Genomic DNA, 202,075 nt, shown 5'->3' on the forward strand with positions numbered 1-202,075 from the left:
TTGTGCCAGCCAAGGCACTAACAAGCTTCAACGGGCCTTTATTTGCGAAGTGGAAACCTCCTCCCCAAGCTGCTGCTGCTGCACCCTGGGTAGCTCTCTCCCGGCCGCTCAGCTCCTCTTCCTGTTCCCTGGCCTTTCAGGCTCCCGACAGCCGGGGCTCCCAAGGCTAATAATTACAAGCAACATCTAAACACCACGTTCCCGCCTCGCTTAAGAAACCCTCCCAATTAAAATGAACATTATTGTTCTCACCACAGGAACAAATACGAAAGAAGACGCTATACTGTTGGCAGAACTATTACACTGAAAACGGCGTCGATACTACATAACGTAGCCTCTAGTCCAGACAGGTGGCCGTCTGGGTCTGACAGACCGTCTCTCAAGCCCCGGTTCCAGTGCGATGTCTTGTGTTGGTGCTACGGTGAAGTCATCCAATGCAGACTGGGTGTTGGCATCATCTCCTCATAGGCAGGTGCAAGATAAGAAGCATTCCATACCCACCCATCCGAAAGTCGATAGGTCCCTTCTTCTCTATGATTTTAAGAGGAGCTGTGAATTTATGGTCCCCTTTGCGTAAAATTCCAGGTTTTCGTATTCTAACGAAGGAACCACTCAAACTTTGGTTCCTTAGCACCCCGCCGCTTATCTGTGAAAGCCTTAGACTTTGCTTGGTTCTGTTCAACTGTTTTTCCCACAGCATCCTCATTTGGGGCACCAGGTCATGCATTTAACAATCCAGCAATGTTCAGTTTAGTATTCATCTGTTTCCCATGCAGTAACTCTGCGGGTGATCTTTGTGTTGTGGCATGTCGTGGAGCCCAGTATGCTTGCAAGAAATCAGTAGTGAAGGGTATCCACAATCGCCCTTCCAGTTTAGCCGTTTGCAAACTCTCTTTCAAACTTCTGTTAAATCATTCGATTTCCCCATTGGCTTGAGGGTAATATAGGGATGACCTTCTGTGTAAAATGTTCCTCTGTGCTAGAAAAGTTTCAAACTCCAGGGAAGTAAATTGTCTACCATTATCTGAAACCAGTTCTTTGGGGTTACCTTCCCTGTTAAAAACTGAAGAGAGGAACTTAATTACTGTAGCAGAAGAGATTTGTGATGTAAACGCTACCTAAGGCCATTTACTGAAATAGTCTATTAAAGTGATGGCATAACGGCAGTCAATTGGAGCAGTATCAAAGGGTTCTACAATGTCAATCGCCACTTTTTCCCATGCAGATTCAAGAAGAGAAACGGGCTGTAATGGAGGGGTACATGTCACTGCTGTCTTATCATGCATTTGGCAAGTGACACAGGATTTTATGAGTGCTTCAGTTTGAGAGTCCATCCCTGGCCACCAATACAGATCCCGTGTCGTCGTTTGGTTCGGACAATTCCTTGATGAGAATCATGTGCCAGGTGTATGAGTTTTGACTGTAATTCTTCTGGCACAAGGAGCCGGTGTGTACCTTGTAGCACACAGCCATCAAACAAAGAAAGTTCATCCTGAACTCTAAAATAAGGCAGCAAAACTGGGTCAAGGTTTTTAGGGTGACTGGGCCATCTCTTTGTCAGAAATTCCCGTAGTTTTTATTGAATTGGACACGCTGAACAAGCAGCTTGAAATTGTTCTCTTGTAACTGCAGTGAGAGTGCTTGTAATGAGCACAACCACTACATCCTCATCCTCCAGTGGACCATCTGGTGAAAGCAAAGGCAGGCGAGAAAGTTTCCAGGTTTATATTCCAGTTCATAATTGAAAGAGAGTAGTCTTGCAGACCATCGAGCAGTACAGTATCCTGCTCTTCCCAGGCCTTTCGTGGTGAGCAATGTCGTCAAAGGGCTGTGGTCTGTGAGCAACTTGAACGTGCGGCCCCACAGGTAAGTTCTCCATTTTTCAGTAGCCCAGACACAAGCAAGTGCTTCTGTTTCGACTGTAGAATATTTTCTCTCAGCATTACTTAGTGTCCTTGAAGCAAATGCAACAGTCCTCTCTGTGTTGTCCTCATGCAGTTGTGTGAGAACAGCCCCAAGTCCATAATCAGAAGCATCAGTAGTTACAATTGTGGGCAATGCAGGACTGAATAGTGCAAGTACTGGACTATGTACAATCAAGTCTTTCACCGTTTCGAAACTAGCTTGTGCATCTGTTGTCCACACTAAGGTTGAACTTCTCCATAGTAATTCCCGTAACGGTTCAATCACAGAAGCATAATTGGGAATGAATTTTGCATACCAGGAGGTAAGACCCAAGAAGGTACGTAAGGTTTGCAAATCTGTTGGAGGAGGAGCATTTGAAATTGCCAGGATATGATCTGGATCAGGTTTTAGTACAGCCTGTGAAATTGTATGCCCCAGAAAGGAGAGTTCAGTTTGTCTAAATTTGCATTTGGACCTATTAAGCTGGAGGCCTGCTGTGCTGATGCAGTTTAGTACAGACTGCAGGTTATTGTCATGCTCTTCAGACATATTTCCAAACACGATAATATCATCCAGATAGCACTGAACTCCATGTTGATTCTTCAGAATCAATGACATCATTTTTTGGAAGGCACTTGGGGCAGATGCGAGACCGTATGGAACACGTTTAAAACGAAATAGTCCCTCGTGTGTAATAAATGCAACGTAAATAAATGCAACGTAACCTGGTGGTATGCGCTCTGCAAATCAAGAATAGAAAACATCTTTGCTCCGTGGAGTTCTGCAAATACTTCTTCTATGTGAGGAAGAGGATGGCAGTAAATCACAATAGTTTGATTTGGTTCCCTTAAGTCCACACAAAGGTGAATGCCTCCACCCTTCTTCTGCGTCACTACAATAGGTGAAACCCAATCCGAGGAGTCGATCTCTTCAATAATGTCCTTTTAAACAAGTTTTCTAAATTCCTCTGAAACAGCTTCCCTGACTGAAAATGGTAAGTGCCGTAACTTCTGTCCTACAGGCATCATGTTATTCCGCATTTTAACTTTATACAGAAACCCATAAGCACAGCCAAGTTTCTCCTCAACCTGGTGTTGGGTCCCAGCTGAAACTGTTGTGTGTACCGCAAGAGTGCTTTGCTGAGGAAGATCAATTCATCCATTAACTATCCTGAGATTTAAAGCAGCCAATAAATCTCTGTCAAGGATAGGAGTGCCTTTGTGGACAATGTAGAACTCTGCAGTTACACAGCAATCACCAAAAGTAACTATTACTGGCAGGTTTCAGAGTAGCAGCTGTGTTAGTCTGTATCCGCAAAAAGAAAAGGAGTACTTGCGGCACCTTAGAGACTAAGACATTTATCTGAGCATAAGCTTTTGTGGGCTACAGCTCACTTCATCAGATGCATTCAGTGGAAAATACAGTGGGGAGATTTATATACACAGAGAACATGAAACAATGGGTGTTATCATACACACTGTAAGGAGAGTGATCAGGTAAGGTGAGCTATTACCAGCAGGAGAGAAAAAAAACCTTTTGTAGTGATAATCAAGGTGGGCCATTTCCAGCAGTTGACAAGAACGTGTGAGGAACAGTGGGGGGGGGGGGATAAACATGGGGAAATAGCTTTACTTTGTGTAATGACACATCCACTCCCAGACTTTATTCAAGCCTAAGTTAATGGTGTCCAGTTTGCAAATTAATTCCAATTCAGCAGTCTCTCATTGGAGTCTGTTTTTGAAGTTTTTTTGTTGAAGAATTGCCACTTTTAGGTCTGTAATCAAAGTGACCAGAGAGATTGAAGTGTTCTCTGACTGGTTTTTGAATGTTATAATTCTTGACATCTGATTTGTGTCCATTTATTCTTTTATGTAGAGACTATCCAGTTTGGCCAATGTACATGGCAGAGGGGCATTGCTGGCACATGATGGCATATATCACATTGGCAGATGTGCAGGTGAATGAGCCTCTGATAGTGTGGCTGATGTGATTAGGCCCTATGATGGTGTCCCCTGAATAGATATGTGGACACAGTTGGCAACGAGCTTTGTTGCAAGGATAGGTTCCTGGGGTAGTGGTTCTGTTGTGTGGTGCGTGGTTGCTGGTGAGTATTTGCTTCAGGCTGGGGGACTGTCTGTAAGCAAGGACTGGCCTGTCTCCCAAGATCTGTGAGAGTGATGGGTCATCCTTCAGGATAGGTTGTAAATCCTTGATGATGTGTTGGAGAGGTTTTAGTTGGGAGCTGAAGGTAATGGCTAGTGACGTTCTGTTATTTTCTTTGTTGGGCCTGTCCTGTAGTAGGTAACTTCTGGGTACTCTTCTGGCTTTATCAATCTGTTTCTTCACTTTAGCAGGTGGGTATTGTAGTTGTAAGAATGCTTGATAGAGATCTTGTAGTGTTTGTCTCTGTCTGAGGGGTTGGAGCAAATGCGGTTGTATCGTAGAGCTTGGCTGTAGACAATGGATCGTGTGGTGTGGTCTGAATGAAAGCTAGAGGCATGTAGGTAAGTATAGCGGTGAGTAGGTTTCTGGTATAGGGTGGTGTTTATGTGACCATCGCTTATTAGCACTGTAGTGTCCAGGAAGTAGATCTCTTGTGTGGACTGGTCCAGGCTGAGGTTGATGGTGGGATGGAAATTGTTGAAATCACGGTGGAATTCATCAAGGGCTTCTTTTCCATGGGTCCAGATGATGATGATGTCATCAATGTAGCGCAAGTAGAGTAGGGGCATTAGGGGACGAGAGCTGAGGAAGCGTTGTTCTAAGTCAGCCATGAACACGTTGGCATGCTGTGGGGCCATGCGGGTACCCATAGCAGTACCGCTGATTTGAAGGTATACATTGTCCCCAAATGTGAAATAGTTATGGGTGAGGACAAAGTCACAAATGGCAGGCAGCCATGTACTGGAATATGGTTTTTCAAATAGCACAACAAGTGAAGTTTGAGTTCAGTAAGAGGCACATCTTTAAAGAAATGCAGATAGATGGAATCAGGTAGTATAGATACTGCTGAGCCGACATTAGCTGAATAGAGTGTGGTTTGACTGAGGGTATGGCGGAAACATTTACAGTGCACTTTATCTGTTCTGGAATATGTGCAGTAGTGATTTTGTCCACGCTCAGCACAGTAACATCTGGTATTGTAACTGCATGCACCTGTTGATTGAACTGGCTGCTGCGACATACTTTAGCAAAATGTCCAAACTTTTTGCAATGACTGCACTGAGCTACTTTTGCTGTACATCCTGTGTAGCTTGCAAGGTGTTGTGGGGATCCACAGTGAAAACATGCTTTTACTGTATTTTGAATTTGCTGATTCAGTGGTTTTTCATTAGTTTTCCTCTTGCAATTGTGTGTCTGCAGTGGTAGAGAACTTTTCTGCAAAGGAGTAACAGCCTGGACTGTGCCACCTGTATCCATACTCATTATTTTGGCTTCAGCAGTAACTGACTTAATCTGAGTAGCAATGGTTATTGCTTTTTCTAGTGTAAGTTGTGGTTCTAGAAGTAAGCGTTCTCTTACATGAAGCATGGTTTTCTCAATGAGCTGGTCTCTAATCATCTCATCAGCCATACTCCTAAAGTTGCAAATTACAATCAGACTCCTCAGGGAAGCAATATACTGCATTATAGTTTCCCCTGGTTTCTGCTCACGCTGGCGAAATCTGTAGTGATTAGCTACTACATTCACTTTTGGCACAAACATTTTTTTATTGCAGTGAGTGCAGTCTCATATTTATCATCGGCAAGGGGAAAAGTGTAAAATATACGCTGCCCTTCTGCTCCAAGGCAGTGGATTAGCAGAGCATGCTTTCTTACTTCAGAAATCTCTGTAGCACTGATTGCAAGCAGATAAGTCTCAAACATATGGATCCAGGCAGTAAAAGCAATTGGAGGCTCACCTGGGATTTGCAGAAAGGGTGCAGGTGGGTTCAGAGGCAGAAGATCCATCCTCGTCGCCAAAATGTTGTATCAACCAGGCAAGGTACTAACAAGCTTCAACAGGACTTTATTTTCTAAGTGGAAACCTCTTTACCAAGCTGCTGCTGCACCCTCTGTAACTTTCTCCCAGCCTCTCAACTCCTCCCCCTCCTTCCTGTTTCCTGTCCTTTCAGACTCCCAACAGCCAGTGCTCCCAATTCTAATAATTACAAGCAACATCTAAACACCACACGTGGCGCTTTCAGGACCTCGTCCGCGATAAAACCAGACAATCGCTACACTCTGGAAGGAACTCACACAGGAAAGTGATAGAAGACAAAGACACCCTGTCACCTGTGGGAGAACACTTTTCACAGTATCTGACCCCTCAGTCCTCATCCCCAGAGGAAACCTGCACAACAAAAGACGAGCCTGGGAGCTTAAATTCAGAACTTTGCTAGGCACAGAAAATCATGGTCTTAACAAAGTAACTGGATTTGTGGCTTATTGCAACAACCTGTAACCCACTAACCCCCCTTTTGTCTCCCCCTTTTGTCCTATGACTGCAGAGGTGTTAACAGGCCACTCTACCTTGAATGGTCTCTTATAGCAGTGGTTCTCAGCCAGGGGTACACATACCCCTGGGGGTACTCAGAGGTCTTCCAGGGGGTACGTCAACTCATCAAGATATTTGCCTACTTTTACAACAGGGTACATAAAAAGCACTAGCAAAGTCAGTACAAATTAAAATTTCATACAGACAGCGACTTGTTTATCCTGCTCTATATACTATCCACTGAAATATAAGTACAATATTTATATTCCGATCGATTTATTTTATAATTATATGATACAAATTAGAAAGTAAGCAATTTTTCAGAATTAGCGTGCTGTGACACTTTTGTATTTTTATGTCTGATTTTGTAAGGAAGTAGTTTTTAAGTGAGGTGAAACTTGGGGTATGCAAGACAAATCAGACTTATGCTAAACAATCTGTTCCACGCTATATTCAGCTGTGATGCTTGGAGTGCCTTTCCCAGACCTGAAGAAGAGCTCTGTGTAAACTCAAAAGCTTGTCTCTTTCATCAACAGAAGTTGGTGGGCTAGGTAATATTTTTTATTGGACCTTGCCTTTCTGATAGTCCAAGTGTTTCGTTCCTATTCCCATTGTATTAAGCTCATCCGTGAGGCCATGGCAGCTTCCCTGCCCACCTTGAAAAATAGGAACAGCAATAAGAAGCGCTAGCTAGCAAAGTGGAGCACAAGTACTTTTCAGGGACGATGACAAGTAACAGACCAGGTTTTGACATCTGCTTCTGTGTCCTCCATAAACCAACAAAGTCACAAGATAAGTGAAAAGAGAGTCGCAGCCAACCTAGCTGTAATGTGTGGCAAGCATTCAGGGTGAACAGTACTCTAGAGTCTACAAGACATGAGAGTATCTTGTGAATTAAGACTCTGGAGTGAGTGTTATGATTTTATTTTATATGTAACCATTTGCTTCCGATACTTCCACTTGCTACTACTCAAATTCTTGTGCTTTGTAAAATGAACTTACGCTGATCTCACTATAAACATATCTAAGTGCTAATCTCACCATAAACATATCTAAGAACGATGATCTGAGGTGGACCAGCTAAGCTGGGATGCCCTGTTTCTTTGGGAGCAGCAAATCTGTGAATACTTTGGGTGTGCAGTGGGCCAGGGGCTGGACACTCAGGGAGATGCTTGAGGGTTGGAGTGGGCCTATCACTAGCTTGCAGAGTGACAACAGGGCCTGCAAGGCCTAGAGGACAGGGCTTATGTTGCCCGTGGCCGGTGGAGTTGGGGAGCTGACTCCTGGCAGGCACACACAAGGCTCCCTCATGCTAAGGGCAGGTTGTAGTGACGCGACTCACAAACCTGGGTACCACCAGGAAGCATCACACTATCAAATAGAAAACATGAGTGAGAGAAGGTGAATAAAAGATGTGGAAAAGGACGGGAGGGAAAACAGGCATACAAGGTTGGGCGACTCCATTACCTAGGAGGCTCCAACAATAATCAGCTGGAAGCCACTTGTCCCTTGGTGATCCTAGTAACTACTCCTTTAGCTGTCAGAATGTGGACATCACCAGCACCCACCCCAGGGCCACTCATCAGATATGGGCCTTGGGACTGTATGGCATGGCTGAGCAGTGTGGCAGAAGGCCTGGGCGTTACCTCACCAAGGCAGCCTGTCTTGGAAGGGTGCACTAACATGATTAATTAATCATTCGTCATGTGTGGTTTCTGGCCTAAAGGCAGCAGCACTGTCATACTAAATTCAATATTCATCTTCATTCTTAAGATGAAATCAATAGAGGTGGTGGTTTCTTCTTTCTAATTAGCTCTGTGTTCCATCCCATGGAGGATCACAATCAGCTCTGGAGTGGATTCAAGGCAGTAATTCACCTCAGGGGCTCAAGCAGCTTTCTCATTGCTTATGATATCAGCAGTTTTCACAGAGCCTAGAGAGTAAATTCAGCTGCATGTTCACACCGGTGCAATTAGTTGTTATCTATTATTCATTCTCACTCCTGGGGCTGGCAGGGCCTGGGAATGCTGCAGAGGCAAAGCACTGAGCCCCAGGGAGTTAGGGGAACATATCACTTCTCCGGTGGATGCATCAAATCATATTCAGAGGAGGCTGCCTCTTCTGCTTAATTGGAAGTGTGGGTCAACATGGCATTGAGCTGTTCGAGAAGTGGGCAAATGGGTTTGGGGGTCCTTTTCTTTGGACTAAATATGACATTTTAATATTTCATTTTTAAACTCCTTAACCTTTATTATGGCCTAGTGGTCAGAGCACTAGATTGTCACACAGGAGGCCTGAGGACTCTTCCCAGCTCTGCTACTGGCCAGCTGGGTGACCTTGCACAAATCACTTCACCTGTCGCAGCCTCAGTTTCCCCCTCTGTAAAATGGGAATAATGATACCTTCTTTGGGAAATGCTTTGAGATCTACTGATGAAAGTGCTATAGAACAGCTAAGGATATTATTTATTCTGTTTCCCTTTGTAGCCCAATCTTTTAGTGGTTATTGATCATTAATTTCCAATTGATACTAATTTAAAGAGCTGGGAGATTGTAGGATTCTAGTCCAAGAATCAGGCACAACAAAAACCAAGGTGATCTAGTTCAATATCTGGTTGGGAACTCCGATGTATACAACAAAGACACACTGAGGGCAAAGCAACTTTTATTAACACAATTAGAAAAGACACCAAAGCACCAAATCACATAAAAAGAGAAAAAACAGAGTTCAGGAGATGTCTCGTACTGTTCCTCACCCAGATACTGACACCCTACCTTAGGGATCTGGAAGTCATAGACAAAATAGCTGCTCTGTCCCTGGGATGCTGATGACTATGATGTTCCAGATCCAGATCGACCAACAACGATCTCCTTTACATGGTGGTCTGGCCTATTGGCTTACGGGCTTACGGGCTGTCATGAATATTCATTCAGCCTCCCTTGTCCATATCCAACTTCCTCACCCTAATAACGTTGGGGTGCCTTTTATCCCATAGGTTAGTATATTAATGATTTTAGCTTATTACCACATACGTCAGTTTGTTGCCAGGGCAAATTTGTGGTTAAGCATCTGCCCACAATCTATCCTAAAATATCCAAGCCTAGTATCAGTTCAGTGTTCCTGCCTGTCAAGGTTCCTTCCCCACTCTGAACTCTAGGGTACAGATGTGGGGACCTGCATGAAAGACCCCCTAAGTTTATTCTTACCAGCTTAGGTTAAAAACTTCCCCAAGGTACAAACTTTGCCTTGTCATTGAACCATATGCTGCCACCACCAAGCGTCTTAAACAAAGAAGAGGGAAAGTGACCCCCTGGAGATGTCTTCCCCCAGAATATCCCCCCAAGCCCTACCCCCCCCTTTCTTGGGGAAGGCTTGATAAGAATCCTCACCAATTGGTACAGGTGAACACAGACCCAAACCCTTGGATCTTAAGAACAATGAAAAATCAATCAGGTTCTTAAAAGAAGAATTTTAATTAAAGAAAAGGTAAAAGAATCACCTTTGTAAAATCAGGATGGTAAATACCTTACAGGGTAATCAGATTCAAAACATAGAGAATCCCTCTAGGCAAACCCTTAAGTTACAAAAAAGACACAAAAACAGGAATATACATTCCCTCCAGCACAGCTTATTTTACCAGCCATTAAACAAAAGAAAATCTAACACATTTTCTAGATAGATTACTTACTAACTTTACAGGAGTTGGAAGGCTTGCATTTCTGATCTGTTCCCAGCAAAAGAATCACACAGACAGACCAAACCCTTTGTTCCCTCCACCCCCACCCCGATTTGAAAGTATCTTGTCCCTTCATTGGTCATTTTGGATCAGGTGCCAGCGAGGTTACCTTTGCTTCTTCACCCTTTACAGGTGAAAGGGTTTTGCCTCTGGCCAGGAGGGATTTTATAGCACTGTATACAGAAAGGTGATTACCCTTCTCTTTATATTTATGACACTGCCATTACCTGGAATCATTATGGGCAAACTGCCCCCTTAAGCACACTGTTCCCAGTTCCCCAAAAGTCAAGGTATAACAGTTGAGCCATTTATCTATGCCATAGTTCACAAGCCTCAAAGCCTTATGCTAATGTATGCTAACTGCTTAAGCAAATGTTTTACAGGACACAGGCCTGTAGGTTCCTTGCGTCACTGCCAATCAGAATAAAATGCAAAGCTAGCTTTATCCGCTATACCTTTCAGGTGAGATTGGTGAAAGGCTGCTACTGTTGTGCTGGAAAGTGATCTACATCCGGCTTCTTCAAGAGCAAAGTCTTGCAATGCTATTTTTATAGTTAAAGGCTGCAGATTTTCACCATCTAATGAATAACTGCTGTAAAGAATGACCTTACATTTCCTTCCCGTCACTGGTCTCAGCTATGAACGGATCTTGTATAAGCAAGGGGGGGGAAGATTCCGGGGATTTTTTTTCTTCTGTCTAATTTAATATAAAATTATGTTGTAACGTAGTTTGTTGCTAGAGGAAATAGATACTGATGTCGCAAAGTGCTCTGTTACCAGTGCAGTCCCTAAAGAGCACTTTGTGGTCCATTTCATTGCTAGACAAGCAGTACAACTGCTACAGAGTTGCAGGCCCTGAAGCATGGACCAGTTTTAGCCCTAATGAAAGGTACAACTCCCAGTGACTTCAATAAGAGTTGCATCTGCTTCAGTGCTGAATTTAGATCATGCTGTATATAGCCTCTGTGGGTCCTAATCCAGTTTTACAACAAATACCCACAGCCACATATATTAATTTATAGCACATGTTGTTCATAGAAAGTGCCTGAAATAAGCAATGGGCTTGTCAAGGTTCCTCCCCCACTCTGAACTCTAGGGTACAGATGTGGGGACCTGCATGAAAAACCTCCTAAGCTTATCTTTACCAGCTTAGGTCAAAACTTCCCCAAGGTACAAAATATTCCACCCTTTGTCCTTGGATTGGCCGCTACCACCACCAAACTAATACTGGTTACTGGGGAAGAGCTGTTTGGATGCGTCTTCCCCCCCAAAATACTTCCCAAAACCTTGCACCCCACTTCCTGGACAGGGTTTGGTAAAAAGCCTCACCAATTTGCCTAGGTGACTACAGACCCAGACCCTTGGATCTTAAGAACAATGAACAATCCTCCCAACACTTGCACCCCCCTTTCCTGGGAAATGTTGGATAAAAAGCCTCACCAATTTGCATAGGTGACCACAGACCCAAACCCTTGGATCTGAGAACAATGAAAAAGCATTCAGTTTTCTTACAAGAAGACTTTTAATAAAAATAGAAGTAAATAGAAATAAAGAAATCCCCCCTGTAAAATCAGGATGGTAGATACCTTACAGGGTAACTAGATTCAAAAACATAGAGAACCCCTCTAGGCAAAACCTTAAGTTACAAAAAAGATACACAGACAGAAATAGTTATTCTATTCAGCACAGTTCTTTTCTCAGCCATTTAAAGAGATCATAATCTAACACGTACCTAGCTAGATTACTTACTAAAAGTTATAAGACTCCATTCCTGGTCTATCCCCGGCAAAGACAGAATATAGACAGACACACAGACCCTTTGTTTCTCTCCCTCCTCCCAGCTTTTGAAAGTATCTTGTCTCCTCACTGGTCATTTTGGTCAGGTGCCAGCGAGGTTACCTTTAGCTTCTTAACCCTTTACAGGTGAGAGGAGCTTTCCCCTGGCCAGGAGGGATTTCAAAGGGGTTTACCCTTCCCTTTATATTTATGACAGGGCTATTTCATTTTTAGCCACATTTTGGAGAAGCTGTAGTAAGGCCAGCTTCTGACTGGAAATACTACCCAGCTCTTAGTTTGTGCTTTTCAGCAGCTTGTTTTGCAGCTGGGGAAACTGAGGCCCAGGGCAGGGAAGTGACTTGACCAAGGTCATCCAACAGCTCAGTGGCAGAGCTATGGCTAGAACCCAGGTGTCCTGAGTCATAGTCTAGTGGCCTGTCTACTGGACCACACTGAAGTGTCTGGTGACTGCCTCCATCTCAGGGGTGGGGGGGTGAGGTATTCCAGCAGGGCACAAAGACCCCATGAGGGGGTGCAAGAATCAGTAGCCACGGAGTCCTTGCTGCAAGCGAGTAAGAAAAGCACAGACTGCCATCTGATTATTCTGAACCATCCCTGGTGCTGGCTAGAAATGGACCATCACCAGCTGCAGAAGCACATCCATGAACAGCATGTATGGGTGAACCGGAGCATGTTTCTGAATAAGCAAGACCTTTCCCATCTCTGGGGGGAGCTTGTGCTCTCACTGGGATGCAAGCCGCCTACAACAGCTCTGCGCACCTTATGCAAGAAAGCAGGGATTGCTTTATGGGAGCTGGCAATCCTGAATGCTACTATCCTGGATCAGCATTTGGCAATCCAAGCCATGCAGGCGTGTGATCAAAGTGCACAATGCCCCAGAGTTGCTGGAGCTTTTCCACACCTAGATTTGTCAGTCTGTGCTGAGGTTTACCCACATTGCCATTTTAGAGCCATCCGGCTACGTCAGCGGGGAAAGTGGCCGCTCTGTGGTGCTGCGAACCCTGGTGAATCAGAACAGCAGATTCCTCAATCTGCATAGACTGGCCTGGCAAAATGCCTGGATTCGGGCAGATCCCTGGGCTGATGAGCAGGGTCAGAATGGCCCAACCCAGAGCCACATCCTGGCCACCATTCATAGGTCCTCTCTCCCCGCTGCCATTCTGGTAGGCTTTGCCCAGTTACAGAGTAAAAGCCGTGTTAGTCTGTATTCGCAAAAAGAAAAGGAGTACTTGTGGCACCTTAGGGTATGTCTACACTATGGAATAAGGTCGAATTTATAGAAGTTGTTTTTTTAGAAATCGGTTTTATATATTCGAGTGTGTGTGTCCCCACAGAAAATGCTCTAAGTGCATTAAGTGCATTAACTCGGCGGAGCGCTTCCACAGTACCGACGCTAGAGTCGACTTCCGGAGCGTTGCACTGTGGGTAGCTATCCCACAGTTCCCGCAGTCTCCGCTGCCCATTGGAATTCTGGGTTGAGATCCCAATGCCTGATGGGGCTAAAACATTGTCGCGGGTGGTTCTGGGTACATATCGTCAGGCCCCCGTTCCCTCCCTCCCTCCGTGAAAGCAAGGGCAGACAATCATTTCGCGCCTTTTTTCCTGAGTTACCTGTGCAGACGCCATACCACGGCAAGCATGGAGCCCGCTCAGGTAACCGTCACCCTATGTCTCCTGGGTGCTGGCAGACACGGTACGGCATTGCTACACAGTAGCAGCAACCCCTTGCCTTGTGGCAGCAGACGGTACAGTATGACTGGTAGCCGTCATCGTCATGTCCGAGGTGCTCCTGGCCACGTCGGCTGGGAGCGCCTGGGCAGACATGGGCGCAGGGACTAAATTTGGAGTGACTTGACCAGGTCATTCTCTTTAGTCCTGCAGTCAGTCCTATTGAACCGTCTTATGGTGAGCGGGCAGGCAATACGGACTGCTAGCAGTCGTACTGTACCATCTTCTGCCGAGCAGCCATGAGATGTGGATGGCATGCAGTCCTTCTGCACCGTCTGCTGCCAGCCAAAGATGTAAAAGATAGATGGAGTGGATCAAAACAAGAAATAGACCAGATTTGTTTTGTACTCATTTCCTTCCCCCCCTCCCCTGTCTAGGGGACTCATTCTTCTAGGTCACACTGCAGTCACTCACAGAGAAGGTGCAGCAAGGTAAATCTAGCCATGTATCAATCAGAGGCCAGGCTAACCTTCTTGTTCCAATAAGGACAATAACTTAGGTGCACCATTTCTTATTGGAACCCTCCGTGAAGTCCTGCCTGAAATAATCCTTGATGTAAAGCCACCCCCTTTGTTGATTTTAGCTCCCTGAAGCCAACCCTGTAAGCCGTGTCCTCAGTCGCCCCTCCCGGCGTCAGAGCAACGGCAAACAATCGGGCATCTGAGAGTGCTGTCCAGAGCAGTCACAATGGAGCACTCTGATGGGGCTAAAACATTGTCACGGGTGGTTCTGGGTACGTATCGTCAGGCCCCCATTCCCTCCCTCCCTCCGTGAAAGCAAGGGCAGACAATCATTTCACGCCTTTTTTCCTGAGTTACCTGTGCAGACGCCATACCATGGCAAGCATGGAGCCCGCTCAGGTAACCGTCACCCTATGTCTCCTGGGTGCTGGCAGACGCGGTACGGCTTTGCTGCACAGTAGCAGCAACCCATTGCCTTCTGGCAGCAGACGGTGCAATACGACTGGTAGTCGTCCTCGTCGTGTCCGAGGTGCTCCTGGCCACGTCGGCTGGGAGCGCCTGGGCAGATATGGGTGCAGGGACTAAATTTGGAGTGACTTGACCAGGTCATTCTCTTTAGTCCTGCAGTCAGTCCTATTGAACCGTCTTATGGTGAGCGGGCAGGCGATACGGACTGCTAGCAGTCGTACTGTACTGTACTGTACTTCTGCCAGACAGGCAAGAGATGAGGATTGCTAGTAGTCGTATTGTACCATCTTCTGCCAGGCAGGCAAGAGATGAGGATGGCTAGCAGTCATACTGTACCATCTTCTGCCGAGCAGCCATGAGATGTGGATGGCATGCAGTCCTTCTGCACCGTCTGCTGCCAGCCAAAGATGTAAAAGATAGATGGAGTGGGTCAAAACAAGAAATAGACCAGATTTGTTTTGTACTCATTTGCCTCCTCCCCTGTCTAGGGGACTCATTCCTCTAGGTCACACTGCAGTCACTCACAGAGAAGGTGCAGCGAGGTAAATCTAGCCATGTATCAATCAGAGGCCAGGCTAACCTCCTTGTTCCAATAAGAACAATAACTTAGGTGCACCATTTCTTATTGGAACCCTCCGTGAAGTCCTGCCTGAAATACTCCTTGATGTACAGACACCACCTTTGTTGATTTTAGCTCCCTGAAGCCAACCCTGTAAGCCGTGTTGTCAGTCGCCCCTCCCCCCGTCAGAGCAACAGCAGACAATCATTCCGCGCCTTTTTTCTGTGCAGACGCCATACCAAGGCAAGCATGGAGGCCGCTCAGCTCACTTTGGCAATTAGGAGCACATTAAACACCACACGCATTATCCAGCAGTATATGCAGCACCAGAACCTGGCAAAGCGATACCGGGCGAGGAGGCGACATCAGCGCGGTCACGTGAGTGATCAGGACATGGACACAGATTTCTCTGAAAGCATGGGCCCTGCCAATGCATGCATCATGGTGCTAATGGGGCAGGTTCATGCTGTGGAACGCCGATTCTGGGCTCGGGAAACAAGCACAGACTGGTGGGACCGCATAGTGTTGCAGGTCTGGGACGATTCCCAGTGGCTGCGAAACTTTCACATGCGTAAGGGCACTTTCATGGAACTTTGTGACTTGCTTTCCCCTGCCCTGAGGTGCATGAATACCAAGATGAGAGCAGCCCTCACAGTTGAGAAGCGAGTGGCGATAGCCCTGTGGAAGCTTGCAACGCCAGACAGCTACCGGTCAGTTGGGAATCAATTTGGAGTGGGCAAATCTACTGTGGGGGGCTGCTGTGATGCAAGTAGCCCACGCAATCAAAGATCTGCTGATATCAAGGGTAGTGACCCTGGGAAATGTGCAGGTCATAGTGGATGGCTTTGCTGCAATGGGATTCCCTAACTGTGGTGGGGCTATAGACGGAACCCATATCCCTATGTTGGCACCGGAGCACCAAGCCGCCGAGTACATAAACCGCAAGGGGTACTTTTCGATAGTGCTGCAAGCTCTGGTGGATCACAAGGGACGTTTCACCAACATCAACGTGGGATGGCCGGGAAAGGTGCATGATGCTCGCATCTTCAGGAACTCTGGTCTGTTTCAAAAGCCGCAGGAAGGGACTTTATTCCCAGACCAGAAAATAACTTTGGGGATGTTGAAATGCCTATATGTATCCTTGGGGACCCAGCCTACCCCTTAATGCCATGGCTCATGAAGCCGTACACAGGCAGCCTGGACAGTAGTCAGGAGCTGTTCAACTACAGGCTGAGCAAGTGCAGAATGGTGGTAGAATGTGCATTTGGACGTTTAAAGGCGCGCTGGCGCAGTTTACTGACTCGCTTAGACCTCAGCGAAACCAATATTCCCACTGTTATTACTGCTTGCTGTGTGCTCCACAATATCTGTGAGAGTAAGGGGGAGACGTTTATGGTGGGGTGGGAGGTTGAGGCAAATCGCCTGGCTGCCGGTTACGCGCAGCCAGACACCAGGGCGGTTAGAAGAGCACAGGAGGGCGCGGTACGCAACAGAGAAGCTTTGAAAACCAGTTTCATGACTGGCCAGGCTACGGTGTGAAAGTTCTGTTTGTTTCTCCTTGATGAAACCCCCCGCCCCTTGGTTCACTCTACTTCCCTGTAAGCTAACCACCCGCCCCTCCTCCCTTCAATCACCGCTTGCAGAGGCAATAAAGTCATTGTTGCTTCACATTCATGCATTCTTTATTCATTCATCACACAAATAGGGGGATGACTACCAAGGTAGCCCAGGAGGGGTGGTGGAGGAGGGAAGGAAAATGCCACACAACACTTTAAGCACAGCACTTTAAAAGTTTACAACTTTAAAATTTATTGAATGACAGACTTCTTTTTTTTGGGCAATCCTCTGTGGTGGAGTGGCTGGTTGGCCGGAGGCCCCCCCACCGCGTTCTTGGGCGTCTGGGTGTGGAGGCTGTGGAACTTGGGGAGGAGGGTGGTTGGTTACAGAGGGGCTGCAGTGGCAGTCTGTGCTCCAGCTGCCTTTGCTGCAGCTCAACCATACACTGGAGCATACTGGTTTGGTCCTGCAGCAGCCTCAGCATTGAATCCTGCCTCCTCTCATCATGCTGCCGCCACATTTGAGCTTCAGCCCTGTCTTCAGCCCGCCACTTACTCTCTTCAGCCCGCCACTTACTCTCTTCAGCCCTCCACCTCTCCTCCCGGTCATTTTGTGCTTTCCTGCACTCTGACATTATTTGCCTCCACGCATTCGTCTGTGCTCTGTCAGTGTGGGAGGACAGCATGAGCTCGGAGAACATTTCATCGCGAGTGCGTTTTTTTTTCTTTCTAAGCTTCACTAGCCTCTGGGAAGGAGAAGATCCTGTGATCATTGAAACACATGCAGCTGGTGGAGAAAAAAAAAGGGACAGCGGTATTTAAAAAGACACATTTTATAAAACAGTGGCTATACTCTTTCAGGGTAAACCTTGCTGTTAACATTACATACATAGCACATGTGCTTTCGTTACAAGGTCGCATTTTGCCTCCTCCCACCGCGTGACTACCCCCTCAACCTTCCCCCCTCCCTGTGGCTAACAGCGGGGAACATTTCTGTTTAGCCACAGGCAAACAGCCCAGCAGGAATGGGCTCCTCTGAGTGTCCCCTGAAGAAAAGCACTCTATTTCAACTAGGTGACCATGAATTATATCTCACTCTCCTGAGGATAACACAGAGAGATAAAGAACGGATGTTGTTTGAATGCCAGCAAACATATACTGCAATGCTTTGTTCTACAATGATTCCCGAGTACGTGTTACTGGCCTGGAGTGGTAAAGTGTCCTACCATGAAGGACGCAATAAGGCTGCCCTCCCCAGAAACCTTTTGCAAAGACTTTAGGACTACATCTAGGAGAACCGCAAATGCCAGGGCAAAGTAATCCTTTCACATGCTTGCTTTTAAACCATGTATAGTATTTTAAAAGGTACACTCACCAGAGGTCCCTTCTCCGCCTGCTGGGTCCAGGAGGCAGCCTTGGGTGGGTTCGGGGGGTACTGGCTCCAGGTCTAGGGTGAGAAACAGTTCCTGGCTGTCGGGAAAACCGGTTTCTCCGCTTGCTTGCTGTGAGCTATCTACAACCTCCTCCTCATCATCATCTTCTTCATCCCCAAAACCTGCTTCCGTATTGCCTCCATCTCCATTGAAGGAGTCAAACAACACGGCTGGGGTAGTGGTGGCTGAACCCCCTAAAATGGCATGCAGCTCATCATAGAAGCGGCATGTTTGGGGCTCTGACCCAGAGCGGCTGTTCGCCTCTCTGGTTTTCTGGTAGGCTTGCCTCAGCTCCTTCAGTTTCACGTGGCACTGCTTCGGGTCCCTGTTATGGCCTCTGTCCTTCATGCCCTGGGAGATTTTCACAAAGGTTTTGGCATTTCGAAAACTGGAACGGAGTTCTGATAGCACGGATTCCTCTCGCCAAACAGCGATCAGATCCCGTACCTCCCGTTCGGTCCATGCTGGAGCTCTTTTGCGATTCTGGGACTCCATCATGGTCACCTGCGCTGATGAGCTCTGCATGGTCACCTGCAGCTTGCCACGCTGGCCAAACAGGAAATGAGATTCAAAAGTTCGCGGTTCTTTTCCTGTCTACCTGGCCAGTGCATCTGAGTTGAGAGTGCTGTCCAGAGCGGTCATAATGGAGCACTCTGGGATAGCTCCCGGAGGCCAATACCATCGAATTGTGTCCACAGTACCCCAAATTCGAGCCGGCAACGTCGATTTAAGCACTAATCCACTTGTCAGGGGTGGAGTAAGGAAATCGATTTTAAGAGCCCTTTAAGTCGAAATAAAGGGCTTCATTGTGTGGACGGGTGCAGGTTTACATCGATTTAACGCTGCTAAATTCGACCTAAAGTCCTAGTGTAGACCAGGGCTTAGAGACTAACCAATTTATCTGAGCATAAGCTTTCGTGAGCTACAGCTCACTTCATCGGATGCATACTGTGGAAAGTATAGAAGATCTTTTTATACACACAAACCATGAAAAAATGGGTGTTCACCACTACAAAAGGTTTTCTCTCCCCCCACCCCACTCTCCTGCTGGTAATAGCTTATCTAAAGTGATCACGCTCCTTACAATGTGTACAATAATCAAGGTGGGCCGTTTCCAGCACAAATCCAGGTTTTCTCCCCACGCCCCCGCCCGCCCACAAACCCACTCTCCTGTTGGTAATAGCTTATCTAAAGTGATCACTCTCCTTACAATGTGTACGATAATCAAGGTGGGCCATTTCCAGCACAAATCCAGGGTTTAACAAGAACGTCTGGGGGGGGTAGGAAAAAACAAGGGGAAATAGGTTACCTTGCATAGTGACTTAGCCACTCCCAGTCTCTATTCAAGCCTAAGTTAATTGTATCCAATTTGCAAATGAATTCCAATTCAACAGTCTCTTGCTGGAGTCTGGTTTTGAAGTTTTTCTGTTGTAATATCGCAACTTTCATGTCTGTAATCACGTGACCAGAGAGATTGAAGTGTTCTCCGACTGGTTTATGAATGTTATAATTCTTGACATCTGATTTGTGTCCATTTATTCTTTTACGTATAGACTGTCCAGTTTGACCAATGTACATGGCAGAGGGGCATTGCTGGCACATGATGGCATATATCACATTGGTAGATGTGCAGGTGAACGAGCCTCTGATAGTGTGGCTGATGTGATTAGTCCCTGTGATGGTGTCCCCTGAATAGATATGTGGGCACAGTTGGCAACGGGCTTTGTTGCAAGGATAGGTTCCTGGGTTAGTGGTTCTGTTGTGTGGTATGTGGTTGCTGGTGAGTATTTGCTTCAGGTTGGGGGTACTGCATCCCTGGTTTACGAAGCCCTACCCTGATTAAACTGTCAGCACCTGTGCCAGTCGGCACGAGCGGAATGGCCTAGTGCCCTTCAAGGCTCCCAGCTAGGTGGAATTCCCGTCGCTGGCTGAGCAGGGCTGCTGTTGGCTAGGTTGCCTTTATGACTCCTGCCTGCCGCATACGATGCAGCGTGTGTGGAAACAGAGGGGAAGGATTAAATAATGAATGGCCAGGCCAGGCAATGGCCTTTCCCCAGCCAGAGCCTGAATGAGGAGCCCACAACAGCTGGTGCTGACAGGCATATTAATAGAATTAGGGGGGCCATCTGTCAGTGCTTTGCAAGACACCCTCTCGTGGAGACTAATCCTGGCCAAGAGAATGCTGGCGGAGATGGGGATGGGTGCCTCTGCGCTGTGTGTGTGAGGGTGGGGTGGATGACCCCAATGCACAGTCCTGTCTTGATGCTGGTCGGTGGTGCTGTAGTCCCTTGTGTGGTGCCGCTGGGGGGCACGGGTGTTCCTGGAACTGGTCAGAGCAGCACAGTGAACATTCGACTCAAAAGGATTGGGGGATTTTTTAAATCAAAGCCGAGGTTGTGTTTATTGAGTCCGAAAGCAGCATCATGGACAGCCCGTCCAAGCCATGCACCATTTGTCAGACACCACTGGTCACAGACGCCAGGAAGGGGAGCATGGGTAGGCACAGGCTGCAGATCGGAAGTGGGGGGAAGGGGTATGTTGTTGGGATCTGGGCTCTCCCTGGAAGGCAGGCACTGACTGATGAGGGTACAGCTGTGCGGGGGATGGCGCACGGGAGGGGACATTCGCCGCTGGTGACAAGCCATGGAGGAGGAGTCACTCAAGGGAAGTGATGGTGCTGGCCAGCAGTGCCAGCAGCATTGGCCCACCCTCTCCAGAGGGGATTCAGTTTAAGGGAGCCCCTTCATCTTCTGATCCATGGCTCTGGAACGTGGCTCCATTTCCAGCACGCTCCCATGTCATCTCCCATTGGCACCCACATTCTCTGCTTCTCCTGCGTAGGCATCCCAGTGCCACTCTCACCCCCACCAGGTCAGACTTTGTTCCCATGCCCTCAGTGTTCTTCTCCTTGCATGGGTCTCCTGGCCGCAGGCACCCTCCTTTGCGCTCCTGTCCGGTGGACTAGCCTGCCCCATACCGTCCAGCCAGGGACATTCCCATCCAAGCACAAATGGACTGACCACAGCCACGGGAGGGAGGGAAGAATCATTATTTTACACATAGGAAACTGAGGCACAGAGAGTTTAAGTGACTTGCCCCAAGTCAAACAGGGAGATGGTGGGAATGTCAGGGATTGACCCCAGCTCTCTTGAGGCCCACTTCGGTGCGTTAGCCCTGAGGCTGCCCTTTCTCCTATTCTAGTATCAGCATCGCAATAAGCAAAGGAAAGCAGCAAGCGTTAATGGACATGTAAAGTGCATTTGATTTCCTTCCTGTGTGTTTCAATCATGCCCTGTATGAAGGCCAGGGTGCTCCCGTAACAGGACCTGGACCTACATGCCTTTATTCTCCCCACCCCGACCCAATCATACATCGTTCCCTTTCCCTCCCCTGGCCAGGCAGAGAGCACAGAGCCACACAGGAGATATAGTTTTGCAAGAAAAAGAAACACCTGAATTTTTCGATGTTGGGTCCATGAATTACCCTGCACCAGCACACCCTGCCGCTTGGCCAGCCTCGCCCCCCGCCCAAGCTCCCAGAGCGCTGGATAAAAGACCTTGAACAGACCATCCCTCTTCTCCAGTTGTGGGCTGCCGTGAACAGGCCTCTGGAGTTCTGGTCTCAGAGTCGGTCCCCGGCTCTGTCCCTCTCCTGCCTCACCTCCACATCATTCCCAGGCATCTCTGTGCTGTCCAAAGTCACATCAGGACCAATGGTGGGGGGGATTGAAGAACAGAGCAGGTCTGCCTCCCCCTCAGAGAGCTAGCTGGGGTCCTGTAGCTCCCTCAGACAGACCAGGCCAAGGCAGCCTGAATCTAAACTGTCCCCCTGCCCAGGCACTCCTTTCCTCTGATGGGAGTCAGTGTCACGGGGCTGGACCTGCCAGGGAGGCAGAGGCCCAGCTGACCTGTGCCAGGCTTCACTGAAGGGAAGGAGCCAGCCCAGGCCCATGGGGAGAGTGACCCACTAAGCACTTGGTAGGCACTTAATCAAGGCAGGTGCACCTGGGCCTAATGAAAGGCTTAGGAGAGCTCCGCTGGAAAAAGTTCTGGAGGAGAAAGGAAGCTCCGGGAAAGGAGCTCACAGGGAGCCTGAGCTAGGCCGAAGATCTCCAGGCAGGGAGACCCCGGGAGAACAGGGGAAAGGGGGCAGAGCTCTCCAGGTGGGGAGACCCGGGAGAGGCCCCGGAAGAACAGAGGAAAGGGAGCAGAGCTCTCCAGGTGGGGAGACCTGGGAGAGGCCCCAGGAGAACAGAGGAAAGGGGGCAGAGCTCTCCAGGTGGGGAGACCCGGGAGAGACCCCGGGAGAACAGGGGAAAGGGGGCAGAGCTCTCCAGGTGGGGAGACCTGGGAGAGGCCCTGGGAGAACAGAGGAAAGGGGGCAGAGCTCTCCAGGTGGGGAGACCTGGGAGAGGCCCCGAGAGAACAGAGGAAAGGGGGCAGAGCTCTCCAGGTGGGGAGACCTGGGAGAGGCCCTGGGAGAACAGAGGAAAGGGGGCAGAGCTCTCCAGGCAGAGGGAGCTGCCACTGGAACTCAGAAACTTGTTTTGGGACTTTTAAGTTTTATCTGGGCTCTGAGGGAAGAGCCTGCAAACCCTTGTGCTTCTTTCCAAAGTGTGTTTTAAAGGGGGTTACACTGCTGTAAAGTTGTCTTCTCCTTGACTGGAGAGTTGCCAATTTTGGTCGGACGTGTTCCTGGAGATTTAATCCATGACATAATCTTTAATTAAAGATTAATCTTTAATTGCTGGATATTCCAGGCCAGTCCTGGAGGCTTGGCAACCGTATTGATTGGGCTAAGTGACATCATTGTTACTTCATTGGGTGGGGGGACCTGAGGCAGGCAACACAGCTGCAAGGGATGCTCGTGAGATGGCGGTGTCCCTTCTACAGTCAGCTGGTCTTGATAAGTCATAAAATCAGAGAAATGTCAGGCTGGAAGGGACCTCAGGAGATTATTGAGTCCAGCTCCCTCCGCTGAGGCGGGGCCAAGTAAACCTGGACCTTCCCTGGCAGGATTTATTGAATTTCATACTGTTCTTAAAAACCTCCAGTGACTGGGATTCCACAACCTCCCCTGGAAGCCTGTTCCAGAGCTTAACCACCCTTAGAGTTAGAAAGTTTTCCTAATATCTAACCTAAATCTCCCTTGCTACAGATTAAGCCCATTACTTCTTCTCCTACCTTCAGTGGACATGGAGAACAGTTGATCTCAATTTTCTGTATAACAGCCCTTAACATATTTGAAGACTATCAGGTCCCCCATCCAACTTGTCTTCTCATGACTAAATATGCCCAGGGTTTTTTTTAACCTTTCTTCATAGGTCAGGTTTTCTAACTCTTTCGTCATTTGTGTTGCTTTCCCCTGGACTCTCCAATTTGTCCACATCTTTCCTAAAGTGTGTGCCCATAACTGGACACAGGACTCCAGCTGAGGCCTCACCAGTGCTGAGTAGAGCAGGACAATGACCTCCTGTGTCTTACACAGGACACTCCCGATACTACACCCCAGCACGATGTTAGTCTTTTTCACAGCTGCATCAGATTGACGCATCTGTGATCCACCACAACCCCAGATCCTTTTCAGCAGCATTGCCACCAAGCCAGTTATTCCCCATTTTGTCATTGTGCATTCACTGTTTCCTCCCTAAGTGCAAAGTACTACACTTATCTTTATTGAATTTCATCTTGTTGATTTCAGACCAATTCTCCAATTTGCCAAAGTCATTTGGAATTCTAATCCTGTCTCCTAAAGTGTTTAAAACCCCTCCCGGGTTGGTGTCTGTGACGCTGGCAGACCAGGTGCCAGCCCTTGCCAAGCTTTTAGGCCTCAGCCAAGCACTGATCATTTCATTGCTGGAACCAGTCTGTTTCCTCTCTGTGTTTAGTCTGGCTAAGATCAGTATTGACTTATAACAATGTGTTTAGCATTTAGACTTTATGAAATGCTTGTACATTGCTGCTTACTTGTAACATCTTTATCACAAACTATATGGTAACATTTAAGTTTTTGCTTTATAACTGTAACAAGTGTTTGCCCTGAAACTGTCAACCTGTCAGAAGGGATCATCTCCTGCTCATAAGGAAGGCCTATCAAAACTAAATGGACCATTGTGGGACATGACAATACAAAGACTTTGCTAATTGTCCCCCTGCACACCTATGAAGAGGCTAGCTGTAAAAGGGCTCATCCCATCAGCTGGAATTCTTTCAAGAAGGTAAAAAAGATAGTGATCAAGAAATTTTTTTTGTCTGTTTTGCTGTTTGAACTCTCATGGGGCCGGAGCTATGAAACAGAAGCAGAGATCCCCAGGGTCAACCTGGGTTAGTCCTAAAAGACATTAAGAGCTGACAGATTAGTATGTATCCGTCACCCTTTGGATCCACAGACTGTAACTCATTTGTGTGTATATGTTTGCCTGCTTTAACCTGTAAATAACCCTCTTATTTCTTTTTCCTAGTTAATAAACCTTTAATTAGCTTATTACAGGATTGGCTGCAGGCGTTGTCTTTGGCATGAGATCTAAGGTGCAAATTGACCTGGGTTAAGTGACTGGTCTCTTGGGACTGGGAGTAACCTGAATATTTTGTGATCTTTGGTGTATAGCAACCAACTATCACTAAATCCAGCTCGCCTAGGTGGCAAGACAGACTGGAATGCCCAAGGGGGCTGCCTGGGACTCCGTGGTCAGACAGCTGTAGTGTTTCAGGAGTCCACATTTGTTACTGGATTGGTGATATCTAATCACAAAGCATACCACCAGTTTGCGGTGTCTGCCCTGCTTTTTGACAATCTGCCCTGAGGTTGGCACTCATGGTTGTGAACCACGCCAGACAGTGTGACAGTGTTGTCTGCAAATTTTATAAGCTTCCTCTCCATTATCCAAGTCATTAATGAAAATATTGAGTAGTACCAAACCCTAGACTGACCCCTGCAGGACCCCACTAGAGACACCCTCCCAATTTGACAGCAAATCATGGATAACCACTCTTTGAGTATGGTCTTTCAACCAGTTGTGCACCCACCAGGGAGTAATTTCATCTAGACCTCACTTCCCTAGTTTGTTTATGAGAACATCATGTGGGACTGCATCAAAAGCATTACTCAAAAAAGTCCCTGAGCCCCAGCTGGTAAATCCATGCTCCCTAGCTGCATTTGCTCCCCCAGCTTACATTACTTTCCTCTGTCTGGTTCCAAAATCCTGTGGAGTTGTGAGGGAAAATTGACATTTTGGCCTTGTTTCTTGCTAGGTGGCACAGCCCAATTGCCCAGCACTTTCCAAGGCCCTGCTGGGTGCTAGGCCTCCTCACAATGGAGTTCAGCTCAGGCTAGCGCTTGTTGTCGTCCCAGAGCCCTGCTGATCTTGGGCTCACCAGCAGCACAATCATGGGATGGCTGCTGTCTGGAAGGCCTGGTGCTGACCACCAAAGTGAGAGGTGATTTGCCCACGATCTCACTGAAGGACAGTTCAAATGTGAATGCAGGTTCCCTGCTGGGGTGTGTTGTGCGTGTGCATGTGTTAAAAATGGAAAAATCCCCAATTTGAGTAAAGAAAATGTCTGTTAGGCTGTGACTCTATATGTTCCAGCCCAGATGCTTATCAGGAGTAAATTTGTATGACTGAATTCTAGAGAACCCCTGAAATTTCTAGTGTAAAAGAGAAACATGGATTAGCTCTTAACAAAGGTAAGAGTGGCAGACACTGTTGTAACACTCTCTAGTATATATTTTTCTGCTACCTTTTTGCTTTCAGAGGTCAAATGTATTTTATGCCTGAAATGCCCCATTTTTCGGACATAATGAAACTTTCCCTGCTGTGGCATTACAACCACTCCTGGTGAATTTCATGTTGCTTCTGGGAGGAGAATGCAATACTTTATGTAATCATCACATTAACATGTATCCCTTTGTGAACTCTTTTGAATATCATGGGGAGTGAGGCGCAAAGCTATAGCAGTACCCAGAGGTGGAATTACTGGAAAACTTGAAGGAAACATTTGGACTCAGGACAGAAGAGAACTTATGCACATACGAGTCATTTGGGAATCAGCTTAAGGCAAATGGCATAGAAAAACGAAGAGAGAAAGGATCTGCAGATGAACCTTGCAATTGGCACTGTTATGGAAACACAATCGCGGGGCTAGAATTCAGCAGCTTCATTGCAAAGGCAAACAACCAAAATGGCACAATGTTACATGCAAAACATCATTCATTAAAAGTAGAAAATACTCCGCTACAAATGAGGGACAGAGCGTCTGACAGTAAATTTGGAGCATACTGTGGTTGTCAGCTCTTTAGGGCAAGGACTGTCTTTTTGTTCTGGGTCTGTACTGCGCCTAGCACAGTGGGGTCCTGCTCCAGGACTAGGGCTCCTAGATGCGATGGCAATACACATTATAAATAATAATAGCTCCAAGAGACATTGGGTGGAAAGTGTAACCCCAGATAAAATAGAATCTGGTTCTTCCCAGGACTTCATCTTGAAGGTGTTTTAGTGTGTTTTACAATGCAACAGCTACTGCAGCTCAAGATCTTCCCTCAGATGTACATACCTGCTGCCCCATTGACATCCTGATCTGAGTGGCACAGCAGGGAGAATTAGGTGCTGCATGGACAAAGGGAACAATTATCATGCACTCAATGATCATTTGGCTCTGCTTGTTCTAGCTTCTCATTTACAGAGCTCCATTGATGTCAGCGGACTTACGTCATAACTGAGAGGAAACTTTGGCCCAATGACTTTCAGCATCCGTTTCACTGACAGAAGGAAGACTACACAAGGACATCGGCTACTCATTTTGAAAACCACTGTGTATCTTACTCCTGAGGTTGGCAGATGGGGCCTGAAACCTATATCTGTGACAGCTACCCCAGCTCCATACAACTCCCAGGAGTGTCGGCCCTGGTTCTGAGCCTCGATCCTTGTGTGGACCTTAAACCCCAACCTTCTGAATTCCAGGTAGGCCGTAACCGGCTTAGCCATTCTGACAAGGAGAAGTGGGGACAGGACGCGCCAGCATGAGCCCAGCTCCAGGACACGGAATGAGAAGGATGAGCTGCCATAGCACAAACTCCGAGGGACTGGGGCTGAGCAAACTGGATTTGCTCAAACTGAACCCAAATCACTTGGAGTTGCCACAAATTTCCCCATGTTCCTTCATTTCCTGGTGTTGGTTGAGTTTGTAAACAACAGTCTCATAGGCCAGGCCATTCCAACATGCTCCCAGGCAGAAAGGACCAGGTTGTTTGGAACATAAAAAACAACAGCTGTATAAGGAAGCTAGTTTATGTTCATACTTTTCAAATCTATTATACTTTTTCAGATACACGTATTTCATCATACACTGTATATGCTTTAAAATGTGTATTAATGTTTCAATTTCAATTCAAAGTTCCAAACAGTTACTAAATTGACATGGAACTAGTTCACAAAACTGGGGGTGGGGGGATGGGGGAAATTCAGGGAGGGTGTACACCCCCCCTAGGGAGTGTGTAGGGAAATCACTGCTGTGGAAAGACCTGTTCCTGTGAGATTTGATGCCCAGATTTTAGACCAAAGAGATTGGGATGATCTCTGAAACAACTGAGCTTCAGACCTCTTGTAGGACACCCTCTAGATGACCAGGCACAGGTAACCTTGGCAAGGTACATATCTGATCCAAGAGGAAAGGGCTCAATCTCTTGGCCATCTGAAGATGAGAATTGGTTTGTCTGGCCACTGGCTCTACCTGAGAGTCCAGGAACAGAGCAGTTTGATGTCTTGGGTCTTGGATTAATCTCTATCAACAACCAAGAGGCAAAATTCCTCAGTTGAGGGCACAGTTACATCCCGTCCTGGTTCCTCCAAGTATCTTCCTCTGCCAGAACCTGTCTCCTCCATTCTGAGCTCAAGCCAGCTAATCTCCATCAGCTCCTTTGGCCAGGGTGAAAAATATGTAAATCAGTTTACTACAGTACCTAGAAAATGCCTGTCATTGTCTAATTACATTAGTTGCTGCATGAGTCGGCACACCGGATGGCTGGCGTATGGCTTTGTTATGCCTCCTGTCCCTTCCTGAATGATACATTTGTCCTTGGCACTGCTATTATAGCATTGTACCAGCAGTGCTGGTGTTTGTTATTAATTAATTCATTCATTAGTATTATGGCAGTGCCTAGGAGCTGATGTATTAATTTAGATGGACTATATGGGCCAAAGGTGTTAATATAACCCAGTCAATGTCCAACGTTAAACAGGTTTAAATGAGGTTCAGGATTTGGTATGTGTTTGTGTAGTGCCGTGGCAAGCAAACACATCATTAAGCGTCCTTTTAACATTTTATTAAAGATCAAAGAAGGAAAACCCGTTAAAGCATTTGAAATGTAAAGTGTTAAATAAAGCTTCCATTTTAACAGCATCCCAGCTTGTTCCCTTTCCCTTTAGCTGGAGAGTTTTAGAAGGAAAAGCTCTCTCGTTGGCAAAGTCTCTTAAATGGTATCAAAGCTGGTAATAACCGTCCTTTGTGGGAAGTGAGTTGAGATGGGCTGCTGTGGTTACAGTCCAAGCCTGTTTAAACTCATGTCATGTTTGGGATCCAGCTGGAGCTGGTAGGGATGTGGCATTATCTGGATCCCTCTCTCTGGCCCGATCTTGTCAGGACAGCTCTCCGAATGAGGACAGTGAAGGTCAGTGTTCCCTCTAATTTTTCCCACCCATGTGCGGAATGAATTTTTGTGATGTGCACCAATATGGAGGTGACGTGTGACACATCATCTCCATATTGGTGCACATAACAAAATTCATGTGGTGGGGGTGGGGCTGAGGGGTTCAGAGTGTGGGAGGGGGCTCAGGGCTGGGGCAATGGGTTAGATGCAGGGGGTGAGGGCTCCGGCTCGGGGTACGAGCTCAGGGGTGGGGCCGGGGATGTGGGGTTTGGGGTCCAGGAGGGTGCTCTGGGGCTACGGCAGAGAGAGAGAACTCCCTCCAGCACTCTCTCCTTGCAGCAGCACTTGGACTGAGGGGGATAGGAGCCTGTCCCCACCAGGGGAGCTCTGGGGCTAGGGCGGGGGCCACGCCTGGGTCCAGGCCAGCATTGGGTTCGGGCCAGGGAGGGGCACCCCTCCCCTGGCTGGTCCGGGCAGGTTCCCTGAGCACCTGTGCAGTGCTAAATAGGCGGCCACATGGCTGCGCCGCTTACAGGGAATTTAGGTAAAGGCCGATGGTCCCAGGAGATGGCGGGGATGGCAGCCATGTTGGTGAAGCTTGCTCCAGTAGCCTCTGTCTGTTCTTCCATAAGGGCCTAAAACGGGAGCGATGGGTGGAACTGCCCAACCCCTTGTTGTTTTGTTGACAACTTAGGCCGAGTTTCTGACACACTGATTTTGGTTCATTGATTTCCAGACCCACATTTTCTTGGTTACCATGCATGATCTTAACACAGCCTTGAGTTATATTCAGAGACCTTTTTGTTTAGACTAATTCAGTTTTTCTGTCTCCCCATCAACATTTGTTATTAGACTCCTTACAGACTTTACGGTCAGAGGGGACCATCACGATCATATAGTCTGACCTCCTGCACATTTCAGGCCACAGAACCTCACCCATCTCTCCTGTAACAGACCCCTGACCTCTGGCTGAGTTACTGACATCCTCAAATCATCATTGAAAGACTTCAAGTTCCAAAGAATCCACCATTTACACTAATTTAAACCTGAAAGTGACCCGTGACCCATGCTGCGAGGAAGGCGAAAAATCCCCCAGGTCTCTGCCAATCTGACCCGGGGGGAAATTCCTTCTCGACCCCAAATATGGTGATCAGTTAGACCCTGAGCATGTGGGCAAGACCCACCAGCCAGACACCTGGGAAAGAATTCTTTATAGTAACTCAGAGCCCTCCCCACCTAGTGTCCCATCACCAGCCATTGGAGATATTTGCTGCTAGCAGTCACTGATGGGCCACATGCCATTGTAGGAAATCTCTTCATACCATCCCTACCATAAACTTATCAAGTTCAGTCTTGAAACCAATTAGATTTTTACCCCCCTGCCGCTCCCCTGGGAAGGCTGTTCCAGAACTTCACTCCTCTAATGGCTAGAAACCTTTGTCTGATTTCAAGCCTAAACTTCTTGAGCGCCAGTTTACACCCATTTGTTCTTGTATCCACATTGGTGCTTAACTTAAATAACTCCGTTCCCTCCCTGGTATTTATCCCTCGGACGTTTTCTAAGTTATTGTGACATCTCTGATGAACTTTCACCTATTTTTTACAGGCGAGCTCATGATTAGAGTTAATTTGTGGATCCAATTATCGCAACAGAGCCCAGCCACAGACCTGGACCCAATGCGCTAGATGCTGTATAGACACAGACTAAAAAAACAATCTCTGCCTCAAACCACTGACAATCTCAGTATAAGACAAGAGAGAACAGTTGAATTCAGACCAACAGATGGGGGAGTACAAGGCAATATTGGTCAGCATGACAAGGAGTGGTTGCAACACACCAACTGCTCACCCTTACTGTGCAGGAGGCATTTTCCCTAGAAGCCCTGGCTTTTGGGGTACTGATAACTGTCTGCCAAATCCCCCTTTGGTCAGATTCAGAATAATCTCAGAGCAAAAGGAGATTTGTGTTTGTTGGGTTAGCTTAGTTTAATAAACTTAATTAGGGCCATTTGTGTGTTGTCTGAAGGGGAGAAATAATGGTGTTTTGAGGAATGAAAGAAAAAATTAAGTATTTGGATAATAAAAAAAAATGACAAACTGCCTCCCCTCCCCCGAACCCCCCCCAAAAAAACCCTTTCTAATTTTCCGTGGATGCAGGCCTGAGCCAGCCACGCCCTTAAGCAGGGGAGTGGCCCCAGGACACATCACCTCCATATTGGTGCACATAACAAAATTCATGTGGTGGGGGTGGGGCTGAGGGGTTTGGAGTGTGGGAGGGGGCTCAGGGCTGGGGCAGAGGGTTGGAGTGCAGAGGGGTGAGGGCTGGACCTGGACCTTTCCTGTCTTTCTCACGTAGCTTTGGGAACAAGCCACTAGGAAAATCTAGGTAAGGGACACTTAATTGTCTGGATTAAATACAAACTCCTAATGACCCAGTTCAGTGGCATGATGGGGACAGGGGATACAGTAGCCGCACAAGGAGGCGAAAGGGTTAAAGGGACGCAGGGTTAGGCCAAAAGGATTGTGTGATAAAACTGCTAACACTGCACAGCCACCATTGTAGTCTGGGCCCGCTGGCCCAGCCTCTCCGTGTCAAAGGGAGCGCTGGAATCACGGCCTTCCTCGGGAGTGGGCAAAGATTTTTATGGTGGGCGTACGGAAACAGGCCAGAGGAGTCAGAAAAAGGATTTCATTCAACTTAACCTCCTGTGACCTGAAACAAAGCCAATTACAGAGCAGCTGGAATCATGTTTCTTTTGCTTAATGAGGCTAATTGCATCATCGTTGGTCTGCGCGGGCATCCAGCTCTCTCACCTTCCGTTGCTTCTTCAGGAGGCGAGAGCTGGACAAAGGGAGGCGTTTCCAACCTGCTGATATTCCCTGCAGCACGATGGTTCCCAACGATTCATCAGTTATGCTGACAGGGACCTTAGCTGTTGAGCCTCAGCAACAACTTAAGGAGAAATCGGCACAAAACATTTTGTTTGTTAAGGAAAATGTTAGATTCTCCATCTTGAAGTGGGCAGAGTATGTAGGGGTGCTCTGGAGGAAATTAAAACAATAACCGGCTGCATGTTCAGCTCATGTAAGCCAGCAAGAATTTAAATTGGACGGTTATGGAGGGGCACGTTGTATGCCCCCGCTGCGGCCCCAGGACCAGAGGAGCTCTGTGACCCCACCGTAGCTCCTCATCTCCCATCACAACCCTGGAGCGGGAGGAGCTGTCAGCTCCTACTGGGGCCGGAGAAGTTATGCCCCCTGCCAATTATTGGGGGGACATGCCCCTGCTTGCCCCCCCTCGTGCACGCCCCTGTAAGCCAGCATTGCTCCATTGATGTCCAGAGAGCTACACTGATTTGCTCGAGCGTAGGTTACTGGGACAAGTTCTACGGCCTCTGTAGGGCAGGAGGCCAGTCTTGATGCTCACCCTGGCCCCTTCTGGCCTTAGAGTCTGTGAATCTAAGCCAGTATTTCTAGCTAACCGACCCAGTGGGACATGCTTTTCCCTGTAAGCAGAAGTGACGGTCTCCAGTGGGACACAACTCCATGGCAGAGCAAGAAGCTAATGTGACTCAGGGCAGCGGGAGTTATCCGAATGCCTTTGAGAATCAAACACTGCTGCTAAAAAAGGCAACAGCTAGGAAGGGAAAGAAAGAGCAAACCTCTGGGCCAGTATTTCCAAAGGTGAGGAGTGGTGGTGGGTGCCTCCGGGGATTTCCCTAGACTCCCCCTGAATTTCCCCAACACCCCTCCCCCCCACCAGGTACATGCAGTGTGCCGATTTAGTCGGTTGGACATTTGAATTGAAATGGAAACATGAATACACACTTTAAAAGCATACACAGTATAGGAGAAAATACTTGTACCTAAGAAAGCAGAATGGGTTTGAAAAGTCTGAACAAAGACTAGCTTCCTCACACAGCTGTTATTTATGCCAGTGTCGGCACATTCGTTTTGGCGATATTGGACTACCTAATCCTTTCAAATGATTATTTGTAAGCAAGGTCTGAAGGAGCTCTCCCCTGACAGCTCATGATGAGCTGGGGTGGGTGGAAAGGCATCAGGACCAGACTGTATTTACGGGAACACACCTACTCTGCCTCGCTGTCCAGCAGACGGAGCTGTGCTGCCCAAGAGATCAATTTTGGCTGGTGCTGGGTTACGAATCACTGAAATGTTGTTCTCCTTATTGTCTGACTAAAGGGCAGCAGAACTGTGCTTAGCCTACCTGAATGAGGGGGTCTCCCTCCGTGCTTATTCTAGGCTCCAGCACCTCTAGGCTCGGCCATTCAGAGCCCTGGGACCTCTGGGCTTGTCACGTCAGTTATGAAAGTAACAAACTTGCTTGAGTCCTGGCACCTGTTTGATTACAAATTAAGCCCTGGTCACCCTCCGCTGAATGGCACTCCCCAAGCAGGAGGTTTGGATGCCATCGCCTGGTGCAGAGAGAGAGGGTGGAGCACATGTGTTTTGCTTGGCGGGGTGGGCTTTGCCTGTGAGTCAGAGGCACTAGTTGACCTGCCCCTCTCTCCTGTTTAGAGAGAGAGCTGATTAGGCTCCATAGAGAGTCTTGGTTTGTTAAGCTTCAGAGTAGCAGCCGTGTTAGTTTGTATTCGCAAAAAGAAAAGGAGTACTTGTGGCACCTTAGAGACGAACAAATTTATTTGAGCATAAGCTTTCATGGGCTAAAACCCACTTCGTCAGATGCATTGGTTTGTTAAGTGGCCACTGGAGTTGAAATCACTGATAATCAGGTCTAAGTGCTTAGACCTGCCGTGGGACAGCATTTCTGTGGAGGAGACAGCCCAGCCTGCACTAGCAGCGAGGTTCCCCAACTGAGAGCTGGCAGACCCTCGAGAGACCGACTCACACAGAGGTCACAGTGACAGGTGGCAGAAGAAGGTGACAGTGCAGGGCCATTGGGACGGAGCAATAGTGTGAACAGGGGCACGACAGACAACAGCAGCCAGAGCACTGGACTATGTTTTAGTGACTTCACTCCAGAATGCTAGGTTTGTGACTGGGAAACTTATATAAATATACATTTCCTAGTAGGCCAAGATTTTTTAAATGTATTATTTGCCAAGGTCATTATCTCACATCATCGCTATCACAAGAGGTCATTATCCTGGGGAGTTTCTGTACTAAATGTTTTTATTATAATTATTTTTTATGTAAGAATGGCCATACTGGGTCAGACAAATGGTCCATCTATCCCAGGATCCTGTCTTCCAACAGTAACTATTCAGAGAGTGCTTCAGAGGGAATGAACAGAACAGGGAATCATCGAGTGATCCATCCCCTGTCGTCCACTCCCAGCTTCTGGCGAACAGAGGCTAGGGACGCTCAGAGCATGGTGTTGCATCCCTGCCAATCCTGGCTAATAGCCATTGAGGGACCTAACCTAGTTATTTTTTGAACTCAGTTATAATTTTGGCCTTCACAACATCCCTGGCAACAAGTTCCACAGATTGACTGTGTGATGTGTGAAGAAATACTTCCTTTTGTTTGTTTTAAACTTGCTGCCTATTAATTTCATTGGGTGACCCCTGGTTCTTGTGTTAAGTGAAGGGGTAAATAACACTTCCTTGTTCACTTTCTCCACACCAGTCATGAATTTATAAACCTCTGTCATATCCCCTCTTAGTCGTCTCTTTTCCAAGCTGAAAAGTCCCAGTCTTATTAATCTCTCCTCATCTGGAATCTGTTCCATCCCCCTAGTCATTTTTGTTCCCCTTCTCTGTATCTTTTCCAATTCCAATATATCTTTTTTGAGATGGGGTGACCAGAACTGCACGCAGTATTCAAGGTGTGCACGTACCATGGATTTATATAGTAAAAGTGGAGGAGCTTGGTTTGCCAGACTGATCGGATAAGCCAATACTGACAACCTATATGAAAAGGCTGCAAAACACCATGCCTCTGGACTGCATCAACATGCAGAAAGCCTTATAAGCCAGTCACTGTCAAAACCAATTTTAGAAGAACTTAATGAGGCTGTTAAGAACGCTGGGGACACAACTCAGTTTATGTGAACCAACATGGCTGTTGCATCCTACTTTCTATTTAAGCAAGAGATACCACACACCACAAACTGGAGGCCAATGTTAAGCGCATTGTCACTTGTTAATCCTGAAGTTGGACACTGATTTTGAACAAGACCGGCAAATGCTCACTATCTTTCTGAAAAAACTCAGCTGACTCTCTAGAAGCATTCGGTGCAACAGTGAAAGACTCAGCAGTTGAAAAAGTGAAGAACTCTCTCACCACATTCAAAATATGTGCATACGTGGCTGATGAATGCACCGATGCAAATAGGCATCAAGTATTAAGTCATTGCATACGTTATCTTGATGTCCGTGGTAGGCCAGTAGAGATGTTCTAGATGTTCAGGTTATAGAAGACACATCGGCTGCATCTGTGACATCTTAGAAGAGTTAAATGCTTGAAAATTGAACCCCAAAGAGACGGCTGCTTGTGCATTTGATGGAGCTACAAACTTCTCTGGAAGACATGGTGGAGTACAAGCTTTGTTCAGAGAAAAGTGTAACCCTACTCTCTCCTATACACACTGCGGAGGCCATCTACTCCAGCTAGCGCTAGTACAAGCTGCAGAATGAAAAGACATTAAAAAGCCATAAATGTAATGGCTTTTTTATACTCTATTTTTTCCAGCAAGGGTCAAAAACAAATAGAAAATACACTGGGATTGAAGTTCAAATTAGTCCAAACTGGGAAAACCTGCTGGCTTTCTCATGAGCGATTCTTGGCTGTTGTCTTAAAATTACTGGAACTGTTATTATTGGCTTTGGAAAGTATCTACCAAGATAGGACAGATCTAAGCAGGGAGGCTGGTGGACTACTTTTGTTACTAATTTCAGAGAAGACTATCACCATTCTCTCTCTTGTAAGTCTACTGTTGAAACCACTTGGGTCATTAAACAATGTCATCCAGGCATCTGCCACAACAGTATTTGATCTCTTTCTCCCCTTGGATCAATCAGAGCTATCCATTGAAAATGTACTGGAAGAAGCAAAGACTTCAGTCCAGAAGTTGACTTCTTAATGAAGGCACTTATATTGACTCCTTAAGTGAAGAAGACAAGAAGTGTTTGTTAAGCCAGCTGAAAAAGTACAGACTTGATTCTTACAAATCTACAATATTTCTGGATTCTACTCAACCGCCACATAGCTTTTACAGATGCCTGTCTTATAAAACACCTGCAGATGAGTGACATATTGACCCTTCAATCCCATTAGAACAATCAATAGTGATACAGATGTTAACAGCAGTTTTCTCCCGCTGTACAAACCATAAAGCACACTCTCTCCCTAGCTGGCTATTCTGGCTTGTCACTCTAAGAACTTTCACCGTGAGCTCTGGTGTGATGGATCAGGCACTAAGTTCCAGCAAGGGCATAACAAAATGGTGCATTTCCTGGGGTTAATAAAAATGCCCCAAAATTAAACTAGTATTCCTGCCTATTTAAACTACACAAAAAGATACCCACCAGCCCTCTGGCCCCAGGCACTTCAGCAAGTTCCATGCCCCTTTTTTAGGGTGACCGGATGTCCCGATTTTATAGGGACAGTCTCGCTTTTGAGGGCTTTTTCTTATATAGGCACCTATTACCTCCCACCCTCTGTCCCGATTTTTTACACTTGCTATCTGGTCACCCTAGCCGTTTTCTAGGTCCAGAGGCCAACCGTCATGTATGCCACAATAATTGTATGTGCATTGTGTATGCAAACATTCATTTTGTGCACACGCATTGACACTTGGTCATGACATTCAGCTAAAGGCTTAGCAGCCTCTTTGTCTAATAGCCCTTTATCAGAGCTGCATGCTGCAAACCCCAGGTCATGCGGACTGCCCCTCCACATGCATGTTTCCATATGTAAATGGTGGGTGTAGTGACTGTGTGTGCATTTTTGCCACAGCACCTGCTGCTCCCAGCTTTCACAATTTAACCCGGAAGACGTGGTTGCAGTGTAGATGTGACAAAGCTTCTTTGGAGTTATTCATCTGAATATCAAATAGCAGCGACTGGTATTTGGGGAGCATGCAAAGCAGTTGCATAGAGCAATGTCTGCCACTAAAGGATTTTCTATGGAAACGGCCCATTGGTCTAAATATGGAATCTGTTAAACCAGTGCAAACCCCTGTGGGGATGCACTTGTACCAGTTTCAGGCTAGTTGTATTGATTTAGATTGCACTTGAATTGACGGGTGGATTTGCAGGCTAAATCAGTGCAATTCTCCCATGCAGCCCAAGTAGTGACGATGCTAGAGCATAGAAGATCGAGCTTCAAGGATTTCACTGGCAAACTCTCACCAAGTTAAATGCATGAGCCCCAAAAATAATTTGCAAGAAAAGACCTTATAGTGGGAGACTTAAAATCGCCCTAATATGTCCCATCCTGGGAGCTCTAGTGTAGACAAGGTGCTAGCAACCACAGGTTTATACCATCTAAGGGTAGGGTAGACAATAAGATAGTGGCTGATGTGCCTTGTCTATGGTAGAGGTCCCCCTGATGGTGGCAACAGTGGGGAAATACTGTAGATACTCCATCACTCAGTGGTAGAAGCTGGAACAGAAGCTACCTCTCCTGACTCCCAGTCCTGTGACTTAATTTAACTATAAGATTATTTTTCCTTCCCTAATGAATAAGCAGAATGGGTTGACAATATATTGTCCTTTTTTTTTTTTTGGTCAGAGGATGTTAGCAGGTAGATAGTATAATGTAAGTATCTGCTAAACCCTTTTAACAAAAAGGCAGTGGATTGCAATGACTTTCAAATGTACATATCGAAATGCAGGGACAAGCGATTAAAGGGAAGTAGTGTTACCTAGTGGCTAGAGCACTCAACTGGGACTCAGGAGACCTGGGGCAATCACTTTAAGAGCTCCATGCCTCAGTTTCCCCATCTGTAAAATGGGGATAAAGATACTGGCCTCCTTTGTAAAGTACTTTGAGATCTACTGATGAAATGCTATCTAAGAGCTAGGGATTACTATTATTGTTATATTTCTTAGCAGTACATCTGGGAAAATTATATAGAAACCTGAGTAATCCAAGTTATTAGAGAAAGCAGAGAAGCTGAAGATAACATTTAAAGCATTAATGCCTGTATGGTTGATAGACCCACTTTGAAAATGATAAAGTTTGAACAAATTTGCATAATGGTATTCGGCAATATTTTCTATAAACATTTGCTATCACTTCAACGGTCCAGATAAAAACCCGGGGCTATTTGGTCTTAAAAAGCTGAAGTTGTATCATCCAAATGAAAAAAAGGAAGATAAACATGGTGGGGCAGATCCTCAGTTGGTTTAAACTGGCATAACTTCAGGAACATCAGTGGAGCGACACCAGTTTGTACCAGCTGAGGACCTAGCCTCGTATTATCACTTCAGTCAGTGCTGATGTTCCCCTTGAATGTCCTTTGGATCCAGAGAATGCGCAGAAAGATAAGAATGGATTTTAGTGGGTACTGAAGAGTAAGGAGAAAAAAATGTTATAGTGGCATGAGATTTGGAGAGACATGACAAGTAACTAATCAGTTCAATCGTGAGACCCTGTTGTATTCATGGGCTCTTGGCTCTGCCCAGTCCAGCAGTTATGAAGGTGTGACTGTACTGCAATCAGGGGGTGTGACTGAGGTGTGACTGTACTGCAATCAGAGTGTGACTGAGATGTGACTGTACTTCAATCAGAGGGTGTGACTGAGGTGTAATTTTACTGCTATCAGAGGGTGTGACTCATGTGTGACTGTACTGCAATCAGAGTGTGTGTGACTGAGGTGTGATTTTACTGCAATCAGAGGGTGTGACTGAGGTGTGACTGTACTGCAATCAGAGGGTGTGACTGAGGTGTGACTGTACTGCAATCAGAGGGTGTGTGACTGAGGTGTGACTGAACTGCAATCAGAGGGTGTGATTGCAGCTCCTGTAGCCATATGCATACAGGCCCCAAAGCACTGAAGCTGCAGCAGCAACAGCTTGCTCCATGAGTAATTACCCTGGGATTGGGGCGGCTTCGCTCCTCCGGGACCTGAGCTAGCTAGATGAGAGCTAGCTTGGGTAGATCTACCGGCGCTCCAACCACGCCCTGTGACTGCAGTGCAAACGTACCCTGAGAGGCAGTCATCAGAGTTACAGCGTTCACTGAACTTCACGCCTCGCGGGAACCTCATCTGCTCTGTAACAGTCGAGCACAATGTAATTAAAAAGAAGAGCCCGTGGTTTCCCTAACAGCTCAGGCTAATAATGCTGCTGTATTTCACTGGATGTTTGTACACTGTCATGGTGAGGAAGAGCTTATTTCCACCCCACTGTAATGCTTCACCCCCCTCTCGAAATCCTTTTAGCCGCAATTAGCTCCAGGACGTGTAATGTCTTCGCCTTGGAAGAGGGAGTTCTCTCATCCTTTCCTGTCTCTCTCTCTAATGTCACTTGGTTAAAGCCAAGGCCAGTGGTGACACCTACACACACAGGCCTTCCTTCAGAGAGGACTGACTGAGAAGGCTAGTCTCGGTGGACGTAACTGGTGTGTGGTGCATTCCTCAGCAGTCACTCCCTGCTCAGCCTGCACGTGGTAACTGGCAGCAGTCGGTGGCAGCTTGTGCACTGAGCTGCCTGACCATCAGGGGCAGATTGCGGCTGTTACACAGGCGGGGAACTGAGCCCAGGAGCCCCTACAAAGGGACCTGTCTGTACCTGCTGGGCTTGGGCACCACAGCTGCTCCCTGCTATTCCCTACCACGGCCTCCCAGCACCTCACTGTTATGGGGTGTCTCTACCCCGTGCTGGCCTGACAACCAAGGGGCTGATGCAGGAACTGCCTGCCAGGCCGATGGGCAGCCTCAGAGCAGCCAGGAGATTAAAACAGCTGGGACGCGAGGGTCAGGGCAGCTGCCAGAGGAGCAGGCAGGCTGGAGATGGAAAGTCCTGTAGCAAGCTGATGAGAAGCCACCCAGAGACAGCCCAGAGCAGGGACCCGACTGGATCTATGGGCTGGAGAAGCCCACAGAAACCCAGGGAGGTAGGAGCAGGTTCAGGGCCAGAAGGAGGAGTTGTGGAGGCCTGATTCCACCTTCCTGGTTTCAGGGCCCTGAGCTGGAACCCAGCAGAGTGGGTGGGCCTGGGTTCCCCTGCCGACCCCTTAACAGTGACTGAAGAACCAAAGAGGTTTCCAGACACCCTGAGGACCAGGCCCAGCTGATTCACCAATTATAAGGGGAAACCTGCACACCCCAGCAGGACTGAAACTAACCCCCTTCACAGCCCAGAATGGGACTGCCCTAGAGACCCGGGTAAGAGAAGCTGACTGACTACCCTGCCAGATGCTGCGGACTCTGTGCACTGCTCCGTCCGACCAAAGAGGGCGCTGTTGCATTAGCACACCAGCCCTCACTCAGGCACCATGAATTCCCACAACACACTCGTGTGAAAGGGAAGGATCGTCAAGAGATGGGGAAGGAAGCAAGGTGTGGAGAAGAAAGGATTGATTTACCCTGGTCACCCAGAGCAGAGCAGGGAACAGAACCCAGATCCCCTATGTGCCAGTCCAGTGACTTCACCACAAACCCACCCTGCCCCTTTGGCTGGACATAGACTGAACATCCAGCCATACCTAGGTACAGATCGATCTGGAGGCTACAACCCTTTGGAATTTGCCATGATGGCGACAATGAACCCTCTTAAACAGCCAGGTCCGCTATGACAAACACTGATTGCTAAATAAAAGCTCTGATCCCTGGGCATTAGGTGATTCAATATATTTTGTACAATGGTTCTTGCCATTGGCAGACAGAATCACCCCTAACAAAGAGAAGCACAGTTGCGCCCTATCGGCCTCACAATTAGTAAGAGCTGGGCAGAAAATTAGCTGCCCAGCTGAAACTACTTAGCAGAGTCACTGAAAACGTCCAGTGGGCTCAGTGCAGCCTGTCATGAGCCATGTTTGAGCTTCCAGTTGGGCAGGCTGGTTGGCCCATCCTGGGGCTCTGTGACCTGCTGTGGGGTCAGGGGCTTGGATCCCTTGAGCTCACCTCACGTGCTTCACAGAGAGAGCTAAAGCTCTTTTGACTTTTTTTCTCCATGCCCCCAAAGGATGTTAGACGTGGGGGTGAGCCTGTGATGCCAGACAGGGAACCAGCCCATAGTCTGTTGCATGCCTAGGAATGCAAATCCCAAGTATTTCATCCCATCGTAGCTGTGTATTAAACCAGCAGTGTGTGGGGCTCTTCGTTTGGAACAGAGTTCAAATCCCATTGCTGTGGAGATAGCTCAGAGGGGCCCCACTCCACTGGGTCGAGAATAGATTCACATACCCACGTCAGGCCAGGTGTCTGGAAGCAAACATACAACATCCTTCAGATGCAGAGCCCTTGTGCTGAGCTATCGCAGATGGCATTCATCATCCCTCCAGCAACCCCATAAAACGTATCTGGCCTGATTCTGATACCCGTACTCTGCAAAGGATCCCATAAAAGGCAATAGTGGAGTGAAGAGCTGTGAGTGGTGTGAGATTAGACAGTTGTAAATTAGCAACTAGCAGTTCTTAGTCCAGACCCGCCAAACACGGACTCAAACACTGACTTACGTCAGGCCTGTGGTCCTGCTGAATTGGTGTCCAGTGAATGTAGGACCATGTCAGGGCAACTGCTTAGTGCTGGGTGGGATAGATCTCCCTGCCAGCCCCTTGCTGCGCAAGCCACACCCTGTTGAACAGGTGGCAGAGGCCGACCGTGGATGGTGTCACCAGAGTCCGAGACCTCCTGGGCTTCAGGTAGTGGGACTGGGTGGATGCATGGTGCTAGCCTGGCTGGTCCATGGGGCTGCCCACACCGCATGTTGTCGGCCCTGTGCTGCAGGAGGCGAGGACAGCATTGCCTCCCAAGTGGGTCCATCCTTCCCATTAGCCCCACACCCCGGCCCTCTGGTCATTGAGCTGCTGCCTCACAAGCCCCCTCACAGGCACCTCCAATGCACTACCCAAGGAGGCTGAATGCCACCCAGCCAGCCCCTCTCTGAACCAGGCCTCGCAAGTACCTCCCTGTGCTCATTCACTCCCACACCAGCCACTTCCTCGCCCTCATGTCCCACCCTGATACCAAGTGGCAGGACTTGCTGCCACCCGTGGAGGGTGGGGAGCCTCGATGGGCCAGCCTGTACTTCACCCTGGTCCCACAGCCCACCAGGGACATATGTTGGCAGCTCCTCATGGAGCCATGAGCAAAGGTGCCTGGCTGATGGGTTCACAGTCTCCTGTTGCTGCTTGCCCATTCTGTGTACTTTTCTAGCTCCTCCGGAGTGTGCTGAGGGCCTGTCCGCACTTTTCCCCACATCTCCTCAATTGCACTTACACCATCCATGGCGCCACAAAGTCACAAGACATCCTCATCGACCTCCTCCCAGCACCAGCCAAGATGGCCGCCCACCAGACGGGAGGAGGAAAGTCAGCAGGGAGGGGCTCGGTGACGGTGGGACCTATTTCCATTCCCGACTAGTTTCCTGTCTCCAGGCAGAGTTTCTCTGAGCAGCATCCACTGACTCCTTGAACTCTTCACAGAGCTGTGGGCACTGTCTGGGGTTCTTTGCTCAGTGTCCTCATCTGGTGCCCTTGTTTTGAGCCTTTGACCATCAGTCCTGTCCCTGTTTTCTCATTTGTTGTCCCCGGCAGTTAGTTGTGTTCTGTGTCTCCTCCCTCAGTTGAGGAGATGGGCCTTGAGATTTGGGTGGCCCTGGGCCCACCTCCACCCAACGTTGGGGAGCTACTTAGATTCACACTACACTGAGCATGATCTTCCATGAGGCATGAGTCATCATGCTGCCATAGAACTGAATACAAAACTCCAAGTAACGTCAATGGGAGCAGAACCTGACCTAGTCTATTTATGCCAGGTGTTCTCAAATTGGGGGTCATGAGCCCTCATGGGGTCGCGAGGTTATTACATGGGGGGTTGTGACCTGTCAGCGTCCACCCCCAAACCCCACTTTGCCTTCAGCATTTATAATAGTGCTAAATATAAAAAAGCGTTTTTAATTTATAAGGGGGGGTCGCACTCAGATGCTTGCTGTGTGAAAGGGGTCACCAGTTCAAACATTTGAGAACCACTGATTTATGCTGACTTGTTCTGCCACTTCCAAGCCACAAAAGCTGCTGCCCTGACAGTTTGTGTTGGTTCACGTGGTCAGATGATGCAAATTTGTTTCCATCAATAAAAGCTTGAAATGGAACTTCCGGCCCCGGAGATCTTTAAACACAATCCATTGCTGAATAGCACTGGTGTCTTGAAGAAACTTACAGAAAACAGATCCATGTGGAATAGGATCTTGTACTCAGTCAATAATGTGGCATAGGACAAAAGAAATGTAAGGCAATGTGGTCATAAAAAAATATGGGATTTTCCTTTGACATGGTCACAATATGTGTTGTCCAAGCTGATCCGGTCACATTTTAGTGACGTGTAACGGTCCCAACCTTTACTATGAAAACAAACCTGGACTGCTTCTAGAAAGATTGCCACGGCGAAGATCAAGGTTTTCACTACGATTACACTGCAGATTGCTCACTTTAATTAAGGGCTCCCCCTCCAGTGAGAGTGGAATGCCAGCTTCCAACAGAAGCCCCTCTCTCGCTCCGTTGCTCATAGCAGGGAGCATGCGCATTTCTTTTGGGCTGACATTTTCTGTTTTCTCCCATTTTTTGTTTCAAAGTACACACCCGCTGAGCTGCGCCATTTTTGAGTGATCAGAGATCGAAAAGGCCCGTTTCCCCCCTACGTTCCACTCAGAAATGTGTGATGAAGCTAGAAACTGGGTTGATTTTCTAGATCTCGTTGAGTTTTGAAAGGTAATCCCTGTCTGAAGAACATCACTCGAGCAGGTTTCTATTTCTATTCCTTCCCCCCTCCCTCCCACAGCCTTTTGAGGAGGAATCTTCAGGGCACAGCAGCTCAGAGGGCTGTAAACTCCGTAGAGTAACTAGCACTATGGCAATCTACAAGCTCTGCCAGCAACGGTGCACATAAGCGCCACAGGTTGAAGAGGTCCAGATCAAGTGCCTTACACGGTCTGATGGGGAGGCTGACAGTGCCTATAAGCAGAGCTGCTAAAAGTTTTCAAAATTCCAACATAACTCTTTTCATTAAAAGTTGTCACTGTTTTCCAGCAAGCTCTGTCAGTGGCCCAAGCCAAGTGGTTCCAGATTTCTTCTGGGGGGGTCTGTTATAGGTCAAAGGCAGCATCTTGAAGAACTCCATCAAGAGACCAGTTGGTAACAAGAGCAGATGTCAGAGTTCCGACATTCTAGGCTCGCTGCTGGAAGTACCACTGAACAAGCGCTAGCTGATGTGTCTGGCTAGTTTTAAAGCCTGTCCCTACAGCCCAATCTCAAGATGACAAAATTGCAGCTAATGAAGGACAAGAAATATCTGGTAATGTCCTGGGAGTATCTCCTCCAGATTCCTGAGCAGGAATGTAGAACAACCAAAGAAGAGATCACCCCCACAACATCTACCCCAGTTCTCCCTCTGGACCCTGTGCATGCTGGCACATGTTCAATATATCTGACCGTGTGGAGGGCGTGCAGATGGCCCCTTTCTAACAGAGCCAGCTTTTGGGCCCCCAGAAAGAGAATCCTTTTAATTTTCTAAACTGAAGTTTCTAATATCCCTTGTGCAGGTGGGCCGTGTGCAGCTGTGGAAATGTAAACTGATGACAACCTATGTGAGGCCTGGAACAAAACAGCTGTGATCTGTTTCTGCAGCAGGAGGCTGGGGACTTAAAGATGCCACTCCAAACGTATGCTGTTTGTCAGTGCTTAATTTGTGCCAGAGTTTGCAGGGATGAGCCCTGGCACCGCTAGGCTTGGCAGTTCATAGCCCCGGCACCTGTGGGCTTGCAGCAGCCATTATGAAAAGTAAAAAATGGCTTGAGCCCCGGCACCTCTTTCATTACCAATTAAGCCCTGCGGTATGTACATTATAAGATATTTCTTCTCTCTGCAGCATTCTTGTCATTCTTCATTACCCATGACTTTGACTCATTGGGTCTGGATTCCAGCAGAGCCCTCTCGCGGGGGATACACCTTGTTTCCCCCGATTTCTCAGGCGTAGCATGTTACTGAGCATAACGCGTTACGGTCAAACCCCAGGAGTTTAGCCATGGGCTCAGGCTTTTGTGGCATTTCTTGGGCTTGCCTCCAAAACTGCGGGGTTTCCAGGGCTGCAGCTGTGAGAGCGGCACTTAGCCAAGCAGAAGAGAGCTGCAAACGTGGCGCCTGTTTAGGCCAGCTGTGAAGAAGACAGCTCTAGAGCACTGCGAGATACCCCATTGCCAGAGTCACAGGGAGTTGGGAATATGTTGGTCTCTGGAGCAAAAGCCATCCGTTTCTTTTATCGTAGGCAGACATTCTCGGGAGACGGGGTCTGTGCTGGGGACCGTGAGCTGCTCGCTGGTGCAGCACCTCGCAGAAGGGGCCCCGTTCTTGGTTGGTCCTAGGCACTGCTGTAATGAACATGATTCACCATCATCATCAAAGGGGTGCAGGGATGAGCCACGAGGAACATCTCAGGCTCTGCACGTCCCCACTGCAGGCAGATACTGTGGTAACGGGGGCCGGAACTGGCTATCAGAGCCCCCTGCAAGAGTTAAAGCCAGACCTGCTTGTTCAGACGGTCATCACTGCCCGCGGCTAGCACTGGGCCTGACCTCTGCTCTTCACCCAGGCCGCTGCTGTAGTATGGACGCACCTGCCACTTCAGCAGCTGCTCTCTGGGCAGAAGGAGAGGAGGGAGCCCTTCCCGCATCCACTCACATTGTGGGGCGGGGGTGGGGCAGCAGGGATGGTGGGGTGGGGAGGGCCCCTCCCAGCAGCACTGGCGGAAGGTACCCCTCGGCTGTCGTTTCAGTTGGGATAGAGAGGGCTCAGCACCTCTCGGGACAGGCCCATGACTACCATATTACAGGAAACAGCTCATCCGGGCACAGCCATCTCCAGGAAGGATCGGGAAGAGTTAACAGGTGAAGGGAGAGGGATGCACAGTGTAGACACCCCGTGGTTAGTGAGCCTGGAAGGGTGAAAACAGAGGCACAAAATAGAAAAGCCAATAGCTGCCTTGCTAGGCAATTGTCTTCTCTTCGTGACATACCCCATGCTAAACAAAGGGGCTGCAGATTGTCACCCAGCACATTTTAAACACACCTCAGTGCTTTTGCACCCTGACAAATGTTATTCATTTAAAAAAGAGAGAGAGAGAGAGGGAGGGAGGGAGGGAAGAAACCGGAGGCTGTGGGTCGGGTTCCCTTGGCCATCGTCCGCCCCAGTGCAGTGGAGTGCAACACCCTGCCCATTGGCGTTCCTGCCGTGAGACCCGCACTTTGCTCTGGGGTCAATGGCTGCACAAGATGCAGGACACCGGGGACTCAGTCCCACGGAGGGTTGTAATCGTTTTCTTGATGCTGTTATGCTGAAAGATGCTAATAGCTGCCAGCCGGGCAGTCTCAGCTGCAAAGCTAATCCCAGACCTTGTGAAAGCCAGTGGATGTGCCGAGCACTCTCCGCCTCAATAGAAGGAGCAACCAAGGCCATTTATGGAACAAAGACAGCTGCAGATAACTGGGGTGTCTGCCCAAACCAAGGCTGCGTGACAGATCAAAGCTAAGCTGTGTGGACTGAGGGGTTTCCTTGGTGGCAAAGGCAAAGGCTAGGAGGTTGGTTGCAGGTTGTGCGTGGTGCGGGGGGAGAGACAGCCAGCAGGAGTTGTGAGCATGACTCTGAGAGGAAGCAGAGAGACAGGGCTTCTTGGGCACAGAGCCTGTGGGAGCGGCAGATGTGGGGATTTCTAAGCCAGGAAACTGCCTACTGCTGTTTGTTTCTGCTGCGTTCAGAGGAACAGGGTTGTGTGCACATTCTTTGTAAACAAGCCAGACTCAACACCAAGAATATACTTGTCTCATATCCCTGATTTCTCCTCCAAATGGAAACAACTGTACAAGGCCCTGAATATTGGCTAACCTCTGGGGGTTTGCAACACAACTTGGACCTTGCCTAGACTAGAGGAAAAGGTGCTTTACCAGTCAAGGTAGCTCAGTGGACCTAGCTTAACTAGACTGAAAACCCTACTCAGCACCAGCGGGGATGCAGGTGGACACCTTCATTTGAACTGCTAATGTTGAGCTTTAACTCCATGTTTATTCTCGCTGAAGGGCAGATGCCAGGAGCTTAAAACAGAGGCTGAAGAGCCGTGCAGGAGTGTCTGTGCATCCTCTGCATCTTAGCACAGACCGTGTATGGGGCGGGCAAGGACAGCCTCCTTGGAGGCTGTAGGTCCATGTTTTGACCCCCACTCATAGATTCTAAGGTCTGAAGGCAAGGCACCATCTCATCTGACCCTGCATAGCACAGGCCAGAAGATTTCACCTGCTGATTCCTGCATCAAGGCCCCGATCCCACAAACACTTAGACAAGTGCTTATGTCAGGAGGAGTGCACTATCATCCCAACATTATTAGTGTCGCCTGATCTGTTGATCGTGTATTAGTTATATTGATTACTTAGGAATACCCAGTTAACACGGTGAGGTTTGGTAGGTTCTGGTCCCAAGATCAGGCTCAGTATTATTAAAATTGAAGTTCCAAGAAGAACCCCAGTGTGCACAGCTGCAACACTCACACTTAGGAGAAACCTTCTGTATTTGGAATTTTAACTTTTAACACACTTAGTAAAGTTACAAACAGTCCAGCCCTGCAAGGGGGATGGGGGATCAGACAGAATGCGCATCTGAGCATCCATATGCTCACACCAGAAGCGTTGTCTTCCTCATCCTCTTCCTCAACACCACCTCCAGCGGTTGGCAGCCTGGCGTCTCTCAAGAGTTACATCTCCCCACAGCACGCAGGCTGGGGTACAACTGTTATCACATGTTACGCGGATGCCACTATGCCTAATGCATGTGCCATAGGGGTTTCTCCCCTCTTCCTTATTTGTATTTCCTCACCCTACTAATGTGGGGGTGCCCTTCTCCCACAGGTTACTAGTCTGTTTGCCTCAAGTTGACTAGCATATACATCAATTAGTTACCATGGCACTCTTGTGGTCAGACAGCTGCGGATGTTCCTAACTTAAAATAACCCCCGCTGGCATAAACTAACATGTTGTGGTTACCTGGCAGCAGTTTTGTCATCCTGGTGTTCTATCGTGTGGCATTTTATGATCTAGGGCTACTCCTAGTTAGCTGCTTATGCCAAGGCTTACCCCTTGTTTAACTAAGCTATTGTTTTATAGGCCTATTGTTCAATTTCATTCCATTTCTGCCTTAACTTATATCTGTGCCTTACCTAGTGAATACCTAGACCTATAGGCTACATTCGACTGAAACAGTCTGTCCGTTAAACCTGCCAAAGGCAGCTACAGGTGATCCTTTAATCAAGGGTTTCTTTCTTAGCCCATTTCTTCTCCTGTTCCCATCAATCACTCCATCATCTAGGCAAGAAAGTCAAAGCAGTTTAAAGAGAGATGAATATTCCCTTCCAGAAACACTGCTTCTGAGTCTTCCAAGGTGAAGGGGGTTGAAATGATTATTAACATAAGGTTATTTCCCACTTTGCCATCCCCCAACCACCTGTCACAGTCTCATTTCCCAGATCCCTGCACCTCACCTTAGAATTCAGCTTTCTGTACAAAATACTGATTTTCCAGAGTTGAAACCGACACCTTTCCCTTTGGGAAGGGCTAGGCCAAGGGTGTGTCTGCCCTGCAGCTGAGAGCAAGCCTCCCAGCCCAGGCACACAGACTTGTGATAGCGGGGCTGGTGCCAAAACTAGCAATGTGGACAGTCTGGCATGGGCAGACACCAAGCACTCAAGCCCACCTGACCCCTAGGCGGCAGAGACCAAACTCCAGCCCGAGGTGGAATGTCGACATTGCTATGATTAGCCCCGCTAGCATGAGCCTGTCTGCCCGGGCTGGGCTGCTCGTTCCAGCTGCAGTCGAGACACACCCGAAGGGAATGACAATCTGTGCTGCAAGATTGGGCCTTAACCTTACATAGCTTAGATGGCAGAGCAAACAGCCTCCAGGGGTAGAAGCTTGGCACAGCCACTTGAAGAGCAGGTAAGTGTCACAGGGGAGCAGGTCCCTACAGGGCCCAGCTTGCCTGCATCAGAGAACAGGTGAGCCTAATACAGCCAATTAAAAGGGGCTGGGCTACATTTGGGCCTATAAGGGGCTGCTAGAGGCCAGGCAGAGGGAGAGAGGAACGGGGCAGGCTGTGCTTGGGGAAGGCAAGCCCTGGTGGAATGGAGTTAATGCCCATGGTGAGCCCCTAGAGCAAAGGGCTAGGTGGTCAGGATAGCAGCACTGGGATTACTGCTCCAGGAACGGAGCAGAGCTGCCTAGAATTGGCAAGCTGCCAGGAGCAGGTGCCAGAGACCCCTGAGGGCACAGAGCAAGGGCAATCCCACACTTACAGCACTGCAGCCATGTTGTTCTCTTACCGGGTGAAAGAGAATACACCTGCTTGGAAAGGGTCTGCCTATGCTGGAGTTGGACACCCGGGGCTGATCTGTGCCAGTTGACTCGGGCTAAGGGGCTGTTTAGCTGTGGTGTAGAGGTCTGGGCTGGCACCTGGATGCTAGAACCCTGCAAGGTGCCAGGGTTCCAGAGCTCGGGCTGCAGCCTGCGCCTGTCTACAGCCGGCACAGGCCAGCTGCGGGTGTCTAACTGCAGTGTAGACGGGCCAAAGGAGACTGGCTGTGCCAGCACATACTTGGCCATGGGTTGCGGGGGAGAAGCCCTCCCTGGTTACAGTAATGTTTTGGAGAAGAGGGACCTCTGACAAAATTGAAAAGACTTTAGAAAACTTTGATTGCTCCCTGGTGGATGAAAATTGAGATACTCTTCGCCTTTCCTTAACCTCCCATTCCTTCTTTCTACCTTCCTGGCTGCCTTTTTGTTCTCTGCTTTCTTAAAATAGCTCTTTATATGCAAAAGTCCAATCTTTATTTATTTTCCCTTTTTAAGTAAACGGCAGTGCCCTGCCGTGGAAGTGAGTTGGCTCACCTAAGTGTTTCCATTCCAAGGGCCATGTTCCTTAAACATCTTGTTCCACAGGGGGAACCTCCTGTTGACTTCACGGGGGCTTGCTGCAGGCCCGGCTCTCAGGATCAGGGCCTTTGAGCTTGTCTACATGAGGAAGTTATTCTGGAATAAGGCTGCTGTGAAGTTAAAGTGCTACCACTAATCCAGAAAAGTGCATTCACGTGGGGAATTATTCTGGAATAGCCATAGCAGGCTAGTTATTCCAGAAAAGTTACACTGGCCAGTTGCCCCATGTAGACAAAATGAAATGTCCCTGAAGGGATGTAACTTCTGTTGCACTTTTGATAACTATCTCCCACTGCTGTAGATGACCAGTGGGGGCCAGGCACAGGGGCTGGTGTCTAACTTGTATGTAGTTACAAGTGAACCCAGCCCTGCCTCATCCAACCAGCCACGAAGCAAGAGCTCTGCAGGGAAATGGGGGGAGGGGGGAAAAATCACCTCAGAAAGGGCCTGACACAAGCCCACAGAGGTCCAGGAAGGTCAGGGAGGTGGGAAAGTGGAGGGGGAAGAGGTAAGGGAGGGGGCTGAATAGGAGGAAAAGGGGATGACGGGGAAAGGGATAGTGTATGAGAGAGCAGCCCTGGAGGGTGAGATAGGTAAGAACATTGGCATGACTTACATGGGGTAGGGGGCACCCTTCACAGTAGGGAGCTGTGGGGCAAGGGAGGAGAAGAATGTAGGGGGAGTCCGTGAAACGGGGCAGAGGAGCTAAGGGCACTGGGCGTCACTGCAGCATTGCCAGCCCCAACACTCAAATATCATGAGATTTGCTTAAAAATCATGGAGTGGGGGGGATTAATTATCTTTCTGGTTGTTTTCTTCCAGGTCCTGGGCCTTTCCAGGTGCCTGGGTCACATATCTGAGGTTTTCACCCCAAACAGGAAGGGTGGGGACTGATTTTTGTATAAGTGACAGCTGAAATCCCCAGGACTCCAGCAGCTGGGGCTTTACAGAAACTACCAAACAGTGGGAGATTTGTGATAAAACTGCAAGAGCTAGTAAGGCTGGCACTGCCCAGGGGCTGGGGGGACAGAGCGAAGGCTCAGGAGCAGGTGAGAGTTTGGAGTGAAGGTGAGGGGCTGTGGACCTCAGAGGAGCCCAGGACTGGGGTGGCAGCTGCAAGGGGAGAGGGAGTAAAAGTTTAGGGTTCCTAGGAGCAGGAGGGGTGTGGGGGTCAGTATGGAGTGGGGGGGGCAGTTGGCTGCACTACACTCAGGGAAGGATGGGGAGCAGAGAGGGGTTGGTGACAAATTAGGGTTGGAGGATAGGAGGGTGCTCCAGGCTCTGGGGTGGGGGTCTGGGTTGGAAGGAGCATGGGGAGGGGGGGATAGGAGGTTGACCCAGGCTCAGAGAGTGGTCTGGGTAGGGGAGATAGGAGGGTACCCCAGGCTCTGATGGGCTCTGAGTTGGAAGAAGCATGGGGGAGAGGTAGGAGGGTGCCCCTGGCTTACAGAGGAGTTGGGTTTTGTGGGGGTGTGGCTGCACTAAGCTTGGGGAAGGGTCAGGTTGGGGACCGGAGGAGTGGGCCACCCCAGGCTTGGGGGCATGGGATGGGGGAGGCACCCAGCTGCCCCACGCTTGTGGGGGGAGAGGGGGCCTACCCTAGGAAGTTGGGTTGAGACTGGGTTAACCATGGCTCCCAGCTTGGGGCCTGTTCGGACTGCCCCAGGTTCAGGGAGTGGGGTTGGGGCTGACCCAGCCGGGGGGGGCAGGTTTAGGAAGGGGGTGGCTGCCCCAGGTTCAGGGAGCGGGGTTGGGGCTGACCCAGCCGGAGGGGGGTGGGACTGGTTTAGGGATGGCGTGGCTGCCCCAGGCTCAGGATAGCAGGTTTGGGACCGGCCCGGGATGTGCCCCAGGGAGGTTGGGGACACCTCCCCAGGCTGGGGGGAGGACCCAGGTTGGGAGGCTGCCCTGGGGGGCTGTCCCACTCCCAGGATGGGGGGACACCCCAGTTGGGAGTCTGCCCTGGGGGGCTGTCCCACTCCCAGGCTGGGGGGGGGACCCGGGAGGCTGCCCTGGGGGGGTGTCCCAATCCCAGGCTGGGAGGTCGGGGCCAAGGGGCTGTACCAGGCTGGGCGGGCTTTCCCGGGGCAGGGCAGCGGGGTTGGGAGGGCTCCAGGCGGGAGGGAATGGGGTGCAGCCGAAGGGAGGGGCTGTACCAGGCTGTGGGGGGCTGTCCCGGGGCAGGGGAGCGGGGTTGGGGAGTTCTCCAGGCTCGAGGGAACAGGGTGCAGCTGGGGGGGAGGGGCTGTACCAGGCTGGGGGGCTGTCCCGAGGTGGGGGAGCAGGATGGGGGGTTCTCCAGGCGCGAGGGAGCGGGGGGGGGGCTGTACCAGGCTGAGGGGCTGTCTTGGAGTGGGGTTGGGGGGGTTCTCCAGGCAGGAGGGAACAGGGGGGAGGCTGTACCAGACTAGGGAGCTGTCCCGGGGCGGGGGGGGGAGTTCTCCAGGCGAGAGGGAGCGGGGTGGGGCTGGGTGGGGCTGTCCCGGAGCCGGGGGGGGGTTCTCCAGTCGGCAGGGAGCGGGGTGGGGCCGGGGGGGGCTGTGCCAGGCTGGGGGGCTGTCCCGGGGCGGGGGGGGGGCTCTCCAGGCGAGAGGGAGCTGGGTGGGGCCGGGGGGGCTGTGCCAGGCTGGGGGGCTGTCCCGGGGCGGGGGGGGGGGTTCTCCAGGCGAGAGGGAGCTGGGTGGGGCCGGGGGGGGCTGTGCCAGGCTGGGGGGCTGTCCCGGGGCAGGGGGGGGTTCTCCAGGCGAGAGGGAGCTGGGTGGGGCCGGGGGGGGCTGTGCCAGGCTGGGGGGCTGTCCCGGGGCGGGGGGGGTTCTCCAGGCGAGAGGGAGCGGGGTGGGGCTGGGGGGAGCTGTCCTGGGGCGGGGGGGGTTCTCCAGGCGAGAGGGAGCTGGGGGGGGCCGGGGGGGGCTGTGCCAGGCTGGGGGGCTGTCCCGGGGCGGGGGGGGGTTCTCCAGGCGAGAGGGAGCTGGGTGGGGCCGGGGGGGGCTGTGCCAGGCTGGGGGGCTGTCCCGGGGCGGGGGGGGGGTTCTTCAGGCGAGAAGGAGCTGGGTGGGGCCGGGGGAGGCTGTGCCAGGCTGGGGGGCTGTCCCGGGGCGGGGGGGGTTCTCCAGGCGAGAGGGAGCGGGGGGGGGGCCGGGGGAGGCTGTGCCAGGCTGGGGGGCTGTCCCGGGGCGGGGGGGGGTTCTCCAGGCGAGAGGGAGCGGGGTGGGGCTGTCCCGGAGCCGGGGGGGTTCTCCAGTCGGCAGGGAGCGGGGTGGGGCCGGGGGGGGCTGTGCCAGGCTGGGGGGCTGTCCCGGGGCGGGGGGGGCTCTCCAGTCGGCAGGGAGCGGGGTGGGGCCGGGGGAGGCTGTGCCAGGCTGGGGGGCTGTCCCGGGGCGGGGGGGGGTTCTCCAGGCGAGAGGGGGCCGGGGGGGGGGCTGTGCCAGACTGGGCGGGGCCCGCTGGGAGCCCCGCCCCCGGGCCGAGCTCCGCCAGCCCGGGGCACAGGCTGCACCTGCCCCGCCGCCCGCAGGCTCCGCTCGCCGCTCGCCGCCGCGCTGCCGGCCCCCCGGGTAAGGCGCGCCCTGCGCGGGCAGGGGATGCCGGCTCGGGGCCGGGGAGCCCGGCTGTCCCGGGGGGCTTGGATCAGCCGGGGCGAGCTAAGCCACATGCGCTGGGGGGCGATCCCGTCTCCCGTGCTTCCCTTCGGAAGGCGGCTCCGGGTGTCCGGCGCGGTCCTTGTCCTCCGCCCCGCCGGCGGCCGGCCCCAGGGGGGTCTCCGCCCGGGAGCGCCGCCGCGGGGGAGAAGAGCCAAGGGAGACGCCCCCAGGGAAATGCCGGGGTGGGGCGGGCTGGCCGGTCCGCCGGCCTCCCGGTGGGGCAGTGGGTGAATCGTGGCACGGCCGCCCCGCGGGGTTGGTTTTCCCTCCTCCAGACTCCGCTGGGCGACTAGAGCAAACCGACCGCGTTGTTAGCTGTCGCCCTGCCTTTCGGCCTGATCCTTAACTCCCCTTCTCGGGGCCCGCTTCTGCCCTCAAAGACAGGGGCCGGGGGCAACTCCTGGCGGTGACCGTGTGGCTCTCGCCCTATTCCCAAAGGGGGGGTTTTACCCCCCTCAGGAACTTGGTGGCAGCATCGTTCTGGCTGTGCGTTTCGGCACAGGATGGCGAAGAATAAGGTGCATGTCTCGCCGTCTACAGAGCAGCCCTCTTCTGGCTCCGGGACAATCCCATAATTCATACCCTCTTTTGCCAGCGTTCAGCAGGACTGCAATGGGATGTATAAATCTTTCTAAATGGACTCCCTTCCGGTAGAGCAGCGTCTCCACTAGCCTCCTGGTATCAGACTCATGCCAATGTGAGAGAGAGCTGCTGAAAAAAAGTTATTTCCCCTCTGAAGAGGTCTGTGTGTAAGTAGCAGGGTGTGTGTAACCACTGTGCAGACAGTACGCAGGGCCCAATCCTGAGGGGTCCAGAGCCTCAAAGGTATTTGTGTGCCTAACTCCCATTGAAATCAGAGGACACATAATTTGGACAAGAGCCGAGAACAATTGCCTGCATAGTGGTGCCCATGTTGCTTGTTTGGCTCTTGCATCTTGTGAAACTTCTAGAGTTCGCTCCTACCCAGTTTCTGTTCAGACCCTATTTTGCTGTAGATCCCTCCCTCCTGCTTATTACAATGATCTCCTCATGTATTGACCTCGTCTGGTTCAGCATCTTGGCAAACAACCACTCCTGACATGCAGGAGGCTGGTTTCAAAGAGGGAGCTGGTTGTATTCAGCGTTCCAGTGGATAAACGGTGGCTTATGTATGTATTTAGAGTTTCCAAAGTGATTATTTCTGGCTATGGAAGGCATTTTGGAGTCGCTTCAGTCCATTCTGAGCAAAACCTGCTAACGCTTCTTGAAAAACATCTAGCAAATTGCTTTGCTAATCCTGCTACACCAAGCTTCTGTAAGTCAGGGGAAAGAACTCCTTCCCCCCACCCCACCCCCTCGATATTAGTGAGCTTTGGGTCAGAGAAAGCTGGATGCATTTATGAATGGGATGTATGACGGGGTTGCTTATGATGGTGCAGGCAGGGCTTGGCAGCTTTGGGGCCCTCTGCTAGTTTGTGTCTTATGTTCTGAAAATCTCATGCTTTAGGGCTTCAGATAGGCACCTGCAGGAACTTTTTTTGCTCTCAGTGTATTCTGGGGCTTGAGGGCAGGGGGTCTGTGTCCTTCCTCTGAAGCATCGTGGCTGGAGAGGGGACACGGGACAGGGCTCTGAGGGGGCACAAAACATTCTCTCTCTCTCTCAGGTGCTTGGCTGGTTTTCCAGGGTCTAACTGATCGCCATATATGGGGTCGGGCAGGAATTTTCTCTGGGGTTAGATTGGGTTTTTTTCACCTTCCTCTAAAGCATGGGGTGCAGGCCACTTGCTGGGATTATCTCAGTATATCTCACCTAATTTCTCTGCCATGGCAGGGCCTTGGGCACTGGTGCACCTCAGACCCTCCTAGTCTCTGTTTGTGGCACATAATAGTCTAGTATCCGCGGGGCTGTATGACTTTGGTCTAATTTTGTTTGTTGGATTTAGTGTGCAGGTGCTGGATGGTGTTGGTGGCTGGATGATCCGGTGGGGCCTTCTGGCCTTAACCTCTCTGAGCCCCACAAACAGTGAAAGGGTAAAGACTGAGATTTTGCAGTAAGAGCCAACTGTCTAACAAGAGTCCAACGTTCCCAGATATTTGGGTTTTGATCTGATGTCCCATCGTCACGTCTCATCCAAAAATAGCCCCTGGCTACACAGCAGCCTCCTTCTGCTGTGTCTGAGTGAAATGTTATTGACCTTGAATGTGAGAAGCTTTCTTTTCAGTGAAGTGCTTTGAGTTAGATGGCTCCTGGCATGATTTCTCTCTGATGTCACTGGGCCACACTGAGCCCTGCCTAGGGAAAAGCCTACAAGAGACCAACGAACTCCAGGAGAGGGACTTACATGATTTAAAGGAAAAATAGGAGATGGAGAAAAATCTCCGCAAGTTCTTGTACATGGAGGTTGGAGTGACTGTTGTCATTTGGATGATGTGTGCTCTGGACTGAAGATTGCTAGACTAGGCCACCTCAGCTGGGATGGTTGTTGGCTCCAGGCCTGAGACTCCCTGCGGGTTAAAGAAGGTGAAGCGGGAAGGTGAGGTCTGCAGGAATGGTCATGAATAAGGTTTATAGTACTTGAGTCGCAATGGTTAGCAAGGACACAGAGCTCTATAATGGGGATGGTGGTATCTGTTCAGTTTGTGATGGCAATGAAAACCTCCCGGAGGTTCCCCTTGAGTAGCAGGGTTTGCATCTCCCTTCCCATGCACACGGAATGAGCACGGGGTCTTGGGGGAATCATGATAGGCAGTTGCGTATGGCTCAACGCTGCTTCCTGACGGCCACTGGTCCATGACTCCCTTGTTGGGGATGGGGGCTCACTGCACTGAGAAGGAAAGCTCTCAGGCTATTGCTGACGGAGGGCCTGATCCTGTGACCGCCGCGCTTGTGGCTACAGCCTGGGGATTGAATTGGGGATTTCCAGAGCTAAAAGCATGAGCTGCTGCAGCTTGAGGTGAGGAGCCAGAGCTTCCTAGTCGCATCCTTTGTGGGTGACCCTGGCATGTGCGTAACTTGGTGCGCATGAGCCGTTCCATTGCAGTGAGTGGCTGCAGCAGCAGGGTCAGTCAGTGCTACCTAAGGCAGCGCATCCCTCTGGGGTTAGCAGAAGGGCAATGCCTCGGCAACAGGTTCTCTTCCTCCCCAGCTCTGCCCGTTCCCTGGCAGCAGGTTCCAATCCCTGTGAAAAGGCTTCTGTGCCAAAACGAGAGGGGTCCTGATGCTGCAGTCTTCACTTACATAACGTCCTCATTGACATCAGTGGTGGCCGTACCCAAACGGGGACTAATGCCTACTCCACCTTCCCTTTCCCAAGCCAGCAGCCCCACTGTGAAACTGACCTGACAGGGAGCAGATTAACCCCTGCACTTAGCACCCCTGGTGGTACTGAAACTGACCAGGATCCTGTGGTAAAGTGATGAGCAGAGGCAGACAATGGAGGGATTTGTCGGTGTGGGGGGAAGACTCAAGCTAAGAGCGGATGTCTCCACACCCAGTGTCCCAGCAGCAAGGAGGCTAGGAGAAGAGGAGAGGATGCGTCCATTCTCACATGAGCTGGGAGGGTCTGGTGGGGGGTGAAAGAAGGCAGAAGACCTTCTAGCAGCCACAGGACGTTTGGGCTGGTGGGGAAAGGTCAGATTGCACAGTCACAAACTGTGTCAGCCAGAGGCCGATATTCATTGGTCCCTTCTGGCCTTGGAACCTGGGCGATCATCTAGTCTGAGTGCTTGAAGAACGCAGGCCAGGGAACTGCCCCACAATCGTTCCCACAGCAGGTCTGTTAGAAAAACTTCCAGCCTTGATTTTAAAATGGATTCTCCACCACTGACCACCTTGGCCCTTGGTACATTGTTCCCGTGCCTAATTATTCTCAACATGTAAAAACAATTTACACCTTATCAGAGAGAGGTGCCCTTGAGCAGAAGCCACCACAGCTGGGGGAAGCTGAACTTCTCACTTGGAGCTGGCTGGTAGGGACGTCCCATCCTGCATGTTTCAGCCTCTGGTGAGTCGGGGTCTAGGTAATGGTTCCAAGTTGCATACTGTTGAATTTGTCCAGGATTTTGCACCCCAGGGATTCTAGCAAACTATCTGCTGGAATTCTTACTAAGCAATCTTCTAGCAAGAGGAGTGTAAATGCAGGGCTAGAAAATGACATACCGTAATGCTGAAAAGAGGGTGACATTTTCAAAGCTCCAGAGGAGCCAGGAGGCTGTCCGTGAAATGGCTCCACGTGGAACTGCAATGACAATGCTTTTCAGGTGTGTTTAATTTTCCTTGCCGTGTTTGCTTTTCTTGTTGACAAGCAATTACATTTGACAAGAGTTTGTGTGGTGAGAAATTACAACAGGCATAATTTTCCCACTCAGTGAAATCCCAGCAAAAGATCAAAATCTTTCAGAGGCCTGGTGGAACCTGTTACAATGTATGCCCCCAATCCTGTACACACTCATGCATGTGAGCAAATTGACTCATCCTCTGAAACTGAACGGGACTACTCATGCGAGTAAAGCTACTCATGTGTGAAAGTGCATGCAGGATCGGGGCCTCTACCAGCACACAAAGGGCGGCAGAAATGAGTGGGGCTTTGCATAGCATCCATTTGTGCTGCACAAATGGAAAGTGGCCTGGAAATGCTGCTGATAGACCCTGTACTGAGCAGGTGCTGCCTGGCATTGCTGTGTTATGCAAGGGAGGCATGAGGGAGAGAACCAACTGCAGCCAGGGAAGATTGCTAGCATGTCTCAGCAAGGACGGTTATTAAGGAAAGGTGAGTTAGGAAGGGGAAGAACTCCAGAATGCTCTGTACTGTACACTCACTGTTCTTGTCCAGAAAGATATTGTTGCAGGAATTCAGGTTTCCATCACATTTGCGCACTGGGATATTTTTAGAAGTGAAAGCTATTTAGAAGGAAACTTATTGATTCCCCTCTCCTCCCCCCACCTTGACCATTTTGTTTATAATTTTCTACATTTTTGTCTGTAATGGACCCTGAGTGCAGCTATTCTCAAGTCACCCGTTCTCGTGTTCTCTTTGGGGTCTAAATATATTAGCTAGCCTAGGATGTGGCTTTTGCTGAAGTGATTACTCGGTTCCAGAATTCTTAGCACACTGTGTCCCTAGCCTTGTATTGTAAAACTACTTTAGTCATTAAATACCTCAAGTCTTGACTCTGTTGTGTCAGAGTGAAAGGTCTGATGGGATGGGTCAGACATATGAAAAGCAGAGCAAAGGCTAGGAGGTACCTGCAGACAGACTTGGACAGGAATAGGCTAATTCAGTTTAATTTAATTTTACTGAGACTTTGAGAAAGAGATGCACTTTTCAAATGCTGTCAATTTCTCTTCAATCCCATCAGTTGTAAGGACTTTTTTTTCTGGGTTTATACTGTGCTTTTCACATTTCCACTTCTAGTTCTGTAGACTTTTAGGGCCAGACATGAGTCTTCTGACCTCTTGCATTAGAACAGAGAATTTCACCTAGTAGTTTCCTGCAAAAAGCCTAGATGACCAGTCTTAATTGAAAGGTACCAAGTGATGGAGAATCCATTACATCCCTAGGTGAGTCTGTGGGTTGTTCCAATGGTTAATTACTAGGGCCCTATCAAATTCACAGTCCATTTTGGTCAATTTCATGGTCGTAGGGTTTTAAAAATAGTAAATTTCATGATTTCATCTATTTAAATCTGAAATGTCACCATGTTGTAATTGTAGGGGTCCTAACCCAAAAAGGAGTTGGGGGGAGGAGGAGTTGCAGTACTGCTACCCTTACTTCTGCACTGCTGCTGGCAGCCTTCAGAGCTGGGCAGCGGAAGAGCGGTGGCTGCTGGCTGGGAGCCCAGCTCTGAAGGCAGAGCCCCCGCCAGCCGCAGCACAGAAGTAAGGATGTAAGAAGCAAGAGCTGGGCCTTTAGTCAGCAGCTGCTGCTTTCCGGTCGCCCAGCTCTGAAGGCAGCACAGAAGTAAGGGTGCCAATACCACAATCCTCCTTAACATAACCTTGTGACCCCCTGAAACTCCCTTTTGGGTCAGGACGCTGAATATGAGAAACTCTGGTCTCTTCATGAAATTGGTTTAGTATAGGGTAAAAGCACACAAGACCAGATTTCATGGTCCATGACACGTTTTTCATGGCCACGAATTTGTAGGGCCCTATTACTTACCCTCCCTGTTTTTTAAAAAAATAAGTGTGTGCCTCATTTCCAGTTAGACCTTGGACTCCAGCTTCCAGCCAGTTCACGCTCAGTAATTCAGTATTTGGGGACAGCCTGCCGTAGTAACATGTGCATGTTTCACTGTTTGCAAGTGTGTGACCGTTCTGGGCAGGGATCTGTAGCAGTTTAGCTTTTCATGCACAGTGGATTCATGGGGGGTCTCCAAGTAAATGTGAGTATGAAGTGTGGTGCTGCCCTATAAATGCCCTTACCTAAATGGCGTGGTGGGGTTCGCTATAAATGGTCATGAATTGCGCTGTCTGATTTCCTGGGTTTGCAAGTTAAAAAGGTGTCTTTCTAGCTGGCAGCCCCACAAATTAGCCTGAGCACTGAAAGTGAAGCTGGGACCTCCCCTTCAGCGTGGGAGAGGTTCTGCATGGCAGGCTAGGCCTCCTGCTACACCTGTGCAGCCCCATTGCCTTCAGTTCATGTTGCCGGTGACACGTGCAAATCCATCCAAGGCTAGACAGGTTACACCGGTGCCTCTGAGGCCACCCTTCAGCCTGGGTTCATGGTGGAGAAGCATGAGATGGAAAGATCTCAGCTTGCCTGTCAGAGCCCCGGGGTGGACTTGTAAAAATAAAACCTGTATCAGTCCTTAAACGACTGTGCCCGGAGGCGAGGATGGCCTGAAGATTCTGGAATCTCTTTACTGTAGTTACACATGCACTGTAATCTATATGCACAGAGTTGCTAGTCCTAGGCACCAATCCTGTAATCCTTACTCAGCAAAATGAGGGACTTGGAGTTTTGCCTGAGTAAGGGCTGCAGAACTGGACGCTAGAGCCATCTGTTTCACATCCCCCTTATGCTTGTTCAAATGATTCAAAACCCCTTTAATTGGAGAGATTTAGCATTCAGTCCAGGTGAAAATTTTCCATCAGAACTGGATTTATGGAAATTGGGCTTTCAATTAAATTAAAGTTTTCATGTAACATGGCTGCTTTCCACAGAAAATTGTGATGGGGGAGGTCAACCCCCCCCACACCCCGGAAAGCTTTTGGATTTCAACTAGAAACCAAAATATCTGGATTTGGCTATGCTGCTGCAGTGTCCCATGGGAATTGTAGTTTGGGTGCCTCATGTTCCCATTCTCAGCTATGGGTTTGGCTCCCCAGCTGGACTTCATCTCCCATGATGCACTCTGGCCATGCCACTGCCATGATGCATCACTTTCCCAGTTCAAGAGGGGAGACTATGGTTCATCATGGGAGATGTCCATAGAGGAGAATAGCAGCATGAATCACCCAGAATACAGCTCCCGTGAGACACTGCAACAGCATTTCCAAATCAAAATATTTCAATGATCAGCCATAATATTTTGGATTTCAATTTTTTGCAGAAGTCAGAAAAAACAATATTTTCCAGGGTGTGGGAAACGACCCTGTTTTCTGACCAGTTCTATTTAGTGTACGTCAAACCCTGCTCTTGTCCTTTGATTAAAGCATCATTGTTTGATGCTACAGGCTTCTGAACCCCAAGTCTGTTCAGCACTCCCCCTTCTGATGCTGCACAGCAGGGTCTGCGCCCAGCCCGTAGCTGATGGAGAAAGCATTACCCTTTATTGTATAGAGAAAGGACTACAGGAACTTCCTGCCCTTCACTCTCCAGCCGCCCCACTCACAAGAAAGGGCTGGACCCAGCAGGAGACTTTTTGTTTACTGTTTGTACAGCGCCTAGCACAATAACGCCCAGATCTGTGGCTGGGGCTCGGAGGTGCTGTTGCAATACTGCTACTCCTAATAATTGACAATAAAACAGCGAAGGGTGACTCTAACCTTTTCAGTTTCATATGTGTTTTAAACCTTTATTCTGTAAACATCTCCTGAAATGGCAAAACCCAAGACATGGAATATGAACTGTGAGTAGGGTTTGAATTGTTCAAGGTGGGCTGGTGAAAGATGAATTAATTCAGCAAGAAGGACAACTTTATCAGCCCTGCACTCTAACCCAAAACCTGACAAGTGATAACAGCAGCATTAAGACAGAATAACTTCCCCCGCGTGCAGAACGTGTGACAGTCAGATCTGTTGATCTGTTGATATAATGGATACTGAAAAAGCAGAGGAGATCACAGTGAAGGTCTGGTGTTGGAGCATGAGTTTAAAGTTGGCGTCTGTATTGGTTCTGGGTATCTGTTGGAGATGGAAGGGAAAGACTTATGGGGTGCCGGAGCACGCAACCTGACCAGCTCCCAGGGGCAAAACTCCCTCTGGTTTGTCTTGTGCTGAAAACAAGGACATTGTTTCTGCACTGGGCTGTGATCCAGACGCTCGCCCGCTCCTTGCGGCTAGTGCAGATGAACAGTGCTGCCCAGAATGGGCGTGGCTGGGTAACCTTCCGAGGTGCCCAGAGAGCTAGATCCTCTTAGAATACAGTGCAGTCAGTGGGTTAACGATACGGGGCCAGATCTTCAGCTGGTGTGAACTGATGTAGCGCCATTGAAGTCAATAGGACCATGCTGAGGATCCCAACCAGGGTGCTAAATTGGCACTAGTTGCAAAGCCAAAATAAAATGGACTGAATATATAACTGGGCTGTGTTCAGTGGGGGGCCGGCACAGGGAGCACCTGGTGGTGGGCTCATGGAGGCTTTGGTTGCTTGAATAGGTGGCCACTTTCTACTAGGCGAAGCTTCCCAGGGCATGAGGCTTCTTTCCAACATACGAGCTGCAGTAATCAAGCTGGGACATAACCAGTGTGGCTCACTGTGGCCAAGTCTGTGTCTGATGGGAGGGTGCATAGGCTGCTGGCCAGAAATTGAAGTGGCTGCTGCTTCTGCTGCCATTGGGACCTCACCACAGCTGGGTATCCAGTAGCAGTGGTGAGGTCCCCATGTTGTGGAGCTACTTAGTGATCTGAGGCCAGTTACCATTGGCACTTGGGGATGTTATGGGAGAGCTGAGTTCTACGTGGCATTTCCTGCAGCCTGGCCTGGGCTCAGCTTTTGCCAGCTGCCCTTCATCCATGTGCTGATTGTGGTAGTGGTCTGTAGTGAGATTCCTCTTAACTGCCTGAAGCCAGTTCCCTTCTGATGCTTTGGTTTGTAGATTCAGTGAATGGCACAACCATATTATAAACAGTGGGGGAGAGGGATTGTGTCCCTGCTCTTCCCCGCCCGTTAGCAGCGCTCATGCATTTGGGCTCCCTCCAGAATCAGCACCTGTGCACTTAAACCACTCCCATAGTCCCAGGGGACAACAATGAGGTTATAGTTGTCTTGGCAGGTGCACAAATCAGCAACTGTGGGTCTCTCTCCTTGCCCTAGAGAGTTCCGCGTGCCCTTTGAAGGGTATGCGGTCTAACAGGATCTACGGGAACGGCAATTCACGTACAAATGCCACAACTGTTCAACACCCAGCAGCTGCTGTTTTTCAAAGGCTGCTGTCTTTGAGCGGTGGCTCAGGACAGGGGTGTGTTTGTGTGTGCAGTGAGTTTCTGTGCAGATGTTTCATAGATCTGCCATGGCCTTAATAAACAGGAGTGTGTTTGGATTTCAGGCTGTTGGTTTTGACAGCCATAAGGAGGCTACATTAACTAGTCTCACAATTAAGCTAACAGCTTCATAACCCCCTGCTCTGCAATTCACAGCTTTCTTGTCCCTGTGACCTAATGAGCAGAAGCTTTTCATCCTCAGCTGCTTGGCTTCTCAATTAAATGACGTGGGCTGGAGGACCGGTGATGATTAGCCAGTTTGAAGTACAGGATATCACAGCTGTGGCTTCCTTTCTTTCCAAAAGGCTTGTCCTCTGGTACCAAAGTGATTGAAACAAGGCCATCAGCAGTGATCAGATAAGTGCCTGACGTAATAACACAGAGGTTAAACTATGCTAAATAGACTCTAATCCTATTAGGGAGATTTGGAAATGCTATGCCCTGTGTTCCAGGGGTTATTTTTCTTGTGGGGTGAGAATCGGTGCACCTGTAGAAGGTAAGAGACTGATAGAGTGGAAGGTAGCAGCTGTTTCTGATTTTCACATGGGGACTGGATTTTATTCCAATTTCTTCACCTTGGTCAATGGAGTTCAAGAGACAGATTTTTTTTTTTTTTTTGTAATGAGTGGAGAGAAAAAAGAAGGTGGAAAGAGCAGTTCCTTCTCTGTGTGACGCCTGATCAAATGAGCACCGGACGCCTTTTCCTTGGGAAGTAATTTCTGTTTCAGCTTGCCAGGCTGGCCTCTGATCCTAGTGATGCCAGTGAAAACATGGTGCAACTCCGCTGAAGTCAATGGGAGCGATTCTGGATTTATTCGGGTGGAACTGAGGTCAGACTCTTGCCCCATGACTTTTAGTTCCTTCTCAAGGCTCTGGAAAAAATAAGATCTTATTACCATTTGCACCCCCCACACCCACCCCCCCCAAATCATATTTGGTATTGGAGTGAGATCTGCTGTGATGAGGGGAGGCGGGGGAGGATGGGATATATTTTTAAACTCCCGCTCTTGTATGTGTTGGTTTATAATCTTCTGAAATGTAAAAACATTAACAATGCAGGCATAGTTCAAATAGCTCCTGATCTTCAAAGTAATGTCACTCCCTATCTGACCAGCATCTGGCTTTGGCAATCTGTTTCCTTACTGTTTTGTATATTTGTTCTGCAGACTCTTCTCATTCCTCATGTAACACCCCTAGGATGAGTTGTCAAGCAGTGGGGACTGAACCCCGGAGATCTAGATGTAAAACCAAGAGACTTTACCAGCTGAGCTAAAAGGAACCAGCTATCTTAGCTCCAGGGCTGTTGCATGGTCAGAAATCTCTACATGGGGGCAAGCCCCCAGCGGGGGGACAGAGCGCGGTGCTGCTTCAGGCCGCGTTACACTCATTTGGTAACGCGTAGGGAAATCGCCAGCTCTGAACTAAGATGCTGTGGGAGGAAGGGTGGTCTTGTGGTGAGAGCACTTGGGTTGGGCTCAGGAGTTGAGTTCCATTCTTGCATCTGCCACAGACCCCCTGTATGACTGGGGCAAGGCACTCAGTCTCCATTTCCCAGCTGCAACACGAGGGTAATCATTCCTTTCTCCCAGCCCTTGTCTATTAGACTGTAAGTTGTCTGGAGCCAGGGTGTCTCCCTTACCATGTACCAGGCTTAGTGTAACGGGCCCCGATCTCAGCTGGGGCCTGCATACAATTAATGATGAGATACCTCAGCTGTTTGTGGCTAGGATTGATGGGAACGCTGGGTTCCCAGCGCAGAACAACAAAGGGTTGTATTTCCTGAACCGACTAGCTCACATTTTGCCCCAGCCTGCCACAGACGGATGCTGGAGCTGAAGCATTTCTCGTACTAGCATGTTCATGGACACCATTTAATCCTTTCACTCACATAGCTGTAAACCCAGGGTACTGGCTGCGTCACGTGGGAAGTGTGGGCAGGTGTGAAGTCTCCTAAGTTAGGTTTCCTCCTCGGAAGAATTAAAGGCACGCCTGTGTCAGCCTGGCACTTAACCCAGACAGTGGTGTAAGGGGTTGATAAGGTTACATATCCGAGCACAGGCTGTCTCCATTCTGGTGGCAGTCAGAGTGGGTTAGCAGGAACTGTGCCAGGTTCATGCCATCCCCTGGGCAGTGCCTGAAGTGCTCTTACAGCCCCTTCGCGGAAAGGCCCATAGCCGAACGACTCCTCCCCCAGGAGGCTGGCAACATGGAGCCGTTCTTCTAAAGCTCAGCTACGCCGAAGATTGCTCGGTAAAGCATGAGCCCAGGGCTGCCATTGGACTGTAACGCTTGGTGCTACAGCCCAGACTGCAGGATCACTGAGTTTTCTGAGCCATCCTCATCCTGCTTCCTTAGTCCCTCCTGGCCAATGGAGAACAGAAGAGTCCCCCGCAGGGTGAAGTCAGTAAGGAAGGCCATTGGGAAGGGCTGGCCTAGCTTTATCCGTTAGCCCACGATGTCTCTGAGCAGTGGGTGGTGTCAGTCAGAGAATGGCAGGCTGCCGGGGCGGTCCATAACATAGTCCGGAAGATCTCTTTTCTGCAGGCTGGTTCCCACCCCGGTGTCAGTGAATTGCAGACATGGGCCCCAGCTTTGGAGGTATATCAAGCTATACTCAGACACATCAGTCATATTATTGAAAATCTCCCTATGTTTTGCTGGGCCAGGCAGGCTTTCACTTAACAAGGGCAGAAGACACAGAGAGAGGGGATTTTCCTGCCTGCACGTACCAGTCCCCTTCCCCAGGCTGCAGCTGGCTGTGTAGGAGACACTCTGTGACTCTTGGCTGCTTGAGGGCAGACCGGCCAGCTGGAGAGTTAAGCAGCAGGGCAAAGAGGTAGGTGTCACTATGGGAGCGCAGGTTCTCCTGCTGGTCGCGGCATCTCCCACCCTTTGGCCAGCTTTGCCGGGGAAGGAGACAGGTGGTGATGGGCTCCCAGCTAGCAACAGCTCTTCTGGGGGCATTGCAGGCTCAACATGCCCCTGGGCAGAGGGCCAAGTTTCTGTACTTTGAGCCGCACAAGTGACAACACCTGCCCCATCCCTTTAATCCTCCCCACTCCATTAGTCTCCCTTGGGCAGCGTGCTGGCTGGTGGACTCATCACCCTGCCCAGCTGCTGGAACTCAGGAGGGACCCTTCATCCCAGCTGCTCCAGCCTTCCAAGACCGCAGCAGCTGCTGGCCCCTTGGCCCTGAGCTCGGGGTTAAGGGCTCTGCCCTCAGCGGGGGACTGTGGGCAGAGTAACTGTGAAAGAAACTTGATCTGATCTTTTCAAAGACGACCCCAGGGTGGACTCTCGTGAGGGCTGGGTTTCTCGTCCGTTGTCGTTGTTTACAGTTTGTGTGATCATAGCACCTACGTGGGCCAGGACCCCGCTGTGCCAGGCGCTGTACAGCCACAGAACAAAAGGATGGGCCTGCCCTAAAGGGCTGCCAATCGAAGCAGAAGAGAAGAGGCAACGGGTGGCTGCAGACGGATGGGGGAGCACAAGCATCCTATGAGACAATACTGGTCGGGCTGATGGGCAGCGCGCTCTGCACACCGGCAGCCAAACCGTTGCCAAGCTTTTGGTAGCTGTCCCAGCGAAGGAGGGGTTTGAAGGAGGACGAGAGGGGGTAGTTTTACAGATGATTATGGAGCCTCCTCCCCAGCACAAGAGAGAGCACAAAGGGGGTGGTTTGAAATTGTAACTAGTGGTCAGTGAGCCGTGTTGCCGTGCCTTAACCTGCCGCCGCTGGCCACCGCCCGTGAGCCACGTCTGCTCTTGCCTGGAACCGCGAGACAGGCAGGGTCCGTTGTGAATCCGCTCTCAGGAAGTGAGATGCTGGGGCACTGGCTGGCACAGCTGAGGGCTTTAGTCCGTCTAGTGGAGCGGTGGAAAGTGTTCTGAAGTGCGTGCAAGTAGGAGGCAGGATGGACTAGTGGTCAGGGCACTAGCATAGGGCTCGGGAGACCTGGGTTCAAGTCTCTGCTCTGCCACAGGCTCCCTGTGTTACCTTGGGCAAGTCACTTGGCCTCTCTGTGCCTCAGGTCCCAGCTGTCCAGTGGGGATACCAGCCATGCCCTGCCCCCAGGGTGCTGCAAGGAGAAATACAGTAAAGAGTGTGAGGCCTCACAACACTGCAGCGATGGGGGCAGAGAAGCGCCTTCCATTGTTAGGTTAAATTGGTGCAACTCATCAGCAAGGATGGGTGTCCTTGGCCTGGGGACCCCAGTGTAACCTCATGATTGTAGGTGACAGACAGCCTTGGATTTAAACATCCCAGGTGTTGCTCTGTCTGCCTAGCTGCCTCATGCTTTGTTCTCTGGGATCCTCAATGGTGAGTGCCAGGGCATGTCCACATGAACAGGTTATTCGTGGCAAGCTGGCGTGTGAATCTACCCAGCACTAACTGGCCGTGTGGACCCTGCTGCCGTGTGCTTTGATCTAGCTGGCTGTGAAACAGAAGTAGGCCAGTGGGCACTAGGAAATTTATAGTGCATGCTGGCAGGGTCCACGTGGACAGTTAGTGCGTGGCAAGCCAGGCCGTACTCTACCGTACGCTCGCCTGCCACGCACCAACTGTTCATATAGACACACCCTCACTGGTTCTTCCTTTTGCTCCTGGCCGGCAAGGAGGGAGCTGTCCATCAGCAGGTGGGGGTTTGGGGCAGCCAGGGAGGCAAACCGAAACTCTTTGTCTGCTCTCTGTGTACATGTGCTCCTATCCCCAGAGGCAGCCAGGTGACAACAAAGGCGCTCGGTGCGAGCTGTTGGCTTTCCCAGGGTTGCCAGCTGAAAGCCCAAGCGGATGCTGCAGGAATCTGCCTGCTGCTGCTCCCACCCTGGCCGCCTTACGACTGTTTCCAAGTGATAAGCTGTGTCTCTCTGGTGACTGGCACGGCCACCGCCAGATGGGTTGTCGCAGCTCTAACAGCACTGAGAGGCCCACCCGCCCCAGGCCCGATGCGGTTTGTCACAGGCCATCAGACAGTCATTATCACAGGCAGTGTGGTGTCTCGAGAGAGCGTGGGAAGCTTTTAAGCGGGGTGCAGCAGTTGGGACCCAAGCAGGTCTGGGTTTGTTTACGTCTCTTTGCTTTGATGCCCTGGGTTTAATGGCTCTGTGGTGTCACGGGGAAGAGCGAGTGGGATGCAATGAAAAGATCTCTTGTCCGACAAGGGAGTGCTTTTGCTCCTTCTCGGAAGTGGCCTTCACCGCCAGAGATCCCAGGATTCTTAATGCGCTAGGTCTCAGTGACGGGAGTTTCTGGCACTGCTGCCAAAACTGAAATTCTCCTAATTATTATGTGTATTAGCACCTAAGAGCCCAGGCACGGAGCAGGACCCCATTGGGCTAGGTGCTGTACAAACAGACAGTCCTGGCCCCACAGAGCTGGCTATCTCTGCATCAGACAAGAGGCAACAGGTGAATACAGATAGATGAGGGACCACAAGAAACAATGAGACCATTCTGGTCCGCATGGTGGGCACTGGTCTCGGCACACCTGTGGCCTAACCCTATTCTGTAGGCATCATGGCAAAGGAGACTAGTAAGGTGACTCTGTAGGTGGCAGAACTTGTATAGGCAACAGGTTTAAAACAAACAAAAGGAAGTACTTCTTCCCACAACGTACAGTCAACCTGTGGAACTCCTTGCCAGGAGATGTTGTGAAGGCCAAAAGCATAACAGGGTTAAAAAAAGAGCTAGATAAGTTCATGGAGGGTGGGTCCATCAATGGCTATTAGCCAAAGTGGTCAGGGATACTACCCTGTGCTCTGTGGGGTCCCTAAACCTCTGACTGCCAGAAGCTGGGATGACAGAAAATAGATCACTCGCTGATTGCCTATTCTGTTCATTCCCTCTGGGCCATCCGGCATTGGCCAGTGCCGGAAGATGGGACACTGGGCTGGATGGACCATAAGTCTGGCTGTTCTTAGGTTCTAATGGCTATAGGGAGCCTCCTCCCCAGTGTGAGGGACAGCGGGAGGGTGCTCGTTTGAACATGTTACACGTGGGTGCTGGAGGTGGGAGTGGACGTCTCCGTGACTGATGCCTAGTTCTGAGCTATCTACGCCTGTGGAGAGCGGGGGGAAGTTGAGTGATTCTGTGCCCGGCTGAGCCCCGCGCGCGCACACCCCCAAGTGCAGCTTTTGGCCGCTCGTTTCAAAGTCCTGATTTTGGGCTGCAGGTGCTGGGACCCTGTCACATGAAAAGTGGAGGCTTTTCCCTTCCAGTGGACAGGCTCACAACGCATGGCTGCCCGCTGCCAGGGGAACATGCCTGGAGAGGCAGGAGAGGCAAGCCTCACGGGCCATGCTTCCCTCCCCTGGTGCAAAGGGCTGAGATGGAACCTTTGACTCTTCTGTTTATGGGCAGCCTTGATCGTCAAGGCCCCGCGTGGCACCCAGCCCTCCTGAGGCTACATCTGAGCACTTACAGCTCGAAGGGCTATGTCTGCTGGAGCACAGGTACGAGCAGCATCTGCGAGACAGCCCCATGAATTCCAGGAGCCTCTTCCCTGAGCATGCGGCGAAGGGGCTGAGAGGCCACGCCGAGGTCCGCCGTGCGTGCCACACAGCACGGTCCTGTTTGCATTACCTAGACCCAGCACGCTGCGTGGTCCCGTGGTGGCCTCTGCATCGCCCTCGTGAATCCAAAGCGCCGGCTCTCTGTGTGGGATGCTTTAGACATGGATAAATGTTTCCTCAGGACTAGACTGCGACCTGGATCAACTCTGAGCCCAACCTCAAGCGGTTGAAGTCGAAAGGATAAACCCGCGGCACTACTTCCCCGCCTCGCTCTGGTCAGCGGGAGCGGAGCAGGCTGTGGCGAATCTCAGCGTGGCTACCCGTGCGTGGTATGCCCGGTGCTGTACTCGTGTGGAGGAGGGCCTGGTTCCTGACCTGAGGAGCAGAGCGCTGGAGGAAATGATGCTAAGTATTTACAGCAGGGCTCTGGGAGTGAGGAACCCTTGATGGTCTGTTCCTGGCAGTTAAGGGATGCGAGTTTGTTGTTCAGTTTAAATCCCAGAGATGGGAGTGGGCACTGCTAATACTGGCTTGTCTGTCAACGTACCTCCTCCCCCCAGCCCTGTCACTGCAAGCCTGGGTCTTCAGCGCTTGCGGACGCTTCCGTTGGGCTGCTTTTCTTACCGGACTTGCCTGGCCTCTGAGGATGTATTGTGGCAAACGGAGAGGAACGAACGTCCTGCTACCATCTGAAGAGCTCTGTACAGTGCCGCCACTCCTTAGTTGTTTGCATGGTTCTTCTAACTAAAGGACAGAGTGGTCACTCGGGGTGATGCTTGTAACCCTTCACCAGTAATGCAGAGTCTTCTGAGGCCGTCACAGGGACCCCTGTGTTAAGAGAAGCGGCTCTGTCCTGCCAACATGTGAGCGGCCCCACTTAACCCTAGGGGATTACTCAACGTGAGTACAGTTACTCACACGTGTAACCTGGCAGGATCTGAGCCTAAAGCCTTCTGCTCTGAAGGCAAGAAAACAAGTAGCGGTCACTCTGACTCTTGGGAGGATGGAGACTGCAGATCAATATCCAGTAATAACAGGCAGTTCTCTGCAGCAGCATGCACTTAACGCAGCGTTTTGATTTGGGGATTTTTCCCTCCAGGGATACATTCTGGTGGCTCATAGCAGCCCAGAGAAATGCCGAGATCTGAGAGCTCTGCTTTGGGAGAGGCAATGAAATACCATATTCATAGTCATGTTGGAACAGCTTCTGTATTTGTGCAATTCCCTGGCCCATGTTGAGCAGAAGATCAGATTAGCCTGTCATAATGATCCCTTTTGGCCTTAAAAATCTATCCTCTGTGTACATATATGGTCCCATTATGGTAGTATCTGAGTTCCTCACAATCTATAGTGCATTTATCCTTCCCACACCCTGGAATAGGGGCAGGGTCCCTTTTACAGTGGGAAATTGAGGTGCAGAGAGGTTAAATGACTTGCCCAAGGTCACAGGTCTGTGGCAAAACAAGAACTTGAACCCAGATCTCCGGCTGGTGCCCCAACTACCGAACCATCCTTTCTTCCATGGAAATGCGTCTCCTGTATCAAAAGCCCTGGGGTTAGCAGTTGCGATGAGACCGAAGCAGACTAGGCTACAATTGCTTGCTGTGCATTCTCTCTGCAGTCTTGTTTTCAGATGCCAACGCATTTAATCATGTCATGGGAAAATAATAGGCACTGTGTGCAATATCCATAGTGATGGAGGAAAATAACCACAAGCATTTACGCCAGAGATGGCCAATTAGCAGCCCTGGCATGGAAGGTTTCAGAGCAGGGGTAGTTTCACAAGTCTCTTCAGTTGCACTTTCATTGAGGGATCTGTGGGGGTCCCAGTCGAGGGGGCTAGCTCTAAGATGCGGCAGAATTTGTTTGACAACCCTGATCTTTCGCCCCTGCGAGAGCGAGGGGACTGAGGAGAAGAGTCCTCCTCTCATGCTGTTTCTGTAGCAAGCGTGGGGAGAGCTGCTGTGATTCTTGGGGCATCTTGCTATCGGACGAGACAGCAGAGGCTGCAGCAGTTATGGTCCCCCTCGGGTTCCTGAGCTTCAGTTGGACCATGTGAGGCAGAGAAGATCCCTGTAGCATCTGTCCCAGGTTCTACACAGGTCACTGCATGTGAGGATAGAACAATCCAGAGGAAGACGGTTTGCTGAAAGTCACGGTGCCGTCTATAACTCTATACACCTTGCCTTCTATACCTCGAGAACACACATAATAGGATTTGATTTATGCCACGGCACACAGGTCCCCTGCCATGAAACTTGCACCACATCATGTACGTTAGAACGTTACTGCTAATTACTGAATGAGAGAGACAAGTCACAACATGCACCCTGAACTTCCGCTCGCTGCTGTTAGGTCGGAGATTGATGATCATGTATGAAAGCCCCGGAAGGGCAGATTAAAAACTGGTCTCACGTTTGCATGAGCCCATCTCCAGTATGATGCTTGCTTTGAAGATGAGGTTGCTGTGATGACCTTTCAGTGTGTGGAAAATTTCCATTGAAGTGTGGTGATTCTCAAGGTTTTGCACAACCTCTGCTCTGGTGTTGCTCCCATGACAGGTGACTCCACACCCTGTAGGAGCTTGGTTCAGTTTTCTGGCCAGCAGCTGCGGATAGGGGGTGCAATCAATAACTCTGTTAACCTTTATTTTGTTAATAGAGTCCCCGACTGTCCGTTATACGCCATGGGGACTTTTTGCCTCTTAAATCTAAAAGTTTTCCCTATAATCTGGGATCTAACAAGAGCCAGCTATTAAACTGCTGCAGTTCTCATTTCCAGGAAGATGAATCTGGGTAAAGAGGGGGTTAATTTTGTGCTAATTTTAACCATTCAGAAGTTACCAAAAAGCTGCCATGGTCCCAGTTCTTCGTTCACTTCGCTGAACAAACGTAATCCAAGTAATAGAATGAGAACCCCAAGGAGTGACTATGTTAATTACACGGCTGCTCTAGAAAGGTTCCTAAGGCCCCCTCCCCCACTCTCACCCTGCAACAAGGTTGCGGGGGGGGTTAAATTGTTTTTAATTATTTGTCAAGGGTTTGTTATTTATAGGAAGGCAGGGAGAGCACAGTAGGAAGTGGCAGTAATAACAGCAGAAGGAAAACAGCCCAATATCGGTTGACCATATGGGCCTGTGACATTCTTATGGGGACGAGGAAACCACAGTTCAGGCTTCAGCTAAGCAGGATTTCAGGCTGTGGCTAAACACAAGGAGTTTGGATGCTACCCATTGTGCACAGACAAGGAGTCCTGGGTAGGCAGGGGCAGAAATTAACAGCTATTATTTTATATGCCGAGGAAGTTATGCTGGACGATCTCCCATTAGAAGGTATCAGAGCAGGCTAGTCCTTCAAAAACAACATCCTAACAATCCCTCACTCTCTTATAGCACTTTACATCAGTATCTCTCAAAGAGCTTTACGAAGGAGGTCAGTATCATTATCCCCATTATACAGATGGGGGAAACTGAGGCACAGGACATGGCTCGCCCAAGGTCACCCAGCAGGCCAGTGGCAGAGTGAGGAGTAGAATCCAGGTTTCCTGAGTCCCAGGCCAGTGATCTATCCACTAGACCCCACTACCTCTGAAGAATGAGGAGGACAAACTTGGAGCTAGCTCCTCTTTCCATTGAAGTCAATGGCAAAAGCCTGTTGACTTCAGCGAGAACTGGACCAGCCCCTCAGCACTCTCTCCAAGAGAATGCAGGAAGCTGAATAGCCTCAAGAGCGTCTGTAAACTAAAGTAAAGAACATGAAGCCTACAGGATGGAAATGGAAAAATTCAAAGTTGCCTTGGGTGTGAACAAATTCTGCTGTGGGGAAAGAGAGCTTGGAATTCTAGGTGGTGGTCTGACAGCTCATTATAGGATGTAGACACAATTCCCTGATGTATGTCCAAATCCCCTAGTCAGCTTTGAACATCTCAGTGCTAGAAAATAAATCCAACTCCAAGGACTCCTAAAAGGGAATGGAAAGTTTGTATTCATTCAGCTTCAAACACTTCTAATAATCCTACGTCTATGCTAGCACCTTTCCTCAGCACCTGTCAAAATGCCTCACGAAGGAGGTTGGTGTCATTATCCCCATTTTACTGATGGGGAAACTGAGGCACATGGAAGTGACTTGCTGGAGGCCAGTAGCAGAGCCAGGATTGGAGGCCAGCTCTCTGGAGTGGCAGTCGAGCTCTATCCACTAGGCCATCTCCCTTCTTTAGCAACTATTGGCTTGATCCTGTAACAATGGGCCAGATAGGGTCTTAATCGAGAAGCAACTGCTGATCTTAAATTTATACTTTGCAAAGTGTTTCAAGAAATAAAACACAGCCCAAAATACTCCCCAGACTTATTCAAAACCCTTGTCTCCTGCGCACGTAGAAAGGATCTTACTTCACTGCAGCCATACATGACAACAAAATCTCACCCTGCAGTTCCATCTGACACAAGCTAGATGTGACTAAGGAATCTTCAGAGTCACAAGCTGCACAACATCTCCCAGAACCCTCCTGTATTTCATTCCTTCCTCCCATTCTCCAGAAGATACGTTGCTGGAGTGTCGGGCGTCATTCTGCCTCTGCATGTCATTTCAAGTCATTAGGTACAAAAATCTGTGGCGCTGAGCCTGCAAATACACACGTACTTTACTTTACCCATGTGTGTTAAGCTAGGCGTGTGCATATATTTTAATGCCTGGAGTCTATAGGAGCAACAGGAAGCCTGCAATTAACTTGGACTTATTTAAATACTTAGTATTTGTATATCCTATTGCAAAGGAGCCCCAGTCGTGGAGCAGGACCCCATTGTGGGAGCACTGTACAAACACAGATCAAAGACAGGTGACAAACTCTCAAAAGAGAGGTTTCAGAGTAGCAGCCGTGTTAGTCTGTATCCGCAAAAAGAAAAGGAGTACTTGCGGCACCTTAGAGACCAAGACATTTATCTGAGCATAAGCTTTCGTGGGCTACAGCTCACTTCATCGGATGCATGTAGTGGAAAATACAGTGGGGAGATTTTATATACACAGAGAACATGAAACAACGGGTGTTACCGTACACACTGTAACGAGAGTGATCAGGTAAGGTGAGCTATTACCAGCAGAAGGGGGGAAACCTTTTGTAGTGATAATCAAGGTGGGCCATTTCCAGCAGTTAACAAGAACATGTGAGGAACGGGACGGGGGGAATAAACATGGGGATATAGTTTCTTTGCGTAATGACCCATCCACTCTCAGTCTTTATTCAAGCCTAAGTTAATTGTATCCAGTTTGCAAATTAATTCCAATTCAGCAGTCTCTCCTTGGAGTCTGTTTCTGAAGTTTTTTTGTTGAAGAATTGCCACTTTTAGGTCTGTAATCGAGTGACCAGAGAGATTGAAGTGTTCTCTGACTCGTTTTTGAATGTTATAATTCTTGATGTCTGATTTGTGTCCATTTATTCTTTTAAATAGAGACTGTCCAGTTTGGCCAATGTACATGGCAGAGGGGCATTGCTGGCACATGATGGCATATATCACATTGGTAGATGCGCAGGTGAACAAGCCTCTGATAGTGTGGCTGATGTGATTAGGCCCTATGATGGTGTCCCCTGAATAGATATGTGGACACAGTTGGCAACGGGCTTTGTTGCAAGGATAGGTTCCTGGGGTAGTGTGTTTGTTGTGTGGTGGCTGGTGAGTATTTGCTTCAGGCTGGGGGGCTTTCTGTAAGCAAGGACTGGCCTGTCTCCCAAGATCTGTGAGAGTGATGGGTCGTCCTTCAGGATAGGTTGTAGATCCAGACAATCCTGCTGTCAGGGTGCCAATGCCTGAGATGAAGGGGCGTCCAGGATTTCCAGGTTTATGGATCTTGGATATCAGATAGAATACCTCGTCTGAGTTTTAGGGGTGTGTCTGTGCAGATTTGTTCTTGTAGTTTGTTTGTTTGTTTGGCATGCTGACAGCAGGATTGTCTGGCTATGTAGACTCCCTCCTCAGGCCCTACGCTACCAGCACTCCCAGCTATCTTAGAGACACCACTGACTTCCTGAGGAAACTACAATCCATCGGTGATCTTCCTGAAAACACCATCCTGGCCACTATGGATGTAGAAGCCCTCTACACCAACATTCCACACAAAGATGGACTACAAGCCGTCAGGAACAGTATCCCCGATAATGTCACAGCAAACCTGATGGCTGAACTTTGACTTTGTCCTCACCCATAACTACTTCACATTTCGCATCCACTTCCTGGACACTACAGTGCTAATAAGCGATGGTCACATAAACCCCACCCTATACTGGAAACCTACTGACCGCTATTCCTACCTACGTGCCTCCAGCTTTCATGCAGACCACACCACACGATCCATTGTCTACAGCCAAGCTCTACGATACAACCGTATTTGCTCCAACCCCTCAGACAGAGACAAACACCTACAAGATCTCTGTCAAGCATTCTTACAACTACAATACCCACCTGCTGAAGTGAAGAAACAGATTGACAGAGCCAGAAGAGTACCCAGAAGTTACCTACTACAGGACAGGCCCAACAAAGAAAGTAACAGAACGCCACTAGCCATCACCTTCAGCCCCCAACTAAAACCTCTCCAACGCATCATCAAGGATCTACGACCTATCCTGAAGGACGAGCCATCACTGGGAGACAGGCCAGTCCTTGCTTACAGACAGCCCCCCCAACCTGAAGCAAATACTCACCAGCAACCACACACCACACAACAAAAACACTAACCCAGGAACTAACTTGGTTTCCCCTCTCTCCCCCCAGCTCTCCTGCTGGTAATAGCTCACCTTACCTGATCACTCTTGTTACGGTCTGTATGGTAACACCCATTGTTTCATGTTCTCTGTGTACATAAAATCTCCCCACTGTATTTTCCACTGAATGCATCTGATGAAGTGAGCTGTAGCCCATGAAAGCTTATGCTCAAATAAATTGGTTAGTCTCTAAGGTGCCACAAGTCCTCCTTTTCTCAAAAGAGAGCCGTTCTATTTTCTAGTTCTCAGGAATATCGAAAATGAATCAAAGAATTCCATCATGCAATAGAAAATACACTGTAAGCCAGGGTTTGGAAATTCCACTCCCTCACTTGCCACTGGCAAGCAAAGACTGGTGCAGAATCCAAGCTCTTTTAAAAACTGCATCTAGCCCTTGTGGTTGTGCACAAAGCTGGCTGAAACACAGAATTTCCATCCGGTCGGAAATTCTGACATTTCAAAATGTATTTTCCCAATTGGAGCAAAAACAAAACAAAATCAACATTTCCCAGCAAATCAAATGTTCAGAAGAAGTCAGAATGGATACAAAATGTTTTGATATTACCAAAATATCAAATAAATGTTGTTGATATCAACATGTTCCTTTAACCCTCTGAGGGGAAAAATGTTCGATCTGAAAAATTTTGGACCAGTTCCAGTTGTGAATATTCAGCTGTGCAGCGTTGTGTCTGAGTCTGCAGAAAGCACCAGTGCCTTTGCAGCTGCCCATAGCTTTCTCCACTTGCGGTGCAGGCACACGCTGACACTATTCAGTGGGGAGGAGAAAAAGGACTCAAAGCTGAGGTGAGGGAGACTCTACCACTAGCACAAGCAGCTCCTTCAATGGGGGAGTATTTGAAACCTCCTTCGCCATCACAGCAACCAAGAGGCTGGAGTGGGTAGAATATTGAACATTTTTCTGATCCCCACCAGCAGCCAGAGAGGGGGATAGGATGCTCCTCATTGCCAATAGCCAGAAGGGGTCGGAGCACTTCAAACCTATCAGAGACCTGCCAGCCAGAGGCTGATAAAAACGTTCCACCCTGGCGGGCATCCTAGCATTCTCCACTCCTGCACCACCATTTTGGAGGTTGAGGGCAATAGGGCTTCTCTCCAGGAAGTGCCTCTGGCCTGCAGATACCTAGCATTGTTTGATACAGCTCTCTGGCTGGCATTGCTCAAGCCCTGCTAGCTGATTCAACAGCAGCACTGCTTCGAAAGAGAATGAAGTCTCAGGGTTTCCCATGAGACATCTGTCACTTCTTACATTGGCTCTGTATAGCCGCTCAGCCTGAGGCCTGTGTAATGACACAGACACACCACGAGAGGTCAGGGTCCGTCCTCTTCACGGAGTTTAAGCCCCTCTTGAGTATTTGGCTCCTGGGAGAGCCACGGTTCCTTGGTGATGTGCTGGGCTATAAAATTAGATGCAACGGAGTAAATTCTGCTCCCAGTTACACCAGTGTGATGGGGTTGTGCTGGGGTAAGTGGGGCCCAAATCTGAAAACCTACTTTAGTCCAAGAAGATGCAGGGCCAAGAGCTCTCAGGCTCCCTGGGCACCCCCAGCAGCGTTTCGACGCAGAAAGCCCGCTCTATTGTGTGCACTAGCTGTGTGTGCGCTCTGGGAGGGAATACCTGCAGGCACGGCTAGACCGTGGCGTTCTGGCTGGGCTTGCGTATCTGCACAGGGCTCCAGGTGCCTATTACACTCCCGCTGCAGCCAGCCCGTTCTGCAGCCTGGTGTGGAGGAGGATTTGGGCTATGACCCAGACTCCTTTGCGGTTGGTAGCAGTGCTGCCTAGGACCAGTCCTGGTGAGTCACTGTGTGGCTGGCCCCTGTGCTGGGGTCTCTCCTCGCCTTTTGGGCACCCCCTTAAGAGGCAGGACGCAATAAGAACATAAGAACGGCCATACTGGGCCAAACCAATGGTCCATCTAGCCCAGTGTCTTGTCTTCCGCCAGTGGCCTGTGCCAAATGCTTAAAGGGGAAGAAACAGAACAGTCAATTATCGAGTGCGATCCATCCCTTGTCATCCACTCCCGGGTTCTGGCAATCAGAGGCAATCTGGCCCTACCTTCCTATCTACCCTGCAACTTCAAGCCTTAAGCAGGGGAGACCAGCTCAAACTGCCCATCGCAGCCACGCCTGGTGTTACTGGGAGTTCAGCCACCGAGATCGGTGCCTCTGTGCAAACCCCAGTGTCAATGTGACTGTCACCCATGTGTCTGACCCTCGTTAACGCCCCGGAGAAGCTGCAGCAGTGCACATTGTGCTGCACTGATGCACACCACATCTGCCCTAGGGGCTAGCCCTGGTGCAATCAAGGGAAAGCGAGGGTGCAGACAGTGAGCTGTCCCCACTAGTCTGAGCTGGGCACATGGTCCCCTGTGCCTGGGGAGTGAGTAGAGCTCAGAGGTGAGCCTGGCATACAGGGATACTCTCCAGCCTCCTCTCCGCCTGCTTTGATCCCTTCACCCCGCTAGACCTGCCTCACAATTCGCGAGGGCCCTACTGGCCTGGGTATCTGTCTGTCTCCCACTGTCCCCCAGTCAAGTCTCTTTCAGTGTCAGGGATGGAATTATACAAGCCTTCAGAATCTGAGCTGACAGATGGGTGCTCCAACCAGGAGGAAGTCCATTCTCCCTACCTCCTCCCTACCCATCTCTTGGGGGGGCTCCGTCCTTCGAACCTGGGCACCTACTTGCCAAGGATGGACGTGAAACCCCTCCCCGTCCCCTCTGGCTGCAGCATGCTCGTCAGTTCTCCGCGCCCCCCAGACCTCCCTGGCTGCTGCAGAGCAGGGGGGTGCGGTGGGGTGGGGCCCACTCTTCCAGGTCCGGTCCCCCTTAGAGCGCAGTGGTATGAGCAGTTCTGTGGCACATGCTAGCCCATGTGCCTGCTGGGAGGCGGGCAGCAATTTGGTTTGTAAGTATCACAGAGTCCTGTGTTGTGTGTTCTCTGTCCGTGACACCATGAGAATCCACACCTCAGGCTGCTGTCTTCATCTGGGGGAGGGTCTTCTGCACCCTGTTTCTTGGTGGTGTAAGGTAACTTTCCTAATTAAGGAAGGAGAAACCTAGGATTTGCTCAAGTAGTCTCCTCGGAGAGGGCACGCGGGAATCCTGCAGCCCCATGTTATTGGACTAGAGGCAGGAATCCCTACACTACTGCCACTCTCTCAACTCGTGATTTTTGAACACCATCTTAAAATGCATGAGATTTCTTAAGTGTTTTTTTTATTTGCCGTTGGGTTCACATGGTCAAGCTTTTCTGACTGCTGTAAAATGGGTTGTGCATCCATCAGGAGTAGAATTTAGGAACAGAACCTTGTTCCCATTAGCTGAACTATTGCATCAGTAGACAGGTTTCAAAAAGGCTGTTTTCTCTGCTGCTTCTATTACAGTATGGGTTCGGACCTGTGTGTCCCAGGAAAGCTAGAAATGGGGCCGTCAGAGCTAAACATGCATTTGCAGAACTTACCATATTATTATCCTTGTTTGTTTGTTTGCAATAGCACCCAGGAGACTCCGCCCTAAATCAGGGCCCCATTGTGCGAGGCGCTGTACAGACACAGAACACAGACAGCCCCTGCCCCAAAGAGCTGACCGTCTAAGACAAGAGACCACTGATGGATACAGACAGACGGGGCAGCATAAGGAAATATCGAGCCACTACTGGTCAGCCTGTTCTCAGCACGCCAGCAGCCTAACTGTTGTCGAGTGTTGTGAGGCATTGTGGCAGAGGGTTTTAAGGAGAGGTGTGAAAGAGACAATGAGGTGGCTTTGGAGGGGCTCACAGAAGATCCTCCCTAGTGTAAGCATCAGCATGAGAGAAAGTGCAAAGGTGTTTGTTGGGACATGTAACAAGCAGGTGATGGACCAGACGTCGTGGGCTGGGCAGCGGCAGGAGTCGACATCTCAGCAGTGTGTGAGAGATGATCCGTGGGGCGGGGACAGGCTAAGAAGGCAAGAAGTTTGCGTGGGATGTGATGGACAGAGAAGGGCAATGTGGTCAAAGCGACATGCTGGGAAAGTGGCTCTCGCAGTAGCATGTCTATCTCACAAGGTATCATGCGCAGGAAGTTTGCGGGCTGGGAGTGGGCCGACAGGAAGCATAAAGTATTCACGTTGAAAGGGAATTAACTCTCCGTATGCAGGGAACTGACGCACCATGTGCCATAATCAACAGCACTGCTTCCTTGTTTTGAACTGCTCCCTAGGCATGTGGTTTTCTTAAATACCCACCTGCAGGGCACTGTAAGCATCCATTAACCTGCTCTGGCATAGCGCTGCAGCCTTGTTTTCTTTTCAAGTTCCTGTTTGAGCTGAAATTTCTCCTCTTTCCTTTTGGAAAGTTCATAAGCGTCCATCCCATCAGTCCTAGTTTGTTTTCCAGGTGTCTGCATCATAAAGGTGGCTGCATTAGGAATGCCCTGTTCCTCTAGAGGATTCTTGGCCATCTTTCAGAGACAGATGCAACAACAACATGACTGCAGGATCTGGAATTTTATCAGACAGTCAGGCAGGCCTAGAGGCTTCACTGAGGCAGGGTGACCATACATCCCGTTTTGGCCGGGACAGTCCCTTTTTTAACCCTTGTCCCAGCCGTGCAGCCTCTTCTGGCAAAAGTGGGCATTTGTCCCATTTGCTCTCGCCAACTGATCAAGTTGGAAAGAGCAAATGGGGCAAATGCCCATTTTGTCAAAGAGGAAGGTGAGCGGCGATGCTCACCGCATGCAGGGCGGGAGGCACGGCTCAGGCGAGGGGCAGACAGGGCTCGAGCGAGCAGTGATGCCAACTCCAGCCTTGCATCTGGGAGGCAAGCAGGGCTTGGGAGGGCAACTCAGGCCAGCCCATGCGGGGAATGGGGGCAGGGCTTGGGCAGAGGGCTTTGGCCAGCCCCGTGTTGGGCAGGGGGGAGCCCTCAGGCTAGGCCCATGTAGTGTCCCGTTTTCCCTTTGGGAAATGTGGTCACCCTACACCAAGGATCTCCTGGGGAATGGATTCTACGCCTTTCCTTCTGTCCACCCTGAATGGAGCAGGAAGTGAAATAAATTACACAGCCGCTCCCTGAGGGCTGAAGAGAAGCCAAAGCAGATCACTGGGCCTGGCCCCTCTCCCCCAGAAGAAAACTTGAGCTAAAAGTGGTGGGGAGAACTTTGGTCTGGTGCGGGGGAGGGGTTCTGTTGGGAGGGGTCCTGGGTCAGCCCCAGATTCACTAAACCTCCATGGATTTCATGTTTGGGTCTAAAAACCAGCTGAATTTGCATGGTTCCAGCACAGAAGTTTCATACATCTCTTCTGTAGCTGGAGTGATGCTAAATACTATTATTTATTATTTGTAATGCATAGCCCCTAGGTGCCCCAGTCACGGAGCCGGACCCTATTGCGCTAGGAGCTGTACAGACAGAACAAAAAGATGGCCCCACCCCACAAGGGCTTATAATCCGAGTATAAAGTGAGACACAACAGGTGGATGCAACAGCTATATTCTGGTTCTTTCTATAGCTTAATACTAGTCTTCGGCTTTTTAGATTAAAATATTTTTACGGTGTCCCCTTTTATTTTTGTGTATTGTGGATTCAGTGGTAGCGTACAACTTTTTCTGATCTTCTAGTGTGTGAAAAGTGACTCTAAACATGGCATAGTGGTATGCTGGATTTCTCTTCGAAAAATGCATTTTTACCTGTAAATTAACTGACTATGGACGTTGTGGTAACTGTAGACTTGTAAGTTCAACTTGGGATCTGAAAGTCAAGCTGAGCCCTTTCTGTCTCATCACTAGACAGAGATTTTTGTAGCTGAAGTTCTGGCTAATAAAAGTAATTTACAGAATTCATCTAGCTCCTGCTCTCATAGCTAATTAGATCTGCAGGGCTAACTGGACTAAAAAAAAAAAAATCTTTATTTCTGTAAAAATCAGCTCCTGTAACTCTGAATAGACAAGAGAATGGATCTGTTAAGAAAGTAGCCATTTTGATGTAATCATATCTGACCAGAACCTTCAAAGGACGTAAATGAAATTACAGTAAATGGAGCTGAAAAAGCATCTGTGGTATGTAGTCCTACTCTAGAGATGGGGACCGAAGCTCTTGGAAGGAATTATAATAATGTATATAAATATTGCTTAAATAACTGACAAATAAGAATGATTTGTGTGCAGGCAGCTTTCTGGAAGTCTTGTTTTTCTACACCAAAATCTCTACATCATCAAAAAGAAAACTCCAGAGAACTGATTTGGTAAGAATTGGAGCACAGTCCCCCTGACCCTTTCTAGGGCCATAGCAAAATCAATCTTCAAGGCACCAGTTCTTCGAACAAAAATATACATGTATGGATTATTCTTTTATTGCTTGAAATTGCTAATGCAGTCTGGCTGTTGATGCAATTTATTGTAGTTGTACGGTAAAATGATACAGCTGCATGGCTAGGTTGTATCATGGGCCCTCATGGCCATTTTTCAATACTGCCATAAACTATTAAGATCATAAAAGATCTTAATGTAAAGTGTTTGCCCAGAGACACAGGGTAATGAAATCTAGAGGGTTAGCATTGTCTTTAGAGGTTAGTTGTTCTTGTTCGAAAGCTTCTACACCCAGAATACCAATGTTCAGTGATTTGACTCGAATGTTTTGGAGGAGAGTAAGAGTGTGTGGCTGTCCCTCCCTGTCAATCTTGGAGGGAGGCCACACCCCCTCGCTGTCTTGTTCCACAAAAGGCAGTCTGGAAAAGGGGGTGGGGATTAGCTATCTTTGGCGCCCAGGCCCTCTGAGCTGGGTTGGGCAATAAGCAGTCTCTGGGGCACAAGCCCTCAGGCAGGATAGAGCCCCAAACAGTCTAGAGGTCTCTGGCTCTCAAGCAGGGAGGGCAGTAAATAGTCTAGGAGCTCAGGCCCTCAGGCAAGGCAGAGCACCCAATAGGCTAGGGGGCTCTGGCCTTCAGGCAGGGCAGAGCAGTGAATAGTCTAGGGCCCAGATCCTAGACATGGCGGGGCACCAAGCTCCAGCCCTCAAGCAGGGCAGCGCTGTACAGGATCTAGTGTCCTAGCTCTGTTGGACGGTAGATTAACACAGGCCTCCTGACCGAAGGTGGAGGAGGCTGCCACCCCGGGGATGGAGTGGTAGGGGGACCTGGGCCCATGCTGCTCCTCCAAGTGCCAGCCCAGAGCCCTATCAGTGGCAGAGCATTCTGCCACTGGGTCAGCAGGGATCCAGACTACAGTCGGCTGTCCCTGGGCCACTTCCTCCCCTCCCCTCGGGAGGTACCTGGATCCAGGGGTCATCCTCCATCTCCCCGGGGTACACCACCAATGGTAGTCCCAGCAGCTCCTCGGTGTCTGGAATGGCGGGACTCTCTGGAAGCTCAGGCAAGTCCTCGGAGGTCCTCCTCGGCGTCCCACTCTGGCCGCAGTGAAGAACTGTCTGTCTCCCTCAGCAGCTCCAGCACAACTGAGCTGCCAGGCCTGCCTTTTGTACTTCCTATTCCTGTCCCGCCCCTCTGCTTCTGGCAGGGTGGGTGTGGCCTTCCTGGTTCCGCCCACCAGGCGGTGGGCGGTGGTCCCTCCCTGTGAGTCTCAAAGGGAAGCCACGCCCCTTCACTACAATGAGGTTCTACTTTAGTCGTTAAGAGAGATTAATCTAACCAAACACAGTTCTGTAGTCCAAGAATTAGCAACCTTGGTACACTTAATTATTAGTATAGCATTTAGTTTTCAGCCACTAGTTTTAACACCATTCCTCCCTGTGTGAATGAGCTTGCCAGTCCAGTTCCTTGTTTAGCTGTTAATCTCCATAGAATTTCTGTGGCTACCCAGCCGGTATACATATTTAAAATGAGACAAAATTCTGTCACAGACAGGGCATGGAACTGCTCTCTGCAGTGGACATTCCTCTCCCCAAGATATCTGGAACCTCCTCTTCCAGCCAGAAACATTCCTCCAGCCTGAAGAATGACTCCGTTCTCCTTAGCACTAGCTGAAGTCGATGGGGGTAATGACCAGCAAAATCAGGTGGTCAAAGGCAAAAGCCCAGCCAACGATGAAGAATAACCCGAAGGGTGTTCCCCTGCACCCCTTGGCCAGGTGGGCTCATCCTCCCCAGTGTTGCTGCCTATGTATCAGGATTTCTTTGAACATCAACTGTTAAAACTGTCAGGTTGGACCTACATATTTCTGCAACTCACAGGAGCGCTGGCTGAACTTAACATTTAGAATGTGGGTTTGCAGGTACCTCGGATGGTAATAATGTGGAATCATTGCTACAGAGATGGGGGAGCGCTCTTCCAGAACTAGGCCATAGAGCTGCTTCAGTGCTCTGAAATAAGGATGCTCTTTTGCGCATCATGATTGTCTAAATCTTCTCTGGAATCAGCAGTGACTAGCCAGAATCAGTTTCTGTAACGAGGCACTTGTGCCGCAGGTGGCATCCAATAACTGTACTAATAACATTCACACAAGGTGCAGGGGATAGAATGGTAGGAAGTTCTAGATGTATTAACTCTTTCTGTTGGTAACACTGTATGTTTTATCTGGCAGTTTTCAACCTGTGGCCAATGGACCCCCAGGGGTCCATAGACTATGCTTAAGATTTCCCAAGGGGTCCACACCTCCATTTGAAATTTTTTAGGGATCTGCAAATGAAAAAAGGGTTGAAAACCACTGGTCTACGGCACCAATTTGTGGGTTTATACAGAGTAATTGATCTCTTTCCACGTGTCCCGACATTATAAAGTAGGTCACATTTTGAGCATAGACTGCATAATACCTCTGTTTAAAAATACATGAGCAGTATTATCAACCCCAAGCATTTGGAAAGTGAGTTGGGATCTCCCAAAATCATGAGCTTTAAAAAAATAATAATGAAGGCTGGGTCCTTTTTATTGTTACCTTCTGGTATTGCCGGCACTGGGGCTTTGTGTTTTCTAGTTTGTCTTTGCAACGAGGGCTAGAAACTTAATTTAAAACAAAATAAAAGTTGAGAGTCTCATGTATTCACACGAATCCAGGGGAGATGAGATTTGTGATTAAAACCATGGGAGTCAGCAACTGCCTCAGGCCAAATCCTGCCTCCCAGAATACGTGACTCAAGAACGGGTGCACATGAGATGCACTAGGCTAAGCTTCCTGCATTCAGACAGACCCTTGTGCAAATTGTTCCTGCTAGTAGCACACACTGTGCACAGGGTGACTTGGTCAGTGCCGAATATGGCCAAACATGCAGCCCGTGCCCCTGATTCTCATGCTGCTGGCTGGAACACCCCACCCCAGGTCCTGAGCAACTGTTCCCAGGTTCTGGCCCATTCAATGGAAATGCCTTGACAAGAAACTTCCCTACATTTTAGAAGGGATGTCGACACCCGTGCTTCAGGGCTCCCCTAGCAGCCTGGGCCTAGGAATACACCTCCCTTTATGGGCAGGTAATCCCCTAACTGTCTACTGCAGGTTTGTTGCCCCTTGCATCTGGTACTGGCTTCTGTCTGAGACAGGCACTGGACCGCTGGTCTGATTCAGTCTGATGATTCCCATGTCCCTAAGTTTGTAATAACCTCTGTCTTCTTCAGGTAAATGGAAGATCTGGAGACTAACTTTTTCCAAGCACGCAAAGCCTGTAGAATAGAACAAATGGTAGCAAGATGGCTCCGTCGATCTCGGGATAGCATATCCAGGTAAATACATTTTCATGAACAGGATCTTTGCTAGTCGGCTGCTGAACAAACTGGTTTCCAACAAGCTAGGGAAAGTCTGAGATCTCGGGTCTGACTCCTCCCTTCGTTCGTTTCAGGGAACGTGAATTCCATATGTTCTAGAACGTAACATGCATTACATTTTTAAGCAGCCCAAAGCTATTTACTGTGGGCCAGATGCTGCTACATTTAAATGGTAGGCAGCGCCTTGCTACACAATCCATCTCACTGTAATCAGTAAGATTATGTGTGGAATAATGAGTTACCCAGCCTGGAATGAGGGTGGCCAGGTTTGGCCCTGTATCAACTGGTTTCTATTTCTCTTTGCCATGTGCCATTTCTGTGTCTATTTTAGGGTCCGATTATGGCACTCTTACTGGAGTAGCATTGTATGCAGTGAGCAGCCTGGCCTATAGCGTCTTTGATCTCACCTGAGCTTTCTTATACGTTCCCTAGCTGCTAACATGATGTGTCATATCTAACATGAGATTATTAATAGTGATGGGCCAATAATGGAATTTTTTGTTTCACTGAAAAATTGGGGGGAGGTGGGGGAGGGAGAATTGTTTTGCATCAAACTGAAAATGAAAATGTTGCTCAGGGATTTTCGGTGACTCAAAAAGTTGAAAAACAAAGGAATTTAGGGGTCAAACTAAATGTTTGATTTGCTCTGAAACAAAATGCTTCATTTCGAAGTTTGAGCATTATTAAATGTTTTTAATAAAATTGATGGAAATTTGAAAACCAAGTTATTTCAAACCAAACTGTTTTGATTTTTCAGAATTTGCGGGGCAGAGAGGATTTGACACCAACATTGGTGAAACAGACACACGTTCGCAAAACATTTCTGTGTCGATCCGTATTTTTCTCCAAAAAAAGTTTCCAGCAGAAAAATGTGCCCAGCTCTTTGGGTCTGGGGCCCTGTCTCTCCTTCTCTGTCTGTCTGTAAAGTGCCTGGCACATATGTTGAGTGCTATAAAATTCCAATAACGACGGATGTATTCTGCCTTTAAAGGAAGTTGTTTTCTAGATTAGTCGTGCCATAATGTGTAACATACCCAGCATTTGACATAAGAGGTCATTCTGATGTGGGGTATACCCTATCAGACTGAATCCCAAAAACTTTACCATCAAGATAAGAAGAAATCTCTCAATCCCTTAGCAATACAGAACTGCTCCTTGCAGTACATTTTTCCAGCTCTTTGGCCTGTCTAGTTTTAAATGCCCTAAACCTGAGGGGAGGAATCTTATCTTAAAATTTCTCACTTACCGTACTAATACAGCATTAAAACATAACAGAATTTGTTCTGTCTCCATATTCCCAAGCCTCATGGAATGTGCAGCAATGGACCAGTAAACCATGTGATGTCACTTAACACTATTATAGCTTGTCCATTAAGTATTATTTGTCAGTATCAGTATTAAGTATTATTATAAGTATCAGTGTGTCCTTTCTGTCTGGAAAATCTGCTCTAGCTCGCTGGGTTTCACTCTCTCCGCTGCTCCCACAACACTCGAAAGGGAGCCATCAGCAAAACTCTACCCGTTCGGTAGAGAACGAGGTTGTCAGGTGGAGCATGCAGGTGAGAAGATGGCGTATTCTGGATCTCTCGGCTGTGCTGGGACGCAGCACTGCATGGGCTGTCCATTCACACTGCGCAGAATAACTTCTGGAAGCTCTCCCCAGCGTGTATCCCTGCCACAGTTATGCCTGCGTGGGGATGCATTAGGGAATGTAGTAGAGTATTTGAAGCTAACCTTCCAGACCATTTTGGCTAAGACCCCCTCTTCAGCCTGTGTTCAGGAGGCAGAACAGGACGGCTGCAGGGCCTGGGGCTGGGACCTCAAGTGTCTGTCTTCTAGGTCACTGCTTCCAGTCTGATCCACGTCACGAGTGGCCACGAGTAGTTTCCATCCAACAGCTGTTCAGCAGGTAGCCTGAACCTAGTGCCCCTTTGTTAATCTCATTCCCTCATCTGCCCCCAAGTCCCTCTTGAGTGTGGGTCCCCTTATTGCCTCCTCCCTTTCCCCACCACTGGGTGGACGGAGGGGATGTTCTGTGTCCGCTCTGGGGATGGGGACTCTTTCACTCACTGGCCTAGAGCTGAGCCAACCACAGAGCGAACAGCTACAGCTGAGCGGGCCGGACTCTTCGTCCTCCAAGTTCCAGGCTATGAGGGTCTGGAGCTGGGGCAGAGCTGAGGCCCCCCTTAGCATGTCTGGTTCCTTCTGCCCCTGGCATGGAGCAGGATGTGAGTGGCTAGAGGCACTGGTCTGAAATGGCTCCCATTCACCAGAGCTTTCTTTGGCTGGCCAGGCAGGGCCGAGCTAGGGCCTCTGCTCGCCAGGAGGCCCTTGCTCCCCAGATGGGATTCTCCTGCTAGGGGGGGAGGAGGAGAAGAACCAGGAAAAGGGAGTGACTGAGATGCAGCTCCTGGACATAGATGACTGAGAAGGTTCCTCCCAAGCTTTCCCTTCCATCTGTATTGGTCGCTGCCACCCTCCAGACAAAGTATGTGCTCCCATGTGCATAGCAAACCTCTTTAGGACGTACCTCTTGTGATGTGTTGTCATCCCCGGGGTGCAGTCTGGGAGCCGTGAGAACTGCTTTGCCCCGTAACCATACAGCTGGGTTGGTCTGTCTCACACTGCTCTGCTGGTGATTCAGCCAGCCTCTCCAGGCCCTGTTTTCACCCCGCAGGACAGCAGGTGCCACCACACACTCAACTGAGCTACCTGAGTACTTCACCTAGGCCACTCAAGGACAGACAGAAGACAACAACCAATTTCCCAGCTCCCCAGCCTTGCTGAAGTATAAACCCAGTATTGTACCGTCTTGCACTGCACAGGGATTTGTATAATGCAAGCTCATTAATATAGTTCACTTTTCCCTTGATGTGGGGAAGATCTGCAACAGCCTTTTGTTTTCAGAGCTGAGATTTTCCCAGACACTTCACTCAAAACACACTGGTTAATATAAAACATAAAACAAGTTTATTAACTACAGGAAGATAGATTTTAAGTGATAGAAAACAGATCAAAGCAGATTACCTCGCAAATAAACAAAAACGCAAACTAAGACTAACATACTAGATAGTGTTTGAATTAGCAATTTCTCACCCTAACTGATGATACAAGCAGCTCACCAAGTTTCCATACACAGGCTAGAAATCCCTTTAGCCTGGGACCAGCACTTCCCCCAATTCAGTCTTTGTTCCTCAAGTGTTTCCAGGAGTCGTCTTGTGTGGGGAGTGAGGCCAAGAGATGATGTCACTCCCCACCTTATATAGCTTTTCCATAGGGCGGGACCCCTTTGTTCCAAGCTCAGTTCCCAGTCCAGTTTGTGGGAAAAATACAGGTATCAAAATGGAGTTCAGTGTCATGTGGTCTGGTCACATGCCCTTGCATGCCTTGCTGAGTCATAGCAGTCATTACCCATAGGCTGGCTGAAACATTCACAGGAAGACAAATCTGTTCCATGGTCCATTGTCTTTGCTGATAGATAGGGCCCTACCAAATTCATGGTCCATTTGGGTCAGTTTCACAGCCATAGGATTTTAAAAATCGTAAATTTCATGATTTCAGATATTTAAATCTGAAATTTCACAGTGTTGTAATTGTGGGGGTCCTGACCCAACAAGGGGGGGGGCATGAGGTTATTGTAGGGGGGGATGCAGTTACGGCTACCCTTATTTCTACACTGCTGTCTGCAGAGCTGGGCCCTCAAGTCACCACTGTCTGGCTGCCCAGGTCGGAAGGCCACACCGCAGAAATAAGGGTGGTATGGTCTGGTATTGCCACCCTTGCTTCTGTGCTGCTGCTTGCAGGGCGCTGCCTTCAGACCTGGGCACCCGGCCAACAGCCACCGCTCTCCAGCCACCCAGCTCTGAAGGCAGCACAGAAGTAAGGGTGTCAATACCATGACCCCCCTAAAATAACCTGGTGACCCCCCTGCAACTCCCTTTTGGGTCAGGCCCCCCAGTTAGAAAAATACTGGTCTCCTCCATTAAATCTGTATAGCGTAGGGTAAAAGCAGACAAAAGACCAGATTTCACAGTAGAAGACCAGTTTTCATGGTCTGTGACGTGTTTTTCATGGCTGTGAATTTGATAGGACCCTACTGATGGGCCATCAGCACGGTTCAGCTTCTTCATTGTTGTACTGGATAGGCTAGTTTTGGGTGTTACCTAGAGTAGGCACATTTGAAATACAGATACATAGACAATATTCATAACTTCAGATACCAAAATGATACATGCATACAAATAGGATAATCATATTCAGCAAATCATAACTTTTCCACATGACACATCTTGTACAAAATGCATCATAATTATGTCATAATCGTACCACTATGATGAATATGGGGTGTAGTGTCACACCTCTGATCTCCTGGCAATGGATGAGGAGCAGCTTTCCCGACAGACTGTCTGAGATCCATCAGTGCTTTCCAGGCATGAAGCTTCACTAGCACATCTGCAGTGCCAGCAGGGCTAGGAGGAGTCAGTCTTGAGTAGCCCCATTCCAATTTTGCAAGAGGTCCCAGAAGGTCGTTGGTTTGTCTTGAGGGCTCACTCCTCAACTCCATGTTCTGCATGTGCCTGTGGGTGCTAGGAAGGCTGGCGAGGTGATAGGAGCTGTGGTTTGATCGGTATGCTGATGTCAGCCCGTTCACTGTCTCCATCTCATCAGAGCCAGCTAGCGTGTAGAAACACCCTTGCCAGTGACGGAGCTGGGGGCTGGCCGGCTGGCCAGGGCTCATCCCAGATCAGACCAGCAACACTGGCAAAGTGGGCAAAGCTACTCCAGGAGAGGTCAGAGCACCTGTGGCATGTGACTCAGCTTTGCCCTTAACTCTGTGCTAGGTCCCTACTTACTCCTGGGTGCTTGGGTGGAGGCTGTGGCCAAGGCCTCATTGTTGTTTCCGTCTCTCCTTAGTGAGGAGTGTGCACCCTTTGGGTTTGGATGTGGACTTTGCTACCCGTATGCACACCTTGGTCACCCACAGACCAGGCTTTGGTGGTGCATCCTGCATGGGGCACCCCTCCAAGCCTTTTTAAGGTTGGGGCTTTGTCTACACAAGAGAGAGTTTGCCAGTGGAGCTGTACTTCCTAGCGGAGAAGCAGCTTATGCCAGCAAAGGTGTTCTTTTGCCAGTCTAGTTTATACCAGTTCCCTGAACAAAATAAGCTGTACCAGCAGGAGGTTTCTCTTTATAACGGTGTGTACCCTGGGGCTCCTGCCAGCATAGCTCTGTCAGGCAGGCATCACACCAGACGCAGGTATGCTGGAGAAGTTTGTAGTGTTGACCTGGCCTAACACATCTTCGGAATGTGAATCCACTTAGTGTAAGCGATGCTTTGTGGCGAGAGCATGTCGCACCAGCACTCAGTCTACACTGGCTCCAGCTGGATTCGGGGTGGTGGAGTTTCAGATGTTGTCTTTGTCCTGTATAGCCCTACGCGGTTTGAGACATGGTTGCCTCCCCTCTCTCTGTAGGACACTGCTGTGTGATCAGCCACAAAGCCTGATCTGACAGGGAGATGGATCTAGCAAGGGGTAGGATGGGCTACTGGGCAAGTCTGTTTTCTTGGGCTTTCCTTGGAGGAGAGATGTGAGCCAGTCTGAGACAGGGCTGCTTCTGCTTTGGTGGGGGGCCATTATTCTCAGTCTGGTTGATGATGTGTGGACAGAGCAACGCAGACTTTTATTTTCAATTCGTCTTGTACCGGTTCAATATTTGTGAAAGCCCCACCGCCCTTTAAAAAAGCTGCGGTAACCGCATGGACAGGGTTCCATGTCCTCATAGAAATCATCACTGCGTCAATGTCTGCTAATCCTCAGCCTTTTCTTTCCCCCTATCCAAATGCTCAGGGGCAGATCTTCAGTAGTGGACGTCCCATCTGACGGCCTTAATCAGCCAGTAACGCGGGTGAAGCTCACAGTCACCGTACACAAGGATTTGCTTCTCGGTCACTATGGCTTTGAGATTTCACCAAACCCACCTCTTGCTATCACATCAGTTGCTGCAGGTAGGAATCGTCCTCTCCCCTTCCCCTCCTGGCCCCCCTGCATAAGTGCCTGGGGGAAGCTGCCTGGGGGCCATAAACAGCTGGCAGGATTCCACGCTGACGCACCCCCAAGTAAGGCTGATCGGGTTATGTCCATTTCTAGCAAGGAACTGGCCTGAGATGAGAAGCTTGGATCTGGATCTGAATTTTTCCAGGACTTAGCGGGCTTTGGCTCGAGCCTTTCTCTCTTTATAATGGCGGTAGAAGCGGTGTTCCCAGGAGAGCTCTGGAATGTGTAGCCCCATGCTTCCTAGAGTCAGAGAGTTTAAGGCCAGGAGGGACAACCAGATTATCCAGTCTGACCCGTCTCTGAGACACCACTAACGCTACCCAGCACCCGCACACCAAACCCTCTGCCCCTTGGCAGAGCTTAGTGCGGAATGGTCTGCTGCTGTGAAGAGAGGCCTCTCCCCCCTTCAAACCAGCGACTCAGGAGCATGTTCTGCTAATCCGCTGCTTGGACTGGCTGAATTAGCAATTTCTCACCTTAAACCATCAGCACTTTAAAGCAGATTCATTGACAGGGTACTATAATTATCCTAAACCACAGGCATAATGAATTCAGAGTTAAAGCAAAACTTAAAAGAAATCTGTGCTTGTTAAGGGATGGAAGTACACAGTTGCGGCACCCACATAGCTTTAATTTTGCCCTGGAGGGCCATCCTGAGGGGGAAACAAACAGTGTCTTTAAAACTGTTTCATCTAATATGGGCCCACAAACACACACATGCTGTAGTCGTAATTCTGTGGCCCTTGTGTGGTGTCATCAGAAGGCAGAGTTAAGGTTATTTGGTGCACTGCAGACTTTAGCAAGCTTGGAGTTCTCCTAAGTTTAACTGTGAATCATGTACAATCGTAAGAAATACCTCTTAAAACTAAACAGACTGGGTCCTGCTGGGTTTGCTTTGAGGGTGAATCGGTGGAATGTCCCTCTTTGTCCTTTCTTTCACCTCTCCCACCCTTCCTGCTCTGGTCCGGTGTTCATGGGGAAGGGCCTTGTCGCGGCAACACCGCTTTTCACTAACGCTTCCCTCCGCCGTTTTCCCCAGCCCAGCCCTGCTCCTTCTCCTGCTGGCATTCATCCCAGGCACGGTCTCCCAGGGCTGGAAGGACCCATGGGTGCTGGATCAGCCTTTGTCAGGGGCTGGGTAGCTTGTCCAACTGAGCAAAGTCAGGTGTTGGAGTCACTGTCACCTTGAGTCCCCCTTCTCCAGAGGCCTCGGCCAGGAGCAGCCAAGGCTGGGAAGGGTGAGTGAGCCCCTACCCTTAGCATCCCCCCTGAAGCCAGAGGACGCCACACAGGGACATAGTCCCAGCTTTCATGGAGCCTGGTGTCCAACCGCCCTGGGCGCAGAGCTGAGCTGGGTTTGGCACCAGTGGTACCAGGCTGGGTTTGTTCGAATAGCATTCGTTCCTTTCCACCTCGTTGATCATGCCCCAGGCTGTGCCGCTCCATGACACTTACCCCTGCCTCATCTCCTCCCCCCTCCATCTGCATTCCCCTCCTCTGCCTGTACCCCATCTCTGCCTCCCTGCCTTGCCCTCACAAATCCATGCCACACCTCCAATCCCTTCTTTGCCACCCATTTCCTTGGGTGACCTCTCTCCTGCCCCACCCACCCTTCCCTACCAACAGCACCAACCCACGTTAGCTCTCTTCCCCTGGTTCCTGTACAATGCACACGCACGTTCTGGGCCTGAGCCAAAGCCCCCGGAAGTCACTGGGAGCTGTGCTGCTGACCTCAGTGGGCCTTGGATTCTGCCCTTTGATTTCAGCGACCAGTCATAGACTCTGAGACCAAAAGGGACCATTGTGAATTGTTTACTAGGGTTATTAACTCTGGCTGTTAACTGTAGTTGGGGCTACTGACTGGGTTGAGTGGTGACTCAGTTTTGAGTCAGGAGCATAAGTCTTCAGCTGTGGGAGGGATGGAGAGAGAGTTTGTTCTCACCATCTGGGGCTGGAAAACCAAATATAGATGCTTCACTGAGTAGCAGTGCCTACAGCTGTGATCTGCAAAAGCCATAGGGAAGCTGTTTTGAGCAAGTAGCTGACCTGCTGCTGATCTCCGCTAGGAAGCACAGCCGATGGGAAGCTGCTGCCCGGCGATCATATCCTCATGATAAACAACAAAGCTGTGGAGGACGTTTCTATTGAGCAGGCAGCTGACCTGTTGAGGTAGGATCGTGTGGATGGTACTGGCCACTCCTGGAAACTAAAAGGGCGGATGAAGATTTAAGAGCAAAGTTCTAGAATTCCAATCCCGGGGCTGCCTGGCAATTGCAGTTGCAGTCCTGGCTTTTCACAGTGGAAATTCCACTGGTTGTTTCATAGCGAGTGCATCAGACCCAAGTGTGGGCTGTTTTCTCTGAGAGTCTGAACACAGATGTGCAAGAGAAACACTCTTGTTTCCTGCGAATCTCTCTCTCATGTTATGTGGGTTATGATAGTGCTGAATGCCCCACCCCGAGCCTTGTTCTGCTTCATGCAGTCACACCATCAGTCTGTGAAGTTGGAATGTGTTAAGGTACCCCCCCGGCCTCCTGCGCAGTCACAGTTGCCTTTGGCTGTGGAAACTGCTTGGTGCTCCTGCCTTGGTGGCTCATTGGCTTCAGAGATTGAACATGGGGCCTCTGGCTCTAAAAATATGAGCTGCTGCTGCCCGCGCTGGAGGACCGGTTACGTTAGCCAATGCTGTAAAACAGGCTCATCAACCTTTCCCTGTGGCCCAGCCGCCACGAAGGGCGACAGGGCTCCACACTGAGCGGGCGTGGGTTACACACTTGATTTTAAAAACCCCGTTAATGGTAAATGTCCCTGGTATGCCAGCTAATGTTAACACAAACTCCTCAACAGAGCTGGTCGGAAAACAGAATTTCCATTCCCTGAGAAATCGACATTTGTGGGGAGGGGTGAAAAATAGTTCCAAATTGAAACAAAGAGCTGACCTTTCCCATGGAACAAAAATTCCCCAAAACATTGATTCCGGACCATAGAAATGTTTCATTTTGATAATGTCCAAACTTTATAATATGTAAAATATTAAATATAATTTACTATACAGAATGCATATGTGATAGATTCGATTTAATATAAATCAAAGTTCAAATGAAATTGATCAAAACAAAGTCGAGATGAAATGTTCTTACCTTCCTGAAACGGAATGTTTCTGAATTGTCACAAGGAAATGAGAAAGTTACAGGTTTGTCAAAGTTGACGCATTCCCAGGATTGCAAAGTTGATGCATTTCAGTTTTGGCGAAATTCCATCTTCTGATCCGACGGAAAAGTCTTCCACCCAACATTTGTCAACCAGCTCTACTCCTAGCAGCGAAAACATCTTTCTATTTAAGGTAGCTTGTGCTCGGTGGAACAGAGTGGAAACCCCATCAGCCTTCTCTGTGACCATTGCCAAGCCAGTGCTCCCCCCAAGAGCTGGTAAAACAGAAGCACCCCGGGGGGGGGGCAGCGTATGCTATTACATTACTGGAATTGATTCTTAGTCAGAAGGCAACATTGTGTTTACTGCTACGCTGGGCTAATTGTATTTGTCTGTTACAGGGAACCCGAAGACTCGCTCCTCCTTACTGTTCTGCGATGCACTTCGGTAAATTGCATTTCTCTAACCCTTTCGCTAGAACTGCTCCTTTGCGACAGGACATTAAACCTAGGGTGGGTAACAGGGCTGGGCCCACAAGTGGCAGACTGTGCAGGGGCCCCTCGAGAATGACTGGCCCGTTTCAGAGCACAGCAAGGCTGGGTGTGTAATGTTGAGTGGTACATCAGAAGCTGTAAAGGAGCTGTTACTCATCCCAATGCACACAGTTGTACACGCATCTCTCTGGGGCCTGGCGCTGCCCTTGGTGAATTTTTCCAGCAGCATTGCCTCACAATTCTTCTGGTTGGAGGCAGTGTCGGGGGATCCTCCCCCATCCCTGAGGCCCCGCAGTCCGACTTCCTGGCTCCTTGGCAACGGGGCTGTGACGTCATGGGCTCTCTGCCTAGAGACTGCCCCAGAGCTCCCACGCAGGTGACGGGGGTCCCAGGGCAACGTTAACATGCACTGGGGAGTCGCATGGATTTGTGGGGGTGGGATGCTGCAGGCCCCCAAGAGCCACGGAGACGTGTGTTGGAGAGAGTTGGTGCAGGGGACACGGGCGTGCCTTAGAACTGATGCTCCACGTGCTTGTCCTGGAGTTAGGAGCTGGGGCCGTGTTTGTTGTCTTGAATAGCAGGCCAGCACTTGTGCACTCGCAATAATGTTCCTGAACCAGCAAAGGCTGCCGAGGTCTCGAGATCTCCCTGCATCCAACGGGCAGAGAAAAACCTCTGTCTGAAGATCCTGGCACTTCTGAGAAGAGCCTGATTATTATTATTTTTTTAACACCTGGGATAAGCCTAAACTCAGATCTCCCTGGGACTTGATCACTTCTTCTTGCTATGTCCCAGTCCCTGGTAGCCAGGGGAGGTCCTGCTGTCCTCTACAGCGAGTGCTCAGCTGTGCAATTAGGGAGCTCCGTAGGGGGACCCTGTGGCCGGGTCACCGAATGCTACTTTAAAGCTCTTGCGGTGGTCAAGCTGCCTTTTTGAACCTATTGGTTCAATTTAAGGGTTCGTCCTTGCTGTCTGGGCTCTGTGTGATCGTCCATCGCCGCCTAAGGAGACGTCTCCTTGGAAAGGTGAATTCCAGAAGTGTATGTTGCCGTTGGTTGTCTGGCCAATCTCAGATCTCGCTGCTTTCAGCTGCTAAACCTCCTACCTTGTTTTCCCCTCCCACTGGGTGGTTCTGTGACTCGCTCCTTCCCCCCGAATCAGGAAGTTGGCTCTCACTCACTGTGTCCTCCTTCCATTAAGGTTGAAGCTGTGTATGTACCGAGGCCTTAGGAAGAGACCTGAAGTGTTCTGTTAAAACCTTAGCGCTTTTTGCTGATTCGTTTATGATGAGGAAATCTGGAAAGGCCGGAATGCCTCCCAGGATGTGTTTATCCGAACGGATTGACAGGTGTGCTAAAGCAGAGCTGCAAAGCAAGGACAAAATTGGGATTGTGCCTTCTGTGGCTTCCTGTGATGTATGAAGACGGCCTGAAGCGTTGGGGGAGGCGGGAGTTACGTTTTTAAAAAAAATCTTAGGAGTATAAAGAATGTCGGGTCTCCTTTTCCCCGGATTTGCTGGAGGAGTCACGAGAGTGCTCGGACTCAGAATGGGAGGTTTCTCAGGCCTCTCCTGAAGATGTGACGGGGACGGAGTCTTTTAACAGACTTTTTTCTCCCAAGTGTTTCTCAGGTGGTTGAATTACACAGGCATTAACACAGCTTTAAGCAGGTTGAGTACACAGTCACTCCCCTCTCCGTTAATCTGGCTTCCCCTGTGTGGGGTGTTAAAATCCTTCCAGGGCTTTGACTGGCTGTGGCATCTTGCAAGAAAAGTGAGGCAGACAAGACCTTAGCGCTTAACTTGTGAAACCAAGCAAAGAGGAAAAAATGCCTTTTGAATGAGAGAGGTGCGGAGAAAGGGACAGGAAAGTCGCGCAGGCCTTCATGCATCATAAAGACGCAACTCAGGCACAAACCTGTTTTTGTTTTTTCCTTTGTAGGTCACTTTAAGGACTCCTGCAAATACCCAAGATCAGCCTTGGCTAGTTGGGGCAGGCACTTGCCCCTAAAAGCCCTGCTGCCTACTGAGCGGAGAGGTACTGCCCCCCATCACCAGCTACGTAACAGCTCTGCTGGGGCCTCGTCTTTCGCCTGCTCTAGGCATGCTAGAAGTGATGGCTCAGTGATGGGGCTCCACAAATGCACCCTGCAGTGTGTCTGTTCTCGTTCCCTGGCAGGGCGCTATAATTCTCTATCCCAATGGGACCTGTACTGTGTTCGCTTGGAGAAGAGACTTTTCTCCCCTAACTGTGAATAGCTTTTCTCCAATAAACAAGATCATTCTGTAAAGCACTTCCATGTAGTGGGAGTCTCACAGGAACACAGCAGCACCCTGAGAGAGTGCTGTGCCAGATCAGATCGGTTAGGGGGATGCTAACAGCCCCCCCCCTCCCCCCGCCCTTCTACACACCCCAGTCTTCTTAGGAATTGTTACCATGTGAAAGCAAATAAGGTCAGTACTGGTGATTCAGCCTGCAAGTTAATTGTTTATCAGAGATCATATGTGGCACCTAACAAGCTCTCTAGGCTTTCCATAAGCATAAACAATCGCCTCGCCCTGGGGCTTGGCTATAGAGTATCTTGAACATGGAAACGTAGGCACTGCTGGGGGTGTGTTCCTAAATGTATGCAAATATGTAAACACCCATGTAAATCTACAGTCTGCTGATTGGCTGTTGTCGAGTAACAGGACATCTTTGCGGTCATGTGACACCTTTGACAAAACCTTTCTAGATCAGTGGTGGCCAGTCACCTCTAAGTGTGCCAGTAACACTAGGCTTATAAAACCCCTCTTCCAGGCACCAGGGCTTTAAGGATGCACCTCGGTGGGAGACACTGGATGCCCCGCAGGGTGAGCCTGGATTAGGGGGCAGCCCAAAGTCAATTGCAGGGTGCAGCATGCCTAGTGACATGGGAGTCGGCAGGCAGTGGCTGGCACCCCTGGGTCTTTCCGCTGGTTAGTCTGGCCCGGGTTCCCCAAAGGACTGCGAACCACCGTTTCAGGTCATGGAGACCTCCCGCACATGTGTCTTGTTCTCCCGTTCAGCACGGCAGGTCACATTACAAATGCAGTGCTGGTGTTTTTCAGGGTGGCCCTAAATCGTCATTTCTTACGGCCGAGAAAAGGGCGCGGCTGAAAACCAACCCCGTCAAAGTGCGGTTTGCCGAGGAGGTGCTGGTGAATGGACACACTCAGGTCAGTGCGGTGCTGTATGAAATCGTTCACAAGAGCCTGCTCAGTGGCAATGCTGACCGGCTTGAACTATATTGAGCTAAATGAGCAATACCATTAAACGCAGTTAGGATGGCGCAGATGCTGCTGAATTACAGAATAGAGTGAGCTCGTTCGACCTGGCACTCCCTTTGTTGTGTTTGGTCGTTTGTCTACACAGCGAGTGGCCAAGGAAAGGCCCAGGATTCACGTGGCTATATGTTGCTACCTTGAATGCACTGGAAACGGTTCTCCCATGCTGAGGAGGTAACCTCGGTACCTCCTCCGGTTCCCATGGCATTCAAGTTTAATGAGTTGTATTGTCTATTGAATTTGGCATCATATGTTTCCTTAAAGGTGTGTTAAGTGACCTGATGTAACTGAATTGTGCTTTGTTTCTCTGCTGTAACTTGCCTCAGGGCATGTCTATGTTTAGACTGCTACAGCAGCCTAGGGCTTCAGTGTCGATGCTACCTCTGCCTATAGGAGAGGGTCTCCCATCGGCCTACGTGATCCACATCTCCCAGAGGCGGTAGGTGGGTCAGTGGAAGAATTCTTCCATCCACCTAGCGCTGTCTACACTGGGGTTAGGGCTGTATAGCTACATCTCTCAGGGGGGTGGATTTTTCACACCCCCGAGGCACGTGTAGCTATGCTGAAGTAAGTTCCCAGTGTGGACCAGTCCTAAGATGTCTGCAGGACTCCGACGTCTGCCTTCCTGATCTCTCATTTACAGAAGTATCCAGTTGTCCTATCTTGGCTTGCAATATGAAATGCACTTGGGTAGCTCAGTCGTACAACAACGTACAGTAACTGTACAATTTCAGGCAACTTGATACATACAGAGTGTGCAGCATGTCTGTATCTCCGTCTGTCTGCAGCTCAGGCCAGGGAAATGTGGCAGAAAAGGATACCAAGCTGCAACACTTGGGGAGCCGTTCCTGGCTGTTAAAGGGAAATCATGTCATGTTTCCAAAGGCTGCCACCCCTTTCAGATAGAAACTGGGCTGAAAGAGCATAGCATCCATAATGGTTAGTGTAATTCCAACAACTGCATAGCCTTCTGCTTCAGGAACAGTACCGTTGTCCTCTTAATGGAACGTTGCTAACTGAGCTAAACCTCATTTGGAAATAGCCCAAACGCTCCCTAATGCCTCTGAAATCTGAAACTCCAGTTCTAGAGCAGGAATTATTGATGAGACCAAAAGCTTTCAAGCCTTCATTTTCCAGGGTAGATCTGGGTTATATCCTCAGAGCAGAGCTCTGTGTGGGGGACAGGTCATGCCAGGCTGAACATCATTAGATGTTTTAGATATACTTGGAAGCTGTAGACCAATCCTAATTTGCTGTAAATCGGTGTCGTGCCGTTGTAGTCAATGGAGCAATGTTTACGCCAACTGAGGAGCTGGGCCTACATTTTTAGAATTAATTTTTAAATAGTCTACAAGATCCTGCCAAGAAAGAGCAAAATTATCAACTTGGCTGAACTAGCAGAAAGACAGCCTACGATAATTGTCGACTGGAACATAATCATTACCTATGTTGAATGTAGCATCAGCAACAATGTGTGGTTTTTAATTTGTCCCTAAGCTCTGTATAGAGATTCCAAGATGACTTTTGAGCTGATGTTACAAAACAACAGCAACATCTTATTTATGCCAGTAGCCTCACCGGACACATTGGGTTAGATCCTCATCTGGTATAAACTGGCATCGTTTCACTGAAATCAATGGAGAAATGTAACCCAGTGGGTCCGATTTACCCAGCTAAGGGTCTGGTCTCTTGAGGCTACTAATGTGAGACCAACAGAACTTGGCTTGATTACAACAGCATAAATGTGTTACCTTTCTCTGTAATAAATAATCATTCTTGGGTCCCCCAATAGGAACTGGACCAAATTCATTTTTGGTGGGACCTGCTGAGTTGAGTGGGATTTTTATCAGGGGTGAATTTGTCACTTGATGCCTCTTCTTTGTCCTCTGTCTCATAGCAGGACATAATGCTAATATGTCGTGAATGGGGCTTTGTTTAAAGGTGGAGAAAGTTTTGCATTTAAATCTGTATGTGTTGCATTACTAAAGATGAGCCCTTGAGTCAGTCCCAGAATACCAAAAACCCTTGCCTTGCTGTGCTGTGACACTTGAGCTCCCAGCTTGTTTTGTTGTGCAGGGGAATGCTCTTCTGTGCGTGCCGAATGTTCTCAAGGTATATTTGGAAAATGGACAGACGAAGGCTTTCAAATTTGACACCACCACGACAGTGAAGGTATTGTGGCTTGTGTGGTTACCTTTATTCCGCCATTTAATCTCTGCTACTTCACAAAAGGTAGAAATATACCAGGAATTGATTGTCCGAGACGATCTAGTGAATGTGGACCCCAGATGGGTAGATACAAAGCTCACCGGATTTGGGGGGCAGGGAGTGGAGAATGGCAATAGGCTCTGGGCTTTTACAGCCCTCTATTTTTTTGGAGCAGCTCAACACCCAGATTGACATGGAGCTGCAGGGGCTCCGCCGTTGGCAAATGAAGCCGTTACCTTTTAAAATTGCTTATGATAAGGTCTAGTGATGCAGCGGGTATGGAAGATCTGCAGGCCTGGGAACACCCTGGGACTTCGCCTTCAGCGGGGCAATGGAGCGATAAGCAGGGGAGACCAACTGCAGTTCATCCCGTCCTCCACTGAGCAGCAGGGGTATTGCTCGCTCCCCTCAGCCGAAGGCGGGTTGCTGAACTCGGCCTGACTGGAAGGGCAGAGGCGAAGGGGTCTGGGAGGTATAGAGGGGTCAGGAAACGAGAAGTCCACAAGGAACTAATGAGGAATCTTGGAGCGAGAGAAGAGACAGGGTTAATGGCCTGGATCGGGTACCACGAGAACTTAGACTTGAAGAGCTGGCGAAGATGCCAGGATCCCGAAGAGCCTGTCAAAGGAAGTATCCAAACAGTGGTAGTAAAATGAGCCTGTTGCCCCATCTTCTCTATAATGGGTTGTGGGAAAACCGTCACCACTGTGCCCGGGAAGGGGGAGGAAGTGCCCAGGAAGGGGGAGGGAGTGTGCGGGAAGAGTGAGGGAGCTCCTGGGAAGAGTGTCTCTCTGATATCAAATGCAGCCCTTCCAGCTGAAAAGTCCATGATTACCTTGCAGAACTGGAACCTAGAGCCTCTTTGTTAACATCCAATCCCGTTAAGCATCCTAGCGATGCCCGACCATTGTGTTCAAAACGCCTGAAATCGGATTGTCCCTTGTGTCTTTCATTGGCAGGACATAACCCTCACCTTGAAAGAGAAGCTCTCCATCCAGAGCATTGAGCACTTCGCCCTGGCCTTGGAAGAACAGTACAACATTTCTAAGCTCTACTTGCTGCATGAGGACGAGCTCATTGAGCAGGTCAGTGCTGCCTGCAGAGCTCCTGCCGTGCCTGTCTGAGCAAGGCAGCGTTTGTCCTGCAACCCGCTTAGAAAAGAGCCCTTGCCCAGCTGCTGGCGTTTTCCTGGGCGCATCTCCATGGACACCCAGAATAAAGGGGGATTGAGGAGGGAGTAAAGTGCAGAGTAAACGGGGATGGAGGAGGGAGTGTTGGGTGGCAGGATGGGGACTTGGTGGGAAGGGGGAGCTCAGTAGCTGAGTGCGAGACCCGATCACGAGCTCCCGCATCAAAGGGGGGATTCTGAGCGGCTGTGCCTCCCCAGAGACGCCGCCGTCCTAGCTCTGCCTGTCCCACGTACACTGGCTAGTGACGGCGCTGCAGCCTGGCCTTCCTGCTCTGTGACGGAACCGAGAGCGTAAACGTTCGTAGCGCCTCGCTCCCTTCCTGCAGACGGTAGCGCTCGTGGCCGGCTTGTTTTGCCGACGCTTCTTCCTGCTGTCCTCGTTTCATAGCAATGAGGCCATCTAATCTGAACCCCTGCATATCACAGGCTGTTAAGTGTCACCAAGATCCCCCTAAATTGAGCCCAAAAGCTTCAGTTAGACTAAAGCATTTCAGGCTCCAGGCGACTAAACCATCACGTGCCCCAGGCAGAGAAGAGGAGAGGCCAAGCGCTAGCAATGGCAGGGAATGCATTGTGTGTGGCATGCCCAGCTGATCCCAGCAAGTGGCCCATGGTGCTTGCTGCAGAGGGAGGTGAAAAGCCCCCAAGGTCCCTGCTAATCTGACCTGGCGGAAAATTCCTCCTCGACCCCAGGCCCAGTGATCATCTTGACCCTGGGCATGTGAGCAAGACCCACCAGCTGGGCATCTAGAAAGAGGATTCCCTTGACCACCTCTGACCGCTGGCCTGCCCTGTCCAGTGTCTCCTCTCCAGCTGTGGCCAATTCCTGCTCCTTAAATGGTCCTCCAGAAAAGGGCACCTCTGATCTGGGACTATATAAAAAGAAATCAAGGCTGGGGTTTTCCAAAGCAGTCGGCGAGGGGCGGCCTGGCTGGGCTCCCCTTTGAAGTCCATGGGAGTTTTGCCTCGGCAGAGTTAGGCCAACCCTGAGTGCTATTTGCAAATCCCACCCCTAACATTTCTCATTCTTGTCTTTATTTCCTGGGTACTTTTATGTTCCTAACTTTGAGCTAAGACTCTGAGCAGCCCTTCCTCACTCCCTGACATCTCACCAGTCAGTGAGACAGGCGCAAGATGTTGAGGCTCACTCGTTAAGGTCCCATTACTAAATACCAGGCATGTGTCTCTTTGGGAACTTCTCTTTCCATCCAGTTGATGAGCCAGTTCTGGATTTATCCAAAATAAAATATGCTAGTATAATCCAGCGACTTTCAGAAGGTTTAACTGACATTTCGGTAGGACAAACAGCACTTCAATCTTCTGTCTTTTTTTTTTTTAAATGCTTTCCTCTGTTGTCCTAGTAGGGTCATGTGATCAGTCTCTGGTGTAGGGTTTGTAGCATTACGTATTCACAAAAGATTTATATTTATGACATTGAGACCGGGGTGCAGGTCCTTTGCCCCAACTTGTTGTTGTCATCCCAGCTAAAACAGTGTGACTGGATTTGGTCTAGTTGTTGTACCCCTGTTGTACCTGGATCCCAATTACACTATAACCTTGATGGGGCAGAGCCTATCTCTGTGCAGCACCAGGCCCAACAGGGCCTCTGGGCATAGCCCAGTACAAATCAATCATCTTCCTGGCTTTTCTGGGAGATTGTGGAGTCTTTAATGAAGTTCTGCAAAGGAAGTAGCGTCCACTTCATCTGACTTTAATTCTCACATTGCTTCCCTCTCAAAGAGTCACTCATGCCTCCTTGTCACTAGAAAAAATGGCCCACTTGCCCCCAAACCAGACGCCGCGTGATTTTTGTTCTGCAGCGTGTGAAGGGCTGCCCTGTGCAAATTCATTGCACCTGCTGGAATTCGCAGAGCTTCTATTGTTTGACACTATTTTATTTTGTTCGTTCCAGGTGGTCCAAAGGAAAGATTCCCATGATTACCGGTGTCTCTTCAGAATCTGCTTTATCCCGAAGGATCCATTGGACCTCCTACAAGAAGATCCAGTTACCTTTGAATACCTTTATTTGCAGGTGAAAACAGAACATCCGATACTGTATTGATAACTCTTTCCGTCCTAAGGCCTTGCCTCCCATTTAGGATTAAAATGTGATATTTAAATCAGTGTTGTTAAACTGGGGCCAAAAGCTGAGTGGATATTATCTGGCTCTGAGTGGCTTAGTGATTCCTAATCTGAGCCTTGATTTGTTAATTACTTATGCCCTTCATAGGTGCCGACTCCATGGGTGCTGCAGGGCTGGAGCACCCATGGGGAAAAATTTAGTGGGTGCTCTGCACCCACTGGCATCCAAGCTCTCCTCCCCCCCGCTCCTCTTTTCCCCCCAACCCGAGCGCGCCGTGTCCCCGCTCCTCCGCCTACCTCCCAGTGGTTCCCCACCCCCCCAGCCGCTGCCAAACAGCTGTTTGGCAGCGCGCTGGGAGGGAGCAGGAGGAGCGGGAACCTGGCACGCTCAGGGGAGGAGGCGGGGCTGGGGCGGGGATTTGGGGAAGGAGTTGGAATAGGGGGCAGGGAGGGGGTGGCGTTGGGGCGGGGACTTTGGGGCAGGAGTGGGAAGGGGTGGAGTGGGGACGGGGCAGAGGGGGCATTGAGCACCCAGGGGAAAGCGGGGAAGTCAGCACCTGTGGCGCCTTTCACATATGGATCAAAAATGGTTGAGCCAGGCAAAAGGGGGTGCCCAAGCAAAGTCATTCCTTTGGCACGTGGCCCGTGCTGCTGAAGGTTCTATAACAAACAGCGGGTCATTTGGGCTTCTTCCTCTCTGCCGTGCTGCCTGCGTGTGTTAACCTGGCTGTGTCCCTTCCAGAGCTGCAGTGATGTGCTCCAGGAGCGATTTGCTGTCGAAATGAAGTGCAGCGTGGCCCTGCGCCTGGCCGCACTGCATATACAAGAGCGGATCTATGCTTGCGCCCAGCCGCAGAAAGTGTCTTTCAAATATATAGAGTAAGTGGAAAGTCCTCTGCCGTTCTAGCTGACCCAAGTCCCATATATCTTTTGTGCTGTGGCTGTGATAGGCACCAGAGAAATGGAAGATGGCTCGGTCAGGGCGGTGGTAGTAGATTGGATCGTGCTCTGTCCTTATCCATTAATGCTGAGTCTATATATTAGTTACGCGAATCCTTTTAGAGAGAGAGGAGCAGCAGGTTGAGACGGCTGCACAAAACCAGCCCTCTCCTATCTCCCTTCTAAACCGCCCGCATGGCGTACTGGCTCGAAATGTCAGCCGGAGGCTGGGCTGAGCTCTGTCTCTACAGCAGCACCTGTAATGTGTTAGGTAGTTATTGTTGCACCGGGCAGGATTTTATTTAAATCAAGGCTGCCTGTTGCAGGCGTGTTTGTTGGGAGTTCTGAGTGCAGTGGCCGAAGGCCGTATCCTTTACAACTGCCCAGGAATGGCCCCCAGCAAATCTATAGCGCGCATCTCCCCTTCCTAGGCAGACACGCTGTGCGGCTCCTTATTGCATGGGTTGTTCGGACGTTTGTAGCCTAATACCTGCAGCCCCAGCTGGGCTATGTGTTCACCTCTGCCACTGAATTAGTCTTTATAGTCAGATACGCCATGCCCCAACGAATAAAGGAATAGACAGACACGTCAACAGAAAGCTCCCTGATGGGCTTAATTAGCAAGTAATACTTATTACATTGGAAAAATTCTCCATGGGAACAACTGGCCTATAATCTTAGACTGGCGGGAACCATTAACCCAAAAGTCACCAAAATATTATCCTCTTTTAAGCAAAGCCAAGTGCACTTTACAAATGGAATCCTCAGTCCATAGGTTGCGGCCAGAAGGGACCATTATAATCACCTAGTCTGACCTCCTGTATGACACAGGCCAGAGAAAACTCACCCAGGAATTTGTGCAACAAACCCGTAATTTCTCTTGGAGCTATACCCATCTGCTCTGTCTTCATGGCAGGAAGGACTGGGGAATAGAAAACTTTATATCTCCAACTTTACTCCGAAACATGAAAGGCAAAGACATCAAGAAAGCCATCAGCTTTCACATGAAGAGGAACCAAATCTTACTGGACCCAAGACAAAAGGTAGAACCTATGCATGTGTGTGAGATCGCTCAATGAAAGCCAGCCGGCTCGGCCACTGAGCCCAGCCTCAGTGGGACTGAGCCGAGATGGTTTTAGCACCATGTTCTACACCAGCCTTCTCCAGCTGGGGTCCTCACAGCCTTGCTACTGCATTTTATTTGGTTTTCATGGGGGCTGCATTGCACCTCTCTTTACTCTTCTCTCTGTCCCCTCTCCTTTGGTACAGCTATTTCTCCCAGCATTAGCATTGCTTGTGCGCTGCTTCTGCAGGTATAGACAAGCCCTTGTCAAGAGGGCAGTCAGAGATGGGAGCCAGAAGTCACAAAGTTGGGTCTCCTCCTAAGCAGACTATTCCCAGTGACCCCCTGGGCTGCCACCTTTCCCTTAGTGGGCCCTGGAACTTACTTCTTGCCTGCTGTGTATAGGAGGAGGGCAGTCATCTAGTTAGAGGCGTGTGTTTGTGCGTGTGATCCATCCAGTCCTGTGAATTGTACACGGCTGCTTTCATCCAAATGAAAAATTTAGAAACCCCTTTACCCACACGCCCGACTTTTCCCAGTGGTTGGTTTGTAACTTTCTCAGAAATATTTCTTTTCTTTAAAATCCAAGCACGTCCTCTCGGCCACACAGGTGCGTCTGAGCTACCTGCAGATACTTGGAGACCTGAAAATGTACAGCGGGAAAATCTTTAATGCCACCCTAATGGTATGTGCATTTGTTTGTCTGTGATTTTAGCAAATCTTTGTGTTTTCTCTGGCCATCCTTTCTGCGTATGTTGTGTTACCATGCTGTGGGAAACAAACACGTGCAATGGGGGTCATTTTTAGCACTACGCTGAAACTGACCACGCCTCACCTTGATTAAAGCGCACTTTCTGTGAAGCAGGATGTCTTTTTTTTTTTTTTATTAACAGCTGAGAATCAAAAACAACCTGTTAACCTGCTGCTGGGGCATCTTCCCCCAGATTTGTTCTGCCAGCAACACCAGCTTCATCACCCATTAGTCGTAGTTGCCCTCAACCACCTTCACGCTTTCTCCCAGTTCTGCCTCAGATCAGCTCCCTGGAAAAATCCATAAAGCTTTCCCGTGTCTTCCTTCACATCCCTCCCCTGCCCTCCCCTCTGCCATGCTGCCTACGGGACGCTCACCATCGGGTGTGTTGGCATTGCTGCGTCAACTAAACGGGCACATTTCTCTTGGCCCTTTCCAGCAGTCGCATTCTAAATCCTTAGCCAGTGCAAACCAGCATAGCTCCTTTGAAGTCAAGACCATAAAACCAGGTTTTGAGGATCCTTTTATTTATGTGTTGTTAAGAAGCGCAGGTGTGGCATTCAGTGTTGGTCTTGTGGATCTTCAGATGTGATTGGTCCATTGTTCCATGGGCAGGTTCTAATGCCCTTCAAAGATCTGAGAATATTTTAAATGCCATTAAAAAAATACCCTGACGTTGATTTGGGTCAAGAGCCATCCATTTTCAGGGGAGGTTAAGTCAGCAGTGTGCCCTTGTTGCCAAGAAGGCTAACGGCATTTTGGGCTGCATTAGTAGGAGCCCAAGATGCCAGCAGATTGAGGTACGTGATTATTTCCCTCTATTCGGCACTGGTGAGGCCACACCTGGAGTATTGTGTCCAGTTTTGGGGCCCCACCACTACAGAAAAGATGTGGACAAATTGGAGAGAGTCCAGCAGAGGGCAACAAAAATGATTAGGAGGCTGGGGCACATTACTTATGAGGAGACACTGAGGGAACTGGGGTTATTTAGTCTGCAGAAGAGAAGAGTGAGGGGGGATTCGATAGCAGCCTTCAATTGCCTGAAAGAGGGTTCCAAAGAGGATGGAGCTCAGCTGTTCTCAGTGGTGGCAGATGACAGAACGAGAAGCAATAGTCTCAAGTTGCATTGGGAGAGGTCTAGGTTGGATATTAGGAAAAACTCTTTCACTAGGAGGGTGGTGAAGCACTGGAATGGGTTATCTAGGGAGGTGGTAGAATCTCCATCGTTAGAGGTTTTTAAGGCCCAACTTGACAAAGCCCTGGCTGGGATGATTTAGTTGGGGTTGGTCCTGCTTTGAGCAGGGGGTTGGACTAGATGACCTCCTGAGGTCTCTTCCAACCCTAATCTTCTATGATGTTTTCCCTTTGAAAGAAGGTCTCCTGACATAAGGCATGACACAATCTTGGCTGACACATAGGATTGAACCAAGGACCTCTGCAGCTAACAGCAAGAACTGTCACAGTTTATGCTAGAGAGTCAGGTTCTAGAGCTGAGACGTTCATGTCCTCTGAGGACCAGGCAGAGACGGGGGCCTGGAATGCACACTCACCAGCAGGGCCATCCCTAGGGGTTTTGGTGACCCAGGATATAGGTGCCAAGTTTCTAATCTGCTCCTCCTCTGCCCGACTGCTGCTTGCCTCCCTGTCCACCTCCTCACCCGGCTCGCCCACCCGCCTCACCTCCCCGCCTGCCTCTTGCAGGGCCCCCCAAAGCGCAGGGCCTGGGGCAGCTGCCCTGATTTGCTGTACCCAAGGGACAGCTCTGCTCACCAGTGGATTGCTATTGCCTTAGCCTTATTCACACTGAGTAGTACTAGTTGAAAATTTTCCATCTCTAGGCTGTCAGGGGAAAATTGGGTTTTTGATTAAATTAATTTTTTCCAGAACAGTGTCTGTTTTCTGAGGGGAAAGGTCAATATTTCATAATATATAGATATATTTTCTTGGGCAGTAGTGGGGCTAAAACGTTTCAGAGCACAGAACTCCTGTTCCCTTCCCCCCCACGATGCCAGCCGAGGGACAGCGGCGGGTGTGGCGATGTGCCTGGGCACTGATCACCCCAGCGTGTGCATCTGCCATGAGATTGACGGGGCAGCCACGCTGGGCGGAAGGGGGCTACGTCCTGGCTCTCGAGCAGTGGAGTGTCTTACAAATGGATCATTTAGAATCTGGGGAGGTCACTTAAAAGGATGTAAATGCAGCCCCATCAGGGGGCACCCAGATGCCCATGGAAGGGAGATCCCATTAATCCTCTCTCCTCGGTGTGCCACCCTGGGGCCGGTGAGCCCTGGGTTCACAGCGCTGAGTGCCCATCCGGAGCAGCCCATCTGACAGCTAGGCTAGTGCAATTCACAGATACGGTAAATGAAGGACCTGCAGAAAGATGACCAGCATTTTAGACCCACGAGGGACAGGGGTAAATTAAAAGATGGGGACAGGAGCAGGCCAAGGAAGCAAGGGTGTTAAACACATGATCTTGCAACAACCCCTAACATCCCACCAACCCAATCAATATAATGAAAGAGCCCCACACCTGCCAAAGCATGGGCAGTGGGGCTGGAGCTCCATGTGACAGGCCGGTGTCCCTTCCTGGGAGACCAACAACTCTCCTTCAGCTCAGTGGAGGCCCTGGCAACCCCGAGCCCTGGCCATCCCCCACCAGCTCCGTGTCTCTCTCAACCGCAGGGGGGCAGGCCTGGCACTGGCAGAGGGAGGGGCAGAAAAGGGGACATTCCCCCCTTGCCCCCAAAACGATCTTTGGGGGGGTCCCGAATTATTGTCAGGAAGGCCAAACTACGTGCAAAGGTGTCCAGAGTTAGCCGGTGGAACAGCAGCTTGGAGAGTCTTCGTCCGTTCTAGAAATCCTAAATCTCCACAAAATACTGACCCACCCGCCACATCTTACTGGTTTAAACTCTTAAAACCCCAGATTTTCCAGGAGTCGAACGAGCCTTCGGCCTCCTGGAAGGTGGCTGCTTGTTTGCAAAGCAACTGCCAGGAGCATGCAAACACCTACTCCCCTGGAACCTGAGAACCGGCCTGGCAGCTGGGAGGAGCCTCCCAGCACGGGTCGGCAGCCAGCGCGCTAGAAATAGCAGCGTGGCCAGCTGCCCAAGTACAATGCTGCCTGATCCTGTGGGTACGTGCGTGGGCAGCTAGCCTGAGCCACCACAGCCACGCTGCCCTTTCTAGCACGCTAGCTCGCCTCTGTCCAGCCGTGCAGGGAAGCACCCTCCCAGCGACCGTGTAGATGTACCCGGTGAGGCAGGCAGCCTCCATCTCACTTTAATCTCTGCACTGCTGTCGCTGAAGTCCCCAAACTGGAGCTACCCACTATTCACATTTGGGGGCCAGTAGAAGTTGACTGCTTCCCCTAATTGAAACGTGCCAAGCCGTAATGCACAACTCTGGATTCTGCGTCCCGCTTTGTCACGAGGTTCCTGTTTAGATTTCTACGAAGGCTGGATTCTAACCCACCTTTCTCCGGTAGCTACAGGACAGGGAATCGTATGTCGCCTTGCTGGTCGGAGCGAAGTATGGGATCAGCCAGATTATCAATAACAAGCTCAACATCATAACACCCCTGGCGGAGTTTGCTAACATCAGCAGGCTAGAGCTTACCGAAGAGTCTGAGAAAGTGAGCATGGTAAAGATCTACCTTCAGGATGTGAAGGTAATTGCAGCTTCAGATGGTGCATGTGTTGGGAGAGTTGTTCCTCGATCTTCTCAGTGATCTAACCGTCTAATTGAATTCCTAATGCTAGTAAAGACAGCGATGTGTTTGTTTTGCTGTTTCTGTTATTTTAATAAATGCAGTGGTGGGACCTTTTTTTCCTAGTTACTTTGTAGTATATCGCTGGCTATCATGACCAATGTGCATTAACACTGTGCTCAAAAGGCAGCATGTCTCCCTAGTGCCTAACCATTCGACACACTAGCAGACTGTATTTATCAGAGTTTCTATCACTTGACAATTCTTTTAAAGGAAAATATTTTGCATTGGATAAAATAGACTAAATTAGCTGTTACCACTCAAGGAAAAGATCTTGGAGTCATTGTGGATAGTTCTCTGAAAACATCCACTCAATGTGCAGTGGCGGTCAAAAAAACGAACAGAATGCTGGGAATCATTAAGAAAGGGATAGATAATAGGGGAGAAAATATCATGTTGCCTCTCTATAAATCCATAGTACACCTGCACCTTGAATACTGCGTGCAGATGTGGTCGCCGCATCTCAAAAAAGATATATTGGAATTGGAAAAGGTTCAGAAAAGGGCAACAAAAATTATTAGGGGGATGGAACGGCTTCCGTATGAGGAGAGATTAATAAGACTGAGACTTTTCAGCTTGGAAAAGAGACAGCTAAGGGGAGATATGATTGAGGTCTATAAAATCATGACTGATGTAGAGAAAGTAGATAAGGAAGTGTCATTTACTCCTTTTCGTAACAGGAGAACTATGGGTCACCAAATGAAATTAATAGGTAGCACATTTAAAACAAACAAAAGGAAGTATTTTTCACACAATGCACAATCAACCTGTGGAACTCCTTGCCAGAGGATGTTGTGAAGGCCAAGACCATAACAGGGTTCAAAAAAGAACTAGATAAATTCATGGAGGCTAGTTCCATCAATGGCTATTAGCCAGAATAGGCAGGAATAATGTCCCTAGCCTCTGTTTGCCAGAAGCTGGGAATGGGTGATGGGATGGATCACTTGATGATTACCTGTTCTGTTCATTCCCTCTGGGGCACCTGGCACTGGCCACTGTCGGAAGACAGGACACTGGGCTAGATGGAGCCTTGATCTGACCCAGTAGGGCCATTCTTCTGTTATGTTAATGCAAAGACAGGAGAACCATTAGAACAGATGCAACGCAGTCAAAGAAAATGAGATTCCTTTAAAAAATATTTGGCTGTCCTTCATCAGTAGGACACTGGGCATCAAAGAAAAATCTGTTTCCCTTTCCTCCTTGTGGCCCACTCTGTAATATGCCTCTCCATACCTGGGACAGGATGGGAGATCGGGAATGTCCTTTTATTAAGTGCACATCTCTTCCGGTCACTTCAGGGGCCAAGTGTGAATAGAGTAATGCATTTTTTTCGTTACAGTTGCTGACGCTGATGCTAGAATCAAACAGTGCCAAAGATCTCGCCTGCCTCATTGCCGGTTACTACAGGCTGTGTGTAGACTCGGGCGTCTCCATATTCATCTGGGGTGAGACTAAGCAGCAGGCCCACCGCATCTCCACGGAAGAAGGTAAGAACTAGTCGCCTTTTTCAACAACGGGTGGCGAGTGACGAACCACCTTGACTAATCACTTAGGAGCATCTGTCACCGCAGACGCATGTCAGGTGCAGAGTTTTCTGCTAGGAAGTTAGTGCCCTCTTGAGCCCCAGCTCACGGCTCACAACTCCTTGAAGCTATTGGAAAGACTGTTCTCTTTCCGCTTACACTGGAAGCTACTTGGGGCAGGGGCTGTCCCTTTGTTTGGTGTCTGTACAGCACCTGGCATAGTGGGACCTGGTCCATGATGGGGGCTCAAGGAGGGCTCTTACCTGAGGCACTACTGCAATACAAAGAAATAACAGTAACTTTTATAATAATAACAACAATAATAATAATAAGCCACACACAGGAGAGGGTTCAAAGAATAGCCACGAGAATCATAGAATCATAGAAGATAAGGTTGGAAGGGACCTCAGGAGGTCATCTAGTCCAACCCCCTGCTCAAAGCAGGACCAACCCCAACTAAATCATCCAAGCCAGAGCTTTGTCAAGCCGGGCCTTAAAAACCTCTAAGGAAGGAGATTCCACCACCTCCCTAGATAACCCATTCCAGTGTTTCACCACCCTCCTAGTGAAAGGGTTTTTCCTAATATCCAACCTAAACCTCCCCCACTGCAACTTGAGACCATTGCTCCTTGTTCTGTCATCTGCCACCACTGAGAACAGCCTAGATCCATCCTCTTTGGAGTCCCCCTTCAGGTAGTTGAAGGCTACTATCAAATCCCGCCTCATTCTTCTCTTCTGCAGACTAAATAAGCCCAGTTCCCTCAGCCTCTCCTCATAAGTCATGTTCCCCAGCCCCCTAATCATTTTTGTTGTCCTCCGCTGGACACTTTCCAATTTTTCTAGAATGATTAAAGGATTAGAAGACCTGCCTTATAGTGATAGACTCAAGGAGCTCAATTTATTTAGCTTAACAAAGAGGTTAAGTTAGGGTGACTTGATCAGTCAATAGTACCTACCTGGAGAACTAATATTTCAGAATGGGCTCTTCGATCTAGCAGAGAAAGGTCTAACACGACCCAAAGGCAGGAAGTTGAAGCCAGACAAATTCAGACTGGAAATAGAGTGTAACGTTTTAACAGAGTAATTAACCGCTGGACCAACTCGCCGAGAGTGGTCCGTGATGGGGAATCCACCACAACTTGTAAATCAAGGCCAGAATTCCTGTCGGAAAGCTCTGTGTTACCAGGCAGGTCCGACTAGGTGGGCCCCGTGGGCCCTTCGGCCTGGGAATCTAGGCATTAGACTGTATTAGTGACCAGCTCCAGGACTGGCCTCTGCTTTCAGCCGCAGGGTAGGACCTGGCACTAGCTTGCAGGTCGTGGCCCTGTGGGACAGACTGTGCGCCGTGCTCGTTTGTTCAGAATCCGAGCAGCAGTCACAGGAGTGGGTCTCTCTCTAAGAGTGCAAGGGGACTGAATCGCTGCTTGTTCTGGGCTTACTGGGCTGCTGTACCCAGCTGTTTGCATTGTCCTGTGCTCACCCGGTGTCTTTACATTGCAGGGTACGAGTCGAGAGCCTGCAGCGACTCCGAAGACTCTTGGGAACTGGATTCCTCTGTGGAGCGCTTTTTGGACCCCCCCTGGCTGAACCCCGGCAGCGTCCAACCTCTGTGTGAGGAGGAGGCAGGGCACGAGGAGCTGCCTGAGCTGGAGCCAGAGAGCAGAAACCCTGGAGGGAGGAGCGACGGGACGGACAGTGCATCCGAAGCCTCTGACTTGGCCAATACCGAGAGCAGAGACTGCAAGACCAGTGGCTCGAGTGACTCAATGGACGCTCTGGAGGAGGACGACTTGGAGGCCTGCTCCTCCAGCAGGCCAGAGTTCCTTCAGTTTTTCACACCCACTATTCAGGAACTCAGCTGCCAAGACAAGAGCGTCTTCACTCTGGCCAGCAAGGAGGGGAGCGGTGGGGCGGAGTCTGAAGATTTCCTTTGTTTCTTGCAGTTCTCCCAAGGAAGCCACCCTGGGCCTGAGCAGACAAGCCTCAAGCAAAGAGGGGAGAATGAGGCGGATGCTTCGGCTCTCAAGACCAAGCTGTCGGAGGAGAACGTGATGGAGTATTACAGTCTCTGCTCCAGCATATCCCCAGCCAGCAATGGAGAGAGAAGCGTCCTCAATCATAGCCCAGGGAACGGCTCTGTGAAGGACCTGCCGGCCGAGTCGGGCCAGCAGGAGGGACTCTACAAGGTCGATCCAACAGCGGAGGAGAATGACCTCATCCTGCACCCGCCTCCGGGCTACGGGGACACCAGCTCCGAGGATGAATTCTACGATGCTGCAGACAGGCTGACCCCAACAGACGTCCTGACAGGTGTGCTCAGAGAAGAGGTTATGTAGTAAATCAGCTCAGTAGGGCAGGGACACTCTCTTACCCAGCACACTTAGTACAGCAGGACCTAATCATTCCTGGGGTGCTCTGGTGGTACGGCTGGACGAGTGATGAATAATGAACCTAGGGGTGGTCATGTGTCAGATCCACAATGCCGAGAACATGTCCCCCTTGTTCAATTTCCCAAGGTTTTCCTGAAGCTCTTTCGACTCGCAGACAAGCTTTGTACACAAACTTTAAATGTCCCTTCTCCAAGAATGAATCCCTCGCAGGCAGAAATGCTGTGCAGAGAGCACATCGAATATCGTAGCTATAGGGTTGGGTGGGATTTGTCGGTAGCACCCAGGTGAGTTCAGAGCAGCAGTCCCAGTGAAAGTCATGGGATCTGTGCCCCTCAGACCGTTCGGCATTCTCGAAACCCCACCTGCTATCACAAGCACAGTAGAGTACGGACATATATGGAACATGCATGTTATTTAAAGGTCTTTAAGCCTCAGTAGTACCCATGTGAGTTTGTTGTGTTCGCTGCGTACATGATGCACTTTGCAAAGTGTGTGTGGTCCTCACAAATGCCATGGGGGGTGCAGCTGGCCCAGAGGCTGACCGCTGTGCTCGGGGGTGGCATGGGCTGGCAGGAATCCGGGGGGTGTAGATACAGGAGCAGGCCAGAAGAAAAGGAAGCGGGAAAGCTGTGTAGGGACTAAGTGGTTCAGTCCAGAGAATGGGAGGGAGGGGACGCGGTGTAATGGTGGGAGGCTGCTAGGAAGGAGACAGGGACCCATTCCTGCCAGGCTTGCCTGACCCCTGACACTGAGTGATGATTCATAGCCATTCTTAAAACCTAAAGAAATCCCCAGACTAAAAGTTGAAAAACTCTTATCACTTAAACTGAGCCCCAAAGCCCCAGGAGAACACACTGCAGCTTCCTCTCTCTTCCCCTCGGACAGATCACAAATTACCATTCCATTTTACAACCCACCAGCCCAAGTCTGGACAATACAGAAATGCATAGCTAGGGGCACGCTATCCATCCATCAGCCCTGCCAATTAAGGCCTAGAGTAAGTCAAGAAGAAGAAAAGTTTTCAAAAGAAAAATGATTCGTTACGCAAACAGGCATGCAATTAGCACTTACACCGCGCTGCGATTATACTCATGCTCAGAGATGAAATGGTGTCAGTCCCTGGACCACAGAGTGAGCTACAGTCTTACAATCCTGGAACCTGACCCTACGCTCTTCATGCTCATTTAGAAAATCAGCTCCTTTTATAATTAACATGAAACTGCCCTTTCCCAGGATTCTAGTTCTACCACCGCCTTATGGGCTCTTTACATTACACACTATTTAAGTTAACAGCTGTCCCTCCCACGCTATCAATGTAGAGCGCATTTTAACAACCCATTCTCAAAAACACTCGCTTAAAAACCCTGCAAAAACCAGTTACCACGACCAGCCGCTTGTAACGAAGCTAGACTAGCCCCTGGTCAGCAGTTAGTGTAACTTAACCCTGGGTTGCGTCCTTGCTAATTCTTTCTTTCCCATAACACTCTCTGTCTCCTGTACTCTTGTATGCTGAGGCCCCAAACCTAACTTCTGCTCGGTTCTTAACCTAAACCGTCCTATAAGCTGCACCCTCTGTGCTGAGCCACGTAGGACACAGGTTTGTCACAGCCCCCCATTTACAGAGCTTTAGCTCAAGCTAGAGCAGCTCATGCTTTTAGTGCTCAAGGTTCCCCAGTTCAATCCCTGGTGTCTCAGCCAAGATGGCAGACGTTCCCGATGCATGGTTATCATCAGTCCAGGAGACCCCGTGAACAACCCATGGCTCTCTGTGTGTAGCCAGTTATGCACACGTGTGGGGAACACTACCATCTCCTTACCCTTGTATTCTCTTCTTTCCTGGCAGGCTCTAAGGCACTGTCCCATGAGGGGAAGGGCGATTCCTGCTTCCTGAAGAAGTCGAGGTGCTACAACCTGGGGGAAAGCTGCATGTCGAGACAAGCTACCAGGGAGAAGCACAGAAAGGAGAAGGAGCTGAAGCATGCGAAGAGCCTGAGAAAGAGGAGATCTTTCCTACAGACGGATTACACGTCGCAGGTTACCTTCCCGGTGGCTCCATCCCCCTCCCTGGAGAGCACTGATCCTGCATGCTGCTATGAACAGGAGCCCCAGCTGCCCTCCGTCTCTCTCACTCACATGACATCCTCCTTGGACAACACTACCAGGGAACCCGCGCTGCTGGAAGCCAGGACCTTTGCCCAGCTAGAGCCTCAGAGCGAAGCCAAGAGTAAAAACCCTTCATCTAGCTTCATGGAAACAGAGCCGGACGCCACCGAAACCAACTCAGTAACCGCCTCAGTCATCCCTTCCATTTCAGCCAGTCAGCTCCAGGGTGACCAGGAAGGGAAAGAAAATTCGGACCTAACCCCGTTGCCCAGCTGTGCGGAGAACAGCCTGGGGCCTCTTGATTCTGCATGCACGTGTGACAGTGGCTGCATAAGTCCTTCTGAAATATCTTCCCATTTGGGAGACATCAGAGACCCAGAACAAGCAGGAGGCGCCTGGAAGAGCCCCGGTGGCTGTGGTCGCCCGTTTTCTGAAACCGAGGATGGATGTATAACCCGCTCGGTACCGCAAGAGCAGCCAATGCCACAGAGTGCCGCAGAGGCTCTGGAAGGCCGCCGTGAACTCAATACGGCTGCACATCAGGGCAAAGGAGGGATCCCTGCTTGTGCTGAGCCCGGGCCTTCTCCATTGGGGTGCTACAGAGGCCAGCCGTTGCCCCAGGCTGCAGCTTCAGACCTGGATTCTCCGTCCACTGCTGATAAAGGAGAAGCATGTGAACAGCTTGTGCCATCATCTCCCTTTGCAAGGGGAACAGCTGATCCCACTAGCTGGGCAGTGAAGCAAGATGCTGAAGTGGTATCTGGAGAGAGACCCAGCAAGAACCTGAATGGAGAACCCTTAAGAAGAGTGGAAGATAAAAACCATTTGGGTTTCTCTAATGCCACGGAGCTGCTTTCAGGCTTTAACAGAGCATCGGGAATAATCACTCGCCTCTCCTGGCTTTCGTTTGGAACCAGGACAGACCAAGCAATGCCCTGCCAGCAGGGGGGCGTGGAGGACGCCCCCCCAGCAGAGACTGTGCAAGCTGTTGGCCCAAGTCCCTGGACAGCAGGGCATTCCAACTCAGGTGCCCTCGGGAAGGAAACGCGTTTTTCCTCCGCTTCTCCAAAATCGCACCCTCCTCCGCAGCTGCTTAGTGGCCAGCGCCCAGAGGAGAGAGAACCCAGAGAAGATGCACTAAATGCGGATGGTCGCCACGAACAGCCCCAGCCCGCTCTGACTCCTCTCCTCACAGAGGAGACCACGGAGCAAAGAAAGGGCTGCCACATAATCACATCACCGGGGCTACGTTCTCCTTCCCCCAAAGATAGTGATGGCGCCTCAGCCCACAGAGAGGGAAACTCTGGTGCAGATCAATCACTGCTTTGTGTGACCCATGAAAAAGATGCCCCAGTGTCTACGAGCTACAACACAACGCGTCCTTTGGGTTTGACCAGTGTTAAGGGGACCCTCTTCCTCAAAGCTGGCATGGACAAGTGCAGCTGTCACTTGTCTTATGCCAGCTGCTTCCGCGGGCTAGACAATGACCTAGATCATGAGTGTGTTGATTCTGCACATAGCATTTCCTCCAGGCCTTTAACAACCCCACCGGCTGCTGGGAGCTTGTCGTTCCTAGGCCAGCCCCCTCCCAGGACCACGGACGAGAGTAACTGTGTGGCCGCTGAGCCTAGTGGGAGTGAAAACGGCCCATGGCCAGAATCTCATCCAGAAGCGCTGGGTCAGTTGCAAGAGAGAGCAGGGAAGTCACCGGCTGACTTCTCTCAGTTCCTGGCGAATGTGGCAGAGCTCCAGGCCCTTGTGAGGCAGTTCTCGGGAAACCGAACGAAACACCCTCGAGACACGTGCACAGAACATTACGCTGAACACAAGCACGTGCTCTGCGCGGAGTCCCGCAAGCTGATGGCCAGCTGCCAGAAGGTCCTACAACCAGACAGGCCTTCTGAAGAGCTGCCAGGTGCATTGCAGGAGACCTTCCGGGACCTCATGCGACTGACGGCGCTGTGTTTCCAGTTCACAGCCTGTGGGCTGTGCGGGAGACATCACAAGGAGCTCCAAGTCAATCTGAAGGACGTGGTTTGCACCTACCATGAGTTTGTCCGCGCTGCTCTCCAGACCGAGGGGAAGGGCGGTCACAATCTAAGTGCGACGCTGCTCGCACGCCAGGGCACGGCCCTCACGGCAGCAGTGTTCTGTCTAACCCAGCAGTTCAGGGCAGCGCCGGCGGTGTGAAGACGGCCGCTCCGCTGGACAGACTCTCATACTCGTGTACCGCTGACAGGAAAGTACCCAACAAACGTTTACTGTATAACCCATTAACCCAATAAAATATCTCCCACAGAAAAGCGACGTGAGTCATTCAGCAGTCTGGCCGCACACCTCAAGGCATGATCATAACGAAGCTAGACTAGCCCCCGTTCAGCAGTGAGTGTAACGCAGCGGCTGCCTTGAACTCCCTGAAGGCAGCAACTTACTAAGTAGAAGGCAGGACATTTTCCAGAAAATCCCCTCCCCTTCTCCCTGTAGCCATGCCTCCTGGGGCTAGGCGGGGGTGGAATGGGAGTGTGACCACAGGGCATTCGGCACTGTCATATGGACCAGCTCAGCGTAGGGTTAGACAACACTTAACACGGCTGTGGCCTCTGCTTGAAAGGCTGCCCGCCGTTAGATGACTCAGGCCCTTAAACATTGCAGCAAAAGCCTCTAACAGCAACCCCACCATCCAGATTCCACACAGCAGTGACACCTCCAGCAGGGCTGGAAGCTAAGCCACGAGACCACTTCAAAAAGCAAAGCCTCCCCCTGGATTAATAATCTACCTACAAACCACCCCAAGGGTGCAGGGGCCCAGGAGCGTGTCCTGAGGGAATTCTGCACCAAAAAATTTAAAAATTCTGCACACAGTACTTTAAAAATCTGCAAAATTCTGCATATTTTATTTGTCAAAATAACACACACACACACCAGTTTCAATTATTTTGGTAATTTATTTCAAAATACTTGCCAGGGAGAATGTCCGTAACAATACGGACAATAAAAAAGATTCAGGAAATGTTTTTTGACAAATAGGTGCCTTACTAGGCATATAAATACAGAACTCTTGAGTAAAAATTCATTTAAACTGCAATACAGAACCGTATTCCCCCCCCTCCTCCCGCCCCCGCTTCCAGAAACAGTGCAAAGGCTTGGGGGCGTTAGGGGTAACAGAGGAGCTGAGGGAAGTAATTGCCAGGAAAGAGCCTGAGTAGGAACTTGGAGGGTTGTTGGATGTGGGGGGGGATGTATGGAACATGTTTTTTTTTTAGAGGGGTGGGGATTGTTAGGAAGCCTCCCCCATGCAGACCCTGGCTGATCCCTAGCTGCTCCCATTCAATCAGGCACATCTGTCTGTCCCTATATGGCCATGCACCCCCCATTCCCATGTGTCCTTCCACCCTCTCTCAAACACCTCCATGTCTCCCTGCACCCCCATTCCCATGTCTCTGTGCCCCCACTCAGCTAACCCCTTCCCCCATGTGTCCCTGTGCCCTCACTCAGCTACCCCTTACCCCCATGTGTCCCTACCCCCCTCCCTCATTCCCATGTGTCCCTATGCACCCACTCAGCCACACACCCCCACCCTGCTTCCCCCATGTGTCCCTGCCCCCTCTCCCCTGTGTCCCCACAGGGCCCTGCACCTCCATTCCCATTCAGCCCCTGCCCCAGTCTGTCCTCCCTCAGTATCCCTTATGAACCTGTCTGTGACACCCCCCAGCAGACCCCTATGTCCCACACTGTCTGTCCCTCTGTATCCCCTGTCTCCAGACCTGGCCCCACAGGCAGGGTGCTGCCTTCTCTGCCCTAGCAGCAGCTGGGGCTGGAGCAGCGGTCCTGTTCTAGTGCCACAGTGGCCCCTGGTGGCCAAAAGGCATAACTTCAGCAACTTTCCCGCAGAAGTTATTTTCTGCAGGGAAAAAGAAAATTCTTCTTGGCCCATAAATGCAGCGCCTGCGCAGAATTCCCCGGGGCGTAAACATTGCAGCCCAGCCACAGCACCTGCAGCAGGTCTGTACTTTGTTTGTTCGCTAGGTCTCCAAATACGTTGGGCCCAACTCTCAGGTACATTAAGGCCCCATCCACAACTCTGGCTCTGCAGAGCAGCTGTGGGTGCCATTTGCCATACCTGCACTTTAGAAAAATAGCAGCGAGAGGATGCCACAGGGTGGGTTTCAGAAGCATGCCAGCCTGTCCACCCCCCTGCCCAGGTCTACACACGCACGGGGCCTGCCCAGCCGCTCATGCTGGAGCATCCTCACTTTTCATTTTAGGAGCTAGGTCGAGTACAGCTTGTGCTGGTACATTGCCACAAGCTGCAAATCACGCCACCAGCTGCAGCACGCACAGCCCCCCCCCCCCCCCCCGCAATGAGACTCAAGCCTTCGAAATCCAGTTTGGGTGGGTTTTTTTCCCCCCATTTAAATGGGGGGGAAAGTGTGTTCAACAAAGGTAGGTGGCAACAGCACTGGGTGAGCTAATGAACTTCCCTTGATGCGCACTTTATACTTAGAAACATTTATGCTTTGTTCCTGGAATATATCCTGGCAGTATAGGGGGAATAGGTAACGTGGGGTGACAGTATCAGTTTGGGGTATCTTCCCTGCAAGAACTGTTTTCATCCTGTTGCTTGTTTCAAGAGGGCAGACATCAGGGGTTAGTGGTGGGGTGGGGGAAATCAAGAGTAAATATTCTATTATAACATTAATTAGATACTAAGTAGCAGAAATATGGGTACAGCATTACCAAAGAAACTTTACTAGATAAGAGCGGTGTGTTTTACCTGTGAAAAGACTGTTAGCAGTTAACTGCTACACTGGTGTAATTAACTACTATAAACCCACATTGCTTACTTGTAATTAACATGACAGTAAAAACCTTAGAGATTTTTGTACATCTTCTCCCCCGCCCCAAAGAGGAACTGGCAGTACAGGGGTGCAGACATTTCCAAAACACTAACAAAAACATCAGCAAGAAGTGACAAATTCCAGTTGGTCTGTATTTGAATCCCAGGGATGACCCTTGTTTTCCAGCAATACACCAATGAGGTAGAATGTATGAAACCGCTGAGCTCATTATGCCACTTGAGCCACATTTCACTGTACACAAGCTACGCTGATGCCTCTGCTTGAAATAATGAGGGAGGAGTTTGCTTCCTTTGGCCGTGCAGCCCATTAACATCACAGAATAAAGAGTCTTCTTGCGTGTTGCTAAGCAGATGCATTTTCCATCATATAGCTGTTTCCTGGAGAACGTAGCCTTTTCCAGGAGGAACTCCAGCTTTCAACGCTTCTGGCCAGCTCTGGGTCTCATAGTAAGTTGATAAGGCATCAAAGACTGTCAAGAAGAGTGATCAAGATCAGTATAAATACAGCAATCACTGGAAATCTGGGCTCATTAGAACAACACAGTCTGGAAGATTTGACAGCTGACATCAGCCAGGCATCGTTGCTGTTGGTTACAATCTGATGGGCCGGCAACCTAGGAAACTCGTTTGTGACCAGAGGTTATGTATTGGTAGCTAAAGATCAATGGCATGAGGAAATTCTGCCTTCTAGCTGACAGCCATGTTGACCTCTTGACAAGCCACCATGGAACAACTACAGCTTCCCGGAAAAGCAGAACATACCCAGGGCCTCTCCACTAAGAACAGCTTCTCCAGTCACACTTCTGTGTTTCCTAACGCTGCTCTTCATGTTTTGTAACTTTAAGGTGAACACTTTCACATTTATTAAACTTGGGCCAACTTTTCATACATGGATGCCTCAAGATAGCTGCGTACTCCAGAGCATTAGGAAAAACAATCAGGCCCCCTTCAGCAGGTGCCTACAGTGGGCGTAGCTTCTGGCACTCATGTTTGAGAACCTTGGCATTCCCATTTAAGGCAAGCTGATGTGAGTACTACTTCCCGTTCCTGGGTCTACTCCTCACTGCTTAGAGCAGCTTAGACTTGATTCTTCTGATACATGAAAGTGGCTAGAGTCTGCATGTATTTGCTGAATGTAACTACTCCCTGCCACACACACACCTATCCTAGGCAGTATTTTGAATGCTCCTCTTCATTATCCTTTCCTCCTCACACCACACCTTCATTAAGACCTCTATGGACAGCACCAGCAGGGTTCCCCAATACAGCAGCCCTACTGCGATGCGCAAGGCAGCTCTGAACCCACCCGCTCATCTGAACAGTAGCAATTCATGTGTTTTGGTAAGATGGGGAGTGGAGTTTCAGTCGCAAGGGATAATGATAACTCATTTTCCCACCCCGCTGCAATTACTGCCCTCAGTCCTTAAGAGGATGTTCATGAGTCAGGGAGCAGTTCTCCAGCCAGAATACCGCATGGATTGGCAGCAACCAGTGTGTAGACACAAGCTGGCCCAGGTCTAACAGAGCTTGTCCTCGGACTAGTTCTTAGCAAACAGGCGGTTGCTTTGCCGAGCTACGGCACCTCCACAATCGGTGGCTCCTCTGCTGGCAATGTTAACATGAATGGGCATCGCCTACTGAGCTAGCCTTCCAGCAGAGTGAGGGGCCATGTGCCCATGTTAAGGCAGAGGTTCGGGAAAGCGTCATAGATTACCAGGGTTGGAAGGGACCTCAGGAGGTCATCTAGTCCAACCCCCTGCTCAAAGCAGGACCAACCCCCAATTTTTGCCCCAGATCCCTAAACAACGCCCTCGAGGATTGAACTCACAACCCTGGGTTTAGCAGGCCAATGCTCAAACCACTGAGCTATCCCTCCCCCCCGCTATACATGTGCAGAAGACAAACTGGTATCTAGGCCCTACCACACACGCTGCCATATCCCCCCTTCTTTTGGTGTTCTAGTCCAATTAACTCTGGTGCCTGAACTTTCCTCCCCAGCCCCTGGCCCACGATTGATACCAGGGTGTAGAGCTCTGGCCTGTAGCTGCATTCTGGCAACAACCAGCCTGGGAGCCATACCTTGATTGATTGCTAACGTCTCTGAATGATAGTTCTTCACGTTGGTGTTCCTCACCATGTACTCTGCAATGGGCAGACGAGCTGTCTGCAAGGAGTGCTCCTGTGCCTTCTGCAAGGTCAGTTTCTGTAAGTCAAAGTAAGAGATTATGCATGCACATGCCAGCACCCTGACCTTTTCCAGTCTGATGACCTTGTAACACACACACACACACCCCTTTGCTTAGGAGGGGCTAGGAGTGTGGGAGACAGACCCACGCCCTCCATGGCTGGGTAAAGCCAATTAAGACAGACTGGAACTGTCCCTGTCCCTCCATTCCCCATGGAAACTGCCACCCCAGAACAGACCGGGGCACCAGCTGCCTGCAGCAGGTAGTTCTGGAAAAACATGCCCCTGGGGGAAGTTCCTTCCCAGACCCCAAGGGGCAGAGGTTAGCTCATCCCTGAAGCATGAACACTGATCTCCCTCCCAGAATGTTGTGAGGAAGCTGCCAGCCACACTTAGTAACAAGCAATGGGCAGGCTGCTGCCCAGAAGGCCATTCGAGACATAATCTCCTGCCAGTTCCCAGCCCGTTTCTACCCTCCCTTCCGCACCTGGCAGAAGGTGAATGAGTGGAAACAGATGGACACTGGAGTCCAGACTTCTTTGATCTGTTTCCAGCTGAGGCTAGACCTGGGTTTGGCGTGGGGGGGACAAGTTCCGTTGCCTTGTTTGTGGAACCTACTGGGAATGGATTGAGTGGCTCTCAGTTTGGCTCCTTCCTCTCAGGGAAATTCCCTCCCTGAGGGCCAGCCGTGCACGGCCTCGGGCAGGGTCCCAACCTGCCAGCCCTCCTGCTCAAGGCCTGTACAAAGCCAGGAGCGCAGCCCGAGTCAGTCTGCGCAGCCACGTGCTGGGGGATTCACCTCGGTCCCCCTGGAATCGGCAGCCTCCTGGCACTCCCAGTGCCTCGCAGACAGGAAAGGAAGGCAGTCGGCCGGAAGCGCTGCTTGTCGGCAGCGGAGGAATGGACAGCGCGGACGTCTGCACCAGCTAGTGAGGGTGTATTTTCCACTGACACATGAGCCGAGGGGATCCCTCGTTGCTCCTGGATTCCCAGACAGCAGCAGTAGCTGGCAGTTCCTGTCTCCATCTACCACAGGCCAGGAGCCTGTAGACGTTCCTCCCAAGCATGGCTCCTGCATCTGTGTGTTTGTCGCCTCCAGGCTAGACCGCTGCATGCGCTCTACACAGGGCTTGGCCCTCAAAAATAGTTAAGTCCCTAATGCCCACAGCCTTCAATGGGAGTTAGGTGCCTCCATACTCTGAGGGCATGGGCCTCACTGACGATCTTTAAATTGTGACTTGTCTGGGCTGTGCTTAGTCAAGAGCTTGCCTGTCGCCTACACCCCGAGTATCTGTCACCCAGACCCTGGCCCAAGGGTGCCCCTCAGCTGGGGGACTCATGCTGTCAGAACCTGGGGTTAGTGCCTCCAGGTCAGCAGCAATGCTTTCGCTGCCTATGGCCTCCACGCCCCTTGGAAGGCGCCACGTCTAACAATCTCCAGGGCACAAGGTGAGACATCTATTCGGGTCTGGTGCCAGATGCTATGGAGCTTACAGCATCACACACTTGAAACGCTTTGATTAACACTGCGAGCCAACGGCTTTCTAACGCACTGACTTAACTGCCCTCTGGTAATTTGCGTCTCCAAACATGTCCGACGGCGGGACGTGTGTGGCCCCAAACCCACAGAGGGATGGCGCCGTTCCCCACTGGGACTCTTTGCGGTGCAGGGGTCCATGCTAGAGCATCCGACTCAGGAGGGGGGCCTCAGCGATCAGGAGAGATGGCAGGGTTGGAAGTCACCAAACTTATATTCACGACATAGTTTTGTGACCATCCATTAGGAATAGTTTGCAATAACCTGATCGCACTGCTAGTGAAGAGGAGAAAACTGCACGACGGCCGGCATCATTTCCTGCCGGGGGCTCCGCTCGTGCTGGCTGAAGGTGCCAAGTGTTTGGTGCAGCTTCCACCGAGCACTCACCTTCTGAATGCTTTCATCCACGAGCCCGCCGAGGACATACACTCTGTGGGGGTCGATGTCCTGCAGAGCTAGAAAGGAAACAGAGCGCACACGTGGCCACGCTAGTGCCATGGTTAAACAGAACACTAGGCCGCTTAGCAGTAGCGGATCTGCCGCAGAGGAGGGGTTGGCTCAAACGGTTCTCTCTGCCCAAGCCGGGCCCCGTGCGCAAAGGAAGCTGGGGCCATGCAGTGTGCTGCAGAAGCCACCCCGTGCCCCAGAATTGTGCTGCGTACCCTAAGTTTGTATTGGAGGACGGGGTCTAACCCTAATGGTTACAAAGGAAACCGTCAAAACTTGAACATCTGCCTGAGCCTGCAGAGAGCCTGAAACAACCGCTCCGAGGTGGGCCGAAAACTGCGAAATCGGACGATGCAAACTGCAATGGCAACACGTGTTAACTCTCTTTCACTGCTGATCATTTTGACATGCAGCCCCAGAGAGCCAGGCCTCACCACATGCCAAAGGCTCCAACTGTATCTACCAAGCTTGCCGCACACACCTCTGAACAGCTTCCATAGGCCCGCTGCACCTTTCCACTACGAAATTCTGCAGCAGACTGTCAGTTCAAAATAGAGGAGCAGCATACAATACATTCACTAGCAAGCCACAAGAGGGACCGTTTTATTTTCATGTTTACTTCAGTAAAAAACCTCTTTTTTTAAGATAGATCTGAAACAGCCACTGAATTTCCAGCCTGCTGCCCTGGAGCACTGCAACGTGCAGGGTTCTAACCACACAGCACATGGGTCAAGTCATTCAAAGGTACTGAAATGCCAAATTCCCGTTGATATTAATGGGAGTTAGGCGTCTAAATACCTTCAAGGATCTGGGGCTAAACCTTCATGCGTTGCTGGGACATCTTGAGCATTGATTAGTGTAGATCAGATCCAGATAGAGATCCCAGCTACACCAGTTCGGAACTGATCTGTCTGAAGTAGTTTTAAACACGGTTTAAGAAAGGCTTTCAAACCAATCTTGGATCAATTGTTTTTTAAAATAAATTCTAGATTTTAACAACATGAGTTCTCTCCCGCCACAGCTCCCCCAAACAAGCAAAGGGCTCACCATTCTCTGAGTCAGGAGTGAGGTAGACAATTGTCTCTAAAGGAAATAGGTCAAGATAACTTTCTGGAGTGGTATCCATCTGAAAAATGCAAAGGGAACACGCATGTGAAGTAGACAAGAAGTGTCTTCAGCTAGAGTCCATCTGCTGGGGTGGAATACCCTTGTCAGACATGAAGCATATCAGAATTGGTAAGGTTGCTGGGTCATTCAGACCCACAAGGGCATGATATTTTTCAGAAGAAACTAACACACATTCGGTATCTATAAAGGCCACTGGTAATTTTCAAGTTTTGTTAAATTATTTCCTGAGCAAAATTAGGAGATATATTGAGGGAAAGAGATTAGCAATAATCCTAACTAATTTCACTGCCTCTGTTGAGAATTAGAATGTTCTCCATGATTAGTTATCACAAAGTCATGCATTTTCCCCCTTTAACTGCCCAGCTCGTGAAGTTTATTGGAGGGAATAGAGCTCAATAGTATCCAGGGGTCAGGACTCCATGGTGCCAGGTGCTGTACAACGCACAAGACAAAAAGATGGGCGCTTCCCCAAAGAGCTTAGTGGGCTTGATTCATTCCTCGGTTGCTCTGTTTTTTTCCCATGGAGATGCTGGCTGGGGGAATCTGAGTTTTATTCCCAAAGATTGGCTGTGCGACCACTTGTAGGGCAAGCCATGTGGGCCAAAATTTCTCATCAACTGCTCCTCTGCAATTCCACTGATAGCAACAGAGTTTCCCTGGTGCCACTGAAGACAGGGTTACACAGGTTTAGCTTAGGTCATAGTTTGGCCTACAAAGCCTTAACTATGGCTGACCATGGGCGCGGAGGAAAAAACCCAGCTTGACTCAGCCATTCTAGGCTGAGGTTGCAGGGCTGGCGGTTAGGAAAAGCATCTTTTTAATTTGTAGACTGGACAAGTCTGATGTGAGGTCCGAGATCCAACAATCACGGAACACCCCTCCTCCCGGAGCCAAACCTCAGTTAGCAATGAAAACGGAACATGTGAATTGACGCAGTGGGTCAGACCCAGGGTCCATCTCACACAGTATCTTGTCTCTACTAGTGGCCAGCACTAGATGCATCAAATCCCACACATCTGCCCAAAAAACAGTGTCCCTCCACTGCACCAGGGGCTGTTTTTTTGTTCTGTGTTCACACAGCATCAAGCACAATAGGGCCCTGGTCAAGTCCTAGGCACTTCAACAATGCAAAGAATTAATAATAAGAATTTCCCGTTCATCTGCAGCAGTTCTACACTCAATTTTATGATCCCACTGAGTGTCATTCACTCTTGTTTCATTGACTTTGAATAAGACACTTGTCTCGAAGATCAAGCTAAGATACATATTTCAGAGTAACAGCCGTGTTAGTCTGTATTCGCAAAAAGAAAAGGAGGACTTGTGGCACCTTAGAGACTAACCAGTTTATTTGAGCATGAGCTTTCGTGAGCTACAGCTCACGAAAGCTCATGCTCAAATAAACTGGTTAGTCTCTAAGGTGCCACAAGTCCTCCTTTTCTTTCTAAGATACATAGCGGCTGTGTTCATAGGAGGAGCATATGAAAAGGTACAATGAAGACAGGAAAGATTCTAGCTTGTGTTACTGCGTTTTAAAAGCAGTCTTCTAGATTATATTGATATGAGTCACAGGAGCAACGTGTTTTGCTGTGTAAAAAAGGGTAGTAGCCACTGTCTTGTAGAATTCGCTCACGTCAGTTACTTTTACGATACTTACGAGGTAATTGGAAAACCCGTCATTCATTCGGAAGCACTCTTCGGAAATAGGACTGCCTGCCACAAATCCAGTAAGGCAAATCCAAAACGGCTTTCCAGCTTTCTTGTTGGAACCATACAGCCTCCTTATCTGAGCAGCAAGGCGACTTATTTCCTTCCAAGAGATGACAAACATCTTCACACAACTGGCCCGGATGGGTATGGGCTCAGAGCTAAGGGCACCACTTTCTCCCATCACAGCCCAGCTTAGCGTGCGCAAGCCAAGGAGGTGGCTGAGCTCCTACCTTATACACATGGACTAGCAGGTGTTTTAAAGGTCATTCATGAGGGACAGTGGAGATTTATGCTGGCCAGGGAGAGTGGGGTAACGAAGGCTCTGTTCTGCCCTTGGCCTTTGGGTACCCATCCTGTGCGCTGCGTTTTGGAGAGACAGCATGCCAAGGGCAGGGGCACACTGCATGGGTACAAAGCAGGCCGAGGACAGAAAGGCCAATCAAATACATGCAGCTATTGGAGAGCAAGCTCTCTTGGGAAGCAGAGCTCTATGCCTAGTGGTTGAGGGCTGGGATTTTTCCCCCATGTAAAAGCCTTTGTTTTTTTACAGTAGCCCCTGACATTCCAGCCCTGGGATAAAGCTTTGCAGAGTAACCCTGCTTGCTGAGGGATATTGTTGGCATTGCTGGACCAACCAGCCACCCCTACCCCCAGCTCCCATCTAGCTCTGACCTCATTGGTTATTTAAAAGGAAACACGCTGTTTGTGCAGCAGACGAGCTTCAATAGCGGAAACAAAAAAGAATCACCTGTCAAAAAATGGATGCCTAGACAGTAACTCCTTGCTTAACGGTGTAGTTCTGTTCCTGAAATGTGCGACTTTAAGCAAAATGATGTTCAGCAAATGCAATTTCCCCATAAGAATGAATGTAAATGGGGGGGGGTTAGGTTCCAGGGAAATTTTTTTCACCAGACAATAGTCATATACACACACACACACATTTTAAACAAACAATTTAATACTGTACACAGCAACGATGATTGTGAAGCTTGGTTGAGGTGGTGGAGTCAGAGGGTGGGATATTTCCCAGGGAATGCCTTACTGCTAAATGACGAACTAGCCCTTGGCTGAGCCCTCAAGGGCTAACTCGTTGTTGTTGATATAGCCTCACACCGTACAAGGCAGCACGAATGGAGGGAGGGGAGACAGCATGGCAGACAGAGACACACACCCTGTGTGTGAGAGAGAGATGCGCATTGCCCCTTTAAGTACACTGACCCCACTCTGAGTACACTGCCTTGTTAAGTTAATCAGCAAGCTGAGATGGTAGCTGCTGCCAGGAAGCTCCCTCCGTCCGGAGCCCTGACGTGTGTCCCTTCCTGCTCTATGGAAGATGGGGTAAGTGGAGCAGGGGGGAGGGGGACAGCCTGACATTAGCCTCCCTCTTTCCCCGCCCCCGCAGCAAGCAGGAGGCTCCTGGGAGCAGCTCCAAGGCAGAGGGCAGGAGCAGCACATGGCCATGCGGGGAGGGACAGCTGAACTGCCGGCAATTGGTAGCCTGCTGCCGCACAGGGAACTTAGGGGAGCGGGGAGCTGATAGGGGGGCTGCTGGCCCACCCTGGTTCCAAGCCCCCACCAGCTCGCTGCAACGGGCTGCTCTTCCTGCAAGCAGTGGACAAAGCAAGTGGCTGCCAAATGACACGTTATAAGGGAGCATTGCGGAACGAGCATGTTCCCTAATTGATCAGCAATGTAACAAAGTTAACCGGGACGACTTTAAGTGAGGAGTTACTGTAAATGAATCTTTCTTACCAGCCAGGCCCCAATCCTGCAATGGGACCCAGTGGCTCAGACCTGTGCAATGGGACCCACTGGCACGGATCCCTGCTAAATACCTCCCACTGACCTCAGGGAGATGCCTCTGCTGGCAGACCTCATTGTAAGATTCCTCCCCAAGAGGCTCCCAAGCACTCGGGACAGTTAGCGGTTGCACAGCATACCTTCTTCGTCATGCGGCTGGTCAGACTCAGATCTACACACAGCCAAGGCGCTGCCTGTTTGGCCGCCAGAAGCCGCTCCTTGGCAATCTCTTTTAAAACACGTTTGCTGTGCTGGTGAGCAGCACCTGGAATGCAGAGCAGAGAGAGAGATGGGAAGGGAAGTGTTAGGGTGATTTGCGGGGAGGGGAAGAGAGGGAATTTAATCGCTGAAATTATGCAGGTACCTGTAACATTGCCCTAAATCCTAGGCCCCAGCATTCTTGTTGGGGTCCTCAGTGGCAGATGAGCTTCCCCCCCCCGCCCCATTTCCCTGCTTGGGTTCCCCACCCCCTCACTCCCCAGTGGCCCCTCCCCCACAGATCTATGTTGGTGTGGGGGCGGCAGGGTCTCCCATTGGTCACATCCCCTGGTGAGGTATTTGCAGTAGAGAGAGGGACATATTAATGCCGTTGCCCAAGGCACTGGCAAGGCCTCTTGTAGAACACTGAATTCTGCTCACCGTGGTCCAGGGAGAGGAATTCAGCCTGGAAGAGGTAGCGAGAAGGGCTGCTAGGGTGATCAGGGGAACGGAGGGCCGATCTCATGAGAGGAGGCTCACAGAGTTTGGCTTGCTCCGTCCAGCGAAAGGAAGGCCGGGAGGGGATCTGACTAAACACACCAGGGAGGAAGAAGAGCTATTGAAGCCGAAGGACAAGGCTGGCACAAGAGCCAATGGGGATAAACTGGTCAGGAGTAAATTCAGGCTGGAAATGAGAAGAAGGTTTCTAGCCACCAGTGGGGCGAGGGTCTGGAAAAGCCTCCTAGCAGAAGCCAGGGGGGCAGACAGCCTGACTGCTTTCAAAATGGGCCTTGACAAGTCCATGAACAAGATTATCTCGTGGGGTTGCCTGCGAGAGCAGGGGCCTGGACTCTCTGACTCAGAAGGGCCCTTGCAGTCCTTGTGTTCTCAGGGCTGAGCCCCGTGCCATGGAAACGGAAGAGAAGCTTGGTCTGGCAAGCGGCTGCCTCACCACGTGATCTCCTCCCACTGAGGGCCACGGAAGGAGCAGAAAAGGGCGGTGGTGGCTGCAGTTACAGAGAGGATCCAGGGATATGCAGCAGCTTTCCTTATCCTCACTGCCTCTCATGTTTGCTCCACACCCCCAAACTACTGTGACCCCCCACGAACAGGCCGGGAAACGCTGCCTTAAAGAAACACAAAGGGGATGGTTTGTTGGTTTCAATACGGACATGCTCGGTCTTTGATCTCAGGGATTGAAACAGATTTAGGTCATTGGCTGGTAAATTTTCACACCAATTTCTTGGTGGCAGCCACTCTAAATGATTGTAAGTTTCAGATTTTCCATGAGGAGCTGCTGGCCTCACAGAGGATTCTTGCTGCAGTAACTGCATGGAAAGAAGCCTCTGAAGAAGGACCACATACAGATTCCTCCCAAGGAGAAATTTCTCAGATGGGAAAGGCATGACGAGGTGTCCCATTCCTAGACACTTATACCTGAAGATATTAAAGGTGTTACCCTGCACTCACTCACACGTGGGAGTAACTTCACGCAGATAAGGATTCCCCCGGATGTACATGGGAACGCAGCAACGTGAAGTACCTGCCTGCACAACATTAAAAATGTGTGTGTAGAAGTCTTTGTAGGCCTTAACTGGCAGGACGTTTCATTCTGACGTTGAACAAACAACTCCAGGTAAAATTTACGTTTTAATAAAGCAGGAGCCTCAAAAATCAAACCAGCTAATGTTTTAGCAGCTCATATAAGATGGGTTTGTAAAAAGGCAATATCACTGTCTTGTGTAGATTGCTCACTTTTGTATTGTTGGATTTAATTCTATATTACAAGGGGGTTGGGCTCTTTAGGAATATGCCAAACTCCAGAGGTATTTCTGGACACCGTGTTTGGTGGCTGCTTATTTTGAAGCAGTTTTAAAATGGATTCCCCCACCCCCCGTATTAAAAGCTTGATACTCTGTTGTCAATAAGTAGCAGAATCTTGGAGGAGGACTCTCTGTGCGCGTCGATGGGCTTGTCTTCACCGCAGGGCTATCTCAAGTGCAAGGTAGCCTGTTTCCTCTTGTTTTTTCCTACCCCCTCCCCCAGATGTTCTGGTTTAACTTGGATTTAAACTTGAAGAGTGGTCAGTTTGGATGAGCTATTACCAGCAGGAGAGTGAGTTTGTGTGTGTATGGGGGTGGGGGGGATGTGAGAAAACCTGGATTTGTGCAGGAAATAGCCCAACTTGATTGTCATGCACATTGTGTAAAGAGTTGTCACTTTGGATGGGCTATCACCAGCAGGAGAGTGAATTTGTGTGGGGGGGTGGAGGGTGAGAAAACCTGGATTTGTGCTGGAAATGGCCCACCTGATGATCACTTTAGATAAGCTATTACCAGCAGGACAGTGGGGTGGGAGGAGGTATTGTTTCATATTCTCTGTGTATATATAAAGCCTGCTGCAGTTTCCACGATATGCATCTGAGGAAGTGAGCTGTAGCTCACGAAAGCTTATGCTCTAATAAATTGGTTAGTCTCTAAGGTGCCACAAGTACTCCTTTTCTTTTTGCGAATACATACTAACACGGCTGTTACTCTGAAACCTGACACACAAATCTGTGAGCATGGTGGTGCTTTCATTTGCAATGGCCAGCAGGACCAGAGGGATAGGCAACAAGTCAAGTGAACACAGTCACTCTGTGCAGCTCCAGTGTTATTCTGCAGTGTAGCCGCTTTCACTAGAGCTAGGCTAACTGGAGAGGACTGAACTCAAGTGTAGATCGTTTGACTTAACTCCACAGTAAAAATAAAACATTGCCCTGGTCTACACTTGAAATTTAGGTTGACATAGCTACATCCCTCAGGGGTGTGAAAAATCCACACCCCTGAGCGGCAGAGCTCTGCGACCTCACCCCCGGTGTCCTTGGGAAGGTGGTGTTCCTATAGTGGTGGAAAAACCCCTTCCATCGGTGTATGCTGCATCTACACCACGACAGTACAGTGCTGTTGCTATGCCCATAGTCCCTGTAGCGTAGGCCATGCCATAGGCTAAGAATCAAAGTCATTAAACCACAGAGCCAGATTCACAGGTGCTGTAAGATGGCCATTGTCCACCAACTGAAGAGCTAACCCCATACTTTTCAGTTTGCTTGTACCTTTATCTTCAGCATGTTTAGCTTTTCTCCTCTCTTTTTCCTGTTTTCTCTTCTTCTTCTTTGCCGTAACTATTTTCTCCCAATGCCTCTGTTTCCTCAAAACATTCCTCTTTTAACACAAAGAGAGCAAAAGGATCTGAGAAGCTCATAAAGATGCAAAAGATTTAAAGTGCTGACCTAACCAGGTTTTCTAAAACCCAGACCTAAGTTTGAGTCACCTTTCACAAAAGGACACCAAGTTTTCGGCTGCAGCTTTGTGCAGCCATAGCCCTGAACGTGTGCACACAAGTTGAGCAGATCCCTACCTACCCAACTTGTGTGCACAAATTTAGTTTTTGCTTGTGCAAAATCATGGGGGCAAATCAATAGGCTGGACTGAAGCGCCATTAAACGTTTGGGCCTAAACAACAAAATTTAGGGGTGGACTTAAAAAAAAAATTGTTTTGAAAAGCATTTTTGTCTTTCAAACTACGCAATAAAAGTCAAGGAAACAAAGCCACCAATCAAGTCTATTTCTCTTGATAAGAGCCCGTTTCAACTAAACTCACTTGACTTCCAGGCTGCAAGATCAAGCCTCTACAAATATTTTCTTTTTCCAAGATTGCTGCTGAGTGACAGTTCTTGTTTACATCTAGCTCTGTCATGAATTTACCAAAGGAACACTGTCAAAATAAACACCATACAGCTAAAAAACCACCTTCCTTACCTGAGTCACTAATGGCTCAGATCATTAAAACAGAGCTTTAAAAGATCCACTATGCTTTCCCACTCTCCCACATTTGTGCTATTTCTCCCCTAGTTTGTATGTGTCTCTCAGCCTGGATGATGCAAACAGACTGGTCAGTTTCACGGCCTGGGGACCAGTCTCTAGCAGGATGCAGCTGTGTTTGGGTTCCCAGTTCCACTAGCAGGGAATGTTTACATGGGTCTGTTAAAGAATATAATTTCTAGTTTTAGTCATTACTTTTGATAGATCCAGCATCTAGCTCTGACCTTGTGTGGAATGCTGTTAGGCCCTGATCCTGCCACTGGATCTGTATGGGCAGTGCTGTGTGCCCATGCAAACCCCCTGGCTGCAAGGGGCTGCCCATACGGACCCACTGGCAGGATTGGGGCCTTACCTTATACTGTACGTACCGAGTACCACTTCTCACTCCCCACAGGAAGGTCCTTTAGGCTGTCACAGCCCGTGTCAATCTGCAGGAGCTGGAAGCTTTCACAGATGCTTTCCCTGTCCCCTCCATCATCCTGCCAGGTGACGTCGCATTCCCATTGTCGATCTGCTCCCCGCACAGGGTCACTCTCCTCTGTGTCATGCTCTGCATGTTTCATCATTGCCCTGTGCTCCGGCACAGTGCGGAGTGGTGGCACTGCATAGAACAGGAAGGTGATCAGAGTCTAATGGAGACTTTGCACATTTAATTCAACGGACCAGATTGATACTTCCTAGGCGCAACTCACACCTGCTTGGCTCACGGCACCCGGCACCAGGAGGCAGAGAATATCAAGCAGCATTTCCACTGCTGCCCTCCTCCAGGGCTTCTACTGGGGGAAAGCAGCTTTGGTTTGACCCCCAGGAGCCTGCCAGGGAAGGCTGCAACAGGGTATGGGGCTGCAGCCCATTCAGGCTGCACCAGCTCTCAAAGGCTCCTCCAGAAAAAGGGAGGTTGTAGGAACCTTGAACCACCAGGGGATTCCCTGGCCCGGTGTACACAGATCCTGGAGCAAATCTGGCCCCATACATCTTTAAACCCTGCTAGGTGAAAGTGCAGGCAGTGACATAAATACCCACTGAGCGGGGAAGAAAGCAAGAAGAGGTTTTGTACACTTCATGATTAATGAGCCTGCTGAGTCACTAACAATGTGGGGCTCTCCCAAGGGACAGAGTCAGATGCAGACAGGCTGCAGCAGGATGGGATTATTAGAATGTATGCGTGGAAGGAATCAGCGTTCTGGCACTGGGACATTTCTCTTTGGAGAGGAAGTGAGTAAGCAGGGCAGCAGATTGCAATTGACTAGCAGATAAAAATATAGCACCCCATAATCCAGAGGGACAAACTCATGACACACACAACCCTTCTCAGCTACATCTTCATTTTCCACATTTTTATAATAAAGCATAAAAAATATTTAAAATAAAGTTCTGACATTTTTTACCCCAAAGCTTTTTCAAAACTGAACCGACCCTTCTTTGGAAGGGTGATGGTACTTGATTGTTCCCTAGTGCTTAGGTATATCTTATCCCTTTGGGGCAGGACTGTGACAGAAACCAAAGTGAAGATGGCTTAATTACACTTGTCTCTATTTGGCAAAAGAACTCCAAACTCTCCATGCTACAAACTGCACCTGAAAAAGAGCTCTGTGTAGCTCAAAAGATTTTCTTTTTCACCAACAGAAGTTACCTTTTATTGGACTATTAACTCACTCACCTTGTCTCGCTAACATCCTGGGACCAACACGGCTACAACTACACTGCAAACTACAAACAGCACACACTCTGTAGGCCAAAAAGAAGAAAAAAAAAACACACAACAACCCATATTATGCTTATGCGCTAATAAATTTGTTAGTCTCTAAGGTGCCACAAGTACTCCTGTTCGTTTTAACCCATATTACTGTTACCCCATCCACCCTTCCCTGTTCTCTTGGTTCAACCATCTATTGCTATCCTAAAACTAAGCTTTTGAAGGCAAGCATTGTCTTTTATTGTATGTCTATACAGTGCCTAGGGCTGTGATCTGGGTGTGACCTCTAGGCACTGCTGTAATAATAATGCCTGCTGAACATAGACAAGCCCATAAAATTCCCAGCATTCCCTTCTCTGTTACATATAGATTTTGCAGTCTCAGCTAAACTGGTTTAAATCCAGAGTAACACCACCACAGCCAAAGGAGTAAGGGAGTTACTGGACATATTCACTGGTGTAGGAATTCAGAATTTGGCCCCATGGCTTTAAAATAAAAATACACATCTGGCCTTCAGCAATTCCTTCGTTCTAGTAACAGGCTATCCAGAACCAGCCATGTGGAGGCAGGGACACCAATATTTCATACGATTTCATTCTTTACAAGTCTGCATGTTTGCTACTCACCAGGCACGCTTGGTCCCCTAGCGACAATGGCCAGCGCCTAGGACACGGCCAGGCTGTAACAGCACCTGCAGCTTTAAGAAGCTTGTAAGCACCAAACTTCCCGAGTGATGGCTAGACACAGTCATGTGGCTCACCCTCAAGGTCACTTCCTCTGCTGAGCCAATTGCATTCTAGGAGTTGTAGTCCTACTACTCTGAATAGCTAAGAGAACGAGCACCTTGGACATCTAACATTGCTGGTTTTAAGCCATGTGAAAGAAGACAGAAAGAGCTGCTCTTGCTCCTCTCTGGCTTCTTTTTTAACCTGAAAGCAAACCTTTCTCCCCTTTAGTAATGGTCTAAACCCTCTTTTACTTTGGGAAACTGGGGGTTAGAGGGCTTTTGCTTACATTTTATTTCCATAGTTCATATTTCTTGGTATCTATCCTTAGTTCAGGTTGTCTGACGCTTCCCACTGTAAGCCCCTGTTCTCAGTTGCCTATAACTTTGCCAAACTTTAAATGTTTGTGCTGAAATCTTCCATGCCAGGTGTCTGCCTCATGCTGAATTTTTTGGAAAGTTTCAGCTAAACTGATTCAATTGTTTCCAAGAATGAGATTAAAGACATTGTTTAGCCCATATTAAAATAATTCTTAGAGTTGTTTCTCTGAGAAGCTCTAGTGCATCCATGTTTTGGAGCAAGGACTTGAAATCTAGCAGGGAAATTTTGCCCTATAGTGTCAGAGAGTTGCCATTTGTTGTCACTATGAAAATCCGCCCAAATTTTGCCAAATTATAAGCTTCTGAAAAATTACAGTTCACACATGCTCAATATAGACTTGTTTGAGTTTGGCAGCTAAATTTTCCAAAGATTCCATTTGGACCGAACATGCTCCATCCCCACAGAATTCGCACCTGTGACTCACACCATGTGCCATCCCGACAGAGCAACTGAGCACGTTCCATCCTGGGCCTGCAGGGGCTGAGCAGGACTTTTCCTGGAACTATATGGGCAAAACTTAATTCTGGCATTTCTTAGCTTTTGAGCATTTGACTTCATAACCTAAGTGTTCTTTAAACATAGACGGTCATTTAAATGTAACTGTGTCATCTTTGTATTATGGTGCTTCATAGAGGCTTAAACTGAGATCAGGACCATGTTGCACTAGGTATTATACAAACACATCGTGAGACTGTCCATGTCACTGAAGAGCCTACAGGCTAACGGGACAAAACAAAAGCAGCATTATTATCCCCATTTTACAGATGGGGAAACTGAGGCACAGAGCAAATAAGGGCTTGTCTACACAAACAACTAGAACACAGCAGCTAACTGTCCATGTACACGCTGCTGACACATGTTAAGAAATTTGTCTGAGGGCTTTGAGCTAGTTCTGTTTCAAAGAGGAGCATATCTTTTAAGTTAATACGTGTTAAGTTATCTTCACAGCAGGGAAATATACCCATTTTACAGCGAGTAAGCTGAAGGCAGACAGCAGTTAAGTGACAAGGCAGTTAGGTTCTCCACAGGTGCAGCTGACTGACTGACTGACTGACTCCCACCAAGTCCCACCAAGGAATGCTTTTCATGCAAGCTCAGAAGAACAGCTTGACAGTCTGCAGAGTAGGAGCCACATAGCAACTCCAACCACAGGCCTAGAGGGACCTGAGATGACAGGTGGTTACTATCCTGATTTTGCTAAGCAGTTTAGGATGTTGCCCTACCTACGAATAGATCTCACAACAATCATTCGATTGATTTAGCTGTAATGGGCTGATATATGCATGCATACAAGTCAGCATAACTGTCTTTAGAGCCCTGACACACATCATGTCATGAAGTCATACAGGTTCCTTCTCATTCTTGTCATAAATCAATTGTTTTCTGGGTGATTCCTTCCTCTGAAATGTTATTAAGGTAGCTCTGCGAATCCTCATCAGCATTCTTTGATGAGTGAACTGCAGGTCGACTCAGCAAGCAAATAGGGGGGGAAATACAGAGAAACAGTAAACTAAAAAGCTGACACCATGCAGCGGTGAAATGGCAGTTACTGGTATTGCTGGCTCCTTGGAGGATCTGGGCCCAAGTCATCATGTTACATAAAACCCCCAAACGAATGATATGCCTACCTTTTCTGTACATTTGAACAGGAGCTCTGGAGAGGACCGGCAAGCATTGATCTAGCTGGCCACACTGAACTACTCCTTCTGTTTAATTAATGTATTTGACTAAGATAAAAGCCTACAGGTCATGGCACTTTTTCTTTGATGTCCATAACAGAAGCAAAAACAGTCGTTGCCCATTAACTACCCAGCACACATTATAACAAGCCAATACACAATGATTTTCCCATACACCATTAGAAACTCTTTAGTGTACACTTTTCTACCCATAACTCACTCCTCTTGACAAACTCACATCAAACGGGGTTGTATGTTACCAGGAATGGATTTAACCGGATTAGCACACAGTGTAAACAGATGTTATCCTGGGTGTTTTCTCTCCAAAGGCTTGGAAATGATGCATCTAAAATTGTCTGTGTCAGGGTAAGGAAGCGATCATCAGGATTTCTTGAGATTCTTTAAAATGCTCCTGGGAAACTCATCCAAACTATTTGCTGGGCTTGGCTTCTCAATCTGACAAGAGAGTGCGTGGGCTAATTCTGGAGTTCTGAAACAGTGAGGGGAGAGGTTGGTCAAAAATAGGCACCGAGGGGGGGGGGGGGTTCCAATCACTCCGCCTGTCCCTGGTGCTAAATGGATATGACCAGGATACGACTGGCCTACTGGACTGGCCATGAGACGGGAAGCAGGAACGCTTGCGTTCTAATCATGATCTGTTAGTGAGTCGCTGCATGGCCTCAGGAAAGTCACTGAGCCACTAAACCATCTTATTATTTTACTTGGAATAAAGTGATCTCTACTGAAGGGCCTCAAAGAATCAGTGAGATTTCAACTGTGCCCTGGGGCCTCTTTGGCCTCTGGTTTCTGAGCCCTGGGTGCTGACTCCAATCACATTCTCAACGAGCAGGGCTAGCAACTGAGAGGTTTGAATTGAAAGCTGAATTTTCCCCTAATCCCTAGACTCCAGGAGCTGAGCCACTCCAGGCTGATTGTGGTTTCTGGCACTCTGGGCCTTAGAGGGCGATGGAGGGGAGATTCCTTAGGCCCTGGCTGCCCCCAGACTCTCCTGCTGTCCCACTATCTTGTCAACTTTCAGGAAAGAGGCAGTGATAAGTATTTCTAATATGCTGTTCTCTTGTTTAGTCTTGCACAAAAGAAGGCCGAGGGGGATATGATGCTCTCTAAATACACTGGGGGAAGGGAGGTAAATACCAATGAGGATGAAGAGCTATTGAAGCTAAAGGACAAGGCTGACACAAGAACAAATAAACTGCCCAGGAACAAATTCAGGCTGGAAATTAAAAGGTATCTAACCATCAGAGGAGTGAGGTTCTAGAACAGCCTCCCAATAGGAGCCAATGGAGCAAATGACTTAACTAGTTTTAAGAGAGAGTTGGACAATTTGAGTGAGATTATATGACATGGTTGCTCATGATGATGATGGGGCTCACTGTGAGTTTACATCTTATGTTCCTAAAGTTCATGCTTCAGGGTTTCAGCCAGCCACTGGCAAGGGTCAGGAAGGAACCCCCCCCCCTTGTATTCTGGGAGGGTTTATATGCTTCCTTTGAAGCATCAGGATGGTCAAGGCTGAAGATGGGATACTGGACAGGGGGGCCAGGGCTCTGAGGTGGCACTGAGTATTCTCTCTCTCTTAGGTGTTGGCTGGCTGCTTCTTCCTCACATGCTCAGGGTCTAACTGACCACCATTTTCACCCAGGTCAGACTGGCAGTGACGGGGTCGGGGGGAAGGGGTGGTCATCTTCCTCTGCAGGGTATGGGTGACTGGCAGAATCATCTGGGTATATCTCATATAATCATTTCCCTGCCATTGCAGGAGCCTCTGGCACTGGTGCACCTCGGGCCCTCCTCTTCTCTGCCTGTGACAGGTAATAGCCTCCTGGGGCTCTCATTGCCTTTGGTCTCACTTCCGTTGTTGGGTTTAGTGTGTGGTGCCGGGTGGTGTTGGTGGCCTGTGATATATGGGCAGAGGGGTCAGATTAGATGATCTAGTGATCCCCTCTGGCCTTAAACTCCATGAGACTAAAGCCCCGATTCATTCACCCTGCCCCGGGCAGGGCCGTTTACCACTCACTGATTTCTTCTGCAGAGTTTCCAGGGTGCTTGGAGATCCTGCCAGCTACCTTGGGACCCAGCTACGACTAGCCCCTCGTCCTGTGGCTCCAGCCAGGAAAAGCAGGGCAAGAAGAGTCCCTTGTCCTTGGGCTGGGCACCCTGGGGGACTACTCCTGGCTCTGGGTGACTGACGGCAGGCAAGTCTCCGTGCCTCAGTTTCCCCCCTCCGTGCAGCGCGGATGAAGACACGGGCCTCCTGTGTGCGGCGCTGTCACACCCCCCGGGCGCGGCGGGGCAGGCCGGGCCGGCCCCCGCCGCCCAGCGCCGCTGCCGGCAGCCCGGGCACTTCCCGCCCGCCCGCGCCATGACGGGGCCGCTCCTGCGCCTGCTGCTGCCGCGCCGCGCCTCGGTGAGTGCGGCCCCGGGCACCCGCCTTGCCCGGCCCGAGCCGGGGAGCCGGGCCCGGGGGCCCGCGGCGCTGCGCTGGTCGCGGCCGGGGCCCGCGGGGGGCTGGAGCCGGGTCTTCCCGGCTCCGCCGCAGGCCCGGTCTCCCCGCGGGGCCGCATCCCCCCTCTCCCGCTGCCGGATCCCCCCCGCCCCGCGGGGCCCGACCCCCCACTCCTCCCGCTGCCGGATCCCCCCCTCTCCCGCTGCCGGATCCGCCCCGCGGGGCCCGACCCCCCCTCCTCCCGCTGCCGGATCCCCCCCTCTCCCGCTGCCGGATCCCCCCCGCCCCGCGGGGCCCGACCCCCCCCCTCCCGCTGCCGGATCCCCTCCGCCCCGCGGGGCCAGATCCCCCCCTCTCCCGCTGCCGGATCCGCCCCGCGGGGCCCGACCCCCCCTCCTCCCGCTGCCGGATCCCCCCCTCCTCCCGCTGCCGGATCCCCCCCTCCTCCCGCTGCCGGATCCCCCCCGCCCCGCGGGGCCCGACCCCCCCCCCCTCCCGCTGCCGGATCCCCCCCGCCCCGCGGGGCCCGACCCCCCCTCTCCCGCTGCCGGATCCCCCCCTCTCCCGCTGCCCGACCCCCCCTCCCGCTGCCGGATCCCCCCCCCTCCCGCTGCCCGATCCCCCCCCCTCCCGCTGCCGGATCCCCCCCTCCTCCCGCTGCCCGACCCCCCCCTCCCGCTGCCGGATCCCCTCCGCCCCGCGGGGCCCGACCCCCCCCTCCCGCTGCCGGATCCCCTCCGCCCCGCGGGGCCCGACCCCCCCCTCCCGCTGCCGGATCCCCTCCGCCCCGCGGGGCCAGATCCCCCCCCCTCCCGCTGCCGGATCCCCTCCGCCCCGCGAGGCCAGATCCCCCCCCCCCTCCCGCTGCCGGATCCCCTCCGCCCCGCGAGGCCAGATCCCCCCCTCCTCCCGCTGCCGGATCCCCTCCGCCCCGCGAGGCCAGATCCCCCCCTCCTCCCGCTGCCGGATCCCCTCCGCCCCGCGAGGCCAGACCCCCCCCTCCTCCTCCCGCTGCTGGATCCCCTCCGCCCCGTGGGGCCAGACCCCCCCCTCCTCCTCCCGCTGCTGGATCCCCTCTGCCCCATGGGGCTGGATTCCCCTCCCGCTGCCGGATCCCCTCCGCCCCACGGGGCCAGACCCACCCCCCAGACCCGCTTGGGGCTGCCGTATGCATCCAGCCTTTAGCGGCTGGCACAACACCGGACAGGGATGGTCGACGCTTCGTCCTGCCATGAGTGCAGGAAACAGAACTAGATGGCCTGTCGAGGTCCCTTCCAGTCCTACGATGCTACCAGGGCCTCAGACTTCACAGGGTGTGCTCTGGGCCTTTGGTCAGCAGTCTGCAGTTCCCTGAGAGCCAGTGTGACCCACAGCTGTGGGGCACCTGTGCCTTCGGGCATTGCGCACTGCTCAGAGTTGTGGTGTATACAGCTGTTTTTAAGGATTTCATCTTCACGGTAAAAAGAAAAGGAGGACTTGTGGCACCTTAGAGACTAACCAATTTATTAGAGCATGAGCTTTCGTGAGCTACAGCTCACTTCCTCGGATGCATATCGTGGAAACTGCAGCAGACTTTATATATACACAGAGAATATGAACCAATACCTCCTCCCACCCCACTGTCCTGCTGGTAATAGCTTATCTAAAGTGATCATCAGGTTGGGCCATTTCCAGCACAAATCCAGGTTTTCTCACCCTCCACCCCCCCACACAAATTCACTCTCCTGCTGGTGATAGCCCATCCAAAGTGACAACTCTTTACACAATGTGCATGACAATCAAGTTGGGCTATTTCCTGCACATATCCAGGTTTTCTCACATCCCCCCACCTCATGCACATTGTGTAAAGAGTTGTCACTTTGGATGGGCTATCACCAGCAGGAGAGTGAATTTGTGTGGGGGGTGGAGGGTGAGAAAACCTGGATTTGTGCTGGAAATGGCCCACCTGATGATCACTTTAGATAAGCTATTACCAGCAGGACAGTGGGGTGGGAGGAGGTATTGTTTCATATTCTCTGTGTATATATAAAGTCTGCTGCAGTTTCCACAGTATGCATCCGATGAAGTGAGCTGTAGCTCACGAAAGCTCATGCTCAAATAAATTGGTTAGTCTCTAAGGTGCCACAAGTACTCCTTTTCTTTTTGCGAATACAGACTAACACGGCTGTTACTCTGAAACCGTCTTCACGGTGTGACTCAAATAAACCGCTCTTGCAATCTGCGTCTGGGAATGGGAATCTTTCCCCAGCTGCCAGAGTCAGGCATCGTTGAGGGTACAAGCAAGACCCTAGCCCTGCGTGCCCCACTGTTTGCTGGAATGGCTGCTTTGCTGGGTTTCCGTAACTTCACTTCTTTGCAAGGCAGGGCTGGGCTATTGCTCAGCCCCACCACGCTGGCAAAGCAGTGGGCTGTTTGGCTAGTCCCCATCCTTTGACCTGGCCAGCAGGAACGGCTCTACCAGGAGTTCAGCCTCCTGCTGGCCTAGCCCTCAGGCTCACTGGAACACGCATCTTCCAACCGGGCCAAGGTACAGTGTGCGGGCAAGGTCTCTTGCAATCAGTGCCAGGCTAATTGCATGCGCGGTGGGCTCCATGCCACACCACCAGTGGATTTGATTTAGTCGGTAGGAAAAACTGCTAACGCCAGGTAGTATACTTAATACCATTCTAAGCAGCGATGAGCTGCCAAAATCTTAACAACCAGTTCCCTTCTCACTCCATGAGGGGGTCGTTGCCCACCCCAGCCCCCCCCCCGGGACTCCTTCCCCATCCAACCCCCTCCCCTGTCCCCTGACTGCCCCCAGAACCGGGCAGGAGGGTCTCGTGGGCCACCGTAGTGGGTGCCCAGCCCGCCTCTAAGAGCCAGAGGCACCTGCCAGGGGGCGAGGTGGGGAGTCCCGGCGGTGCTTACCTGGGGCAGCTCCCAGGAAGCATCCGGCAGGTCCCTCTGGCTCCTAGGGGCGGGGGAGCGTAGCTGGGGGGGAGCAGGGGGAGCGGCTGCTCCCCCCACTGATCACATCAAAAGTGGCACCTTAGGCAGACGCCATGGGTGCGCCAGGGCTGGAGCACCCACAGGGAAATTTTGTGGGTGCAGAGCCCTCACCGGCAGCTCCCCGCCCAGCCCCAGCTCACCTCACCTCCGCTCCACCTCCTCCCCTGAACTCACCGCCCTGCCCTGCTTCTCTGCGCTCCCGCCCCCCGCTTCCCGCGAATCAGCTGTTTGGCGGGAAGCCGGGGCGGGCTGAGAAGCGGGTGGTGGCTTCCCGTTCAGGCCTAGGGTGGTGGAGGTGAGCTGGGGCGGGGGGCGGTTCCCCTGCCCCCCCCCCCGGGTTACCTGCTGCGGCGCGGGCGGCCCTCCTTGCGCCCGCCCCCCGCCCCAGCTCACCTCTGCCTCCCTGGGCCTGAGTGCGAAGCCGCCACGTGCTTCTCAGCCCGCCCCGGCTTCCCGTGTGAACAGCTGATTCGCGGGAAGCCTGGAGGGGGCGGAGGAGCAGGGTGGGATGGCGTGTTCAGGGGAGGAGGCGGAGCGGAGGTCAGCTGGGGCCGGGGGTGGGGTGAGGAGCTACCGAAGTTTTCAGTCAGTGCCTAAGGTGCCACTTTTGGCCGGTTGTTAAATTTAGAAGCCCTTTTAGAACCGGTTGTCCCTCGTGGAACAGCCGGTTCTAAAAGGGCTTCTAAATTTAACAACCGGTTCTCGCGAACCGGTGTGAACCAGCTCCAGCTCACCACTGAGTCTAAGTGTGTTGATTATAGCATGACACACAATGACACATTTGAGTCATTTGAGGCCTATGTGTGGTGGCACCAAATTCAGTTAATGCTGCCCAACTTCCAACAATTAATACTACCCCGATGCCATGGTGCCCCCCCCAATTCAGCTCCCTACTCCTCCCGTGCCTCCAGTAACCCCCTCCCCTCCAGGGACTTCAGCAGCGGAGGGGTGAGGAAGGTGGGAGCAGCTGATAGTGTTCATCAGAGGGCAGTGGGAAGGAGGGAGCAGAAAGAGCCCATCAACTTTGTGCCAGGCTTGCTCCCTCCTTCACCCACCTGCCCCTACTTGAAATCCCATTTAGCTACTGTGCAGCTTCCCCCCGCCCCAAGCCTCTTCCTGCTCCTGCGGGATGGGAGCAGGGGGCCCACAGCTGCTGGCTGGCAGACACTGCCTGAGACTGAGATGAGCACGTTGGACTAACACAAGACAGGCATATTGTCCGACACCATGAGAAATTTAGATTTTAAAGGACTTTGTTCAATTTATGCTTTATTTTCCATTCAGTTTCTTACCCTTTCCAATATGGCAGGGATATTACAGTAACTCCTCACTTAACATTCCTGAAAAATGCTACTTTAAGCGAAACGATGTTAAGTGAATCCAGTTTCTCCATCAGAATTAATGTAAATGGGGGGGTTTCACACCGCCACTTGCGTCAGCAAAACTTTTGTCTTTTTGTCACTGGTCATCGGTGCTGGAACTAGCGGTATGGGGGGGTGTTGCTGCACTCCTGGCTTGAAATAGTAATAGCAGCCCAAATACGTGGTTTCTGCCTTCAGCACCTCCACTGTTAAAACGGCTGTAGTGTCCCCATCACCAGTGTCCAAGTTTACAAGCCTGGGCCCAGTAACTCACATGGTTTAGTTTGGCTTTATTCTGTAAGGTGAAATGGTTGAAGGCAAGTTCAGTTACAGATTTATTTAAGTGATTTAAAAAAAACCCCATACCTTTAGAGAATTACACAACTTGTTCAGATAGCAATTCTCTCTCTTACTTGTTTGCTTTTTCCCTCACCAGAAGAATACAAAAATCTGGTGAACAAAGGGCACGTTTATTTTACTAACTGTTACTTCCTTTCACTCAGGACAAGTCAAGGATGTTTCTTAGATTTTCATCTCTTCAAATTTTTGAATTTTCCTTTTAGAATGAGCAATTAGACCCATAAATCTTATTATTTTTATTGCCTCAGATGTGCTTATTCCATTTTTTTAATATATGTGCAGTTGGACTTGGTGATAATACTCATGTTTGGTTGACTACGGTATTTGTCTAACAATGATACTACTGCAGATATTGTTAGAATAAAAAGAAAAGGAGTACTTGTGGCACCTTAGAGACTAACCAATTTATTTAACACGGCTGTTACTCTGAATCCTGTCATTGTTAGAATAGTTTTTCTTAGATACTTTGTGATTTACATATACTGCAGTATCTTTTAAAATCACTTTACAGCATGGTTTCTAACTGCACATCAGGATCTGGCTGCCGGAGATAGCTGTGTTACCATTTCAAGAAATTCGGACAGACTTCTTTCCCTGATTAATAACAATAATTTGTACTGCAGTGTCTAAGCAGCTCACTCATAGACCAGGACTGCATTGTGCTAGGTGCGGTACAAACAGCGAACAAAGAGATCCCTGGTGCTTACAATCTAAGCAGTACAATTTCCATTTAAAAGTGGCAGTAAGATGACAGCCAATGCATTTCCACAAGTGATTCTGAGTTCTGGGATGGTAATATGTGAAGTTCTAGGCTGCAGGGTATGTGTGGATTATTACACCTTTCTGGGAGAAAGAAGGAACAGAGTAAATGATGTTTGGTGGTAAGAGTCGGGGGACCTAAATTCTATTCCCAGCTCTGCTACTGACTTACTATCTGACCTTAGCCAAGTTTCCTTCCACCCCGTGCTTCAGTTTCCCCATTCGTAGAATGGGGAACTGATACTGACCTTCCTGTGTAAAACACTTTCAGATGTACAGATGAAGAGTGCTACATAACAGCTAAGCATATTAGGCTAACCCAATGACAGCAGAGTTCTGAAGTAAGGGATGTGATCCAGTTAACTAAACCCATGCCAGTGGGGTAGGAATTGCTCAGGTTTCAGCAATTGATTGTACTTTGGATGGTGGTGCCGCTTTACAGTACTTAGAATTAGGATGGATTTTGTTAAAAAAACTGAATCCAGGAGTCCCTAGTATCATTCTTTACTGAGGGAGGTGTTTCTGGACAATTCATTGCACAAACATTTATAAAGCAAGCCTCTAGAAATAATGCTGTTTTTTTCATCGTCAGTTAAATGCCCATACACTAACTATGTCATAAGCATGAGTGGGCATGGTTCTACTGATTTTTGTTGATGCACATCTCAGGGGCAGGGTATGACCAGTATTTGAACCCACAAGCACTGGCATCCAAAGCTGAGGTGCTAAACCTATGCCCCAGAGCAATTCAGCAGAGGTTGGTGCATTTTTACCAGTGGTAAGTTTAGCCCTTTGTTGATACCATTAATTTTGGTTAATTGATTTGATGTATTTTTTCTTGTAGGGTACTGCAGTGATGGGCTTGTGTTGCATTAGTTCTGAGAAACAGCTTTGTGGCTTTAAGAGGATACCATGTAGAAGTGGAGAGGGTGAAGATAATACACCAGCATGGTCATTGCAGCATTATTGCAACAGTGCCTGGAGGTCCCAGCTGAGATCAGGGCTCCATTGTGCTAGGAGCTCTACAAACACATCCTGAGAGACAGTCCTTGCCCTGAGCTGCTTACAGTTGAATTAGGGTGGAAGGGGAAACTGAGGCACAAAGTGAGGCCCTGAAGAGCATGCAGCAGGTCAGTGGCAGAGTCAGGAATAGAAGCCAGGTCATTTGGCCCAGTGCCCTGCACACTAGACCATGCTGTCTCCCAATGGTCAGTTGTGTAGGTTGTCACGGTGAAGTGAGATCTAGCAGTGCCTGTGGTTTACATGAATTCTGAAGTAGTATCAGAGCAGTTAAGCAGAGAAGGGAGCTAATAACCATCCTGCTGGCTAAACAAGCCTTTCCCCCTCTCTCTCTTTAGCCTCGGCCTCTCCTTGTGTCAGGGAGTCTGTGGGGAAGAGCGCAAACGGCAGCCATAAGCCATGCATACAGTACGCAGGCAGGGAGCACCAGGAGGCCGACTGGGCGCTATCCAATACCCAACCAGAAGGACCTGCCGTACGATATAGTGGAGCTCATGGAAGAACTCGAGATGAAGGTAAGTAGAGTCTGCTGAGAAGAACTCTTCCCAGAGGACACAACCCAGCCTCTGAGTTTCGCTAATACCAAGAGACAGTTTCTGGATCAGCATTAGGGAAGGCCCCGGCACCCTTGGAGTTCTATGCAGGCCAACCACATGGAACAGCTTGCAGGATCAGGCCCTTTGTTGGAAATGCTTGGGTAACTCAGCGTGGTTATTATTTGCCCTGTTGGTTCCAAATGGCTTCTAGCTCAAAAGGGCAGCAAGCGCCATTACCCCACCTTCCCTGTTCGTTTTACTGGGGAAAAGGGGATGAAGTTAAACCTGATCCGAAACATTCTTTTCATTACTGATGATGCATTGAAAAGGCCGGCAAGATTTTTCTGCTGCTTGTTTTTCTCCTTTTCCCAAAGCTAAAGAGCGAGAGTGCGTGTGAGATGCTTTTGCATCCAAATGGGTGTACGTATTCTAAGGAACACCACAAGGTGCAAGGCCATGGAGAATCAGGCTCCTTGTCTCCTTTTTCTCTTCCCCCGAATGTCTTTCTGCTCCTTTCTGTCCCACTCCCCAGAACCCCCCTCCGGGCACTATTTCCTGCTTCCCTGCCCTGTTCCTCTCTGCGCTGCCTCCTAGCCCTGAGCCCCCCTTCTCTGCTCTCTCCATCCTGAACAACCTCACCGAGGAAGATCTTGGTTAGGCTTTCCTGGGAGCTTTGGTCCATCAGTTCCTACCTTTTTCCTGTTGGGCTAAAATCTCTGCTCCCTGATCCTGTTATATGGCAGTGGCCCCTTGTGGAGTCTGCCAGCCTTGTTCCTCTTTTCCAGGCATCACAACTTTCTGTTGAGCCTGGTGGTTTGTAGAGTCTTCCCCTGCAATATCCCTCTATCCCTCCCCCAAGTTCCTTCTGCCTCAGGCCCATGGTGTACCTTTTTATTCCCCTGTATTGGAGCTAACAAGACCCACTGGGTCTGACTGTCAGGAGGAATCAGCAGCAATAACTCCGCCTCTGTGCACCTGACTGGCTATTAGTTATTTGTATTACAGTAGTGCTGGAAGCCCCAACTGAAGTCATTATATCAGTAAAACATGGCATAGGCCAAAGTGTATTGTAACTGGGCTGTCTAAGCAGTACCCCCTTGTGGCCCATCAAAGCACAGCCCACCCAGCTGTGGGTCTCTGACAGTCAGCTGACGCCCTTGCTCCAATCCAGTGTAGCATGCCTGGGCACACTGCAGTCCAACCCTTTCCAAGGTATTAGAGTCCAAGAAAACAAAGGCCAACTGTGACCTCAAAACTCAGGGTCATGCTAGGGATCTCAGCAGGACCCTGCCCTTCCACTCAGGGTTTGTGTTGCCAGTTTCTTCTGACAGTCTCCCTAGGCCCCATTGTCACCTCCACCAGGTAGGAGTTTGCCTCAAGTTTGGGCTGGAACCTAGCATCCCTCTTTGAAAGAGATGAACTCTGCACTCGTCCCTGGCCAGCCCTGAGCTGGCCAAGGCCTCCTCCTTTTATCACCCCACTCCATGACTGACATTGGCTGTAGGCGTAGTGGGCAGGATCAGCTGGGTCCATGGGCTTTCCTCAATCCTCCAGTCCCCGATGTGGAGCATACCTGCCTCATTAACTACATCACTACCAACATAGGGCCAGTCAGCCACATCGTATGTATTTTCCACCTTGAGCTTTCGTAGCATGTGCTCTCTGGAGTCAGGTTACAGCCATTGACTTCTCTTCTCTTTACTCCTTGAACAGAGTGGATTTTTGCCCAATGTGTTCAGTGTGATGTCTCATCGGCCTGCGGAGTTCAGAGCGTTCTTCGCATATTACAATGCCATCATGAACAAAGAGAGAGGTAAATGATGCAGCCGCCTTGAAACTGCCTTTACCTTTGTAGGTCAAAAGTTGCTAAAATGTGGCACTTGGCTCTGAGTTCTGTATGTCCTGCAGCCAGCCTCATCTTCACCTAGAGAGTTACGGCCAGCAGAGACAACAAGCTCCAGCATGCAATGGTAATCCACACTCAGTGAAGTCTGGCTGGTCCACATAAGAGGCTTGAGTCTGCTGCTTCTTCCAGCTGAAATAATATTTGAGGCTCATGCATTTAGTGCTGACAGTCCTGGGTTCAAAACCAGCTGTCAGGCGAAGCAGGGCTGCACAGTTGCTCAGTGTTCTGCTTTGTGGATTTCTAAGCCAGCAAAGTTATTCATATCCTGTGGGAGCAGTAATAATGTGATATGCTTTTTGCAACAGTCACTGGAAGCAGTAAGGTTGCAGGATATGCTCTGAGTGTTTCTGTAATGAAAATAGAGGTGCCCGTTGGCTCTTTCAGTACTGAAGAGCTGTTTTGACCAAGTGTGGTGTGCATAAAGAACTGCTCAAATCACATGGAAATCTTTAGAAAACATTGTATTAGGAACATTTCTGTATGCGTCACATTTTCAATAGGGGAGAGGTCCCCTCATTTATTTTACCTTGGAGGACATTTCCATAAAGTCAGAATCTCTTAAGACACCTTGAAAATTTTGACCTAACCTCTATTGGCTTGAAAAAAACGATCCAACCCCCTGTTAGCTAGAGGCAGATGCAGAAGAGTTGTGTCTTCAGAGGAGGGGATGTCACTAAGATACAAGAGCAATGCTCTGGAGTGTGACCACACCTTTCAGAGGGCGTTGCATCTCCTACCATGGTGTTCTCCCTGGTCTTTGCTTGTGGCTTCATATTTTGCAAAAGTGGCTGGCTAGTAGCTGCCTAGTAAGCTTGAGCCCTGCCCCTCTCCCCTCGATTCTAGAAGGATTTTTCCTTTTCTTTCTTCTCTACCCTCCACCCCCAAGTCTCCTGTCAGCAGCTCCAGTGACTACTGTAAAAAAAAAAAATCACAAAAAGAGTTTCCTTCTTCTAACACTGAACTTAAGGTTCTCTCTTTTCTCTGTTTCACTGTAGAGCTTCTACCTAGAGCCTTACCTAGGCCTGCCTGCCTGCTACTGGTTTAAAAGAAAGTAAACCAGTAGCCTCACACCTACCTCTGCTGCTTGGCACAGTAGCCAGAAGCCTGCAATGTGAAATTGACATGATTTTCATCAGTGTCACAGCTGCCTACAGAATTCTGAAAGCAGCAGTGAAAATGAAACTGACCAGAGTTTTATTTCATCTGGCTCAGGCTTGGAAAGCTAGCAGCAGCAGCAGAAGTGGGCTCAGGAACACAGCATAGTATATGTTTTCATGGGGAAGGCTGTCTTCCCAACCATAAGGGCAAGAAACATAAGTTAAAAAAATGAAATGCTGCGAAAATCAATGGCTTGTCTTGAGAACCTGACTGTGTTTGATGTTGCATATGTAAATCCCTAGATTTATACTTAACTCTATCACAGCTCAAGTCACATTCCTAGGACTTCTTTGTAGAATGATGGGCTTTAGTCTGCTCAGGGTATTCAAACACCTACCAACAATTATTGAGAAATTCAAACTCTCTGGAAGCTTGGTCTAGGTGACCTTGCCCATCCTGATGGTTATAAAACATGATCTCAAGCTCATCAACTTAAGGAGAACTTCATTATTTCTATTTTGTCTCCTGCACAAAAGCGAACCTCCCCCAATCCCCTTGGCGAATAGGGCCTGCAACATTGCATTTGCTTATAAGAACAAAATTCCAATTGAAAATTAAGGCTTCAAGAATCAAGTAACAAGATGCAAACTTATTAATCATTTGACTCTGAAATAGGCGCAGAAAAGTACTGATTAAGGATCTGTATACTGCAAACATTTAGGCACATTAGTATTTTTACTTATGTGAGAAGTTGATAGGACTAATTAGCAGCTCCACTAACTACTTACATGAGTAAAATTACTTTTGTTTGAAAGTTAGGGCCCTAATTATCTATGGATCAAATGTGCAGTCTTTATCTCATCAAAACTTAAATAGGAATTTTGCCTGAGTGAGAACTGCAGGATTCAACCCTCTATCTATTAAATTACTGGCATAACTGTACTGGTCAGCCATAGGTGCTGGAACTAGGGGTGCGGCAGCACCCCCTGGCTTGAAGCGGTTTCCATCATAAACAGGCTTTACAGTTTGGTTCAATGGCTCTCAGCCCCCCGCTATACAAACTGTTCCAGTACCCCTGTAGTCACGATGTCCCTCTGTATGCTTTCCTATGTACTTTCTTGCATGCTTCAGTACATGCCGACTACTGACTCTACAGCAGGGGTTCTCAAACTAGGGGTCGGGACCCCTCAGAGAGTCGTGAGGTTATTATATGGGGGGTCGCGAGCTGCCAGCCTCCACCCCAAACCCCACTTTGCCTCCAGCATTTATAATGGTGTTAAATATATAAAAAAAGTGTTTTTAATTTATAAGGAGGGGGGTCACACTCAGAGACTTGCTCTGTGAAAGAGGTCACCAGGACAACGGTTTGAGAACCATTGCTCTACAGCATCTGTTATTTCCCAGTACCATTGATCCTTGTGTATTTTTTTGTAATAAAATGAAAAGCTTCAATAAGAAATCCCCCTTAGATTATTTATTTTTCCCCCATAGGAAGACTCAGCAAGGCTGACAAAGAACTTATTGTTGTGGCTACAAGCGTTGTTAACAGATGTCCCTACTGTGTAATTGCACACGGTGCTTTACATCGGATATATTCTAAAAAGCCAGCTTTGGCTGATCAGGTTAGTGGGATTGTCTGTTTTTAAACTAAGTAATGAAAATATCAGAACAAAAGGGCATACTCTGTGCCTGCTTTGTAGGCTGTCTTGAGATGGGGAAAAAATATAATCCAAATAAAGTCTCTTCTTTTCCTGACTGCTGAAGATGTCTAAGGTTCCAATCCTACAATCTGTTCCATGCAGATGGACCCCACTGGGACTGCGTGAAACAGTTTGCAGGATTGGGGCCTAATGCAATAGCTCTCTTTCTCCAAGCTCGTCCATTTGTTTCTCTGCCCATGACTGGGTTATCCTCTGTTAACAGCCAGCACAATAAGCTAATGCAGAATTTAGTAGAAAGCTTTAGTGGGGACTGTTTAATCCATCCTTGACGTCTGAGGAGCACTGAAGCACTCCTCAAATTGATAGTGCACCACTTTATTTGCACTCATATTTTTAGTGGCAGGAAGGTCTGAAAATTGCTTTGTGAGGACCAAATCCTGATTACCTCTGCATAGCCCAGGTAAACAGGCTGGGTGCATGGCGTCTCTGGTAGGGGTTCAGAGGAAACTAAATCTTCCTCTTCCCACCCTGCGTGGGGGTTTCCATCAGATGATTTGTGTAGGAAATGGACAGTAACATCACTAACTTGCTCCCACCTCTGCTCTGGAGATACCTGCGACGAAGCAGTGATCTCCAGCGTGCTGGCTGTGTCTGGCCCCCTCTGCATAGCCTCTGTGTGGCTTTTCCCTTCTTCCCATATGCTCAGCAGTACTGCTACAGACCCAGTGCATCTAGGGCCTGCCAGATGCAGGGGGAGGCACTGAATTTGAAAGAAAAAGAGATACTTCTCTACCACAACAGCCAAGGGCAGTCACACAGAAATTGACCAGCCCAGCTACCAGGGGTGAATTCTCCATTCTGTCAGAACTCCAGCTGGTGCCAGAATGGAGGGGCAGGGGGCAAAGCCACATTGCACTACCCCAAAATCTGATACTGGCTGAGGGCCTGCCTGATCTAGGCCAGGCCAGATTTTTCAGATATGCTGAGCAACCTACAGCTTCCATGGACTTCAACTGGAATTGTGACACTGCACAGCTGACAGTCAGCTGCCCCTGGTCTCTCAAGTTGGGGTACCCAGAATCGGTGGCCAGTCTGGGAAAATGCTGGCCTTGATTTCTCCTTTGCTGCCATTGCATATGTCTTTTCAGTACTTGTCTCTCTCCTAGGAGGTAAAATTTTCTAGTGAACATCTCTCAGTTCTTCCATGAAACAAAACAGCCATCTACCCAGGTGCCAGTTCAGGACAGGGCCGCAGGCTAATTCACTCAGATGCTAATAGAAATTAAAGGAGTGTCAAAAGATATTGTAGTGTAATCAGACTGTGACGGGGTGTACCTACCCTGTGCTGGGGTGGAGGGGATTAACCCCATGCTATAGGCTGAGGAAGCCACGCCCCCTCACCCCAGCTGAGCACAGTGTAAGAGGGAGCAGCTTAGTCTGGGTGGGCTGCCGATGGGAGCAGATATGTGCGGAAGGCTTCTGCTGGGAGACTGTTGGATCCACCAGATGCTGATGCCAGCCAGGTTGATGCCTCTACCAAACTCCAGCAAACCACTGATGCTGACAGAGGCAAGGCAGCGACTGTCGGGGGCCCCCTGCATTGGAAGAAGGGGTAGGATGCAACCCAGAGAATGGGATGGTAGAGGCAGGTGACTGAAACTGGGCAGCGAGGTATTGGTTCCCTAGGGCCTTGGGTCAGGACCCGGTGGAGAAGGGTGGGCCCGGGTCCCCCTATCCCATCTGACCTTCTGTGGACACTGCCAATGGGCAGGGAGGTGAATTGGGCTGCCAAATGCCATTACATAGACTCTGGCTATTGCGCCATACTATCCTGGGAAGAAAGGTTGCTACTTAGACTTTGGCTACTAGATCTTACTGCCCTGAAGCCCAGGTCTGCCTTAGTTGACTTGGGCTGCGAAGCCATATTGCCCTAAGGGCCTGACAGGGTGTATCTTCCCCGCAACACAGGCCAATTCACTTGTATTGGTTTGGTTCAAAGGAAATGTTAATGGTATTGTCTTCACTTATCTATAACCTGTTGATTTTTATTGCATTACATTATGCATATCCCTGTAACTTCTTAACCCGAGGTCAAAAGTGTGTGTTAACGTTAAGATGAGAATGTACTTGATGTGTAAACTTCATGAAAACTAATGAAGGATTGTTTACTCTTCCATTACCTTTTACATTGTGTATATCCCTGTAATTAAATTACCCATCAAATGTGATTGGAGCCTTGGCAATGTAAATTAAGAAGAGGGCTACCTTCAAAGCAAGGGCCATTTTATTCAACAATGGAAATTCACTGGCCTTTGTGGGTGAAGACATTAATCAGATTGTCTTTTGTGAGCATGAACTATAAATAACTGATTCAAAAGAATAATCCTGCATCTCTGGACAGTTTGAATTCTAATAGGGTGGAATTTCTGGACAAGGAGACAGTGATCCCAGAGTTATTCTGGGTAACCCTGAAATACTTTTGGGAAACTAGCAGACTACTACATCTCTGCTATCATTTTGGATTACAAACTTTGACTCACCTGTTAACATATTTTACCTGTTTTAACCTCTCATTAATGGATCTCTTTTCTTAGCTAATAAATCTTTAGTTAGTTTACTAGAGAATTGCCTGTCAGTGTTGTCTTTGGTGTGAGATCCAGAGTACCAAATTGATCCGGGGTAAGTGACTGATCCTTTGGGATTGGGAGTAACCTAATGTAATGTGGTTTTTGGTTTACATAACCTTTTATCACAAAATCCAGTTTGTCTAGGTGGCAAGATAGACTGGAGAGTTGACTGTGACTCCATAGTGAGACTGGTTCAATGACCAGGAGGGCACATTTGTTACTGGCTTGGTGAAATCTAATTTTAGAACATACCATCAATTTGGGGTATCTGCCCTGCTTTCTGACAGTCTGACCTGAGATTGGCACTCACAGTTGTAAGCCACTCCAGACAGCTTGACAATAGCCTTGATGAATGAAAGGTTTTTAAGTTTTTGACCCAGCTGCATTGTTTTATAGGCGCGGAATACATTTTTCTGTAGCTTTTTTTTCTTTCTTGCAGGTTGTTGTCAATTGGAAACTGGCTGATCTAAGTGATCGGGAGCAGGCAATGCTGGAGTTTGCTCTTGCAGTCAGTCACAGTGATAACATAACTGAAGAGCACTTCCAAAAGCTGGAGGCGCAGGGTTTTGACCGGGAAGATGCCTGGGACATAGGCATGATTGCCTCCTTTTTTGCCATGTCTAATCGTATAGCTCACTTTACCGACCTGCGTCCAAACGAAGAATTCTACACCATGGGCAGAATACCTCGGGACAAGGAAAAGGCAGAAACTCCCTAATGCTGCCCACAATTTTGTGAAAACATATCAAGCACTTAATGCTGTGGCTAATGTTGCTAGTTGCTGAATATATAAAAGGCACAAGCTAATAGCAGATTGTTACCAGAAGAGATCAGATGGGGAAATGGGTTACACTTTCCTCCAGCACGCAAAAAGCTGGAAAGGGTTTTCAGCTATGGGCCAGTGTCATAACGCTTTTAATTCCTAAAGTAGCTGCAAGATCAAAACTTTTGTCTTAAACCTTGTTTAGATTGGGATAAATTTGCTGGGTAACATATAGTGATTGATAAACAAGCTGATAGCAACTTTGTCATCACATCTGTAACAGAGTAAATACCAGATGAGCTTTTGTATGTATAGTATTGTACCATTGTCAGACAGGGAAGGGCTGTAATAATTTCTCATCGCACTTTTGCTAATTATCAGAGATTAATGTATAAATAAGGGTTGGGAGAAGGCTTTCTCAGCCCTATTAATTACTCTTATGTGATCCTGCAGTGAAGGCATAATGCGGCTGGTGTAATAGCACGATCATTCCAAAACATCCCACTGGTGTCAGTGGAAAGTCTCTGCTTGGCTTCATTGGAAGTCAGATCAGGTCCTTAGTGCCAGAGTGAGCAGAGCTGTGCATGCAGGTGTGACAGTGGGAAGTTTTTACTCAGTCACGGTACCGTATCAGTAATAACGGCCCGTAGAAAGTCCCTGACAGTGAAATATTGGTTTTTTTCTTCAAATGCTCAGATGAAGAAATTCTCTTGACTAATGCTGCTGGGCTGAGTGGTGAAGGAATGAAGCGTTTGTGTGCATGATACAGTGTGGCCAACTCTCGCAGTTTTATCAAAGGTCTTGTGATATGTGGTGTTCTGCTTGCAGCCCTAGCTGCTGGAGTGAGGTGATTTGGGTGAGAATCTCATAATCCATTGTTTAAAAAAGAAAGTTTCTAGCCCTCATGATTGCAGGGAAAAGCTTGAAAAAATGACTCATGTGCATCCTAAAGGCTTAAAAACCTCCTGACAAAGAACCCCCCCAGTTTATTTTGTCAAATCTCTTGATTTCTATGTTTACTGCCTGACCTATGATTTTTGAATACTTTGGATTGGCAACATTGCAACTTTCCTCTATCCAGTCCAGGGCCGGCTCTAGGATTTTTGCCGACCCAAGCAAAAAAAAATTTGGCCTTCCCTGCCACTTTTTTTTTCATGCCCCTTCCCCGGCTCTGCCCCTTCCCAACCCCTTCTCCAAATCCCCGGCCCCGCCTTCTCCCCCAGGCGTGCTGCATTCCCCCCCCCTTTGCTTCCTGTGCCTCCCCCCCCCCCCCGCAACCCTCCATCCTCGCTCACCTCCGCTCGGCCTGCTCCCCTGAACACGCCCCGCTGCTCCACTTCTCCCCCCTCCCTCTCAGGTGAGGGAGAGGCAGGGCGTTCAGGGGAGCAGGCGGAGTGGAGGTGAGCGAGGGTGGGGGGAGCGCAGGAAGTAATGGGGGGGTAGAGAAACTGTTCCCCGCCCCAGCTCACCTCCGCTCCACCACCACCACCTCCCCCTAACGCCGCTGCCCCTCGGCTTCTCCCCCCCCCCTCCCTCCCTCCCTCCCACGCTTGCTGCACGCAAAACAGCTGTTTCGCGCGGCCAGCCTGCGAGGGAGAGGGGAGAAGCGGAGCGGCGGCGACGCGCTCAGGGGAGCAGGCGGAGGGGAGCTGGGGCGCCGGGGGCACATTTCGAGGGGCGGCCTGGCCGGCGCCGGAATCCCGCCCCTAGAAATGCGCCGCCCCAAGCACCTGCTTGTTTGGCTGGTGCCCAGAGCTGGCCCAGAGCCAATCTGGTTCTCACAACTTTTCTAAAATGTCTCTACCGTAAATGGATCATAGACAAACTCCATCCACGCACTCCCCAGTCGTTAGGAAATGTGATTTTCTTGCTTGAGTTGTTTCCAACACAAAACCACGGCTGTGAAATGCAATGGTCTTGCCTTCTGTGTATTTTAAAGTAAATTGTAACATGAAGGTTCTTGACTCAACTTTTACTCACAGAGGTCAAAAAATATAAGCCCTTTTCGAAAATGGTTGGACTGTGTGAAATGTGATCTTTTCTCCTTTCTCGGTGCCTAGCTGAACCCCCCCCCCCCCATTTTAGTGATAAAAGGTTTGTACGTGAGACGCCTCCGGCTGGATCCAAAATTCACGGAAGCCAGGGACTGCCCAAGGAGCCGCAGCTCTTCCCGCCGGTACCGCCCTGCCCCCCACGCCCCTCTCCCCAGCCGGCAGCAGGCGCGGAGCTTCCAGGGAGCGGGGGGCAGCCGCGCAGGGGGTGCGCCCCCCCCGCCCCCGGCAGGCTGTGCTCAGGGATTGATGAAGAAGGGGTGAAAGGGGCGGTAACGCGGCAAGATCCCTGACTTCCCTCCCTAGCCCCACCCCATTCACACCCTCTTCCCCTCCCCCAGCTTCACTCCAGTGTGTGTGTAGACAGGACTCCCCCGTGCCGGGGGTGGGCTGATCCCGCGCGCGGGCTGGGTCCGGCTCTGGGGGCACGTGGGCGGGGCGATGGCGAGGGGGGGGGGGACAGGAAGGGGCGGGGCCCGTGGGTGGCCCCGCCTCCGGCGGGGGCGGGGCCCGGGCGCGCGCGGGCGGTTTCCGGCCGGCGGCGCGGGCAGCAGCGGAAGCGGCGCTCGGGGGCCGGGCCCCGCTGCCGACGCGTCCCGCGCGCTGTGATGCGAGCGGCCGGGCGCGGCGCGGGATGAGCTCTGCGCGCGGGGAGGCGGCCGGCCCCTCGGGCCCGCCCCGCCGCCCGTCCCCCGCCCCGCCGCCCGGCATGGAGCCGCCCAGCGCCAAGGAGCCGCCGGGGGAGCCGCCGCCCGCCTCCCCCCAGGCCCCGGGGGGGGCGGCGGCGGGCGGGGGCCTGTTCGGGTGGCTGCGGGGCCGCTGCCTGGGCCGGGGGCTCTTCGTGGACCCGGCCCGCGACAATTTCCGGGCCATGACCGGGCTGTACAGCTCCATCCAGCCCGCCGACTCCGTGTACCTCAGCACCCGCACGCACGGCGCCGTCTTCAACCTGGAGTACTCGCCGGACGGGTAAGGCCCGGCCCCCACCCCCCTCGGCGGCCCCGGCCCGGCCCCCCCCCCGCGGTTCCCCCCGCCCCACATCCCTTACCCCCGCCGCCTCGATCCTCCCGTCCCCAGATACCCCCTCCCCACAGCGCTCCTCCTGGTCCCATCCCTACCCCCATCTCCTCCGTACCCACACGGATTGCAGCTCTTCCTCCTCCACACGCACACACGCTGCTTTTCCTCCCTCCTGGCCCGGACCCACGTCCAGCCCAATCCTCAAATCCCCTGCCCAGAACCACCCCCCCTTCCCCTCACACACACACACACCTGTGCCTGGCCCCATCCCTCCCCCACCCCTAGTCTGGACCCCCCCATGCCCCAATCCTTCCCTGCATCTCCCTATGCTGAGCCCCCACTCTTTCCAGCCTGGACCTCCACCATGACAGGGACCCTGTCACCTCCCCTCTCTGGGGAGCCCCCACCTCCAGATCAGTAAGAGACTGTGACCCATCTGGATATGTACCCTTCTGCAGAAAGACTCCTTCCCATTCAGGTGGGGGACTGAGGGGTGGCCCTGCTGGGGCATAGTCCAGTATCTTCCCACCCCCTCACCTGGACAGGTAGGAGACTGCTGGGACCCACCTGAGATACTCCCACCCTGACATTCCCTGGGGGAGGGACCCCCTGAAATCCCTAGGGGTACAACAGAGCTTTCTACCCACCATGGGCAACCAGTGGAGATGATCTGCTCCCTGGCGAAGCCCAGAGAGACACTCTCATTCCTGGTTTCAGAGTAGCAGCCGTGTTAGTCTGTATTCGCAAAAAGAAAAGGAGGACTTGTGGCACCTTAGAGACTAACAAATTTATTTGAGCATAAGCTTTTGTGAACTACAGCTCACTTCATCGGATGCAACTCTCATTCCTGGGACAGAGGGATTTTGTCTCTGATGGGGATCGAGGGTGTCTGCCATGTGGGGAATTGGGTGCTGATGGGCCTGTCTCTGCACCCCCATGTGGGTCTGATTGGGTTTGGGATGATGCTTAGGTCACACTATATGGCAGAGGACTGAAGGGTGGGTAACACTGTTGTACTCAGCTGCAACAGTAGGTATCATGATCACAGGATGGACAGTAATTGCCTTGAGGGGGGAAATAGAGGGCCAAAATCCACTCATTAAACAGCACTTAGATGACTAGAATGTTTTTCAAAGGTTGAACTGTCTCTCTAACTAGTTGGAGGCTTAATACAATTACAATTAATAGTCTCAGGAATTTGACTGAGGTCAGTAACTATCCCTAGCCCTGCTGGGGAAATTGAAGGAGAGTGAATTGCACAAGATCACACAATAAAGCTGTGAACAGAACTTGAGTTTTCCACCTCCTAATCCTCTGTCCCATCTGCTGGACTTATATGATAACGGAGGATAAAGGTACTGATAGATGCAACTTACGATCCTTGGGGAAAGTCTCTAACAAGAAGCTGCTAAAACTGGCAACTGCAAGATGACAGGAGATATCCTGTGAATGGGTAAACTGGTTAACAGGCTGCAAAAAGTAGGAATAAACAACCAGTTCTCTGTAAACAAAATGTTTAGTAATGGGGTATGCCTCAGGTACGAGCACCAGTGGTCAATACCTGGACCTTAAAGAGGAGTAGATGGTGAGGTGGCAAAAGTTGCTGTCACATGATTTGTTAGTCAAGATTTAGGAAGGAGTTGTGAAAAATTCCTACCCAACCTAGCAGCACAGAGTAACTGGGCAGCATGATGGCAGATGCAAGTCATAGAAAACAGTTCAGTATTCGGTGGTGGGTAAAAAAGTGGCTTAGATGTTAGGCTGTATTTAGGAGAAAATAAAGAATAATACGGAAAACATTATGTAAACTTGATGGTATGTCCTCACCTTGAATAGTGCATTCAGTCTCTCTGCTAAACCTCTCGAAAGCAATGAATGGGAAAGGCCAATTGGATAATAAGGGAACCAAGAGGATGCTCATTAAAACTATGAAATCAACTACTGAAACCAATATATTTAAAATATATCTAATTCTGTGGAACTTCCTATGTTAGGTTATTAGACTGAACAGTGATTAGACATGTATATAAACAATAGCATTTCTTTTAAAATAGCATATCCAGAAAGCACAAAGTATCCTTTCAGGGCCTATATAATCTAATAACGATTTGGGATAGGAAAAAAGTCTTTCTCATAGACCGGGGGGTAGTAAAGTAGATACTGGGACAAGACTGACTCTTGACCTGTCTTGGAATAACAATAGCTATATTCCTACTCCTAGGCAGGTGTTAAAAGTTAAACCAAGTTTCCTGATTTGACAAACCCATTCCAGTTTCATTTGCTGTTCTGAAAGTTTAACCAGTAAAAATCCAATGTTGGTGTGTGAGTGCATTATTAAAGTGTATGCTTTGTTATTTGGCTGAAGAGAGAATGAATCTATAGGTCTCCTGCCCATTGATGTGTGTGTGAGAATAAGGAACCGAGCAGATGCCGTAAGAGACGCTGTCGAGATTTGTAGGCCAAAAAGTTTTGATCACTTCTTGCTTGCAAAGTCTTTGTCGTTCAGTGTGGTAATTTCACCAAATCTTTTAAAAAGATTTTTACACTAATAAAGTGGGGTGTATTCATGTTGCGGGTAGGGAAATTCAGTAAAGAAATAAATCTGTCTAATGCTTTCAAGAGTTAATTTAAAAAAAAGCTACACTGCCAAGGCTTAACTACAATGACACCGTGTATTGGGACCAAAGATTTTGTGTTAAGGCTGAATTCTGTTTGCCTTACATATGCAAATAGTACCACTGAAGTCAATGGGACTTGAGAATAAGTAAGATGAGCACAGCTTGGCCCAGGGAGTGGCATGGTATGTAAATGGTTACAATTCTGTTGTAAAACAGCTGGTCACAAGCTACTGGAGACAACTTTGAACCTCTTCGACTGAGCCATCGCTTTAATGACTACCTGCGCCATGTTTGAGCCAATGGGCCTCTGGGTTACAAAAACTAGTTCAAGATCTGGGACTTGCTGTATTCACTCTTATGCCAAAAAGACAGTGCTAGGCTGGGGGAGACCAATGTCAGTTCTAAGGTCTTACCTTGGGAGACCCACTTGGACTACAAACAAATGACTTGAGCCATTGGAAAGCTGTGGATCTCCACTGTCCAGCAATATAAAGTATTTGCTTATAACTGCAGCAGGTCCTATGACGGGATTACGTAGTCGAGATCTGATTACTATCTTGTTGCTTTTTCCACTTCCATTGACTCTAGTAGAAGATATATTACCAACAGTGAGCATGTAGTAACAATAGTAGGAAGCATTTATAGAGGATTAAGCAAGTGCTGTTTTGTGTGATGAGAAGTTTTCTTACACTGGGACTCTTGCACTGGCATAGCTACAATGAAGCATCACTTCAGACCCCTAGTGTACATGTGCTGCACGGATGTAAAAAGTCACTTGCAGTGGTGCCAGCGTAGCTACCTCACTACAAAAGTACTCATTGTAGACAAGGCCTAAGCTGCCTTTACACATCCGATGATCCTGGGCGGATTTGGGAACCAAATTGACACTTGGCGCAAGTTAGCAGGCACAGGCCTACTGTAACTTATGCTAGCTAGAACATTCCCCATGGGATCATTCTACTGGTTGAGGATTTGGTGGAGCACATTTTCTTCTTGGCTGAAATACCCCATTGCATCACTCTACACTACTCAAGAATCCTCTTATGCTGGGGAAATCCTTAGCTTCCCATTTAAGGCAGCTCTAACATCAGTTTGTGTAGCTCTAGAGATGCAAAGTGAGCTTAGTAATGCTGCTCATCTGGCTCAGTGATACTCAGCTAATTTTAAAAACATAAATGTTGTTTGGTAGTGAAATGGGATACCCTTGATTAATGCAGAACCAGACTTCCCCAAAAAATTACTGTTATCTTATACCTATGTGCCTCTCTGGGATTTTTGTAAATTGTCTTGCTGCCATTTGCTTTCCTAGTATTATCTGTGAACATGCCCCGAAAAGGATCTTAGGTTCTCAGATTCTGCGAACAACTTTTGACAACTGTTAACATCAGTGAACAGGTACGCCTAGGCCAGTCTTCACTGCATTTATAGCAGGATAATTAACACCTGCTAGCTATTGCTCTGTAAAACCCTCATGGAGACAAGGCTTTGTAGTTTTTATCGCAAGGTGGGGCTCAGTGAGGTGAACGGGATGTTGATCTTGCTTACGTACATTGTGGTAAAAGCTACCTGTGTCTTACCTCCTCTAGGATTGTACAGTGAGATAGCTAACCCACATTTAGTTTTATCCCGCTGTAAATAACTACCTTTCGGTTGTGAAGACACCCTTAGCCACAGCTAGTGACAAATGACACATTTGCAAATCTTTCCTCTGACTTCTACCTGTGTTTTAAATCTTTAAGATTTAGTAACGCACATCAGCTTTATTTTCTTCTAAAGTTTTAAGAATAAATGGTTGAGTCCTAAAATAGCCAAGTATTTTAAAGTTCTAAATGATTGCCAAATTCTGCTCCAAAAGCGTGGGTTTTTTTTTTTCACATGCTGAATAATTGAGAAGTTTAACAGAGCTCCTCGAATGGTCAGATTATCCTTAAATGGCATTCTATTTGAATTTTTTTAAAATTAGTCAGTTTAAAGGAATTCTGCTTTCTGACAGAGCACTCTTTAAATAGTGTATCCTGAATGTTTTCTTTCCACTGACTTCAGTAGGCTTTGGATCAGGACCCAAGTGAGCAGCTACCTAACTCAAAATAATTATAAAGAAAGGGATAAGCTATTATGACTGAGTGCAAACTAATCTGACTTTCAGAAACAGCTGCCTGAAATGAAGTAATTATCTGGTTTGGTTAGTATTGGTAAACATCAAATAGTTTTAAATTGCAAATATTTTTGTTTATATTTACTGGTCAGTTGCTGATTACAGAATACCTGCATGTGTATTAGTTTGAAATGATCCAAACACATACATTACAACTGGCAGGGTGGTGAGACATGACCCAGATTCTAGAGTTCTCACATGTGTTCCAAATGTACTTAAGTACTGCTACTGTCCATTGCGTGTGTATTAGAGGTTTCTATCTGAGGATCTCAACACATGAATTAATATAGCTTCACAGTACCCTTCTGAGAGGCATGTATTCTCATCGTATAGCTAGAGGAAGATGGTTAAATACCCAAGGACGCATGGGAAATCCGTGATAGAGATGGGGAATAGAACCCACATCTTCACTACTACTCTTCATCCTTCTTTTCCTGTCCTTATTACAGACAATAATCCTTAACCAATCAGTGCACACTTTCCCACCTAGGAACCCCTAGGTTAGAATATAAAGTACTGCACTGATAGGGCAAAGTGTCCTTAAAGATCACTGTAAAAACTGTACTAAAATATACCTAATTGTGTCATCAAATGTTATGAAGTAACATCCGTTCAATAGCTATAAAACAACCATACTACATATAAAACACTCTGAATAAAAAGATCATGTGATCACACCAGCTGTGCATCAATGTATGCCAACAGCCAGGCTGTTGAGGAGATGGAATCTTTCTGAAAAGGTAGTAGAGGAATTGACTTGGTAAGGGAGTAAGCAGTAGATCAGTTTCCACTGTACAATCGTGAAGTAGGAAGGGTTTAAGGAAAAGGTAACTGTACAAAGCCCATCAGAACAGTATCCATCTGTAAAATGTGAACATTTAGCAATAAAACAGAGATGAATCAATGACAACAGCTGTAAGGGTTACTTGTCAGTGTTTGCAGCCTTCATTTCTCTTTACTAACTGCAAGATACCTCTCTCCCTTTTCAGGTCAGTGCTGACTGTTGCTTGTGAACAGACTGAGGTCCTGCTTTTTGACCCCATATCTTCAAAGCACATCAAAACTCTCTCTGAAGCTCATGAGGACTGTGTGAATAATATCAGGTTAGTATCATGGGAAACAAAACCAAACTTTCAGTAAATAGAACTCCAACATTTTTCCTAACTGTAGGTGTTAACATGTTCATGATGCTGTAGTGATATACAGATCAGTCCTGTGCTATTCTGTGCTTTTTGTCTTGTCAGCAGACAATGTGGTATAACTATACCAGTTCACAAACTGCAGTATGGGTGTGGGGAGAAAGTTGATGGAGTATCTTACAAATAAGAGAGCGCACAATGCAATATTGAACATATACATACAACGCACCTTTGTCCCTTTAAGTCTCAGGCTGGAGCAAGTATAGCTAGAAGAAAGAATGTTACTGGAAGCAATGTAGTATAGTGGATAAGGGCCTGCACTGTGCATTAGGAGATGTGGGTTCTAGTCCCAGCTCTGCCACTGCTTCACTATGTGATCTTGAGCAAGTCACTTCACCTCTTTGTGCCTTTTTCCCCTTCGACACATCGTCTGTTTTTACTGTGAGTAAGCACCTTCTTCCATCCTTCCTAGAGGTGGGGATGGGACAACTCCCACCCAGAGGTGGCTGTGAAAGATAGGCCAGCATGACATATGGTGGGAAGAGTGCAGGGACTGAGTTTCTCAACATGGCATTGACCTTCCTGCTAGAGCCCTTTACTCTTGTCTTTTATTTGCCTCTAGTTTATAGATATTTGGTGTATTGTCAACTCCGCTTTTGCTTTTAGAGATCCCACTCGCTGTAAATGCTCATTCTGATACCCTGCCCTCTTTTATATTGTAAATTTCCAAACCTGGGATTCTTAAAATATTCTACTCCTGAAAAGTGAAAGAGTAAAGATGGCTAATGGGGTTCTGGGTTCTGTATCACAATGTTTTTCTTATCAAATGTGCTCAGTTTACAACTAAACCTGCGGTGATTTAACCTGCAAGCCCTACAAATGCAACATGAGCTCGGAGTCGAGCTGAATTCTTTCCTCTTCACGCAGCATCACCAACAATAAACCAGACCAAGTACGCCCTCAGTGTACAACCCAGATACCTAAGAGATCTATGGATGACAATGTTACAGAAGTAATTTTTTTAATGTGTAAAGATAACTGACTGGAACTGAGTTGATCTGCAAGGAAGGGTAGAATTAAGCTCTCACCCATAGCTATGTTGGCCCGATAGAGCTAACCAGGGTCCTCTCCAGTGTATTTGGTCATGTCCACCTTGAGTGAAAAGGTGCCATTTTTACATAGTTACTGAGCAATGTAGAACTGGTTTCTATTTTGAAAAAATACAACGTCTCTGGTGTGTTACCACCATTCTTTTTCCGTGGTTTGAGGTTCTTGCCTTGCTGCAACCTCTCCCCTTAAAGCCAATCCCTGCTGCACTGTCTTTATTTATTCTGGATCTGTTTAATCATTTCAAGCACCTCCCTTACAACGCTTTCATCTGCACAAACAGTGTTGTCATTTTCCTCTGTGCTGAAGCAAAGCAAGCTCATAGATTTTAATGCCAGAAGGGATCGCTGTGATCATCTAAGTGGACTTGCATTGTGTAGGTCATAGAACGTCACCCAGTGATTCTCCCATTGAGCCCAACGAACTTGTGGTTGAAGCAGAGTGGATATTTTTAGGAAGAATCTTGATTTAAAGACTTTCAGTGATGGAGAATCTGCTAGTTCCCTTTTTAAGCTGTCCCATCGGCTAATTACTCTCACTGTTCAGTTTTTTTTAATCACACCTTATTTCCAGTTTGAATTTTTCTAGCTTCAGCTTCCAACCCCGGGCTCTTGTTCTGCTAGATTAAAGAACCTTCTGGTATTGGCTGTCTTCTCCCTGTGTATACTTGTAGACTGTGATCTAGTCAAGTCATGGGTCTGAACCAGGGTTTTTGTCTGAAGCCCAGAGATTATCAGTATAAAGAATACTATCAGGTGATACCGAAGTGCTTCATTTGATGACTGTAATAATCTGACTAGACCATCCATAGTCTTGCACCATTCCCGTTTCAAAGTCTTCTTACTTGGCAGAAGGTAAAGTGCCTGACTTCTATTTTTCCCAGTGTGTCTCCTCACTAAATAGTGGAGAGCCGCTATGCACATTTGCGGCAGACGTTGGGTGGTGTGTACAGACTGATGCAAGTGTGTAGTACATCTGCCTCGTTTCATGCATAGGTTAGTCGGTGTGGAGTGAATGAAGTCAGGGGACAGCATATTGAACGGTCAGAATACTCAGGGTGGATAAAGATCATGGTTTTCTTAAAGATTTTGTTAATCATTTCTTTTTTAAATATATGTTTACATTAGTTTTTTTTATTTACATGTTAGTTCTTTACTTCCTGTTTTGTAGTCTTAAATTACTGAAGCTGGTATACTCATTTTAGTGAGCATCCTTTCAGACTTTTTTTCTTGTAAGAACTTTTGCACTTAAAATCCATGTCCGTGCTGAAAAAGAAAAATCGGGGGCGTCACTGATATATTTACTGTCAGACATAAAACTGGTATGCAAATGGCTGTAAATATAGCACAGGCTAACACCACGTTCCTATAGATTGAAATTTCATAAACCAAGAAAGCTGAAATGCTTTCATCAGGGTTTGCAACCTGAAGTCAATGGGATTTAGGATTTTTGGAAAAATCCCACTTTTACGTGCCTAAATATAGGTTTAGGAGCCTAGGCCCTGCTTTTGGAAACTTTGGCCTGTGTATTAGTTAATAACTTTTTCACTGTTAACGAGGAGCAATTTTTGTTTTCAAGTGACAGATTTTGACACTAATGCTTTCAGTAATGATATCCCTGATGCTGCGGGCACTTATGGGCATGCTTAACTTTAACTACATTGATAGTCCCACTGAAGCCATAGGGACAAATCATGTGGGTAAAGTTGTTATCTTAAGCATTTGCAGGATCCAGACCTTCACTTCCAATATTCTGTGTTTTTTGCCTCTAGCAGTTTTGCAACATTGCGGTGATACTGTACCAATAGTGGTATTTAGAAAAACAGCACTTATAAATTAGGTTTCAGAGTAGCAGCCGTGATGGTCTGTATTCGCAAAAAGAAAAGGAATACTTGTGGCACCTTAGAGACTAACAAATGTATTTGAGCATAAGCTTTTGTGAGCTACAGCTCACTTCATCGATGTGACATTTCTTAGTCTCTAAGGTGCCCCAAGAACTCCTTTACTTATAAATTAGTTCATTTTAAATTTTAATCTAAAGTTGCAGTATCATACATTTTTAAATTAGTTTTACAAAGCCTCAACCTGATCTAAATCAGTGACTTCTTAGAAAAAATCCAGTGGCTTAAGTCACCTTGACTTTATATCATTCCACCCTGAGAATAACTAAATTATTGAATTGCCATGTTCACTGTTCAGTCCAGCGTGTGCACTGAGTTAGGCAGAGGTCCTGTATAGGAAAAGTGTGTGGTTGTCATTAAAAGCGGTATCATAATCCAGATGCACAAAGGGGTGGAGTTCCAGCTATGCAGGCATTCCATGGCTCTTGAGTGCGTGACTACACTACTCGATCTTTTAGTGCAGACTTTTTAGTATGGAATTATTTAAGATTTTAAATTTATTTTTGTAGAGGGAAGTGATTGGGGTGGGGGGGGAAATAAAACTGTAGGACCAAGTAGGGAGAGGTTGGAGGAAGATGAGGAGAAAGGCCAAGAAACTAGAAGAATGAGGTCTGGCAGCAGAAGTTAGTGATTGGAGAAAGGTGGGAAGAAGGTATACCTGACCTCCTGTGATGGCAAATCCTAGGAGAAAATTGCACAGGTGTGTCTTACTCCTGTTACCGCTTTTTTAGATATGTGTTCAATCCTGTACAGAGCTCCCTCTGCTGGCTCTTGTCGCCACAGCAAGCAATATTCCCAGAGTTTTACTGTCTTCATGCTGGTGCCTACAATAGGCAGTGAAGGAAACTACAGACGAAACCAGTAGGGACTGAAGTGTTTGCATTTGAGATTCTGGAGATATTACGAACGCTCTGGATAAATAAAAAGAAACAACGCCAAAACATCAGTAGTGTCTTTAAACATTTTCATGAGTCGCAGTAAAAAGGCAAATACTAAGCTAGGAGGATAAAAATGCATATTTCACTATGTCCTGGTCAGCTCTTTGTTGGACTAACTCTCCTGTATTGTTGAAGGGCGTCTTTATACACTTCTCAGTCAGTTTGGGGCCAGATTTTCAGAAATTCGTGTACTCAAGGTAGTAATGCAATTACCCTGGGTGGTGGAGTACAAACATGGCCCAGTCCAGATTTAGTTAGTTGTGTGGCAGCACGTCTGAAAATTTGACTACCGTTAACTTTCTTCAGTCACCAAAACTTTGAAACAATCTGCTTTTTCAATAATATTAATAGGTCACAATGAGGTGAGGTCTCCTTGTGCTCGGGTCAAAATCCCTTACTAATTTCCTTGGATATTTAAGTGACAGTGGTGTGCTGTATAAAACCCCAAGGAGTTTGTGACTTAGCCAGAAAATATTTCAGGCATAAGATGCACTGGCTAACCCAGCTAGGTGAGTGCTTTTTACAGTGGGACAGGGTTTAATAATGGGCTAATATTGGTAGGCTTCACAGAAAATGTGTTCTGTTTTTCTTAAAGGAGGGATTTGAATGGAGAGAAGCTAGTGATTTTGTCCAGCAGGGATGGAAGGGACAGCATGGGAGGAAGAGTCAAAGGATGTGGTAAGGAGGGAGGGGAAAAAAGAGTAAAGAACAGTACCATGTCATCTTAATTCAGTGAAACCTACTAGAACCTTGTGCTATCTAAAGTGTGGAGATGAGGATTCCTGTATCTTTCAGCACTCTGCCTGTTGACAAGAGTGGAGCGATTCTGAAACCAAAGTGAAGGCTGCAGGTCTAAATGAAGTCTGACAGCCTTGAGAATATCCCTCTAATAAAGAGGCTCCCCAAAGGGAGTCTTCTGCTAACGGTGGTCTGAAAGCTGGCTGGTCACGTGATGCTAATTTCTAGCGTCCAGCTGCTAAACTGTACTAAAAGGCAGTTAAAAATACAGTCAATCCTTCCCTAGTATCTTCTGCAAGAGCAATTGCTTTAGTTGCCACAGGGATGACAGGCTATATATAGTACAGTGTTGGGTGCCTATATAGATCTGTAGAGAAATAAATGACTAATTTAATAGTATTTGCTTGATTCTCCATCAGTTAAGAAATGTGTTTTATTCCCCTGCCCAAAAAGTATTTCTGGGGGAGATCAGTGTCACCAGTGCTACCTAAGACACATTTGGGCCCCTTTTCTATTTTAGTGGCAAGCCTTATAAATCCAATAAACACTTACCGCACATCTTCCATGGCAGTTTGGCTTTCAGGGGCGTCATTCCATACATCTATTAAAAGGCCAGCCATTATTCTACAATCTGCTAAAGATGTGGTAGCAGGTAGTGGGACATGGAGGGACTTGGGGGGGTCATTGCATTCAAAGCACATGTACAGCGCTATGGCCGCAAGTGCTAATGGATGGATAAACCGATCAATCTCAAATAGGAGTAGGGGCTGGCAATACCTCTGTGTTTGGCATTGGTGTGACCATTACTGGAATGCTGTATCCTGGTCTGGTGCCCACAATTCAAGAAGGCTGTTGATAAATTGGAGAGGTTTCAAAGAAGAGCCACGAGTGATTAACAGAATGGAAAACATCTTGTAGTGAGAGACTCAAAAAGCTCCATCTATTTTGCTTAATAAAGAGTAGGTTAAGGGGTGACTTGATTAGTCTGTAAGTATCTACATGGGTAACAGAAATTTGATAATGGGCTCTTCAGTTTAGCACACAAAGGTGTATAACAAGATCCAATGGCTGGAAGTTGAAGCTAAACAACTTCAGACTGGATATAAGGCATACATTTTTAACAATAAGGGCAATTAAAAATTGGAACAACTTATCAAGCGTTGTGGTGGATTCTCCATCACTGGAAATCTCTAAAATCAAGTCTGGATGCTTTTCTAAAATATATGGCAGGTTCAAACAGGAATTAATTCAGGAAAGGCTTGTGTCCTGTACAGGAGATCAGACTAGGTGATCACAATGGTCCCTTCTGGCCTCATAATCTATGAAAACCACCAATGGGACATCCCTGAGACAGTTTTTAAGATGTGTCCATGCTATGAAAAAATATTGCCCTCCCCTGCTCTATTTCCATAGATCTTGTTAGCTGCTCTCTTTAGTTTGTCCCTGGAGATGAAATATGAAACTGATACTTATGTTTTTGCCTCAAAAAGAGTGGTAAGATTCACATCACTAAACTGTCTGCTACTGCAAACTATCCATCCTTTGTGTGTGGCTTTATTTTTATAAATCATAATTCCCAGTTCAGGAGTAACAGTCTGAAACATCTTAGACACACAAGGCGGACAAGACTGTGCTTGCTTTACAATATTTAACTGTCTGTCAACTTCACAGGTTTCTAGATAATCGACTGTTTGCAACTTGCTCTGATGACACTACGATAGCACTTTGGGATCTGAGAAAGCTAAACACAAAAGTGTGCACTTTACATGGTCACACAAGCTGGGTGAAGAACATCGAATATGACACCAATACCAGACTACTAGTAACATCAGGGTTTGATGGTAATGTGATCATTTGGGACACCAACAGGTATGTGAATATGGGTTATGTATGGTCATTAAATATATGAAATGTGATAGGGACAGGGCTCTTTTAAAATAGATACATTCATCTTGGATGAAACTCTATTGCTCCTAATGGAAACTTAATACATTCTTAAATTTTGTCACTGATTGCTCATCAGCCAATGGTGATGATCAAGAATTAGGATTGCCTTATTGCGATGAAGATCTAGCAACTCAAAGGAGGTCAGATTGAAACAAAGCTGAAAATGTGCTGTATCAATCTAGAAATACAAGTGTGCACATTGAGGATCCCCACCCCCTATTTAAAGTCCAGTTTAAATGAGATCCATAAGAGTGTACAAATGGTGAATGAGTCAGTGGGGGACACAGAGTGCTCAGCACTTTTGAAAATCAGCTCATGTGTTTATGAATTGACCTGTGGATTTCAGAATCTAACTTTAGGCTCCTGTTTTTGCCAATCTTGGCCCTAATCATCTCTCTCATTTTGCACTATCCAGGTGCACCGAAGAAGGATGTCCTCACAAGAAGTTTTTTCACACCCGTTTTCTCATGCGGATGAGACTGACACCAGACTGTTCAAAAATGTTGATCTCCACCTCCTCTGGGTATCTTCTGATTTTGCACGACCTTGATTTAACCAAGTCCTTAGAGGTTGGCAGCTATCCAATATTAAGAGCCAGAAGAACTGCATCAAGTTCAGGTGAATTCTTGTTAGTAAAAATTTGTACATTGTGATCCATTTGATAGAGGTATATGTATACTGTTCCCTTAGAGAGTGGCTAAGAAGATTCTAGCAGGAAAGTGGCACTATGATAGCTATTTTACCTTGTTCAGGAGTGATTCTGGCCTGTAGTTAAGCTGACCTAAGTCCCCATATAGACAGCGCTAGATGAGTCAAACAACAAAATTCTTCCATTGACCTAGCTACTGCCTCTTGCGGAGGTGGCCTACCAGTGCTGACGGGGGAATCCCTCCCGTTGGTGTAGGTAGTGTCTACTCTGAAGCTTTGCTAGCATTTTAAGTGTAGATAAGCCTTAATAGGATACCACCAGAGAGTGATCAAATATGAAATAACTAATGTGGGAGACTGTTTCCTGTTGGTCTGTCACATGGGTGCTGTGAGATACTTAGTAGCAGGGGGAGGGATAGTTCAGTGGTTTGAGCATTGGCCTGCTAAACCCAGGGTTGTGAGTTCAATCCTTGAGGGGGCCATTTAGGGATCTGGGGCAAAAATTGGGGATTGGTCCCCCTTTGAGCAGGGGGTTGGACTAGATGCTCTCCTGAGGTCCCTTCCAACCCTGATATTCTATGATCCAGAGAACTCAGCAGCAGGATATTCTGTGGTTCGTGGTTCATTTTGCCACATTGCAAGAACTTAACAAAATAGTCCCCCAAATTAACAATGTACTCTGTGCCTCCCTTACTGTTTGGTGTCAGTCACTTTTGTCTTAGCAGAGCTACTATAGGCTGCCCAGTGGTCAATACAAGGTAACCTACTAAACATGCAGTGCTGCTCTGAAAAGGGACTTTATAAATGGCATAATGGGGCTTCATGTTATTTCCTAGCAAATTCTCTGTAGTTACTAGTGAATGGAGCAGATTTTTTCTAATTGCCGTCTGCCGTTCATACAGACCCTGAATCCAAGTTGAAGTTTGTTGTTTGACTCATCAGCACCCGTGGCAAAGATGCTGCAGGTCAGACCCTGACCCAAGTTACCCCTGTGCAGCCTCGGTCTAAATGGAGTTGCACAGGTGTGAATGAGAGACCGTTTTACCTTTCGGCATCCGTTACTGCAGAAGCATGAGCAGGAGAGAACCCAACTCCTAACTCTTAGACCCTAGGTTGAGTTTGTAGTGCTGGCAGTTTACTTGTAACAGATGCAAACATGGATCCATAATGGTACTTCTAGGGTTGTTTTTCAGAGCAGAGCCACACTTTAAATTGAAAAGAGTGCACTGAACACTAGCTTATTTGGGGTTAGAAGGAGTGGTTTGGTGCTCAATTGTTTGTGGTTTAAGGCACTTCTTGGGAAAGCACTGTCTTCATTAGTGAGCCATATTTGATTAGGGCTGTGCTGGTTTACGTTCACAGGAGGTTAAAATGAGATATATACAAAGCAAAAGAGCTTATCCCATCTGTCAGATTTACATGGCTGCTACTCTGGTTTCAGACACGACAGCTACCAGTTCATCTGGTCCTAGAGCTGTGGGTTCACCATGTCACCAAAATGATTCCGGTCCGTTGTCTGAGAAACACATGTCGCGACCCTCCCAACGAGAAGGTATGTTAAGACTAGAATAAAACGCATAGGTTCTTATGTGTAAGTGGGTCCAGTGAGTAGCCAAAATGTAAACGTGAATAAATAGTGTGTACTTTACTTTCCTACCTCTTATTGCTTAGGCTATTTTAAAAATCTCACTAGGCTTTACACAAATTCCGTACTATATATCATCACTGTATATAGAATGGTGATGTCCGGAGTTCTAATGTTGTTGCTTATCCCTATCTACTATGCCAGTTACCCTATCGTAAAAGGAAATTAGATTGGTTTGGCATGATTTGTTTTTGATAAATTCATATTGGCTATTACTTATTACCCTGTTATCCTTTAGGAGTTTACGAATGGATTGTTTTAATAATTTGTTCCATTATCTTTCCATATATCAGTTCACCTGTAAAATAGGGATAGCGTTGAGCATAAAGTCACTAATGACTGTGCAGTGCTCAGATGTTATGGTGATGTGAGGGTTGGTTATAGGAGTACCTAAATGTGAGGGCAGAATCTGCCTGCAGAACCTTTTAGTGGTGATCAACAAAAAGGAAAGAACCCAGCTTGAGATTCAGATCCCAGGGTGAGTTTGCACAGCTCGCAATAATATAAACATTGTTTACTTGTGAACTGAGCAAGGCTGAAACAGGAAGGCACTCCTTCCAACGCCCATTTTAGTGTTACTGTGGAACTGTGCTCTTTAAAAATATCTTGCAATGATGTTGAAAAGCTGAACATTTGTGTGATATCCTCTATCTTTGCACATGCGTATTAATGTCATCTGAGATGGGTTCACACAGACTTCTTAAAAGATAAGTTGTCAGAGCAGAATCAGGACTCTGGTCTCTTGCTGCTCTGCTACTGACTAATTGTACCCTTCAGCAAGTTACATAATCTCTGCCTCAGTTTACTTATCTGTGGAACTGGTATAAATGCTTTTTAGGGTGGTTAAGTTTGTGTTAATCCAGTTAGTCTCTCTTACAATGTGATGTAAGTTTCAAAAATTTATTTTTCATTTGATTGCGTTTTGCTATGTAGCGTTGGTCAATAGTGAAAAGAGATGAACTGTTGTGTAGTGATACTGTGTGACTTGTGGGTTGGTATCTCCCTCCTAGGTGGATCTCCACGAAATAGCCTTGAGGTTTTAACACCAGAAGTTCCTGGAGAAAGGGACCGTGGTAATTGCATTACATCGCTGCAGCTCCATCCCAAAGGATGGGCTACTCTTCTTCGGTGCTCAAGTAATACAGATGACCAGGAGGTAAAACAAACAAACAAACCATGGCACATACTTAAAAACTTAGCACTTAGAATAAGAAGTGTCAAATCCTAGAACTGCATATCAAATTCCTTAATTGTAGGTGAACGTGGATTTTGCATCTCCATGATTGAGTGCGGATTAACTTTTTCTGGTTACAATACACTGTTTTGGATTGAATTAGGAACGGGGTGACTAGTTGGTATTCAATTTATGCCATTTTCCTAATCTTTGCATTCCTATATTTAGGAATGATAGGAAGTGAACAGTAATGTGGGGAATCACCTGCTTTTCCTGACCACCATAGCATGCCTCTCTCTGGGAGATTTGCAGTGTGAATGTTTGTCCCATTCCATTTGTCGCATGGCATGCAGGTGAGAGCAGGAATTGGGTAGGCAGCCTGCATTTCAGTCTGAATGTGACCAGTAAGGACACAATCAAGGAAGAGGCGTTTGAGCTGAGAATTTGTCACTCTGACAATCTGGCAGAAGGAGCGTACAGTTTCTCACGGTAACAAGGACTTCAGGCTGCGCTGTCATCCGTCTGACTCGCCCTGCCATGGTGCGCAGTAGGTAAACAGAAGCTGCACCTGAGCGCTCCAGAGGGCTTCAGCAGAGCTCCTTAAAGACAGGCAAACGTGAACTATGGAAACACTTGCAGCCAGGGGAAAATGTGTGGCCCTTGGCAAGAGAGCAAGAGTGCAGATCCAGAATTATCGAGTGTTCTTAGTCAGAGAATAGCATACCACCTCCTTTGCCATTCCTGGTGTTTTGCAGGGAAGAAGCATGTGCTAGCAAGTTGAATCACTGACCCTACATTACCTGTGTGCTTCATGCAGGACCCCAGGAACTCAACACCAAAGACAAGGAGGACCAAGTTGTTGCGTTTTTTTGGCATTTTTTTAAATGCAAGTTTTGCCTTCAGGCTTTTGGTGGAGAAAACCACTCCTGCAAATCCAGAAGCTTGTCTACAGATAATGAGAGGCATCAGATTACACCATTGTTCTGAATAACTGTGCAGACATTAAAGCCTCAAGGAGTGTTCATAATAGCGTGTGGCGTTTATGTATGTGATACAACTTTGTATTCACAATACTTGGCTAAGCCAACAGTCTGCAGCAAATGTGATTCTTTACCAGTAGAGAATTTGTTGGCTGTCCTAAGCGTTTGACAACAGCAAATATCCTAAATATCATAGTATATGCCTGTTGGAGGTTATCAAGATATCTGTTTAATTATCTGCTTATAAAAGAGAGGCTTGTGTGCGCTGCTCTAAGAAATCTGATGTTACACTGCTGGCTCCTTAGCAGAATATCCGTGGATCAATGAATACCCTTCTGGAGAGACTTTGGTGGTAGAAGTTAGCATCTTGGTGTAAAACCACTGTCATAGAGTTTAGGGCCAGAAAGGCAGCATTAGATAATCTTGTCTGATCTCCATTATATCACAGGCCATTAAACTTTTATCCAGTTACCCCTGTGTTGAGCCTGATCACTTGTCTTTAGCTAAAGCAGATCTTCCAGAAATGCATCCAGTGTTTATAATCAGCTGCAGAACATGCCAAGCTATCATTTGTGAGCCACTGATTCCATCCTCTAGCAACCTTCTCCATCTTTGAAATGGTGAAAATAAAATTGTCCCTGAAATCTCATTGCCATTGCGAGTTGTGCTGGAGCTCGCCTGAGTAGTGCGCTAGGAGACCGAGGGCATATATTCAGGTCACTTTCTAAGAGCAAAAAGGCTTATTTTTAATAACATGTGCCAGTGATAAACCACATTGTTTAGGTTTCAGAGGAACAGCCGTGTTAGTCTGTATTCGCAAAAAGAAAAGGAGTACTTGTGGTACCTTAGAGACTAACCAATTTATTTGAGCATGAGCTTTCGTGAGCTACAGCTCACTTCATCAGATGTTTACCGTGGAAACTGCAGCAGACTTTATATACACACAGAAATCATGAAACAATACCTCCTCCCACCCCACTGTCCTGCTGGTAATAGCTTATCTAAAGTGATCAACAGGTGGGCCATTTCCAGCACAAATCCAGGTTTTCTCACCCTCCACCCCCCCACACAAATTCACTCTCCTGCTGGTGCTAGCCCATCCAAAGTGACAACTCTTTACATAATCAAGTCGGGCTATTTCCTGCATAGATCAAGGTTTTCTCACATCCCCCCCACCCCCATACACACACAAACTCACTCTCCTGCTGGTAATAGCTCATCTAAACTGACCATTCTCCAGGTTTAAATCCAAGTTAAACCAGAACATCTGGGGGGGGGGGTAGGAAAAAACAAGAGGAAACAGGCTACCTTGCATAATGACTTAGCCACTCCCAGTCTCTATTTAAGCCTAAATTAATAGTATCCAATTTGCAAATGAATTCCAATTCAGCAGTTTCTCGCTGGAGTCTGGATTTGAAGTTTTTTTGTTTTAAGATAGCGACCTTCATGTCTGTGATTGCGTGACCAGAGAGATTGAAGTGTTCTCCGACTGGTTTATGAATGTTATAATTCTTGACATCTGATTTGTGTCCATTTATTCTTTTACGTAGAGACTGTCCAGTTTGACCAATGTACATGGCAGAGGGGCATTGCTGGCACATGATGGCATAGATCACATTGGTGGATGTGCAGGTGAACGAGCCTCTGATGGTGTGGCTGATGTTATTAGGCCCTGTGATGGTGTCCCCTGAATAGATATGTGGGCACAATTGGCAACGGGCTTTGTTGCAAGGATAAGTTCCTGGGTTAGTGGTTCTGTTGTGTGGTATGTGGTTGTTGGTGAGTATTTGCTTCAGGTTGCGGGGCTGTCTGTAGGCAAGGACTGGCCTGTCTCCCAAGACTTGTGAGAGTGTTGGGTCATCGTTTAGGATAGGTTGTAGATCCTTAATAATGCGTTGGAGGGGTTTTAGTTGGGGGCTGAAGGTGACGGCTAGTGGCGTTCTGTTATTTTCTTTGTTAGGCCTGTCCTGTAGTAGGTAACTTCTGGGAACTCTTCTGGCTCTATCAATCTGTTTCTTTACTTCTGCAGGTGGGTATTGTAGTTGTAAGAAAGCTTGACAGAGATCTTGTAGGTGTTTGTCTCTGTCTGAGGGGTTGGAGCAAATGCGGTTGTATCGCAGAGCTTGGCTGTAGACGATGGATCGTGTGGTGTGGTCAGGGTGAAAGCTGGAGGCATGCAGGTAGGAATAGCGGTCAGTAGGTTTACGGTATAGGGTGGTGTTTATGTGGCCATTGTTTATTAGCACTGTAGTGTCCAGGAAGTGGATCTCTTGTGTGGACTGGACCAGGCTGAGGTTGGTGGTGGGATGGAAATTGTTGAAATCATGGTGGAATTCCTCAAGGGCTTCTTTTCCATGGGTCCAGATGATGAAGATGTCATCAATATAGCGCAAGTAGAGTAGGGGCTTTAGGGGACGAGAGCTGAGGAAGCGTTGTTCTAAGTCAGCCATAAAAATGTTGGCATACTGTGGGGCCATGCGGGTACCCATAGCAGTGCCGCTGATCTGAAGGTATACATTGTCCCCAAATGTGAAATAGTTATGGGTAAGGACAAAGTCACAAAGTTCAGCCACCAGGTTAGCCGTGACATTATCGGGGATAGTGTTCTTGACGGCTTGTAGTCCATCTTTGTGTGGAATGTTGGTGTAGAGGGCTTCTACATCCATAGTAGCCAGGATGGTGTTATCAGGAAGATCACCGATGGATTGAAGTTTCCTCAGGAAGTCAGTGGTGTCTCGAAGGTAGCTGGGAGTGCTGGTAGCGTAGGGCCTGAGGAGGGAGTCTACATAGCCAGACAATCCTGCTGTCAGGGTGCCAATGCCTGAGATGATGGGGCGCCCAGGATTTCCACATTGTTTAGCTCCATCTGACACGTTTTGCATTGGAATGGCTTTGTTCCATACCAAAGCAACTTCCACGTTCTGCAAGTGTCTTGCAAAGTAATTACTGGAAGCTTGACAGACTTGCACTGAGATGGATAATGACTAGTCTATGAATTGACAATCAAACCATTGTAAGATGCATTGTGTTACTTCGCACTAAAAAGTATTTTCCGAAAATGCAGATAACTGAGTTTCCTTGGCTAATTCAATGTGAGTGGCCTAAATGTTTCTCTTCTAAGAAACCAGTTTCTAACTAGGACACGTGGCTGCCTCATTCTTTCCTGTGCACATTTACATAAAGAATTAGACTCCAGTCCATACATTATGACTTAGATCGAAAAATTGTTACAGGTTGCTTTCCCAGCTTTGCTCCACACATCTCATTACGGTTGCAAATCATGAAAATTCGTCCAAGCTCAAGTCACAGTGGTGTAAACTCCAACTTGTCATAAGCTTAAAACAAAAAACCTCACCACCCTTAGGTGCTTATGCTGCAAATTAAAATTCTCTACTGGTGGCTAGTCAGGACAAGCAGAACACAGAGCTGCCCATAATGGACAAGCATTAGTAACTTCAAGAGTGAGCTCCGTTACAATGCAGTCAGAGGTGCCTAGATACAGGATTGCCTTTCCCTATCTATATAGGGGCAAAGAAACATCCAAAATAAATGGATGATTATTGGATAAGCATAAAGGATGGAAAGGCTTTTATAAAAGGTTTTGATGATGCAGGAGGTAGCTTAGTTACAAAAGAAGCTGGTAATGATACAACTCAAATGAGACTGCATGGACAGATTCATGACTCGGGTCAGTTCAGTATAGTGAATTGTTCCTCTTATCTGTTGGCTACATAACTAAAGGCAGCTTCTACACTCTCTGCAAGGGTACAGCCAGCTTCCTTTGTGAATGGTCTTGTGAGTGCTTCAGTAGATTAGTCTTGAGGATAATGAATGGAGTACCCTTCTTGTTGTTTTCAGAGGGATACTGAATTCTGACCTTCTGTTAAAGCCAAACCTTTTCCTCACAGTTTCATGAGTAGGATACAAAACTTTGCCAGATTAAGACATAATAATGTTGCTATATAGTTGGTTTTTTACAAATATTGGCGTCTCTAAAGCTAGCGTCTTGCATTGTTTTTTCCAGTCATACAGCACTTCAATGAATTGTTGCAAAAAGTGAAATTCACATTTTAAATGTAAAGACTTCTATGTTGTGTGCTACAAATTTGCATTTGAATAGTGATTTCAGAGCACTGGTAAAATTCAGTGTTTTGCATTAATATCTGATTTACATTCACAATTTAAACCCCAATCCTGCAAAAATGTAAGTACATGCTTCACTTTAACCACAAGTAGTGCCATTGAGTTCAGTGAGATTGCTCATGTGAGTAAAGTCACGTGTGCACCTCTTTTCAGAATCAGTGCCTTAAATGTGAATTGCAGTGACCTGTTTAGTAGGCCAACAAATACAAAAGGTACGACCTTGTCCTCTCCCTAACTTTAACCCCAAAGTGCCAGAGTGGTTTTCTCTCTAGTTATTTGTTCAGCAGTAGTTTGAGAAGCACTCAGTATGAATGAATGCCTTTTCCTAGGATACAGTTTCTAGATTGCCAACATTTGGATTAATGTTGGCTGGGACTAATGTACATATTGACATACTGCCAGTGATCTTCCTACAAAAGGTTTCTCTGTTTTCTTCTAAATGTTTTTTCCAATTTGTGTTGCGGTTCAAAGGGTGCAGAAATTGCAGTGTCTAATCATGAGTCACTGTATCGCAGTTCCAGTTGAGCCTCTTATTTCCTTGAGTGTTTCCTATGCTGCAGTAGGTGCATCTTCTCTTCTATTGAGCAGCCCTGCATTTTACTTCCTCCAGCTAAATCAGATGTTGTATTTTGAATGATTTATTTTAGCAACGACATACCTGCTTCTGCACTGAGAGAAATCCTGTGTCAGTTTTACCTATTCGGTTTAAAGGGGGGAAATGGCCTAAGGGCTGTTCTGTTTTAAAAAGCTCACAGCCATCAGTGGTATCAAAGGAGAGAGAAGTAAAGTGTTGGCTTTAGTTCCTGTGTCTCACTCCCTTCACCTACAAGGTGGGGTGAATGAATAACTGAGTTGCTCCTCGTGTATGTGGACAAATATAACTTTCCTCTCTCTCCCCTGTCTAGTGGACCTGTGTGTACGAATTCCAAGAAGGAGCCCCAGTGCGCCCCGTCTCACCTCGTTGTTCTCTCCGATTGACTCACTGCATCGAAGAAGCCAATGTAGGCCGGGGTTACATCAAAGAACTTTGTTTCAGCCCTGATGGTCGAATGATTTCCTCCCCACATGGCTACGGGATCCGCTTGTTGGGATTTGACACGCAGTGCAGTGAACTTGTCGACTGTTTGCCCAAAGAAGCCGGTCCCTTGCAGGAAATTCGCTCTCTGTATTCACACAACGATGTGGTACTGACGACCAAGTTTTCTCCAACGCATTGTCAGATTGCCTCAGGGTGCCTTAGTGGACGTGTTTCTTTGTATCAGCCAAAGTTCTAGGCACATCTTGCATCAACAGGAACTTCACAGATGTTTGTTTTTATAATTACTTCAGTTTGGTTGAAGTGTGTTCTTTTAACAAAAATCTTGTAAATGTGGACAAGATCATAATTACTATGGTCTGTGAACATAGCGATGAAATGAGTACTCAGTCCAGCACTGTGTGTGTTCTGACACTACAAGTCAGGCTCTGTGCATTCTGTTTTCAGCCTTCCATGCAAACCTTTGCTTCTGATGATCCAGTGCCACTGATTTCCAGGCTTTCTGGTTTCACAGTAGCACTTGTTGGTCTTTCAGTGTGACTTAGGGTGGACTATCTGCAAGATGTCTGGCTAGGGCTGAGGGAATTGTTACACCAAACAATGCCCACACATTTCCTGCTGGTACAATCTTTCCTTGCCACAAAGGAGCTGGACTTCCTGACATACTCTCATTTGGCCTCCGATTGCTGTAACTTTTCTCTACAACAATTAGGTAATGGAGCTGTTCTCCTGCACACTAGATTAGTTTAGCCACAAAGAAACACTTTCCTTTCACAATATAATGATTGACTAGAAAAATGTTTTCACCTTTCTGTAATGTTTTGCTATAGTTAAATCTCTTAGCTTGTTTTCCTTAATGTGCATATATTGTGTTTTATTATAAGGTGGTTGAAGGTCAGGGTGGAGATGCATTTCCTCCGTGAATTCAGTAGGAAGACATTGCCATATTGAGCAGGGAAGCCAGAGTTGATCATTGCAAAGTTGTTGTTTGGAATGTTTTGACATAAAATGACAAGTTAAAAATGCCCCCGGCGGAGTAAGTTGTGCCCCAGACACTAAGGTTTCTAATTGCTGCCCTTGTTGTAGGAAGCTTTCCACATTAATAAAAAATCGTAATCACATTTTGTTTTGAAACGTAAGAAATGCTACACTCTAAGTTTCCCTTTGTGTTACCAAGGCTGAGCTGCATAATAAAATACCCTTTTGTAACATGCCCAGATCTTAGCCACCACCTTTGCAAAAGAATTAGCCTGCAGAGAGCCTGTTGTCATTCTGCCAAATGAAGCAGCCCTTCAGATTCCACAGTCAGTCTGGAACAGAGCACAGTATATACAGGCTAAATATATAATTATCTGGATTCAACTGGATTTTTCAGCAGCAAGAATGCACGGATATAATTACTCAGTTTCACTTATCCTCAGTGCTGTTTACCCTTCTGAACATACAGTTGCTTCACTAGTAATCACAAGAACATAATGTTCTGAATATCATTTTTATCTGCAGAAAAAAAGATTGTCCTCTAGTGGCTCAAAACCCAACAGTGTGCAAGTGGATGTAGGTATAATTTCATAGTATGGGTAGAAAGCAAATGAATTTAATCATATTTAAAATTTGGAATTCCTATTGCATGAAACTAGGAACTAAACTTCGCCAGACTTGACAAGTGCACAGACTATCGTTAAGGAGGAGATGAACGTGGCTTCCTCCTAGTCCCCTTCTGGAGGCAGCAAACCTTTCTACATGCTCTTAGTAGGGACACTTGCTCAGCTACAGTACTAACTAGGTTAAAAAGCTTTTTTAAAACCCACAGTCAGTTTAAATATATAGGAATGAGACTTTACACTAGAAATTGCCAGTAAAAGACTTCCTAACCTAAATTGTACTTAGCTTATCCCTGAGGCTTTAGTAAGTGAAACACTCCTGGGGACTTGTCCTGATTTGGACCCAGTGAAATGGGAGAATTTTGTCTGAAAGAATTTAGATTTTAGTCCGCAGTGGTATCTGAAGGGATTTTAAACAAAATATACTTTAATGTAGATTGACTCTTGAACAAAAAACAGTCTGCAGAAGGCACTACAGGTCCAGGGTGGAAAATTAAATGCTGATTAGGTCCAGTAGATGAAGATCTGGAATCCTGCTAATGGACTGGATCACTCCATGAGTCATGCCCTGTGTGTGTATACCAGAACGGATCAGTGGAACTCACTCTGAGTGGCTGGTGCCTCATGGGAAAGCTTTGGAGAAACTGATTTAGGAACCCAGCTGCTTTTTGCTACTGGGGGTATTTGCATGAAGATTGGATTGTTGTTGCTTTTGGAGGAAGGTTAATCTACTCCTGTGTCATCTCCTGTTTGAAATTATATTTAACTCCATAGCAACTAATTGTTTGAGGATTGAGTTCAAGTGACTGAACATGCAGCAACTGAGAAACGAAATTCCCTATTTCCACACAAAATAAGCCGGAGTTGTTGAATCCTTCCCTATCCACCCCCATTTCTCCTGTATTAAATGAACTCTCTGTATAATAGCCTTGCATTTTGAGGGGGCAGTGGCTCTTAACCTAGTCCTACTTTTACGTTTAATGGAGCAAAGTCTAGGGCTATCCCTTCGTCATCTTACAGCAACTGATGTACACAGGTACTTATGCCCAAAATGAAAGGACATGCCTTAGATTCAGTGTGTTATTGAAGTGAAAACTGGGTACTACATGAGCTCTTTTATCACTGGTGCTACTACCAGGAGCTCAGAACAGCAGTGATGGGAGATGTACAAGTAAGTGATCAAATTATGTATTCTCTTGGCATTAAAAGCTTGTTTTAAAACAAATACACTAGGCTGTGGGAGCAAAATCATTCACTTTGACACTACTCAGAAGAATATGCACTAGAAATAAACCATTTTCAGCATAAAGCAGAATGATCAAGTCAAATAAGTTTACTTGTTTTTTCTCAAAGAAAAATAAAGGGGATTGAGTGGCTGTAGTGGGACACATGGTCCTACATGCCAGTTTTACTCATCCTATAAAATGGCTTGTCCAAAATGCAAATTATTGAAATGAAATATCCCTTCAGTCTTCACCTGCCTTTATGTATCCATTTTGTACTGTTCAATAGTCTGAAAATTTAATTCTCAGTCAATTTGGATTTGTTGAATGAGGGTAGGTCTGCTTTCAAGGTATTTTCCTTCTTTATGATGTAAGGGATTACAAATTATATTAAATACCCAATGTACTACTGTGCATGACCAGGATGCAAGCTTCTGATCTGCAAAGAAGTTAAACTCCTGTGGAGACTGTCTCTCTAATGTGGAAACAGTTTTTAGATTAGGCTTTATATTTAAAAAAAACAGTTTACAAAGGAACAGGAATCTGCTGTTATCTGTGTTTGGGTGGCAGAACTCCTAGATATAAATTGTGCTCTTGAAATGAACCGTAGTGGAAGATTTACAGCTCACAGACCAAAGGATGGCAAACCGGGTTAAGTTTGTGTAGCCTTTTAGTACTAAGTTAATTTTAAAAACCAGAATGAAGAGTATTTTCTCAGCCAGCATGCACATATGCAACTATCATACCCATTAAGAATAATATATCCCTACAGAATTATGTAGGACCCTAATTCTCCAGCTTTTCTTTCTGTGGACCACTTGATAAGGAAAAGTTCTTTCCAGGGACCATCTCGTCTCAGAATACCCCAGTCTGCTTCTCCTTGGCTTGCTAAATAATTTGCTGAAAAGATCAACGGTCAATCCTTTCGAATTGCTCTAAAGTACTCTCTGCCCAGGTGTATTGATTCGAAATGCAGAAAAGCACCCTGACATAATTGCAGCTTTTTGTAATTTCTATTCAGACTATCGGAATTCCTTGAAATGAAATGCTCATTTCGCATTTTTTTTTTTTTAAATCTATGCCTGTCAACATGCACTGAGTATTATTTTTAATTCTACCTCATGACATGCTTTTTTTTAAAAAGGTTATTGCTCTGAAACATTTGACACGAATTTTTCTGTATAAATAGAGAATTGTTACTGTGTTAAACAGATGACATATAGCGACTATTGAAAATGCACAGCACCGGGAGCGACCATCTAAAACAGCTCATCACTTTGAAGCGAGATCATTGAAAAGTGCAAGGCTGATGACAGAGGTTGCCCTGTTTTGGGGGGGTTGATCGTGTTTTGTGGTGCTTTGTAGTGTATGTATAGTGTGTTGTAGGAGCAGATACATTTTTATATTAAGACCAATTCCGTCCATGTATGCTGTAAGAATGTTGCCTAACTTTTCTGATTACATTTTGCAATAAGTTGAATTAGAATGAAATAATTTTCGGTTGTGATTATTTAACTACTCCTTTCAATAATAGCTGGAAGTTTTCAGTGAAAGCAAATAGATTTTACTTCAGTAGAGTTAACGGTACCTTGAAACACTTTGTGCAGTGATGCATAACGGACTAGTTAGATGCCTTGCAGTTATAGCTCCAAAAAATTCTCACCATTTTTCATCTTTCTAAATCACATTATCTTGCCTTATGGAATTAACAAAGTGACTTGGGGTGAGCTTTGGCATTTTTTTTCTAGGCAGCAGAAAAGTTATACACTTGCTTTGCATTAAATTCTGAAAGACTAACCCTCTTCCATCCCAATACTATATAAGGAGCAAAATGGGTTAAATAGATAACCCCACAATTAAGGTAGTGGTTTATACCAATCATTTTTTATCATTGTTTTGTATTGGTATATTTTATACCACTCAAGTATTAAACCTATTGCTAAATTTTAAAGTATTTCTCTGCGTTAGTGATCTTAGCTGGACTGTGAAGTGTGCAATATACTTTCTAAATGCATGGTTCATATTCATTAGTTACTGTAGTAAAGTGTAATTCTTCCATCTTCAGCATGACTGATAAGCAGAAGCAGATCTCCATAGGAATGTTTACTTTTTAGAAGTATTTATGAAAACCACGCCTAGTGTGTTTGAAGCCAGTAACTCTTGTATTTGTCCAGTGACCATATTGTTGAAGTGAAGTGCATTTTTCACATATTCCTCTAGAGGTCAGATTTAAATCACCAGAGCACTGTCAACATTTTTGGCAAGGGAAGAGGTAACTGAGTAAAAATGAAAGTTTAAAAAAAGGTTTGTAGCTCAGTGAAAAGATCTAGCTGGCATGTCTCTATTTTGAGGTGGGGAGAATGGGGAAAAGCAAAATATATCTAGACACACACTAAAGGACTGAAGCCCAAAACTTGGCTTGCTTTATTGTTAATCTGAAATCTCCTAGACAAGATTCTAACTGTTTACATGGAAAATGTACTAGTGAAAACTAACATTTTTTCATTGATCCTACAATATTTAGGAGGAGTGCAAACACTGTTCCTTGAGGATGCCACAAATAATGCTAGTACAGAAAAGTTTAGGTATTGCAAAATAAAACTGAAGTCTTAGCTAAACAGAAGAGCTCTGAAATTCAGGCTCTTCATAATGCAACAAATACATTTGCCGCATGGAAACTTAAAAAAAATCCCTAGTTTCCAAGATTATGATAAAGAAAAATGCCTGCCTCTTTTCCCCTTATAGCTTGATTGCTCTGTTGGAAGGGGAGGGAAAGCATGATCTTAGTCAATGGTGCATTCTCTGCTACAATGATATTAGTATTCAACAGGGTCTCCAACCAACTGTAGAAGTCTTTTTTAATACAAGAGTAAGCTATGCGTGTAGAATATTTTGAAATAATCAAAGTTTCATAGTCAGAGGGGGTAGACTTTTAATACAATACATACCAAGTAGCAGAGCTGTTCTGAATATACTGTACTTGCTCCTATTCAGTAACTTGTACTGTTTGTGAACAGTTTCTCTTGCTTGCAAAATAAATTAAACATTTAATAAAGCAATTCAGTGCATTTTTTGAAAGGTGATAGGGTGCATTTTTCCCAATGTTAAGATATATTCCATACTTCTAACAGAACCACATAGGCTGGAGAGCTATTTACTGCACTATTTGCTTCCAGTCCTAGCCACTCCTTCAACTTGAGAATCTTTATTTCACTAAATATTATATCCCTTTCAAGGGGTGAAAAAGAACCAGTCATTGACTGTTTATTTTTGTGAATCTTTTTGCACATTGTCAGTGTTTGCTATTATCACAGCTTTTGCCTTTGCTAGAGAAGGCTCTGGAGATCAGATGTAGCATCTGGTACAAAAGAGCAACCTACATTACTGTATCTCCACTTTTATTAGATTGACTCACCTGGTGCAAGAGACTGGTACATCAAACCACCTATCTACATCTCATACAATGCTGGCAGTTAGGAAATTATGTATTTGAGTCTTGCCATGGAATATGAAATATGGGAAATGCATGTAACCCCAGGAAAGGCAACCAAAAAAAAACCTGCCCACATTTATTCAGATTAATCTAATAGCAAGAATAGGTACAAACATTTAAGTTGTTCACCAAGATGGGGGTAATAAGTCAAAAGTTAGCTTAATAAAATTTAAGCAGAGATATTTTGTAACAATCTTCCACAATGCCAACTTGTGTCCATCAGTATGTTTTCTAATACCCCATGTGTCTGAATCAGTACCCTAATAGCTTGGTACTCTGCTTTTACTGATTTTCCTACTTCATTTTGATACTGAGCACAGACATGAATAATGTTCCAGCTAGCCTGACTAGAGTCAGATGGACTTCCCTGCTCCAGCACATCTCTGTAAATGCAGCTTACAGTCTAATTCCCATGCTTTCATGTATTTATACCTGCTCCTGTATTTTCCACTCCATGTATCTGATGAAGTGAGTTCTAGCCCATGAAAGCTTATGCCCAAATAAATCTGTTAGTCTCTAAGGTGCCACAAGGATGCCTCGTTGTTTCAGTCTAATAAGGGTTCTCTTCTCCCATTCTCATCAGTGCTCCTTAATCCATGCTTCTGTTTTGGGTCATTTGACACAAACACTTATTCCTAGAACAATCTAGCCTCTGTAGTAACTAGACTGAACTCCTTGGGAGCAGGGACCATACTTGTATTAGCACACTCTCCCACCTCAATCATTCTTTCCCACGCCTGCATCCAATTCGTTTTTGTCCATTTTAACACTATAGCTCCCTTAGTACTATTTATCTTACTGATACTGGCTACCCATCCCAGTTTACTAAACTGCACAGTACATGTTCCTCCAGCTCAGATGAAAATAGTAATCTGGACCTACTCAAATACTAATTTGTTGCATTCTGCCACAACCTACCTGTCTCTAACTTGACACATTGTTTATCATTAACCTTTGCCTACAGACTTAAGGCCATCCAATAATCCTCATATTAAATCACTGGAATATAATTTCCGATACTATCAAATCTTTATTAAACCCAAGAGATCTCATCTTTTGCATTCCCATTAACTTCACTGACAACTCTCCTGTACACAGAATATAACCAAGTTGTATAATTCTGTTAAGAGACATTTAGCCATGCCTGACATCCTCTTTAAACTCCTGATAACCATGACCTAAAAGTTGAAAATGGAGTTGGAAGAGGTTCTTGGCTCTTCCCTTGTGAAGTGGTATATAGTAACAAACCAGCATGAGGCCAAGCCTCAACAAATGTTCTGTTTTATTGAACTATAATTGCTAACACTCGCTTTGTTTGCTCCAACTTATGTTCTTTTCTCAAGTGCCAGTAACACACTATTAGGAAAAAATAAAAGTATAAAATATGTGCTACAAAAAACTAAGGCCAGGGAAACAGATTTTCTTTTGTTTTATTCCATCAAGGAAAGGTTACAAAAACAATACACTGGTAAAATCAGATTCCACCAGTAACATCCAACAGACAGTATATTTAAATCCATAGAATCACAACATTCAAAATATCAATGTGCTTTATTTGTGTTTGGCCATCTTTGACTGTGAAGCTTAGTAGTATAGAGCTAGATTATAAAGAAATAGGACATACTGTTTGGGAGTAATTATTTAGGGGCAGTTATGTCAAGTGAACAACTGAAATGGGGTAAGAAAGTAAAAACCATAAGCATTTGAAAACTTAAGGATACATAAAAAAGTAATGTTCACTCTAAAATTAAAAAAACATCCAAAATTTCTGAAAGTAATCAAAATTAAAAAAACATCCAAAATTTCTGAAAGCTTTCCTGGTCACCACAAAATATGAAAATACTTTATGAATCATTTTTGCATAAAAATATACAAAAAAATTAGTCATTTTTTTTATATGAAGACCACTAGTTTGGTAATCACACTTGTGTTCCTGCCCTCTCTTCTCCAAGGCCTTAAAGCACATCCACCTGAATACCAAGTACATTACTTTTGTTTAATATTTATGAGAGTGTTTATCAACATGATTAAATGATCACAGAGAAACCCCCAAGCCCAGAGCTTATATGGTCCTCCTCGCCATAGTATTGGAGTGCCTTTTCCACTACAGTGATATACCCTGAACAAGGCATAAAATGGAGGGTAGAGCAAGTTTCAGCTAAAAATACTGACTGAAGTGATCAGTTATGCTACCACCTCACATGAAGGAAGTAAAAATAGTTGCAAAAGGACATATGTTACCTTAATACAACAAAAGCTGTCTACAAAGTACTTTGACTCCCGTCAGTTTTCATACGACTTCTGTACGTGTTAATGTTGCAGAAACCACGTTATCTTTCTGGCGCCATGCCTGTTTGCAACGGAAACTAAGCAGCACAAAAGACAAAATAAAAGACTCTACATTCACAAATAGGTGATACTGTAACATGAAGGACACTTTAAAGCTTTTTAGATAAAATTTGTTTCATTTCCCCGCCACCGCCCCCTCTCACCCGCTACTCCCTTATCACATAAGTACACATACCCCTACTTTGCACTAGATCAGCTTATGCTGAAGTTGAAAATGTAGGCTATGTCTACACTGCGTACCTTACAGCAGCACAGCTGTGCCGCTGTAAGGTCCCCGGTGTAGCCACTCTTTGATGGCAGGAGAGAGCTCTCCTGCTGGCAAAATAAAGTTACCTCCAATGAGGGGCAGTTGCTTTGTGGGCAGGAGAGCATCTCCTGCCGATAAAGCACTGTTCACACCAGTGCTTTTTGTCGTAAAAAAATGGTTAAAAAAGTGCATTGTAGACATAGCCTTAGTAGCTACCTAATGTTGCTTGACAAGATGGCATTCATATTAGGAGACTAGCAAAAACCAGCTGGCAAAAATAATTCATGTAGGCTTTGTTGAATCTTAAGGCTTAGTTGAGAAGTAACACCATCCTCATTAAAAGTTGGCAGTCTGGTTTCAAACAGTAAAGATACCTGGGAAACCTGAAACATTATGGGAGTTCAGAGTACTCTTACAACAACTGCATCAGCTACATCATACCTTCCAAGTTTACCAAGTAGGGAAACTAAATAGCTTTTGTCAGCCTCCCTCACTTTCATATTCCACAAAGTGCACAATCAAGCACAGTTTTGATCACCAGGAGTGTTAGGAAAGGTTGAGGGTGACCTGGAGTAAGTTTCTAGGCCAAGGCCAATATTTAAAGAGAAAGTAAGTTTCAATTAGTTTATTCAGGTATGGGTGAATTCACCTTCCAGCATCTAAATACTTTAATAAAGAGCGCACTTTTGAGCAAACTGATTTTTCTTAAATTAAGATCTAGACACAATGCCAACATTCACCCCATAAAGATTGAAGACCATTAATGAAGACTGACTGTAATTACCTTTCAGACTAAGCAGGCATTGGTAAAAATTACTTCTCTCCCTGCTGTAACCACCGTTTTGCAATTAAGCTCTCCAAATTTCAATGTTATTCATGAACAGGTCTGATTATGACAAATTTGATCCTAGGAAATAAGTAACCTCCATGTGCCACTACCCAACTGAGACAAGGGACTTCATAGAAGGTAACATTTTTCATAATAACTTAAGCAAGAATTCATATGTTGCATTGATTATGCCCCAGGATATAATAGAGCGATGGTAATTCAGATGAGCTCCTCTGAAAAGACGTGTCAGTTTTCTATCACGTTCCAGCCAAATCTTCATGAAAACTTTTGGAAAAGACTGAAATTCCCCACCAATTTGAGATTGCATGCGAGCTTTTACAACATTCATTGGGAAAAACAAGAATCCCAACATGGCACCCAACAGCCCTCCACAGATAAAGTCATTGACCAAATGAGCACTATAAGAAGTTGCTTCGGGCAGACACTGCTTGATGGGTCCTCGCAGACCAAAAAAGAGTACATTACTCGGTCCATTTCGGATCAGAATAGGTACCAAACCCCGATAATATTCTTTAATTCCATAGTCTTTTAGCACCTTGAAAGCCTGGTAAGTGTTTGTAAATCTGTCATGATGTTTGTAGTCCTGAAGCAAAGTCTGGACCCGCTCAAAAGGTGTAAGAAGAGCTTCTGTGGTTCCTGCAAGCACTGCTGCCACACTGCAAGTCACAAGTTCAGGTGCATTTGTGTGCCTCTGGAGCAGGGAGGAGAAATCCTGATACAAGCCAAACATCAGGGCAAGAGTTGTAGTTTTCTGCATTAATGGAGGGAGGAGTCCACGGTACAGGTTTCGGATTCCATCGTTCTGTAACTGACACACTGCATCCCTTATTCTCACTCCATACAGTTGTTGTCGAAAGAGGACCTTCTGGATGGGAAAGGTGATTGCTATATTGGTGAAGGCTGCACAATATCCACAAAAATAATGTTTACTCGAGCTAACTTTTACAATGTGATGAGCAATATCTTGCTTTGAACTTGTTAGGACAAGATCTTCTGAATCCATCATACTGCTCTTTCTTTCGTCATACGGGTGTTGTCCTCTCCTACATCGAGAAGGCAAAGGAGAACGTGAACGCAGCTGCACAGAACCCCCCTTTCTTTTTTTTATTCATGTATATAAATCCTTTGCATGCATAAAGTCTTCAGGCAATTTCATGAAAATTCAGAGGAACAGAATGATAAATGCCACATTTGATCGCTCACACATGTACAAGTGGTTTCATTACAGCTCTCAAAGAACTGAAAGATTTATACATTGTTCAGCTAACTGACACAAGGTAGGGTAAAAAAGCAAGGAACTTTTTTGTTGATTAAATGCAAAAAGTTATACACAGAAATAAATTTTAAAACGAAGTGGCATATTTAGTGCCATGTGAAAGCTGAAAATGTACGTGGAAGTTAGGAAATTCAGAAGTTAAGGTTCCTACACTACACATTAGTAATTTTGACAATTGTTAATACAAAACAAATCAATGTATGTTTTTGTTTTTTTAAACTTGCTATTACAAGTCATCTTGACTATTCAGACTCATATTTTACATGACCCTGTAACAGACCAAACCTTATCTGTAAAGAACACATTTGCTATGGAGTAGAAATTACAGATCACAAACTATAGAAAATATGGGTATAGTCTCTAAAGAACTGTCTACACTATAACAACTTAGCTCAGGGAAAGTAAGCAGTTGGACAGATGTCAATTAGCAACCTACATGGTTTTATCCAAAGGCAGAACACCACAAAAATATAATGGGGATGGGTCGGAAGGAATCCGAATCGGTGCTGAGTGTACAATTTTGAAAGATCTTTTGGGTAAGTGTGAGATGCATTAAGGCAGGGGTCCCCAACACGGTGCCCGCAGGCACAATGACGCCTGCCGGGGCAGTTGTGTGCACCTGCAGGATACCACACCACCAAAACGCAACCGAGAAGCATTGCCGTTTCTTGGCGGCTTTTCAGCGGCGGGGCTTCTTTCCGCTGCCGCTTCTCGGCGGTGGGGTGTTTGGCGCCCGCCACACTCTGTTGGAAATAAGAATGTGCTATTCCCACAGAAAGGTTGGGGACCACTGCATTAAGGGATGGAAAATAAAAACCCACACAACCTGATTACATAGAGAAACAGCATTCCATAAAATACTGAATGCAACCTGAACATACAGTGGGTTTGGGGATGGGAGGAGAGAAGTTACCCCACTTAAGCAAACCATAAATTCAAATGTGGCTTGTCAAAATGGTAAGGTAATTTAAATAACTATGTCTGCATACTTGGCTATGCTATAATACCAAGTAAGTATAAAGAGCTGACTCCAGAATTATAATTAATCAATCCTAGGTGCACATATTGTCCTGTTAAAGGTCAGAGAAGAACTGGGACAACAAGTGAGTTCTTAATACAAGTATTATCTACAGAGAGTTCTAAATATCTGCAATTTCAAAGTTTTGTGACCTACACGAGAAAAGCTACGGTGTCTTAGACCCAAGTATATTATTTGTGTTTGGTTTTAATATAATTTTTTCCTTTCTTTAACATCTGATTTTAGGCTATATTGTTTGGAAATTTCATTCAGTTCCAGAATAGTTAAATATAGCTCAGACTTCTAAAGGAGATATTTAAAGGTGTCTAAACTCTAAAGCCTACTCTGCTTTGCATTCTCCATCAGAAGGCATGAGCACATGGCAGAGGTGGGCAAACTACGGCCTGCGAGACCCTCCTGTCCGGCTCCTGAGCTCCAGCCGGGAGGCTCGCCCCTGGGCCCTCCCCTGCCATCCCCCCTCCCCTGCAGCCTGAGCGCGCCGCATTGCCAGCGCTCTGGCCTGCCGCTCTTGCAGGGCAGCACGGCTGGCCTCAGTATGGTAAGGGAGCAGGGGGTCCCGGGGAGGCAGTTAGGGGACAGGGAGCAGTTGGATGGGTCAGGGGTTCTGGGGGGGCCAATCAGGGAGCAGAGGGCGGTTCGATGGGTCAGGAGTTCTTGGGGGGGGGCAGTAAGGGGACAGGGAGCAGTTGGACAGGACGAAGGTTCGGGGGAGGCGGTCAGGGGATGGGGAACGGGGGGGTTGGATAGGGTGTGGAAATCCCAGGGGGCCTTTCAGGGGTCGGGGTGTGTGGATAGGAGTTGGGGCAGTCAGGGACAGGGAGGGTTGGATGGGGGTGGAGTCCCAGGGGGGCGGTTAGGGTCTGGGTTGGGGGGGGGGCAGTCAGGGGACAGGAACCTGCCTCTTTCTCCAATGGTACTCAGAAGTACCTAGGCTACTTTTCAGTTAAACTTTATTGCCAGCAATATAGTCCTCGAGCATTATGAAGAAATATAAGTTTTGGTTTGCGCCTTTGTTGCCAATGCCTATAAATCCCTACAGCTGTTCTAACACCACCCAACTCTTATAGAAAGCTTTTCTCATCAATAGATATTAAAGCCATTTAAAAAGGAGCTAAGCATCATTATCATCCCCATTTTACAGATGGGGAAACAAGGTCACCCAGCAGGCCAGACCCCAGAATGTCAGCTCAGTGCTCTACCCACTGGGCTACACAAACAACAGTAGGGTGAGAGAACTGTGCGAAGGGGATACTTTGCATCCCATTGCCTTTTACCTTTTTGTACCCATTTAACATGACAATGATGAAAGATTAGGAATCTTCCTGACTTTTGGCAACGAGGTCCCTGCTGTGCACTACGGAAAGTTAGTAAGTGAACATGACATCACCAATTAGAAAGTAGGTTTTGATGACCTGTACCTAAAACATCTAATTAACAACCTGGGTACCAGTACTGCAGACTTCCATGCCTCATTTCTAGAAGTGAAAATGTAGTTCAGTCTCCATGTCTTTAGTCTTAGGATATGTCTACACAGGAAGCACATTACCAGGACTGTACAGGAATACCTGTCAACTATACATGCAAAGTACTCCTACTGTGAACACAGCTTTACTGGCAGAGCAGCAACTTGTACCAGTATAGTAAAAACACCCCTCTGAACAAAACAAGCTGTACCAATAAAAGTGCCGTTTTGATGGTATAACTCCATCCTCACTAGGCGTGTCTGCCAGCACATCTGTGTTGTCAGGGGTCACAGCTCTGACCAATTATAGCTATGCCAGCAGAAGTCTTTACTGGAGATCTGGCCTTGGTCTCTGCTAAAACAAACTAGAAGAGTTCCAATTATAAAGACAAGGGCTTTTTAATATTTGTTTGTTTAAATTTGGCCACATGTTCATTAGGAATTTGACTGAGACCACCAAATCATTCCATATAGGTCACTCAGAAGCCACCTTTGGTAACTTTAGACTAATACTAGTTTGGGACATATCTGAACTAGTTGACCTACAAGTAACATGCTCCCTAATTCCCTGCATCACCCACTTCCCCAGGTCTGAGGTCTTCAGGGACTTGTCCATAAAAGCAAAAAGGGTGCCTCCTTCAATCATTTTAGCTCAACGTGACTGAAAAGCCCTAGTAACATACATGTAGATGCAGGCTAAGACCTCTGAATTTGTGTTAGCTGGTCATATTTTAGCCTTTTTTACTCGGGTAGTCGAGACCCTTGTGAGAAAATATATAGTCTATTACATTTATTATTTTGGTGCAAAGAGGACTAAAACCATGTAAAGGCAGGAAAGGCAGAGGTGGGTAACACTGGGATTTGTTAGTTCAAAGCCATATCAGGAGATAAAAATGTATAAATGTAAACAAGCAATCATACACTGAGGACAGTCTAATGCAGGCCACTCCCGGTAGACAGGATACTGGGCTGGACAGACCTTTGGTCTGACCCATTATGGCCATTCTTATGACACTGCTGCAAACCGCTGACAAGACAAACTCAACTAGTACATGACAAGCCTTACATGAACGTTTAAGCTTGGTTCTACTCCAAAAACTGACTCTAAAAATGGCATTGTCTCACTGATTTTTGTATCAAATTGCCCAAATTTGCAAATAACAGAATTTTTTTCTAAATGCCAACTGGATGTTTAATTGGGGGAGGGTGGGTGGAATAAATGGTGATACTCTCTGAAAATCTTCTCATAACCAAAATTCCACCCACTAAAGATGCTAAAATGGGATGCCACTCAGATTGGCTAGATCCTCATAAGAATGTCCCTTTACTTATCACATTCTTTGATCAAAGTTAAATAGTTAACTATGATGACATTTAAGTTATTACGCTTCAGAGTTAAATCTCCCTTTAAATGAATAGGGACAATTCAGAGTTCCCTTATAACTGTTTCTGATCAGGCAGACTTAACTATACATTGGTTTACATTTGAAGATTACCTTCACAGCTACTAAAGGCTAAAGATTTTATTTTTAAAATAAATTTTACATTCTGGAGCAAGAGGTAGTCACCAAAGAAAATCACTGGCTAACCTAAATCAGGGGTGGGCAAACTTTTTGGCCCGAGGGCCACATCTGGGTGGGGAAATTGCTTGCAGGGCCAGGGCAGGGGGTTGGGGTGCGGAGTGTGGGAGGGGGTGCGGTGTGCAGGAAGGGGCTCAGGGCAAGGGGTTGTTGCAGAGGAGGGGTGCAGGCAGTATGGGGGGGCTCATGGAAGGATGTTAGGGTGCAGGAGGGGGCTCAGGGCAGGGAGTTGGGGTGCAGAAGGGGTGCGAGGTGCAGGCAGGGGGCCTAGGGCAAGGAGTTGAGGGGCAGGGTGCAGGAGGGGTTCAGGCTCTGGCCCGGTGCCACTTACCTAGAGCGGCTCTGGGTTGGCAGCGGCGTGCACCGGAGCCAGGGCAGGCTCCCTGCATGCCTGCCCTGGCCCCATGCTGCGCCGCTCCAGGAAGCGGCTGGAACCACATCCCTGCAGGGAGAGGGCCCACAGGGCTCTGTGTCTTTCCCTCACCTATGGGTTCCTCCCCCGAAGCTCCCATTGGCCATGATAACCCGTTTCTGGCCAATGGGAGCTTTGGGGGAAGTACCCACAGGCAAGAGCAGTGTGCGGATCTCTCTGCCGCTCCCCTCCACCCCCAGGGGCTGCCGGGACATGGAGTGGCTGCTTCCCGGAGCGGCGCAGCGCCACTGGGGTGGCAATCCTGCGGGCCGGATCCAAAGCCCTGAGGGGCCGGACCCTGCCCGCGGGCCGTAGTTTGCCCACCCCGTCCTAAGTGCTGGTAGAAGGTGGAACACAGAAAGATGTCCTCCAATCCCACAACACCGCAGTGCAATTTCTTGCAGTTACTATCATCCTTTACAGCCTTTCGGTAGGTGTTACAAGAAACAGATGGTTTTAGGGTCCCCATGCAAAAAAAAAAAAAAAAGTTGGAGCACCACTAGAGCCCAGAAGCAGCTTAGAATAGGATCTAAATTTAGAACAGAAGGTCCCTCCCTGGGAAAAAAAAGGTTGAGCCAACTTCTAAGCAGGTTTTTCTTGTGCTTATAATTTTCCTTTGCATTCACTCCCAGCTGAGAGCTTTTTAACGTTCTCTACTTTCCCCAAGCTATAAGGACAGTTTCTTTTAATTACCTAGTTTTCTTTATGTTCATTCTTTAAAGGGGCACAATCAACATAAAACTCTTTTAAAAGTTTGCATTAACATTGCAGATTAAGTCATCAAAGAACTGTAAAAGTCTAATTTATTTTTCTCCTGGTATGCTGTTTGCTTTGTTACAATTCAATCAGCTAGAACACTAAAGAGAGACTCATTCAGTTTCAGCTTTGTTCCCAAGGCATTTTCACTTTCTATGGGTATGTCTACACTGCCCATGTTACAGCGCAGCTGTGATGTGGACAGCGTAGACACGCTTTATCACCCGAGGGAGGGGGGGGTTCTCACGGCGATAAAAAAACCCACCCTGCATGAGCAGTGGTAGCTTTATCTCTGGGATGAAGCATTGTCTATGCTGGCGCTTTTCAGCACTAAAACTTTTGTCACTTGGGGGTGGGGGGTGTTTTCACCTCTGAATGACTAAAGTTTTAGCGCTGAAAGTGGCAGTGTAGACACAACCTGAGTCTCTTCATACATAGAGTTGAAAAGCAAGAAGAGACCATCAGATCACCTTGTCTGGCCTCCTGTATATCACAGGCCACCCGCACACGATACCTAACAACCAAAATGAGATCAAACCAGGGTAGATAAAAATTTGATTTTTTTAATTTAAATCAGGTTTTTTAAATTTATATTATGAGGAGTTTTTATTTTTAAAAATAAAGCTGCTTAAAATGAAATATGAAGTTACCATAAGTCACTCAAAACATTTAAATAAAACTGAGCCTCTATCAAAAACGGAGTTAAAAGCTGTTTCTCTGTATAAAGGAAGATGTTTTTCCCCATTCTAACTTTTGAGGTCAAGCTTTATAAATATGGCACAATTGGTTAGTAGGAGATGGTCTCATTTTCAAGAGACCAAAGCTATGTCTACACTAGCATTTTGGTGAGTAAAATTTATGTCGCTCAGGGGTGTGAAAAAAACACCCCTCGGACTGACTTAAGCTGTGGACTGCACTATGTCTGCAGGAGACACTCTCCCATAGCCTTAGGCTGGAAGGAACTTAAGCATATTTGAAAGTTTTTGAAGGTTGGCCTGAAATGATCCGTTTAGTTCACTGACTACAGTTAATCCCTCTGTCTAATAAATCATTTAGTTGTAAATGTGAAATATGTTTTGATGAGAAGTGTACGTATCCAAACATTTAAGGGTTTTTTTAAAATAAAAAATAAGCTTTATATAGGCTTTTTGTGTATTTAAATGCCAGTTACCCTTCTGCTTCAGCTTGACACAAATCAAGGGGGGAAAGTTAATTGTCCAGAAAATAAGCAATATATCATTCACCATTTTCTACTATACTAAAAACGTACAACAAAGACGACTGAAAATACTAAGCTATATAATAGCTTAAATAAGTGGACAATTATCGTGTGCCCTCCTACGTGCACAAAGATGCAACAAATCCCGTGTAAAGCCTCTGTTTAGCTGCAAGTGAGGACCATTAAAGCAGGTGACCAACCAGTGAGAACATGCCTTTCTTCCCAAAATAAACTCCTCCGTTTGTACTTCAGTTATTTAAAAAAAAAAAAAAACTGAAATAAAAAAAGCGCTTTCAACGGAGGCTTTCCCCGGGCTCCGTGCACCCCGAAGCGGAGCCACAGAGCCCAGGGGAGCGCGGGAGAGGGAGGCGCGCCGCTGCCCCGGCACAGCCAGGGGAAGGCGGGAGCTGCAGCCACGCAGCCCGGGCAAGTGACCGGCAGCCGCTCGCTGGGGGCGAAGGTGACCCCGCCACAGGGCCACCGGGGAGAAGACCCCTGCCCGCCCCGCCGGAAGCACAGGGCGCGGCCCACACGTCACTGACATTACGGCGGGACCCTCGCATCGGGCTGCTCCCGCTGGGGCCCCGAAGCCCGACCCCGGCCGGCCCGGCGGCGCGGCCCCAAGCGCCCGAGCAGCGGCTCGAGCCAGCGGGAGGGCGGGCCCCGCGCGGCCGCCAACGCTCCGCCCCGCGCCCGTGCCAGGAACGGCGGCCGCGGCGAGCGGGGGCGGGTCGCACCCAGCCCCCACAGGCGCTAACCTGTCCCCTCAGGGCGGGCCCCGCGCGCGCGCGGGGGGAGGGGCGGCGACTCACCCGCGCCGGCTCCATGGCCGCTCGCGCGCGCTGACAGGAGCCGGGCCCGGCACCCTCCTCCTCGGCCACCGCCGGCCCAGCCCGACAGCCCCCACTCTGCGCGTGCGCGTGTGCCGGCCAGCAGCGGCATGTGACCTGGACGCCCGGGCCCGCCCCCCTCCCAGGGCGGTGGCGAGGCAGAAACGCGCCACGTGACCAGCGAATGTGGCATGGGCCCGCCCCCCTCACCGGCTCTCGAGCCCCCAGTTCCGACCCAATCAGCTGCAGAGCCGGCCCCTGCGTCGACACGGTCTCGCGCCAGGCCTGTGTGCGCGCGCGCGGAGCACGGGGGTCAAGGGAGGCGAGGCAAGGGCGGCCGGGGGCAAAGGGAAGGCGTGAGCGGGGGGCGGGGCTCTGCAGGGGCAGGAGGCGGGAGGCCCTGAGAGGAGTGGGCGGCCCGGCCCGTGCCCGTGCCCGGCGCTCCCAGCCCGGACCCCTCCCCCCCCCGTGATAGTCCAGCAGAGCCCCCAGGCCCCCTCGCCTGCACTGGGGGGACCCTGCGCCCCCCTCGCCCTGCACAGCGCCCCAGCTCGGCCCCCCCCCCCTCTGCTGCCTCGCCGATCGCTGGGCGCTCACCTCCCAGGGCCAGGGCTGGACCCCGCTTCCCGCAGGGCTGGTGCAGCTGTGCCCCGTGGCACTTGGCGAAGATGCCACTACAGGCAGGGCAGAGCCGCTCCCAGGGGCGTGGGTCCTCCCCTCCCCCCCGGGGGGGCCCTATCCCCCGTCCTCCCCTCCCCTCCTCCGCCGGGGGGGCCCTATCCCCCGTCCTCCCCTCCCTCCCTCCCCCGCCGGGGGGGGCCCTATCCCCCGTCCTCCCCTCCCCCGCCGGGGGGGGCCCTATCCCCCGTCCTCCCCTCCCCCGCCGGGGGGGGCCCTATCCCCCGTCCTCCCCTCCCCTCCCCCCGGGGGCCGTAGCCTCCCCTCCCCCGCCGGGGGGGCCGTAGTTTCTGTTGACCGAAGACTTTCTACTCTGGGGGTTAGGTTGGTGTCATAGAATATCAGGGTTGGAAGAGACCGAGTCCAGCCCCCTCCTCAGAGCAGGACCAACCCCAACTAAATCACCCCAGCCAGGCCTTAAAAACCTCTAAGGAAGGAGATTCCACCACCTCCCTAGGGAAACCATTCCAGTGCTTCACCACCCTCCTAGTGAAATAGTGTTTCCTAATATCCAACCTAGACCTCCCCCACAGCAACTTGAGACCATTGCTCACTGTGTCACTCAGAGGTGTGAGGTTTGTAGGATAGAGGAGGGCAAAGTAGATGTGAAGTGTTGCAATTGACAGTGGAATAGAATCATAGAATATCAGGGTTGGAAGGGACCCCAGAAGGTCATCTAGTCCAACCCCCTGCTCAAAGCAGGACCAATCCCCAACTAAATCAACCTAACTTGTGGCTGAGAGAAAGCTTTGCCTTGAGCACAGATTCACTGCCCCATAACTTTCTTTCCGTGGAGTTAAGGTTGACTGGCAGTGCCTTGTGCCCTTCTAGAATATTCAGGGCACCTATACTGAAAAGCACTATGTAAGTGTTGATATTATACTTAAACCTCTGAGTTAAGCAGTGGTGAACTGGAGCCGGTTTTAAATAA

The 202,075-nt window shown here is 48.4% G+C and overlaps 5 protein-coding genes and 1 long non-coding RNA gene across 7 annotated transcripts; 3 read left to right on the forward strand and 3 right to left on the reverse strand.

Annotated features, from left to right (window-relative positions):
* The first annotated feature begins 53,330 nt into the window (after window positions 1-53,330).
* FRMPD1 (FERM and PDZ domain containing 1) lies at window positions 53,331-119,440 on the forward strand. The gene is made up of 16 exons (XM_073345719.2): window positions 53,331-53,433; window positions 85,967-86,071; window positions 91,963-92,120; window positions 94,236-94,338; window positions 95,721-95,766; window positions 98,902-99,009; window positions 101,194-101,289; window positions 102,285-102,410; window positions 104,427-104,546; window positions 105,339-105,475; window positions 106,452-106,578; window positions 107,188-107,283; window positions 110,840-111,022; window positions 112,461-112,608; window positions 114,145-114,954; window positions 116,878-119,440. Exons 2-16 carry the CDS (start codon window positions 85,971-85,973, stop codon window positions 119,325-119,327), a joined length of 4,809 nt encoding a protein of 1,602 aa, XP_073201820.1. The 5' UTR covers window positions 53,331-53,433; window positions 85,967-85,970; the 3' UTR covers window positions 119,328-119,440.
* Window positions 119,441-121,863: 2,423 nt separating this feature from the next.
* Window positions 121,864-137,762, reverse strand: TRMT10B (tRNA methyltransferase 10B). Its single transcript, XM_073345720.2, has 9 exons — window positions 137,183-137,762; window positions 135,229-135,461; window positions 134,092-134,200; window positions 130,940-131,064; window positions 128,947-129,099; window positions 127,212-127,290; window positions 126,105-126,172; window positions 124,075-124,198; window positions 121,864-122,465 (listed from the first exon to the last, which is right to left on the reverse strand). The coding sequence occupies exons 2-9, from the start codon at window positions 135,424-135,426 to the stop codon at window positions 122,359-122,361; spliced, it is 963 nt and encodes a 320-aa protein (XP_073201821.1). The 5' UTR covers window positions 135,427-135,461; window positions 137,183-137,762; the 3' UTR covers window positions 121,864-122,358.
* A 2,155-nt stretch (window positions 137,763-139,917) lies between these two features.
* Window positions 139,918-157,326, forward strand: LOC140911976 (uncharacterized). The gene is made up of 6 exons (XM_073346134.2): window positions 139,918-140,003; window positions 141,595-141,769; window positions 148,638-148,814; window positions 150,549-150,648; window positions 153,331-153,461; window positions 156,567-157,326. Exons 1-6 carry the CDS (start codon window positions 139,918-139,920, stop codon window positions 156,843-156,845), a joined length of 948 nt encoding a protein of 315 aa, XP_073202235.2. The 3' UTR covers window positions 156,846-157,326.
* Window positions 157,327-159,468: 2,142 nt separating this feature from the next.
* On the forward strand, window positions 159,469-183,250 carry DCAF10 (DDB1 and CUL4 associated factor 10). Its single transcript, XM_073345721.2, has 7 exons — window positions 159,469-159,910; window positions 165,724-165,837; window positions 172,228-172,425; window positions 172,919-173,121; window positions 174,593-174,703; window positions 175,807-175,952; window positions 181,999-183,250. Exons 1-7 carry the CDS (start codon window positions 159,576-159,578, stop codon window positions 182,365-182,367), a joined length of 1,476 nt encoding a protein of 491 aa, XP_073201822.1. The 5' UTR covers window positions 159,469-159,575; the 3' UTR covers window positions 182,368-183,250.
* LOC140911822 (uncharacterized) lies at window positions 160,734-176,491 on the reverse strand. The gene is made up of 2 exons (XR_012159138.1): window positions 169,539-176,491; window positions 160,734-168,245 (listed from the first exon to the last, which is right to left on the reverse strand). It is a non-coding gene; the product is annotated as an uncharacterized LOC140911822 (long non-coding RNA).
* Window positions 183,251-187,868: 4,618 nt separating the features above from the next.
* Window positions 187,869-200,532, reverse strand: SLC25A51 (solute carrier family 25 member 51). 2 transcript variants are annotated; one of them, XM_073345722.2, is made up of 2 exons: window positions 200,449-200,532; window positions 187,869-192,935 (listed from the first exon to the last, which is right to left on the reverse strand). In XM_073345722.2, exon 2 carries the CDS (start codon window positions 192,896-192,898, stop codon window positions 192,020-192,022), a length of 879 nt encoding a protein of 292 aa, XP_073201823.2. In that variant the 5' UTR covers window positions 192,899-192,935; window positions 200,449-200,532; the 3' UTR covers window positions 187,869-192,019. The 2 variants fall into 2 exon arrangements, with proteins under 2 accessions (XP_073201823.2, XP_073201824.2); XM_073345723.2 differs by lacking the exon at window positions 200,449-200,532 and adding an exon at window positions 200,179-200,378.
* Window positions 200,533-202,075: the final 1,543 nt, after the last annotated feature.

This window comes from Lepidochelys kempii, chromosome 5 (assembly GCF_965140285.1).
Source record: "Lepidochelys kempii isolate rLepKem1 chromosome 5, rLepKem1.hap1, whole genome shotgun sequence".
Classification (NCBI taxonomy): Eukaryota; Metazoa; Chordata; order Testudines; family Cheloniidae; genus Lepidochelys; species Lepidochelys kempii.

Excerpts from the sequence above, each read along its gene's own strand:
- FRMPD1 (XM_073345719.2), top strand. The coding sequence starts at position 85,971 with ATGGAAGATCTGGAGACTAACTTTTTCCAAGCACGCAAAGCCTGTAGA. Across the intron at positions 94,339-95,720 it reads CAGGCAGCTGACCTGTTGAG|GGAACCCGAAGACTCGCTCC; the intron begins GTAGGATCGTGT and ends TGTCTGTTACAG. Across the intron at positions 102,411-104,426 it reads AGGACGAGCTCATTGAGCAG|GTGGTCCAAAGGAAAGATTC; the intron begins GTCAGTGCTGCC and ends TGTTCGTTCCAG.
- TRMT10B (XM_073345720.2), bottom strand. The coding sequence starts at position 135,426 with ATGATGAAACATGCAGAGCATGACACAGAGGAGAGTGACCCTGTGCGG. Across the intron at positions 131,065-134,091 it reads TAAACATGCTGAAGATAAAG|GTGCTGCTCACCAGCACAGC; the intron begins GTACAAGCAAAC and ends TCTGCATTCCAG. Across the intron at positions 122,466-124,074 it reads GACGTTAGCAATCAATCAAG|TCTTTGATGCCTTATCAACT; the intron begins GTATGGCTCCCA and ends TCTTCTTGACAG.
- LOC140911976 (XM_073346134.2), top strand. The coding sequence starts at position 139,918 with ATGGATATGACCAGGATACGACTGGCCTACTGGACTGGCCATGAGACG. Across the intron at positions 148,815-150,548 it reads TGGAAGAACTCGAGATGAAG|AGTGGATTTTTGCCCAATGT; the intron begins GTAAGTAGAGTC and ends CTCCTTGAACAG. Across the intron at positions 150,649-153,330 it reads CATCATGAACAAAGAGAGAG|GAAGACTCAGCAAGGCTGAC; the intron begins GTAAATGATGCA and ends TTTCCCCCATAG.
- DCAF10 (XM_073345721.2), top strand. The coding sequence starts at position 159,576 with ATGAGCTCTGCGCGCGGGGAGGCGGCCGGCCCCTCGGGCCCGCCCCGC. Across the intron at positions 174,704-175,806 it reads GCGACCCTCCCAACGAGAAG|GTGGATCTCCACGAAATAGC; the intron begins GTATGTTAAGAC and ends TCTCCCTCCTAG. Across the intron at positions 175,953-181,998 it reads GTAATACAGATGACCAGGAG|TGGACCTGTGTGTACGAATT; the intron begins GTAAAACAAACA and ends TCCCCTGTCTAG.